Genomic DNA, 234,258 nt, shown 5'->3' on the forward strand with positions numbered 1-234,258 from the left:
CAAGTACAAGTCGTAGTGGGGTTCGGCCTAGTATCACATTGGTATTAACCCCCTAATGTATAATGGAGCAGTCCCTGACGCTCTCCGCCGTCGCGTGATTGTCCACAGAGCAGCAGGGAAAAGTAGGTCAGCAGAAAAACCGCAAAGAGGTGCTTGCTGCAAAGGCAAATCTTAGTTTTCGCTGTGAGCGTTTTGGTCTAAAACTTTCCGTTATGCTGGGGGGGGGGGGGGGGATGCTATTTAATTGTGGTGAAAGGGGAGGAAGAATAAACAAATCCGATGTCAAGCTAGGGCGTCATATCAAGCCGCCTTGGGTTTTTTCTGGGTTCTGTTATTTTTTACTGTTAGGTGTCAGTTTCCACATATGGGGACTGAAGTTGGGTATTTCGTCTGCCGATGTACGATGAAGCCATGATTGTCATACACGTAAGGACTGCTCAAAGGTTTGGATACGGATTTTAGTTAATTTTTTCGCTATTGTTTTATTCAAGGACAATTTTTTAACCATATAAAAAGTTGGGACGGCCCAATCCCGACCCCCTGCCCCTTATATTGTAGCTTATGTCTTTTACTTTTTTTGCCTTATTGGTTCTATATATTTAATATTTTGGTTTCTGTTACTATTTGTTTTTAGGTTTTACATTTGTAAAGCTCTGAGTGCAGCTTTGCTGATTATGTGCTATATAAATATTACTTTATTATTACTTTATTTATGTGACATTCTCTTTTCTAGTGCATATTGGAGTTCCCGGAATGGAACTCTTCCCTCATTAGGCAGTTTACAGCTATTTGTATGGGCGGTCATTTGGCTAAACAATACAACGATGAAACGAGACAAACAGACAAGAAAAAAAGATGAAAAGGAACAATAATAATAATAATGTATTGCATAACAGATAGATTGAGAGGATAAAGAGATGAAACGTTCTAAAAATAAAAAGAACAAATAAACAGACCAAAATGAAGAAAATAAACATGATCATACAGCTAACAATAGGAAAAAGATACACCAAAAGAAAACTGACTAAACAACCAAATTAAACTACACCAAGCCATCGACCAGCGACATGTCTGCGCGAACTTAATGAAAGTACGCCCCTGCAATTAAAAGTTGTCCCCAAAAATCAAACCAACCATTGGGACAGAATCAAAATGAACATTGGGACAGAATCAAAACGAACAGCGGGCAAATATGAACAGCCGGCAAAAACAACACAAACAGAGGGCGATGTACTAAGCAGGCCTCTTAGATATTTTTAGGAATGCCCTCAGCGTATGGCGGGCCATCAGTCTCAAATCATGGGAGATCGACTCATACCGATTTAAATCGACATATACCAGTTTCCTTCGACTTATACCAGTTTCCAGCAGCTGAAATTGACTTCTACCGATTTAAATCGACATATACCAGTTTCATTCTACATATCATCGATTTAAATCGACATATACCAGTTTCATTCTACATATCATCGATTTATTTTACTTATCATCGATTTAAATCGATGATATGTAAAATAAATCGATGATATGTCGAAGTAAACTGGTATATGTCGATTTAAATCGATGATATGTAGAATGAAACTGGTATATGTCAATTTAAATCGACATATACCAGTTTCATTCTACATATCATCGATTTATTTTACTTATCATCGATTTAAATCGATGATATGTAAAATAAATCTATGATATGTCCATTTAAATCGACATCTACCAGTTTAAATCGATGATATGTCGAATTAAATCGGTAGAAGTCAATTTCCGTGGACTTATACCAGTTTCTAGCCATATCAGCCATATCAGCGCAACGCATCGGTGCAGCTCGAACCGGATGTTGCTGAATAGAAATGTTGTGTCTTAGCGTCATATCATCAGGACCATATGAACTTGTTCACGGTGACAAGGTCTGTCTATGATAATCAGTATGGCAGTGTCCCTCGTCTGCCTGAGTCTGCCCCGGTGTATACATTCTCTTGTGGGCACAATGAAAACACGACGATTAGCCCACACAGTTCACTGACATTTTGAAGCACGGTGCAGCGTGGTTGGACAGAAGTGCCGTGCATACAAGATATCGTAACTACTGTACATTTCGTGATATAACACGGTCAATGAAAACCAAAACAGTGGCATCTGTCCTTTTAGTTCATAGGCGTTCATTCGTTCCTTGTAATTATGCTAAATCCTCGTTTTAATGGTGGCGCTTAGCCTTTTGCTCTGAGCACTCGTTCGTTTCACGTGTAAGCGTTCGTTTTGATTTCGTGCGAATGTTCTTACAATACATCTTCGTTCTTATGGTGGCGATTGATCTTTTGTTCTGACAAGGGGATAAATTTGACTTCCCTGTGCTACTTGTTTTATTTTGTATTTAAATATATATTTTTTCAATTTTCTTTCATTTTTATTTGTTTCATCGTTGTAATGTTCTGCCCAAAAAGCCGCCCATACTGGTTTGAGGATTTGTAGCTTTCCGAAATTGACTGACTTGGTTGTAATCTATACGAATAAAAAGGTGCAATCCTGCATTCGTATTGGGCTTGCCCTGTCATACGTTGACTGTAGGTATCACGCATTCCTCATTAAAGATAATAGGGAAATAATTACCCTTGACAAATGACGTATTATCATCCATGTTTTAATTCATAAACAAACAAACAAATATATCAACAAATTAAATCGTAATAATAAAATTGAATGGCACTAACCCAAATCGATAAAAATTGAGAAACACCTACATGGCCTCGGGTGTAAATCCCCAAATGCAGTGTCTGCTTTTTCAGGAAACATTTAGATTTCTTAAAACAAGTGCTATTTTTTATATTATTGGAAATTAGTTTCTAACCACAATGCATTGACGTTACGGTGATGACTCCATTCTTAAGATATCAAGCTCACAGGGCATTAGAGTCCACAGATTGTTGTACATAAATGATCAGGTAATTACATTGCATTATTACATTAACACATGAGTGATGTGATAGCTTTACTGACTTTTGAACTGTAACATCTAACACGATTTTACACGATAGCGTTATTGTACTAGGTAAGAAATTTGTCAAATGTTCCCTTTAATTCTCTTAATTTAACATGTCGGTCTTTGGTGACCACAAACATTTCCACTTCTTACCCATCATGTGATGCATCAGCAAACAGGAGTACAAAGTATGATATTGGTGAAAGCTTCCCTTCAAGAGATGTCGTGTTAACAATGTTTCTTTTTTTTTTAAATTAGACCTCTGGTGGCCTCAAAATAACCTCTCACCTCCACAAAAAAGCAAACCTCTTCTTCTGCGCAATATAATACATCCACATGCAAAGTATGAGACGTCTGATTCTCTTTTTGAGATACTGGTTACAAGGTTCTCAAATTGTGACCTCAAATGACCTTTGGCATTCACAGCAAGGCTTCTCAAACACACTCATGCCATCCACGCGCAGGCACAAATACAAAATCATGATTACATAGGTTATGATTATCATCGAAATCAACAAAAACGAAAGATACATTATGTTAATCCTAGTCCCAACATGAAGTCAAAATTTCTCTCCATGTAAGCAATATTGAGGATTGGATTTCCATCCGTTTGACTCTCTCAACACATCAACGACTGCTTGCATTTTCTCGTTATCGTTGTCCTCCTCTGTCCATTCTCTGAACATATATTTGTAAGCAATGATAGTGATTGCAGAAGCGTCTTGTCGGTGGTTTGCTCTACTTGATCCTTTCGGTGCGATACACTCCTTTTCTAAAGCGCACTGTAACCACGGTTGCATTAGCTTCGTTTGAATGGTGGTGCTATTTATAATTAGCTGATTTCCTGCTTGTATATGTGGAGCAGAGTTGTTACAATTATGATATTCTTCTCTGTCTACGCCAAGTTTGGTAAACATTGCTGGTACAGTCAGTCTATAACGAGCACCTTTTCTTGGATCAAAGTAAGCAATGTACGACATGTAACCATGGTGACGTTGAATTCCCGGAAGAAGTACTTTAAGCGATTTTTTGAATCGTATGGAAGCATCTCCGTAATAAATTGCGCCAAATTCATTTAAAGAGAGCTGTAGAAAACAAAAAGAATATCAAAAATGCCAAAAAGGTTTCTAAGGATATTTTTAAGTCCCTTGCACGACCCATTGCGAGGACAGCAATGGCGCCATCATGAGCAGCGACACACCACAGTCAATTTAATGTACCGAATCTATTAACCGAGACATATAGTCCTAATTGGTCTTTACTGAATTTTCCATCCAGCATCATGGTCATTTATCCTTGGTTCTTGAAGAGCATAAGTATCCTACTGTTGGTCTACGGGAGAGATTGAAGGTGGTTTAAAGCGTAATGTTAAACTCCTGTGTGAATCGGAGAGATTCTGCAGCGAGAGCTGGCAGACGGGTTGATGGGTAATTTCATCTCGTTTGGCTCAAATTTAAGCTCAAGGTGATCATGTAAAAACCAATGTGTTGAGATAAATTGAAAAGGTCGCGGTAACTTGCTACATTGACATTCTTAAGTTCATTCAATTAATCTCATTTTAAGTTATTTTAATTTAATGTGGATACATTTTTCCAACTAGCAATTTTTTTAAATGGGTAGCAAGAAATTATTGCATAGAACTACTAGACATGACAAGTTATGACAATAGAGTAAGACTTGTTGAATGAACGAAAACTTTAAAGTCTACCACACACGCTCTTCTTCAGTTTTCATTAACCAACTGGATTTAGTATTATTAACTTCTCTGGTGACTAGTTGATACAACACAGAAATGTCTATGCAGCAAGTTACCTCGGCTTTTTCGAGTTATAAGAACTGAGCAATAAAGTTACAACAACAAGGCTTTTTGAGTTTTATAATATATATTTTATTCCTTCCAAATATATTGACAGAAAAAAAGTCAACATTTCTAAAACAAAACAGTAATGTGCACCTTGTGACACAATAACGTAAAGGTGCTTAAACTTGTTTATATATTCTTATGAAATATTTACCCCATATTTACACAAGCAGTTGTTGAACTGTATCCCAGTACTAGTTTCACACTGGACACTACAGACATTAAAATGATTAGGGCAGCCAGTGGTTGCAATGACCTTAAGAACAAGACACTAATTACAGTGTTATAAATACATTAAAGTTAGTTGCTTCCTCAGAGTTTTTACTCTTAAAACTAGCTTAGACTGTCATTTAGAAACAAGAGACTTATGAGATTCTTGTAGAAACAATCCCTAAGCATAACGGCTGTAAAGCAGACGTAATAGTAGTGTTTGACAATAGTTGACATAATTCTTGTGCACTTTGTAGCAATGCTGTTCTGGGCTGACTTTTACCTGTACATTCTGTACAGATATAGGCTATTTAGCTCAAGAAATTAAAGTTGTTCTTTGATAGATATGGAAGCATGAATAACTAACACAGCATCCAGATGTGGTGATGAACATGTGGGTTGCTCAGTTTCATTACATCTAAGATAACATGTTGTATAAAACATTTAACTTGTGCCCTTTATTGGTTGTATTCATCATAACTAACTACTATAGACAACAAGCTAGAGTGAGATGAACACTTATTTAGAACAAACTGGCCATTTGGAAAAATTAACAATATATGTACGCCTACACATATGATGATATATTAACCAGGGCTTCTTCTGCAGTTTTTTTTTAGTATTTCACTAATGTCCAACTTTGTCGTCTGTGAATGAGTACAACTCTCCCATGGTATCAATGTGGTTGACACAAATCAAACAGTAAATACGCAATTCTAAGGAAGAGCAAATGCACAGGGAAAAGTAACTTGAAAATTAAACATATTAGTCATTATAACATATTGTGTCTCAGTATAAATTATTACAAATATCTGTGTTGATTTTAGTTATTATTTGATGTTCAAACTATTGGCAGAGACTATTACTTAGTGGAATGCCTGTCAATTTTCTTCCTTTCATCTCTTTTTTCTAAAACATAAAAATACAAACTAACACAAAATAAGTAAACTTATGGCAATATGCTTTTGAATGAGTCTTTCTTTCTATGTCAGGTTGAATAATACTTTTTGTACAAACTCCAAGGTTTTTTGTTTATCATTATGGTATTCCAAATTGAGGCGGTAATGAAGTGCAAAGTAAAAAGCGATAGCCTGATATAGAAAACTTCTTATGTTGTTAATCACGATGTTTGCATCTATAATGATGGGAATTTGTGAAGGGTCTTCTCCAAAGACAAGAATCCTCTGGCTCTCATCCATCTCAATTTGAGTTTCTGACATGTCCTGGCAAGAGAAAGTACAATTTGTTAGTAGTTTTGATGCATGTATAGAAACACACATACATGCGCACACACATACATGCACATGGAAACTGCAGCAATGGAGGAAGACCCCTCTTTGCAGGGTTACTGTTTATTTTCTTGTTTTTGTAGTATTTAGGAAATCTAGTATTGGTTACCTTTGGGACAAGTAGGTGTGTAACGGCTATGCAAAAAGGGGTTTATGCACGTCACCCTTGCCTTTGATAATACACACATTTTTTTTAAATATATGTACACACGTTTTCACAATGAAACGTTGAACTTTACACATGACGCAACCAGTGGCAACCTTTCAGGCTTCTAGTTGGACTCCTAGATGACCCCCTTGAATGAACCACTGGCGTTGACAGGAGGCATAGGAGCACATGATGACCAAAAATTAAAATCAGCATTATCCGAATAAAGCGCACAGTAATGTTTGGATATTATTCAAACTCCAAGCTAGGCCTAATAGTTTATAGTGTAGCTACATGTCTCTAGTTTCTTGTAACCTGTGTCATAAGCCACTACGGTAACTTCCTACCAGCAGAACATCAAACTAACGATGTCGAAACCTGACCACCTTGAAGTTTCCTCCATTCTTTTTCTCTACATATTGCATATAAGTGATTACATGTTTATCGCCGAACACTGATCAGGACCTGTGCTCTGTGATGCTTAGATGCTATTCAAGAAAAAAGCTGGTCCTAAATGAACTGCAAAGAACTATTAGTTAACCAGAGAAACTTTGGAAGCAGTATTGTTTCCAGGATTTTAAGAGTTGTGTCCGCGGGATGAAACGTCTTAAAAATTGTTTGCGTCCTAACAGAAATAAAAAATTTCGGCCCACAGTCCTCCATGGAAACATGCTCTTTAAAATACCTCTACAGGAACGCACAATACTTAATTATAAATGAGCCTTGAGAAACATTGGCTTGTGTACAACGGATGCCTATACTGATAGGTCTATAAAGTATAGAATAAAAATACCGAACTTACAGAAAAATATTTATAAAAAAATACTTAGTAGAAAATATTACGTAGTGATATCAATGGCACAAGAGCACGCCCTTAAAGGCCTAGTACTTGCTTACAACGTTTATGAGCCCATGTCGTAAGTTAACCATTAACAGTTACCCCATGCAATTATATTCTTATGTTTTATTCAAAGTTGAACAAACTTTCCCTTTTTCCCGAACCACTATAAACAAGTCGGCCCAACCTCAGCTAGTTTCGACCCCGGTCCTATTGCAGTATGTAAATATCTTTTTACGGAATTTCGATTAAAAAAACTCAAGCTCCAATGGCTACTTGTGACGACTGTATACTGCTTTACACAATTTACACTTTGACACTGAGTGATTATATCTACGAATTGTGCAAAAAGATACATATTTGTTATCCCTGGTTTAATGTTGCAGGTGAAACTATACATGTCTCTTAACTTTTTATCGGAGGTAGGAGTCGTTATAACTGCACGCCATTGTTCTATTAGAGATGCGAAGCCGTCTACCATAAAACTGTCTAGGCATACTAAACTATTATGATTTTGAATTCTTATTCATGAACTCATACTATTATTTCTGGCTTCATCATCTATTGATAACAATGTGTTAACATTGCTGTGTCACATTTTGTGTTGTGTTTAATTTTTTTCTACCTGGTAAGTTATATAACATGTTTTAACAAAATAAAATACGAACCCACAGTTCCAGTTTACTGTTAATCAATGAATCCTTTGTAGAGATGTGTCTGTTGTATAAAGCTTTTCAAGATTGATTGCTCAAGACAGCAAACAATAACAACACCACTGGAGAGAACGAAGTGGTAACAAAAGGGTATTTAATGTAGATCCACCCCTACAGTATACTCACAAAGAAGTGTTTAATATACCCGTTTATATTACTTGAGTCCATTTTTATGCACTCTGACTTCAGACCAATTCAAAGTTGGTATCCCATCTCGCTTGGAAGCGTTCTTATTTTTGCCAAACATTTGGATTTTAGCCACAAATACTATAAATATCTTCTTATTTAGAGCAAATTCCAAGAGAAGCCAAGATTGGTTGCTGCTATACGTCATATGGTAGATTCTTCTGGCACAAAAATAATGTGGCTTTGCAATTTATATAGAGACCGTGTGTAGGCCTATACGGTAATTTTCACAATAAATACATTTCAATTAGATCCTTTCATTGTTCAAAGCTGTTTCAAAATGATGGCTACGAAGATAAACTGGTGATCGTAAGATATCATTTTGTGGAAGCTTCCAAGCAACTGCGATTTTTGACAATGTATGATTAATGGTTCTTTGCAAGTCCATTGAACAACACCAACAATGAAATTTAGTAACAGTGTGAGAAATAAGATTTGGAATCATTACTAATCATCATTGCAACTTGAATATATCCAATATAGCTAAAATCTAGCTAAATTTGTTATTATATTAATATAGGGCATATCACCTACATCACTTACCAGGAAAATCACGGGCCATCGTTCAAGTAGCTCTTTGACTGGCGGTGTGTCATTACTAACTCCTCCTTCTGTAAGCGCATGTAAGACACAAATGGGAATGGATTGTCTTTATTTTCTTGTTCTTTTTTGACATTTCTGTAATAAGACGGGTTCTAGTTGTGTTGTCTTCACCAATAAGAAGCTCCGGCCTCCGGGAGGAAGTTAAGCTCGATCCTCTTCATTCTTTACCTTTTGGTGTTGATGTCTCACTGCCAGTGGTCAATTTTTTTCTTGAATTGAATTTGATGCCTTTTCTCTCAGACATTGATTCTTTGCCAGAATTGCTTTGCAACATCCATACACTCCAATTGTGTTGGATATGCTTTAAATTGCCGCATTTTATTAGATATTGCATCCAAAACACGGCTTTTTATTTCCTTGCCCAAGGTAAGTTGATCTTTAGAAGTGTTGTAGTTTACATTACCTAACTCAAACATTAACTGTAACTCCAGTCTTAGCTCTGGAAGATGAAGTACCTCTGGACATGAATTCTGTCTCATTTGTTTCATTTGCAAAGACTTCATATCATCAGAGGAGCTGAAGGTCATTGTATCCTGTGAGCTTTCATCTTACGAATCACCGTAAGAAAAGCTACTGCAGCTTGCAATGCTTAATTGAAGAGGAAAAGGTGCTGGAATGGGTACTGCTTTGAGAACTTATTTAACTGTTGCAGAACTCTGGACCAAATTCACCATATCTCTCCCAAAATCTGAATCTGTATACTGTAGAGAAAACTCATAGGTAATGTTTACTTTATTTTAATTATTTGTTTTAAACTTTCAACTGAATTTGGGCGGTCCTGAAGGCAGAGCTTCCTGATGTCCGAGTCAGAAATTATCAACCTTAATTTCAAATCATACTGTCTCTCGTTTTGGTATCTATATGGAATGCAACACAAAGAAATCAAATAAAAGCGGTACTAAGTCTCACTGTTTTTTTTTTCATTGCCACATAGTGCTTTAAGACGACTACATTACTTCCATGATTTGAACAGCATGCCAATGGATAGTAATCATCCAGGTCTCTAGACTCTCTTTGATGGATCAGTTTAAATATACCTGTCTCCTTTACAATGTATGCCCCAGATACTTTGCAATTCTACTTTCAAAATACTCTACCACAAAAAATATCCTTGTTAACTGTTTTTAGTTGAATCTTTGCAAACTATGCTAAGCCATCAGAATCAGAAATAAGAACAAACATGTTTTTGGAACACTTTGTTCTATCCACTAAGACTGGGATTGTCGATAAATCAAGGACATTGGGGATAACACTCTTCGTAGCTTCTGAGAGTAATGCAATAGTTATACTTGTCAAATTCTCCACAACAACAGGTAAGCAAAAGAAATGTGGGGAAGCCAAAGGATATGTATCCATCTTTTCATACCTATTGGCTAAAGTAACTAGTATATTCTTGAAGTTATTAACACTTCGAATGATTCTCTTGAAGAAATTGTGTAACGCTTCGAACCTTACTGTGGAGACTTGAACTAAAGGTCCAAATAACCTTACTTGTTCTGGGTAATTTTCAGCAAAATGGTGCTTTGATTTCAGTCTAGCCTCAGGAAATGCCATCTTGAGTATCTGTTTGTGTTCATTTATTTTAGCCTGAAGAGAATCAATCATTCCTTCAGTAAAATTAGAGCTGTGAGCCATTTCAAAAATATATTTGAGTAATAATATCACAGCAAGTACTGGGTCTTGCTCTGGTACATATAGTCTACCACAAATAGTTGGAGCAACCGGAGCAAGGTCCAGTTTTCAAACTGGTTACATCCAATACTACCTTTTGCCTTGTAATTTTTCAATTATTTATGGTCTATTTTATAACTGCTAGGCCTAACGCTAGCCAACATTGAGGTCCCATCACACGAAGTTGTGATAGTCATAATGTTAGATTATAAACTGTTCTAAAGTTAGTTTAACGTAAGGAAAGTTACGAAATTATGTTAACGAGGCAAACCTACATATAAGATACGGGACCAGAGCCACAAACCAAAGTATCAGTACTTGACGTAGCTTAACTTACTAATCATTTCCCTTTTGATTTAAACTCCATCCCTTACTTTTATATTGCCGGCCAGCTCCGAGCTCTCTTCTGATCTGCTCTCACTCAATTCTCAGTACTGCATGTAGAGTATAGTAGGATGGATCAGTGTAGGCTACTTATCGCGCAGCTGTTGTTCGTCGCGTGCGTCGTTCTCGAACATTCGGACTTTGCAAATAGCGTAATTACATGTTTCTGATAGTTTCAATAATTTTATCGTCAGATGCAACACTTCGTAAACAAAAGTTGTAATAGAAATATATAACAGCTATCAATGTTGACTTATTCCGATTTTGCAAGGTTAACTACTCATTTAAAGTGGATGAAACTTGGCGGGAAATTTAACTGAACTACACGTTATGTCAGTTGATACAACACACGCAAAGAAGGTTTTGTTAAGCTAACTAGAGCAAAACTCAAACAGTGTCAGTAATGTTAACGGGTTATGATTTTTGTGTTATGGTAACCTACAACGGTTTTGCTGTGATAAATTTTCCAGCGAGCAAGGTTTTTCAGTGTAGGTGCGTACATTTTAATGTGCCATGATGTAATCATGTACCGTAATTATTAAACGTCAGTGGATAAAGTTCATCTACCGATACTTTGGCGGCCAATTTAGTTGAACGATATTTGAAGATCACAGCCGGACGCGACCCCAAGAACAGTGTGTTTAACATTTTCGTTCTAACATGCTTTCTAGTCAAGGGAAAAGTGTACACAAGAAACATTCTTTTGTCCAAAAATAGCTGAAAGAAACATCTTATTCCTATTTGTATATATACAAAACAAAACATTCATTTTGAGTTACTTTGCCCCCCCCCCCTTCCTTCCCCCTTTTCATATTGCCTTTCTTTTGAAATTGCCATGGTGTCAGACACCTTCAAACTTCAACAATATTATTATAAAATACCAATACGCCTAAATGCAAATAACGAACAGCGTAGTGAAGTATTCAGTCGATCACGTAACACTAGCAGCTTTGTAGGTGTAGTGTTGTCAGTTTTAGATTTGCTCAAATCATTAAGCTTAGCATATGTAGAAACACTGAAATGTTATTATCTAAACAGAGTCATATCACGTTTAATTGTTTTGGAGCATTGTTTGCCATACAAAATAACTGTCGAGTCATTATTAATGATGATTTTATGTTAATTTGCTCCTCCGGTAGTTTCCAGTATGTAAGTAACTCAGTAACTGGCTCTAAATCATTCCATGAAAATGAACCGTAACTCACATTGATGATAACTGGCTTCCACGCATACGACTGCAAATTTTTGACATGTTGTGGGTAATTGTTAAATGGAAAGCGTCGAAGTTTGACATCACATAGCTTTCTGACCTGTGTAAACCACAAAATACGAGAAACAGTAAGAATACAGAACAATTTGGGAAAGTAATGGACAATGATATCAAAGTTCACCATGATGGTCTAATGCACGTGAATTAGTTCCATGTTACAACTGCTACGAAAGTACTTCTGGTATTATACAGCTCAAATGTGTGAGTCAATACTGAGCAAGATGAATTTCACTCATCGCATCCATCCATCTATGGCACCCAGCTCAAAGAGAGGACAGTCCTAGATTCCCTCATCCCTTTCTTGTCCCTAAATGGAATGAAATGTATAGATATACTTAATTGCTATTGCTCATCACGGTGAAAGAATAAGATGTCGATGTCAAGTCGACCTACGAACGTAAAAACTGCTACATAATTCCTTGCTGTAAATTTCCTGAACGATAAATCACATATGATATTGGTCAGGGTTTAGAATTGTTGCAAGCAAGAACAGTGTATTACCCGGTGTAGTGTAATATTATGGACTGAACCGAAAGTGTAGAATGATCAGCTTATGCTTTAATATATACGCAGCTTAATTTGAGAGACTTCTGACAGCATATCGATTTTAATGGTTTGTTATTATGTTTAAGTATAGCAATTCTTGCTACTTTAACGCAATAAACTCAGTACATATTTTATTAGCTAGCAAGTGGTTTTCTGCATGACGAAAGTCGTCGTCCCGGATGCAAACGTAAGTCCAAATCTGTTAAAGATGCTTTTCAATTGTCTTGATCAAGATTGACTTGATGTCGATATTGTTAGGTCAATTAACCATGAATAATTCATAAATACATCGTAACATAGTTATATTTATTGCTTCCATGTATTTCAAGCTATGCCGAGGCGATCACTTTATACACAGTTTTCTAATTTGCCACTGAAATATGTATGAAAGGGACATGACTGGAAGGTAGGTTATCCTAAAATCATGTGAAAATCTTATCCTACTAAAATGAATTATTCATATGCCATTATAATTAATAATTTACATAAACATACCTACTTACTTATGACTTCCGTACTTTAGACAAATCATAAAAATTACATATTCATACTTTTCGTTTCATAGTGTTTGACAAGCCCAGATCGTAGACTATTATTCTCTTTCCAGGCATATATTTTTGAGCTGTTCCGATGTAACCCATCGCTTCTTTGTAGTGATTGTCAGAGAATGCTGTGATGAGGACTAGTCTGTCGTACATTTCGTCTACTGTAAGAACCGACACATCTAAATCAATGTGTACACCGCCAACGTGTGGTGCTATCGTAGTATTAGGCTGAATCTCCGAGTCATTTCTTCCACGTGTGGGTATATTTATAGCGATCGATTCGGCATATCTGTTAAAATCTTAATGGATAGAAATACAATGCAAGTAAGTCAGACAACATTCAAATGCATGCTAATCTTAATAGATCACTGTAGACATTAGTGTTTATGTGATAGACATTGATAAAACTACTGTTATCATTACACTCCTAAACTTCTTATTTTCTTGGGAATGGTGCTTTAAATACTGATCGATTAATAAAATAGATCAGAACACATAATATTACGTCGGAATGGCGATATTGGAAGAACGAGGGCAGTGACCCCTGGAGATTGGGGAGCCGTGCAAAATTGTCACCAGTTGTTATAAGAGGTAGATTGGAGTGAATATTGACAGGTAAGAGGGATCTATTAAATACAAAATTACGTTTGCTGCGATACACCATAAAAGCCTATTGCTATTAGAGTTATACTCTACTAGTAAATGTCAGAAAATAGCATTTAAACACCGAGACGTCACTTCATTGCTCACGGTAGACATAATTTGTTTTATTTTATGATGTAAATCGTTCGCAATAACTGCTAGAAGTCAAAATTGCAAGACTAATGTTTAGTTTCAGAAATTACCTTTTAAACAACCAGATTCAGGCTCAATAATAATACGGCTGGATCACTAACTCTAGAACACAAATTAGTGTGTTAAATTTTCCAAGAAAAAAAAGTTAACGGCATCTGTGATTTCAGACTACATGTTTAACATGCATTAGCAACGCTAGTATCATAAATATATTCATTATGGAAATATATCTATCAAGAAGCAAGTTGTCTCAAAATCTAATACACCCTTATAGTCTGAATTGATAAAGGTTTCATATTATATGCCACAATTGTCATTGAATGTTGATATTATTTACTAATACATTGATGATCTTACCATTTGATTGCACAGATGAAGTTGAATATTGCGTAACGTTGAATCCTACAAAGATTAAAAGCATGATACTGGCGATGAAACTTCGTTTTAAAACTGCAGTGCTGTCCATTCTGACCTTTATTGATAAAATAGCGAAAACATAAATAGTTATTTATTTATTTAAGTTGTTTTGCTTGTTTCGTAACTAGGTGCTTTAATAACAAGTTACTGATGTGTGTAATTTCCCCTCTTAATTTCGATCGGAAGACATTTGGCTCTAAAGCGAGCCAAAATGATGGAAATTTGCAATATATGAGTGAATACTTATTTTGAATTGTTCGCTCGGAGTTTAGAGCAAATGGCTTGTCCATTAAGGTCCTTGTTACAATATCATGTGATTAATTAACATACAGAATGTAAATGCCCGGAGGTACAGTACAGCAGTATAGCACGTACAATATCATATATACGTCGTATATACACGCCGCGACATTCCTCAATAACAATCGAGTGGTTCTAGTCTCAATTTAATCCGGATTTTCGAATTAATACAGTCTAAGTCAGCTCATCATCAGTTGAATTTTGATTGTTGAAGATGCCAGCAAACTTTTTGGTGCAAACGTGTTTGGAAGTGGAAGAAATTCCACATATTTTGCCGTTCTTAGAAGCTAGGCCCTAGCTTTAAAGTTTTTTTTAGCCTAACGTTCCCCAGGTCTTACGTGTAATGCTGAAGTAAAAGTTTTGAACTGTCGAGTCACATAAATGCCAGCATATCCGTAGCTCATGCTAATGACGTTAAAATATTGCAGTGGCTAGGCTACTGTACATATGCTACCATTTAAGAAACGATATCACTGCCAGATCTATTGATAAGGCTGAGGCCTAGCCTATATTTTTGCAGTGCAAAGAAATTATTTGATTTTCGTTTTGTTTTTTATCCAGGCCGAGCCTGGCTTTAGCCTAATCTAACTTACGCTATAGGCTAGGCTAAGAAGGTATAAGAAATTAGTTAGGTACAACAGGTTTAGCCTTCATGTGGCAATGATTGTTAGCTATGAGTTCCAGACAGATGTAATTAAGTGAGAACTTATCGTCACATGTTTGTAAATAATGCCCTTTTTCTCTCTACAGGATCTTTAACAAAACTTGCACTGCAATGATTGCATTTGGACACTAGCCTCTACAGTTGGCTATACTAAATGAAGGCCAAATCAATGTTTTTGTTTTAAAAAAGCCCTAAACTCAACCTAGTCAAGTCAAGAGCAGTTGTTTTTCACTGCTACATAAAATAATTATAAGCTGAAGTACTGTGCTTAGGTGGTAAGATTGATCTTGATGATTAATGCTGTTTTATGATATGTTTGCTGAAGATATTGAAACTGAGTTTCACCAGATTATAACAAAACAACACTATACTCAGTATCATATAAGCTAGTTCATTTGAACTGATTGCTGCGAGATGGGATTAAACTCGGCTTGTTTTTTGATACAGATATGCACTTATATGATACATATATGCACAGTCTGTATCAGTATACATCCCTTCAAAATTGGTTCCAAAATGTAAAAAGCGTATCCACTGGGAGAAATTGGTGACTTTGTGTGCCTCCAACTTCCAAAAGTTTAGGCAGAACGCTGTCTCTGATTACAGATTCAAAAACTTGGTGCATATCTCTGAGTACCAAATTTCAGCTCTGTACTCCCTTATAAGAAAATATGAGTCTCTGAAAAGCAAATATCACTTGAACAGTATTTAATTGCGACTCCCAAGTGATATATGTGGTATACTCATTTCAAATGAATGTCGAATAGGCGTCTTAAATGTTCGTTGTGTCTGTCATTACCACGAGGACGATTCTGATTAATCCTTAGTAAAATCTTAGTGGGGGACAGTATGGGACCCACTGTATCTGAACATTAGTTGACTCGGCATGGGAACAAGCCCTTAATTATTCAAATCATATCAGTGTCATTTGGGTGTTGTTTTTGAATAACTGTTTAAAAGCATAAATAGGAAGGTGGAAGGTTTTACTTGGGTGATTGAATTGAACTCTAGCCTGATCACTTGTGTAAAGAGAAATGACACAATGTAGGTTTTATTCATATAAGTCTGGGGTAGGACTTTCTATTCTATCTTCTCTTCAATCATGCTTTGTCATGAATATCGTGTTCAAATGTTATCAGTTATGCAAAGTTTCATGAAACATTTCGGATTTCTCCTGTTCTGTAAGTGTAATAGACACAGGGTGTGTGATGGTCTCTTAACGTCATGTAACTTTGACTCTGATTAAGGATTTTTACAAATATCATTTCTTTTGAATATATAGAGTCTCATTTGTTTTCGCTTTGTTAAACTAGAATATAGTACGTTTGTGTAGTATATTGTGCTGTTTTTTCTTCCTAAGTTTTGTAACGTAGTTAAACTGTTTTCTTCGTATATGTGATGGACCATTTGCAACCCTGCAGGTAAATTTTGTTTATTCCTGTCTGATAATCTCACTGGAAATCAAACACCACCCAATGCTTGGCAAAAATGGTGCAAATCTCAGAATTTTTTTCTGACGACTCAATGAGGGTCATTGTATAATTTTACTTGTGCGGGTGGATTTTAATGGGAAGGGGGGGGGGGGTAAAATTGAGCTCGAAAAATGTTTTTTTTTAAATGGGATTTCGGTTGTGTGAAGGAAGAAGCTTCACAACAGCAGCAGAAGATGGGATCCATGGTCACACACGTGTCTGTTTATAGTCTTTATTTGTCTTCTGTTTCTGCAAGACTTTCGAATTATATGTGTGCCTAAAATAAGGGTGGAGAAGACTTGACAATTGTCCTCGTTTCTTTTTTGTAGTTGTATGTACACTTAAGGGCAGTACATGGAATAAAATACTAGGATTTAACTCTTTATTATAGGAGTGAATATACAAAATAATCACTCTTTAAAAAGAGTGAAACTGCAATCTTAACAAGAGTGTACATTCTGCTAGAAGTGAAAATGTTCACTCTAAACTTGGAGTAGTTTTCACTCTCGTTAGAGCTGTCCCTTAACCCCATCCAGGTAAGAGTAAAATTAGAGTGTTTTTTCACACCACGGGATATAGAGAGTACAGTAACTTGAAGCAGCTTTTTGCCTTTGTCGTCGTTTTCCCAAACTTTTGAGATATCCATCGAGTATTTTACATGTATTCATCACAAAACAGCAAAGTAAGATATTAACCAAGTTGTTCCCCTGTCAAGAGCATTAATTGGCGAGTAATGAAGGACGTCTGCAGATAATGAGTACTCGAATGCAGTTCCCAAAATCCACTAGTTTGATTTCAACCAATCAATGAATAGCTAACATTCTTATTTATGAGCCGTTGCTTAAAATAAGATTCATTCATATCAATCCGCCAAAGTCGCGTCGGTATCACAGCCATACACAATACACACAAATAAAGCATGGTGTTTTAGAAAGGAGTTCCATAACAACTCCCTGGTTTTAGTACATAATGGTGTACTAGGTTGCTTACGACAACGCTAAGTGAAAATTATTTACCTCATTATTCCATGACGTTCATAGAATTTAAGGAGTAATATTATGTTCGGGATGTTCGGAGAAAAATAACGTTCAAGTTTGTAAATATTTCGGCTTTCATTCCACCTTTTAAATTTAATTTGAAAAAATAAGCTAGTTGTGTATGTCGTTATGACATCGTGGGGTCCATGAGGTTGAGAAAATCATAAAAAAAGGACGCATAAACCTGTTTTAACTTTAGTAGTATGACAATGTTCACGGCCTGGTAACATATTATTATCGGATGCGATTAAAGGACACCGTTAAAGTTATAGCATATTTTATGTAGGAACAGCGCCTACAAAACTATACTAAAAAACTAAACTAAAAAATGTCAACCCATTTTTTGTTATCAGCCGTATAAAATGTGTGCTATATCAGGCTACGCAGGAATACCTCAACCACTCTACACACGATATGATATATAGTAAATTATGGGTTGAAGCAAAGTTAATATGATTTTGATTTGTACATAATTACATATAAAGAACAACGACTCAATTAAACGCCATGAAAGCCAGTTAGTAAGAATTATGAATATGATATTAATGTTTATGTTGTATTACCTCTCTTTGCTGTTCCCCTTAGTTCAGTGAGTGAGTGCACAATCCAGTAGCTTAAAGCAGTCTTAACACAACGTATCTATATGCTGTATACAGTACCAAATGTTTGCGTCACAGTAATAAGCAATATAGTATAGGTATATAGTACATATTTTCATCATATAAATAACTCATTGGGGTAGAACGGGTACAAACTGCGGTGATAAGGTTGTCACAATGCTAGTCCCTATTGTATTGCCCTATGTATCACTTGAGTGACTCTGAATGGCAAAACTTGACTTGAAGGTAGTAGCTTTATCCCTTTGTGTCCTGCATATTTGTTTTGTTTGTGTCTTGTCTTGTGTTATGTAAAGTTTGGGCAGTATATGGTATGCATTCATATCAGAGTTGGAAAATATTCCTCACTTGACTCCCAGGGTATAAAAGGTACAGTTGTACAAGACTGGCTGTGTCCTCTGTGGGCGTGGTGGGTTGGTTATTTTTGCTGTTGTGGTAAGACCCTGTGAGGGCACTAAGTTGTATTCAGGCTTGTTGAGATGCTTGAAGCTTAGCCTGCGAGGCCAACATATTATACTCAAAAAACAATATACTATTTGTCACCACTGAGTTAATTTGACCAGTTACCGGTTCTGTGTGGATGTATCGTGGCGCCAGTCTATACCTGGAGAGCGGGAGCAAGTCAAAGCCCAGTGAAGTAAGTCACATTATTTATATTTGTTAAAAACATGTGGGGACATGTGAACAGTGACATTTTGTTTATTGAAGTGTCACTGTTAATGTAGGGGTTCGTATCCCGACCTAGGTAACTTTGGCTCTAGCCTTGGGGATATGTCATTAATACTTAGTAATATGTGTTACAAGATAATGCAATCAGGGATCACTTTAGAGAGGAGAATTGTGTCTTGGGATATGGCATGATATTTCAGATACAGAGATTATGTTCTAGAATAATCCTGGTCATTTGAAGCTGCCCTAGGGGTAGAGATAGTATGTATATAGTAAGTGTTGTATTGGAGCAGTTAGTGGGGGCATTATAGAACTGGGAGCCTTATGATTATTTAGGACTTGGTGGTGGGTTTATGTTATTATTTATGTTAGTATGTGTTATGTGTTTTCAATATCCAAAAGGGAAATTCACATCTGCAGGAAGATTCACTGTGGTAAGGGTTCGTATTATAAATTCCCTCGTGATAATTCCAGAGCATGCATAGACATAATACTAGGTAACGTGTTTTGTACCCTGCAGTTCTCGACCATCATCGGCGGAGAAAGGGAGACAAGGGGCGCTGGCCTAAAAAGGGCGTGGCCCAAAAGACGAGTTTGTGAAACAGTGACAGCGACCTGAAGCTCACCGAACTTTTGGATTGAAATTCTCAACTTTAAGTATCAGAAGACGTGAGAAGAGATCAAGTTTCTTGATTTCTAGACTTTCCTATGTTATAATTCAATCATTCCCTTTTGTGATTTAGGTGAAGGGTGTGATATATGTGACGGGTGTGATTAACGTGGAGGGGTGTTTCAGTCGGTAATTGTATCAATATTTTTTTCTGTTCTATACACCCACATGTCCGATTTCATATGAAGGGGTGTTTCAGTCGGTGATTGTATCAATATATTTTTAGGTTCTATACACCCACATGTCCGAGTTCTTTATGGAGTCAAGTACCTAGCTGTTATCCTCGCCTTATTTAACAAAGTTAGCACTATTCCCTTATTGGTCAGGGGAACAGTGACAAAGGTCTTGTTACCATTGTATATTGGTATCATTGTTGTTTTAACAAATTTAATAACAAAGTTCTAGCTGATACAGAACAAAATGTTAGTAAGCTAGTAAGAAAGTTAGTAAGTAAGTTAACTTCGAAAACGATAGGTATACGTTCTTAACACAGCATAAACGAAATGAATCTTTGTGTCCTGCCATTCTTGCAATAATTGCATCAAGATTGTCATTAGAACTTGTTGATATACTAAACATGGACGGCGGAGCTCATTTTGATGTGGTTGGGGTAGGTAGGGTGAGGAAGGGGGGTGGAGGTAGCGGGAGGGGCGGATATGGCCAAGGTATCTCTTCTTTACTCTACAAAATAGAGCACCAACGATATCAGGGTATCTGGGGGATTCTATTTAATTGTGGTTAAGGAGGAAAGAATAAACAAATCCTATGTCAAGCTAGGGCGTCAAAGCAAGCCACCTTCCTGAGTTCTATGTTGGGTTTTGTTCTGTTTACTATTAGGTGTCAGTTTCCATGTACGGGGACTGAAGTTGGGTTTTTCGTTTACAGAGCTACCGATGTACGAGGAAGCTATGATTGTCATATAAATTTAGGACTGTTCACAGTTTTGGATGGAATTTAGTTATTTTTTCGCTATTGTCTTGGTTTTATTCAAGGACAATATTTTAACCGTATAAAAAAATGGGACGACCCAATCCTGATCCCCTGCCCCCCCCCCCCGAGCACTGCCCCACGCCCACCCTTAGCAGTATCCCGGCTCCGCCGTTCCAGATAGAACTTGTAATCACCACAAATACATAATTAACGTTTTCACATGAAATTACATCTTGCATAATTGCACAATCTAATTGTATTAAAATCAGACATCGTAGGTAAGTTTACTATTCTTGTGTAAATGACTTTTGCTTTTGTGGCGTTGACTTTATGTGACGTTCTCTTTTCTAGTGCATATTGGAGTTCCCCGAATGGAACTCTTCCCTCAGTAGGCAGTTTACAGCCATTTGTATGGGCGGTCATTTGGCTAAACAATAGAACGATGAAACAAGACAAACAGACAAGAAAAAAGATGAGAAGGAACAATAATAAGAATGTATTGCATAACAGATAGACTGAGAGGATATAGAGATGAAACATTCTAAACATAAAAAGAACAAATAAACAGACCAAAATGAAGAAAATAAACATGATCAATAGGAAAAGGTGCACCAAAACAAAACTGACTAAACAACCAAATTAAACTACACCAAGCCATCGACCAACGACATGACTGCGCGAACTTAATGAAAGTTCGCCCCCACAATTAAAAGTTTTCCCCATAAATCAAACCAAACGTTGGGACAGAATCAAAACGAACATTGGGACAGAATCAAAACGAACAGCGGGCAAATATGAACAGCCGGCAAAATCAACACAAACAGAGGGCGATATACTAAGCAGGCCTCTTAGATATTTTTAGGAATGCCCTCAGCGCACCGCATCGGTGCAGCTCGAACCGGATGTTGCTGAATAGAAATGTTGTGTCTTAGCGTCATATCATCAGGACCATATGAACTTGTTCACGGTGATAAGGTCTGTCTATGGTAATCAGTATGGCAGTGTGCCTCAGTCTACCCCGGTGGCGAATTTCTTTTTCCTGAACCTTTCGGGCAGTGTACGTTGAGTTTAGCCAATCAGAGCGAGGCTGTGTTGATGACGTACTACAGTAAGATGGCGGCGTGCTTACCAAATGTTGAAGTGGGGAAATCACATTCGATAAGTCAACATAATTGTTGTACTACAGCAGAAAGTATTAATGTATATAAGCCTTTTCAATTCATGATATAATACTTGGACGTAACTACTTGGACATGAGAAAAAGTGGCGGAAAAAATCCACACGGGGCCTCGAACTCGCGGTCTTTCGTTTCCCACCTTATGTTTTGAAGCGACGCATTTACCCGACTGACCATCTTTACTGAGTAGTACGTCATCAACACGAGCGAGGCTGTGTACGTCATCATCACAGCCTCGCTCTGATTGGCTAAACTCCACGTACACTGCCCGAAAGGTTCAGGAAAAGAAAATTCGCGCCCCGGTGTATACATTCTCTTGTGGGCACAATGAAAACACGACGATTAGCCCACACAGTTCACTGACATTTTGAAGCACGGTGCAGCGTGGTAGGACAGAAGTGTCGTGCATACAAGATATCGTAACTACTGTACGTGATATAACACGGTCAATGAAAACCAAAACAGTGGCATCTGTCCTTTTAGTTCATAGGCGTTCATTCGTTTCGCGTGAACGATCGAATTGATCGTGCAATTGTCCTTGTAATTATGCTAAATCCTCGTTTTAATGGTGGCGCTCAACCTTTTGCTCTGAGCACTCGTTCGTTTCACGTGTGAGCGTTCGTTTTGATTTCGTGCGAATGTTTTTACAATACATCTTCGTTCTTATGGTGGCGATTGATCTTTTGTTCTGACAAGTGGATAAATTTGACTTCCCGGTGCTACTTGTTTTATTTTGTATTTATATATATATTTTTTCAATTTTCTTTCTTTTTTATTTGTTTCATCGTTGTAATGTTCTGCCCAAAAAGCCGCCCATACATTTACTGGTTTAAGGATTTGTAGCTTTCCGAAATTGACTGACTTGGTTGTAATCTATACGGAAAAAAAAGGTGCAATCCTGCATTCGTATTGGGCTTGCCCTGCCATGCGTTGACTGTAGGTATCACGCATTCCTCATTAAAGTTAAGAGGGAAATAATTACCCTTGCCAAATGACGTATTATCATCCATGTTTTAATTCATAAACAAACAAACAAATATATCAACAAATTAAATCGTAATAATAAAATTGAACCCACTAACCCAAATCGATAAAAATTGAGAAACACCTACATGGCCTCGGGTGTAAATCCCCAAATGCAGTGTCTGCTTTTTTTCAGGAAACATAAAGGAAACATTCAGATTTCTTAAAACTAGTGCTATTTTTTATATTATTGGAAATTAGTTTCTAACCACAATGCATTGACGTTACGGTGATGACTCCATTCTTAAGATATCAAGCTCACAGGGCATTAGAGTCCACAGATTGTTGTACATAGATGATCAGGTAATTACATTGCATTATTACATTAACACATGAGTGATGTGATAGCTTTACTGACTTTTGAACTGTAACATCTAACACGATTTTACACGATAGCGTTATTGTACTAGGTAAGAAATTTGTCAAATGTTACCTTTAATTCTCTTAATTCAACATGTCGGTCTCTGGTGACCACAAACATTTCCGCTTCTTACCCATAATGTGATGCATCAGCAAATAGGAGTACAAAGTATGATATTGGTAAAGCTTCCCTTCTAGAGATATCGTGTTAACAATGTTTCTTTTTTTAATTAGACTTCTGGTGGCCTCAAAATAACCTCTCACCTCCACAAAAAGCAAACGTCTTCTTCTGCACAATATGATACATCCTCATGCAAAGTATGAGACGTCTGATGCCCTTCTTTAGATTGCAAGGTTCTCAAATTGTGATCACTGGTGACCTCAAATGACCTTTGGCCTTCTCAGCAAGGCTTCTGAAACACACTCATGCCATCCACGCGCATACACAAATACAAAATCACGATTACATTGGTTATGAATATCATCGAAATCAACAAAACTGAATAATACATTATATTCATCATAGTCCCTTACGTATGTAAGGGTGTTTGCCACTGAAAATAAATGTTTTTCTTGATCAGAGAATTCTGGGTTTGGTGTGAAGACCAAACACAGAGCAAGACACATAAAAAATAGAAAACTCAACTGGATTGGATCAAAAGAAATTATAATTATGAATAACAAACAATATACAGTACAGCTGATCTGAGCCCAGTCAAAGAATTAAATAAAACAACTTACAGTAGTGAGGTGCGCACCCAAAAGTAAAGTAAATACACTTAATTTATAAATCTGTTCTGGTGAGTTGGCGTGCTGGTGACTTCAGGTACAGGTCTTCCACGACATCAGATATTCCACGACATCAGTATAGAGTTGAACAGATAAGTGGTATAATGAATGTCTGATCCCAACAAAATAGTATCCTTTAATTAATAAGCAATAGAGTCCCAGGCTATCCTCCAGTAAAATAATGTGTATATCCTTTGTGGTAAAATAATGTCAGTTATAACAAATGGTGTCCCGGAATATTCTTTATGGTAAAATAATATCCTCTAAGTAAATAATATTCTTTATAGTAAATAATGTCCCAGACTGTCAGTAGAATATCACTCCTTCCATAAAATCATAAGGACTACAGTAAATTGAACTTGTAACTTAAGGTTTAAAACAAACTATCCAGCATTAAAACTATATTTCTCCTCTTTTGCAACTGTCATGCTCCAATACTTATGGCCAACTGCCTAACTCCCTATACCCTCACAAAACTCCTTTGTTCCTATAATATATGTACACAGACCCCATTTCCTGTGAGGGCTAATTGCCAGGAAGAACAAAGGTAGTTGCTTAGCAACCCAGAAGGAGAGATCTTAATCCCCCTCCTTTTACCACCACAAGCAACATACAAATACACACACTGTACAAATGATAGCCGCCTGTACAGTGAGCACTGTACATTGTACTTAATAAACAAGTAAAACTATGGAACAAAAGAAAACTTTATGTAAGAGCTGACCATCTTACACGTATTTTCAAATTTAAAAACTGTCACGACCGTTCACCCCGTTCATTCTACCATGAATAGCAATTTTCGTTTTTTTTTCAGACAAGACTATAACCTCATAAAAAATAATCATTATCACAGCTCGATTTCGGTTTTCTACACAACATGAAGTCACAATTTCTTTCCATGTAAGCAATATTCAGGATTCCATTCAAATCCGTTTGACTCTCTCATCACATCAACGACTGCTTGCATTTTCTGGGTATCATTGTCCTCCTCTGTCCATTCTCCGAACAGGTTTTTATAAACAAGGAGAGTGATTGCAGAAGCGTCTTGTCGGTGGTTTGCTCTACTTGATCCTTTCGGTGTGATACACTCCTTGTCTAAAGCGCACTGTAACCACGGTTGCATTAGCTTGGTTTGAATGGTGGTGCTATTTATAATTAGCTGTGTTCCTGGTTGTATATGTGGAGCAGAGTTGTTACAATTATGATACTCTTCTCTGTCTATGCCAAGTTTGGTAAACATCGCTGGTACAGTCCGTTTATAATGATGAGATCTTGTTGGATCAAAGTGTAGAATATTCGTCATGTAACCATGGTGACGTTGAATTCCCGGAAGAAGTACTTTCAGCGATTTTTTGAATCGTATGGAAGCATCTCCGTAATAAATTGCGCCAAATTCATTTAAAGAGAGCTGTAGAAAACAAACAGAATATCAAAATTAGTCTCTTGCACGACCTATTGCGAGGACAGCAACAGCGCCATCAAGGGCAGCGACACACCACAGACAGTGTAATGTACCCAATCAATTAACCGAGACATATAGTCCTAATTGGTCTTTACTGAATGTTTCCATCCAGCATCATGATCTTTTATCCTTAGTTCTTGAAGAGCATAAGTATCCTACTGTTGGTCTACGGGAGAGATTGAAGGTGGTTTAAAGCGTTAGGCAAAATTAATGTGAATCAGAGAGATTCTGCAGCAAGAGCTGGCAGACGGGTTGATGGGTAATGTCATCTCGTTTGGCTCAAATTTAAGCTCAAAGTGATCATGTAAAACCCAATGTGTTGAGATAACTTGAAAAAGTCGAGGTAACTTGCTACATTGACATTCTTAAGTTCATTCAATCTCATTTCAAGTTAATTTAATTTGGATACATTTTTCCAACTAGTAACTTTTTTGAATGGGTAACTACTAGACATGACAAGTTATGACAACAGAGTAAGATTGTTGAATGAACTAAATCTGTAAAGTCTACCACACACACTCTTCTTCAGGTTTCATTAAACAAATGGTTTAGTATGATTAACAGTATATTCTGGCTACTAGTTGATACAACACATAAATGTCTATACAGCAAGTTACCTCGGCTTTTTAAAGTTAGGTGAACTGAGCAATGAAGTCACATGAGTTTTATAATATATATTTTATTCCTTCCAAATATATTGACAGAAAAAACTTAACATTCCTAAAACAAAACAGTAATGTGCACCTTGTGACACAATAACGTAAAGGTGCTTAAACTTGTTTATATTTTCTTATGAAATATTTACCCCATATTTTCACAAGCAGTTGTGTCAATTGTATAACTGTATACCAGTACTAGTTTCACACTGGACACTACAGACATTAAAATGATTAAGACAGCCAGTGCTTGCAATAACCTTAAGAACAAGACACTTATCTTACAAAACCATCATTTTTTTCTCTTATTACAGTGTTCTAAATTCATTAAAGTTAGTGGATTCCTCAGAGTTTCTACTCTTAAAACTATACTAGACTGTCATTTAGAAACAAAAGACTTATGAGACTCTTGCAGAAACAAGCTCTAAGCATAACTGCTGTAAAGCAGACGTAACAGTAGTGTTTGACAATAGTTGACATATTACTTGTGCACTTTGTAACAATGCTGTTCTGGGCTGACTTTTACATGTATAGTCTACAGATGTGGGCTATTTAGCTCAAGAATTTTGAAGTTGTTCTTTGATAGATATGGAAGCATGAATAACTAACACATCATCCAGATGTGGTGATGAACATGTGGTTTGCTCATTTTCATTACATCTAAGATAACATGTTGTATACAACATTTAACTTGTGCCCTTTATTGATTGTGTTCATCATAACTAAATATTATAGACAACAAGCTACAGTGAGATAAACACTTATTTAGAACTAACTGACCATTTGGCAAAAATAACAATATATGTACGCCTATACATATGATAATATATTAACCAGATCTTCTTCTGCAGGGTTTTTAGTCTTTCACCAATGTCCAACTTTGTCGTCTGTAAATGAGTACTACTCTCCCATAGAATCAATTGGGTTGACACAAATCAACAGTGTACATATATGCATTTCCAAGGAAGAGCAAATGCACAAAGAAAAGTAACTTGAAAATGAGCATAGAAATCATTATAACATATAGTGTCTGAGTATACATTATAACCAATATCTAAGTTGACTTTAGTTATTATTTGATGTCCAAATTATTGGCAGAGACTATTACTTAGTGGAATGCCTGTTAAATTTTCTTCCTCTCGTCTCCTTTTTCTAACAAAAAAAAAACAGTAACAGTCCAAACTAACACAGCATAAGTTAACTTATGGCAATATGCTTTTGGATGAGTCTTTCTTTCTGTGACATTAACTTGTTTACCTGATGAATAAAATATGAATCATGACAAAACACACTAACACAGAATAAAAAAACGTATTACAATATGCCTTTTAATGTGGCTTTCCTTCTATGGCATATAAAACATAACAGTCCAATCTAACACAGGATAAATTCACTTAGTATAATATGCCTGTGAATGTTTCTTTCTTTGCATGACATTAACTTTATTTCTGATGAATCAATGTGTTGATTCTAACTGTTAACTTGCTGTCCAAACTAATAATTAGATTATATATCATTAGCTTGTTTTTCAGGCTTCGGACCTTAGGGCTAATGTTTTTACATCCAGGCTGAATAATACTTTTTTGTTCAAACACCAGGGTTTTTTGTTGATCATATGGTATTCCAAATTGAGGCGGTAATGAAGTGCAAAGTAGAAAGCGACAGCTTATGGAAAACTTCTTATGTTGTTAAGCACGATGTTTGCATCTATAATGGTGGAAATTTGTGAAGGGTCCTCTCCAAAGACAAGAATCCTCTGGCTCTCATCCATCTCAATTTGAGTTTCTGACATGTCCTGGCAAGAGAAAGTACAATTGGTTACTAGTTCTGATGAATGTATACAAACACACATACACACACACACATGGGAACTACAGCAATGGAGGAAGACCCCTCTAAGCAGGGAATAACTGTTTATTTCTTGTTCTTGCAGTATTTAGGAAATCCAGTATTGTTTACCTTTGGGACAAGTAGGTGTGTAACGGCTATGCAAATAGAGGTTTATTCACGTCACCCTTGCCTTTGATAATACACACTTTTAAAAAATATATATATTTAGACACGTTTTCAATATGAAACGTTGAACTTTACACATGACGCAACCAGTGGCAACCTTTCAGGCTTCTAGTTGGACTCCTAGATTACCCCCTTGAATGAACCACTGGCATTGACAGGAGGCATAGGAGCACATGATGACCAACAAAAAAAAATCAGCATTATCCGAATAAAGCGCACAGTAATGTTTGGATATTATTCAAACTCCGAGTATAGGCCTAATAGTTTATAGTGTAGCTACATGTCTCTAGTTTCTTGCAACCTGTGTCATAAGCTACTACGGTAACTTCCTAACAGCAGAACATCAAACTAACGATGTCAAAACCTGACCACCTTGAAGTTTCCTCCATTCTTTTTCTCTACATAATGCATATAAATGATTACAAGTTTATCACCGAACACTGTGTTCACTGCGCCTGTGCTCTGTGATGCTAAGATGCTATTCAAGAAAAATGCTGGTCCTGAATGAATTGCAAGAGAACTGCAAAGAACTTTTAGTTAACCAGAGAAACTTTGGAAGCAGTATTGTTACCAGGATTTTAAGAGTTGTGTCCGCGGGATGAAACGTCTTAAAAATGGTTTGCGTCCTCACAGAAAAAAAAAAACTTTCGGCCGACAGTCCTCCATGGAAACATGCTCTTTAAAATACCTCTACAGGAACGCACAATACTTAATTATAAATGAGCCTTGAGAAACATTGGGTTGTGTACAACGGATGCCTATAGTGATAGGTCTATAAAGTACATGAAAACGAATCATATGATGAAAGCTTTAAATAGTGTACAACAACAAAATTACTTTGAAATTCTGAAGCGGGAATTGTTCCGTAGAATAGTCACCATGTATGCTTCCCCTAGGCATCATACAGTGCACACCACTGTACGGGGTATACAACACCCTTACATAGCGTCTATGAAAATGTAATAGGCTATGAATACGCTGTGTATGTCGGGACCCAATGCAAAGTAAAACGAGTGCCTAAAAAGAAAATGCAAGAATAAAAATACCGAACTTAGAGACAAATATAAATTAAAAAAAAATACTTAGTAGAAAATATTACGTAGTGATATCAATGGCACAAGAGCACGCCCTTAAAGGCCTAGTACTTGCTTACGTTTATGAGCCTATGTCGTAAGTTAACCATTAACAGTTACCCCATGCAATTATATTCAAAGTTGAACAAACTGTTCCTTTTTCCCGAACCACTATAAGCAAGTCGGCTCAACTTCAGCTAGTTTCGACACCGGTCCTATTGCAGTATGTAAATAACTTTATACGCAATGTCGATTGAAAACTCAAGCGCCAATGGCTACTTTTGACGACTGAAGTATGAAGTATATAGTTTACACTCACAAAAAGTTTATCTGAAGCATGTGGTCAAAGGGACTGCGAACTGTAAGGACGTTTGCGATGAAGAAATAACTGTGGTTTGAATGCACACTTTACATAATTACATTTTCCCCACAAGAGTCATAAATTGTCTCAACAGGAAATTTGGAAACGCATCATTGACTACTTTCAGCATCAAAATCTTTGTAACGGGAGTGTTGTTATCCTTGTACTTTGGGGTTGATATTTATGATTAATTTGTTTTCAAACAAATTCAAGCATCTATACAAAAGATTGGAAGAAATTTTGGTTCTTTAGAGAAGTCTATAGTATTTTGAAAAGAAAGAAAGAAAGATAATCATTCCAAAAATAATTTGTAAAGAATTCCGAGAACATATTACTGGAAACCTGCTCAAATCACGAACCCTGCGTCGTTTTATACTAGTTTACACAATTTACACTTTGACACCGAGTGATTATATCTACGAGTTGTGCAAACAGATGAATATTTGTTCAACTCCCTGGTTTAATGTTGCAGGTGAAATTATACATGTCTCTTAACTTTTTATCGGAATTAGGAGTCGTTATAACGGCACGCCATTGCTTTACTAAAGATGCGATTTGAATTATTATACATGAACTCATACTTTTATTTCTGGCTTCATCATCTGTTATGAACAATGTGTAAACATTGTTGTGTCACATTTTGAGTTGTGTTTAGTTGTTTCTACCTGCTAAGTTATATAACATGATTTAAAAAACAAAATACGAACCCACAGTTACAGTTTACTGTTAATCAATGAATCCTATGTAGTGATGTGTCTGTTGTGTAAAGCTTTTCAAGATTGATTGCCCAACACAACAAACGATAACACCACTGGAAACAAGTGGTAACAAACAGAAGTGGACAGAAGTGGTACCACAGAAGTGGTAACAAAAGGGTATTTAATGTAGATCTTACCCCTACAGTATACTCACAAAGAAATGTTTAATATACCCGTTTATATTGCTTGAGTCCATTTTTATGCACTCGGACTTGAGACCAATTCCAATTTGGTATATCATCTCGCTTGGAAGAGTTCTTATTTTTGTCACACATTTTGTTTTTAGCCACAAATACTAAAAATATCTTCTTATTTAGAGCAAATTCCAAGAGAAGCCAAGTTGCTGCTATACGTCATATGGTAGATTCTTCTGGCACAAAATAGAGTGGCTTTGCAATTTATATAGAGACCGTGTGTATACAGTAATTTTCACAATAAATAAATTTCAATTAGATCCTTTCATTGTTCAAAGCTGTTTCAAAGTTATGGTTACGAAGATAAACTGGTGATCGTAAGATATCATTTTGTGGAAGCTTCCAAGCAACTGCAATTTTTGACAATGTATGATTCATGGTTCTTTGCAAGTCCATTGAACGTTACCAACAATGCAATTTAGTAACAGTGTGAGAATTAAGATTTGGAATCATTACTAATCATCATTGCAACTTGAATATATCCAACATAGCTAAGATCTACCTAAATTTATTAATAAATTAATATAGGTCATATCACTTTCATCACTTTCCAGGAAAATCACGGGCCATCGTTCAAGTACCTCTTTGACTGACGGTGTGTTCATTACTGACTCCCTCCTTCTGTAAGCGCATGTAAGATACAAATGGGAATGGATTGTGGATATTTTCTTGTTCTTTTTTTGACATGTCTGTAATAAGACGAGTTCTAGTTGTGTTGTCTTCACCAATAGGAAGCTCCGGCCTCCGGGAGGAAGATAAGCTCGATCCTCTTCAGTCTTTACGTTTTGGTGCTCATGTCGCACTGCCAGTGGTCAATCTTTTTCTTGAATTGACTTTGATCCCCTTTTCTCTCAGACACTGATTCTTTGCCAGAATTGCTTTGCAACATCCATACACTCCAATTGTGTTGGATATGCTTTAAATTGCCGCAATGCATTATATATTGCATCCAAAAGATGGCTTTTCATGTCCATGCCCAAGGTAAGTTGAATTACCTAACTCAAACATTAACTGTAACTTCGGTTTTAGCTCAAGAAGATGAAGTACCTCTGGTCATGAACCCTGTCTTAGTTTCATTTGCAAAGACTTCATATCATCAGAGGAGCTGAAGATCATTGTATCCTGTGAGCTTTTCTCTAATGAGTCACCATAAGGAAAGCTACTACAGCTTGTAATGCTTAAATCAAGAGGAGAAAGTGCTGGAATGAGTACTGCTTTGGTAACTAATTTAACTGTTACAGCATTCTGGACCAAATCACTAATAATACGTGTTCCTTAATTTTAGACTGAAGAAAATCACTCATTCCTTCCGTAAAATTAGAGCTGTGAGCCATTTCAAAAATATATTTGAGTAATAATATCAAAGCAAGTAATGTGTCTTACTCTGGTAGATAGAGTGTACCACAAATAATTGGAGCAACCGGAGCAAGGTCCAATTTTCAAAATGGTTACCTCCAATACTTCCCTTTCCTTGTAATTTTATCTATGGTCTATTTATAACTGCTAGGCCTAACGTTAGCCAACATTGAGGTCCCATCACACGAAGTTGGGATAGTAATAGTGTTAGAGTATAAGCTTTTCTAAAGTTAGTTTAACGTACTAAGTAAAACTACGAGAACTAGACTAACGAGGCAAACCTTTATATTAGATACAGGACTAGAGCCACAAACCGAAGTATCAGTACCTGACGTATTCTTAACTAACTTATCATTTCCCTTTTATTTGAACTTCATCCCTTACTTTTATATTCCGGATCGATTTAATGCCGGCCAGCTCCGAGCTCTCTTCTGATCTGCTCTCACTCAATTCTCAGTACTACATGTAGAGTAAAGTAGGATGGATCAGTATAGGCTACTTATCGCGCACCTGTTGTTCTTCGAGCGCGTCGTTCTCGAACATTCGGACTATGCAAATAACGTAATTACATGTTTCTGATAGTTTCAATAATTTTATCGTCAATTAGATGAAACACTTCGTAAACAAAAGTTGTAAAAGAAATATATAAAGTGGATGAAACTTGGCGGGAAAACTGAACTACACGTTATGTCAGTTGATACAACACACGCAAAGAGGGTTATGTTAGGCTAATTAGAGCAAAACTCAAACAGTGTCAGTAATGTCAACGGGCTATGATTTTTGTGTGGTGACCTACAACGGTTTTGCTGTGATAACTTTTCCAGCGAGCAAGGTTTTTCAGTGTAGGTGCATAAATTTTAATGTGCCATGATGTAATCATGTACCGCAATTACTACACGTCAGTGAAAAAGTTCTACCTATCGATACTTTCGCGGCCTTTTTTAGTTGAATAATATTTTAAGGTCACAGCCGGACGCAACCACAAGAACAGTGTGTTTGCCATTTTTGTTCTAACAAGTTTTCTAGTCAAGGGAAAAGTGTACACAAGAAACATTCTTTTGTCCAAATATAGCTGAAAGAAACATCTTATTCCTATTTGTATATATACAAAAAAAAAATTCACTTTGAGCTACTTTGCCCTTCCCCCTTTCCCCCTTTTCATATTGCCGTTCTTTTCAAATTGCCATGGTGTCAGACACCTTCAAACTTCAACAATATTATTATAAAATGCCAATATGGCTAAATGCAAATAACGAACAGCGTAGAGAAGTATTCAGTCTATCACTTAACACTAGCAGCTTTGTAGGTGTAGTGTTGTAAGTTTTAGATTTGCTCAAATCATTAAGCTTAGCATATATAGAAACACTGAAATGTTATGATATAAACAGAGTCTTATCACGTTTAATTGTTTTGGAGCATTGTTCGCCATATAAAATAACTGTCGAGTCATTATTAATGATGACTTTATGTTAATTTGCTCCTCCGGTAGTTTCTAGTATGTAAGTAACTCAGTAACTGGCTCTAAATCATTCCATGAAAATGAACTGTAACTCACATTGATGATAACTGGCTTCCACGCATACGATTGCAAATTTTTGACATGTTGTGGGTAATTGTTAAATGGAAAGCGTCGAAGTTCGACATCACATAGCTTTCCGACCTGTGTAAACCGCAAAATACGAGAAACAGTAAGAATACAGAACAATTTGGGAAAGTAATGGACAATGATATCAAAGTTCACCATGATAATCTAATGCACGTGAATTAGTTCCATGTTACAACTGCTACGAAAGTTCTTCTGGTATTATGCAGCTCAAATGTGTGGGTCAATACTGAGCAAGATGAATTTCACTCATCGCATCCACCCATCTATGGCGCCCAGCTCAAAGAGAGGACAGTTTTACATTCCCTCATCCCTTTTTTGTCCCTAAATGGAATGAAATGTATAGATGTACTTAATTGCTATTGCTCATCACGGTGAAAGAATAAGATGACGATGTCAAGTCGACCTACGAACGTAAAAAGTGCTACTTAATTCCTTGCTCTAAATTTCCTGAACGATAAATCACATATGATATTGGTCAGGGTTTAGAATTGTTGCAAGCAAGAACAGTGTATTACCCGGTGCAGTGTAATATTATGGACTGAACCGAAAGTGTAGAATGATCAGTTTATGCTTTATTATGTACGCAGCTTAATTTGAGAGACTTCTGACAGAATATCGATTTTAATGGTTTGTTATTATGTTAAAGTATAGCAATTCTTGCTACTTTAACGCAATTAACTCAGTACATATTTTATTAGCTAGCAAGTGTTTTTCTGCATGACGAAAGTCGTCGTCCCGGATGCAAACGTAAGTCCAAATCTGTTAAAGATGCTTTTCAATAGACTTGATCAATATGTAGATATTGTTAGGTCAATTAACCATGAATAATTCATAAATACATCGTAACATAGTTATATTTATTGCTTCCATGTATTTCAAGCCATACGGAGGCGATCACGTTATACACAGTGTTCTAATTTGCCACTGAAATATGTATGAAAGGGACATGACTGGAAGGTTTTCCTAAAATCATGTGAAAATCTTATCCTACTAAAACGAATTATTCATATGCCATTATAATTAATAATTTACATAAACATACCTTCTTACTTATAACTTACGTACTTTAGACAAATCATAAAAATCATATATTCATACTTTTCGTTTTATAGTGTTTGACAAGCCCAGATCATAGACTATTATTCTCTTTCCAGGCATATATTTTTGAGCTGTTCCGATGTAACCCATCGCTTCTTTGTAGTGATTGTCAGAGAATGCTGTGATGAGGACCAATCTGTCGTACATTTCGTCTACTGTAAGAACTGACACATCTAAATCAATGTGTACACCGCCAACGTGTGGTGGTATCGTAGTGTTAGGCTGAATCTCCGAGTCATTTCTTCCACGTATGGGTATATTTATAACGATCGATTCGGCATATCTGTTAAAATCTCAATGGATAGAAATACAATGCAAGTAAGTCAGACAACATTAAAATGCATGCTAATCTTAATAGATCACTGTAGACAGTCGTGTTTATGTGATAGAGATTGGTAAGACTACTGTTATCATTACATTCCTAAACTTCTTGTTTTCTTGGAAATGATGCTTTAAATACTGATCGATTAATTAAAATAGACCAGGATACATAATATTACGTCGGAATGGCAATATTTGGAAGGACGAGGACAGTGACCCCTGGAGATTGGGGAGCCGTGCAAAGACGTCACCAGTTGTAATAAGAGGTAGATTGGAGTGAATATTGACAGGCAAGAGGGGTCTATTAAATACAAAATCACGTTTGCTGTGACACACCATAAAAGCCTATTGATATTAGAGTTATACTGTAAATGTTAGAAAATAGCAATTCAACACCGAAATGTCACTTCATTGCTCACGGTAGACATAGATTGTTTATTTTATGATGTAAGTCGTTCGCAATAACTGCTAGAAGAAAAAATTGCAAGACAAATGTTTAGTTTCAGACATTACCTTTTAAACAACCAGATTCAGACTCATTAATAATACGGCTGGATCACTGACTTTAGAACACAAATTAGAATGTTACATTCTCCAAGGAAAAATTGTTAACGGCGTCTGTGACTTCAGACTACATGTTTAACGTGCATTAGCAACGGTAGTATCATAATTATATTCATTATGGAAATATATCTATCAAGAAACAAGTCGTCTCAAAATCCAATACACCATTATAGTTTGAATTGATAAAGCTTGCATATTAATTGCCACAATTGTCATTGAATGTTGATATTATTTACTACTACATTGATGATCTTACCATTTGATGGCACAATTAAAGTTGAATATTGCGTAACGTAGAATCCGACAAAGATTAAAAGCATGATACTGGCGATGAAACTTCTTTTTAAAACTGCAGTGCTGTCCATTCTGACCTTTATTGATAAAATAGCGAAGATATAAACAGTTATTATTTATTTAGTTGGTTTGCTTGTCTCGTTATTATATGTGCTTTAATAAGAAGTTACTGATGTGTAAAATTTTCCCTCCTTATGTCGAACGGAAGACATTTGGCTCTAAAGCGGGTCAAAATGATGGAAATTTGCAATATATGAGTGAATACTGATTTTGACTTGTTCGCTCGGAGTTTAGAGCAAATGGCTCGTCCATATCACGTGATTAATTTACATACAGAATGTAAATGCCCGGAGGTACAGCACAGCAGTATAGCACGTACACTATGATATATACGTCGTATATACACGCCGCGACATTCCTCAATAACAATCGAGTGATTCTAGTCTCATTTTAACCCGGACTTTCGAATTAATACAGTCTAAGTCAACTCATCATCAGTTGAATTTTGATTGTTGATGATGCCAGCAAACTCTTTGGTGCAAACTTGTTTGGAAGTGGAAGAAATTCTCCATATTTTGCCGTTCTATGAAGCTAGGGCCTAGCTTTAAATTTATTCTTAGCCTAACGTTCCCCAGGTCTTACGTGTAACGCTGAAGTAAAAATTTTGAAATGTCGAGTCACATAAACGCCAGCATATCCGTAGCTCATGCTAATGACGTTAAAATATTGCATTGGCTAGGCTACTGTACACATGCTACCATTTTAAGTAACGATATCACTGCCAGATCTATTGACAAGGCTGAAGCCTAGCCTATATTTTTGCAAGGAAACTTTGGAGCGAAATTATTTGATTTTCGTTTTGTTTTTGTTATGAAGGCCGAGCCTGGCTTTAGCCTAATCTAACTTACGCTATAGGCTAGGCTAAGTAGGCCTAAGAAATTAGTTAGGTACAGCAGGTTAAGTCTTTATGTTGCAATGATTGTAAGCTATGAGTTCCAGACAGATGTATTTAAGTGAGAACTTATCGTCACATGTTTGTAAATAATGCCCTTTTCTCTCTACAGGATCTTTAACAAAACTTCCAAAGTTTAGGCAGAACGCTGTCTCTAATTACAGATTCAAAAACTTGGTGCATATCTCTGAGTACCAAATTTCAGCTCTGTACTCCCTGATAAGAAAATATGAGTCTCTGAAAAGCAAATATCACTTGAACAGTACTTAATTGCGACTCCCAAGGGATCTATTTGGTATACTTATTTCAAATGAATGTCCAATAGGCGTCTTAAATGTTTGTTGTGTCTGTCATTACCACGAGGACGATTCTGATTAATCCTTAGTAAATTCTTAGGTGGGGACAGTATGGGACCCACTGTATCTGAACATTACTTGACTTGGCATGGGAACAGGCCCTTAAATATTTAAATAATATCAGTGTCATTTGGGTGTTGTTTTTAAATAACTGTTTAAAAGCATAAATAGGAAGGTGGAAGGTTTTACTTGGGTGATTGAGTTGAACTCTAGCCTGATCACTTGTGTAAAGAGAAATGACACAATATAGGTTTTATTCATATAAGTCTGGGGTGGGAAACCTGCGGCCCGCGTGCACATGTGGCACAGCCAGTGCTTTTTTGCGGCCCGTGATATGTCAGATAAAGAAAAAAATCAATATATTTTACATCATCACAAGAAACAGCTAGCTGCTTAGAATTTATCGGCACTAATGATGCTCTCAGGTAAGCCTATGTTCCCCATTAATTATCAACTGTACTGTATTGACATTATGTATTTGTGAAAACAGATTAGGTACACACACCTATTGCTTGAAAGTCCTCAGAATCAAAGATTTGATATCTACAGCAGGTCGTTGGTTAGGTCCGGCCCAGTCAATTTTTCAGTCCTTATGTCTGGCCCATTTACTAAAAAAGGTTGCCCACCCCTGAGTATAACATGTAATATTGTTCAACTGTCTATTTCACCGTCTTATGCTTAGATTGACACTGACGTTGATCAAGCTGCAACTGTCTTTTCTAGTCTATCTTCTCATGCAATCATGCTTGTTCATGAATATCGTGTTACAATGTTATCAGTTATGCAAAGTTTCATGAAACATTTCGGATTTCTCGTGTTCTGTAAGTGTAAAAGACATAGTGTGTGTGATGGTCTCTTAACGTCATGTAACTTTGACTCTGATCAAGGAGTTTTACACATATCATCTCTTTTGAAATATATAGAGTCTCATTTGTTTTCGCTTTGTTAAACTAGAATATAGTACGTTTGTGTAGTATATTGTGATGTTTTTTTCTTCCTAAGTTTTGTAACATAGATAAACTGTTTTTTTTCATATGTGTGATGGACCATTTGCAACCCTGCAGGTAAATTTTGTTTATTCCTGTCTGATAATCTCACTGGAAATCAAACACCACCCAATGCTTGGCAAAAATGGGGCAAATCTCAGAATTTTTTCTGGCGACTCAATGAGGGTCATTGTATAATTTTACTTGTGCGGGTGGATTTTAATGGGAAGGGGGGAGGGGTAAAATTGAGCTCGAAATTGTTTTTTTTTTAAATGGAATTTCGGTTGTGTGAAGGAAGAAGCTTCACAACAGCAGCAGAAGATGGGATCCATGGTCACACACGTGTCTGTTTATAGTCTTTATTTGTCTTCTGTTTCTGCAAGACTTTGAATTATATGTGTCCCTAAAATAAAGTTGGAGAAGACTTGACAATTGTCCATGATTTTTTTTTTTAGTTTATATAGTTGTATTTACACTTAAGGGCAGTACACGGAATAAAACACTGGGATTTAACTCTTTATTAGGAGTGAATATACAAAAAAAAATCACTCTTTAACAGGAGTGAAAGGGAGTGTACATTCTGCTAAAAAAAAAAAAAAATGTACTCTAAACTTGGAGTGGCTTTTACTCTCGTTAGAGCTGTCCCCTAACCCCATCCAGGTAAGGGTAAAATTAAAGTGTTTTTTTTTTCACACCACGAGATATAGAGAGTACAGTAACTTGAAGCAGCTCTTTGCCTCTGTCGCCGTTTTCCCAAACTTTTGACATGTCCATCGAGTATTTTACATGTATTCATCACAAAACAGCAACGTAAGATATTAACCAAGTTTGTTTTCCCCTGTCAAGAGCATTAATTGGCGAGTAATGAAGGACGTCTGCAGATAATAAGTACTCGAATGCAGTTCCCAAAATCCACTAGTTTGATTTCAACCAATCAATGAATAGCTAACATTCTTATTTATGAGCCGTTGCTTAAAATAAGATTCATTCATATCAATCCGCCAAAGTCGCGTCGGTATCACAGCCATACACAATACACACAAATAAAGCATAGTGTTTTAGAAAGGAGTTCCATAACAACTCCCTGGTTTTAGTACATAATGGTGTACTAGGTTGCTTACGACAACGCTAAGTGAAAATTATTTACCTCATTATCCATGACGTTCATAGAATTTAGGGAGTAATATTATGTTCGGGGTGTTCGGAGAAAAATAACGTTCAAGTTTGTAAATATTTCGGCTTTCATTCCACCTTTTGAATTTAATTTGAAAAGATAAGCTAGTTGTGTATTATATGTCGTTATGACATCGTGGGGTCCATGATGTTGAGAAAATCATAAAAAAGGGACGCATAAACCTGTTTTAACTTTAGTAGTATGACAATGTTCACGGCCTGGTAACATATTATTATCGGATGCGATTAAAGGACACCGTTAAAATTATAGCATATTTTATGTAGGAACAGCGCCTACAAAACTATACTGAAAAACTAAACTAAAAAACGTCAACCCATTTTTTGTTATCAGCCGTATAAAATGTGTGCTATATCAGGCTACGCAGGAATACCTCAACCACTCTACACACGTTATGATATATAGTAAATTATGGGTTGAAGCAAAGTTAATATGATTTTGATTTGTACATAATTACATATAAAGAACAACGACTCAATTAAACGCCATGAAAGCCAGTTAGTAAGAATTATGAATATGATATTAATGTTAATGTTGTATTACCTCTCTTTGCTGTTCCCCTTAGTTCAGTGAGTGAGTGCAGAATCCAGTAGCTTAAAGCAGTCTTAACACAACGTATCTATATGCTGTATACAGTACCAAATGTTTGCGTCACAGTAATAAGCAATATAGTATAGGTATATAGTACATATTTTCATCATATTGTGGTAGAACGGGTACAAACTGCTGTGATAAGGTTGTCACAATGCTAGTCCCTATTGTATTGCCCTACATGTATGTATCACTTGAGTGACTCTGAATGGCAAAACTTGACTTGAAGGTAGTAGCTTTATCCCTTTGTGTCCTGCATATTTGTCTTGTTTGCATGGGCGGCGATCCTTGTTTGTGTCTTGTCTTGTGTTATGTAAAGTTTGGGCAGTATATGGTATGCATTCATTTCAGAGTTGGAGAATATTTCACACTTGACTCCCAGGGTATAAAAGGTACAGTTGTACAAGACTGGCTGTGTCCTCTGTGGGCGTGGTGGGTTGGTTGTTTTTGCTGTTGTGGTAAGACCCTGTGAGGGCACTAAGTTGTATTCAGGCTTGTTGAGATGCTTGAAGCTAAGCCTGCTAGGCCAACATATTATACGCAAAAAACATATATTATTTGTCACCACTGAGTTAATTTGACCAGTAACCGGTTCTGTGTGGATGTATCGTGGCGCCAGTCTGTACCTGGAGAGCGGGAGCAAGTCAAAGCCCAGTGAAGTAAGTCACATTATTTATATTTGTTAAACACATGTGGGGACAGGTGAACAGTGACATTTTGTTTATTGAAGTGTCACTGTTAATGTAGGGGTTCGTATCCCGACCTAGGTAACTTTGGCTCTAGCCTTGGGGATATGTCATTAATACTTAGTAATATGTGTTACAAGATAATGCAATCAGGGATCACTTTAGAGAGGAGAATTGTGTCTTGGGATATGGCATGATATTTCAGATACAGAGATTATGTTCTAGAATAATCCTGGTCATTTGAAGCTGCCCTAGGGGTAGAGATAGTATGCATATAGTAAGTGTTGTATTGGAGCAGTTAGTGGGGGCATTATAGAACTGGGAGGCTTATGATTATTTAGGACTTGGTGGTGGGTTTATGTTATTATTTATGTTAGTATGTGTTATGTGTTTTCAATATCCAAAAGGGAAATTCACATCTGCAGGAAGATTCACTGTGGTAAGGGTTCGTATGATAAATTCCCTCGGGATAATTCCAGAGCATGCATAGACATGATACTAGTTAACGTGTTTTGTACCCTGCAGTTCTCGACCATCATCAGCGGAGAAAGGGAGACAAGGGGCGCTGGCCTAAAAAGGGCGTGGCCCAAAAGACGAGTTGGTGAAACAGTGACAGCGACCTGAAGCTCACCGAACTTTTGGATTGAAATTCTCATTTGAACTTTAAGTATCAGAAGACGTGAAAAGAGATCAAGTTTCTTGATTTCTAGACTTTTCTATGTTAGAATTCAATCATTCCCTTTTGTGATTTAGGTGAAGGGTGTGATATATGTGACGGGTGTGATTAACGTGGAGGGGTGTTCAGTCGGTAATTGTGTCAATATTTTTTTCTGTTCTATACACCCACATGTCCGATTTCATATGAAGGGGTGTTTCAGTCGGTGATTGTATCAATATATTTTTAGGTTCTATACACCCACATGTCCGAGTTCTTTATGGAGTCAAGTACCTAGCTGTTATCCTCGCCTTATTTAACAAAGTTAGCACTATTCCCTTATTGGTCAGAGGAACAGTGACAAAGGTCTTGTTACCATTGTATATTGGTATCATTGTTGTTTTAACAAATTTAATAACAAAGTTCTAGCTTATACAGAACAAAGTGTTAGTAAGCTAGTAAGAAAGTTAGTGAGTTCACTTCGACAACGATAGGTATACGTTCTTAACACGGCATAAACGAAATGAATATTTGTGTCCTGCCAGTCTTGCGATAATTGCATCAAGATTGTCATTAGAACTTGTTGATATACTAAACATGGACGGCGGAGCTCATTTTGATGTGGTTGGGGTAGGTAGGGTGAGGAAGGGGTGGTGGAGGTAGCGGGAGGGGCGGATATGACCACGGCATCTCTTCTTTACTCTACAAAATAGAGCACCAACGATATCAGGGTATCTGGGGGATGCTATTTAATTGTGGTTAAGGAGGAAAGAATAAACAAATCCGATGTCAAGCTAGGGCGTCAAAGCAAGCCACCTTACTGAGTTCTATTTTGGGTTTTGTTCTGTTTACTATTAGGTGTCAGTTTCCATGTACGGGGACTGAAGTTGGGTTTTTCGTTTACAGAGCTACCGATGTACGAGGAAGCTATGATTGTCATATAAATTTAGGACTGTTCACAGTTTTGGATGGAATTTAGTTATTTTTTCGCTATTGTCTTGGTTTTATTCAAGGACAATATTTTAACCGTATAAAAAAAATGGGACGACCCAATCCTGATCCCCTGCCCCCCCCCTAGCACTGCCCCACGCCCACCCTTAACAGTACCCCGGCTCCGCCGTTCCAGATAGAACTTGTAATCATCACAAATACATAATTAACGTTTTCACATGAACTTACATCTTGCTTAATTGCACATCTAATTGTATTAAAATCAGACATCGTAGGTAAGTTTACTATTCTTGTGTAAATGACTTTTGCTTTTGTGACGTTGACTTTATGTGACGTTCTTTTCTAGGGCATATTGGAGTTCCCCGAATAGAACTCCTCCCTCGGTAGGCAGTTTACAGCCATTTGTATGGGCGGCCATTTGGCTACACAATAGAACGATGAAACGAGACAAACAGACAAGAAAAAAAGATGAAAAGGAACAATAATAAGAATGTATTGCATAACAGATAGACTGAGAGGATAAAGAGATAAAACATTCTAAACATAAAAAGAAAAAATAAACAGACCAAAATGAAGAAAATTAACATGATCATACAGCTAACAATAGGAAAAAGATACACCAAAAGAAAACTGACTAAACAACCAAATTAGGCGACACCAAGCCATCGACCAACGACATGACTGTGCGAACTTAATGAAAGTTCGCCCACAATTAAAAGTTTTCCCCATAAATCAAACCGAACATTGGGACAGAATCAAAACGAACAGAGGGCAAATATGAGCAGCCGGCAAAATCAACACAAACAGAGGGAGATATACTAAGCAGGCCTCTTAGATATTTTTAGGAATGCCCTCAGCGCACCGCATCGGTGCAACCGGATGTTGCTGAATAGAAATGTTGTGTCTTAGCGTCATATCATCAGGACCATATTCACTTGGCTACGGTGACAAGGTGTGTCTGTGATAATCAGTATGGCAGTGTCCCTCGTCTGCCTCAGTCTACCCCGGTGTATACATTCTCTTGTGGGCACAATTACAACAGGACGATTAGCCCACTCAGTTCACTGACTGAGTGAAGTGGGGTGCAGCGTGGTAGGACAGAAGTGTCGTGCATACAAGATATCGTAACTACTGTACGTGATATAACACGGTCAATGAAAACCAAAACAGTGGCATCTGTCCTTTTAGTTCATAAGCGTTCATTCGTTTCGCGTGAACGATCGAATTGATCATGCAGTTGTCCTTGTAATTATGCTAAATCCTAGTTTTAATGGTGGCGCTTAGCCTTTTGCTCTGAGCACTCGTTCGTTTCGCGTGTGAGCGTTCGTTTTGATTTCGTGCGAATGTTCTTACAATACATCTTCGTTCTTATGGTGGCGATTGATCTTTTGTTCTGACAAGTGGATAAATTTGACTTCCCGGTGCTACTTGTTTTATTTTGTATTTAAATATATATTTTTTCAGTTTTCTTTCTTTTTTTATTTGTTTCATCGTTGTAATGTTCTGCCCAAAAAGCCGCCCATACTGGTTCGAAATTGACTGACTTGGTTGTAATCTATACGAAAAAAAAGGTGCAATCCTGCATTCGTATTGGGCTTGCCCTGTCATACGTTGACTGTAGGTATCACGCATTCCTCATTAAAGATAATAGGGAAATAATTACCCTTGACAAATGACGTATTATCATCCATGTTTTAATTCATAAACAAACAAACAAACAAATTTATCAACAAATTAAATCGTAATAATATAATTGAATGGCACTAACCCAAATCGATAAAAATTGAGAAACACCTACATGGCCTCGGGTGTAAATCCCCAAATGCAGTGTCTGCTTTTTCAGGATACATTTAGATTTCTTAAAACAAGTGCTATTTTTATATTATTGGAAATTAGTTTCTAACCACAATGCATTGACGTTACGGTGATGACTCCATTCTTAAGATATCAAGCTCACAGGGCATTAGAGTCCACAGATTGTTGTACATAAATGATCAGGTAATTACATTGCATTATTACATTAACACATGAGTGATGTGATAGCTTTACTGACTTTTGAACTGTAACATCTAACACGATTTTACACGATAGCGTTATTGTACTAGGTAAGAAATTTGTCAAATGTTCCCTTTAATTCTCTTAATTCAACATGTCGGTCTCTGGTGACCACAAACATTTCCGCTTCTTACCCATAATGTGATGCATCAGCAAATAGGAGTACAAAGTATGATATTGGTAAAGCTTCCCTTCTGGAGATATCGTGTTCACAATGTTTCTTTTTTTAATTAGACTTCTGGTGGCCTCAAAATAACCTCTCACCTCCACAAAAAGCAAACGTCTTCTTCTGCACAATATGATACATCCTCATGCAAAGTATGAGACGTCTGATGCCCTTCTTTAGATTGCAAGGTTCTCAAATTGTGATAACTGGTGACCTCAAATGACCTTTGGCCTTCTCAGCAAGGCTTCTGAAACACACTCATATCCACGCGCATACACAAATACAAAATCACGATTACATTGGTTATGAATATCATCGAAATCAACAAAAATGAATAATACATTATATTCATCATAGTCCCTTACTTATGCAAGGGTGTTTGCCACTGAAAATAAATGTTTTTCTTGATCAGAGAACTCTGGGTTTGGTGTGAAGACCAAACACAGAGCAAGACACATAAAAAATAGAAAACTCAACTGGATTGGATCAAAAGAAATTATAATTATGAATAACAAACAATATACAGTACAGCTGATCTGGGCCCAGTCAAAGAATTAAATAAAACAACTTACAGTAGTGAGGTGCGCACCCAAAAGTAAAGTAAATACACTTAATTTATAAATCTGTTCTGGTGAGTTGGCGTGCTGGTGACATCAGATACAGGTCTTCCACGACATCAGATATTCCACGACATCAGTGTATAGTTGAACAGATAAGTGGTATAATGAATGTCTGATCCCAACAAAATAGTATCCTTTAATTAATAAGCAATAGAGTCCCAGGCTATCCTCCAGTAAAATAATGTGTATATCCTTTGTGGTAAAATAATGTCAGTTATAACAAATGGTGTCCCGGAATATTCTTTATGGTAAAATAATATCCTCTAAGTAAATAATATTCTTTATTGTAAATAATGTCCAAGACTGTTAGTAGAATATCACTCCTTCCATAAAATCATAAGGACTACAGTAAATTGAACTTGTAAATTAAGGTTTAAAACAAACTATCCAGCATTAAAACTATATTTCTCCTCTTTTGCAACTGTCATGCTCCAATACTTATGGCCAACTGCCTAACTCCCTATACCCTCACAAAACTCCTTTGTTCCTATAATATATGTACACAGACCCCATTTCCTGTGAGGGCTAATTGCCAGGAAGAACAAAGATAGTTGCTTAGCAACCCAGAAGGAGAGATCTTAATCCCCCTCCTTTTAACACCACAAGCAACATACAAATACACACACTGTACAAATGATAGCCTTCTGTACAGTGAGCACTGTACATTGTACTTAATAAACAAAACTATGGAACAAAAGAAAACTTTATGTAAGAGCTGACCATCTTACACGTATTTTCAAATTTAAAAACTGTCACGATCGTTCACCCCGTTCATTCTACCATGAATAGCAATTTTCGTTTTTTTTTCAGACAAGACTATAACCTCATAAAAAATAATCATTATCACAGCTCGATTTCGGTTTTCTACACAACATGAAGTCACAATTTCTTTCCATGTAAGCAATATTCAGGATTCCATTCAAATCCGTTTGACTCTCTCAACACATCAACGACTGCTTGCATTTTCTGGGTATCGTTGTCCTCCTCTGTCCATTCTCCGAACAGGTTTTTATAAACAAGGAGAGTGATTGCAGAAGCGTCTTGTCGGTGGTTTTCTCTGCTTGATCCTTTCGGTGTGATACACTCCTTGTCTAGAGCGCACTGTAACCACGGTTGCATTAGCTTGGTTTGAATGGTGGTGCTATTTATAATTAGCTGCGTTCCTGGTTGTATATGTGGAGCAGAGTTGTTACAATTATGATACTCTTCTCTGTCTATGCCAAGTTTGGTAAACATCGCTGGTACAGTCCGTTTATAATGATGAGATCTTGTTGGATCAAAGTGTAGAATATTCGTCATGTAACCATGGTGACGTTGAATTCCCGGAAGAAGTACTTTCAGCGATTTTTTGAATCGTATGGAAGCATCTCCGTAATAAATTGCGCCAAATTCATTTAAAGAGAGCTGTAGAAAACAAAAAGAATATCAAAAATGCCAAAAAGGTTTCTAAGGATATTTTTAAGTCCCTTGCACGACCCATTGCGAGGACAGCAACAGCGCCATCAAGAGCAGCGACACACCACAGACAGTGTAATGTACCGAATCAATTAACCAAGACATATAGTCCTAATTGGTCTATACTGAATGTTTCCATCCAGCATCATGATCTATTATCCTTAGTTCTTGAAGAGCATAAGTATCCTACATGTTGGTCTACGGGAGAGATTGAAGGTGGTTTAAAGCGTTAGGCAAAATTAATGTGAATCAGAGAGATTCTGCAGCGAGAGCTGGCAGACGGGTTGATGGGTAATGTCATCTCGTTTGGCTCAAATTTAAGCTCAAAGTGATCATGTAAAACCCAATGTGTTGAGATAACTTGAAAAAGTCGAGGTAACTTGCTACATTGACATTCTTAAGTTCATTCAATTAATCTCATTTCAAGTTAATTTAATTTGGATACATTTTTCCAACTAGCAACTTTTTTGAATGGGTAACTACTAGACATGACAAGTTATGACAACAGAGTAAGATTGTTGAATCAACGAAATCTTAAAAGTCTACCACACACACTCTTCTTCAGTTTTCATTAAACAAATGGTTTAGTATGATTAACAGTATATTCTGGCTACTAGTTGATACAACACATAAATGTCTATACAGCAAGTTACCTCGGCTTTTTAAAGTTAGGTGAACTGAGCAATGAAGTCACATGAGTTTTATAATATATATTTTATTCCTTTCAAATATATTGACAGAAAAAACTTAACATTCCTAAAACAAAACAGTAATGTGCACCTTGTGACACAATAACGTAAAGGTGCTTAAACTTTTTAATGAAATATTTACCCCATATTTTCACAAGCAGTTGTGTCAATTGTATAACTGTATACCAGTACTAGTTTCACACTGGACACTACAGACATTAAAATGATTAAGGCAGCCAGTGCTTGCAATAACTTTAAGAACAAGACACTTATCTTACAAAGCCATCATTTTTTTCTCTAATTACAGTGTTCTAAATTCATTAAAGTTAGTGGATTCCTCAGAGTTTCTACTCTTAAAACTATACTAGACTGTCATTTAAAAACAAAAGACTTATGAGACTCTTGCAGAAACAAGCTCTAAGCATAACTGCTGTAAAGCAGACGTAATAGTAGTGTTTGACAATAGTTGACATATTACTTGTGCACTTTGTAACAATGCTGTTCTGGGCTGACTTTTACATGTATAGTCTACAGATGTGGGCTATTTAGCTCAAGAATTTTGAAGTTGTTATTTGATAGATATGGAAGCATGAATAACTAACACATCATCCAGAAGTGGTGATGAACATGTGGTTTGCTCATTTTCATTACATCTAAGATAACATGTTGTATACAACATTTAACTTGTGCCCTTTATTGATTGTGTTCATCATAACTAAATATTATAGACAATAAGCTACAGTGAGATAAACACTTATTTAGAACTAACTGACCATTTGGCAAAAATAACAATATATATACGCCTATACATATGATGATATATTAACCAGATCTTCTTCTGCAGGGTTTTTAGTCTTTCACCAATGTCCAACTTTGTCGTCTGTAAATGAGTACTACTCTCCCATAGAATCAATTGGGTTGACACAAATCATCAATAGTGTACATATATGCATTTCCAAGGAAGAGCAAATGCACAAAGAAAAGTAACTTGAAAATGAGCATAGAAACCATTATAACATATTGTGTCTGAGTATACATTATAACCAATATCTAAGTTGACTTTAGTTATTATTTGATGTCCAAACTATTGGCAGAGACTATTACTTAGTGGAATGCCTGTTAAATTTTCTTCCTCTCGTCTCCTTTTTCTAACAAAAAAAAAACAGTAACAGTCCAAACTAACACAGCATAAGTTAACTTATGGCAATATGCTTTTGGATGAGTCTTTCTTTCTGTGACATTAACTTGTTTACCTGATGAATAAAATATGAATCATGACAAAACACACTAACACAGAATAAAAAAACGTATTACAATATGCCTTTTAATGTGGCTTTCCTTCTATGGCATATAAAACATAACAGTCCAATCTAACACAGGATAAATTCACTTAGTATAATATGCCTGTGAATGTTTCTTTCTTTGCATGACATTAACTTTATTTCTGATGAATCAATGTGTTGATTCTAACTGTTAACTTGCTGTCCAAACTAATAATTGGATTATATATCATTAGCTTGTTTTTCAGGCTTCGGACCTTAGGGCTAATGTTTTTCCATCCAGGCTGAATAATACTTTTTTGTTCAAACACCAGGGTTTTTTGTTGATCATATGGTATTCCAAATTGAGGCGGTAATGAAGTGCAAAGTAGAAAGCGACAGCTTATGGAAAACTTCTTATGTTGTTAAGCACGATGTTTGCATCTATAATGATGGGAATTTGAGAAGGGTCCTCTCCAAAGACAAGAATCCTCTGGCTCTCATCCATCTCAATTTGAGTTTCTGACATGTCCTGGCAAGAGAAAGTACAATTGGTTACTAGTTCTGATGAATGTATACAAACACACATACACACACACACTCACACATGGGAACTACAGCAATGGAGGAAGACCCCTCTTAGCAGGGAATAACTGTTTATTTCTTGTTCTTGCAGTATTTAGGAAATCCAGTATTGTTTACCTTTGGGACAAGTAGGTAAGTAACGGCTATGCAAAAAGGGGTTTATTCATGTCATCCTTGCCATTGGTAATACACACATTGTTTTTAAATATATGTAGACACGTTTTCACAATGAAACGTTGAACTTTACACATGACGCAACCAGTGGCAACCTTTCAGGCTTCTAGTTGGACTCCTAGATTACCCCCTTGAATGAACCACTGGAATTGACAGGAGGCATAGGAGCACATGATGACCAACAAAAAAAAATCAGCATTATCCGAATAAAGCGCACAGTAATGTTTGGATATTATTCAAACTCCGAGTATAGGCCTAATAGTTTATAGTATAGCTACATGTCTCTAGTTTCTTGCAACCTGTGTCATAAGCTACTACGGTAACTTCCTAACAGCAGAACATCAAACTAACGATGTCAAAACCTGACCACCTTGAAGTTTCCTCCATTCTTTTTCTCTACATAATGCATGTAAATGATTACAAGTTTATCACCGAACACTGTGTTCACTGCGCCTGTGCTCTGTGATGCTTAGATGCTATTCAAGAAAACTGCTGGTCCTAAATGAATTGCAAGAGAACTGCAAAGAACTTTTAGTTAACCAGAGAAACTTTGGAAGCAGTATTGTTACCAGGATTTTAAGAGTTGTGTCCGCGGGATGAAACGTCTTAAAAATGGTTTGCGTCCTCACAGAAAAAAAAAAACTTTCGGCCGACAGTCCTCCATGGAAACATGCTCTTTAAAATACCTCTACAGGAACGCACAATACTTAATTATAAATGAGCCTTGAAAAACATTGGGTTGTGTACAACGGATGCCTATAGTGATAGGTCTATAAAGTACATGAAAACGAATCATAGGATGAAAGCTTTAAATAGTGTACAACAACAAAATTACTTTGAAATTCTGAAGCGGGAATTGTTCCGTAGAATACTCACCATGTATGCTTCCCCTAGGCATCATACAGTGCACACCACTGTACGGGGTATACAACACCCTTACATAGCGTCTATGAAAATGTTATAGGCTATGAATACGCTGTGTATGTCGGGACCCAATGCAAAGTAAAACGAGTGCCTAAAGAGAAAATGCAAGAATAAAAATACCGAACTTAGAGACAAATATAAATAAAAAAAATACTTAGTAGAAAATATTACGTAGTGATATCAATGGCACAAGAGCACGCCCTTAAAGGCCTAGTACTTGCTTACAACGTTTATGAGCCTATGTCGTAAGTTAACCATTAACAGTTACCCCATGCAATTATACTCAAAGTTGAACAAACTTTTCCTTTTTCCCGAACCACTATAAGCAAGTCGGCTCAACTTCAGCTAGTTTCGACCCCGGTCCTATTGCAGTATGTAAATAACTTTATACGCAATGTCGATTGAAAACTCAAGCGCCAATGGCTACTTTTGACGACTGAAGTATGAAGTATATAGTTTACACTCACAAAAAGTTTATCTGAAGCATGTGGTCAAAGGGACTGCGAACTGTAAGGACGTTTGCGATGAAGAAATTACTGTGGTTTGAATGCACACTTTACATAATTACATTTTCCCCACAAGAGTCATAAATTGTCTCAACTCATAACATTTCTTGATCAAAAGAATGATCCAAATATAAGATATATTCTTAGAAACAATTCAACTACAACAAGGCGTACAATGAGTGTCAACAATTTGTCAACAACACCTAACGTTATGATATTTGAGTGCACTCGTATTATGATAGCCTATAGTACAAACTTCGCTATTTCTACACAATGGACAGTAACGTTACAAGCCGATACACTATTAATCAAATCACAGGAAATTTGGAAACGCATCATTGACTACTTTCAGCATCAAAATCTTTGTAACGGGAGTATTGTTATCCTTGTACTTTGGGGTTGATATTTATGATTAATTTGTTTTCAAACAAATTCAAGCATCTATACAAAATACGAACCCAAAGTTACAGTTTACTGTTAATCAATGAATCCTATGTAGGGATGTGTCTGTTGTATAAAGCTTTTCGAGATTGATTGCCCAACACAACAAACGATAACACCACTGGACACAAGTGGTAACAAACAGAAGTTGTAACACAGAAGTGGTAACAAAAGGGTATTTAATGTAGATTTCACCCATACAGTAAACTCACAAAGAAATGTTTAATATACCCGTTTATATTGCTTGAGTCCATTTTTATGCACTCGGACTTGAGACCAATTCCAATTTGGTATATCATCTCGCTTGGAAGAGTTCTTATTTTTGTCACACATTTTGTTTTTAGCCACAAATATTATAAATATCTTCATATTTAGAGCAAATTCCAAGAGAAGCAAAGATTGGTTGCTGCTATACGTCATATGGTAGATTCTTCTGGCACAAACTATAGTGGCTTTGCAATTTATATAGAGACCGTGTGTATACGGTAATTTTCACAATAAATACATTTCAATTAGATCCTTTCATTGTTCAAAGCTGTTTCAAAGTTATGGTTACGAAGTTAAAATGGTGATCGTAAGATATCATTTTGTGGAAGCTTCCACGCATCTGCGATTTTTGACAATGTATGATTCATGGTTCTTTGCAAGTCCATTGAACATTACCAACAATGCAATTTAGTAACAGTGTGAGAACTAAGATTTGGAATCATTACTAATCATCATTGCAACTTGAATATATCCAACATAGCTAAGATCTAGCTAATTTTATTAATATATTAATATAGGTCATATCACTTTCATCACTTTCCAGGAAAATCACGGGCCATCGTTCAAGTACCTCTTTGACTGACGGTGTGTTCATTACTAACTCCCTCCTTCTGTAAGCGCATGTAAGATACAAATGGGAATGGATTGCGGTTATTTTCTTGTTCTTTTTTTGACATGTCTGTAATAAGACGAGTTCTAGTTGTGTTGTCTTCACCAATAGGAAGCTCCGGCCTCCGGGAGGAAGATAAGCTCGATCCTCTTCAGTCTTTACGTTTTGGTGTTCATGTCGCACTGCCAGTGGTCAATCTTTTTCTTGAATTGACTTTTGATCCTTTTTCTCTCAGACACTGATTCTTTGCCAGAATTGCTTTGCAACATCCTTTAAATTGCCGCAATGCATTATATATTGCATCCAAAAGATGGCTTTTCATGTCCTTGCCCAAGGTAAGTTGAATTGCCTAACTCAAACATTAACTGTAACTTCGGTTTTAGCTCAAGAAGATAAAGTTCCTCTGGTCATGAACCCTGCCTTAGTTTCATTTGCAAAGACTTCATATCATCAGAGGAGCTGAAGACCATTGTATCATATGAGCTTTCCTCTAACGAGTCACCATAAGGAAGCTACTACAGCTTGCAATGCTTAAATCAAGAGGAGAAAGTGCTGGAATGGGTACTGCTTTGGTAACTAATTTAACTGTTGCAGTATTCTGGACCAAATCACTAATGTTAACTAAATTTTCCACATCTCTCCCAAAATCTGAATCTGCATAATGTAGAGTAAACTCATAGGTAATGTTCACTTTATTTTAATAATTTTTTTAAAACTTTCAACTGAATTTGGGCGCTCTTGAAGGCAGAGCTTCATGATATCCGAGTCAGATATGATCAACCTTAATTTCAAAGGTTCCATACTGTAGCTTGTGTGGTATCTATATGGAATGAAACACAAAGAAATCAAATAAAAGCGGTACTAAGTCTCACTGTTTTTTTTTCCCCATTGCCAAATAGTGCTTTAAGACGACTACTTTACTTCCATGATTTGAATAGCTTGCCAATGCCAATGGATAGTAATAATCCAGGTCTCTAGACTCTCTTTGATGGATTAGTTTAAATATATCTGTCTCCTTTACAATGTATGCCCCCATATACTTTGCAAATCCACTTTCAAAACATTTTACCACAAAAAATATCCTTGTTAACTGTTATAAGTTTAATTTTTGCAAACTATGCTATGCCATCAGAATCAGAAATAGTCACAAACATGCTTTTAGAATACTTTGTTCTATCAAATAGGACTGAGATTGTGGATGAATTAAGGACATCAGGGGTAACACTCTTCGTAGCTTCTGAGAGAAATGTAATAGTTATACTTGTCAAATTCTCTACAACAACAGGTAAGCCAAAGAAATGTGGGAAAGCCAAAGGATATGTATCCATCTTTTCATACCTATTGGCTAAAGTAACTAGTATATTCTTGAAGTTAATAACACTTCGAATGATTCTCTTGAAGAAATTGTGTAACGCTTGGAACCCTACTGTGGAGACTTGAACTAAAAGTCCAAATAACCATATTTGTTCTGGATAATTTTCAGCAAAATGGTGCTTTGATTTCAGTCTAGCCTCAGGAAATGCCATATTGAGTATAAGTTTGTGTTCCTTAATTTTAGCCTGAAGAGAATCACTCATTCCTTCAGCAAAATTAGGGCTGTGAGCCATTTCAAAAATATATTTGAGTAATAATATCACAGCAAGTACTGGGACTTGCTCTGGTAGATAAAGTCTACCACAAATAATTGGAGGAACCGGAGCAAGGTCCAATTTTCAAAATGGTTACCTCCAATACTACCCTTTTCCTCGTAATTTGTCAATTATCTATGGTCTATTTTAAACTACTAGGCCTAACGTTAGCCAACATTGAGGTCCCATCACACGAAGTTTGGATAGTAATAATGTTAGAGTATAAATTGTTCTAAAGTTAGTTTAACGTACTAAGTAAAATTTCGAGAACTAGACTAACGAGGCAACCTATATATTAGATACGGGACTAGAGCCACAAACCGAAGTATCAGTACCTGACGTAGTCTTAACTAACTTATCATTTCCCTTTTATTTGAACTTCATCCCTTACTTTTATATTCCGAACTGATTTAATGCCGGCCAGCTCCGAGCTCTCTTCTGATCTGCTCTCACTCAATTCTCAGTACTACATGTAGAGTATACGTAGTAGGATGGATCAGTGTAGGCTACTTATCGCGCACCTGTTGTTCTTCGGGCGCGTCGTTCTCGAACATTCGGACTATGCAAATAACGTAATTACATGTTTCTGATAGTTTCAATAATTTTATCGTCAATTAGATGAAACACTTCGTAAACAAAAGTTGTAAAAGAAATATATAAAGTGGATGAAACTTGGCGGGAAAACTGAACTACACGTTATGTCAGTTGATACAACACACGCAAAGAGGGTTATGTTAGGCTAACTAGAGCAAAACTCAAACAGTGTCAGTAATGTCAACGGGTTATGATTTGTGTGTGGTGGCCTACAACGGTTTTGCTGTGATAAGTTTTCCAGCGAGCAAGGTTTTTCAGTGTAGGCGCGTAAATTTTAATGTGCCATGATGTAATCATGTACCGCAATTACTCCACGTCAGTGGAAAAGTTCTATCTACCGATACTTTGGAGGCCTTTTTAGTTGAATGATATTTTAAGGTCACAGCCGGACGCAACCACAAGAACAGTGTGTTTGCCATTTTTGTTCTAACAAGTTTTCTAGTCAAGGGAAAAGTGTACACAAGAAACATTCTTTTGTCCAAATATAGCTGAAAGAAACATCTTATTCCTCTTTGTATATATATAAAAAAAAAACATTCACTTTGAGTTACTTTGCAATTCCCCCTTTCCCCCCTTTTCATATTGCCTTTCTTTTCAAATTGCCATGGTGTCAGACACCTTCAAACTTCAACAATATTATTATAAAATGCCAATTTGGCTAAATGCAAATAACGAACAGCGTAGTGAAGTATTCAGTCTATCACTTAACACTAGCAGCTGTGTAGGTGTAGTGTTGTAACTTTTAGATTTGCTCAAATCATTAAGCTTAGCATATATAGAAACACTGAAATGTTATGATATAAACAGAGTCATATCACGTTTAACAGTTTTGGAGCATTGTTCGCCATACAAAATAACTGTCGAGTCATTATTAATGATGATTTTATGTTAATTTGCTCCTCCGGTAGTTTCTAGTACGTAAGTAACTCAGTAACTGGCTCTAAATCATTCCATGAAAATGAACTGTAACTCACATTGATGATAACTGGCTTCCACGCATACGATTGCAAATTTTTGACATGTTGTGGGTAATTGTTAAATGGAAAGCGTCGAAGTTTGACATCACATAGCTTTCTGACCTGTGTAAACCGCAAAATACGAGAAACAGTAAGAATACAAAACAATTTGGGAAAGTAATGGACAATGATATCAAAGTTCACCATGATGGTCTAATGCACGTGAAGTAGTTCCATGTTACAACTGCTACGAAAGTACTTCTGGTATTATGCAGCTCAAATGTGTGGGTCAATACTGAGCAAGATGAATTTCACTCATCGCATCCACCCATCTATGGCGCCCAGCTCAAAGAGAGGACAGTCCTAGATTCCCTCATCCTTTTTTTTGTCCCTAAATGGAATGAAATGTATAGATATACTTAATTGCTATTGCTCATCACGGTGAAAGAATAAGATGACGATGTCAAGTCGACCTACGAACGTAAAAAGTGCTACTTAATTCCTTGCTGTAAATTTCCTGAACGATAAATCACATATGATATTGGTCAGGGTTTAGAATTGTTGCAAGCAAGAACAGTGTTTTACCCGGTGCAGTGTAATATTATGGACTTAACCGAAAGTGTAGAATGATCAGTTTATGCTTTAATATGTACGCAGCTTAATTTGAGAGACTTCTGACAGAATATCGATTTTAATGGTTTGTTATTATGTTTAAGTATAGCAATTCTTGCTACTTTAATAAACTAAGTACATATTTTATTAGCTAGCAAGTGTTTTTCTGCATGACGAAAGTCGTCGTCCCGGATGCAAACGTAAGTCCAAATCTGTTAAAGCAATTGACTTGATCAATATGTCGATATTGTTAGGTCAATTAAACATGAATAATTCATAAATACATCGTAACATAGTTATATTTATTGCTTCCATGTATTTCAAGCCATACGGAGGCTATCACTTTATACACAGTGTTCTAATTTGCCACTGAAATATGTATGAAAGGTACATGACTGGAAGGTAGGTTATCCTAAAATCATGTGAAAATCTTATCCTACTAAAATGAATTATTCATATGCCATTATAATTAATAATTTAAATAAACATACCTACTTACTTATGACTTCCGTACTTTAGACAAATAAAAAAAAATTACATATTCATACTTTTCGTTTCATAGTGTTTGACAAGCCCAGATCGTAGACTATTATTCTCTTTCCAGGCATATATTTTTGAGCTGTTCCGATGTAACCCATCGCTTCTTTGTAGTGATTGTCAGAGAATGCTGTGATGAGGACCAATCTGTCGTACATTTCGTCTACTGTAAGGACTGACACATCTAAATCAATGTGTACACCGCCAACGTGTGGTGCTATCGTAGTATTAGGTTAAATCTCCGAGTCATTTCTTCCACGTGTGGGTATATTTTTAGCGATCGATTCGGCATATCTGTTAAAACCTTAATGGATAGAAATACAACGCAAGTAAGTCAGACAACATTAAAATGCATGCTACTCTTGATAGATCACTGTAGACACTAGTGTTTATGTGATAAAGATTGATAAGACTACTGTTATCATTCCATTCCTAAACTTCTTGTTTTCTTGGGCATGGTGCTTAAAATACTGATCGATTATAAAATAGACCAGAACACATAATATTACGTCAAAATGGCAATATTGGAAGAACAAGGGCAGTGATCCCTGGAGATTGGGGAGCCGTGCAAAGATGTCACCAGTTGTTATAAGAGGTAGATTGGAGTGAATATTGACAGGTAAGAGGGATCTATTAAATACAAAATTACGTTTGCTGTGATACACCATAAAAGCCTATTGCTATTAGAGTTATACTCTACTAGTAAATGTTAGAAAATAGCAATTCAACACCGAAATGTCACTTCATTGCTCACGGTAGACATAAATGATTTAATTTTATGATGTAAATCGTTCGCAATAACTGTTAGAAGTCAAAATTGCAAGACTAATGTTTAGTTTTAGAAATTACCTTTTAAACAATCAGATTCAGACTCATTAATAATACGGCTGGATCACTGACTCTAGATTACAAATTAGTATGTTATATTCTCCACAAAAAAAAAATGTTAACGGCGTCTCTGACTTCAGACTACATGTTCAACATGCATTAGCAACGGTAGTATCCAAGGGCGGCGGAACCGGGGGGGCACAGGGGGCACGTGCCCCCCCACTTTTCCTCAGATGAAAAATGTGCCCTTTTTCTACATAAAATTTGTAAATAAAAAAGCGAAACCCAAAGCGAAACCCACGTCAAATGAAATATTTCGGGAAGTTTTGTTTACTACCACAGGCGTAGGAGCCCAATTTGATTTGGGGGGGGGCTGTAACGACCTGCCCGAAAAATATTACTAAAATTTTTCGCGCGCTTCGCGCGCGTTCAACATGTTAATATGCATATCATATAGGCATGCATCCGTTATTACATCGCATGCCAATAACATACAATCATTTGCCGTGTTATAACCCTTCCAAATCGGTTAGAATTATTGGCAAAGTCGTTACAATAATAATGATCATAATAATATCAGTTTAACCATTAAAAAACACATAGAAAATTACTTTTCTTTCAGTATTTTGACATACTTCATTTGCTTTCATGCATGTATCGATCGCGTGTGCAGGGACTTGGACTTTATAATGATTTCACCTCATTTTGTTTTTTTCCTTTTTTCCCAATTTGCACATTAGATACTGCAGTGCTAGTATGCATTGTTTCCTTGGGGGGGGGGGCTGCGTTGATGGAGTGATGTGTATACGCAAATAAGATAATACAATAAGAGTTAAAAGGGTACTAAATATCAGGCTGCATCAGTCCAATCGAATTTCTGCAAAGTGCCCTTCGACGTTGGTGCCCCCCCAGATTCAAAGTGCTTCCGCCGCCTTTGGTAGTATCATAATTATATTCACTATGGAAATATATCTATCAAGAAGCAAGTTGTCTCAAAATCCAATACACCCTAAAAGTTTGAATTGATAAAGCTTGCATATTAATTGCCACAATTGTCATTGAATGTTGATATTATTTACTAATACATTGATGATCTTACCATTTGATTGCACAAATAAAGTTGAATATTGCGTAACGTAGAATCCGACAAAGATTAAAAGCATGATACTGGCGATGAAACTTCGTTTTAAAACTGCAGGGCTGTCCATTCTGACCTTTATTGATAAAATAGCGAAGACATAAACATTTATTTATGTATTTATTTAAGTTGGTTTGCTTGTCTCGTAACTAGGTGTTTTATAACAAGTTACTGATGTGTGAAATTTCCCCTCTAAATGTCGATCGGAAGACATTTGGCTCTAAAGAGAGCCAAAATTATGGAAATTTGCAATATATGAGTGAATACTGATTTTGAATTGTTCGCTCGGAGTTTAGAGCAAATGGTTCGTCCATTGAGGTCCTCGGCACTATATCATGTGATTAATTAAGATACAGAATGTAAATGCCCGGAGGTACAGCACAGCAGTATAGCACGTACAATATCATATATACGTCGTATATACACGCCGCGACATTCCTCAATAACAATCGAGTGATTCTAGTCTCAATTTAACCCGGATTTTCGAATTAATACAGTCTAAGTCAACTCATCATCAGTTGAATTTTGATTGTTGATGATGCCAGCAAACTCTTTGGTGCAAACTTGTTTGGAAGTGGAAGTAATTCCCCATATTTTGCCGTTCTTTGAAGCTAGGCCCTAGCTTTAAAATTATTCTTAGCCTAACGTTCCCCAGGTCTTACGTGTAACGCTGAAGTAAAAATTTTGAACTGTCGAGTCACATAAACGCCAGCATATCCGTAGCTCATGCTAATGACGTTAAAATATTGCATTGGCTAGGCTACTGTACATATGCTACCATTTTAAGTAACGATATCACTGCCAGATCTATTGACAAGGCTGAAGCCTAGCCTATATTTTTGCAAGGAAACTTTGGAGCGAAATTATTTGATTTTCGTTTTGTTTTTGTTATCCAGGCCGAGCCTGGCTTTAGCCTAATCTAAATTACGCTATAGGCTAGGCTAAGTAGGCCTAAGAAATTAGTTAGGTACAGCAGGTTAAGTCTTTATGTTGCAATGATTGTAAGCTATGAGTTCCAGACAGATGTAATTAAGTGAGAACTTATCGTCACATGTTTGTAAATAATGCCCTTTTTCTCTCTGCAGGATCTTTAACAAAACTTGCACTTCAATGATTGCATTTGGATAGTAGTCTCTACAGTTGGCCATATTAAATGAAGGCCAAATCAATAATTTTGTTTGAAAAAAAAGCCCTAAACTCAACCTAGTCAAGTCAAGAGCAGTCGTTTTTCACTGCTACACAAAATAATTATAAGCTGATGTACTGTGCTTAGGTGGTAAGGTTGATCTTGATGATTAATGCTGTTTTATGATATGTTTGCTGAAGACATTGAAACTGAGTTTCACCAGATTATAACAAAACAACACTATACTCAGTATCATACAAGCTAGTTAATTTGAACTGATTGTTGCGAGATGGGATTAAACTCGGCTTGTTTTTTGATACAGATATGCACTAATATGATACATCTTCACAGTCTGTATCAGTATACCCTCGGATCCATTTGATTGGTACTACATCCCTTCAAAATTGGTTCCAAAATGTAAAAAGCGTATCCACTGGGAGAAATTGGTGACTTTGTGTGCCTCCAACTTCCAAAAGTTTAGGCAGAACGCTGTCTCTAATTACAGATTCAAAAACTTGGTGCATATCTCTGAGTACCAAATTTCAGCTCTGTACTCCCTGATCAAAAAATGTGTCTCCGAAAAGCAAATATCACTTGAACCGTACTTAATTGCGACTCCCAAGTGATCTATTTGCTATACTTATTTCAAATGAATGTCGAATAGGCGTCTTAAATGTTTGTTGTGTCTGTCATTACCACGAGGACGATTCTGATTAATCCTTAGTAAATTCTTAGTTGGGGACAGTATGTGACCCACTGTATCTGAATATTACTTGACTTGGAATGGGAACAGGCCCTTAAATATTTAAATAATATCAGTGTCATTTGGGTGTTGTTTTAAATAACTGTTTAAAAGCATAAATAGGAAGGTGGAAGGTTTTACTTGGATGATTGAGTTGAACTCTAGCCTGATAACTTGTGTAAAGAGAAATGACACAATATAGGTTTTATTCATATAAGTCTGAGGTGGGAAACCTGCGGTCCGCGGGCACATGTGGCACAGCCAGTGATTTTTTGCGGCCCGTGATATGTCAGATAAAGAAAAAAAATCAATATATTTTACATCATCACAAGAAACAGCTAGCTGCTTAGAATTTATCGGCACTAATGATGCTCTCAGGTAAGCCTATGTTCCCCATTAATTATCAACTGTACTGTATTGACATTATGTTTTTGTGAAAACAGATTAGGTACACACACCTATTGCTTGAAAGTCCTCAGAATCAAATATTTGATATCTACAGCAGGTCGTTGGTTAGGTCCGGCCCAGTCAATTTTTCAGTCCTTATATCTGGCCCATTTATTAAAAAAGGTTGCCCAACCCTGAGTTTAACATGTAATATTGTTCAACTGTCTATTTCACCGTCTTATGCTTAGATTGGCACTGACGTTGATCAAGCTGCAACTGTCTTTTCTAGTCTATCTTCTCATGCAATCATGCTTGTTCATGAATATCGTGTTACAATGTCATCAGTTATGCAAAGTTTCATGAAACATTTCGGATTTCTCGTGTTCTGTAAGTGTAAAAGACATAGGGTGTGATGGTCTCTTAACGTCATGTAACTTTGACTCTGATGAAGGAGTGTTACACATTTCATTTCTTTTGAAATATATAGAGTCTCATTTGTTTTCGCTTTGTTAAACTAGAATATAGTACGTTTGTGTAGTATATTGTGATGTTTTTTTCTTCCTAAGTTTTGTAACATAGATAAACTGTTTTTTTTTTCATATGTGTGATGGACCATTTGCAGCCCTGCAGGTAAATTTTATTTATTTCTTGGAACCATGGTCACACACGTGTCTGTTTATTGAGCAGCAGAAGATGGGAACCATGGTCTCACGCGTCTGTTTATTGTCTCTATCTGTCTTCTGTTTCTGCAAGACTTTGAATTATATGTGTCCCTAAAATAAAGTTGGAGAAGACTTGACAATTGTCCTTGATTTTTTTTTTTAGTTTTTATAGTTGTATTTACACTTAAGGGCAGTACACGGAATACAACACTGGGATTTAACTCTTTATTAGGAGTGAAAGGGAGTGTACATTCTGCTAAGAATAAAAATTTTTACTCTAAACTTGGAGTGGTTTTCACTCTCGTTAGAGCTGTCCCTAATCCCTATCCAGCTAAGAGTAACATTAGAGTGGGTTTTCACTCCATGGGATATAGAGAGTGCAGTAACTTAAAGCAGCTCTTTGCCTTTGTCGCCGTTTTCCCAAACTTTTGACATGTCCATGGAGAATTTTACATGTATTCACTAAACAGCAACGTAAGATATTAACCAAGTTTTTCCCCAAGTTTTTCGCGTCGGTATCACAGCCATACACAATATACACAAATAAAGCATGGGGTTTTAGCAAGGTGTTCCATAACAACTCCCTGGTTTGAGTACAAAATGGTGTACTAGGTTGCTTACGAAGACGCTAAGTGAAAATTATTTACCTCATTATTCCATAACGTTCATAGAATTTAAGTAGTAATATTATGTTTGGAATTTCTTGCGATCCTAACGGAAACATCTTCGAGAAAAACAACGTTCAAAGTTGTAAATATTTCGACTTTCATTCCACCATTTGAATTTAGATTTGAATAGATAAGCTAGTTATGTATGTCGTTATGACATCGTGGGGGCCATTATAAAAAGGACGCATAAAGCTGTTTTAACTATAGGAGTATGCCAATATTCACGGCCTGGTATCATATATTATCGGTTGCGATGAAAGGAAACCTTAAAAATTCTAGCATATCTTATGTAGGAACAGCGCCTACAAAACTATACTAAAAAACTATACTAAAAAACTGCAACCCATTTCTTGTTATCAGCCGTATAAAATGTGTGCTATATCAGGCTACGCAGGAATACCTCAACCATTCTACACACGGTATGATATATAGTAATTTATGGGTTGAAGCAAAGTTAATATGATTTTGATTTGAACATAATTACATATAGAGAACAACGACTCAATTAAACGACATGAAAGCCAGTTAGTAAGAATTATGAATATGAATTATGAATATGATATTGATGCTTATGTTGTATTACCTCTCTTTGCTGGTCCTCTTAGTTCAGTGAGTGAGTGTACAATCCAGTAGCTTAAAACAGTCTTAACACAACGTACCTATATGCTACAGTAGCAAATGTTTGCGTCACAGTAATAAGCAATATAGTCTAGGTATATAGTACGTATTATCACCATATAAATAACGGGTTGAACGGGTACAGAGAGAAGTGAAAAGATCTTGTTACCATTGTATATTGTTATCATTGTTGTTTAAAACAATTAAATAACAAAGTTCAGCTTATACAGAACAAATTGTTAGTAAGTTAGTAAGTAAACTTCGAAAACCGATAGGTATACGTTCTAAACACGACATAAACGAAATGAATCTTTGTGTCCTGCCATTCTTGCATTAATTCCATCAATATTGTCATTAGAACTTACTAAACATGGACGGCGGAGCTAATTTTGATGTGGTTGGGGTAGGTGGGGTGGGGGGGTGGAGGTAGCGGGCGAGAGGGGCGGATATGGCCAAGGTATCTCTTCTTTACTCTACAAAATAGAGCACCAACGATATCAGGGTATCTGGGGGATGCTATTTAATTGTGGTTAAGGAGGAAAGAATAAACGACATGACTGCGCGAACTAGATGAAAGTTCGCCCCCACAATTAAAAGTTTTCCCCATAAATCAAACCAAACGTTGGGACAGAATCAAAACGAACATTGGGACAGAATCAAAACGAACAGCGGGCAAAAATGAACAACCGGCAAAATCAACACAAACAGAGGGCGATATACTAAGCAGGCCTCTTAGATATTTTTTAGGAATGCCCTCAGCGCACCGCATCGGTGCAGCTCGAACCGGATCTTGCTGTATAGAAATGTTGTGTCTGTCTTAGCGTCATATCATCAGGACCATTCGAACTTGGTCACGGTGACAAGGCCTGTCTATGATAATCAGTATGACCATGGAGGTAAAAACAGTTTTACCTCCATGGCATGGCAGTGTCCCTCGTCTGCCTATGCTCCGGTGTATAAATTCCCTTGTGGGCACAATGACAATATGACGATTAGCCCACACAGTTCACTGACTGTGTGAAGCACGGTGCTCTGAGCACTCGTTCGTTTCGCGTGTGAGCGTTCGTTTTGATTTCGTGCGAAAGCTTCTTTTGCTTACAATACATCTTCGTTCTTATGGTTTGTGGTTGTTCTTTTGCATATTGTGTTTTAAATTCCGTATTTTAACATATACAAGGAACGATGAAACGGACTTCTATGGAAGGTGGTTGGAGGTGGGCGTATATAACTATTATAATTTACACTTTTAGTATGCTTGGTGTCAAGATCCGCTTTGACAAAATAAGGAGAAAAAAGTTGTAAGAATTAAGGATACATACTCCTCTCTTGAATCATCAACTGCCTCCGTGCTGAGAAAAAATAAGCCTATTCAAAATAATGAAACATGATGGTTTGTTTAATGTTGTTGTTAGAATTATTTAGCCGCCCCCGTTTTATTAATGAAAATATATGACCTAACAACTTCTCCCATTCCCTGCCACGTCACTGTGATGTAACATATTATTGCTCTCCGGAGTAATAATGAATATTCCACGTTGCATTTCAGGGGTACCGAATATGAATAATTAAAACCGAATATAAAAATTATTTTAATGTTCCGTTTGATCTTGTTCAATAGAACTCTAAATTCTTTTTGCTAACTAAATATGGGGACTAGAATCTTGAAATGGGCTACTATTAAACTAGCCATCTACCTGTCTCTTGTGTTTTGCATGTCAATAGCTCTGTATGGAGAAATAAAATTGCAAATGTTATAAAAACATAAATCCCCATGTTTGATGTGTTCATGATCGTACTTGTCTGGCAACAAAATGAAATCAACGAGCGATGCAACTTGCAAATGTAACAAACACAGAAACAGTAGTACAGGCTTCCTTTGTTCATTGCTGTATCTTTCCAGCCAACAAGAGAGAAATGAGGCATTTTAAAGCACACTACCAACAAAAATAATTTTAATTTAGAGAACGTCATCGACGTAAAATGATAGCCAAATTTAATAGGGTTATTTGCCCAACGGGGCTGTTCAGACCATTGATATAACATTAATACAAGCACATAGCGACACCCAAATGAGTAACACAATCAACCCATTGTCATCTCTTCCCACACTCTTGAAGGTATGATGATGGCACAGACACCGATCGTCGTTAGATGCATGCAACGGAGTTCTCTGTGCGGTTGGGTTCGATCAGAGCATAACGCTAAGGCTTTGTTTATAACCATGCTCGTAGTTGTATCTACGATCGGGGGATCATGAGTCACGGACAGGACAAATCCTCCCGGCGTAATTCGACTAATATTGTTCCTTATTGATGATTCTATTCCTGAGCTGAAAACACGTTATCCGTGATTGGTAAAGATCCTGTGGTGACCGAATCGTAGCTTGTGAGCTAGACGATTGCTCTTGATACCATTAATATTAAAATGTACATGGAATATGCCACATGAAAGAAGTGTACCAAATCATCGAAGACATCTCTTCAGGGGTGGCCGTACCTTGGCTCGAAAGCCACATGTATGTGTCATTGACATTCAATTTGTTTGACTTGAGCTCATCACAATTAATATCAATTGATAACCATTCATTTCATATCTTGCGTCTCTGCAAGGTTGGCCACGCATTACATAGACACTTCGTGGAACAGGAGTGCACCAAACCATTGTCATCTCAGCTTTGATATCTTAGATCATTCTTAGCTCTTTGTAGAAGTCATTCATCACCGCAGGTCGTCTCAATGGACATTTATTTAGGCCAGATGAATGGTAACGGTTGAGTTTACTACTGCTGTATATGTAAACTATATATGACCGTTGCAATCTGACGATATGTATACATCCTCGTGCCTATATCAGTTCCGCGTGCTAGTTTCCTCTAATAAAACTTAACAAAAATCATCAAATCAAAACTGCAGCAAATTTCTGAACTTACATCTTGGACAGGCGGATATGTTATCTCACCCCAACCGTTCTTATTTGTTGCCGGTAATTATAACGATGAATATCAGTTATCACGACATAAACAAACTTCGCCTAGTGTTGATGTATATTAAAGTAACTCTATACATATAATACGTAATTGTTTTAGGTCTACGTGACTTTTGATGCTCGAATTCTCACTCATGGAATGACTTCGAATACGATATGTTGTCCGAGATGGGATACGGAACTATTACGCTAATTGGTAAATGACAATGCAAATTCGATAAAATTTGATTTGAGTGCAATCCTGCATTGTTATTGGGCTTGTCCTGTCATACATTGACTATAGGTATCACGTATTTCTTATTAAAGATAATAGGGAAATAAGTACCATTGACGAATGACGTATTAAAATCCATGTTTTAATTCATAAACAACAAACAATATATCAACAAATTGAATCGTAATGATAAATTGAATGACACAAACCCAAATCGATAACAATTGAGAAACACCTACATGGCTTCGGGTGTAAATCCCAAAATCCAGTGTCCGCTTTTTAAGGAAACATAAAGGGAACACAAAGGATTTCTTAAAACTTGTTTTTTTTTTAATAAATATTATTGGAAGCAAGATTGTAACCACAATGCATTGACGTTACGGTGATGACTCCATTCTTAAGATATCAAGCTCACAGGGCATCAGAGTCCACAGATTGTTGTATATCACTTATAAGAATATTCCATTGTATTATTAAATTAACACATGAGTGATGTGATAGCTTAACTGACTTCTGAACATTAAACTGTAACATCTAACACGATTTTACACGATAGCGTTATTGAACTAGGTAAGAAATTTGTCAAATGTTTCCTTTAATTCTCTTAATTCAACATGTCGGTCTCTGGTGACCACAAACATTTCCAATTCTTACCCATAATGTGATACATCAGCAAACAGGAGTATAAAGTATAATATTGGTAAAAGCTTCCCTTCTAGAGATGTCGTGTTAACAATGTTTCTTTTTTAAATTAGACCTCTGGTGGCCTCAAAATAACCTTTCAACTCCACAAAAAGCAAACTTATTCTTCTGCGCAATATGATACATCCTCATGCAAAGTATGAGACGTCTGATTCCCTTCTTGAGATACTGGTTACAAGGTTCTCAAATTGTGACCTCTGGTAACCTCAAATGACCTTTGGCATTCTCAGCAAAGCTTCTCAAACACACTCATGCCATCCACGCGTATACACAAATACAAAATCATGATTACATAGGTTATGAATATCATCGAAATCAACAAAAACGAATGATACCTTATATTAACCCTAGTCCCAACATGAAGTCACAATTTCTCTCCATGTAAGCAATATTGAGGGTTGGATTTCCATCCGTTTGAATCTCTCAACACATCAACGACTGCTTGCATTTTCTCGGTATCGTTGTCCTCCTCTGTCCATTCTCTGAACATATATTTGTAAGCAATGATAGTGATTGCAGAAGCGTCTTGTCGGTGGTTTGCTCTACTTGATCCTTTCGGTGCGATACACTCCTGTTCTAAAGCGCACTGTAACCAAGGTTGCATTAGCTTCGTTTGAATGGTGGTGCTATTTATAATTAGCTGTGTTCCTGCTTGTATATGTGGCGCACAGTTGTTACAACTACGGTATTCTTCTCTGTCTACGCCAAGTTTGGTAAACATTGCTGGTACAGTCAGATTATAACGAAAACCTTTTCTTGGATCAAAGTAATCAATATTAGACATGTAACCATGGTGACGTTGAATTCCCGGAAGAAGTACTTTAAGCGATTTTTTGAATCGTATGGAAGCATCTCCGTAATAAATTGCGCCAAATTCATTTAAAGAGAGCTGTAGAAAACAAAAAGAATATCAAAAATGCAAGAAAGAAGGCTTCTGAGGATAATATTTAGTCCCTTGCACGACCCATTGCAAGGACAGCAATGGCGCCATCATGAGCAGCGACACACCACAGTCAATTTAATGTACCGAATCTATTAACCGAGACATATAGTCCTAATTGGTCTTTACTGAATTTTCCATCCAGCATCATGGTCATTTATCCTTGGTTCTTGAAGAGCATAAGTATCCTAATGTTGGTCTACGGGAGAGATTGAAGGTGGTTTAAAGCGTAATGTTAAACTCCTGTGTGAATCAGAGAGATTCTGCAGCGAGAGAACCCTCAGACGGGTTAATGGGTAATTTCATTTTGTTTGGCCCAAATTTCAAAAGCTCAAGATGATCATATAAAAACTAATGTGTTGATATAAATTGAAAAGGTCGAGGTAACTTGCTACATTGACATTCTTAAGTTCATTCAATTAATCTCATTCAAGTTATTTTAATTTAATGTGGATACATTTTTCCAACTAGCAACTTTTTTGAATGGGTAGCAAGAAATTATTGCAAATAACTACTAGGCACGACAAGTTATGACAACAGAGTAAGACTTGTTGAATGAACGAAATCTTTAAAGTCTACCACACACACTCTTCTTCAGTTTTCATTAACCAAATGGATTTAGTATTATTAACTTCTCTGGTGACTAGTTGATACAACACAGAAATGTCTATGCAGCAAGTTACCTCGGCTTTTTCAAGTTATAAAAAGTGAGCAATAAAGTTACAACAACAAGGCTTTTTGAGTTTTACAATATATATTTTATTCCTTCCAAATATATTGAGAGAAAAAACACAACATTTCTAAAACAAAACAGAAAGCACATTGTGACACATTAACGTAAAGGTGCTAAAACTTTATTTACCCCATATTTACAAAAGCAGTTTTGTTAATTGTATAACTATCCCGTTACTAGTTTCCACTGAACACTACAGACATTAAATGATTAAGGCAGCCAAAGGTTGCAATTACCTTACGAACAAGACACTTATCTTACAAAGCCATCAGTTTTTTTTCTAATTACAGCGTTCTAAATTCATTAAAGTTAGTTGCTTCCTCAGAGTTTCTACTCTTAAAACTATCTTAGACTGTCATTTAGAAACAAAAGACTTATGAGATTCCTGTAGAAACAAGCTCTAAGCATAACTGCTGTAAAGCAGACGTAATAGAAGTGTTTGACAATAGTTGACATATTTCTTGTGCACTTTGTAACAATGTTGTTCTGGGCTGACCTTTACATGTACAGTCTGTACAGATATGGGCTATTTAGCTCAAGAATTTTAAAGTTGTTCTTTAATAGATATGGAAGTTTCATTACATCTAAGATAACATGTTGTATACAACATTTCACTTGTGCCCTTTATTGATTTTCATCATCATCATAACTAACTATTATAGACAACAAGCCTGAGTGAGATAAACACTCATTTAGAACAAACTGGCCATTTGAAAAAAAATAACAATATATGTACGCCTACACATATGATGATATATTAACCAGGCCTTCTTCTGCAGGGTTTTTAGTCTTTCACCAATGTCCAACTTTGTCGTCTGTGAATGAGTACAATTCTCCCATAGAATCAATTGGGTTGACACAAATGAAACAGTAAATATGCATTTCCAAGGAAGAGCAAATGCACAAAGAAAAGTAACTTGAAAATTAAACAAATTAGTCATCATAACATATTGTGTCCGAGTATACATTATTACCAATATCTGTGTTGATTTTAGTTATTATTTGATGTTCAATCTATTGGCAGGGACTATAACTTAGTGGAATGCCTGTCATTTTTACTTCCTCTCATCTTCTTTTTCTAAAACAAACAGTAACAATCCAAAATAACACAAGATAAGTAAACTTATGGCAATATGCTTTTGAATGAGTTTTTCTTTCTATGTCAGGTTGAATAATACTATTTTGTACAAACTTCAAGGTTTTTTTTTTTATCATTATGGTATTCCAAATTGAGGGCGGTAATGAAGTGCAAAGTAAAAAACGATCGCACAATATGGAAAACTTCTTATGTTGTTAAGCACGATGTTTGCATCTATAAGGATGGAAATTTGTGAAGGGTCTTCTCCAAAGACAAGAATCCTCTGGCTATCATCCATCTCAATTTGAGTTTCTGACATGTCCTGGTAAGAGAAAGTGCAATTTGTTAGTAGTTTTGATGCATGTATATAAACACACATACATGCACACACACAAACATACACACACATGCACATGGGAACTACAGCAATGGAGGAAGATCCCTCTTTGCAGGGTTACTGTTTATTTTCTTGTTTTTGTAGTATTTAGGAAATCCAGTATTGGTTACCTTTGGGACAAGTAGGTGTGTAACGGCTATGCAAATAGGGGTTTATTCACATCACCCTTGCATTTGATTATACACACTTTTAAAAAAATATATATTTAGACACGTTTTCAATATGAAACCTTGAACTTTACACATGACGCAACCAGTGGCAACCTTTCAGGCTTCTAGTTGGACTCCTAGATTACCCCCTTGAATGAACCACTGGCATTGACAGGAGGCATAGGTGCACATGATGGCCAACCCCAAAAAATTAGCATTATCCGAATACAGCGCACAGTAATGTTTGGATATTATTCAAACTCCGAGTATAGGCCTAATAGTTTATAGTGTAGCTACATGTCTCTAGTTTCTTGCAACCTGTGTCATAAGCTACTACGGTAACTTCCTAACAGCAGGACATCAAACTAACGATGTCAAAACCTGACCACCTTGAAGTTTCCTCCATTCTTTTTCTCTACATATAATGCATATAAATGATTACAAGTTTATCACCGAACACTGTGCTCACTGCGCCTGTGCTCTGTGATGCTTAGAAGCTATTCAAGAAAAATGCTGGTCCTAAATGAATTGCAAGAGAACTGCAAAGAACTTTTAGTTAACCAGATAAACTTTGGAAGCAGTATTGTTACCAGTACTTTAAGAGTTGTGTCCGCGGGATGAAACGTCTTAAAAATGGTTTGCGTCCTCACAGAATAAAAACTTTCGGCCGACAGTCCTCCGTGGAAACATGCTCTTTAAAATGCCTCTACAGGAACGCACAATACTTAATTATAACGAGCCTTGAGAAACATTGGATTGTGTACAACGGATGGCTATAGTGATAGGTCTATAAAGTACATGAAAACGAATCATATGATGAAAGCTTTAAATAGTGTACAACAACAAAATTACTTTTATATTCTGAAGCGGGAATTGTTCCGTAGAATAGTCACCATGTATGCTTCCCCTAGGCATCATACAGTGCACACCCCTGTACGGGGTATACGACACCCTTACATAGCGTCTATGAAAAAGTTATAAGCTTTGAATACGCTGTGTATGTCGGGACCCAATGCAAAGTAAAACGAGTGCCTAAAAAGAAAATGCAAGAATAAAAATACCGAACTTAGAGAAAAATATAAATAAAAAAATATTTAGTAGAAAATATTACGTAGTGATATCAATGGCACAAGAGCACGCCCTTAAAGGCCTAGTACTTGCTGACAACGTTTATGAGCCTATGTCGTATGTTAACCATTAACAGTTACCTCATGCAATTATATTCAAAGTTGAACAAACTTTTCCTTTTTCCCGAACCACTATAAGCAAGTCGGCTCAACTTCAGCTAGTTTCGACCCGGTCCTATTGCAGTATGTAAATAACTTTGTACGCAATGTCGATTGAAAACTCAAGCGCCAATGGCTACTTTTGACGACTGAAGTATGAAGTATATAGTTTACACTCACAAAAAGTTTATCTGAAGCATATGGTCAAAGGGACTGCGAACTGTAAGGACGTTTGCGATGAAGAAATTACTGTGGTTTGAATGCACATTTTACATAATAATATTTTTCCCCACAAGAGTCATAAATTGTCTCAACTCATAACATTTTTTGATCAAAAGAATGATCCAAATATAAGATATATTCTTAGGAACAATTCAACTACAACAAGGCGTACAATGAGTGTCATAAATTTGTCAACAACACCTAACGTTATGATATTTGAGTACACTCGTATTATGATAGCTTATAGTACAAACTTCGCTATTTCTACACAATGGACAGTAACGTTACAAGCCGATACACTATTAATTAATATTTGGAAACGCATCATTGACTACTTTCAGCATCAAAATCTTTGTAACGGGAGTGTTGTTAATCTTGTACTTTGGGGTTGATATTTATGATTAATTTGTTTCAAACAAATTCAAGCATCTATACAAAACATTGGAAGAAATTTTGGTTCTTTTGAGAAGTCTATAGTATTTTGAAAAGAAAGATAATTATTCCAAAAATAATTTGTAAAGAATTCCGAGAACATATTACTGGAAACCTGCTCAAATCCCGAACCCTGCGTCGTTGTATACTAGTTTACACAATTTACACTTTGACACTGAGTGATTATATCTACGAGTTGTGCAAACAGATGAATATTTGTTCAACTCCCTGGTTTAATGTTGCAGGTGAAACTATACATGTCTCTTAACTTTTTATCGGAATTAGGAGTCGTTATAACCGCACGCCATTGCTTTACTAGAGATGCGATTTGAATTATTATACATGAACTCATACTTTTATTTCTGGCTTCATCATCTGTTATGAACAATGTGTAAACATTGTTGTGTCACGTTTTGAGTTGTGTTTAGTTGTTTCTACCTGCTAAGTTATATAACATGATTTAAAAAACAAAATACGAACGCACAGTTACAGTTTACTGTTAATCAATGAATCCAATGAGAGATGTGTCTGTTGTATAAAGCTTTTCGAGATTGATTGCCCGACACAACAAACGATAACACCACTGGACACAAGTGGTAACAAACAGAAGTTGTACCACAGAAGTGGTAACAAAAGGGTATTTAATGTAGATTTCACCCCTACAGTAAACTCACAAAGAAATGTTTAATATACCCGTTTATATTACTTGAGTCCATTTTTATCCACTCGGACTTGAGACCAATTCCAATTGGTATATCATCTCGCTTGGAAGAGTTCTTATTTGTGTTACACATTTTGTTTTTAGCCACAAATACTAAAAATATCTTCTTATTTAGAGCAAATTCCAAGAGAAGCCAAGTTTGGTTGCTGCTATACGTCATATGGTAGATTCTTCTGGCACAAAATAGAGTGGCTTTTCAATTTATATAGGGACCGTGTGTATACGGTAATTTTCACAATAAATACATTTCAATTAGATCCTTTCATTGTTCAAAGCTGTTTCAAAGTTATGGTTACGAAGATAAACTGGTGATCGTAAAATATCATTTTGTGGAAGCTTCCAAGCAACTGCGATTTTTGACAATGTATGATTAATGGTTCTTTGCAAGTCCATTGAGCATTACCAACAATGCAATTTTGTAATATTGTAAGAATTAAGATTTCGAATAATTACTAATCATCATTGCAACTTGAATATATCCAATATAGCTAAAATCTAGCTAAATTTGTTATTATATTAATATAGGTCATATCACTTTTATCACTTTCCAGGAACTTCACGGGCCATCGTTCAAGTAGTACCTTTTTGACTGGCGGTGTGTTCATTTACTAACCCCTCCTTCTGTAAGCACATGTAAGGTACAAATGGGATTGGATTGTGGTTATTTTCTTGTTCTTTTTAGACATGTCTGTAATAAGACGAGTTCTAGTTGTGTTGTCTTCACCAATAGGAAGCTCCGGCCTCCGGGAGGAAGTTACGCTCGATCCTCTTCAGTCTTTACATTTTGATGCTGATGTCTCACTGCCAGTGGTCAATCTTTTTCTTGAATTGGCTTTGATCTCTTTTCTCTCAGACACTGATTCTTTGCCAGAATTGCTTTGCAATATCCATACACTCCAATTGTGTTGGATATGCTTTCAATTGCCGCACTATAATATATATTGCATCCAAAAGATGGCTTTTTATGTCCTTGCCCAAGGTAAGTTGAATTACCTAACTCAAACATTAACTGTAACTTCGGTTTAGCTGAAGAAGATGAAGTACCTCTGGTCATGAGCCCTGTCTTAGTTTCATTTGCAGACTTCATATCATCAGAGGAGCTGAAGAATATTGTATCCTGTGAGCTTTTCTCTAATGAGTCACCATAAGGAAAGCTTCTACAGCTTGCAATGCTTAAATCAAGAGGAGAAAGTGCTGGAATGGGTACTGCTTTGGTAACTAATTTAACTGTTACAGCATTCTGGACCAAATCACTAATAATACGTGTTCCTTAATTTTAGCCTGCAGAAAATCACTCATTCCTTCCGTAAAATTAGAGCTGTGAGCCATTTCAAAAATATATTTGAGTAATAATATAAAAGCAAGTACTGTGTCTTACTCTGGTAGATAGAGTGTACCACAAATAATTGGAGCAACCGGAGCAAGGTCCAAATTTCAAAATGGTTACCTCCAATACTTCCCTTTTCCTAGTAATTTGTCAATTATCTATGGTCTATTTTATAACTGCTAGGCCTAACGTTAGCCAACATTGAGGTCCCATCACACGAAGTTGGGATAGAAATAGTGTTAGAGTATAAGCTTTTCTAAAGTTAGTTTAAAGTACTAAGTAAAATTACGAGAACTAGACTAACGAGGCAAACCTTTATATTAGATGCGGGACTAGAGCCACAAACCGAAGTATCAGTACCTGACGTATTCTTAACTAACTTATCATTTCCCTTTTATTTGAACTTCGTCCCTTACTTTTATATTCCGGACCGATTTAATGCCGGCCAGCTCCTAGCTCTCTTCTGATCTGCTCTCACTCAATTTTCAGTACTACATGTAGAGTATAGTAGGATGGATCAATGTAGGCTACTTATCGCGCACCTGTTGTTCGTCGCGCGCGTCGTTCTCAAACATTCGGACTATGCAAATAACGTAATTACATCTTTCTGATAGTTTCAATAATTTTATCGTCAGCTAGATGAAACACTTCGTAAACAAAAGTTGTAAAAGAAATATATAAAGTGGATGAAAATTGGCGGGAAAACTGAATTACACGTTTATGTCAGTTGATACAACACACGCAAAGAGTGGTATGTAAAGCTAACTAGAGCAAAACTTAAACAGTGTCCGTAATGTAAACGGGTTATGATTTTTGTGTTATTGTGACCTACAACGGTTTTGCTGTGATAACTTTTCCAGCGAGCAAGGTTTCAGTGTAGGTGCGTAAATTTTAATGTGCCATGATATAATTATGTACCGCAATTATTACACGTCAGTGGAAAAGTTCTATCTACCGATACTTTGGCGGTCTTTTTAGTTGAATGATATTTTAAGGTCACAGCCGGACGCAACCCCAAGAACAGTGTGTTTGCCATTTTTGTTCTAACAAGTAGTCAAGGGAAAAGTGTACACAAGAAACATTCTTTTGTCCAAATATAGCTGAAAAGACATCTTATTCCTATTTGTATATATACAAAAAAAAACATTCACCTTGAGTTACTTTGTCCTTCCCCCTTTCCCCCTTTTCATATTGCCTTTCAAATTGCCATGGTGTCAGACACCTTCAAACTTCAACAATATTATTATAAAATGCCAATATGGCTAAATGCAAATAACGAACAGCGTAGCGAAGTATTCAGTCGATCACTTAACACTAGCAGCTTTGTAGGTGTAGTGTTGTAAGTCTTAGATTTGCTCAAATCGTTAAGCTTAGCATATGTAGAAACACTGAAATGTTATTATCTAAACAGAGTCAGGTCACGAGTAACTGTTTTGGAGCATTGTTCGTCATACAAAATAATTGTCGAGTTATTATTAATGATGATTTTATGTTAATTTACTCCTCCGGTTGTTTCTAGTAAGTAACTCAGTAACTGGCTCTAAATCATTCCATGAAAATGAACTGTAACTCACATTGATGATAACTGGCTTCCACGCATACGTTTTCAAATTTTTGAAATGTTGTGGGTAATTGTTAAATGGAAAGCGTCGAAGTTTCACATCACATAGCTTTCTGACCTGTGTAAACCACAAAATACGAGAAACAGTAAGAATACAGAACAATTTGGGAAAGTAATGGACAATGATATCAAAGTTCACCATGACGGTCTAATGCACGTGAAGTAGTTCCATGTTACAACTGCTACGAAAGTACTTCTGGTATTATGCAGCTCAAATGTGTCGGTCAATACTTAGCAAGATGAATTTCACTCATCGCATCCACCCATCTATGGCACCCAGCTCAACGAGAGGACAGTCCTAGATTACCTCATCACTTTCTTGTCTCTAAATGGAATGAAATGTATTGATATATTTAATTGCTTTTGCTCATCACGGTGAAAGAATAAGATGTCGATGTCAAGTCGACCTACGAACGTAACAACTGCTACTTAATTCCTTGCTCTAAATTTCCTGAACGATAAATCACAAATGATATTGGTCAGGGTTTAGAATTGTTGCAAGCAAGAACAGTGTACTACCGGTGCAGTGTAATATTATGGACTGAACCGAAAGTGTAGACTGATCAGTTTATGCTTTAATATATACGTAGCTTAATTTGAGAGACTTCTGACAAAATATCGATTTTAATGCTTTGTTATTATGTTTAAGAAGAGCAATTCTTGCTACACGCAATAAACTTAGTACTTATTTTATAAGCTAGCAAGTGTTTTTCTGCATGACGAAAGTCGTCGTCCTGGATGCAAACATAAGTCCAAATCTGTTAAAGATGCTTTTCAATGAACTTGATCAATATGTCGATATTGTTAGGTCAATTAACCATGAATAATTCATAAATACATCGTAACATAGTTATATTTATTGCTTCCATGTATTTCAAGCTATACCGAGGCGATCACTTTATACACAGTGTTCTAATTTGCCACTGAAATATGTATGAAAGGGAGATGACTGGAAGGTTATCCTAAAATCATCTGAAAATCTTATCCTACTAAAATGAATAATTCATTTGCCATTATAATTTATAATTTACATAAACATACCGACTTACTTATGACTTCCGTACTTTAGACAAATCATAAAAATTACATATTCATACCTTTCTTTTGTTGGTGTTTGATAAGCCCAGATCGTAGACTATTATTCTCTTTCCAGGCATATACTTTTGAGCTGTTCCGATGTAACCCATCGCTTCTTTGTAGTGATTGTCAGAGAATGCTGTGATGAGGACTAGTCTGTCGTACATTTCGTCTACTGTAAGAACTAACACATCTAAATCAATGTGTACACCGCCAACGTGTGGTGATATCGTAGTATTAGGCTGAATCTCCGAGTCATTTCTTCCACGTGTGGGTATATTTATAGCGATCGATTCGGCATATCTGTTCAAACCTGAATGGATAGAAATACAACGTAGGAAAGTCTCACAACATTAAAATGCATGATAATCTTAATAGATTACTGTAGACATTAGTGTTTATGTGATAGAGATCGATAAGATTACTGTTATCATTACATTCCTAAACTTCTTGTTTTCTTGGAAATGGTGCTTTAAATACTGATCGATTAATAAAATAGATCAGAACACATAATATTACGTCAAAATGGCAATATTGGAAGAACGAGGGGAGTGATCCCTGGAGATTGGGGAGCCGTGCAAAGATGTAACCAGTTCTTATAAGAGGTAGATTGGAGTGAATATTGACAGGTAAGAGGGTCTATTAAATACAAAATTACGTTTGCTGTGATACACCATAAAAGCCTATTGCTATTAGAGTTATACTCTACTAGTAAATGTTAAAAAATAGCAATTCAACACCGAAATGTCACTTCATTGCTCACGGTAGACATAAATAGTTTATTTTATGATGTAAATCGTTCGCAATAACTGTTAGAAGTCAAAATTGCAAGACTAATGTTTACTTTAGAAATAACCTTGCAAACAATCAGATTCAGTCTCATTAATAATATGGCTGGATCACTGACTCTAGAACACAAATTAGTACGTTATATTCTCCAAGAAAAAATTGTTAACGGCATCTGTGACTTCAGACTACATGTTTAACATGCATTAGCAACGGTAGTATCATAAATATATTCATTATGGAAATATATCTATCAGGAAGCGAGTCGTCTCAAAATACAATGCACCCTTATAGTTTGAATTGATAAAGCTTACATATTAATTGCCACAATTGTCATTGAAAGTTGATATTATTTACTAATACAATACATACATCTTACCATTTGATTGCACAAATAAAGTTGAATATTGCGTAACGTAGAATCCGAAAAAGATTAAAAGCATGATACTGGCGATGAAACTTCTTTTTAAAACGGCAGTGCTGTCCATTCTGACCTTTATTGATAAAATAGCGAAGATATAAACAGTTATCTATTTATTTAAGTTGGTTTGCTTGTCTCGTAACTAGGTGCTTTAATATACAAGTTACTGATGTGCGAAATTTCCCATCTAAATGCCGATCGGAAAACAAAATGATGGAAATTTGCAATATATGAGTGAATACTGATTTTGACTTGTTCGCTTGGAGTTTAGAGCAAATCGCTCGTCCATTGTTCTCCTCGGAACGAAATCATGTGAATAATTAACATACAGAATGTAAATGCCAGGAGGTACAGCACAGCAGTATGGCAAGTACAATACGATATATACGTCGTATATACACGCCGCGACATTCCTCAATAACAATCGAGTGATTCTAGTCTCAATTTAACCCGGATTTTCGAATTAATGCAGTCTAAGTCAACTCATCATCAGTTGAATTTTGATTGTTGAAGATGCCAACAAACCTTTTTGGTGCAAACTTGTTTGGAAGTGGAAGAAATTCCCCATATTTTGCCGTTCTTTAAAGCTAGGCCCTAGCTTTAAAGTTATTCTTAGCCTAACATTCCTTGGGTCCTACGTGTAACGCTGAAGTAAAAATTGTGGAACCCTCGAGTCACATAAACGCCAGCATATCCTTAGCTCATGCTAATGACGTTAAAATATTGCAGTGGCTAGCCTACTGTTCATATGCTACCATTTAAGTAACGATATCACTGCCAGATCTATTGACAAGGCTGAGGCCTAGCCTATATTTTTGCAGTGCAAAGAAACTTTGGAGCGAAATTATTATATTTTCGTTTTGTTTTGTTATCCAGGCCGAGCCTGGCTTTAGCCTTATCTAATTACGCTATAGGTAAGGCTAAGTAGGTATGAGAAATTACTTAGGTTCAACAGGTTTAGCCTTCATGTGGCAATGATTGTTAGCTATGAGTTCCAGACAGATGTAATTAAGTGAGAACTTATCGTCACATATTTTTAAATAATGCCCTTTTTCTTTCTACAGGATCTTTAACAAAACTTGCACTTCAATGATTGCATTTGGATACTAGACTCTACAGTTGGCCATACTAAATGAAGGCCAAATCAAAAATTTTGTTTGAAAAAAAGCCCTAAACTCAACTGAGTCTAGTCAAGAGCAGTTGTTTTTCACTGCTACACAAAATAATTATAAGCTGATGTACTGTGTTTATGTGGTAAGATGGATCTTGATGATTAATGCTGTTTTATGATATGTTTTCTGAAGATATTGAAACTGAGTTTCACCAGATTATAACAAAACAACACTTTACTCAGTATCACATAGGCTAGTTAAGTTGAATTGAGTGTTGTGTGATAATATAGGCTTGTTTTGTGATACAGATATGCACTTATATGATACATATTCACAGTACCAGTATACCCTTGGATCCATTTGATTGGTACTACATCCCTTCAAAATTGGTTCCAAAATGTAAAAAGCGTATCCATTGGGAGAAATTGGTGACTTTGTGTTCTTCCAACTTCCAAGAGTTTAGGCAGACACGCTGTCTCTAATTACAGATTCAAAACTTGGTGCATATCTCTGAGTAACAAATTCCAACTCTGTACTCCCTGATAAGAAAATATGTGTCTCTGAAAAGCAAATATCACTTGAACCCTACTTAATTGCGACTCCCAAGTGATCTATTTGGTATACTCATTTCAAATGAATGTCGAATAGGCGTCTTAAATGTTCGTTGTGTCTGTCATTACCACGAGGACGATTCTGATTAATTCCTAGTAAAATCTTAGTTGGGGACAGTATGGGACCCACTGTATCTGAACATTATTGACTTGGCATGGGAACAGGCCCTTAAATATTTAAATAATATCAGTGTCATTTGGGTGTTGTTTTTGAATAACTGTTTAAAAGCATAAATAGGAAGGTGGAAGGTTTTACTTGGGTGATTGAGTTGAACTCTAGCCTGATCACTTGTGTTAAGAGAAATGACACAATATAGGTTTTATTCATATAAGTCTGAGGTGGGAAACCTGCGGCCCGCGGGCACATGTGGCACAGTCAGTGATTTTTTTGTGGCGCGTGATATGGCTATACAGAAAAAATATATAATTATATTACATCATCATAAGAAACAGCTAACTGCTTAGAATTTATCGCCACTAATGATGCTCTCAGGTAAGCCTAAGTTCCCCATTAATTATCAACTGTACTGTATTGGCATTATGTTTTTGTGAAAACAGATTAGGTACACACACATATTGCTTGAAAGTCCTCAGAATCAAAGATTTGATATCTACAGCAGGTCGTTGGTTAGGTCCGGCCCAGTCAATTTTTCAGTCCTTATATCTGGCCCATTTATTAAAAAAGGTTGCCCACCCCTGAGTATAACATGTAATATTGTTCAACTGTCTATTTCACCGTCTTATGCTTAGATTGGCACTGACGTTGATCAAGCTGCAACTGTCTTTTCTAGTCTATCTTCTCATGCAATCATTTTTGTTCATGAATATCGTGTTACAATGTCATCACTTATGCAAAGTTTCATGAAACATTTCGGATTTCTCGTGATCTGTAAATTTAATAGACACAGGGTGTGTGATGGTCTCTTAACGTCATGTAACTTTGACTCTCATCAAGGAGTTTTACACATATCATCTCTTTTGAAATATATAGAGTCTCATTTGTTTTCGCTTTGTTAAACTAGAATATAGTACGTTTGCGTAGTATATTGTGCTGTTTTTTCTTCCTTTGTTTTGTAACATATATAAACTGTTTTTTCATATGTGTGATGGACCATTTGCAGCCCTGCAGGTAAATTTTATTTATTCCTTGGAACCATGGTCACACACGTGTCTGTTTAATGAGCAGCAGAAGATGGGATCCATGGTCACACGCGTCTGTTTATTGTCTTTATTTGTCTTCTGTTTCTGCAAGGCTTTGAATTATATGTGTCCCTTAAATAAAGTTGGAGAAGACTTGACAATTGTACTTCATTTTGTTTTCTTAGTTTTTTTTATAGTTGTATGTACACTTAAGGGCAGTGAACGGAATAAAACACTGGAATTTAACTCTTTATTGGGAGTGAATATACAAAAAAAATCAATCTTTAAAAGGAGTGAAAGAGAGTGTACATTCTGCTAAAAATAAATTGACTAGTGGTTTTCACTCTCGTTAGAGCTGTCCCTATTCCCCATCCAACTAAGAGTAACATTAGAGTGGGTTTTTACTCCATGGGATATAGAGAGTACTGTAACTTAAAGCAGCTCTTTGCCTTTGTCGCCGTTTTCCCAAACTTTTGACATGTCCATGGAGAATTTTACATGTATTCATCACTAAACAGCAACGTAAGATATTAATCAAGTTTTTCCCCTGTCAAGAGCATCAGATGGCGTGTAATGAAGGACGTCTGCAGATAATGAGTACTCGAATGCAGTAACCCAAATCCACTAGTTTGATTTCAACCAATCAGTTAATAGCCAACATGCTTATTTATGAGCTGTTGCTTAAAATAAGATTTATTCACATCAATCCGACAAAGTCGCGGCGGTATCACAGCCATACACAATACACACAAATAAAGCATGGTGTTTTAGAAAGGAGTTCCATAACAACTCCCTGATTTTAGTACATAATGGTGTACTAGGTTGCTTACGACAACGCTAAGTGAAAATTATTTACTTCGTTATGTGATGACGTTCATAGAATTTAAGTAGTAATATTATGTTTGGGATTTCTTGCGATCCTAACGGAAAACATTTTCTAAAAGAACAATGTTCAAAGTTGTAAATATTTCGACTTCATTCCAACATTTGAATTTTGATTTGAATAGATAAGCTAGTTGTGTATGTCGTTATGACATCGTGGGGGCCATTATAAAAAAGGACGCATAAACCTGTTTTAACTTTAGTAGTATGCCAATATCCACGGCATGGTATCATACATTATCGGTTGCGATTAAAGGTAAACCGTAAAAATTCTAGCATATCTTATGTAGGAACAGCGCGTATACCACTACACTAAAAAAAAACTAAACTAAAAAACGTCAACCCATTTTTTGTTATCAGCCGTATAAAATGTGTGCTATATCAGGCTACGCAGGAATACCTCAACCACTCTACACACGGTATGATATATAGTAAATTATGGGTTGAAGCAAAGTTAATATAATTTTGATTTGTACATAGTTACATATAAAGAACAACGACTCAATTAAACGCCATGAAAGCCAGTTAGTAAGAACTATGAATGTGAATATGATATTAATGTTTTTGTTGTATTACCTCTCTTTGTTGTTCCTCTTAGTTCAGTGAGTGAGTGTACAATCCAGTAGCATAAAGCAGTCTTAACACAACGTACATGTATGCTACAGTACCGAATGTTTGCGTCACATTAATAAGCAATATAGTCTAGGTATATAGTACGTATTATCACCACATAAATAACTCATTAGAGTTGAACGGGTACAAACTGCGGTGATAAGATCTTGATACCATTGTATGTTGTTATCTTGTTGTTTAAACAAATTAAATAACAAAGTTCTAGCTTATACAGAACAAAATGTTAGTAATCTAGTAAGTTAGTAAGTAAGTTTACTTCGAAAACGATAGGTATACGTTCTTAACACGGCATAAACGAAATGAATCTTTGTGTCCTGCCATTCTTGCAATAATTGCATCAAGATTGTCATTAGAACTTGTTGATATACTAAACATGGACGGCGGAGCTCATTTTGATGTGGTTGGGGTAGGTAGGGTGAAAGGGGGGTGGAGGTAGCGGGAGGAGCGGATATGGCCAAGGTATCTCTTCTTTACTCTACAAAATAGAGCACCAACGATATCAGGGTATCTGGGGGATGCTATTTAATTGTGGTTAAGGAGGAAAGAATAAACAAATCCGATGTCAAGCTAGGGCGTCAAAGCAAGCCACCTTACTGAGTTCTATTTTGGGTTTTGTTCTGTTTACTATTAGGTGTCAGTTTCCATGTACGGGGACTGAAGTTGGGTTTTTCGTTTACAGAGCTACCGATGTACGAGGAAGCTATGATTGTCATATAAATTTAGGACTGTTCACAGTTTTGGATGGAATTTAGTTATTTTTTCGCTATTGTCTTGGTTTTATTCAAGGACAATATTTTAACCGTATAAAAAAATGGAACGACCCAATCCTGATCCCCTGCCCCCCCCCCCCCGAGCACTGCCCCACGCCCACCATTAGCAGTATCCCGGCTCCGCCGTTCCAGATAGAACTTGTAATCACCACAAATACATAATTAACGTTTTCACATGAAATTACATCTTGCATAATTGCACAATCTAATTGTATTAAAATCAGACATCGTAGGTAAGTTTACTATTCTTGTGTGAATGACTTTTGCTTTTGTGGCGTTGACTTTATGTGACGTTCTCTTTTCTAGTGCATATTGACTTCCTATTGACTTCAAACTGCAGCCAACGAGAGAGAAATGAGGCATTTTAAAGCACACTACCAACAAAATAAATTTTAATTTAGAGAACGTCATCGATGTAAAATGATAGCCAAATTTAATAGGGTTATTTGCCAAACGGGGCTGTTCAGACCATTGATATAACATTAATACAAGCACATAACGACACCCAAATGAGTAAAACAATTAACCCATTGTCATCCCTTCCCACACTCTTGAAGGTATGATGATGGCACAGACACCGATCGTCGTTAGATGCATGCAACGGAGTTCTCTGTGCGATTGGGTTCGATCAGAGCATAACGCTAAGGCTTTGTTTATAACCATGCTCGTAGTTGTCTCTACGATCGGGGGATCATGGGTCACGGACAGGACAAATCCTCCCGGCGTAATTCGACTAATATTGTTCCTTATTGATGATTCTATTCCTGAGCTGAAAACACGTTATCCGTGATTGGTAAAGATCCTGTGGTGACCGAATCGTAGCTTGTGAGCTAGACGATTGCTCTTGATACCATTAATATTAAAATGTACATGGAATATGCCACATGAAAGAAGTGTACCAAATCATCGAAGACATCTCTTCAGGGGTGGCCGTACCTTGGCTCGAAAGCCACATGTATGTGTCATTGACATTCAATTTGTTTGACTTGAGCTCATCACAATTAATATCAATTGATAACCATTCATTTCATATCTTGCGTCTCTGCAAGGTTGGCCACGCATTACATAGACACTTCGTGGAACAGGAGTGCACCAAACCATCGTCATCTCAGCTTTGATATCTTAGATAATTCTTAGCTCTTTGTAGAAGTCATTCATCACCGCAGGTCGTCTCAATGGACATTTATTTAGGCCAGATGAATGGTAACGGTTGAGTTTACTACTGCTGTATATGTAAACTATATATGACCGTTGCAATCTGACGATATGTATACATCCTCGTGCCTATATCAGTTCCGCGTGCTAGTTTCCTCTAATAAAACTTAACAAAAATCATCAAATCAAAACTGCAGCAAATTTCTGAACTTACATCTTGGACAGGCGGATATCTTATCTCACTCCAACCGTTGTTATTTGTTGCCGGTAATTATAACGATGAATATCAGTTATCACGACATAAACAAACTTCGCCTAGTGTTGATGTATATTAAAGTAACTCTATACATATAATACGTAATTGTTTTAGGTCTACGTGACTTTTGATGCTCGAATTCTCACTCATGGAATGACTTCGAAAACGATATGTTGTCCGAGATGGGATACGGAACTATTACGCTAATTGGTAAATGACAATGCAAATTCGATAAAATTTGATTTGAGTGCAATCCTGCATTGTTATTGGGCTTGTCCTGTCATACATTGACTATAGGTATCACGTATTTCTTATTAAAGATAATAGGGAAATAAGTACCATTGACGAATGACGTATTGAAATCCATGTTTTAATTCATAAACAACAAACAATATATCAACAAATTGAATCGTAATGACAAATTGAATGACCCAAATCGATAACAATTGAGAAACACCTACATGGCTTCGGGTGTAAATCCCAAAATCCAGTGTCCGCTTTTTAAGGAAACATAAAGGGAACACAAAGGATTTCTTAAAACTTGTTTTTTTTTAAATAAATATTATTGGAAGCTAGATTGTAACCACAATGCATTGACGTTACGGTGATGACTCCATTCTTAAGATATCAAGCTCACAGGGCATCAGAGTCCACAGATTGTTGTATATCACTTATAAGAAAATTCCATTGTATTATTAAATTAACACATGAGTGATGTGATAGCTTAACTGACTTCTGAACATTAAACTGTAACATCTAACACGATTTTACACGATAGCGTTATTGAACTAGGTAAGAAATTTGTCAAATGTTCCCTTTAATTCTCTTAATTCAACATGTCGGTCTCTGGTGACCACAAACATTTCCAATTCTTACCCATAATGTGATACATCAGCAAACAGGAGTATAAAGTATAATATTGGTAAAAGCTTCCCTTCTAGAGATGTCGTGTTAACAATGTTTCTTTTTTTTTTAAATTAGACCTCTGGTGGCCTCAAAATAACCTCTCAACTCCACAAAAAGCAAACTTATTCTTCTGCGCAATATGATACATCCTCATGCAAAGTATGAGACGTCTGATTCCCTTCTTGAGATACTGGTTACAAGGTTCTCAAATTGTGACCTCTGGTGACCTCAAATGACCTTTGGCATTCTCAGCAAAGCTTCTCAAACACACTCATGCCATCCACGCGTATACACAAATACAAAATCATGATTACATAGGTTATGAATATCATCGAAATCAACAAAAACGAATGATACCTTATATTAACCCTAGTCCCAACATGAAGTCACAATTTCTCTCCATGTAAGCAATATTGAGGGTTGGATTTCCATCCGTTTGACTCTCTCAACACACCAACGACTGCTGGCATTTTCTCGTTATCGTTGTCCTCCTCTGTCCATTCTCTGAACATATATTTGTAAGCAATGATAGTGATTGCAGAAGCGTCTTGTCGGTGGTTTGCTCTACTTGATCCTTTCGGTGCGATACACTCCTGTTCTAAAGCGCACTGTAACCAAGGTTGCATTAGCTTCGTTTAAATGGTGGTGCTATTTATAATTAGCTGTGTCCCTGGTTGTATATGTGGCGCAGAGTTGTTACAACTATGGTATTCTTCTCTGTCTACGCCAAGTTTGGTAAACATTGCTGGTACAGTCAGTTTATAATGATGTTTAAATTTGGGATCCGTTGGATTAAAGTTTAGAATGTTCGTCATGTAACCATGGTGACGTTCAATTCCCGGAAGCAGTACTTTAAGCGAGTTTTTGAATCGTATGGAAGCATCTCCGTAATAAATTGCGCCAAATTCATTTAAAGAGAGCTGTAGAAAACAAACAGAGTATCAAAAATGAAACAAAAAAGTTTCTGAGGATAAATTTTAGTCCCTTGCACGATCCATTGCAAGGACAGCAACGGCGCCATCAAGGGCAGCGACAAACCACATACAGTGTAATGTACCGAATCAATTAACCAAGACATATAGTCCTAATTGGTCTTTAATGAATGTTTCCATCCAGCATCATGATCATTTATCCTTGGTTCTTGAAGAGCATAAGTATCCTACTGTTGGTCTACGGGAGAGATTGAAGGTGGTTTAAAGCGTAATGTTAAACTCCTGTGTGAATCAGAGAGATTCTGCAGCGAGAGCTGGCAGACGGGTTGATGGGTAATTTCATCTCGTTTGGCTCAAATTTAAGTTCAAAGTGATCATGTAAAACCCAATGTGTTGAGATAACTTGAAAATTAACCAAATGGACTTAGTATTATTAACTTCTCTAGTGACTAGTTGATACAACACAGAAATGTCTATGCAGCAAGTTACCTCAGCTTTTTCAAGTTATAAGAACTGAGCAATAAAGTTACAACAACAAGGCTTTTTGAGTTTTATAATATATATTTTATTCCTTCCAAATATATTGAGAGAAAAAACACAACATTTCTAAAACAAAACAGAAAGCACATTGTGACACTTTAACGTAAAGATGATAAAACTTTATTTACCCCATATTTACACAAGCAGTTTTGTCAATTGTATAACTCTGTATCCCAGTACTAGTTTCACACTGAACACTACAGACAGTAAATGATTAAGGCAGCCAGTGGTTGCAATTACCTTAAGAACAAGACACTTATCTTACAAGGCCATCAGTATTTTTCTCTAATTACAGTGTTCTAAATTCATTACAGTTAGTCGATTCCTCAGAGTTTCTACTCTTAAAACTATCCTAGACTGTCATTTAGAAACAAAAGACTTATGAGACTCTCAAACTAATAATCGGATTATATATCATTAGCTTGTTTTTCAGGCTTCGGACCTGAGGGCTTATGTTTTTCCATCCAGGTTGAATAATACCTTTTTTGTACAAACATCAGGGTTTTTTGTTGATCATTATGGTATTCCAAATTGAGGCGATAATGAAGTGCAAAGTAGAAAGCGACAGCTTATGGAAAACTTCTTATGTTGTTAAGCACGATGTTTGCATCTATTATAATGTAAATTTGTGAAGGGTCTTCTCCAAAGACAAGAATGCTCTGTCTCTCATCCATCTCAATTTAAGTTTCTGACATGTCCTGGCAAGAGAAAGTACAATTTGTTAGTAGTTTTGATGCATGTATATAAACACTCATACATGCACGCACACACATACACACCCATGCACATAGTTCATGTCACCCTTGCCTTTGATAATTCACACATTTGTTTATAGACACGTTTTTACAATGATACGTTAAACTTCACACATGCCGCAGCCAGTGGCAAACTTTCACGCTTCTGGTTAGACTCTTAGATTACCCCCTTGAATGAACCACTGGCGTTGACAGGAGGCATGATGACCAAAATAAATCAGCATTATCCGAATAGAGCGCACAGTAATGTTTGGATATTATTCAAACTCCGAGTATAGGCCTAATAGTTTATAGTGTAGCCACATGTCTCTAGTTTCCTATAACCTGTGTCATAAGCTACTACGGTAACTTCCTAACAGCAGAACATCATATTAACGATGTCAAAACCTGAACACCTTTAAGCTTCGTCCATTCTTTTTCTGTATATGATGCATATAAATGATTACAAGTTCATCGCCGAACACTAATCAGGGCCTGTGCTCTGTGATGCTTAGATGCTATTCAACAAAAATGCTGGTCCTAAATGAACTGCAAGTGAACTGCAAAGAACTATTGGTTAACCAGAGAAACTTTGGAAGCAGTATTGTTACCAGGATTTTATGAGTTGTGTCCGCGGGATAAAACGCCCTAAAAATTGTTTCCGTCCTCACAGAAAAACTTTTGGCCCACAGTCCTCCATGGAAACATGCTCTTTAAAATACCTCTACATGAACGCACAAAACTTAATTATAAATGAGACTTCAGAAACATTGGATTGTGTACAACGGATGCCTATAGTGATAGGTCTATAATGTGCACGAACACAAATCAAATGATGAAAGCTATAACTAGTGTACAATAACAAAATTACTTTTATATTCTGAAGCGGGAAATTGTTCCGTAGAATAGTTACCATATATGCTGCCCTAGGCATCATGCAGTGCACACTTCTGTACGGGGTATACAACTCCCTTACATAGTGTCTACGTAAGTGTTATAGGCTATGAATACGCTGTATATGTCGGAAACCAATGCAAAGTAAAACGAGTGCCTAAAAATAAAATGCAAGAATCAAAATACCGCACTTGTAGAACGTATTGATCTCAATGCCACAAGAGCACGCCCTTAAAGGTCTATATAGGGATGTGTGTGTTGTATAAAGCTTTTCAAGATTGATTGCCCTACACAACAAACAATAAAAACACCACTGGACAGAACGAAGTGGTAACAAAAGGGCATTTAATGTAGATCTCACCCCTACAGTATACTCACAAAGAAATGTTTAATATATTTTCTTGAATTGACTTTCAATTCCAAACATCCCAGCTTTGTCTCCTGCATGCATATTGGCCAATTCGAACTTTAGACTGTTGACCAGCTGATCATAACCAGATGCAGATCCCTTCTGTCTCAGACATTGATTCTTTGTCAGAATTGCTTTGCAACATCCATACACTCAAATTGTGTTGGATATGCTTTAAATTGCCGCATTTCATTAGATATTGCGTCCAGAAATTGGCTTTTCATGTCCTTGCCCAAGGTAAGTTGATCTTTAGAAGATTTGTAGTTTGCATTACCTAACTCAAACATTAACTGTAACTCCGGTCTTAGCTCTGGAAGATAAAGTACCTCTGGTCATGAACCCTGTCTTAGTTTCATTTGGAAAGACTTCATATCATCAGAGGAGCTGAAGATCATTGTATCCTGTGAGCTTTCCTCTAATGAATCACCACAAGGAAAGCTACTACAGCTTGTAATGCTTAAATCAAGAGGAGAAAGTGCTGGAATGGGTACTGCTTTGGGAACTAATTTAACTGTTGCAGCATTCTGGACCAAATCACTAATGTTAACTAACTTCACCACATCTCTCCCAAAATCTGAATCTACACACTGTAGAGTAAACTCATAGGTGATGTTCTGAAGGCAGAGCTTGATGATGTCCGAGTCAGATATGATCAATCTTAATTTCAAAGGTACCATACTTTCGCTTGTTTGGCATCTATATGGAATGGAACACAAAGAAATCAAATAAAAGCGGTACTAATTCTCACTGTTGTATTTCATTGTCACATAGTGCTTTAAGACGACTACCTTACTTCCATGATTTGAATGTCATGCCAATGGATAGTAATAATCCAGGTCTCTAGACTCTCTTTGATGGATTAGTTTAAATATATCTGTCTCCTTTACAATGTATGCCCCCATATACTTTGCAAATCTACTTTCAAAACATTTTACCAAACAAAAATATCCTTGTTAACTGTTATAAGTTTAATCTTTGCATACTATGCTAAGCCATCAGAATCAGAAATAGTCACAAACATGCTTTTGGAATACTTTGTTCTATCAAATTGGACTGAGATTGTGGATGAATTAAGGACATCAGGGATAACACTCTTCGTAGGTTCTGAGAGAAATGTAATAGTTATACTTGTCAAATTCTCTACAACAACAGGTAAGCCAAAGAAATGTAGGGAAGCCAAAGGATATATATCCATCTTTTCATACTTATTGGCTAAAGTAACTAGTATATTCTTTAAGTTGTTAACACTTCGAATGATTCTCTTGAAGAAATTGTGTAACGCTTGGAACCCTCCCGTGGAGACTTGAACTAAAGGTCCAAATAACCTTATTTGTTCTGGGTAATTTTCAGCAAAATGGTGCTTTGATTTCAGTCTAGCCTCAGGAAATGCCATCTTTAGTATCTGTTTGTGTTCCTTTATTTTAGCCTGAAGATATTCAATCATTCCTTCAGTAAAATTAGGGCTGTGAGCCTTTTCAAAAATATATTTGAGTAATAATATCACAGCAAGTACTGGGTCTTGCTCTGGTAGATATAGTCTACCACAAATAATTGGAGGAACCGGAGCAAGGTCCAATTTTCAAAATGGTTACCTCCAATACTACCTTTTTTTGTAATTTGTCAATTATCTATGGTCTATTTTATAACTGCTAGGCCTAACGTTAGCCAACATTGAAGTCCCATCACACGAAGTTGGGGTAGTAATAATGTTAGATTATTAAATGTTATTAAGTTAGTTTACCGTACTAAGTAAAATTACGAAAACTAGACTAACGAGGCAAACCTATATATAAGATACGGGACTAGAGCCACAAACCGAAGTATCAGTACCTGACGTATCTTTACTTACTTATCATTTCCCTTTTATTTGAACTTCATACCTTACTTTTATATTCCGGACTGATTTAATGCCGGCCAGCTCCGAGCTCTCTTCTGATCTGCTCATACTCATGTAGAGTATAGTGGGATGGAACAGTGTAGGCTACTTAACGCGCACCTGTTGTTCGTCGCGCGCGTCGTTCTCGAACATTCGGACTATGCAAAACAAGTAATTACATGTTTCTGATAGTTTCAATAATGTTATCGTCAGTTAGATACAACTCTTTGTAAAAAAAATGTTGTAATAGAAATATATAACAGCTATCAATTTTGACTTATACCGATTTTGCACAGGTTAATTATTCCTTAAAAGTGGATGAAACTTGGCGGGAAAACTGAACTACACGTTATGTCAGTTGATACAACACACGTAAAGAGTGTTATGTAAAGCTAACTTGAGCAAAACTCAAACATTGTCAGTAATGTCAACGGGTTATGATTTTTGTGTAATGGTGACCTACAACGGTTTAGCTGTGATAACTTTTCCAGCGAGCAAGGTTTTTCAGTGTAGGTGCGTAAATTTTAATGTGCCATGATGTAATCATGCACCGCAATTACTACATGTCAGTGGAAAAGTTCTATCTACCGATACTTTGGCGGCCTTTTTAGTTGAATGATATTTGAAGAACACAGCCGGATGCGACCACAAGAACAGTGTGTTTGCCATTTTCGTTCTAATAAGTTTTCTAGTCAAGGGAAAAGTGTACACAAGAAACATTCTTTTGTCCAAATATAGCTGAAAGAAACATCTTATTCCTATTTGTATATATACACAAAAAAACACATTCACTTTTGAGTTTTTTGCAACACCCCCCCCCCCACCTTCCCCTTTCATATTGCCTTTCTTTTCAAATTGCCATGGTGTCACACACCTTCAAACTTCAACAATATTATTATAAAATACCAATACGCCTAAGTGCAAATAACGAACAGCGTAATGAAATATGCAGTCGATCACTTAACACTAGCAGCTTTGTAGGTGAAGTGTTGTAATTTTTAGATTTGCTCAAATCATTAAGCTTAGCATATGTAGAAACACTGAAATGTTATTATCTAAACAGAGTCATATCACGTTTAACTGTTTTGGAGCATTGTTCGCCATACAAAATAACTGTCGAGTCATTATTAATGATGATTTTATGTTAATTTATTCCTCCTGTAGTTTCTAGAATATAAGTAACTCAGTAACTGGCTCTACATCATTCCATGAAAACGAACTGTAACTCACATTAATGATAACTGGCTTCCACGCATACGATCGCAAATGTTTGACATGTTGTGGGTAATTGTTAAATGGAAAGCGTCGAAGTTCGACATCACATAGCTTCCTGACCTGTGTAAACCACAAAATACGAGAAACAGTAAGAATACAGAACAATTTGGGAAAGTAATGGACAATGATATCAATGTTCACCATGATGGTCTAATGCACGTGAAGTAGTTTCAGGTTACAACTGCTACGAAAGTACTTCTGGTATTATGCAGCTCAAATGTGTGGGTCAATACTGAGCAAGATGAATTTCACTCATCGCATCCATCTATGGCGCCCAGCTCAAAGAGAGGACAGTCCTAGATTCCCTCATCCATTTCTTGTCCCTAAATGGAATGAAATGTATTGATATACTTAATTGCTATTGTTCATCAAGGGGAAAGAATAAGATGACGATGTCAAGTCGACCTACGAACGTAAAAAAATGCTATTTAATTCCTTGCTGTAAATTTCCTGAACGATAAATCACATATGATATTGGTCAGGGTTTAGAATTGTTGCAAGCAAGAACAGTGTATTACCGGTGCAGTGTAATATTATGGACTGAACCGAAAGTGTAGAATGATCAGTTTATGCTTTAATATATACGCAGCTTAATTTTAGAGACTTCTGACAGAATATCGATTTTAATGGTTTGTTATTATGTTTAAGTATAGCAATTCTTGCTACTTTAACGCAATAAACTCAGTACATATTTTATTAGCTAGCAAGTGTTTTTCTGCATGACGAAAATCGTCGTCCCGGATGCAAACGTAAGTCCAAATCTGTTAAAGATGCTATTCAATTGACTTGATCAATATGTCGATATTGTTAGGTCAATTAACCATGAATAATTCATAAATACATCGTAACATAGTTATATTTATTGCTTCCATGTATTTCAAGCCATACGGAGGCGATCACTTTATACGCAGTGTTCTAATTTGCCACTGAAATGTATGAAAGGGACATGACTGGAAGGTAGGTTATCCTAAAATCATGTAAAAATCTTATCCTACTAAAATGAATTATTCATATGCCATTATAATTAATAATTTACATAAACATACCGACTTACTTATGACTTCCGTACTTTAGACAAATCATAAAAATTACATATTCATCCTTTTCGTTTCATAGTGTTTGACAAGCCCAGATCGTAGACTATTATTCTCTTTCCAGGCATATATTTTTGAGCTGTTCCGATGTAACCCATCGCTTCTTTGTAGTGATTGTCAGAGAATGCTGTGATGAGGACTAGTCTGTCGTACATTTCGTCTACTGTAAGGACCGACACATCTAAATCAATGTGTACACCGCCAACGTGTGGTGGTATCGTAGTATTAGGCTGAATCTCCGAGTCATTTCTTCCACGTGTGGGTATATTTATAGCAATCGATTCGGCATATCTTCTAAAACCTTAATGGATAGAAATACAATGCAAGTAAGTCTGACAACATTAAAATGCATGCTAATCTTAAAAGATCACTGTAGACACTAGTGTTTATGTGACAGAGATTGATAAGACTACTGTTATCATTCCATTCCTAAACCAATTGTTTTCTTGGAAATGGTGCATTAAATACTGATCGATTAATTAAAATAGACCAGAATATACATAGTATTACGTCGGAATGGCAATATTGGAAGAACGAGGGCAGTGACCCCTGGAGATTGGGGAGCCGTGCAAAAATGTCACCAGTTGTTATAGGAGGTAGATTGGAGTGAATATTGACAGGTAAGAGGAGTCTATTAAATACAAAATCACGTTTGCTGTGATTCACCATAAAAGCCTATTGCTATTGGAGTTATACTCTAGTAGTAAATGTTGGAAAATGACATTTCAACACCGAAACGTCAATTCATCACTCACGGTAGACATAAATGATTTTATTTTATGATGTAAATCGTTCGCAATAACTGCTAGAAGTCACAATTGCAAGACTAATGTTTAGTTTCAGAAATTACCTTTTAAACAACCAGATTCAGACTCATTAATAATACGGCTGGATCACTGACTCTAGAACACAAATTAGTATCTTAAATTCTCCAAGAAAAAATTGTTAACGGCGTCTGTAACTTCAGACTACATGTTTAACATTCATTAGCAACGGTATTATCATAATTATATACATTATGGAAATATATCGATCAAGAAGCAAGTCGTCTCAAAATCCAATACACCCTTTTAGTTTGAATTGATAATGCTTGCATATTAATTGCCACAATTGTCATTGAATGTTGATATTATTTACTAATACATTGATGATCTTACCATTTGATTGCACAATTAAAGTTGAATATTGCGTAACGTAGAATCCGAAAAAGATTAAAAGCATGATACTGGCGATGAAACTTCGTTTTAAAACTGCAGTGCTGTACATTCTGAGCTTTATAGATAAGATAGCAAAAATATAAACAGTTATTTATTTATTTATTTATTTATTTATTTATTTATTTATTTATTTATTTATTTATTTATTTATTTATTTATTTATTTATTTATTTATTTATTTATTTATTTATTTATTTATTTATTTATTTATTTATTTATTTATTTATTTATTTATTTAAATTGGTTTGCTTTTCTCGTAACAAGGTGCTTTAATAAAAAGTTACTGATGTGTTTTTGGCTACTCTGGTTTTTTTTCTCGCCCTCCCTCATCAAGCTGTTTTACGAAGTTTATATTGTTAAGTATACAATGTTTTATTCAAATTACCGGCCTGCTTTTAATAATGTTCAATCTAACTAGTTTCATGCGAGACATTAACTTGTCAATATGACCCAGGTACTCTCTAAATTTGGAAGACATTTGACTCTAAAGCGAGCCAAAATGATGGAAATTTGCAATATATGAGTAAATACTGACTTTGAAATATTCGTTCGGAGTTTAGAGCAAACGGCTCCTCCATTAAGGTCCACGTTACTATATTATGTGATTAATTAACATACAGAATGTAAATGCCCGGAGGTACAGTACAGCAGTATATCACGTAAAATATGATATATACGTCGTATATACACGCCGCGACATTCCTCAATGACAATCGAGTGATTCTAGTCTCAATTTAACCCGGATTTTCGAATTAATACAGTCTAAGTCAACTCATCATCAGTTGAATTTTGATTGTTGAAGGAGCCAGCAATCTTCTTGGTGCAAACTTGTTCGGTAGTGGAAAGATTTCCCCATATTTTGCCGTTCTTTGAAGCAAAGCCCTAGCTTAAAAAAATATATTCTTAGCCTAACGTTACCCAGGTCTTACGTGTAACGCTAATTTAAACAGTTTGAACTGTCGGGTCACATAAACGCCAGAATATTTCATATTTCATTTCATTTATTTCGTCTATACATAAGAAAAATAGAACAAAGTGGTATAGTATAAACAGTACACTAGAAAAACATTGGAAGTTTATCGACCAAAAAATAACAAATAACAATGAAAGAAGGCAACAATTAAGAGTAGAGATAAATAAACATGAGATAATCAATACTCAGTCAGCGTAGTTTTCAATTAGGTGGGCTTTTAGTTTGCGCTTAAACGTTACATAAGATTTAACATTTTTTATATCATTCGGAAGCACTTTCCAGGTTTTATAGCAGTAGTTATTCAAGAGTAATTTGCCGTGTTTCGAGTGATGTCTGCCAACTGAAAAATGGGTATTATTTCTCGTACTGTTACGAATATACGCGGAATTACTGGGATTAACAATATCACTAAAGACACGGAAGAGAATATTGTTGATATACTTATAAATATAGTATTTGGAGTACCAGGCTCCATGAACTGCATAGGATCACAATCATTAACAAATTTCATGACCAAGTTTGTTGCCAATGGTTGAGAAATAATCATTGAAAGCATTAGCAATGCCAAAGTCATCAGTCATGGTTGCATTGTCGTAAGTGATATTATTAACTAAAGAGGTAGAATTCCTTTTTTTGTTGAAAAGTTCATTAAGGACAACCCAAGTTTTGGGGGTCAAGTGCTGCCTAGCCTGAATGATATATTCGTAGTAGGATGTCTTGGAACAACTGATGGACTTGTTAAGAATACGTCTGTACTGTGCCAAATTTGCTTTCTTTTCTGGTGTCGGGTTCTTAATAATATATTTACGAAACATGGTGTTCTTGTGACTTATTGACCTTCTAATACCAGTTGTGATCCATGGCTTATTTTTAGATTTCTTTCGAGACATTTTGACTCGTGGAAAACAGGCATCGTGATTGGAATTTAAGCATAGAAATAAAAGTGTTGTAAGCGTCATTGACATCCGTTAAGCCATAAATAGAATCTGTACCATCGATTGATTGAGTGACTGTCGCAAAAATATTACTGTTGTAGATCCTAACCATTGGTCAAGTCGTATTCCAGTTGATATCAATGTCACTGATAATACAAAAAAAATGGCAAGTGATCACTAATATCACAATATAAATTACCAGAAGTGATATCTGTTGTGTGACCAGTTGGAAAACGAACAAAAATATGATCGATGAGAGAATTAGAACTCTCAGTAAGTCTGGTAGGTAAAGTTATTACTGGTGTAAAGAGATTGCACCTCATAAGATTAAAATAACTATTTACTGCAGCAATAGAATTGATTTTAAGGAGATCAATGTTTATGTCTCCTCCAAATATACACATATCTTTGGACTCAACAGACACTAAAGCAGACTCTAAAGCTTCAATAAAGTGATTGATATTACCTGTAGGATGCATGTAACAAACAAAAAACTTGTAGCACTTGTTGTTGCATTTGACATCCAGCCATAAATCTTCGACTTTGCAGTTGTTACATTGACAATTTAAGTTACGATTGATTACATTCTTCATCAAATTAATTTTAATGAACTAACGCTTATAAAAATGCCACCCCCCTTCATTTAGTGGGCGGGGATACAATCTCAAACGCGTAGTCTGGAAAATATGACAAAAAGACTGTGAATGGCAGCGACCTATTTTAGAAAGCATTATAACGTCACAGTGACTGTCATTGTTATCTACGATTAATCGCCGCTGACCTCCTTGGCGAACAATCGTTGACCATGTAGGATCGAGGTGTGTAGTACTCTGTTCAGTGAAAGCGTTTGTTAAGGGAATTAATTCGGTGTCCCCAGGCTCTTCACTGCTGGCCGTTTGAGTATTCTGCGTTGAACTAACCAGCTCGGATACACTAGTCCGGGAATTACTGGTGGGTCTTCCATCGGAGTTGGTCGGCTGAGGCGGATAATTGTTGGGATAATTGCACCTCTTTTGAACAGATGTATTCAACTCAAGTGAGGTTAATATCTTGCCGATTTTCCAGAAATTATCTAATTATGTCTTTATCATGGTCATGGTTGACAAGAGCAGCGGTTATGCCCGAAAATGTGGTTTGGAATTCGTCAATTTTGACCAAAATTGATAACACGTCCGACTGTGGTAATAGGCTCAAGTTACTGGCAGCAAATATGGGTAGATCGGCGACAGTAGTGTATAGACCCAGACCGGGGCACAAGGGGGACCCGATATAGGACGTCAAGTGGGACCGGAACTAGGGCAAAATGGACAGTGGGGACCGGAACTAGGGCAAAATGGTCATTGGGGACCCGAACTAGGGCAAAATGGGCACTCGGGACCCGAACCAGGGCAAAATGGACATTGGGGACCCAAACTAGGGCATTTCTGGAAAATGAGAACAAAAGCGATGTGTTGTACAGTTTTGTTTTTTATTCGAGTGCACCACAGCATATCTTCACATCAAACAAGAAAATATATTGAACAAAAGGATAAGTCAATAGTGGCTTTAGTGACAATAAACAATAGCGACTCGTCCGTTAGGTAGGATATCGATTTCTGTTTGAGGCAAACAATTACTAACCCCTAAGATCATCGTCCGTTAGCTATTTTCGCGCTCAGTACACAATGAAACTCAATGTTCTCCTTTGGGGTCTTAACCTTTCCTTTAGGATATATTTTGTCCGGTACAGTAATGTAGCGGGGGACGGATTTTCCAAAAAATTTAGTACACAATTATATACAAACATACTAGCTACATATGAGAAAAACACTGTATTGAATATTGAAAGGTATCCAACATCAGCACGACACTTTTCTAAACTCGTTAAAGTCAAAATAGATTTACCTAAAAGTTTCACTTGATCTGATACTAGAAAACGTTAGCACCGAACAGTTCATGAAACGTCACTTTGTAAATAATAAAATTAAAAAAGATAAAAGATGCATCGCTAAACACATTTCATAAAATGTATGTCAATTTAAGAAAACACTTCATTTAAAATAAATAAACACATAAAATCATGCATGATTATGTTTAGAACAACAACTTGGTAAGCACATGAAATAGTGAACATTGAAATGATCAATCGTTAAAGATATGGATTGATAAAATAATATACATCTTGGTCATTACGGTGAACGTCATCGGTAAACCTGCCAACGATATCCGCCATACGTTGTCCACGGTTGTTATTTCTTTCTTCAGATCGATCGTATAGTCACCCACGTCTCTCTGACAACTTACACATCGTTGTCATCGTCCTCCTCATCATCACTTTCGTATTTGTACTTCAGTCCATGATGTAATATCTTAGACATTTCCTTATTGAGTTCGAGCAAGTGCATCCAAGTCTCCACAGCATCATACGTGCGTTCACCATCCCCGTCATCGTGATCTTCACCACCATTATCCTCACTGCTACTACTGCCAGTACCGTCTGATGTTTCAATCGGCTCATCCGAACTATTTTGTTCATTACTTCCCTCAGTATCCACCAGGTCATCGTCCTCTTCACTGCGGTCATCGGTCGAATCACTTTCACGATGTTTGCATTTCACGCCGACACGACGCGTATTCACATAACGATCTCTATTACCATTCACACTGTCATCCTCGCTTTTAGTTACCATCGCTGCCTTTTGATTACTAGGGTGAATGATGGATTCGTGTCGACGAAGATTGAACTGACGGTTAAATCCTTTATTGCATATTTTACAACGAAATCTCATCTTGAGGGTGTGTACTCTTTTGTGTCATTCGACGCAATGAGAGCTATTAAACAAAAATGTGAATGATATACTTTTTGAATATATCAATATGAGCACATGCTCAATTGCTCATCTAAACGACTCTCTTTTGCCCACGATGTGCTCTTTTGCTCTTTGAGTCACTCCTTTTATGCTCGCGTGCTCATCACATGAACCACATCATGCGTTTTTGTTTTGTTGCTAATTCTAATATGAGCACATGCTCAATTGCTCATCTAAACGACTCTTTTTTGCTCACGGTGTGCTCTTTTGCTCTTTGAGTCACTCCTTTTGTGCTCACGCGCTCATCACATGAACCACATCATGCATTTTTGTTTTGTTGCTAATTCTAATATGAGCACATGCTCAATTGCTCATCTAAACGACTCTTTTTGCTCACGGTGTGCTCTTTTGCTCTTTGAGTCACTCCTTTTGTGCTCGCGTGCTCATCACATGAACCACATCATGCGTTTTTGTTTTGTTGCTAATTCTAATATGAGCACATGCTCAATTGCTCATCTAAACGACTCTTTTTTGCTCACGGTGTGCTCTTCGAGTCACTCATTTTGTGCTCATATTTAAAAAATGATATAATCCACGGTAAAGGTTCCAGTGAAAATAATATCGTATGAATCCACGGAACTTGCTTCGAAGGTCCGACAAAGGGAAGAGAGAAAGTATCCCGGTAAATGAATCCGATTGGTCTATGTGTATCAAGTTTTATGTCGTGTACGTGGCACAGGCGAAAGATCCTCGGGTATGGGACCAATCAAGCCTGCTCGTGCAATGTATCAGCCAAAAACGGATCGACTTGGTTACTTTTCAGCCATGACGCACTTTTCCCGATCAAAATTTGGCACAAAGTGAGAGTGTCCTACCTAACCACTGTTTGTATACCCCCAATACTTTATCAAGTTCTAATGGAGCACCTTCCTCCCCGAAGACTATTTGACCTTCTGCCCCCTTTACCCCTCTTTGAAAACGATCGATCGGAACCATTGTCTGCCACCAGCCTAAGATTCCAACACACACAATGAGGCATTATCGATACTTGGGTGAGACTTGGCATGTATAATGTGCACATATACGCAGTGTATATAGTGTATTTGTATAACACTGTGTGAGCTATAGGCACAACGTATGAGACCATCGTAACCCATGATTGGATCATCCTTATTTTGGATAACTGGCTCGCTTCTCGGCCTTTTGGCTAAGATCATGTGTAGTATCTGTTCTTTTCGGGAATGGTGATGCACACCTGACGATGATCACACAGTCACAGTCCCGATGCAAGGGGACTGGGGTTAGAAGCGGATCAGTCGTTCAGTAGTTTGGTTTTCGTGCCCAGGTTCTTTCCTGGGCGACTTTTTCTTAAAAAGTATTTTGGATAACTGGCTCTTATTAGCCAGGTAAGTTTTCTTTTCTAACCGCAAAGTTTTGGTTTTCACTCGTTTCCCCGTGAAACATTAGTTTGTCTGTAACTTGCTATTCCCCGGAAAAGTCAACACTAACGAAATTTTTCTTTCCTAGAGTTTTCTCAGTACTACGATAGGGCGAGCATACTTTTTTATGTCTAAATAACGATGGTAAAATGGAACTAAGATCACCGTTAGGTCTACAATAAATTTACATTTTACTTGAGTCGTATGGTAAAATGGACCTCAAAAACACCTCTTTGTGTACAATAAAGATTGTGCTTGATGATATACACACATCGTACATTTGGATATGGTATTTTTATACGGTCCTAAGTTTAAAATAACGTAGACTATATAAAGATCTATGTATTTGGGTAAATATATATATATATATATACAGGCCTATGTTGTAAAGTATCGGAGCCTTTACATGATAGAAGAATATATAACTGATCTAGCCTAAATGTATTAAATTAACCAACCTCTTAAATTACACCAATACCTAAATGGCCTACCACTATAGTTAAGCCTATACATACGTTAGAAATAAATGAGACGACACAATGCATGTTTAAGGAGAGTGTTGAGTCTGCTCTTTCTGGAATATTTGATAACCCTTTGTAGAGTCGGTTAAAAAGTTTTAAAAAAAAAGTACTGATCAGCTTAAGTCTGACAAGGTCTTCGATGGTTTCTTCTTCCTCCTTAATGTCCTCATCTACCATGGTGAGTTTCCGGGAAAATTTCGGCCAGTGTCTCTATGAAGACATTGTATTCTTTTCCCGTTATCCTCTGCTCCTTCAGGCTCCTTCTCCTCCTCCACATGCCGCAAATACCCAACGGTGGAATACAAATGCAGGCCACCGGGTGATTTACAATTTGCGTTGGTGTTTCAAAACGTTGACAATAAAAGACACAATATGCTCGTGCTAGCCATCTTCGAGGCTATTGCTCAAATGACGTAATCACCACAGAGACATCGTCTTATATAGGGTTCCAAATGTTAATAGCGTTTAGTGTGTACGCCACAGTGTAAGTATAGGTAATGGCTAGTTTCAAAAATACCGCCAAATCATGTAAGCACCGCCTCTTTACACATGCGCAGTACTCACTCGTACGATGTACTTATGCAACTGATGATGTCATCCCTAAAATTGATCTAGGACTTGCAACTTTGTTTCCGATCGCGAAATTCTTAACCGTAACGTGTCTCATAAACAGCGCGAATATAGGCAAACGGACGATCATCATAGGGGCTAGTAATTGTTTGCCTCAAACATCGATATCCTACCTAACGGACGAGTCGCTATTGTTATTGTCACTAAAGTCACTATTGACTTATCCGTTTGTTCAAAACGTGTACTATTCACATTCGTTGATGTTTTTACAATGTGTAACATATAGCCAGCGGTACAAATGTTTTTACGTACAATAGCGTCAAACGGTGCATAGATAGTTTTATATATTTAAGGGAAAATAAAACAAAGTTGCAAGTCCTAGATCAATTTTAGGGATGGCATCATCAGTTGCATAAGTACATCGTACGAGTGAGTACTGCGCATGTGTAAAGAGGCGGTGCTTACATGATTTGGCGGTATTTTTGAAACTAGCCATTACCTATACTTACACTGTGGCGTACACACTAAACGCTATTAACATTTGGAACCCTATATAAGACGATGTCTCTGTGGTGATTACGTAGAGTGGTAAGGTGGCAGAACGGGAGAGTACACGTCTGCAGTACCTGAGGTCCCTGGTTCAAACCTCGGTGTCGACACTGACACCAATTTTCACCCCGCTCCTTTCTCGTGGTAGGAAAGTGGCTACACGTGGAAAGCGGTACTCACGTCCTTCGGAGGGGACGTTAAATTGCGGTCCCGGGAGCAGGACTACACACCCCTGCCTCGTTACTTCAGGGCACTATTCGAAAAGAGAAGGCGAGATTCGCCGGTGTCCTTCCACGCACAAAAACTTGGAACCTCAATAATTTCCGACTAAGGATTTCCTTAGTCTGCTGAAGCACCTTCGGGTGGAAGCGTAATACGAGGTGTATCATCATATGGTGATTACGTCATTTGAGCAATAGCCTCGAAGATGGCTAGCACGAGCATATTGTGTCTTTTATTGTCAACGTTTTGAAACACCAACGCAAATTGTAAATCACCCGGTGGCCTGCATTTGTATTCCACCGTTGGGTATTTGCGGCATGTGGAGGAGGAGAAGGAGCCTGAAGGAGCAGAGGATAACGGGAAAAGAATACAATGTCTTCATAGAGACACTGGCCGAAATTTTCCCGGAAACTCACCATGGTAGATGAGGACATTAAGGAGGAAGAAGAAACCATCGAAGACCTTGTCAGACTTAAGCTGATCAGTACTCTTTTTTTTAAACTTTTTAACCGACTCTACAAAGGGTTATCAAATATTCCAGAAAGAGCAGACTCAACACTCTCCTTAAACATGCATTGTGTCGTCTCATTTATTTCTAACGTATGTATAGGCTTAACTATAGTGGTAGGCCATTTAGGTATTGGTGTAATTTAAGAGGTTGGTTAATTTAATACATTTAGGCTAGTTCAGTTATATATTCTTCTATCATGTAAAGGCTCCGATACTTTACAACATAGGCCTGTATATATATATATATTTACCCAAATACATAGATCTTTATATAGTCTACGTTATTTTAAACTTAGGACCGTATAAAAATACCATATCCAAATGTACGATGTGTGTATATCATCAAGCACAATCTTTATTGTACACAAAGAGGTGTTTTTGAGGTCCATTTTACCATACGACTCAAGTAAAATGTAAATTTATTGTAGACCTAACGGTGATCTTAGTTCCATTTTACCATCGTTATTTAGACATAAAAAAGTATGCTCGCCCTATCGTAGTACTGAGAAAACTCTAGGAAAGAAAAATTTCGTTAGTGTTGACTTTTCCGGGGAATAGCAAGTTACAGACAAACTAATGTTTCACGGGGAAACGAGTGAAAACCAAAACTTTGCGGTTAGAAAAGAAAACTTACCTGGCTAATAAGAGCCAGTTATCCAAAATACTTTTTAAGAAAAAGTCGCCCAGGAAAGAACCTGGGCACGAAAACCAAACTACTGAACGACTGATCCGCTTCTAACCCCAGTCCCCTTGCATCGGGACTGTGACTGTGTGATCATCGTCAGGTGTGCATCACCATTCCCGAAAAGAACAGATACTACACATGATCTTAGCCAAAAGGCCGAGAAGCGAGCCAGTTATCCAAAATAAGGATGATCCAATCATGGGTTACGATGGTCTCATACGTTGTGCCTATAGCTCACACAGTGTTATACAAATACACTATATACACTGCGTATATGTGCACATTATACATGCCAAGTCTCACCCAAGTATCGATAATGCCTCATTGTGTGTGTTGGAATCTTAGGCTGGTGGCAGACAATGGTTCCGATCGATCGTTTTCAAAGAGGGGTAAAGGGGGCAGAAGGTCAAATAGTCTTCGGGGAGGAAGGTGCTCCATTAGAACTTGATAAAGTATTGGGGGTATACAAACAGTGGTTAGGTAGGACACTCTCACTTTGTGCCAAATTTTGATCGGGAAAAGTGCGTCATGGCTGAAAAGTAACCAAGTCGATCCGTTTTTGGCTGATACATTGCACGAGCAGGCTTGATTGGTCCCATACCCGAGGATCTTTCGCCTGTGCCACGTACACGACATAAAACTTGATACACATAGACCAATCGGATTCATTTACCGGGATACTTTCTCTCTTCCCTTTGTCGGACCTTCGAAGCAAGTTCCGTGGATTCATACGATATTATTTTCACTGGAACCTTTACCGTGGATTATATCATTTTTTAAATATGAGCACAAAATGAGTGACTCGAAGAGCACACCGTGAGCAAAAAAGAGTCGTTTAGATGAGCAATTGAGCATGTGCTCATATTAGAATTAGCAACAAAACAAAAACGCATGATGTGGTTCATGTGATGAGCACGCGAGCACAAAAGGAGTGACTCAAAGAGCAAAAGAGCACACCGTGAGCAAAAAGAGTCGTTTAGATGAGCAATTGAGCATGTGCTCATATTAGAATTAGCAACAAAACAAAAATGCATGATGTGGTTCATGTGATGAGCGCGTGAGCACAAAAGGAGTGACTCAAAGAGCAAAAGAGCACACCGTGAGCAAAAAAGAGTCGTTTAGATGAGCAATTGAGCATGTGCTCATATTAGAATTAGCAACAAAACAAAAACGCATGATGTGGTTCATGTGATGAGCACGCGAGCATAAAAGGAGTGACTCAAAGAGCAAAAGAGCACATCGTGGGCAAAAGAGAGTCGTTTAGATGAGCAATTGAGCATGTGCTCATATTGATATATTCAAAAAGTATATCATTCACATTTTTGTTTAATAGCTCTCATTGCGTCGAATGACACAAAAGAGTACACACCCTCAAGATGAGATTTCGTTGTAAAATATGCAATAAAGGATTTAACCGTCAGTTCAATCTTCGTCGACACGAATCCATCATTCACCCTAGTAATCAAAAGGCAGCGATGGTAACTAAAAGCGAGGATGACAGTGTGAATGGTAATAGAGATCGTTATGTGAATACGCGTCGTGTCGGCGTGAAATGCAAACATCGTGAAAGTGATTCGACCGATGACCGCAGTGAAGAGGACGATGACCTGGTGGATACTGAGGGAAGTAATGAACAAAATAGTTCGGATGAGCCGATTGAAACATCAGACGGTACTGGCAGTAGTAGCAGTGAGGATAATGGTGGTGAAGATCACGATGACGGGGATGGTGAACGCACGTATGATGCTGTGGAGACTTGGATGCACTTGCTCGAACTCAATAAGGAAATGTCTAAGATATTACATCATGGACTGAAGTACAAATACGAAAGTGATGATGAGGAGGACGATGACAACGATGTGTAAGTTGTCAGAGAGACGTGGGTGACTATACGATCGATCTGAAGAAAGAAATAACAACCGTGGACAACGTATGGCGGATATCGTTGGCAGGTTTACCGATGACGTTCACCGTAATGACCAAGATGTATATTATTTTATCAATCCATATCTTTAACGATTGATCATTTCAATGTTCACTATTTCATGTGCTTACCAAGTTGTTGTTCTAAACATAATCATGCATGATTTTATGTGTTTATTTATTTTAAATGAAGTGTTTTCTTAAATTGACATACATTTTATGAAATGTGTTTAGCGATGCATCTTTTATCTTTTTTAATTTTATTATTTACAAAGTGACGTTTCATGAACTGTTCGGTGCTAACGTTTTCTAGTATCAGATCAAGTGAAACTTTTAGGTAAATCTATTTTGACTTTAACGAGTTTAGAAAAGTGTCGTGCTGATGTTGGATACCTTTCAATATTCAATACAGTGTTTTTCTCATATGTAGCTAGTATGTTTGTATATAATTGTGTACTAAATTTTTTGGAAAATCCGTCCCCCGCTACATTACTGTACCGGACAAAATATATCCTAAAGGAAAGGTTAAGACCCCAAAGGAGAACATTGAGTTTCATTGTGTACTGAGCGCGAAAATAGCTAACGGACGATGATCTTAGGGGTTAGTAATTGTTTGCCTCAAACAGAAATCGATATCCTACCTAACGGACGAGTCGCTATTGTTTATTGTCACTACAGCCACTATTGACTTATCCTTTTGTTCAATATATTTTCTTGTTTGATGTGAAGATATGCTGTGGTGCACTCGAATAAAAAACAAAACTGTACAACACATCGCTTTTGTTCTCATTTTCCAGATATGCCCTAGTTTGGGTCCCCAATGTCCATTTTGCCCTGGTTCGGGTCCCGAGTGCCCATTTTGCCCTAGTTCGGGTCCCCAATGACCATTTTGCCCTAGTTCCGGTCCCCACTGTCCATTTTGCCCTAGTTCCGGTCCCACTTGACGTCCTATATCGGGTCCCCCTTGTGCCCCGGTCTGGGTCTATACACTACTGGCGACATTCACTTCCTTTATCTTGATTATGATGTCTTCCTACTTTTTTTGGCTTTTTTTTTACCCCCTTTACGTGTAGTGAATTTGAAGGTCACATCCTTGTCTTCAAACATGGGTAGAGAAAATAGCCACTGTTCAGCGTTTTCCACAATTTTATCAGAGTAGAAATTGTCACAAATGATTACGATGGTCTCAGTGGGTAGTACTCCGATTTAATTGATAACGTAGCACAACAGTTCATTAGCGATTACGTCAGATTGCCCAATACACTCTGCCATGATATAGCTTTACAGCACTAGCTAACCCGTAACGGAATGATATAGTTGTTAGTGTTAGCAACGGTTTCGCAGAACTACTTAGCGTCGAATGGCGCGATGGCAACGATCATTCTCGGAGAGGACGGGTTTTTATAGGGTAAAACAAGCCAGAAAATGTTAATATTCGATCAATAATACTCGACAATGCATGTTGTCGTTGATAGTTTGTATCCAGTAGAAAAATGTAATTACTTACAGCAAGTAATTAAGATATAAAGATGTGACGCGTGTAGTTACCGTATCAATCCGGTGATGAAACTAGGATATCCGTAGCTCATGCTAATGACGTTAAAATATTACATTGGCTAGGCTACTGTACATATGCTACCACTTTAAGTAACGATATCACTGCCAGATCTATTGACAAGGCCGAGGCTTAGCCTATATTTTTGCAAAGAAACTTTGGAGCGAAATTATTTGATTTTCGTTTTATTTTGTTATCCAGGCCGAGCCTGGCTTTAGCCTATTCTAACTTACGCTAAAGGCTAGGCTAAGTAGGTCTAAGAAATTAGTTAGGTACAGCAGGTTTATCCTTCATGTGGCAATGATTGTAAGCTATGAGTTCCAGACAGATGTAGATAAGTGAGAACTTATCGTCACATGTTTGTAAATAATGCCCTTTTTCTCTCTACAGGATCTTTAACAAAACTTGCACTTCAATGATTGCATTTGGATACGAGTCTCTATAGTTGGCCATACTAAATGAAGGCAAAATCAATGTTTTTGTTTTGAAAAAAGCCCTAAACTCAACTTAGTCTAGTCAAGAGCAGTTGTTTTCCACTGCTACATAAAATAATTATAAGCTGATGTACTGTGCTTAGGTGGTAATATTGATCTTGATGATTAATGCTGTTTTATGATATGTTTGCTGAAGATATTGAAACTGAGTTTCACCAGATTATAACAAAACAACACTATACTCAGTATCATATAGGCTAGTTAATTTGAATTGATTGTTGCGAGATGGGATTAAACTCGGCTTGTTTTGTGATACAGATATGCACGTATATGATACATATTCACAGTATCAGTATACTCTCGGATCCATTTGATTGGTACTACATCCCTTCAAAATTGGTTCCAAAATGTAAAAAGGGTATCCACTAGGAGAAATTGGTGACTTTGTGTGCCTCCAATTCCCAAGAGTTAAGGCCGAAACTCTGTCTCTAATAACAGATTCAAAAATTTGGTCCATATCTCTGAGTACCAAATTTCAGCTCTGTACTCCCTGATAAGAAAATATGAGTCTCTGAAAAGCAAATATCACCAGAACAGTACTTAATTGCGACTCCCAAGTGATATATGTGGTACACTCATTTCAAATGAATGTCGAATAGGCGTCTTAATATTCGTTGTGTCTGTCATTACCACGAGGACGATTCTGATTAATCCTTAGTAAAATCTTAGTTGGGGACAGTATGGGACCCACTGTATCTGAACATTATTGACTTGGCATGGGAACAGGCCCTTAAATATTTAAATAATATCAGTGTCATTTGGGTGTTGTTTTTGAATAACTGTTTAAAAGCATAAATAGGAAGGTGGAAGGTTTCACTTGGGTGATTGAGTTGAACTCTAGCCTCATCACTTGGGTACAGAGAAATGACACAATGTAGGTTTTATTCATATAAGTCTGGGGTAGGACTTTCTATTCTATCTTCTCTACAATCATGCGTTGTCATGAATATCGTGTTCAAATGTTATCAGTTATGCAAAGTTTCATGAAACATTTCGGATTTCTCGTGTTCTGTAAGTGTAATAGACACAGGGTATGTGGTGGTCTCTAAACGTCATGTAACTTTGACTCTGATTAAGGATTTTTACACATATCATTTCTTTTGAAATATATAGAGTCTCATTTGTTTTCGCTTTGTTAAACTAGAATATAGTACGTTTGTGTAGTATATTGTGTTGTTTTTCTTCCTTTGTTTTGTAACATAGATAAACTGTTTTTTCATATGTGGTATGGACCATTTGCAGCCCTGCAGGCAAATTTTATTTATTCCTTGGAACCATGGTCACACACGTGTCTGTTTATTGTCTTTATCTGTCTTCTGTTTCTGCAAGACATTGAATTATACGAGTGCCTAAAATAAAGTTGGAGAAGACTTGACAATTGTACTTGTTTTTTTGTTTTTTTAGTTTTTATAGTTGTATGTACACTTAAGGGCAGTACATGGAATAAAACACTGGGATTTAACTCTTTATTAGGAGTGAATATACAAAATAACCACTCTTTAAAAAGAGTGAAAGTGCAATCTAAACAAAAGTGTACATTCTGCTAGGAGTGAAAATGTTCACTCTAAACTTGGAGTGGCTTTCACTCTCGTTAGAGCTGTCCATATTCCCCATCCAGCTAAGAGTAAAATTAGAGTGGTTTTTCACACCACGGGATATAGAGAGTACAGTAACTTAAAGCAGCTCTTTGCCTTTGTCGCCGTTTTCCCAAACTTTTGACATGTCCATCGAGTTGTTTACATGTATTCATCACGAAACAGCAAAGTAGATATTAAAATAGTTGTTCCCCTGTCAAGAGCATTAATTGGCGAGCAATGAAGGACGTCTGCAGATAATGAGTAGTCGCATGCAGTTCCCCAAATCCACTAGTTTGAATTCAACCAATCAATGAATAGCTAACATGCTTATTTATGAGCCGTTGCTTAAAATAAGATTCATTCACATCAATCCGACAAAGTCGCGTCGTTATCACAGCCATGCACAATACACACAAATAAAGCATGGTGTTTTAGAAAGGAGTTCCATAACAACTTCCTGGTTTTAGTACATAATGGTGTACTAGGTTGCTTACGACGACGCTAAGTGAAAATTATTTACCTCATTATTCCATGACGTTCATAGAATTTAAGTAGTAATATTATGTTCGGAGAAAAACAACGTTCAAAGTTGTAAATATTTCGACTTTCATTCCACCATTTGAATTTAGATTTGAAAAGATAAGCTAGTTGTGTATGTCGTTATGACATCGTGGGGTACATGACGTTGAGAAAATCATAAAAAAAAGGACGCATGAACCTGTTTTAACTATAGGAGTACGCCAATATTCACGGCCTGGTAACATATATTATCGGATGCGATTTAAGGACACCGTAAAAATTGTAGCATATTTTATGTAGGAACAGCGCCTACAAAACTATACTAAAAAACTAAACTAAAAAACCGCAACCCATTTCTTGTTATCAGCCGTATAAAATGTGAGCTATATCAGGCTACGCAGGAATACATCAACCACTGTACACACGGTATGATATATAGTAATTTATGGGTTGAAGCAAATTTAATATGATTTTTATTTGAACATAGTTACATATAAAGAACAACGACTCAATTAAACGCCATGAAAGCCAGTTAGTAAGAATTATGAATATGAATTATGAATATGATATTAATGTTTATGTTGTATTACCTCTCTTTGCTGTTCCTCTTAGTTCAGTGAGTGCACAATCCAGTAGCTTAAAGCAGTCTTAAAACAACGTATCTATGTACTACAGTACCAAATGTTCGCGTCACAGTAATAAGCTATATATAGTCTAGGTATATAGTACGTATTATCATCATATAAATAACTCATTGGAGTTAAACGGGTATAAACTGCGGTCATAAGATCTTGTAGCTGTTGTATATTATTATTAGTAGAATACGCCCATTAAAAGCCCCGTTGACTTACACACTGAAATTACAAAAGTAATGTGGTCTCTTAGTCTAGATAGAAGTTCTCAATAGCTAAACGCTACCCATCACCGGATACCTGTCAAATTGGCCTTTCATGGCATTATCAATGTGAGGTACCATGACAGCAAGGATTTGTTGCTATCAGAACCTGGAAGTTTTCGCCACTTGTAAACAAACCTCTTCACTTAGTAGTAAACAATTTTCGTATGCTGTTCCTGGGAGGCCTAAAGGGTCTAAAATGACCTCATTTGACCCTTTTTTCACCACATGTACTTCCATTCATGTTCTTCAAAATGCAACCCCCCCCCCAAAAAAAAAAATAGACCATGATAGATAACAGGTCAAAAAAGATGTTCTCCTGCTAATTTTTGGCACTTTTCCTGAAGGAGAATAATCGTGCGGATGGATATAGACTCTAATAGGAGTACGCCACCTTAGGGAGGATGCAAGTTAATTGTGGTGGAAGGGGAGGTAAGAATAAACAAATCCGACGTCAAGCTAGGGCGTCATAGCAAGCCGCCTTACTGAGTTCATTTCTGGGTTCTGTTCTTTTTACTATTAGGTGTCAGTTTCCACGTATGGGGACTGAAGTTGTGTATTTCGTTCACAGAACTACCTATGTACGATGAAGCCATGATTGTCATATACATTTAGGACCGTTCACAGTTTTCTGTGGTGGTATAGTAGTATTAGGTCTAACCTCCGATTCAATTCTTCTATAAGTGGGTGTATTTAAAGCGATCGATTTAATACCTTAGATAGATAGATAGATAGATAGATAGATAGATAGATAGAAATACGATACAAGTACGTCAGACAACATTAAAATGCATGCTAATCTTAAAGCAGCATTTTGCGTTTGGTCGCCGTTTTCTACTTTTTTGACATGTCCATCGATTTTTTTACATTATCAATCACAAAACAGCAAACTAAGATATTAGCCAAGTTTTTCCCTGTCAACAACGTTATTTGGCGAGTAATTAAGGATATTTGCAGATAATGAGAAGAGTGTCCACGACAAATTCCACAGTTAAAATTAATCACATACAGTTCCGCCAAACCCAATAGTTTGAATTCAACCAATCAGAGATGCAGGTTCAGTTATGAGCCGTTGCTAAAAATAGATTCAAGGCTTTGCGTTGGTGCAACCAGGGAGATGTAATGGAACTCCCTGGTACAACCCGAATATAGACTACACAAATCAAGCATGATGTTCTATTGGTCAATGACGTTCGTAGTGTTTAAATATTCATATTATGGGCGAGGTTTATTGGGTTCTAACGGTAAATATCATGGAGAAAAACAAAGCTGAAAGTTGCAAATTTTTCGACTTTTATGCCACCATATGAATTAAGATTTAAATAGATAAGCTAGTTATGTATGTCGTTATGGTATAGTGGAGTCAGTGAGGTTGAGAAAAATCATAGAAGAGGACACAAAATGCTGCTTTAATAGATCACTGTAGACACAGAGTGTTTATGTGATCGGGATTTCTACTATCACTGTTGTCTTTCCATTCCTTTACCACTTGGTGCTTTAAATTCTGATCGGTTAAATTAAATAGACCAGAATACATAATATTACGTCGGAATGATAATATTGGAAGGACAAGGGCAGTGACCCTTGCAGGATCATTCGGGGCGCCGTGTAAAAATGTCACCAGTTGTTACAGGAGGTAGATTGGAATGAATATTGACAGGTAAGTGGACTCAAGTAACTACAAAATCACATGGCTATTGGATTTCAACACATAGTGAATGCTAAACAATAGCATTTCAACACCGAAACGTCACATAATTGCTGACGGTAGACATACTTTATTTTATTTTATGATTTAAATTGTTCGCAAGACTGCTAGAAGTCAAGATTGCAAGACTAATGTTTAGTTTCAGAAATTATCTTTAAAACAATCAGACACAAGTCATCTTTTATGTCACAGTGCATTACGCTGTATAACAACCTTTTCATTCGTTTGGCTCTTTCTATTCTTGTATATATCTGCTTGGCTTGGGCTGTGCATTTTGCATGTTTGACAATTTTAACTATCTTACTTGTTAACTTTTATATCTGGAATTTCCTTTATTCTACTTGTAAATTAACCATTTTACAGGTTGTATTCTTACTCTTTCAAATATTTACTATTATGTGAGCATGCAATTTCCCTCTGGGATATAATAAAGTTACACTTACTTTAATTACTGACTTAACTTCCCGCTATGGAAACGATACTATTTTGGTTTTAGATACTCTTACTGTATTCTTTAACATATTAGGCACAGCTCTCTAATATGGATTATAATATTGTTATGAAGTGTGTGTTTGTCTGCCTATCGCATAATATTGAGAATTACTGATCGACATCATTTCTGTAATTGCATGCAATTACCTTACAAGTGTCAAATATGTTACAGCATTAACATAGTTACCTCAGACTTTGTATCCGAAATCTTAATAAAATCCAATAAAAATCTTCTGCAACGAACAACCAATAAAAGCAGTAGACGTCAAACAGGCGTTTGCAAACAAACATACTGATTACATAGACACCTCCAGTGCATCTCCCTAGCCCATCAGACTTCATATATAAGGCATATACGGAGCTACCAACTGCAATTCATTGTGTAAGTTTTAATCCAAAGAAGGACGTCTTTGGAGCTTTTCTTTTTTTTTTCTCTCTCTCTCTTTTCACGCAGGGTTATTACCCAAATAATGGTGAACTATGCTCCAATAGGCATATATGCTACAGGATTTACCGCTTGTGATTACGTCTCTATTGTCAGCATTTTCTTAATCAAGTCATTCGATTGAATAGCCACTATTGATAGTTAGAATGCGGAATTCACCATCATTGTACTAAACCAAAAAAAGATACTTTTCTTGCGAATGGGCAAAAATCAGTGAAAGATTTTCTTTTCAACACCAGACAAGTCCATGTCAATGTGAATAGAAATGATAGAGTGTCTAAGGACCCACGTAAAGATAAACTGGTTTGATTAATAAGATCCAAATCAACGTAATGTGCACTTTTTTTTTATCTAACTAGTTGGTTATGCTGAGATCTACGTTTGTCGGCAAGCCGGTATGCCCAAGATCTTCCATGAGGGCTGACCCATGACCCACCAGGTCTCAATGAACCAACTAAGAATGGATGAGAGTTAAGCCCGGGTCACATCAGCGCGATTCAACGCGCGATTCAACTCGCAATACAATTGAAGGTTGAATCGCGTAGTTAGACACGGGTATCAACTTGTTGCGCAATAAAAGTTGCGCCGTCGATTTGGGTTGATTTGCAATAGAGCAATGTCCTAATCAGCGCAACTTCTCAGAAGCAACTTTTCTGATTCGCGTGATTTTAGTTGCGAGTTGAATCGCGTGTTGAATCGCGCAGATGTGACCCGGGCTTTAGGTGGACTATTTACTTGGTGTTAAAAATATAAGTTAATCGATCTTCGACGGCAAGCTCCGAAAACTGTATAGAAAAAAAAGTACCGTCTGAAAAATTCCCTTCACCCACGGAGTTATCTTCACGACCCCTTTATTGCCTCGCGTTACATTGTTTGCAGACCATTGTTGTACAAAACGTAATTCCTTGTCACCGCTGACTTTATCCTCCGACCGAAGCTCCCTGTATTAGACTGGAGGGAAAATATATATATAAAGGGTTGCCTTTTTCAATTTCAGTTAACGGTATAGCACCAACTCTACAGAAACTGTTTGAGAGTAGGTAAAAACATGCAGAGACAACAAAAATGAGTCCAGAAATAAGACCCCTTAACTTTGAAAAGAACTGGCTACCATATAAGAGGGTCAGATGAAGGACGCCCTCTATTTCTTTTCCCTTCTTCGTGCTATGTTTATCAGGCTGTTTGTTATGTATGTATTTATGTATGTATGTATGTATGTATGTATTTTAGATCCTCCTGCAATCAGGGACTTGCGAAAAAAGCCATCATTGGCTTATCAAAGCCGCAAGCTGACCGAAGTCACTCTCTTAGATTAATATTGTCAACAACTCTGTAACTTGACGACATACATTAATCTTGGAGTGACTCGAACTCGATCCATGCGTCACTTAGGTGTGTGAAACTGCAGAATTTGCATATTGAGTCTAAAAAGGTCAAATTGTACCATTTTCTGTTGCATAGATTGAAGGCAGGCAAGAAAAACAAGTTTGTTTGCTTTTGGGGGTCGTATGGTATCAGACATGATTTTAATCAGGGAGTGATTTTATTACCATATTATTAATTAAAGAAAGTAATGTAAAAAAGGAGAGACATTTACACAATGAGCTGTTATTGTCTTCTTCCTTACATTTTATTTATTTCATTTCATTACAAATATGTATCATACATTTATAAGAAAAATTATAGTGTTACAATGCTAAGAAATTTAAGGAAAAAATACAAGCGACATATAGAAACTCTGACAGCCACCTAATAAACGATACTTCATTAACTTAGCTAAGTTTCCGAAAGTAGTAAGCTGTTAGTTACAAGGTCAACATGTCGAGAACAAACGTGGACATTGTGACACAATATGAAACACCTTTTCTGATAATATGTTGAAATGCTATGCGATTGCGTGTACATATTTTGAGATAATACGACACAATTTGGACATAAAACGTTAAAATTGCAGAAATCAACATTTTCTGTGTTACGACCCTAACGGCAGCTTTCAGCTCATTTTCATGGGTGCATCATCATTTTACATGTACTCAGACCCATACACAAACCGGGTGATCATTACCGTACTCGAGAGCACAGATGGATCACCACGCTGATGAAATGTTTCATTTTCGCGACAACAATGTTCAGTATATATAGAATCATCATAATATTTCTCAAAAAACCGTAAGATTATCACGAAAAGCGACGCTGGTCGTACGCAAAATAGTTGTTGGATTGTTAAACTCCCACCCCCACCCCTTCTATGTGTGGTGTTCAGTGGCGGCGGAACCGGGGGGGGCTTGGGGGGAGGGGGTAGGTGCGGAGCATTGCAGCCAGCATTCAAACGATATGATAATTGATTGTCTGTATCATGCCTCATCGAATATTAGTGTTTTAAATAAGAGTGTAATAAGCTAAACGCTACACTCATCAAAATTTGCGTTTACACTACGAGTACACGCAAGGCGTGGAACATGGCTCTATTTGTTTAAACGCAATCAATTATTAAAAGAACAAAAACAAAACATTAGCATTTCACCTGTACTGTATATACATGCATTCGTGACAGTGCTTGGTTCATAGAAATTTGTGGCAACTGCACATGGTTTTGGAATTACCCATTTGTTGACATTAAGAAATGCTTTCTGTTTTTTCTTATGACTTTTATTTAATTATTGCATTTAATTGCAAGTAGTAATTTACTACACTCAAAAACGTCATTGCGAGTACACTACGAGTAATAGCTACTCTCTTAAAACACCATCGAATATACAAATTACAATGTTTTTACAGATTTTTACGTGCAATCTGAGAAATTGCAGGCTTGAGACCCATATTTTAGGGCTAGGTATTCGCAGCACCCGGGAAATGCCGTTTCCGGCCATCTGGGGGTTTGAAAAACCCAAAATTTTCTTCTACGCTCCGCGCCAACCGATGGTGGCGCTCCGCTTAGATAGTCTCCACGCATTAGCTGAGATGTCATAATTTAGGGGTTCTTGACTTTTTTTGTACAGTATCAGTCACATCAGCTTTACATTTTATTTTAATTTCTATAACTGTAAAAAGCTAAGAAATGTTTCTCCTCAAAATTTTGGGTTGCGAAAACATAAGGAATATTTGACATGATCGAATTTTACATTTGTTTGTTAATTTTAAATAATGCATGTTTTTGTGCAATACCTCATGATGAGTCACCGAACAAAACGAAGGAAGGTAATGCCTCACAGCTTGTATACATCTGGAGACAGGCAACAGTCGATTATAGAGTATTGTTAACAAATACTTTAGTCACACGATTTAGAACAGTAAACCTAAAGCGTATATTGGTCAAAATCATTTTCACCTTGAATCCTGCGAGCTTTTTTTTTCTTCTGCTCAATTTATCACGGGGAGTAAGGGAGATGCACCAATAACAAACTTTACTTAGCGTTTGTTACCAAACATCTGATACAGTGGCCTATATTGATATCTGCTATAGTTTGCAGTACTCAAAATAATTATTTTGGTTAACATATATATGAATTTTGAACTTTTGAAAACTTTTGGAAACTTTCAAAAGTTTGGAAACTTTGAACTTCGGTGGAATATATGACTCATGACTTCTGCGAGCTCGGAAGCGAAATACCGCTGTACAGCCGGTGGTAGCATGACATATTTAATCTCCGCTGGCCCAAATACGGTATTTATATATAGATGTATAATAGACACCTGTACGTCCATCTTATCCAACGTCGGCTCACTGTTGAAAATTTACTTTGCTGTCGAAAGAGGCAAGTCGATTTTTAACCCCCGCATTGGTTCGACGGCACAGCTTTCTCGCCACTCCCCCACCACACCCTCCCCCACCCTACAACCTACGCAACCGTATTTCAATTTTTGTTAGGGAAGGGTCCATTTGATATTAAAAATTGAGCCTTTTATTTGAGAAATTAAAAACAAAATGTCGATCCTTGCCACATGGGCAATTGTGTCTAGACTTTTGCGTCTCAAAAATAAAAGCGCATATCCGATTTCTTCTCTGATTAAGCCCTGTTTCGCCGGCTCTGGACGGTGGAATATCAAAATCGCTGTGCCGCCTTTAACGAACCACTCATTTTAATCTCTCCCTCCCACCACCCGTTTCTCAGAAAAGTTAAGAAATAATCATATGAGACTGATATCATGTGTGTGTATGGGAAGCCTTGTCACGGTATTTTTATATAGTTGGGCATTTATATCAAAGTATGACCAATATTAATTACAGCATTTGTATATAAAGACGGGGCCAGGCGCTCAAGAGCCATTGGCCTCGTTCCACGATTGTTTAAACACGTGTCAAGACGCATTCTTTACGTACATATGTTAGCCTAACTTATGTTAACTTAGAGGTTGTTCTTATCATCTTTATAATTTATTATAAAATGATTTCGTTGAGAATAGCTAGCTCATCCAGGCCTTAATATTCCCGCAACACCTAATTTTTTAGCTATAGAAATAGTCGTTAGTATCATCGTTATCATTGTCTCTTGTGGTAAAAGGGGAGTTATTATGGTAGGATAACGCGTCACCTGTTAACGTGTGAGAAAAAGGAAAACACAAGACGGCTCGAATGAAATGTATGATTACATGTACTACTGTTGCAAGTATGTGCTGTGATACAAAAAAAAGTCTCACTTTTCAGTTTGTTACAGGATAAATTTGAGACAATTTAAAAAATAGTAAAGATTGGCATAAGCCAAAATGGTATTAACGAGAAACGAAACTTACACTATCAAGATAATTAAATCGTGGAGACTGAATTAGTCAAGCCAGTAAAGTGATATTTGTGTGAAAGACAATCACAAAACTATGATTTGTGGATCACGAAAGCAGTAACAGTTCCGTCTTTGTTTTGTATTAATACAATCATCATTGTTCGCTTTATTTTCAAGACAATTTTGATGAGAAGATTACGGCATGCTAAGAGGTAGAGGGAGAGTTCTAGTTTACTACTATGGAAGGATGTGCGGGAGGTTGTGGATAACACCTGTGACAACTTCTATTTATCCTCTATCGGCCTTGGATATTTAAGTGTGTAAGTCAATGGGAGCACTTAGTTGTGGTGATGTACCTAATAGGGATTGAAACTATCATGGCCGACAGAATTTCACCCTATCACAAATAATGACAACACGTGACTGTGAAATGGAACAGATTTGGATTTTAAAAGACTACTTTATTCCAGAAGGACGCAAGCATGAGGCAGTTTGTTTCTAGAAATATTCAATTGAGACAAACTGTTTCTCCATTTAGCAATTTCGAGGATTGGATTTCAATCCGTTTGACCCTCTCTTCACGTCAAGGACTGCTTGCATTTTCTTAGTATCGTTGTCCTCCACCGTCCATTCTCCGAACAGGTTTTTATAAACAAGGAGAGTGATTGCAGAAGCGTCTTGTCGGTGGTTTGCCCTGCTTGATCCTTTCGGTGTGATACACTCCTTTTCTAACGCGCACTGTAACCACGGTTGCATTAGCTTGGTTTGAATGGTGGTGCTATTTATAATTAGCTGCGTTCCTGGTTGTATATGTGGAGCAGAGTTGTTACAATTATGATATTCTTCTCTGTCTATGCCAAGTTTGGTAAACATCGCTGGTACAGTCAGTTTATAATGGTGAGCTTTTGTTGGATCAAAGTGTAGAATATTCGTCATGTAACCATGGTGACGTTCAATTCCCGGAAGCAGTACTTTAAGTGAGTTTTTGAATCGTATGGAAGCATCTCCGTAATAAATTGCGCCAAATTCATTCAGAGAGAGCTGTAGAAAACAAATAATAGGGAAACAAACTACTTAATGCCCCAGAGTTAATCTATACATAAGTTGCAACCAGTATCAATTGCCAATAATTGCGTGAAAATAAAAAGTGCCAAACAGACCAGATTAAACCGAACCAGACCTGACAGGAAAGACCATACTGACACATATCAAACAAAAGAAAGACCTGAATATAACACACACACACCAGGCAAAATAAAACCAAATAAAAACAAGCCCAGACCTGACAGGACAGACCATACTGACACATATCAAACAGAAGAAAGACCTGAATATAACACACACACACCAGGCAAAATAAAACCAAATAAAAACAAGACCAGACCTGACAGGACAGACCATACTGACACATATCAAACAGAAGAAAGACCTGAATATAACACACACACACCAAGCAAAACAAAACCAAATAAACCAGATCTGACCTGACAGGACAGACCATACTGACAAACAGAAGAAAGACCTGAATATAAAACACACACACCCACACCAGGCAGAAAAAAAAAACCAAATAAACCAGACCAGACCTGACAGGGCAGACAATACTGACAAACAGAAGAAAGACCTAATTATAACACACACACCAGGCAGAACAACACATACAGACAACATTGACACATAGCAAACAGAAGAGAGACCTGAATTTAACACAAACACCAGGCAGAACAGAACCAAATGAACCAGACCAGAGGACAAGAGTGGATTAACTCAGACCGGGACAGGCCAGACCGGACGATACCTGATATCACAGGTCAGATAGGACAAGACCATACTGACAAATAGGCTAGACAGGTAAAGAACCTAAACATAAGACAGCTTAGGCTGGACAAGGCCAAACTAAACTAGACCAGAGGACAAGACCTCATTAACCAGGCAGGCTAAAACTATAGGTTGACCGCGACCAGACAGGAAAACAACAGACTGACCCAGGAAAAGACCACACTCACCCGGACCAGACAGAACTAGAACAACATATACTTAAACAAATCACTATTTCAAATTTAGTCTTGGAGTGCTTCGGTGTTCATTCCTTTCGGTTCAATTAATATCCGACTGTCGGTTAACCAGATCTTAGTGAGCAAGAGTGATTAACTAAAATCTTCAAATGCACGATGACGACATTCGATTTTGTAACTTCCTGCTTCCCATGTCAGTTTCCATTGTTCTATGTTTGTAATTAGGGATGTTTGGGAACATGGAATGTCTTCATTTTCGTAGTCATCGTTTTAGATCCCCCTACCCCAGAGCCATGGATCCCTGTCTGGAAATGGCTACATAGGAATTATCATCAACTATAACTGCTAAATAGCTCAGTTGCAATCTGTGCTCTTTTCAAATTTGCTTTCACAATGATCAATTCAGTAAACTGAACTGTAACTCACATTGATAATAATTGGTTTCCAAGCAAACGAATGCAACTTTCTGACATGGTCTGGATAATTGTTAAATGGAAATCTTCGAAGTTCAACATCACATAGCTGCCTGACCTGTGTAAACCAACGAGACAGATATAACACTATAAAAACTGGTAATAATACATCAAGAGAAGTTGAGTGCAATAGTTACCACGCATGGTTTGCATGATCAGTATATCAAATATAATAGCTCCCCCTTTCAGTAGTTCTTTCTGTGACAAAAATATACTCTAAACACAACTGAACTATGACAATAAGTGAACCGTGGAGTACTCCTAAATAATATGTTGTCTAATTATTGTATCAACTTAGTTGCTTACTGTCTTGGCCAACATTACGGCAAATTAAATGTGGATTATGCTTCTAACATTGACAATTTGAAATATGCATATGGATAAGGAATACGTTTTTGTTACATAGCTACACGTATGCATTACCCATTAATTATCATTTGCTTGTAATTTATTTTAAAAATTCATCATGAATTATCCAATCGTAATCATAAATACCAAATATATTGATATTTGTCGCTCCAGTGTGTTCGTAAAGCGTAGGAAATATACACAGCAGATTTTCGTTAAATTTTCTATATACTTTACCAAGTAAATGTAATCCGTAGCCTCTTAGTGAAGATGTAATTCTCAACATTAACTACAGTGTTGTACAATTATATATAATATACGGTGTGTAACGTATATCTACAGAAACTGATTATTCATATCTTTATAATCATTCATATCTCATTTTAATAATTGAGCTATATTTTCATACCTTTTGTTGCAAAGCGTTTGACAAGCCCAGATCGTACACTATTATTCTCTTCCCAGGCATATGTTTCTGGGCTGTCCCGATGTAACCCATCGCTTCTTTGTAGTGATTGTCGGAGAATGCAGCTATTAGTACTAGTCTGTCGTACATTTCATCTACGGAAGGGAGTGACACATCTAAATCAATGCTTCCGACGCCATCTTGTGGTGGAATAGTTGTATTAGGCCGAACCTTTACGTCATGTATTTCATATGTGGGTATACCCCTAACGTGTGGAATCGATTCACTGCGGATAAGACCTTAATGAAATAAAAAACAATTGTTACTTCAAACAATTTCAAAACACTGAAACTCAGAGGATGACGAGAATAAAATTAGTTTTGATATGACCACCCGATCTTCATAGAAAAGAACGGCTCTGATTTTAAGCCATTTCTCGTTTATTGTTTTGCTGTTTCTTAACAGCTTAATCCTACAGTTTGTGTGGTTCTTAACAGTTCACTTGCACCCACTTTCTTCTTTATAAATATATATATATATATATATATATATATATATATATATATATATATATATATATATATATATATATATATATATATATATATATAAATATATATAAATATATATATATATATGTATATATATATATACTAATATGTCACTGCTATCTCAAGTCGGTACTGCACCCGTACCTCACAGCTTGTAGTAACTACAGTTCATGCCCTGTCTTGTTACGAACACAAAGTAGTCATTACTGATGCACAGCTGTGGGACATGAACAGTATAGTTGCTGTACCAGCTATGAGTATCGACTGACCTCTGACATCTCCTGTGTTGTTAAAGCTTTACAGTTCTCACTGCAACAGTTGCAACATATACGACCCTGTTCATCCCACAGCCCAGCATTATAACTGATGAACGTTATGAAACCATAACCAGTTTTTTTTTATAATTCTGTGAGACTCGGATGGTGACATCAAAACTAACTTTGTGTCTACGTTCATCCTTTAAGCTCATAATTTAATATGGCTTGGTAAAACCACTGAATGCCAACAATACAGGTTGTAAAAGTGGTATTTTTATACCTCTTTACATTTTTGAAAAGTTAGGTTCTCAATATCGGACTATAAAATAAGTCAATCAAAACGGCTGAACCACTGAATCTAGCTTACAACGTATTTGACCAGATGTTCAAAAAGCAATCCAAATTCATAACGAAAAGATAAAGATATGGCCCCCAAATTTCATGTCAAGAATACATTAAAAAAATGTCAAGGAAAAAATGGTTGTGTATGTAATACATGGCAATGATATGGTTAGAAGAACCCTTTATGGTTAAGTTGTTAGAATTGTGGTAAAGTACTGGATTAACTTATATAAAGGTTGAACTATGGTTATATTAAGGTGGGAACGTCCGACATTACTATGGATTAAAACCTGAAAGGAGCTATACATTCATTTCGAATATTAACAGCTAGATATCTTCCATATCTTAATAACTATAAAATATTGCTAGCTCTGAGATCCAGCAGTACAGTAATTCGCACAGCAATCATTTAACATAGCATAACAGTACATAACATAACGTAACATAATATAACCTAACATAAAATAATATGTTTAAGCCTGGGAACTGGAACGAAGGTCCCTTTATATACAGATATAACACTTCAAAAAGTAATATACCTTATAGATTGAAACTAAACAAAATGAGGATATTGTTCACAATTATCATTGAATATTCATATTATTTGCTAGTATATAGATGACCATACCATTTGATTGGACAGCTAAAGATGAATATTGCGTTACGTAGAATCCGACGAAGAATAACATGACAGTACTCGCAATGAAACATTGTTTTAATACTATCGAACTGTCCATCTTGGTCTGTAGAATAAGAACAAAGATTGATCATAACAAAATGAAAACAATTTTTTTTTAACCATTTAAATCTATCTACGTCGAGTTACCAAAAAGTGACAGTTGAATGTCTTAATTGTATGTGAGCCATCGTTTACATCAATTATAATCTTGTGAGTGCAAATGTTCTGTGACTCTTCATTTCCCTCTTTGTCAAATTACTTGATTTTCCGGGTTTTCCTATCCAGAACAAGCTATATAAGCCATGACGTTGTTTCTATAAGTTTCAATGCAGATACAGACATTACAAACAGAAAACGAACAAGATTATACCTTTAGAGAAGCATAATATAATCATTGGTTCAACTTCTTAACACTTTTAACATTATATTCAACATTTCTTCTCTTTTTTTTAAACATGATTATCGTTTAGAAAATTCTCGCTAAAGAGTGGTCTGATAACGCTACGTAAAATCTGAACTACGAAAAAGTTGGGTCAAAAGGCCATCGTTGGACGTCTGAAAAAAGTACCACGTACAAGATTTGAAACGAGGAAAATATAAACATTTAGGACAAAATACTGATTTTGCTTTGCTTTTTCGTGATATTTTACGTTACAGATATCACTTTAAGTCAGTTTTCATCTATAATATTACGAATTATTTTAGTACTTTATTAGTAAATCGTTTGATAAAGTTATAGATGGAATCGGGAAAACCATATATTTTTTTGTTCTCGGTCACGTTCTTGTTAATAACATAAAATATAAATAGACATGGAATGTGTGCTTGTAAAATTGACTAATTAACTGCTGTTTTGTAAAGTTTTACATGATCAGCATGTAACGCAACTACAAAGTTATTATGTAAAATTGTGCCAGCGATTTCTACATAACATCCGTTCAGTACGCGTTTTACACATGTTTTAGGTTAATTATTAAAAGCAGCTTGATGCATTTTTGTTTATTCAATCGGTCACAACAGAAAGGCACATTTAAGAGACAACAAAAAGGAATGACAACACAAATAATTGAAAATATTTGATGAATTCAACCTTTTATTTCGACACTTAAGAGGGTATCCTGTGCATCTACAGTCATGCATGACCAGGCGCGGCGGAACGGGAAAATTATTGGGGGGGCTAATATGTGGAGACTATCTAAGCGGAGCGCCACCATCGGTTGACGCGGAGCGTACAAGAAAATTTTGGGTTTTTCAAACCCCCCAGATGGCCGGAAACGGCACTTCCCGAGTGTTTTATGCTGCGAATACCTAGCCCTAAAACATGGGTCTCAAGCCTGCAATTTCTCAGATTGCACGTAAAATCTGTAAAAACATTGTAATTTGTATATTCGTTTGTTGTTTTAAGAGAGTAGCTATTACTCGACGTGTACTAGCAAAGACGTTTTTGAGTGTAGTAAATTACTACTTGCAATTAAATGCAATAATTACAAGGGCGTCAGAAGCTATTTTTGATTGGTACGGCGGTTCAGAGTGTGGCCAACTATCATAATTATCGGGGGGACGTTTGGTAGGTCAAACTACGCTACGCGCCACCATGGTTGGCGCGTAGCGTAATGGAGAAAGTTTTGAAAATATGCCTCCCAGATTGCAGGAAATGGCACTTCCCGAGCTTGAAAACAAGACCCCTGCCATGCCAGAGTAGTCACATTTAGCCTACTTGCCGTCATCATTATTGAAAATTATTGAAACATATACCTCCGAGATTTTTTTCCCCCATTTTTTAGTCCTACTTTTTTTTTTTTTTGCGTCGTGAATATTGGTCCGGCGTTCGCCGGACCTACCCGTACCGGCTCCGACGCCCCTGAATTAAATAAATGTCATAAGAAAAAACAGAAAGCATTTCTTAATGTCAACAAATGGGTAATTCCAAAACCATGTGCAGTTGCCAACAAATTTCGATGCCCTAGCACTGTCATCATGTCATGAATGCATATACCCTATACAGTACAGGTGAAATGCTAATATTGTGTTTTTGTTCGTTTAATAATTGATTGCGTTTAAACATAAAGCCATGTTCCACGCCTTGCGTGTACTCGTTGTGTAAACGCAAATGTTGATAAGTGTAGCGTTTAGCTTATTACCGTCTTATTTAAAACACTAATATTCGATGAGGCATGATACAGACAATCAATTATCATATTTAATTATTACACCTATGTAGTATACGTGTGCATCGGACAGATCGACAAGTATGCATTAAAAAATGGGCAGATGCACGTTTCGGAGCCTTGGTAAATATTGGGGGGGTTATCATGCATTTTCCCCCTCAACTTTTTCATTGGGGGGCTGAGCCCCCCCCCCCCCCCCTCAAGCCCCCCCCCCGGTTCCGCCGCCACTGTGCATGACTAGTGAACTACAGCCATGATATTTTAACTTTTGTGTCCATGTTTGGATTACAGTTTGCCTCAGATACATTAAGCGGCCGTAACCAGCCTGATATCATACTTTTAAACGGTTGAAATCTTTCAGCAATGTAAATCCCACATTTACCTATTTAAAAAAAATACAAAAACATAAACAAAAGGTAATAACAAAAACATGAACAAAAGGTACTATCTCTTAAAAGTGCATGCTTACGAACATTTTAAATGTTTTAATTTGTTTTTAGTTTCTGGGATGCATGTACCAAAAACATTTGGTCGACTTAGGAATTTTCACCCAACTCCCTCAACATGTAAACATATTTGAAAGCTCACCAAAATGTAACATAATCAACTGTCTGATTGTAAAATTTGACAAAGATACAACTCTACCCGCAGATTTAGCTAAGATTTCTTGCTTAGATACGTAAAATGATATGTTCATAGCTACAATTACAAAACATCAACCCATGAACATTCCAAGAAACGTAATCTTCTATGTCATGTGAGCATTGCAACTTAAACATGCTGGTTTATAATTGAGCATTCAAGTACTGTTCTAACAAGTTTAACTTACTATCAGCTCTGTGACAGCATTAGGATGTAATACTATTTAGCACAATGGATCAATTCTTATACATCCTCAAGTAAGAGGAAGGATCTTGAATATTTGGTGGTAGCCATTTAACACTGAAATTATTTTCCTTCACTTTTCACATAAATACCCCACCTGCTCAACGTTTACAGTAAACATCATTTTAAAGCTAAAGTTGCATCATAATCAACTATCGGCCATGAAGACAATGACAAAGATACAACTTTTCCTGTAGTCACCCATATGTAAGCAGTATTTTCATAATCTGCTGCAGATAATAGTTTAATTTCAATTAAGAGTCAACAATCACCCAGTACCAAATAAAGAATGAAGAATAAAATGAACCGATATAATCTTCTTGAAAGAAACTGGAACAATAGTGAACGTTGTAATATGAAACATATTTGTATTAAACTGACAATGTGACGGGTCTGAAATGTAATGACAAGGAAACAACTCTTCCTGCAGTCAATCTAAAACAAGCAACAACTTTAGATACACAGTGATTTGTTCATTATTAGTTTAATTTGCATTAGCATGCAAACCAATCGAAACAAAAAACTATAGTGTCGAAATGAAAGGATATAATCTTTTTAACAGGAACTGGAAGATATACATCGAAGTGAACTTTGATATGTGAAAACATGTGGAATGCTGACTATGACGACTGCTACACTGCAGTTACCTTGTCTTTATTATTGGCACGGTAAGCACGAAAATCTCGAATCTGGTTGCACTTCGCACTACCAGTCCAGGCAACTCATAAACAACTTTTTGGAAAAATTCCCAGGCACCAAGACATGCCTTTTGGTATTCCAGGTTAAACACATATAATGATTTGAAGCACACATCAATGACCTTCATAAATGTCCTCTGAGGTAGGGCATGTCTCTTGATGATCACAAGTAAATGCTGAGGATGTATTTTGCTTTCTCCAAGAAGTAACATATATGGCTGAGGCTTTTCTAAAATATTTTGCAAATAGAACTGCAAGTTGGTGCTTTCCTAAGTAACAAAAAAGATAAATACATTTCCATCATAACAAGGCTGTGTAAAAACCTACATTGTTCTTATGCATTTATTTGCATGTACCACTCACAAAAACGTGACATATGCATCCGAAAATAATAAACGTTTAGTGATTCAAGTGACCTTAAGAAAATATAATTATCAAGCAAGGACCTCAACAGAGATAATCTTAATCTGTTCTATGTTTTAATGTCTGTCATAATAAGAAAAAAAGACAAGTGGTACATTAAGCCCATTCCTATACAATATATCTTCACTGAAACCAACAGGGAAAAACCATTCTGCCATGTATCAACCAACTCAAATAAATATAGGATTCTTGAGATATCATGTACCTGTATAGAAGCAGACATCTCATGCACAGGATATCACCATTGCATAGATTCTCTGAGCCTTTGGCAAAAAAACAAAAACCGCCCAAGTATTGGAGGGATGGAAAACAATGTTCTAAAACCATATAATTTCTCCTGAGGAATAAAAACATTCATCTTAAAAATCAGTACCTTTGAGAAATTTTCTGTCAACCAGGATTTGAATAGTTGTTAAATATTCTTCATTCCATTAAGAAAAATATATCGGCATCAAATGTTTGCATAGTATCCCAAACACAAACTGACATAATTACAAATGTGGTGGGAACAAAGCCCTGCAAACTTACACAATAAAAGTCTACGAAAACTGGACATGATTCTTACAGATAGTTAACCCCTTGGCGTCTCCCAGGAAACAATTGTGGTAACAAATGGATTGCAGCATTCATTTTCCCTTCTGCAAAACAAGTTTAAATAAAGCATCCCCCTGTCTTTACATATAGTAATTGTTGAATATATGTACATAAGTTTCCTTGATATCCACAGACAGTAGTGTTATACCAACTAAATGAATTATTTAAGCAATCAAAAGGGGAAAAAACATCTAGTGTGCCAACTGCATACAACTACTGCTTAAGTTAAAGTTAGGCCTAAAGTACAGGTAGGCATGGCCGCACTCTCACTTACAAATATCTGGCTTGCTTCGATTTTCAAAGTGATAAACATTCAGATTTTTTAACTCCTTGTAAACTCATGGGATGATAATGCAAATCAACACATGTTTTCTTTCAACCAGCATTATCAGCCACAACGGGCCTAGCCTTAGCATAGCCTGGGCCCCCTTAGCATTTGATGTAGCATAGCACATCCTATATACACAAACTAATATGAGTTGACAATGGGGGATGGGGGTCTCTTTTAATGAAATCTAGAATATTAGAATAATTTAGAATAGTTTATACAGGAACTTATATATCAATTGACAGGTGAGAAGTTCAGGATTTCATGTCACATGACTTATTTTGCAATTTGAGCTCATTCTGTGTGCAAATATGCAAATTAGGTCCCAAAATGGCATCTTTTCTGTCTATTAGCAATGAACTAAAAGTCAAGGAATTGGGTTGTCATCTGGTTTTATGTTACTTTGTGATTGTATATAAAAGTTTCTTTCTTCTGATACCAATTGTGGTGAAATTGGTTGAAAAATGGCAGAGATATGAGTTTAGTTTTTATTTTATTTTAGGAGAGTGTAGTCTGCGTCTGTATAGTATGTATACTCAGTAATTTTGCCGGTAATTTGCCGGATTTTGACAAATATTTCAGGAATGTTGGGGAAATTTCGGTCATAATTTCTGCCACACTAAATAGACCTATGCTTTTCAAGGTATCTTTGTAATGTATTTAGCTTCTTCAGAGACATTAGTGAGGCTGCTGGGCTGATCTAAATTTCAGTTGATTTTTAGAAAAATAAATAGGTCAAAGGTCAAATTTCCAAGAATTTTAAACGTAAACAAAGTTTCAACTGAAGTGTTTGGACAGATGTTTAATATAACCGCCCCACCCCCTCAAAATTTATATATATATATATATATATATATATATATATATATATATAAAATTCATTTGTAAGATCGTTCTCTGGGCATCATTTTGGTACTTAAACAAAGTATGCAGGATGAAGTATTGAAGATACAATGCTTAAAAATGCTCACTCCAACTGTCTGCAATTGCATGCATTGCTGTGATAAGGGCTAGATCGCTACCATACTATAGCCTTAGTTAGGTCTATTAGTATCACCAATCCACACAGACTTGGCCTACTTGCTACTTGCAAAAGCGGCAAACCAGTAATTATAAATTGCGTTACATGAATACGTTTACTCAATAAAATTGGTATCAGCGTTACGATAGGCCAATGTTCAAGGCCTTTTTAAAATATACTGCCTTCTATAGCCTAAGTAAGCCCTACTACGTAACAAGGACTAGAAGGATACACTAAGTTAGGATTAGGCCTAACTGAACTTATACGAGTAGAATACATTAAGTATAACAGTATAAATCCTCCGTCCGTCCGTGACCATGACAAACAGCAGCTAACCTATTATATAACTTAATGTATACATTTAATGTAGGTATACGTAACGCAAGCGAATAAAAATCAGTCGTCTACCGAATTTAGTCGTGAGTCTAGAAGAATTCTCAGTATCAGTGTCACGTTCACTTTCAGAATAAATAAACTTACCTTCGAATTTTTCAATCAACTCTTCCAGGCCCCAGTCCTTTAACGTGATTTTCCATGCCATTGTAGCTGGCGTGGTCGCGAACTGTATGTGGCTTGTGCGTGTATGGCCATGGATTACTAGTGTATTTAGTAACGATAAATGACTTGAATTGACTTGACAAACTGGTACAAGTTAGGCTGCATTATCTAACTCTACATCCGTTGATTAACGCTTTGGCAAAAGTTACTTGAAATCATGTCAAATGACTAAGTGGACTTTTACTATAATTTTCGGCAATTCGCAATCGCATGCATACGCATATTTTTACTGAATGTTGTGTAATATTTACAAAATGCCATGTATTTTGTTTACAACCCGTGAGTTACATAACATTATTGTTTTATGTATGTACGTATGTGTGTGTGGGGGAGAGGGGGTGGATACTGTGCCTAAAAACCCCAAAGGATCCTATCCTATCCTATCCCGAATGCCCTCATATGCAAATAACTGCTCGTAAAGTTCAAATAATATAACCTTCTAATGTAAAGTGTTTACCTTTGATGTTCTTTTCCAACGGTTCAATGCAATCACCAGTAAACGCTCTCCACGACGAATAACACGACAACAACTCCAGGCGTGTACAAAAATTAATGGAATGTATATCTCAATACCTACTCATCCAAAGAGTATTGTTTACTCCGCTGTGATTATACTGAGCAGCTGTAGGGGGCGAGAAGTCTCCTGCATGCACGGTGGCCTTATTTAAATCAATTCCATTTGCAGAAATCTAACCAGGTTCCCTATATGTTGCAGCCTATATGTTCCCTATATGTTGCAGATCTGATTTGTATATGGAAAGGTAAAGTATCCCTTGTATTTATCGAGTAACGAGAATTACGTAATCAAAACTTGTTAGTCAAATTGAGCCTGGGAAGAGAACTGGACAAAGGATGACGCTATACTATACACAAACAACAGGGAGATGAATATTAAAGCTAAGTGGGTTTCCTTTTTCTATTTCGTTTAACTGACAAACTGGAAACATGTGCTAAACTGTTAAATGTCGACTTATAGTAAGGCCAGCTTTCTCTTGAATATCTTGTTTACAACGCAATCTCCTATGATAGGGGGAGGGTAAGAGTAAATAACCCCCACCCCTCTCCCTTCTCCCCCGTGTGTTCTCCTTTCGGGCCCACATATACGTTTTCCTACTAGATATTCTAATTGCCTTTCATGTTTCTGACGGTGATATAATCCAGGCGCGTATCCAGGGGGGCGTTGGGGGCCGCGCCCCCCTGGTAAGAAAAAGAGGAGAAAAAAAAGAGAAGAAAAAAGGGAAAAAAGAGGGGGAAAAAGAGGAGGAGGAGAGGAAGGAAGGGAAAAGAAAAGAAGAAAGAGAGAAAAAGGAGAAAAGGAGGGAGTAAAAGAAAAACGCCAAGACACCTGGAAGAGAAGGAGAAACAGTGACATCATTACAGCGCTGATCCCTATTATATACACAGGGTAGCCAGTGACTGATCAAGTATTTCGGAAGGGGCATGCGCCTGACCCTACCCCTAACATCGTCAACTCCATTTTTGACGTTTCCATTTTGTCTTCTCTCAATAATGTATATGTACATATATACTATATATGGTCTATCATAACGCGTGTGTGTGTATATGAAACCTGCTATGAAACCAACTGTGGCTGCTCCCGAACTCGACCGTGTCGTAGGGGAACATGACGCATTTCGGGAAGGGGGCGACTGCCCCCACCCCCCCCCTTGAGCATATTTTTTTTATGATATCGTTAGTAATTTCAAAATAAAAATGCTTAGATGCAACTTACAAGGCCGGGGAAGTGTCATTTCCAGCGATCTGGGAGGTATTTTCGGCCAAAATTTGCTTGTACGCTTCGCGCCAACAAATGGTCCTGGGTAGTGCCATTTCCAGCGATCTGGGAGGCATTTTCGGTCAAAAAATTTCTTGTACGCTTCGCGCCAACACATGGTAGCGCTACGCTAAGATAGTTTGCCAACAGGCTTCGCCCCTCACTTGGCAAACTCCTCGCTACGCGCCTGCTCGAATTTGTAAAGCAAACAGCAGATATCTATCACCTTATATCAATGAGCATGAAAATGGTGTTCCATGATGAACAGCCTCAAAACTGTGTATGTGTGAAGTCATGGGCGCAGGAGCCCAATTTGATTTGGGGCTGTAACGACTTGCCCGAAAAAAATAACCAAAAATTTTCGCGCACTCCGCTCGCGTTCAACATGTTAATGTCAATATTATATAAGCCAGCATCGGTTATTACATCGTATGCCATCGTGTACCTTACGATCCGTGAAAGTTGCGCAGTATACCGCGGGATGCTAATGTAAACAACGAAATGTCTTATGTAGATGGGGAAAACCTTGAAAAGTGGGGCTGACAGGTATTGTGGGCCGCGACGTAGAATCACACAAGCAATGATCCACAGGACATGCGATGAGGTCGAACATGATTTGTGACTGCTGACAATCTTAAAAAAGGTTATGGATAAAAAAATAAAAAAAAAAACTATTGGGAAATACTTGGTTCTCAGGCAAAAGTGTACATCTGGTTGGTCATTTTTAAGCCTGAGAAGTGCCATTTCCGGTGATCTAGGGGGTATCAAAACCAGAAAATTTTCTTGTACGCTGCGCGCCAACCGATGGTGGCGCTCCGCTTAGATTGTAATTGGCGCCCCCCGAATCAGAAAATCCTGGATACGCCCTGTGCACTGTGTCGCAATTAGTATTTTAACATATCTGTGCAGTTGGTTTGTTTCGCATAGGTTGTTTGTGTGTGTTTATTGGAAGGGAGGGATGTATATTGTTTTGCTAGTTGCATTATTTTGAGTAAGCAAGACTTTAAAAGCACGATTAAGCACGCTCATCTCTGTTTGACCTTAAGCAAATAATAATAATAATTTATTTTGTAAAGCGTAAAATCCACAAAATGCTCTAAAACGCTAATCAGTAATATAAAGTATACATATAGTGTGTCACGAGACTAACGTGGTATTCAGAGGGACTCAGATGTGAGCACGAATATTATTATTATTTATTATAGGGACTTGACGAAAGTTTAATGTATTCGAGACACAACATTAAAGCAGATTCAAAGGAGGAAGTACCAAACAAATGACTCACCTATAGTAATAATTGTCTCGGTGGAATAATGATTCTGCGTGTTACAGGATCCAATAACGGTAGCCATTGGCCTAACTACAACCTTCTTATATCGGTTATCTGATACCTTAATGTAAAATTCGCCTTGGCTCAAACCAACGAAACGGGCTCCTTAAGCCTTAAATACTGTCATTGTGATGTACAATCAATACGATCGACTTTCCCGGCGCAATCTATTCAAACACAGGAGGAACCTGGTCCACCACTGTTATACACCTCAGCTCAAACAGTAATCAATGTATTGTTAGATCCTCCTGCAGGCCGGAACTCGTGACGAAGCCTCATTGGCTTTTCAAAGACGCAAGCTGACCGAAGTCAGTCTCTTAGATTCATTAAAGCACCATTTTGCATTCAGTCTTCACGGTCTCAACAATCTATTTTTCAGCCTTTCGGCCTTTTGGCTAAGATCATGTGTAGTATCTGTTCCCTTTCAAGGGGAATGGTGATGCACACCTGACGATGATCACACAGTTACAGTCCCGATGCAAGGGGACTGGGGTTGGAAGCGGATCAGTCGTTCGGTATTTTGGTTTTCGTGCCCAGGTTCTTTCCTGGGCGACTTTTTCTTAAAAGTATTTTTCATGAAACTATCGTTTAGTAAATAATCACCCAATCACGATGGTGTTTTGGGGACAAAACTCTGGCTGTACCACAGAGATCGGGCGAACGGAAAATTCAAACCAAAGCAAAAATATTGCGAAGAGAATGCTCAATATATCAGCGCCTTCTTGGAGGCCTATTATTAAAAATGAAGTACATTTCTATGTTTAGCAGCGTCTTACCTTATCCTTTTCTTGTAACTTTCCAGCCCGATGGGATCAACACGTTACTTGCCAGGGCTTTTCAGATACAGTCAGGGGGGTTCACATCAGTACTGTATGCGTCACTTACCTTGTGTTATCATTAACACCGAGTTCCGAGTTTGATTGATTCCAAGATTTATGTATGTCGTCCAGTTACAGAGTTGTTTGACAATTGACAATTCATAATCATGGACATTCAATATGAATGTAAGAGACTGACTTCGGTCAGCTTGCGTCTTTGATAAGCCAATGATGGCTTCTTCGCGAGTTCCAAGTTGCAGGAGGATCTAAAATACATACATACAATTCATACATTAGATCTTATGGACAAACAATTAATATACTCATTCGGTGAACTTCGATCGTCGCATGTTGTTCATTGTATTTTTCAAGTTTGTTCTACATAACAAACACGCCTATCTAGTGTAGTAACTGATTATGATACTGCCGTAGGGCCAATTAAAAGTTTCTTTCAATATTATAAGAAAAAAAGGCAGTGATCAATCAACTGTCCTTTAAAATGTCATTTTATATTACAGATAAGACTTTGAAAAGTAAACAAAATGTACATACTTTACTTTTCAAAGTCCTATCTCGACGTATTTTTGCTTCGTCATAAATGATGTGACTATTCTGTTCATAAGACAAGTGTAAAGTGAAGTATTTTTTGGTGTTGTTGATACTCATGTTTATGCTTAAATATGCGACAACAGTTTGTCGGTTGACAGCATTAATGTTAAACCCTTTACAGGTATACTATATCAAAATGGAACACTAATAGCATTTACATATTTAAGTTATATAGTAAGTTAATTTAAGTTATATATTTTTAATATATATATATATATATATATATATATATATATATATATATATATATTATATATATATGTATATATGTATATATATATATATATATATATATATATATATATAGATATATATATATGTATATACATATATATATATATGTATATATAACAATATATATAAATAGGAATAACGGAAAAACTGTTAAACAACTATGCTGCATTTAGAGAAAGGCTGGATCTCGAGTGAGATACAATAATTGAATTAGGTAACAATATATATATATATATATATATATATATATATATATATATATATATATATATATATATATATAGATATATATATAAATATATATATATATATATAAAGATATATATATATATAACTATATATATAACTATATATATATATTTTATATATATTTTTTTATATATATTTATATATAGTTATATCACGGAACGACCGGACTCAAATATGTACATGCCTGTCTGTTCAAAGTATCTCTTTCGAGATCCGGCTTTATGAATCACAATTGATTTCGAGTTGGGCTAACATCACGTTTGATCTCTAGAGTAAGGAAAAATATGTCACCAAAACCAGAACTAGTATTGTTCGATACAGGTTACAAACGCCTACAGTGGAATTACAACCTTCCTTACCGGTTTCGAACCTCTTGACATACTATCAGTGTCCATGGCCGAGTTGGTTAAGGTGTCCGCATATAAAGCGAGAAGCCAGGGTTCAAATCCCGGTAGGTACTGGAACTTTTTCACTGTGCTGGATTTCCAACTCATAACCGTTCAAATATGTAGGTTACATGTATTTCTTAAGCAACGGCTAATTTCGAGTCAGCAGTTTTGCCGTTGGTGAAAAGTTTTAGTTTGGTTAATTATTACAAACAAAATGTATTTTTCTGTTTTTCTTTTTCTGTAGTCTAATGGGTAAATTTTGATTAATGTTTGTCTCATATTGCTTAAGATATCCATGCTTAATTGATTTCACTCACCTCTAATTGTAACAGCGTTTTCTTAATGAGAAGATTAATATAGCGTATACCAAGGTGTATAAAAGGTCACACGGCCACTTGCAACGCAGGAATTAAATCTGATATCGAAATTGTGCCGACATATCGACATATATCAATCAGCCTTTGTTCGGTAAACTGAAATTTGAACATCCTAACTATACATATTAAAACACATAATAAAACAAACCTTTGCAGATCCATAACCGCATTCAAAGTTACTTTGTAACAGTTTCAATGTGTGAAACAACAATCATCCCTGTAGAGTACACATTCTCGAAATTGTGGGCGCAGCAGCTTCTTCAACCGATATAGGCTAATTGTTTACTGTTATGTAGATAACGAATAGAGCGATCAGTAACCAAAGTTCGAGTTTTCCTTTGAATTGAGTGAAGTTATACCATTTGCATGTTAGTAGTATATTAATTTATTACTAACCCAAAGTAAACGCCTTGGTTTCCATAACGATAAACATATAAATTATTAACATACAAAGAATCGTCACGAACGAAACCATGATTCATGTTTTATTTGGCTTGAAAAAAAAGTCTAGCGAAGCTCTAGATACGTTGAAAGAGCTCTGGACAAAGTTGTTTAAGATACATTTGGTATGGATTAACATAAAACGTGTTATGACATAGGTATATACATTACTACATTTACAACCGCTCTGGACTGCGTTCATGTCCACCACGTACACTTAGGGCCCGCTACAGATACTCATTTGTGCCTAACTCTATCCATATATTTAATTCACATGTGAGAAGATCAGTTTCTTATTTGTAGGACATGCTGTATATTTGTTGTATTACTGTATGTGTATCGCAGTCTATTGATACTTATACTATTGCTTTTTTCTTCGTTTACGACCTGTGTGAGCCGAATTTCCGATTGTGGACAAATAAATTCAATTCAATACTAGCATAGCGTAATGACTGTGGTACATCCACACGACCTTCTCTTGGGCAACTTCTTTCACATATATAACAGTGATACGGCCTGGTACATCTTGGGACAAAGCGATACACAGCTGTGTATCTTATGATGCTAAGTATTCTGCAAAATGGTTTATATTGGTAAATTATGCTATAGGTATAAAGCCGGTTTGTAATCTATATTGTCTCAAAGTTGAATCACTCAGCAAAGCGTTTGTATATCACTGCTGATCAATACCATCATTTGCATCACATGGCGCTAAAGGTTAAAGTATAAAAGTACACCAATGATTGGTAACAACATTTGGTAGATAAGTAGCATATTCTGTTTTTGTATAATCTTGCTCTTACTGTTATTCTTATTCGTATTGCCATTCTTATTCTCTTACTCATTCTCAGTGCCAGTCTCATTATTCTTATATATATATATATATATATATATATATATATATATATATATATATATATATATATATATATATATATATATATATATATATATATATATATATATATATATATATATATATATAAATATATATAGATATAGATATATATATATATATATATATATATATAGGTATATATATATATATATATATATATTAGAGAAAACCAGAGAAATAAGATATGACTCATAATTGACAAATAAGGAGTAGGTTTTAGAAAATATATATATATGTGTGTGTGTTAAAGGAAAATTTTTTATTCCATTTATGCGAGCCGTCACGGATATAATGTTCCTTCAAACGCAAAAAAAGGCCCTAACTTGATGTGAAGTCTAAATATGGTATCATCGCGCCACATGTTTTCATTATGTTATGTTTTTCCTTATGTATTACAACGACTATTTTCTGGAACGGAGTTGGGTTTTGCATAAAATTGTAAAACTAAAATATTCACATTGGTGTCAGTGTCAGTGTCAAGATAAGTAAAATGTGTCTGATCCTATAGTGACACTAAGGCATCGGTCACAGCTTTACAAAATGATAAATTCCAGTCACAATTTATTATTTACTTGGATATCTCCGAGACGAAAAGACTAAACGGGTGTTTGGGGTTACTTGTTCTCTACAATGATCTCCTTCATACAAGCTAAAGATGTGGGGGGGGGGGATCCATGTCCTCCTAGGATTCGATCGAATAGGAATAGGATATTTTTGGGCCAAATCTATTTAACTGATGAAAGAGAACTATATACGCTATAAAGTATCCCACTCAATTTCGTATTTGATCTACAAAACCCCGTTTTCAATATAATTAGTGAGATTTCCAAAATGACACGTTTAGTTCTTGTATCGTTCTGAACTTGAAGGAAACAGGTTAACTGTTATTGCACACATTGAACAAAGTGTCTTAATTGTTTTCTTCAAAACTAAATACCGAAGTTTCAAGGCCTCTCAATGTGAGTATTGACAGTTATTGCCAAATCACTCAGTTTTAAATTTGCATTTGAGACCCCGAACAATGCACGGATCCCAGCGAAACATTCTCATTCCGTGTACAGCATGGTAACACGTACCTCTTTGCTTCAAGTTCACCCGATGCTATCCCAGCCAGCATGCCCGGTTGGGGCCCAATTGGGTTTCACTCGGTTGAATTGGGCCTGGTTGGGCCAGGGCCAGCCCACTCAGTGCCCATTCGGGCATAATACAGTTTGGACCTTCTGGTTAACATACTTCAAAACATTATTGAGATGTTCAACACATACTTGTTTTTTGCTTTGGAAAGCTTAGGTTCTTCCTTAGGCCACCAATCCTTGACAACAGTTAATTCATTAACGTAGTGGCCCAATTGGGACAGACTCGGTTTTGATCAGATTGGCCCTCATGTATGGCCCGCTTCGGGCCCATTCGGGAGCAAGACGGTTTCAACAGGGGCTTTCTGTGACTGTTTCGAGTGGGGGGGGGGGGGGTGCACGGACCCAAATTTACCGACCAAAATTGATTGTTAGCAATCTCGCTCGAAAAAATGAGGTTAGTCTGCGAAAAATATGTTAAATTGGTAAGATTGTAAGCCGAAAAAACTGACAAGGAAAGAAAAAGAAAAGAAAGAAGGTCATCAGTATATTTGATTTTACCGACGAACTCACGAACACCCCCACCCCCCCCCCCCCCTCCCGTACGGTACGCCCCTGGGTTTCACTCTTTCGGCTGACCTACTTCAATGTATATATCTCATTTCCACACTGCACTATCGTTATGACAAAGCCAACTGGCAACACTGATTCCCGAATTAGGCACGTTTTTTTGCCACCAATACGTATCGCGCTCCATATGCCCTCACGTGATCATTCTACGGCAATAAAGCTAAAGAAATGACCGAGAACGCTTTCCGAAATCCGATATGATTCAACGAAATCCATCGAAATAATTCAATTCATAATTGATAATTCAATCATTCACTCGAAAGGAGTTGGTACTCGGTGAGTATTTTGGAACAATTTTTTTTTTTTCTGTGAGGGTGTGACTCATTTGGGTGAATTTGTAGCAAGTTTTATTTCCTTGCACCCTCATCTCCGGAAGTGTAAACTTTCTGTGACGGGTTTCCTCGTTTGGAAAATACTCTAAGGGACTCACCAGAGGAATTCGTGCGTCATCTTAGCTTGGGACCTCCGCGACATGTGAATTATTACGAGTACCAGCTGACCTTTATTAATATACTTAATTACAGCTCTACACGCATATCTTTACCTCGGGAACTTCAACCCTTATTATCTATATTTGTTCGGACATTGCCCGCTCGTGTAATTTACTGCTCCGCGAGCTCTTGGCCTAACGATCACCTGTCCGCGTCGCAGGTGATTATTGTTTATCAGCGTAGCCTAGCGTGGTTGCTGTGCATAGGATGGTAAGCCTAGGCGCCCTATAGTCTACTACTACTTCGCGCCACCTTCTGGAAGTTCCAACCACGGCTTGGCGTAAAGATTCTCACGCCACCGATCTAAGCTTGGACTGAGCGACGGTGCACTGTGTGTATTTTCGTGTACTGGAGGACCGACCACTTTTCATTTAGTTTTACTAGACGGACTGATCCGAATTATTAGATCAGAGGTGTGTTTTACAATACCCTTAATCTAGTATAAGTTATAGCATTATCAGGTAACTAGCCTAGACCTAATGGCATGTCATTTCGTGTATTACTCGTGACAGCCTATCCTTACGGTCTACATACTAACATAGACTTAGACTTTTACAGTTGCAGAGCAATCGCGGTTGGTGTATTACTTGCCTTCATTATAAACTTTTCATAGATAAGTCTCTTTGTTCGTTTTCCAATACACCTGTCTCGTAGTGGATCACCACGCATTAATTTTCTGTTTGTAACCGATTCAACGGCATATTCTTTCGATCACCATCGTAGGCCTGAAGGACCTGTACGCAGCATAGACTTTGTAATTAGAAGAGCAGCCACTGCTGCAGACTTGCTTTTGTATACCATAGATAAGCTACGTAGCTATGCTACCAACGACTGGGTCATTCTTCGCTGTGCTGCAGGCATTTAACAACCTTACGGAATTCGCCAGCAATTCTTCAGGTCACAGAGTTCTCCGTCGGTCTCCAGTTACTGCTCCTTGGCTAATCTCACGTCTCCAACATTTGGGGACGCTGTTTAACGAGAGCACCCACCCATTATTGTTGCCTTTATTACTATTCCTACAGCCTCCTTTGTTAAGTTCCGAGAAAGTAGGCAGCTGTTTTCGCCAATACTCACTACTGAACAACTCAAGGCCTGTCAACACGATCTCGACAATCAATTGGACGTAGTCAACCTATTCATCCGTTGTTTCAATCATCAACCGCAAGACAATTTCAACATTTGTAAATATGTATTTTTCATGTTCAAAGTTTTTTTAGATTTTTGTAGATTAAAGGGGGCATTTATTCAAACTGTAGTTCACCTATCTGATACTTAGAGCATTGAAAATCATATCGGTAGCCCTATTTCCATCTTCATAGCATGTTCAGTTACCAAGATATGACTGTTTGCAGTTTGTTATTTAATAGGAGTAGAATGGCCACACCATATTTTTCATGTCAATACCTGGCTAATACTAAAAGTTTTATATTTCCCTTTGAAATATATACGTATGTTTCCACACGTTCCTTACATGTGAAATAAATAATATTGTGTAAACATCATCTAAATCCCAAGTGCTGACATAACATGTTAACATTTTAGAACAGATAGGGTTATAACTTCCATGTTTATATGACTATGAATAACAATTTAAAACATAGGAATTGCTACAAAACTAAGGAACTGATTTCATCAAATATTAGTGTTGCCATTCTATTTTATTTCTTAGGAATTTCCAAATGCTCATATTCTGTCGCACTCAATTTTTCCAACTGTCGCACTCTAATTTTCACATATTCTTGTAATTTGTGAGTGTCCTAAAATTTTTATGACTTTAATCAGTCATATTTACCACGTTTTCCTTGTCATATTGAGAAAATGTATCTCGCGATCCTTATACTCCACCATACAAAACTTTGTATGATTTTGAATATTCTAAAAGAAATGCCTAGAACTACTGTACAACGTTCAGCTTCGATTCGGTTAATTTATGTATTAATTTTGCTATTAGGTGGGTTGACTCTGTTCACTAGCTTACATTGGCTCTATGGTATATACAATTGAAACTCTCAATGCTAATCTATGGAAGCTTAAAAGGGCCATCAACATAAGAAAAACTTTGCCCCATAAGTTGACATTTTTTCAGTAAATTGCTTAGATAGCAAGATAAAATCTTATCAAATATCAGAAAATGTTGGATTGCTCAGTTGCTTTAACTGAGCAATTGAACAATTTTCTGAAAAATGTTTAATTGAAAACTAATCATACCTCGTCAATTGGACATTTTTCTGCAAAATGTTTAATTGACAACTTATCATATCTCATCAATTGGAAATTTTGCTGCAAAATGTTCAATTGTTCACTTCATTCCATCTGAGCAATTGAAACATTTTCTGCACAATGTTTAATTGACAACTTATGGTATCTTATCAACTCAACATTTTTCTGCAAAATGTTTAATTGTCCATTTCATTCCAAATTCTCAGCTGGAATGAAGTGAACAATTGAAATTGTTTCATGTGAGTGATAAATAGCCCCCCCCCCCCCCAGGAAAATAATATTAAGCGTGTTAGTGAAAAGCACTGTATTTTTTGGTAATTCACTATGTCGTTGAATATAATTTGTTGGAAAAAAAAGTTTTCCCCTTTGTTACATTAACATAGCTTTTGTAGTCAGTAGTCTATGTAGCCTTCAAGCAGATAACTATACTCAGTTGCTTACTGTGTAGTGAGGGCCAGTGGTACAGATGTATCGAAAAATAATTCCGCATGGTAATGTTGATGAGTAGTACGGGGGAGGGGGGGGGTGGTACAAGGCAGCAGTTGGAATTTTCTGGCTCCAAAATCCATCCAGTTGGAATTTCAGCCACTACAACCCCCCCCCCCCCCCAATCGTCAGGCTTTAGCTACGTCCCTGTGTAGAGATGGGATGAATAGCTACTGGCATGATTTTTAAAGCTCTATAACATACAAAAATCACATTTTGAGTACACTTGCCCTTTAATGTGAATTTTTATGCTTAGAACTAAATCATTCCATTCTTTTTCATTGTGTCGTATCTACATTAAACGATTATACACCTTCATTTTTGCTAATCAATGTTCTTTATTCTAGAGTACATCCATCCATTTATATTTTTGTGTTTTCCAGATTTACTGTAGTAATATTTTTTATTACCTATGTCATTATCTTGTCATAAAACATAGAAGATGTTTATTCTCACCTTGCCAGAAAAAGTTATAAGTTCAGCTTTAGGTCACGATTTTAAATGAGGTCATGTTTTTATGATTCCATTTGATCTAGAGGATACATACTGTTGGCCCTGAGCAACATTCGCATTGCATTTGCAATGCAAAAGTATGTGCAATATATAGCATCTTGCCCTCATCGTTAACTTTTGCAGGGTTTGCCTGTTCTATTCCTTCTCCAAATGCCAAAATGTTCCCTCCAATTAGGATGCATATAGTTTCAGTTCTGAGAGTTTCATATTTTTTCTTTAAAATAAAATGTAATTATGGAGTTTATGAATTATTGTTTAGTTTTCATCGTTGTCTTCTTGAAAAATATATTTCAATGAATCTAGACATGAATACATTTGTTTTTATTTGGATTTGTTTCTGAGGCAATTAATCTCTGCTGTAACACGACAGTACATGAACGGTTCAAGTGTTATTGATTCAACAACCTACTATAATATGTGGGACACAAGTGCAACCAAGCTATATCCAGCTCTTCTCTCGTCCTTTGGGTGATGGGGCGACTACACTTTCACGCTGAGACAAACATGACTTTTACAAACACTTCCTGCATGCTCCCAGGGCTGTTATTTTACGTCCCCATCCCATGGTCGTGATTGAAACTTGGCCTTCAGCCACTTTCCCGAATGCTGAGAGGTGGTAAACCTGTAGATAACTGAACTATTGCAAGGGACACAGTGAAACAACTGGGCTTAAAATTTGGACCACACAGTTGGCCCAGTTGGGGCCAGTGTGGGTTTCACTTGGGTCAAGCTCAGTCAACTGGGCCCGAAATGGGTCCCAATTGGGCCCCATGCAGTTAGCCTGATTGGGCACAGTATGGGTTCTGTGTGGGCCAAAACGATTGGGGCCCAGAATGGGTCCCAAGTGGGCCCCATACAGCTGGCCCGGTTGGTCCCCGTATGGGATTGGTTTGGGCCCCAATCAGTCTCGCCCAACTGGGACCAGTTTGGGCCACTCGTGGGCCCCAATCTGTTTGGTCCAATTGGGCCCTGTGTGGAACGGAATGACAAATCTGAATGGGCCCCTATTGGGAAGCCCAATTGGGGCCCACTTGGCAGCCCGATTAGGCCCCATTTGGGGCCCAATTATGATTGCTGGCTGGGATACAGACAGAACCAATTTAAACTATGACCGTGTGTCTGAAACAATGGCCTCTGAAACGAATACCCTCGCAGGTCTGAAAATCTTCGATTTAGGAGTACCTATTTAGACGCACACTTTAACTATCAACGATCGGTGGCGTCGCCAGACAATGCAATATGGGGGGATGGGGGGGGGGCAAAAGACTTACTTTGAGGGCACACAGTTTATTTATGAATTCTGTCCTGGGGAGGGGTGTAAGGGGAGGGATTTTGATTAATTAAGGGACCTTAGATACAATCTGATGCTATATTTTGCAACTTGTGGTTGCAAGAATTTTCGGGCTCAGTCTGTCCGATGTTTCTGTTTTTAATTGAGGCGGATAAAATAGTTATACACAAAATGGAAATTAACCCTTTTGCTTTGCTAATATTTTAAGTAAGAGTGTTGAAAATATGAAATTTAAATTCATGCAGAGTAGTGAAGTTTAAGCACTAGCGGTTCACGCAGGGGTCTCTGTGACCTTGTTAGTGAGACCACAACTGGCTATTGTGATGGTCGGTGGAAAGAAGTTTTACTGATGAATATAATACGTTCCGTGCTTTGTATAGTCAGTTTTTGTTGAGCATTTTTTTAACACTAATAATCGCATCTGGGGGGCACGATTATTGGGGGGCGGGGCACGTGACCCTCAGGCCACCCCTTGGCGACACCACTGTCAACAAATTCGATAGATCAACAGAATAGTCGTTTTTTTAGTGAAAAAAAAAGTGATAAGTTGGTGTATATCTCGTTCTTATCTGTTTGTTGGTCTGCCTGTTCGTGTGTTTGAAAGATTCAACGTAATTTTTCCAATTATGTAGGACATTTGAATAGATTCATGTGACTCGGGTCCATATCGGTCAAACTCGGTTTGCAGCATTAATGTCATTATTCATCACCGTAATGTGTTGTTGAATTAAGGAAAGGAAGAAATGTATAAATCGGAGGTTTCCATCTGGGAATCGGTGCTCTCTACTTATTCGCTAAGTTGTTGCTTTTTTTGTTTAAATTGTCATTTATGTGTACTACCCACTGGAACTGTCTTGGGCGAGCAAAGTGATTTATGGAAAGTCCGAAAGTGAATGCCTTGAGGGGGTGGGGGGGGGGTTTGTCCCGTAAATTGGTGGCTGTCCACCTGTCCTTTCCAGCGTTCACGCTGGGTTTCTTTTCCTCGACATATCCGACGGTTATCCCATGGAAGGATACTTCGAATCATTTTGTTTTTTAGTTGGTGTTATTGTACGCTGTTCGTGAACAGCGCCATCGGTTATGGCTAAATTTTTTTTCGACAAGAGTTGTGAGCATGTAGCGCTGTCCATGTCACGTGACTCTGTGTTCCCTTTAGCAATGTTGATATTTGGACTGTTTTGACGACGTTTGAAGTATAAGGAGGGACAATTATTGGTCAGTTTCTACACGTAACCCCCAAAACAACCTCACCTCTCTTCTCCTTCACCAAACAGTTTTTCGACATTTCTGAAATAACTAGCATACGTGACCTGCAGGGATGTAAGTGCAGCACACACAAAAAAAAACAAAAAAACAGGAAAACTATTCGGAGACCCCGGGTGAATGCCGTCCTAACACATCCTACTCCTAGCTCTGACTACTTACACACTATCGTTATGTTAGGCTAGCTCAAAAGTATTAGCGCTAACACATCCTACTCCTAGTTCTGACTACTTACACACTAACGTTATGTTAGGCTAGCTTAAATTAAAGTTACAAATACGTCGCTGCGAACTCCGAAATAAAAAACAGTCTCACATTCGAATGCGATCACGAAAATCAACTATCATATGCGTATCCCGTAGATTTCCGCCGCTCACAAATATCACAAGCGTCAATTCCGAAACTTATGTCGAGCACCAGCAATTAAGAAGATGTGAATTAGGCAAGGTTTTTCAACGACAGAAATGAGCTATGGCGATTTGAAGTTCGCACGTACGCAACGATGTTCACATGGCACAATGTTGTACATTGCAATGCGATGTGTAACAGGAAATGGTATTTTGGTTGATCGATGAGTGAAAATTGAAGTTAGCTTGCTGCAACGGGCCAGGCATTTTTGCCGCGTTGCGTCTTTGATATTCGTACAATTTTGTGCAAACTTTAATGGAATTTAAAAAAAACCCGGATTTCCGTAAAAATACGGAAGACTTACATCGCTGGACCTGGCTGGGATGGCGTTCCATAAGTTATGTCTCCTAAACAGCTCTATACGGGCGAGAAAATACGTGTGATACACGAAGCCTGCTTTCGATTGGTTGACAATTTGTATTTTTTGGATTTTACTTTTTTGGTATTTATTCAATAGATATGTTAAGCGTGAACGTCGGTCCGGACTGAAGATTAAAAATGTTAGAAAATACCGGTGAGGCGCTGACTTCGAAATTTTTTCAGTTAATATTGGCAGATTAAGATAACAATGAAAGCAAAAAGTTGAGGTTCGGTGATAAGTTCTGTGATTTTGTTGTTGTTGGATGATTCAATATATCACCATGGCAACATCATTGTGACCATTCGATCTCTTGAATTCGCGTCATACTAAGATGTTGTATGTTATGTGTGTGTGTGTTGTTTTTAAGCTAATATATTCTTGTGACTGCTTACATGTGTACGTGTACGTAATAGTGCCCTATTATATTTGGCACTGATGAAATAACGACTGAATAAAGACTACCGGAAGACACAAACAATAAAGAGACAAGACTTATCCTTAAGAAATTATCTCAGAAAATATATTTCTGGATAGTAATTTGCAGCATTTTACATAATAGAAGGGGAGAAAAAATGTCGGAAACATTTCTAAAAAGAAGCAAAAAAGAAAAAAGAAAAAAGAAAAAAAAGGAGCATTTCCTCAAGTCTTGATTTGTAGACAAAAGAAAAGGGGAATAAAATACAAATACTAGCTTGTCTGAAAGAGAACAGTGAGTATATGTGATAAGTGTAATCGCAGATAACATAAATACATTGGTTTTGAACAGACCAAAAAAAAAAAAATTAATAATAATAATAGGAAAAACAAAGAGAAACATATTCGATAACGATGTGACTCGAGAGAGGTATGTTACAAATGCAACAACTATTAAGTACATTATGCACATGCAAAATGTCTAATAAAATATAAACATATCTATTATGAATATGCATTAAGTATGTAAAATGAAAAAAAGGTAAATTGAGTTCTTGTACCCTGCCCTGGTTCCCCACACGAGCTACATACCGCCCCACCCACTCCTTCCCCCACCCTTCAAATATTTCTCTAGGCTTACGCAGACAGAGAACATATAATACCTGGAGAAAAAAATTGTCCACTCTTCAAGTGCATATGCATATAGTCGTCCTCATGAATATTTATATTTCACTATGTAAAGAAATGATGGTAAGAAAGTGTGTAATGCATATGGGATAAGAGGAGGGGGGCAAGGGGGGGATGACAAAGGGGTAGGAAGAGAAAGTACAATATATTAGAATATAGTTAAAAATCTGCCTGCAGGGGAATTAACAATGGTAATAACAGAAAAAAAAACATTCAAAGACGTTGAAGCTACTACCTGATTGATGAGTAGCTCATTTGCAGGAATATACAGATTATAAGACTAAAAGAAGCAACAAAAAAAAGAAGAAAAAAAACAACATTTCCCACTTTCTATTCCAACCCAAGATTTCACTAATTGTTGGATTAATGACAAAACAAGAAGAAATATAAAAACGGACAACGGCCAGAGTATGATGAGCAAAAAACAAGCACAAGCCAAAACTTGGCAAAGGCAAGGAATGATAGTAATGAAGAGAGACCATCTCTGTATGAAGACAACTTTAAACTTGTGCTGATAGAGAGAATGAGGATAAAGGGGAAGGGGGAGGGGGAGGGGGGGTGAAAGGATAATAATTCTAGGCACTTCTCTTAGGTAAACTATACCCTCTCCAACCAATAAAAATCATTAAAAAAAAATTAAAAAATTGTAATATAATGAACAGATATAGCATGGGTGTCTTAGAATACTGATTGTATGGTGAGACCCTACTTGACTACGACTAAAATATATCCCATTATGAAATTGGACCGATACCTTCCAGCGCACCACTCCTCCCCACACCCACCCGCCCACCCAACCCCCACTGGCTGACACCTATTTTTAGAACAACCTTTTCCTCCCTCTCAAAGTGACAAAAGATGCACATTTCAAAGCACTATCATTTTTACAGTCTCTCTTTGTAATGCCAACTTAAAATTTAAATATTAAAATTTAAATATGAACTATGAAATTCCAGAGTACAAGAAGGACAGTATAACATAATCCACTGTCCTACCTACCTTCTCCCTTCCCCCATCCCCACCAAGAATAGGCTGAGAATCCCCACTCACCCCCCCCCCCCCCCCCGGTGTTAATCTTTTGAGACATCCCTTGTACTACAGCTACAGGGTACAAAACTTGACACTAGATATCTACATGGTTGGTGATCAAAAATGTGGTGAAGAATTTGGTAATGTCCCACATGGAGATTAACCCTGATCACATTCTCACACACCTCGACCCTGGCCACTGGGCAATAACCATCTTCATTTATAACCAAATACCTTGGACATGAAACATTTGCCTTTTTGAAAACATAAAACGACAATTGTGCTACTGTATGATGGTTCTTTGAAATATAATAACTTAAAACTAGAATATTTTCGAGAGAAAAAGTACGGGGGGGGGGGGGAACAAAAAAATTTAATTATCAAATCATGATTCCATGATCTCAACATTGACAGTTATACAAAGATTTCAAGTCTTTTCCAATTATAAATTGAGTTTTGAAAAAAAAAAAAAAACGCTTGAAAGAAGACCAAACATGATGCCACCCTCCGACATTAATGTACGGGACCATCTTGAATGTTTTGTTTTTTTCTTGTGTAAAAGTACGTTGGCCAATTTAATTTTACATGTTCTATTACACAGGCTCTCTAGTGGATAAGCAGTTTGCTAACAATTTTATTTTGTTTTTTTCTTAAGTCTTTCCAAAAAAAAGCCTTCACTGATAGGTAACTTATTAAAGATGGTGATTTCTGTGGTTACAAACGCATAGGTGTAACATTAGAGAACATGATATCATACAAATACAATGACAGGGTAGGGTTTCGTTTCTGTACAATCAAGTTCCCAAGGATAAACATTTCATATAACATGAACAATATCAATAGTATTTATCCCCATAAATACTATTGATATTTCACAGTTGATCAAAACAAAAACAAAATTCTCAGCAGTGTGTCCTGGCTATTTCAGGATGATACAGTTTGTCATTATTTTTAAACAAATATTGGCCCCAAAAAAAAAAAAAAATTACATATAATTCTTTCTTTTCTAAGCCAATAATTGTGTGTAAATGTGACACCATTAGACAGAGCTGTTAGATGATGGTTTATTAACATGAGGCATATATTTGGAAGGGTAGTGGGGGCAAGTGACTTCAATTTGAGGAAGCCAACTGTAAAATGTCCTAACAATATGGACCCTTTGTGCATGTCTGTTCCACTTATACCAGTTTTTTTTTTTTTTAACTGTTTTCAACAAAACGGGTTATTTTCTGAGCACTTTTTTTCTTATTTTTTTTTTACAACAAAAGAGCACTTTCTATCTACAATCTTTCTCATTTTATCGACAAAAGGTCACACATTTTTCAAATCACATACCAGGGGAGAGGGGTGACTTGACAATGATTTCTCACATGGCAGGCACAAGTAGCTATACAAATCAAGATTGAATTATCAAGGAGTCAAAAGAAAACGTCTTCAAATAAGAAAATCTCTTGATCTAACCCCCCCTGTGTCTTTCAACTGGAATCTCGTTCTTTCACAATGACAATAATTTCTCGAGAAGATGAAAACTTTACAACCCCGAAAACTCAGTCTCACCACGAACTTCCATTTTTTTAAGGCTGTTGATGCCCGCTGGCCATTAATACCAATGAATCGCCCAAACCCAGGCAAAACAACAAAACGACTGGCTGAAAGCCTATACAGGGTCAAAGGGCACTTGAAAACCGACCACACAATTTATTTTCCTTTTAGGCACTAGACTCTTCGAGATGAATACTGGACATTGCTAATAATTAATGAGGCACTATCTTAAAATGTTTTTAAAATTTAGTAATAAAAAGAAAGAGAGAAAAAAAAAGCACATCTCTGATGTCTTCTTTGTTTTGTCGGCAAAAAAGGAAAAAAAAATAAATGTCAAAGAGTGAGAAACAGGCCACAGGCCGTCCGAGAGGCGTTTATGACTCCCGAAGTGCATTGAAAAAAAATGGAGAGGTCGCTGCACCCTGCTTCTTCATAATTAAAAAATAATGTATCCAAGCTAATGAATATTTATGATGTCTGCATAATTCATGAGCTCTTATAATAATATTTTGCCCACTTAGTCATCCCCATTGGGTAAAATAAACCTCTCGCCATGATAATGGATGGCATCCTGTCCGATGGAGAGTTTCATCTCCGTGGAAACCAGTCAAATACTTTTCTTTCTTTTTCACTCACTCTCTCTCCACCTCTCTCTCTCTCTTCAAAGTTCTCATCTGCTGATTCAACTGTCACATCTTTGGCAAGGTAAAACAAATATGGTTCGGACCAAACTCCTTAGTCTTTTCATCATCGTGCTGCCCAGGAAAAATCTTGTCCGAGCAAACATGAAATGATCAAATGACCAAAAAAATAATCTGCGCCACTACCCCGCCCATCCACCCCCCGTCCCCCCCCAATACATCTGACCCGTATTGACAGAAATTTCTCTCGTCTGAGTTTGGTCGTTTTAAACCATCCAAAAACCAATTTGGACCAAGGATCGGTCAACACTCCACAGTTGCTCTCCAACATTCACTTGGGACAATGTTGCCTCCACATTTGCTGCGAGTTGTTTCAGTTTCCATGATAGGACAATGTGCCAAACGGCTTCCTCTTATGTTATATAAACAATACAGACGGCTCCCGAGCATACAGGTCGCAGATACAGCTGTGCATGTATCATGCATCGTCGAAAACAGACATCTTGACGAGACCGACGAGTACTGCTAGTACCGGTAAACCTACTCCTCCTTCCAAAAGGCACTTCCAGACGAAACAACATCAGATAAAACCATATCCTCAACGATAATTTATGAGCGGACTGTCACTGTTAGACAGAGAGAATGTCCCCAGTTAACATCTCCAACGATGTACTGACATTGTACGAGGATTCCTCTGGTATTCACACAAAGTGGCTTCTACCTCCTCTGGCAATTTTTTTAAAAACAATTTCACTCGTTTAACAAGCCCAAAATATGCAACAATCGTTGTAAACAACTTGTCGCATAGTATAAGGTACCTGGTACCATATAACCCCCCACCCCCCCCCAACTCCATCTCTCCCTTGGCACTTTCAAGCTCTCATCTAGAGTACCTTCAAACTGGGTCCTCTGGGAGACCACCCAAATCTGCTTTCAAAAATACAGATTCCGTCTCTGACTGACTACTCCCGCCGCTGCGATTTTTTTTTTTTTTATCCAAGGGAGGTAAGATAATAACCGTAACGTAACATCATCCGTGGTGAAAACATCCAATTTATATTTTTTTATAAATAGTATTACAAATACTATTTCCTTGTTCCCATTCCTAAGCCACACCAATCTCTACGGCAAGAGGTAAGAGCATTTACAGATGAGCAGCTGACATGGCCTGCTCCTGACAGTGCGTGAGTAAGTTGCCGTGGTGCTGCTGTATGTAGCTGCTCAGACTATCGTTAGTCGAGTTCAACGAGAGCATGTCATCGTGTTCGTCCCTGTGTATCACGTCCATGCCGGCCCCCCCGCCACCCCTGCTGATGTCGGCCAGGGGCTGCTGGCTGTGCGGGGTCCTGGGCCCCGGTTCCGGAGTGTAGGTGAAGGTCAGGCCCGTGGGGTATATGATGCCGTCGCTCCGGACCAACATGACCGGTACCTGGGTCGGTCTTCTGGAATACTTGAGTTCGCTCCTGAAGGCTGCGATATCCGGCACCACACAGAGCATGAAATCCCGCGATCTGGCAGAAAACGGAAGAGAGGTGTGACGACCAAAGAAAAATGAGAAAGAGGTGCAACAGTGATATTGATCTCCATATATTCAACCCGATTTAAAAGAATGTTCACTGCCTGAAGAAAAAACAACCAGATTTCAGTATCCTCTTGTCCCTGACTCTCTATAAATATTTGTATCCGAGACGGTAACATCTTTCGTTCCCGCCCAGATAAAATCCACGAAATGAATGACAGTAAGCAGTCTGTGCAAATCCCGTTAAAAAGCTGAACTTTTCTACTATTATCCTTTTCTTCTGGATAAATGATTTTTACATTACGAGGCAAAAACAGGTGGTAATAACCGGCTGCACGAATTTGTAATGCATTGCAATTATGCTAAATGAAGCACCACCATCTCCCTCTCCTCTCCCTCCCCTCTCCCTCCCCTCCCCTCTCCACCCCATCTCCCTCCCCTGTCCCTCCCCTGTCCCGCCCCTCTCCCTCCTCTCTCTCTCCCCTCTCCCTCCCCTCTCCCTCCCCTCCCCTCTCCCTCCCCTCTCCCTCCCCTCCCCCTCCCCTCTCCCTCCCCTCTCCCCCCCCTGCCAGATCTTCTTTCCCATTGATTTATATCTGGATTGCTTGCAAATGGTCTTAAAGAAACCTTTGATTGATAGATTGGTGACTATTTAAAGGGAACTTTCTGAAAAAGGGAAACTAGTATTGATAGGTTACCAGCATTGATTGCACCTTTCTATATTGATGGATGACATAACCAAGACCAATTAAGATGAGCAATGATCATGCTCAAAGGGAAAGGGGTGGGGCATGGGAAGAGGGGTGGAGCATAGGAAGGGGCATGGGAAGGGGGGCATGGGAAGGGGGGATGATAATGTGAACATTAGGATTAGCTCACCTGTACATTGTTCCTGCTTCTACTTCACCAAACCAAACTTTCAGGTTCGGTGTAAAGTTCTCCCCTTCCAGTTCCAACATGGCCACGTCTCCACCTCCATTCAGCTGGAAGGAAATAAAACAGAATAGTGTCAACCATTATACAGCCTACAGAGCGTAATTACAGTGAAATAAGGCGCAACAGATTACAATTTGGGATTTGATCTAGCATGTAAAAGTGAAAGCAGGTATACTGTTTATGGCCAGTGTTTGAGAGAAAGCATAGTAGCTAGCCTATTCACATGCAGCATGTTCAACTTTGACACTGGGCATGTGAGTATGGTGACACACTGCAATGTCTCATCTCAAACTTTGATACCGGTGTGTTAGCATGGTGACACACTGCAATGTCTGTTCTCAAACCTTGATACCGGGGTGTGAGCATGGTGACACACTGCAATGTTTCGTCTCAAACTTCGATACCGGTGTGTTAGCATGGTGACACACTACAATGTCTCATCTCAAACCTTGATACCGGTGTGTGAGCATGGTGACACACTGCAATGTCTCATCTCAAACCTTGATAGTATTTACACATTGCGTTGTGATTAGGGTTAGTCAATACCGGGATCGGATACCAGGATTCACTTGACTACCGGGATCCCGCACAACGCTAATTTTAAGATTAGTGGTGTCAGTCAGACTTAAATAAAAGCTGAAGATATCTTTCTATAATACTGTATTGGGTATGAGAGATGGGTATGTGGGGTGCATGTCATATTTAATACATGTTGTTATGCAAATGTCATATTTCAGGACTTCCCCTTGTATTCATTTGTGAGGTGACTGCCTCTCTGTTCTTTGTTGCTACCACCACACAAAACTATTGCCGACATCACCACCTCACTGTATCAGAGAAGGAACACAAAATCCACTGATTGCAATGGAACTTTTTTAACCCATGCCATCATCTGACAATTGAAAAATTGGCTGTGAACACCAAATCATAGCAACAAATAAAAGTTCTGCCGACTCCACGTTAGCATTGTTATCTAATTTATTGTTAGGATGATCAACATTAGGATCTTTAACAAAATTTTCTGGGTGACCATGCCCCAGGCCAACCACCCCCCAACCCCCAAGTATGCCCTTACTAATACAGCATAATATGGTAGCCCCCCTAACACCAAGGTAACATATATACATCACACAATAGCCTGGGCATATTTACCCAAGCTCATGCCAACATCCAGGTTCATAACTGAGGCAAAAGCTATGCAAACCATCTCCACACTGGCAGTAGAGCCTGTAGCTGCACAATAAAGTTTAATCAATGTGAAAACAATGTGATCCACATTGGTCACTTTACAAGATTTATGTTTGTGTACTGAGGTACATACATGTAGGTCCTTGACGATTGGTACGGGGGTAACGCAGGTCTTGACAGGCCCCATGCCCTCGTAGAAGCTGTACTCTGCTTTGTCGGTGCTGATGATGGTCCACGACGCTCCGTCGTTTATCATCTCCTTCTTAGGGTCTTGAGAGCAAGGTGTGGCCTGTGGAGGTGAGATGGGAGAGGAGATAGCAATGATTGGCTTTAGTACCATTTACACCACATGTAGATGCTACATATACCATTGAAGAGATCCTACTGATCCCATCATGAGGATAAGCTTAATTCTAATCTTGGTGGAACTAACCACCCCTAGCATCTTGGCAGAGGTATAATCCCTTCTAATGTGTTTTTCTTTTGTAGTGTATTGCATAGGATTGCAATTGCATTGTATTGCATTATATTGTGTTGTATGGTAGTGGTCTTGCATTGCATTGTATATATTATATTGTATTGCAGTGTGTTGTATTGTAGTGTGTGGTACAGTAGTGTTGCATTGCATTGCATGGTACTGTTTTATATTGTAGTGTGTTTTATTGTAGTGTTCTTGCATTGCATTGCATTGTATTGTATTATGTTATATTGTAGTGAGTTAGTGTTGTAATGTAATAGCATTGCTTTTCATTGAATTACATTGCATAGCACTGTATAGGATGTTGCAGCAAATAATACCAAATAACAAACACAACAAAAAGCTTTGTGCTACACATACACACACAATATGTTGTGATAAGGGCCCTGCAGGGGGGGGGGGGTGACGGGGGAGGGGGGGAGGGGGTTGGGTCATACCTGAAACTGGATGATCTTCTCCTGTGAGAGGCAGAGGTACATCCTCTCTGTATCTTTCATATAGAAGGCACATTTATGCAGCTGAGAGACAGGGTCATCGGCGTCCAACAGCGCCACCTGCTTGTCCACTTTACGGATGATGAGCCTGGGCAGCGCCATCCCCGTTATGGTGTCCACCAGTTTGATGGTGGAGCCGTAGTGGATGTAGCCGTCCCTCACAGTGAACTCCTCGCTCTCCTTTTCGTCGTCATCCACTGGCAGGATGAAACAGAGAGAAAAGAAATACCAGATAGGAGTCATGGATGGAATGTCGTCATCTACTTGGAGGTAGAACTGTAGAAATATATTCAAAGTCAGTCGTCGAGTTCAGCGAGTAGCATATATGGGTCAATCCATGCCAAATCAATAGATTTTTGGGTCGATTCCACGTCGACCCTCTCAAAATCGCCTGAAATTGATGTGGTGTCTTGCCACATGTCTCAAAGGATGAAATTGGGCAAAAAAACTTTTGAAAACTTTTTGGTTGCTAGGAAACGGCCCCACCTAGCAACCAAATCCAGATTGCATTTTAAGAGCCCTAAATTTGTTGTCAAGTTTGGAGGCATCTTTTGCATAAATGTTAAGTATTTTATGTCTGATATTGCATATTGTGGAAGACATGTGACCAGTCTTCGAATTTAGCTAATTTTGAGGAAAATTCAGGCGATTCTGAGAGGGTCGACGTGGAGGCCACTGTTGATTTGGCATGGTTTGACCCAAATACTAGGTGTGACCAGGCATCATTGGTTATAACAACCATCTCATCTTTCTTCTCCTGTCAGAAAGTAAACTCTTAAAAGCTTTACTTCATGTGAAGGTTGCTTGAAGCTACTTCCACTAACAAGAATCAACTAGTCAGTCAAACACCAACATACCAACAAAGTCTAAAAGAATGCTTTATCTCAAAAAAGACAGACCAAGGTAAGGAGGGATGGGGGCAAGGCGGGGGGGGGGAGGGGGTTGAGAGGCAACAGCTTGATTGGATTCTTATAATCACGACACGTTTCCAAAATTTCAAATCAAGACATTACTTTACACACAGAGTTTTTTTTCTTTTTTTTTCACATAAATGAATGCCCTAAAAACCTGGCAGGAAATTAAGAATAATTTCACGAAAGAGCAAGAAATTTTGACCGGACCAGCATTTGAAGCCCATTAACCTAAAGGATAGTAAGTGACATCATATTCAAATCACATTCCAGCCCAAACCTTTTTTTTACCCCTTTCAAATTTTGACAATTATTAGCTAAGCCTTAAGGAAATTTTGGTTAGCATGCAATGAAGGATATAGATGACTTACTTCAATAGACTTCAAAAAAACACTTTTGATTCTGTGTTTAAGTATGTTTCTCTCACCCTGATGCTGACAAAATTGCTTGAATCAACTTCAAATGTGTACATAGATCAAGCAACCTTGGCTTCCATCTTCAGGAAATTTCAGGCATTTTGTATTTGCCATTTAATCATTCCATTTGAAAATGACAGGCACACTGTCACAAATATATTTCTTCACTAAATTTTTAATTTTTTTTTCTAAATTTTGTTTAATATATTTTTTGTTTGCTTTTTGTTTTTGGAAAAGGTACTTTCCCAGACTATATATGGCAATCTGATGAAAACTATTAAAGGGGACAATGAAAACCATCGTAAAATTGGGCCCCTCCTCGGTATGGAACACTCGTAACTATGGGGGGGGGGGACTTGAATAACAGGTTCTCCTTACGTAAGTGAATGGCAAAGGCTCCCCACTGCTGCGAGCTGGCCCTGAAGTTTCCCTTCTCCACATGGAGGTACCTTGTACTGACCGTCTGGGATCGAAGGCGGTTGAAGAGCGCCACCGTTGAACCCGAAAGAATACACACTGGGTAGAGGAAATGAAACGACAGAATGGAAATTGTAAATGTAATATCAGTTTGAGCTTCTACATAAAGAAGGATGGGCTTCTAACAGTAGTCTAGGAACGATATATAGTAAACACAAAAAATAAGTCAAAGAGCAGTATTTACAAACACAGGAAAATACGGACAATTCAGAAGAGCGCCACCTATTTACCCGAAAGAAAACACACCAGGTAAAGGAATGGACATGACGGAATGGAAATTGTGTTTGAACTTCAACATTAAAACATATAGACATCGATCAATAGTCCAGGAACGATATCATAAATAAAACATTTCAAAAAAATAAAAAAATAAATATTAAATAAATAAAAACAAATATATAGCAAAATTTAACAAAATAATCATAAATAAATAAAATATCATAAAATATAATAAAATTATAGTAAAATAAAAAAAATAAAAAATAAAAAAATAATAAAAATAAAAAAGTGCAAAGATGTATAGCAGTATTTGTATACCTAAATTATTCTCTGAGAGAGTCATAAAATATTAAATGAACCACTACTGCCCCGATAAACTCTGCAATTTATGCAAACACACGAGTGACTGCTTCAAAAAGGGGGAAGGGGGCAGGGGAGGGGGGTGATTTAGGTCATCATCAACAGACCATCCATGAGGTCCAACTACGGTACTTTCCACGCACGGCCACTACTCTACATGCAGACAGACAAAATAATTATCAAATAATACACGAATAAATATACAATAATTAACTAAGTACAAAAAACACCTATATGCCATGCAGGCTGTACCACATTACACATACTGTACTAGGTCGCTTTACTAACACTGAACGGTTAAATTAACTGTTTTGTTTTTGTCTTCTGTTTTCCCACTTGTTTTGTTGCCAAGTCTTCTCATGCAGGAAACAATAGGGCAGCAGGAACAATAGACTCATTGTTGAGCAAAACCAGTCAACAACAAATATGTATATCTAAATATATCTATATATATCTATATATATCAATATATATCTATATATATACCTAGATACCTGGGACAAAAGACAGGCCAAAAAAAAAAAAAAAAGGTTGAAAGCATTTGGGTTTGTATCTGTTCTGCACAAGTTGAAAGAAATTGAAGACTACGAGGGAAGCGTTGCAGGAAACTCTTAGACAGTGTATCTTTCCCAGATAAAGCTTCCCTCTTTTTCCGGCTATTTTTAAGTCGACATTATGTGTTTCCATAATAAATAGGGACTAACCAATAATCGCACTTGCCCGAAAGTTACCTGTGCCAAACCTGATGGGCACGGTTCGAGTGAGATAAACGATTACTTGAGAGTATAATCAGTACTAGTCACCATCCTGATGGCGATGTTGCATGGAATTGACTGGATTTACACATTTAGATTATAATTTCCACCAGCACCCACTGATCAGCTGTTAGATGTACGGAGCTTAATGGGAGGTCCATGGGGGAGTCTTCACTTCTACGGAGGGACTGGGTCACAAAATGGTCAAGACCGGTCAGTGTTGGCATATGGTCGTGTTGCTGTCTGCATACAGTTGGGGTCGGTCTCCACATATGGTAGAGGTCAGTGTCCGCAAACAGTAGAGGTCAATGTCCGCATACGGTCGGGTCCAGGTCCGAATACAGTCGGGTCTAGGTCCGCATACAGTAGGGATCAGTGTCCGCATACTGTCTGGTTGGTGTCCACGTACGGTCGGGTCCAGGTCTGCATACAGTCTGTTGGGCATGACACTGCAACTAGCTCCTACTGACTCGCATTACTACCCACATAACTAATCGTAGAGCTCTACTCACAATCTGCATTTTTGATTGACTGTTTTTTCTTGGATGGTTTGGAGATGACCTTTATCCTCTGACTGTTGAATTCACCGATGTCGTCTCCGTTTCCGTAGAACATCTTCACCGTGAGGACAAAGTGTTTCCGTTTGTCCGAGTCTTTGATGTACAACGTCTTAGCCGCGCAATAATCCTGAGGAAGAAAAAAAAAAGAACGGGGGGATGTTGTGGATCCACTTGTAACGTAAAAACGACGAGATAAAAACAACTCAAAAAGGGGAATTGTCACAAACCCCCCCCCCCCCGCCCCCAAAAAAAACCCAGTCCTAAATATGGCAAAATACTGTCCAAGTACCTAACATAGAAAACTAAAATAAATTTACATGAGAAAGGCTAGTGGAGGTTCTCAACAACTGTGTTAACAACTGTGTTAAATTGTAAACCCGTTCAAACTGACTGAAAACATCAAACAGAAAGAAGACAATCGTAAGAGGAAGGATACAAAAATGGAAAGCAAGAGGGGAAGGATGTTAGACGTGATCTTTCGATGATCAAGCAGAGCTGAAAGCAAAACATACAATGAAGGCCGCAAATATACAAAGAACCTTGTCAAAGATCACAAGCCTACAGAAAGGACGAAGAGAATATAAATGTAATGAGAGACTGGAAAGACAACACTACACGTTTGTCATCTTCCTTTAATATGGAATAACTTGTCGTTCCCAAAACAGAAGAAAAGTCAATGAAAATAACAAAGAAGAGCCACATTTTGACATCGGAACATCCCAATTTGTATCGCAATTCGCTGAGCAAATTTGGAAGGAGAAGGTGAGGAGAAGGGGTCAAGGGGGGGGAGCGCAGTACTGAAGTATTACCAGTTGTTAGGCTAGGTAGACAGTTAAAGTGCAATAGTAGAGAGGAGCCAGGTAAAGAGAGGGAGAGCAGTCAATCAATAAAACATTAAATTACTTCCGGGTTGAGTTGGTGGTGATGGAAGGGTGGGGTTGGACGAAACGCTTTGGAGAGGATGCGATTAAGCGGGCCCACAAAGGGGGTAACACCACTGGCCTAATCGAGGCATAGGTTCCTACCACCACCCTCTCCTCGACATGCAACACGGTGTGAGTGACTGATGAATACTGACCTTGCCATCTAGGTTAAGCTGCTGTACTTCCTGTTCGCTCTGACCGATGCCCATGAACGCACAGACCTGCGAGCTCTCTTCCGTCTCGCCGCATTTCAGCATCTCCTCCTGTTTCTTCTTCCAACCTGGATCCAGCAGGTAGACGGAGGGAGGGGGGCAGAAAAACCTGAACGAGGAGGAGGAGAAGAAGAATCAAAAACACAATGTAGCGAAAAGATAAACCGTTTTGATTATGTGAGGGCCTCTCAGCGCTGTGGCATATAGTGGAGAGTGTGAAGGGTGTCGGCGTGAGTCTACATACAGTTTAACGAAAGTAGTTGCTTCAATGTCTCACAGGCTGCTGACTTTTAAATGCCCACTTTTCTTAAGTTCCTATGGGCACAATTCTTTGTTATCGATTGTAACACACATCTATATGTTTTCTGGTACCCGATGTTTAAGTTAAACGGTTGAGTACACAAACACGGTGCCACCACTTTCGTGCTAACAGATTGTAGCACATTCAACACAACAAAAGAGCAGCTTTCAAGTACCGCCATTTGGGCTTTTAATAAATAATCAATTTAACTTCAGAGGGTTCATAATCAACATTTCTTGCAGTCAGTACCCTCTCCTAGTTCCATAAACAATTGACCTTACCACACTCCCCCCTCCCCCCCCTCCACATGATGCTGGGGTGGGAATAATATCAGCATATAAAGCAACTGAGACAGTGTGCGAGAGCATCACATATCAATACATGTTACTCCTCAACATATATATGCTAAACGTGTTAAATCTGAGTTCAAAGGTCAAACCCAGTTCTGCATTGAAATTCAGTTCATTGCCTTAATGTGAGCACTGATCTTTTGTCTTGTTTGTGCATCTTTGACCATGATGACCATTTGAATGTTTGCACAGAGGGTACTTGCAGCTCCAGATTAAAAGCTGATAATATTCAATTAGTACACACAGTTTGCCTAGTTCTAACCGATGGATCATGTAATGAGAGGTGTGGATGTCATTAAGAGACTATTAATTAATCCTAATAACTACATGTATTGACATGTGGTCATCTGTACAGATCTCCTTCCCAGGGGAACTACAGCCGGAAATTCGCCAAACTGAGGCTTCGAGAACAATGACTATATTTAATGGTCATATGTACAGTGACATATATAAGTAGACAAGCCAACTAAAATCTGAGGTATCATGACCATTCAGAAAAGGTCAAAGGGCTGTTAATAAAGCCCTCACAATACTCCTCCCTCCCCCCCCCGAGTCACAACACCTAGAACAGCAGCCTTTTTGTGCCATCTCATTTCATCGTCCAATATTTTATCATCAAACCTATCCTGACAGCGTGGTGTTTTTCCCGAATTAAATTTCTCGATATCAACATTTACGCATGCATCTAGGCCAAAGGTCGTTGCTCCTCAAGCTCACTCACCCACCTCCCACCCCTGCTCCTCACTGGAGTCACCACACCTAGACTAGCCCCATTGGCCCATCTCATTACATTTCTTGACATGGCCTACCTCTTCTCTGAGCCGTAAGATTTCTGGGCCACCTTGGCGTGCTGCACTACGACTGTCTGGTGGCATTTTGTCTTCAAGTACTGCCTCATGGCTTCCCTGGACAAGGGCGTACATTTCCTGTGGCAGGATATGAAGAAAGAACATCAAAGCTGGATATATTTATATATTTATATATATATATATTTATATTCAATAGTGTATCTAACAACCTCACAGAACATTGGCACACATGACTAACAGGGCAACGTTTTTCGCATCGCATGAACTTTATAAACCTTCAAACGATATTTCAATATTGTGTATTATATTGATCTTCACTGTAGGTCTTGTCGCAACAAAGTAAATTGTTAGCTTGACTTCAAGAGAGTTGTGTTTCGGTTCCTAAAAGTTGTGCAAACTTCTGAAATTTTCAAAGAACCGCATTTTCCAAATCTGTTTAAAATCAAAATGTCGTTCACATTACAAGAAAATTGGCTGCATGGGCGGTCAAGAGCGACATCAGCCGGATCCTCACGTTAACCAATTAAGTGAGTCCAGAGCCTTATATACAGAGAGTTGCGACAACTCGGGTCCGGGAATTTTCGATCACGTGACCTCATGGCACCATTTTGGGGCCAACTAATTCTGGCGATCGACAACAACGTACGTTCGAGCAGTCAACATCTGCGCTGCCATCACAGAATGCCTGGCTGTTCAGCGTGGGGCTGTTCGAATCGTCCCGAAAATGGGTCAAAGCTGTTCAGATTCCCAACAAACCCAGATCGGAGGAAAACATGGGAGGCGAAAGTAAACAGGCTTCACTGGAAAGCGAACTCCAATCACAAACTTTGCGATGTGAGTACTTCACCTAGGCCTAGGCCTAGTACAATGAACTAAGATTCGTATCACTAGGCCTAGCCTAGTCCATAACCAGGACTGTGGGTTACACCACACAGTCCTTACAGCTATGTATGGTGCACTGTGCAGTGTACATACACACATAGTTAACAACACAGAAAACAGAGCATAAATTTCAGGCATGAAAATGGTCTATTTTTAACAAGTTCTGATCAAGAAAGTTGCGATGTTGGGATGAGATCTGTTATAAGGTGCATAAAAATATCTCTGCAAAGTTTAGTGAGTATATTCCTTAAATTGAAGGCTCCAGCGTGGCAAGACAAATCGGGGATCTACGAAGCACAGTGTGCAATACAAAGCACCAAGGGCTAGCCTAGCCCCCCAATGAAAAACTGCTTGGCTCCATTGAGTCATGAGCTTGTTTGGATTATTATTTATGAAAATTTGGGTGGCGATCTGGCAGACCATTGAAATGATTAATCATACTGCTTTGCACTTGATGATTTGAATTGAACTGGTCCAGAACTCCACTATCTTCTATGAAATAATATTGAAAAATTAGGTTACTAAAATATCACTGTAGGCTAGGTAAAAATATTTCCTAGAACATTGTGTCCTGTTAGAGGATAGCAGGTAAAAATAACAGAGTCAACTGGAAACCATAGGCCTAATTAGGCTCAGGAATCATGTTTGTCCATGTCATACATAGGTACGGTATACAGATCCTAATTCATATTCTTACAACCGGGCAGTTCCAAGCAAAAGAGGACATAACCCAGGAAATTCAATTTGACTGAGCCTAGGCCTAGCATTTTACCGTGGTTTGCGGGCAACTCCCCCCCCCGGCATTCCCCCCTCATAAAACGACTCTAATTTTCGACTTCTGACAACATATTTATGCTTCTGTTGGGGGGGGGGGTTGTCCGGGGGTGTTGTCTGGTCACGATTACCTCATCCATTAATAATAGAAGCCCATGCCTAGTAATAGAGGCACAATTGGTATTTTGAAGAATTTCTGACCTTTTGGATCCTATAGTATATAGATGCAGCTTTTTCAAGTTATTAGACATAAAATTCGTAGATAAAAGCCTGACTCTCATACAAAAATATTCTGAAGTAGATCTTTTCAAATTCCAGCAGCAGCTTAGTTCTCATAACGCTGAAATATCCTACTCACATATACCATATGTTTGCGATGTGAGTTCCAGATTAGTGTAAATTCCTTACAGCACCCAGTTTGGGTCATATTATGGTGGTAAAGTCCTGTCAGCTGCAATTTATTATTCGTATTTCATACATTTGAAATAAAATTAGGTCATACCCACATTGTGACAGTGGCTGAGTGAGAAATATTCAGCCTAGGCTTCTGTGATGAAGCCTTATGAACCTTCTTCCAACTGCCACGGTATAACACTTATAGAACTGCCCACCCCACCCCTCTTTTTCAAAACCAAGGTCAGAAGAGTAACTGCAGCAAATTTCATCTTCTATGACGTCTGTCACTGAGAATTTATTCTGACCGACCTGGCTGGTGGGTAGAGGCAACCCCCCTCCCCCCATGCCTGCCTAAATGTCATACTGTTCTGGGAGTGTTCCAATCTAAATGTACAGTATTCATAGCTATTTTGGGTAATGTGCAACTAAAAATCCCCCCCCCCCCCTCCACACTAGAACTACAGGTTAGTTTCCTGGTATATATATTAAAGTTGAGGGGCCTATCACTGAATAAAATTCAGCATCAATTTTTCCCTCCTACAGGCCCCCATCTGACTGATGCCAGCGTACTCCAGGAACCGACCACGTTCTCTGAACCTGGAGGAGAGGGAGGGATTAATTCATTTTTTTCCCGACGTGGCTGTTTATATCCGACCGACGAGACCAATTGTGATACCCGAAACAATCCCCCTCCCCTGCCCCACATGTCACCTTTAACCCTGGGCTCTAAATTTTGTGGGACTGGAACACAGACAAAATGTGATTGGTCCATTTAGTTACCATAGCAACCAATTTTCAAAGACCTAGCTTCATGATTCTGTGCACCATGTCAGTACCAGTCACATGTCCAAATATCAACTTCATCAGCCATTGCTAGCTCAAGTTACAGTTAATCCCAATTTTGACCAATCACAGGCTTTGTTTGGTTACCATGGCAACAATGGAAGAATGTACATTATTCCGCAACTGTGCAATATGTGTTACAATATGATATATAACCAGTCATAATACAATTTTACCGTACCAGAATATCAACTGTTGAATTTGGACTTCCAAATGTGCCAACCTCATCCCCTTGAACTTGAGCGCAGCCAATCCCTTCCCCCCCCCCTCCCGTTCGACACTCGACGCCCTACTTACACAGCCTCGGCGCATAAAAGCACCACAACATGAGCAGGCCAAAAATAAAACCCAGAATCCCGCTCACACTTCTACAATGCCATCGAAAAATTCCCCTATCCACCTGAATGCCCATTCCCACACATACTGTATGTTGCCCATTTGGCCCCAAAATGGCGCCCAAATTTAAGTTGTCGCAACTCTCTGTATATAAGGCTCTGAGTGAGTCCCTTGAGGAGCGCCCTCAACCACAATGTAATTTCTTTGGAATAATATGTAAGTCCTGTCCTTCTACAGGTTTAAGTGAAAGTGCAGACCGAACGTGATAAAAGGTACAGGGGCTTCGAACTATTGCAAATTTTACTCACTTGAGAGGCGGGGTGGTCCCATCCTCGGAGTTTGGCGGAGTATTTGGCAAATGATGGAGTGGAGATGAAGGGCACAGCGCTGGGCTGGGGGAGGTTTGTACAGGGCCGGTGGCTATGGGACTAATACTGGATGTGGTAGGGGTGATCCCCTGAATCAGGGAGCAGTGGTGGTCATCTGTAAGGGAGACCGGAATAACTGAACCATCTGCAAACGAGAGAGAGAACATGTTATACAGTAATCTTGGCGATTAAAGGTACATACAGTATGCAAAGTGGGTTGAGTCACTGTACACAGAATACTGTGACGGTGTATAGTACAGTACAGACTTACAGCTTTAATGCACAGAAAGGTTGACTTTACCAGAATATGTGCACAGTTAGTACTGTAATTATAATAATAATAATCATAATAATCATAATATGATAATAATCATAATAATTATAATAATAATAATGATAATGATGATGATAATAATGATGATAATAATAATAATAATAATAAGAATGATAATAATCATCATATATAATAACAATAATAAAAATCATAATAATATTAATAATACTAATATTGAGGATTTATAACGCGCAGACACATCCACCGATAACGGTGCTTAACAGTATTACCCCAGTGGTCAATGATAACCTGTCAAACATACAAGAGACAATCCCTCCAATGGCAGCAGCTAAACAGCACCCAACTGACAGTTTACCTCACAGGTCCCCATTTATACACCTGGGGTGAAGAGAGGCAATGGAGGTAATGTCCCTTGCCCTGTTGCCTAAGGATAAAATGTAATGATCTGGCCATGACTGGAACCTGCAAGCCTTACAACACAGTCCACTGCCATTACCACAAGGCTCTCAACAAGGTCATCCACTGGCATACAGTACAGTTCAACACTTGTACAATACTGTAGACATGCATTTATAAGACATAATGTGTGTATACAGCTGCTCATTGAGATGTTGGTATTGTCATGTATCGGTGCTACCAAGAGATCTGTCCATACAGTGTTGTTCTGGACACTACAGAAGGAGCATCGCTCGATGGTAAAGTATGTGCTGTACCAGTATTCAACACTGCCTACTGCCTTGTTCAGTTTCACTGTCTACTTGGGACCACAACGACTGCCAAGGAAATTATGAATACAGTACCTCAACCATGCAAACAGATAAATGCTACAAAACTGTCTAAACAGTGATTAAAAGTCTGTTTCAAGATTTTGAACTTCTGTATACAGTACATAGATACAGTATGTGGCCATTTCAGGTTACCGTGTCCTACTAGAGAACACTTTTTGAATCACAACCTTGTCAGTATATGACCCCTTTAAGTTTTTCTTTTCTTTTCAAACTTTTTGGCTTCTTAATTGAAAGTCATGATCTCCAGATATGATCTCTGTTATTGGTAACGATTGATGACTGCAAAATCTGGAAAAATTCATGGTTACAGACTTACAGTACTGCTACACACACTGTACTGGTGTGAATCATCATTTTGAATACAATGCAGGGCTTTGTCAAACGCTTAGAGAAAAGGTAATGACGTAAAATTATCCTATTGTAATTTATACGTTTACAGTATCTATTGATCGAAAAACTAAATAAACAAGTTTTTGGCCAGGTACTGTACTGTACATAATACACCTTGCAAGTACAATACAGTACAATTGAATGTAATTATGACTAAACGGTGCTGTCAAAGGTGGGCAACACACTAGTATGAAAAAGAATAGCCATACTAGTACTGCTCATGCATGTGTATGTACCAGCTATGCAGTTTTGTCAATTATGAATTAGGAAGGCTCTATTTATAACATGTAATGTCAGTTAAAGCAAAATAGCCATCTATTTCCAGGACTAGAGGTCATATCTTACTTCATTAACAGAGTAATTACTGTTACAGAAGATATTTTGTAGCTTGTTAGTGATGGCGGTTGGGTTTGCGTAGAGCTCTTACTGCACGGTAAGTCAAGAGTGCAGCAGGTCTGTGCATGCATGAAGCCAAACTAGCGGACCGAACTAACTGTACAGTACGTGTGTAGTGTTCATATTTTTGTGACGTAGCAAAGCCTAAGGTTCATATGGTTTCAAATAGTGTTTGCACGGGTTATCCGGGTACCCGCCCGACGTGACACTACCCGGTTCCTAATTTATTACCCGAATCCTAAGCAAAGTGTGATTTAAAAAAAAAAAAAAAAAATGGGCAAACCGACGGTTAGGCAGATTTCCCATTGACTTAGTATGGTGTTAGGCTTCAATGTGGTCGAAGATAACAGCAATAACGAAGGGGCCCGCTCGACGCAATACTCCCCGGTTCCGAATTTATTCCCCGAATCATACACAAAGTGTGATTGTTTAAAAAAAAAATGCAAACCGATGGTTAGGCTGATTTCCCATTGACTTAGTGTGTTGTTAGGCTACCATGTGTTCGAAGATAACAGCAATAACGAAAGTATTCCATGGATGTCTTATAACTGTGCACAACTCCAGCAAATAAACAGATGGTTAGGCTTAGCTAGATTTCTCATTGACTTAGTGTGGTGTTAGGCTACCATGTGGAAGAAATTATTATTTATTCATTCGTTTATTTCAAAGAAAGAAAGGCTGACAAGGAATTTTACGCGATGTTAATGGATTATAGACCGGATAACTAAAAAATAGTAATCGCAAGTGGCTTTTTACTAATCGTTTATTCCAAATGCGATCAAATTGCGCGAATCGCGCAATCTCGCGGCTAATGCGAACCCTGGACCTGCATAATAGATAGTAGTAGCATTCAAAACTGTTTAAGAGCTAAATTGGATATTTATGTTTGATCCAATACACGTGCACGAGCTAGCATAAGCAGCGGCGGCAGTGCGATATAAGTAGTATTGCTAATTATAATTAAATAATTAATTTATTAACAAGTTAATGAAAGAAACAGAAGCAAATAAAAAATTATTGAGGGAGGTTTTATACCTTATCTTACACCTACATATTTGAACATGAAAACATTGTCAGTAGAGAATATAATGCATTTATTACAGCATCCCATATGTAATTTCTTGAAAATCCTGATACACGAGGGTAAACAAATTTTTCCGGGTACCCGGATACCCGACGGGTAACGGCCCTCGGGTACCCGGTTCCCGATTTTTGGACTCGTGTAAACACTAGTTTCAAAGCTGATATATACTGTATAGTACTGTACTGTAGTAGAGTACAGTACTGTACTTACATACAGTACAGTACTATACAGTACTGTACAGTACTGTACAGTACTGTACAGTACTGTACTATAGTAGAATACAGTACTGTACTACAGTACAATACAGTACTGTACAGTACCGTACAGTACTGTACAGTACTATACAGTATTGTACAGTACAATACTGTACAGTAGAGTACTATACTGTATAAAGATACAGTATGTTTAAGTGCTATGTATGTACAACTGTACCCTATTTGAACCCTCTCAGATTACAGACTTACTCTCTTGGAATGAGAACTGAATTCCTACTATATACAGTAGTCAATACAAATTCCTACTAATGAACAGGAAATCATGCCAAGGGTCGCTACGTCCGAACATGTAGAACTGCTTCCATCATTAAGGCCACACTGTTCTGTATGTAGGTCAGGAAAGTTTAATACACTTGAAGCAAGCTGCATCTTTTGGAGTGGAATGAAAATGTATTCTACAGGTGTACTGACTGTATTGTACGGTAAGCTGTACACAGCTTTGCTGAAATTATTTATAAATTGTTTTAAAAATGCAAAAACAGCATAATTTAAAAATTATGCTGTGCAATGATTTCCATCAATATTTCTCACCAGAGCTATGAAATTATGAAACATAGTGAAGATCTAAATATTAAGGGGGTTGGGATGGGGGGAGGGGAGGGGGAAGTGAAAAAAACTCACATATACCTAACAGTAAAAGTACAAACTTTGTACACTTTGCATACACAGTACAGCCAGTACTGTGGTAACCACTGTACACAGTACATAGGTTTTTTGCACTACTGTGTACATTTAAGGAATGTGTTAACATTTGATCGAGTCTGGGTGTGAAGCCTAGTTGGGATGTCATTAACATCTGTAAAATCTCAGAAATGGAAAATTAACATTATTTAGAAGCTGTTCCGGGGCAAGGGGGGGGGGGGGGCCAATAATACCAGTACCGTACAGTACATGTAATAAAGTCTGTATGTTAAGATGGTGGCAGAGAAAATGCTTCTTTAAGTCTGAGCACAAGAGATCCATTATTGATTGTCTAGCATATTTAGGCACACTAGTACTCAATTCATTCTGGTCACTGATTCATTTAAGTTTGTAATCATTCAATAACCTTTTTTACAGCATGTATGCACATGTATAAAAACTTTTTTAACTGATTTAATTTTCTCCCAGCAAACTTCCTCTTCCTCTTTTGGTAAGATCTGACCAGATCTCCAAAAATTTGTGGACGAGCTCCTCTAAAGTACTGAGCTCCTTGTTTTGAAGCCAAGGGAAATTGGACACAGTTCACTCAACTTGCCAGAGAACTCTTAACTACCGTACAGTAGAACAGTATCATTCATTACGACTGTGGGAAAATCCATTTACCACAACAGAAAATCCAGCTGCTAGGCTGCCAAAATTTTCCCACGGTTCAAAGATCTTCCTGAAACAAGGCGCTGTAACAGAGCTTTTAAACAGGAACGGTTACTGTTTAAAGGTATTTTAGTGTATTTACCAGTTTCCTGATTAAAGTGACTGTTGCCCTTTGAATGGTTGTTTTTTTTCCCTGGTCTTTGTTTAAGTGGATGCAATTACAAGTCCTTCCGTTGCTAAGTTGCTAAGTTCATAAATCTTTTGAATGGCAATTTACAGAGTTGCAGTTCACTGCACAGAGGTAAACAGATCTACACAACTGCAGTGAAAATTATCATCTGAATAAAAGAAAATCGAGTGCTTTTGGAGTACGACACATCTAGAGTACTTCATGTAGTTGATCGTTGTCACTCCTACATTTATGATTAATTGACATGTGGATAGTAATTGGTGAATGTTTGGGTATAATAGTATTACTACTATACATCACACACTGTACTATTGGTACTGTATGTACAGCTAACTACCTGAACTGTACATGTATGTATTCATATTTATGTATGGACAATTCTGTTCTCTTGACAATGAAGCCTGAAATAATTTAGTGTTCAACTTTCTTCTCATTTTTTTGTCAGCAGTATCGAAGGCTGCCTATTTGTCAATCAAGTGTAGAATTAATTTTCCATAAAACTTACAGGCTCGGGGACTAAATTACAAGCGACCACACTTACTGTACCCTATAGGTCTCCATCTCTACAACTGTATACAGTATATGGTAGTTTCAGAAGGAAGAGTAAGAGGGCAGTATAACCAAGAGAAGTGTATACTGTACTGTACACAACGGTGTATAGATGTATATTAATACTGTACATGACAGTGTATAGATATACTGTACTGAACACGTCCGTGTACTGTAATTATGTACACGACGGTGTGTATACTGTACTGTAAACGAGGTGTGTAGATATATAAACTCTACTGTACATGACAGTGTATAGATGTATATATACTGTACTTTACATGACGGCATATATACTGTGTACAGCAGGATGTGGTGTAACATTTCGTGAAAACCTGTAACTGTTGTTTATAGAGGGGATGTAGTTCAGATCTACTGTATAATACCAATAAGCAAAGTAAGGTACACACTATTCTGCCAAAATGCCATGTAAAGACTTACCATGCATAAACACAGTACACCCCTCATCAAGTACAGCACTGCTACCATGGGTTGGATCTACAGTTACTAGTTAAGTTCCAACACCCAAAATGAGCGAGTTTTGAACGATAAAACACCGCAGGCATCAAATTAAATGAAACTCACCTAAGAGACCTCCGTGAACGGAGAGTTCTTGCGGAAGGAGGCTGGACAGGGGGTCTCCGTAGCTACGAGAATAGAACTGTGGGTCGAGAGCGCCGCGGCGAAAGTCTATCCCATTGCCGTGGTTACCGATGACATTGTTCCTGATATCTGCGGTACTAAGGGCGGATTCAACATGTCCATTCATACTGGTCTGAAAACCCGAATAAGAAATAGGGCTTCACACTCGTTCTCCTGTTCATGGCAAGACCGACATTGACCGATGAACTAATCCCAATGTACTGTAAACACAACGCAGATACCGAAAGTAAGTGGACAGGGTCAGAATCCGTCACCAGACTGGCCATCCACACACGGATCTGTACTAGCAATGCTCACTGGGTCCAGTGTACGAGCCCCGTAACTAAGAGGTAAGCCCCGTAACTAAGCGGTAAGTCCCGTAACTAATCGGTGGTTTCTGGCTGCTTCAGCAAAGCTGGTCACGATTCTCTACCTTCCATCTTGAATGTGCTGCGATATATATAGAAAGAAAACAGAAGCAAATTACATTAATGTTTACATACTGTACAGTAGACTGGGAATAAAGTATCCTGTATCCCATCACAACAAGCTACCGTACAGTACATCTACTGTACGTGCGAAACGGTCAAATTGATACAGTATATAAGTCAAAGATGGTCAAATTGATACAGTATATAAGTCCAAAGATGCATAAATGTGCAGTTGTTTACACAGGAACCATAGTATTCTACAGTACTACGAAACAGACATCAGGGCCTTTAGAAATACTATATACTATAATAATAATAAATGAGAATTATATAGCACCAAATCAGTAGACAATAAGTCACTGCTCAAGGCGCTTTACAAAGAAAGCAGATTAATTTACAAAAGAACAAGTGAAAAGATGGGTCTTAAGTAGACTTTTGAATGTAGGAAAGTTTAGAGCATACATGTTCGAATGTGATCTGGTAACTTGTTCCAGAGATAAGAGCCATAGTATTCTACAGTATGAAACAGACATCAGAGCCTTTAGAAATGCTATACATATATACACAAAATTTGAACACTCAACTTTGCATGAGTATACTGTAGTACAATAAGAATAGACTTTGCTTGTAACTAACTGCTCACTTTCCATAGTACAGTGTACTGTTCAAGCTGCCCTTTTTCCTTGGAGAGGAGGGGGGGGGGAGGGGTATACACTTGTGTTGAACATAGTAAACATTTGTCAAAGGTTATAGCTACTGTAGAGATGACCAAGTTTGTTGAAAATCAATTGAGAGATAACGAATCATAAACAAATCTGGCTCGGTTAGGTATACATGTATACAAAACGCATGCTGCTCAAGGCAAACTCTATATTACTGTAGGTAGTACTACTGTATACAGTAAACTAGTATCAAATTTCTAAATTTTCAGAAAAATGTCCACCTCTCCTAAGATCTTGACTGTTTCTTCTGAATTTGACTTTTAAGTTTATTGTCAGTTAATACGCTGGAACATTTGGTGGGTAGCCTGCTAAATTGATCTTTGACCTCAAGTCATCTGCCTGCCCCGGAAACTGCCAGGTTGACCTTATGAAGGTTTTGAAGTTACTAAGTGCTCATTGAACCCTCCCACAGTGACATTTATCTGGTTGGAGGACTTGAAAGTAGTTAGCTCAATCTGGGTATTCAAATTAGGGGTCATGACCCTTTCCATAATCACCTAAACACTTTCAGGGGTTGCCAAGTAACTTGGAAGAAGACAAAAAAAGGAAAACCATTTCCGATATATATGTGTGTAATTAAAAATGGTAAAATATCGATCATTGATAAAGTCTATGAAGTTGCAAACTATAAGACCATTAAATTGTAAAATTAAGGTCCCTTAATTATAGAAATTCTCAAAAGGGACGGGGAAGACAGGGGGTCCACCTCTCCCCCTATAGACCCCCTCCCCCAGGCCACAACATCTGCCACTGGAGGGTGGCCAAGATGATGAAGGTGAAAATGGGAGTCACCAAGCATTTAAAGTGTTTGAATACCCAGACATACATACTGTACATAAACCTCTAGGATAATATTGAGCATTACATTCAGCAGTGTATCTAAACAGTGTATCGACTATCCGTTACTTATTGAAAGGAATGGTTTAGTGAAAAATGGGATCCAATCCTTTCTGTTATATCATTTTTTGTCTTTGTATCGCCCTAAGCCTTGCCCTGTTATAAACTTTAGTTTCTGTGATAGAGTGGCACTTGAAATGTTGGCCCAACCTGCCAGAAAATCCGAATCTAACACTGACTTACGTCTAGACGTGACGTCAGTGAGGCACATTGGTCAGAATCTAAGCTTGGCCTTTTTACAATACAAGGAATCTGTACAGACTTCGCATACGGCTGTGAATACAAAAGATCTCACTCTAAGCTTGGCCTTGTTACAATACACAGGAACGTGTACAGACTTTCGCGTACGGCAGTGATTAAAAGATTGCTCAAACAACATATTATGAAGAAACCGAGTGAGCGAATTCTTGAACATTTTACCTCAAGAGATTGCTAACTTGCAACTTCATCGAGAAATTCCCATCTAAATCTCTTTTTTACTTTCAGAAATTTGATCTTTCCTTGCTACAGTGTAGCTTGCTAATGATAGCGTCCCCTGCAGCCCCCAAAATGAAGTGCCACGATGACGTCACAACACTCATCGATCTCCACTGTTCAAAATATATTAGATTCAGTTGGTGCGAGATTCAAACATTCACTTCTCCTGAATCATACGATGAAAAATCCCCGAACTAGGACGGTGGCGATGAAAAAAAAAATTAAGGAGTTTTTTTTTCATATACCCAATTGACTGCACACTAAAGAAATCCCTTTAAGGGGGCCCACAGTATATATAAAGAAGCTTTAAGCGGGTTATATACAGAGCAGTGTCATTTGACTCCAAATTCGATCCATTTCTATGCTATATCAGAGTCAACTGGCCTGCAGGGTACATTATAGACTCATTGAAATTTTAAACCTCCAATAAAGGGGCCTAACTGCTGTACACTGTCTGACAATTAACGACAGAGTTCGAAACCAGAACAGAAGACCTGGCGCGCCACGGAAATTTTGCTTGAAATTTAGGCCGAGAGAATTTACAAGCAGGTACTTCAACCCTGCACTAGAGACTGTTTGCCAGTCGAGAATCAATTTCCTGATGACAGGTACATAGGCAAACAGACGGACCTGAAAAGCACACCACAAGCTTACACACTGACAACTTCGACAAACAATACATGATGCTAGTCTTAACCTAACCAAATGATGCTGGAGACATCTTCAAAGCACCACCAGTCTGTGGTTAAGGCCATTCAGAGGCAACCGTCAGGGTTCAGGGTTTTTTTTTTCTTTTTTTTCTCTACACGTAGCCCTAGATCCGCTTATATCAGTACTGACTCAGATTGTAACCTACCGTAAACTTCCAAACAGACACAGGGAGGAGGCTGAATCTCAAAGGACATTTTTCATGTTCAAAAACCTGCAAACATTAACCAGATACTCTGTACTCAGTGTTTGATATCCAGGAGGTGAGGTGACAGTATCTTGAATTTCAGGTCCTTGATGCAGAAACTTCACCAAAAACTTTGAAAAACCAACAAGATTCCAGGAGATACCAGAAATTTTACCCTGGAATTATTAGTTGGTAAGCCTTGAGAAGATATGGTAGATTAGGAAGGGGGAAGGAAATACTGTAGACATTGCCCCTGAGGTACAGTAGGTCAGTGGGGTGGGGGAGGGGATAGGGGAGCACAGTGCCAAAATGTTACCAACTGACGAAGGGTGGGGTGAGGAGCAGAAGAGGGTTACCCACATGTGGAGACAACTTGCATGAAGATTTAACCATAAATTACACGCTGAAACAATTCGGGTGTGTGAATACTTTTGTTTCAACTGTAACATCTTGAATTAAGCTGTGTATCGTACTATGCAGATAATAATACACTGTACAGAAATCTCTCCATTTTGAGCAATAGTTGAGTAACATCTTGAAAATTAAAGATGTATATCGTACTATGCAGATAATTATGCACTGTACAGAAATATCTCCATTTTGAGCATTAGTTGAAGTAAAATCTTGAAATAAAGGTGTGTATCGTACTATGCAGATAATAATACTCTGTACAGAAATATCTCCATTTTGAACATTAGTTGAGTAACATCTTGAAATTAAAGCTGTGTTTCGTACTATGCAGATAATAATACACTGTACAGAAATCTCTCCATTTTGAGCATTAGTTGAGTAACATCTTTAAATTAAAGCTGTGTATCGTACTACAGTATACAGATAATAATACACTGAACATAAATCTCTCCATTTTCCTTTCCTGTTATTCTTTGAAAGTTTTGAAATTTTATTTGTAACTGAGCTGGGAAAGACGGCTTCATTGAAAGCTTGTTGACACAGATGGTGTGGGAGAAAAAAGATAAAAGTTGTTGGAAAACAAACACCTTATCCACAAGTTCTTTTACCAAGTAACCACTGGTAAATCAGTCATGAAGGGTTTTTTTTTTATCTATTTTTTTTATCTTATCTCTCTACCCAAACAGGGGTTTTTATCTTAATCAGTTCTCCAGATGTCTTGTCTCTCACTTTATTCTACTTTACTTACTTCCAAAAGGAAGAAGCCATAATTTTGTTTACATTATGACAGATGCTGCAGAGTTTGTTAATTACAGGATGGCAGCCACCCTTTTGTCTTACAAGCGAGAGAAGTTGGTACTTTGCTATCAACCTACAGTACTGTACATCACACTGTATTATCACACACACAAAAAAAATGGTTGATAAAACAATGAACTAAGTACATATAAAAACTAAAACAAAAACCTGTTAGCAACCTGCTTATATCCACTAAAGCGCCTGTGTAAGAGAATGTGTAAAAGTTGGCCTGATATTTTTCGATCCTAGCAGGATCTTCTTCAGAGGCTAAATGATAAGTAACAGTACAGTATCAGAAGGGACAAAAACACGCACACAGAATACAGACAGGTTAATGACCATGGTGAACACAAAAGAGAAAGATGTAAGGAGATTAGTAGACAAGGGATGGAGAGAAGAAAGAAAGAGACCAACATGGGAAGAGGAGAGGTAGGAGATAAACTGTTTATCTCCTACTGTACCTCTCCTCATCCCCTGTTGTTGCTTATTGACCTGTCTGTATTCTGTGCATGTATTTGTCCTTTTGAAGTGTTACTGTAACTTGTCATTTAGCCTCTGAAGAAGATCCTGCTAGGATCAAAACGTCAGGCAAACTAAGTATATTTAAAGCAGCTTTTTGGACTGACTTTTTGCTCTCTTTTGCTTTTATTTTTGTTTTGAGACTATTCCACATTAAATCAAACAACAATCATGTACAGCAGGGTCACACATGAACTCAACAGGTCAGTGAAAGGATACAGACAATTAATTATATGAAGTGCACTACGTAGAACTTAGCCTCAAACAGGTAACTGTTCGTACTGTAGAATGCCTTTTGGCAGCACAATGAATATGACATCACAGAATGCAACGAAAAATTATTTCACTCTGCTTGTGGCATAATAATGAAAATGACATCACAGAATGCTAAGAAAATTATTTCACCATTGATGTGTGGCATAATAATGATGATGACAACACAGACTGCAAAGTAAATTATTTCACCTCCTTACGGCATAATTGTGACTATGACATCACAGACTGGAAACTTGGAGAGTGAATTATTTCACCTACTTGTGGCATAATAATGACTATGACATCACAGACTGCAAAGCAAATTATTTCACCTCCTTGTCGCATAATAATGACTATGACATCACAGACTGCAAAGTAAATTATTTCACCTACTTGTCGCATAATAATGACTATGACATCACAGACTGCAAAGTAAATTATTTCACCTCCCTGTGGCATTATTATGACTATGACATCACAGGCTGTAAAGTAAATTAAATTTAACCTCCTTGAGGCATAATAATGACTATGACATCACAGACTGACAACTTGACAAACATCTCTTAATCAATATAACTTTTGGACCCAATTATATAGATATATCTCAAACCGTGAAGGGCTCCACTCAGTGGTGTAGCTATGGGGGGCGTGGTGGGTCGACAGCCCCCCATGAAAGCTTGTCGCCCCCCCCCAGTCGCCCCCCCACTGGGATTTTGGGTGTCGAAAAAAAAAATTACATGTGCGAAAAATATAACATTGGTCTGAATGGTCTCGAATCTCCATGATGACCACTCATGAACGACCCTTCGACCGCGGCTATAGTTGCTGAAAAACCAGATGTGACATAGCGCATGGGGAAGAAGTCTACAGTAGTCGCACTGTACTGAAAACGCATGTTAACGACCGTCGAATAATATAATTCCTGCTCTACAAGACTACAACACACATAATGTTTACTACTGAATCTGTGTGTTCGTCTGTTCCGGCAAACTTTGCCTTTGTCACTCTTTTTTAAAATATCCATAATCCCTAACATACAAATAAATACTAAAACAAACAGCCAATCAGTATCTTGTAACCAGTGCGCATTAACTGATCAAACAAGCTAGTGAACAATACTATACCCTTATAGAAAGATGGTTTCCAAGTACTTGAATGCCAAAGAAGATGTTAAAAGGTAAAAATGCTGACATCATACACATGTTTCTCACATCATTGCTCGCGTCATCGCCTCGATACCCTGTAAAATTTTCAATCGGGTTTTCACTTTTTCAAATTTTCAAGAAAGGAGACAACACTATCGCTGAGAACTACCGGCCAACAGTGGCGGAGCGTCCAAACAGTCAGGGGATCGGATGCCCCCTGACGGACTCAAATGGACTGCTGGCGCCCTTTTCAGCTTTTTAGCACTTTTTACTTATTTGCGAATATTGACTTTTTTTATTGCACTCTCATCTACCTATCGACATTTGTCACATTTTGTTGGTGTAGTTAACTGACAAAATGCTCTAACGTACGGCGGTATTTAATTTATCGGCACTTAATTCTGTTGTACGAAACTCTTTCTTAGAACTGTACGGGGTTTTCCATCTATTTTTTTCGAAAACATGGGCACTCACAAAGATACCACAGGGATTGTGATGAAGCGCATGTACTATCCCATATAAACTTCCGACTTGTCACACATATTTATTCTTCGTTTATCTGCAAATTAGCAAGGCCCGGAAAGGGTCATTTCCGGCGATCTAGGGAATATCTTTACTCAAAAAGATTCTGTACGCTCTGCGCCAACCTGTGGTGGCGCTCCGCTAAGATAGTGTCGAAAGCGCCCCTACAGGCCATTCTCGCCCCCTGACCAATACCCCTAGCTCCGCCACTGCCGGCCAATCAGTCTATCACCCTAGTAATATTTCAGACGCAATCTTTTACGTCAGTTTGACATATAGTTCAGTTTACTTAACTATTTGATGACCATATCAAAACATGGGATCTCAAAATAAAGATTGTTGAAGAAACTTTAGAGCAGCTTAGAAGGCCTGGGAAGTGTCATTTCCAACGATCTAGGAGGCCTATTTAGCTAAAAAAATTTGGTGCGCTGTGCGCCAACTCATGGTGGCGCGCCACTTAGATAGTAACAAGAAAATGGTCAAGCCCCCCCAGGAAATGTTCAAGCCCCCCCGGCGCCCCCCCCCACTGAAAAAATCCTGGCTACGCCACTGGCTCCACTCGGTCACAGCTCAATACTGATACGAAGCAAAATATTCCTCAATTATTTGGCCAAGTTGTTTATCACAAAGAATGCATTCGGATATAAAAAAGATAACGATTTGGTTTGCCTCTACAGTACTAAGTGTGTGTGCTAAATGGATGTCTTGAAAAATGGATCGGCCCGCTGCATTCAGCACAACATTATACAGTTGTGGTACCAACTCCCATTGAGTTGTACCCATAATGTGGAGTATGGAATATATCTGATCAGTCAAAATCTACGCAAAATCAGGCCGAAAATACCCACAAGACACATACAGGACACTTACAGCAAAAAGAATATGTGATGCTGATAACAAAGCCAACATTTTTTGATGAAATTCTGATAAAAGCTTGGGTCACCAAATAAAAAGAAAAAAGGGAGAGAGCTTGTTAAAAAAAAAACTATGGAAGTCCCTCTTCTGATCAAACTAAAATTATTTATGTACTTTAACAGCTTAAACTACTGGCGATCAATTTCAACCCAAAAAAGTAGAAATTTGTAAGTACACCAACATTAACTCTGCAAACTAGGCATCTTTTTGGACCCGATTCGTCACAGCATATACAGGGATTGCAAATGGAAAGGAAGGTATTGAAATGACTTTAAATATTTATTGAAAACATGAAAATGGATGGAGTTGCCAGCCAACTACCAACAAAATTCTATGTGACTTGAATTGCAGTCACTCTTTCTTGGATATTTTTGTTTTTCATTCTTCAGTTTGGCTGGCTAGCTGTACAGTACTTCCAATCCTAATTCCACATCCCTGGCCCTTGAAAATTGTCAATTGTTTAAAAAACTCTTAGAGTTAAGCAAAGCTTCACATTACTGTTAAAGGAGACAGGAATGCAACCACCATGTGAAATAGGTAACTGTCCCAAACAACTACCCCAATCATAAAAATACAAATCCATTTGGGAGATAGCACAGAATTTTTGTTTAAGTTCCTTCACAACGCAAGGCTGACTTGATCAAGTCATACATGACATCATTGAACCACATGTGCGATCTTTTTCTCTTTTTATTACGTTTACTTTCTTATATGGAGTTTGCAGATCCTGAATATAAGAAACAATTGAAGCTCTTTGCATGACCCATATGAGTAAACTGTTATTATCAGACCCTGGCGTTAGGCCATGGCTAGTCCTACTACTAAAATAACAACACATAGCCTAGCCTTGGTTAAGCCTTGTAACATAATAGTACACTACTGTACCATAGTAAACTTATCATGGTGAAAAACAGTTTTACTGCTACTGCTAGCGTGTATGGACACTTCTCGGTAGCTTACTTGGACGCTAACGCGTAGGCTTCATTAAACTATATGTTTTAACTTACAGGGTAAAGCCTATCCTAGGGTGAAGCCTAAAGAAGAGCATGACTAGCCTACACTAGGTTTGATCAATAATAATATATTTTTGCTTACTAGCCGTAACGTTAGACACAAGTTTCTAACCTCGAATTTCCCTTACAAACTACGGATAGGCGCCGATAAAAAATGCACAGAATCAGGGCGGATGTCCTAGGAAATAGGGATCAAAACCTCAAAGCGACCAAATTGTTGATAGCATAACTTTGGGCTACAAAACTAGGCCGCCTCGAAGGACAACGTCGAACTGGATACAGTAACGTTAGATCACACGGAGTCATTGTATTTGTAACATTGGTTGTACAGGTCTACACATGTTCACAATACAACACACATTGAAAAAAACTACGAAACAACGGCGACACGGTGGGCATTTAAAATTGTCTTTACAAGCGACAATTCGTTTCTGGATTGTCGTTTTACTGATCGAATTACCGTTTGACTTACCTGAATTAATTAAATATATCCATACACGTTGAAACACTGACTAATTTCAGTGGTTTGAGTTTCAAAATGTAAAAAATTCTGTGGCGTGTCCTGTATGAAAAGTCGGCCCTTTGAAGTACTTCAGTGTATGTGTGTGAACACACACCGAACCGTGGGAACTGAGTTATTCGTGGGAATATATCCAACATGTCTACAGCACTCACTCCCCGAACGGTTAGCCGGATACTTCATTTTGTTGCAATTTCCGTGACCGAAATTTCACATTCACAGAAGAGAAAACACTCGGTCGAAGCTTTTTGCGTAAACCTGTCAACCTCCTGGTTTCTCTTGGTACAAAAATGACAGAAAAACTGCAGTTTGCGTGCGATAATTCTGACGGAATGGACAATCTCTTCAACAGCCAATTTGCATAGAGTTTTCCCAGGCCAGGCAATGCAGGAGGTACGGGACTAGTCCATTAGCGCGAAAGGGAAATATTATTTATTTTCTTCCATCTACCTTTGGTAAACAAAGAAGGCTTACACAACACGATACTACCGTGAGGACAACGTGAGGTCAAATAGGAGCAAAAGAAAAGGGAAATTGCGTAGAACGTTTCTACCATGTCCAGGTATCCAGCCATATGTGCATTTCTTGATGGGAGACTCAATTGTAGACGTTGAAAACACCCTGTTGGCACAGTCTGTTTAATGCTACTAACACATAATCTCACTTGATGTTCTAATGACAAGGTACAAAACTGAAATTTTTTGTTGTTTATTTCCAGGGATTGTGAGGTGTACAAACAAAACTGACACCTAAGCTCCTCACACAAAGAGCACAAAGGAAAATCGAGATTTTTATTCATTGACAAACCCAAGAAGATGATGACCCTTTCATATCACTCTTCAAAACTGGGATGAGTTGTGCAAGCATTTGTTCAGGGTTCCATGCCTTTTTTTTCCCTTTTTTTTCTCTTTTTTTTTTGTAAATGACCTTTCACTTGTATGAATGACTTTCAAGGCCAAGGAAAGAATTTCAGGTATGGCTTGCGTGAATGCACTTGAAAGGATCTTTTCATAGCCTGTTTCCCCTGCATGAAAAATATAAAATAAAATAAAAACCAATTTTTTTTTTTTTTTTCTACAAGTGGATTGAATGTGCTATTCAAGAACAGATGATTTTCCAATTCGATTCAACATGTTGAAAAACAGGAAGTCTATATTGTGCCAGTTGAAGGCCGATGACAGGGTTCAGTCTTTTATGTCAAAACTTACACCACATTGAACAAATTTATCCGTAAAGCCTGGGGATTTGGGTCAAACCGTTTGCATACCGGCCGACGAGCTATAAGGGAGAGCTTCTCCCAAAGTGAAGCTTGGCTCTACCTCTCTGGAGTCCAGCCTTCCAAGTATCTGAGTTTACATAACCACTGGCCAGACATGCATTACACTGGATGGCCTCTAGGATAGGACAGTGTTGGAGAAGACCTGTGTTCTCTGACGTGAAATTTCATGGACATCCCGAGACCAAGGTGAGGTATTGTCATGATCACATGACTATGGTCCTGATCACAGGCCTGAGTCATGATCACAAACCATAGTTCTAATCACATGACTTAAGTTCTCCTGATCTCAAGACCCCTGTCCTAATCACACACCATAATCCTGATCACAGACCATATAGTTTAGATCACATGGCTTCTCCTGATCACGAGACCCCTGTCCTAATCACACACCGTAGTCCTGAATCCTGATCACATGACCATAGTCCTGATCACAGACCATAGTTTTGATCACATGACCAGTCCTAATCACATGACTTCTCCTGATCACGAGACCCCTGTCCTAATCACACACCGTACAGGTAGTCCTGATCACATTTAACATAGTCCTGATCACAGACCATAGTTTTGATCACATGACCAGTCCTAATCACATGACTTCTCCTGATCACTAGACCCCTGTCCTAATCACACACGTAGTCCTGATCACATAACCATAGTCCTGATCACAGATCACAGTTTTGATCACATGACGGGTCCTAATCACATGTCATCTCCTGATCACGAGACCCCTGTCCTTATCACACACCGTAGTCCTGATCACATGACCACAGTCCTGATCACATTACCACAGTCCAGATCACATTACATGCAATGCATTAATGTGTGACAAATTGTAAAATTATAGCATCATTTTGCATCTGACTCACTTAACTCGTAGAAAAATGCCCAAAGGGGAGAGAAAACCCCTCCCCCAAATAATCGGTGTTATATTTTTGCTCCCCAACACTCCCAAAAATATGCCTTTTGCCCCCTACAGTAGTTGCGCCTCCCACCAGGTTGCCTTGGCTAGTACTGTCACTGATAATGATCCACCAAAAATCAAAGCGGGCAAGAAGAAGATGAAAATCATGAAACATGCAAAGAAATGTAAAGTACGTTTCACAGTAATTTGGTTGGACGTGGTACGTGGTATTAATTCCTTTCTGGAATGGATGCCATGGTTGACAATTTGATAGGAACATAGTTGTTGTAAACACACCCCTTGGGGATCTCGATCTAGCTTAACTTAATTAGAGAATATCCTGACATTTGCCCAAATTTTAAATTTTATCAGGTTTAAATAAGTTGGAAAATAAAAGTTATCATCCAACCCAAAACAATAGAGACAATTGGAAAGGAAAACATGCAAATCTGATCATTATAATATAATATATGAGCAATTAATAATATGACTTAAATTAATTTATATTTCATAATTGTACGGAAATCCAAAGAAGGCATCCCATTGTTGCATTATCAGGAACAGAATTTCACAATTTGGACCACTTGCTGAAAACTTTGCGAGGGCTTGAAGATTCTACTGGCTTATACCAAGACAAAAAAAACCATATCAATTACTGTTTATAGATCTGTTACTGTCAATTACTGTATATAGAGATCAATTACTGTTTATAGAGATAGCCTATGATAGATCTGCATTCCCAATAATATTTGCTGATAATAAACTTTAATTCAGGGATTAATGATGTTTAGGTACTGAAAACATGCCAATTCTATGACGTAAAATTGTCATCCAACTTCTCATATGTTCATGTTAAATTTCTCCTGGCAGGAATATGCCGCTACATTATTTTTCTCCTACTGACGAATGGCAAAATTCGCTTGCTCTTTACAATATACAGTAGCTGGAATTTTGAGGCCTGGTTGTAAAATATATGCATGTATTGCTTGCGTTAATTGCATCGGTACCTAATCATAGCCCCAAACAGATAACCATCGACTGAAAATGTCACTGGGAAATTATTATCAAATTTTAAGCTAAGAAATGTTCTCTTGCAAAAGGATTCGAACAAGTGAGTCCCTCAAAGGTGGCCATCGTGACTTCCGGACACAAATGTGGTCTGAATCCCATTTTTTTAGCTAGAGATGAAAAATCTTTATCTGGATTGGAAATTTATTAGCCTGGATGAGAAATTGCTTATCTTTTCCTCGCAACATCAGAATTTTCATACTCTGTATGAATTTCCCCCCTCCTCTCCCTCACCCCTTCCGTTCTACTGCCCTGTCTACAGTAAATATGAAACACTAGAAGACATAATGTAGGCTGGTAGAAGATGTCCAGAGAAGGATGGTCGTCAAATGGTAGCGATACCGATGCTAAGGGTGTACGGTGCTAAGATGATTACCAGTTCACTCTGGGCACTGCGAAACGAGAGTGCTGATGTGATGACTTTTGAGGAGACAGGTAATTGAGGAAGTGGAAGTTAATAGTTCTTCGCTATTTCAAAATTAGCTTGAAAAGTGTTAACATTCAATTGTTTTCTTAAGTGTTAAACATGCAATTGTTTTATTAAGTGTTAACATTCAATTGTTTTCTCAAGTGTTAACATTCAATTGTTTTCTTAAGTGATAAACATCCAATTGTTTTCTTCAGTGTTAACATTCAATTGTTTTCTTAAGTGTTAACATTCAATTGTTTTCTCAAGTGTTAACATTCAATTGTTTTCTTAAGTGGTTAAACATTAATTGTTTTCTTCAGTGTTACCATTCAATTGTTTTCTTAAGTGTTAAACATGCAATTGTTTTATTAAGTGTTAACATTCAATTGTTTTCTCAAGTGTTAACATTCAATTGTTTTCTTAAGTGATAAACATCCAATTGTTTTCTTCAGTGTTAACATTCAATTGTTTTCTTAAGTAATAACATTCAATTGTTTTCTTCAGTGTGACCATTCAATTGTTTTCTTCAGTGTTACCATTCAATTGTTTTCTTCAGTGTTACCATTCAATTGTTTTCTTATGTGTTAACATTCAATTGTTTTCTGAAGTGTTAACATTCAATCGTTTTCTTAAGTGTTAACATTCAATTGTTTTCTTCAGTGTTAACATTCAATTGTTTTCTTCAGTGTTACCACGAAATTGTTTTCTCAAGTGTTAACATTCAATTGTTTTCTTAAGTGTTAACATTCAATTGTTCACTTACAATGCTGACAATACACATGATCTGTCTATATAGTCTTAAGGCATATATACAGTACTTACTTACCAACTACAACAACAACAACAATTTAACCTTGAGGACTCAAATCTGAGAGAGAAATATATAGCAAACACATTTTTAGCTCAAACTTATAAACAAGGTTGTCAGAGGTAACAAGTTTGTTTTTTGGTGTTGTTCTTTGCTATTTTGCTTTTGTATGATTGAAACAATACATCTGAATCAAATCGATGAATTATGTCAAGAAGGTGACATGGTGAATTTGGGCAGAAAATTTAGTTTTCTGTGTTGTTTAGACTGTTAATTAGAAGAAAACAAAAACAAAAACATTGCTTTCAATTTAGACTGTCTTGCTCTACCAATGTTTAAGTTTTTGGAATATGAGCACATTCGGAGGAACATAAACTAACATGGCTTGAGTACATCTAGTCCCACACACAGACCAAGCATCAAGCTATTGCAATTTAGAGAAACCCATAAATCCATCCCTCCCCTGCGACTCCCCATTGCCTACAGGCTATGGAAACATTACATACTGTATTATATATATTTATATGCAATCTACATCCAAAAGGCTGGTATTTGTCCCTTTGCACTCTCCAAAATGGGTGCCTCTCAGGTTCTGAGACCCACAATATTGGTTTTTTGCATAAGACTCTGCAAACTCTGTGAAGACTACGTCAGTAAATATTATCCATACATGTACACCTGTATGTATCAGTAAGTAACACAAACACACATACGCACGCACGCATGTACACACATGTACCCTCTCTGCTAGACAGTTAGACTACAAAGCATCAAGTAGTGCAACTCCCAAAAGTTGCCAAATTTCCAGGAGTTTAGAAACTTGTTGCCCGGACTGTACCATTCTCCCAGGGGTACAGACGAAATGCAAAACCTTTTTTACATGTCAAGCTAACAACAGGTCAAGTTCTGTTTAAAAATATGCCCTGTGGTGCCCTAAAGCTATTTGTCAGTACTGTCTTAGGAAAATACCAAATAAAACAGACTGGGTTGAACAGAATAGAAAAAGAAAGGGGGGGGGGGGGGGAACAGAGAGAGAGAGGTAAAATAAGAGAGAGTGTGTTTTGTTGAAATAGGAAGCATTGGAATTTGATGTCATGACAATATGCTTTGTTAAAAGTTTTGCCTTGTTTGGCCAGCCAATGATGGTATATCCCTAGATAAATTCATTTTTTAGAAGCAAGCTGGGGAGGGAAAAAAAAGGTTGCAGTGCTCACTTTACATCTGAAAAAAAAGGGAGAAGGAAGATCAAAAGTGATGGAAAAGGATGAAAAAATGTTATACTTTCCACATCAGAAATTATATATGGTGACCTGCCTTAGGCCCTGTGTTAGAAATAAGAGCACAATTTGCAGCTATAGGCTGTACTGCACAGTGTTACTGCTTGAAGTGAACGACTTGTTGTCTAAGGTCAGTGTTATAGCATCTAGGGCACACTGGCATGATAAGTGACATTTATAACACTTATCTCCATATGAGAGGCATGTAACATCTGTACCAACCCAAAAAATCGACATCGAAAAAAGGCACCAATACCACATGTGAGGTGGTGGGGGAAAGGGAAGGGGGAGGTTTTGAATTTTCACAGCAATGGTGGTTCCACCATGGAGGATAACCCCACCACCTCTGAACATTCGTCTGTTGCCTACCCCTCCCCCTCCCCGACAACCCCCATCTAAAACCTTGTCCGATTCCTGTTGTGGGATACCCATCTACCTACTGTTCACTATTTAGCCATTCAGTCACTGAGATCCCACACATGACCAACATCACAAATTGGAATTGAATAATTTTTGCATTTGGCACAGCTAGCTCATTCACTATCACTGTGCTTTAAATTTCATCACCGACTGGGCGTGAGATGTTGGTATTTAGAGCAAAACTCACACAATTGTAATAGATAATGTCTTGTGGTTCCTCAAAGTTCTATCATTTTCATAATTGATAATAGGCCTATATCTGTACCACAACTTGATTACAGAGGCTAATTCAATAAAAATTATTAAAAATAAATTTAAAAAAATATAAAAAAATAAATAAATGCAGTTTTCAAGTCCAAAAGGCTCTCCTGCAGCCAGTAGCTCCAAACCTTGAACCCTGTCGTTTTGTTTTCTTTAAAAAAACCAGACTATAACGGTAGTACACCCCCTCGGCCCCTCCACTCCAGCATTCCATAAATGTGTTGTACTTACTACACCCTTAAATGCCATACCCATTACCTTATGACAAGTCTTGTTCCAATGAATAAACACAGAGCTGAATGGTATATTTGCTAGAGACTTCAGTAGATGAGTGTCATTCATACATTTGTTTTTTTTCACTTCTTCCATAATACCATCGATCTGCTCGTTTTATTATCGTTTGTTCCATATTCACAGGTAAGATTTGTTTACATAATTTCATAGGACATTGGAACTCCTGTTATTTTTTATCAAGCTGGCCAAGTTTAAAAAAAAAAAAATACTGTTGATTAAAACTTCGCTCTAAAGACATCAATTTACTTTCAAAACACACAAGTCTGGATCTGCTAGTCGATCTGATCAGATTTGAGATTGCGATGGATCGGGGGAGTGGGGAGGCGGGGTGGGGCTAGAGTCAGACCAATGTTCAGTGGCGGTACCACAGCTAAGCTACCACCTGTGGCATCACCATGCCAACGTGACAATCACTGCTGTTCAAGTTATTGGGGGAGAGCATGGCCCACTGGCATGCCACAGGGGCACTTTGTGCATGTTCCCCTCCCCACATGTCACACCCTCTATAGTCAATATTGCCGTTTTTAAAGATACCATCCCTTTAAAAGGCCGGGTTTTGCATACTTCTGTGGACACTTCTTGGTGTCATCCCTTTTTCTCAATCGAGCCTGAGTTTCTGTAACAAGTTTGGCGACAAAAAGATACTACTAAGATATACTAAAATAATTAAAGGAGTTTATAACTCCTTTTGTAATATGTACCATTTCCATTTAATAATCCGCTCTATGATTTTCAGAGTGATCGCTTCAATACCAAAGTAAGGCACTTACTCTATACTTCTAAACAAATTTCTACATGTTACTTTCCCTTTACGTACCTTGGGTCTCTTTTAAATTCTTCTTGTTTTTTTCTCGAGTCTACAGTTAAACCTTTTAACAATTGTTTTTAACCCCCTGTCCACTTTAGGAGCTAGGCACGATATCCACACTTGCAATAACCTCTTAATATACATGTACATTTCTATAGTAGCACTATCTCTTTAACACTTCTAGACACAGAACTTAAATGTTACTATCCCTTTAACAAAGTAAGGCTCTTACACTATATGATATATATACCTCTAGAGACCAGTATCGAGGCCTTCTCATCGCTCCAGGCCCAACTATTGTTAGCTATTATTATTTCTTGTCTTGTGAGAGGGTAACAGCCCAGACCACTCTCTATTCATGACTGCCATCAAAGATGAGAAAATGGAAAAAGAGAAGAGGGAAAAAAAATATAATAATCATCAACAGCAATGAAAGCTTGAAAGGATTGCACTGCCAGTCCAAAAATTGCCTCTTCATTTTTTTTTTTTTTTTACATTCATATCCTTTATTTATGTAAATACTAAATTATGGGGATATGAGGTCAGAGGTCACTTAAGTTGTTAATAGACTATGGAGCGCAACCTTTTTATCATTTTATTCCCTATTCATTCAGTTTACAGTACTACACTACTAGTCCCCAACACTTAAAGCAATAGAGTATATTTCACGCTATAATATACTGAAGGATAAAAATACTTATATTAAGGACAACAAATTTCGTTGACATTCTTCAATATACATGAGACACTTGCAAAGGAACTGTTTGTGTAACTTTACAGTTCTCTCTCCAATAAAGTATTCTACAGTCATGATCTATCTTGACAAAAAATCAAGAAAAAACTGATTTTGTACAGTCTGTAGTTGAGTACTTAAGGTTTTATCCCTCTCTCCACCCAGGGGATAAATGGGTACCTGTGAGGTAACTTGTCATTGGACGCACATAGCAGTCTGGAGGGATTGTCTCTGGGCCAGGTTATTATTGACCAGGGCTAATATAACGTCTGTAAAAACTTTGAAACCTTGGTATAAAAGTGCTATGTACAGTAAATCGAATATTATTATCATTATTATTATACAATGTTTACAATATAGGCTGCAGTAAACCGTTCCCAATCAGGGATCCGATAGTGGGTCTGTGATCATTTATTTTTGGATTTATTACCCGGGGGAGGGAGGGGGGGGCAAAGCAATCTGCAGAAGGTCCATGAAAATATCCATGGGACCACTGTGAAGGTCAAAGTAGCCTGTTAATATTTGACTGATATACAGTATGCTAAAATTGATATAACCATAGTTTCAACCTATGGTCTGAAAACAGATCTTGTAAAATTCACTCTGTTAACTATAATGCAATGTGGACTCAGTCAAAACCCCTTTGTGAGGTTAACAAAAAAGCGATTTTGAGGGTTCGCCAAAACATTTTGAAGGAAAGAATAGAAATTGGGGTTATCTTGTGGAGGAACACAGTGGAAAAATTCCTGAACATTAATTATGTGAAAATTAAATTACAATATTAGTTGCAAAATACCACTACACCATATTGCAACTGACCACCCTTATATTCCTCTAAATTGCTACTTAGTAATAGTAATAATGCAAAACTTTTGTAATTTACCAAGTCAGTAGGTTCCTGCAGGTAGTTAGAGGAAAGTGCATTTGTAGGTTGGAGACAGGTAAGACAGGCGCAAAGTAAAAATTATACAAAAATTATCAATAGGGAGAGGGTTATCCCTAATTCCCCTAGCCACACCAACCGCCACTAGGGGTGTCACCACATCAGAGGAGGTAACAATTTGGGTCACCAAGCACGGGTCTACCGAATAGCTCATAGATCAACTCCATCTGTGTACAAAAATACACATATATGCTGAACTATGATCTTTGGCAAATTTCTCTGCTGTTTTCTTTTTTTCAATGAGACCATTCCAGGAAGTAAGACCTGCATACAATAAATCCATTAATTTTTCATGGATTTAGGCTTCATTTTTAAGACGGATGTGAGGATGCCCGCATACGATGTACTGTATAAATATTAGCATATTACATTATAAACAATTTCACAATTTTAATGAGTTATATAATTACTATACGGACTGTTTCTAGTAACTGCTTTTTTTTTTCACATCCTCCATTATTTATTTTTCTTCTTCTTTCTTTCCTCTCTGTCTTTATTAAGTCTAGATAATCTGCTATTTATAAATTTGGAAAGATAAACACAAGTTTGGGGAATAATTTAAGAAGTTACACTTATCATACCCTGTATATATACACTGTAACCACCTGCAGATATCTGCCACATTCCCACGATTAAGATCATGATACAGATAGCTGCATAAATATACAAAGGAAGTTCAAAACTTTCAGGTCTCCCAAGATCCAAATTTTGTTTATTCACACGGCATACAGTTTAGTCTCACATTAAGAGGTTATCTTCAGATAACATGTATAGTTTTTGTATACAGATATAGGGTCAATCCATGCCAAATCAACAGATTTTTGGGTCGATTCCACGTCGACCCTCTCAGAATCGGCTGAAATTGTCTTGCCATATGTCTCAAAGGATGAAATTGGGCAAAAAAACTTTGGAAAACTTTTTGGTTGCTAGGATACGGCCCCGCCTAGCAACCAAATCCAGATTGCATTTTAAGAGGCCTAAATTTGTGTCAAGTTTGGAGGCATCTTTTGCATAAATGTAAAGTATTTTATGTCTGATATTGCAGATATTGTGGAAGACATGTGACCAGTCTTCAAATTTAGCTAAGTTTGAGGAAAATTTACAGTCTCAATTTTTCGTAACAAGTAATTAAAATTGCAGAAAATGAGATAGGGGCCTTTTCTGGCCCTACTTTGAGTGTGTTCTATATTCACAAGCAAAGGCATGTTTGAGTTTTAATTTGCATAGATCTAGGATCCTTGTCCAGTGGTAGTTTTACGGGAAAAGTGCAAAAAAAAAGTCAAGCGGGTCGTACGTTTTACGAACAGCGCCCTCAAATTTAAGAAATCTCACTTCTGGCCCTAATTGGGGGTCCAATTTGGGCCTGTGGGTAAATTTAAATTTTTCTTTAAATACCATTTTTCAGGAGTGTATTGACCCTGTTTTTAAAAACTCAAGTGTATTTTGTGTTATCTACTCAAATTTACGACTCGAAAATTGCGAAAATCACTTGGTTCATGCATGAAAATGCTTGCACAAGCCAATTTGAGTAATTCAAATGACAACAACTTCTCAGCATTAGAATACAGGTGCTTAACAATTCAGAGGGTGGTTCACTAGCATAAGGACTACAAATAAACTGCATTTTCAGGGTCATACTGTATGCCCAATGATGCCTGTGAACAGCACCCTCAAAAATCACATTTTCCAATATTTTGGGCTATTTTGGGCATTTCAAGGTCAAATTTGGTCACAATTAAAAGGTTTTTTTTGTATTTTCAATACAAAACCAGGAAGATATGTATAGTTATGATGCAAAGAATGAGCTAAAACATCTATTTTATTAGTTATGGCACCTTATATTATTTTTTATTATTTTACTTATTTTATTTATAAGTAATGGCACCAACGACCCCCGTTTTGATACAATTACAATATGGCATGATAAACACAGGTCAGTCTACTGTACGTGGCAATACACACCTCCAACAAAAACAACAAGGGTCTTTTACTCAATATGATGCATCCACACACCAAGTATGAGAATTGAGAAGTACCCACAATCCCATCGTTAGATATCATATACAAAGAATTTTCAGAGTTTGACCTCTGACCTCAAATGAGATTGAAAAGTCTCACAAGCAACATGATCCTTGTACTCAATATGGCAAAGCCATATACCATGTATGGAAAATATCCATGATTTCTACCATGAGAAATCACATCCCACCTGCCCACCCCCAAAAAGGAAATGTTACAATGCTGTGGAATATGGTTGCTAATGTGAGGGTTAGCTCCGCTTCATTGGTACTATAAGCTTCTTGGTGATATGGGCTGGAAGCCATTAGCACACAAGGACAAGGACCATTGCAACCCAAATTTTCTCCTGAAAGCTGATGAAACCAGTGGCAGAGGGGGCGGATGCCCTCCTGACGGACTTACTGTAAATGGACTGATGGCGTCCCCCTTTTCAGCTTTTTACCACTTTTTACTTATTGGCGATTATTGACTTTTTTATTGCGCTCTCAAATACCTACTGACATTTGTCACACTTTGTTGGTGTAATATTCTGACAAATTGGCGATGACACCTATTTATTTTTCGTTTATCTGCAAATTAGCAAGGCCCGGAAAGGGTCATTTCCGGCGATCTAGGGAGTATCTCTACTCAAAAAATGTCTGTATGCTCCGCGCCAACCTGTGGTGGCGCTCCGCTTAGATAGTGTCGAAAGCGCCCCTACTGACCATTCTCGCCCCCCTGACCAATACCCCTAGCTCCGCCACTGGATGAAACCAGAACAGTGTAGCCCAGGCCTCCCCCCTCCCACCCCGCCTCAATGTGCAAAACGATTATCTTTGTGTTGTTCTGAGTTATTATGATACTAACATGATATTATCAACAGACAGAGTCTTGAAGACAGCAGCCGACTTGAGATCAATTCTTAATACATTTTGGCTGACTTTATCATTGATCATTATGTGATGCCTGTATATGTATGCACACTAAACTGCAATGGAGTACACATATAAGAGTCGAGAGGATTGAATGTGATTTCGACCCTTTTAGAAATGAGTTGGAGACACAGGGTGACTAACACTACAAGGGCTGCCACTGTAGTTTGTAGAAGTTAACAAGCATGTACATAGGTTACAGCTTATTTAGCGTTTCACCCCTATGGTGACCTTTGACATGGTCATCATACAGTAGGTGCGTGTCTTTGTCTGGTGAAAGTTTGTTGGTTAACACTTTGAGGTTGGTTATCTGTTCATTACATGAATTGGATCATATTTGGGTTGTTCTTGTTTTTTACCTGTGTTTGTATGTGTTGGAAGGTTCTGGACAAGATAAGGCACAACAAACACTTGTCATTCATATTTCATTGTTTTATGTTATGGTTTCAGCTTGTCTATATTCCTTTACAACGTAGGTTTCTCACAAATACTGAGTTTGGATCATGCTCTACCGGGCTAAAACTTTCACCTCTTCTACAGCTCAACGTCTCAATGGTCAATGGTTGGACTGGCGAGGATTAAAGACTCTGCAACTTTATTTTGTCGTGACTCGTGACGTAGTTTTCAAGACATCAGCTAGGTTACCATGGCAGGTAGGACATGTGACAGTTGAAGACATAACAGTCAGTATCCATTAGGAATGCACCGGATAACCGGTCCGGCCGGACTATCCGGCCGGATAGTGAGCAATTATCCGGTTCCGGTTCCGGCCGGATATTTTTCAAAATCTGGCCTGAATTATTCCTTAAAAAGGTGTTGGTATTAACTTAAATCAATGTAAACTATTTCCAAAAATTAATAAAAACATTCAAAGTAAGGAAAAATTAGGTTTAACATGTTTAATTTAATTTTCTCAATGGTTTGTCCCACTGTTTCTAAAGATCAACCAAAATAATACTCCTTGTTTCTTACTTCTACTTCTTATTAATGATTTTCTTTTGTGTAATGAAAAAAATCCGGTTCGGGCCGGATTTTATCCGGCCGGATTTCATGAACTATCCGGCAAAATCCGGTTCCGGCCGGATCCAAAAATTCGGATCCGGTGCATCCCTAGTTTCCATGCACAGAGTAGGGAAAGTGACAATTTGTTTTTGACTATATATGTGTGTGTGCAAGCTCAATGGAGCAATTAATTGTGCTACCTATGCAAACACTCAACAATTATGTTTGCTCATACAGGTAGGTGTCCTGCACTGCAAACCAAACCTACAGAATATTTCCCAAAGACAGCTCTCAAGTTTTTTGTCTTTTTTCGAACTAGCTAAATAGCGTGCAGCGTTAAAAGGTCGTGCAAATCAGGAGGGGTCATGTGACTTCTAGATTGTGCATGCGATTCCTCTGTTTCTAGAACCAAAGAGCAAATAAATATATGACTATATATATATATATATATATACATATATATATATATATATATATATATTTATATATATATATATGTATATATATATATATATATACGTATATATACATATATATCTCCCAAACAGTCAAAGTCAAATGATAATTTAAACGGTTTGAAACGTTTGTCCATCGGTTGGTTCGTAGCACAGATTGTTCAGCGTTCAAAGTTTAGGAGTTTTGTCCTTGGTTAAATGATATTTTACCTGTGTACATTAATCTGAGCACTAGTATATATTAAGACTTGCTCTTCTGTATAAAGCAATTTGGCAATTTTGCATATTTACTATGTGATACTGGATTAAAAAAAATGGTTCACCGTCTCCATTGTTGATCACAGAGTTAAATAAAGGAAGGGCAATTTGGGTTTTCATTCTCCTTAGTTGTCAAGTTAAAGGAACATCTGATCTGACCATGTAAATACATATATGTCACCAAAACAGAACTAGTATTGTTCGATACAGGTGGCAAAAGCCTACATTGGAATTTCGACCTTCCTTACCGGTTTCGAACCTCTGGACATACAATCAGCGTCCATGGCCTAGTGTTTATATGGGTGTCCGCATATAAAGCGGGAGGCCCGGGTTCGAATCCCGGTGGAGGCTGGAAGTTTTGTGACTGTTCTAGATTTTCCAACTCACTACAATTTCAATTATATATACGCTGTACCATTAAGTTACGTAAAGTTATCTGTACATGATGATGACAAGTTTTATAAGCCACCGACTTCGCCGGAATTTACACAAAACCTGCATTCCGCTAATATTCTATGGAGTTCACTGTTGACTGTACACACGACCTCCAATGACAATAGACATTCCAGCAACTGGTATCAGTGACAACACCCTATTGTCAGGATGAACACCCTTCTCTACCAACAGGTGTTAAAAGACATAAAGGAGTTTCAGTCACTTTAGGATCTAGTTACACCAAAACTTTGACAATTTACTCCAGTGGGTGGATTGGTTCATCTCTTTAAGAAATTAGAATTGTAAAAGAGGGCTCGCTGACTACATAGTGATTGGTTACTTACGTAGGATGGCACTTCTCACCCACTTTCCTCTTTATTTTACTCTCTTTTTTTTTTTTTTGGGGGGGGGGGGTTCTGTGTTTTTTTTTCTTTCTTTTTTTGGGAAAACTTCTCTTCATGTGTTAGTTCTGCAAGATTCGCCCTCTGGTATAATTGAAAAACAAAACAGCATTCCTACAGTAGAGGTGGAAAAAGGGAAGACTAAACAGCCCGTGACAGCTATAGCAGGTACCTTTACTTACCCTCTAGTGTACCCCTTCTTACCCTCTGTGTACCCCCTGCATTACCCTTATAGTGAGGTTCATGTGCACTATGACGAGAGCATCTGTCTACATGGATGTTTTATTGTAGCATGATGGGTCTAACGATGACACAGTTACAGTACTGTACAAATATTAAATATCACGAAAGTGATTCATACTTGATACAGTATTTGGTTTCTTGACTATGTAGATACATATTGCTGTCTGTTTAGGGAAAACATGGTGTTTTTCCATCTGATGATATTGGTTGCCTTGGGACAGTCTATACAGTAGCTATCTGTCGTCATATTTTTGCTTTTTTTTTCCAAAGAAAAAAGGAAGCTAATTAAATTTCTTCCATTTGAGCCAAACGCTCCATGGTACATGAATCTTTTCTGATATTAGGCTTATCCTGTATCCTGGGCGGGAATTATCCTATCTGGGTAGGCCTATCCTGTCTGGGCAGGAATATCCTGTTTGATGGGGGCCTATCCTGTCTGGGAAGGCCTATCTTGTTTGATGGGGGCCAATCCTGTTTGGGGGCCTATCCTGTCTGGGTAGGCCTATCCTGTCTGGGCTGGCATATCCTGTTTGATGGGGGCCAATCCTGTTTGGGGGCCTATCCTGTTTGGGTAGACCTATCCTGTCTGGGCAGGCATATCCTGTTTGATGGGGGCCAATCCTGTTTGGGGGCCTATCCTGTTTGGGTAGACCTATCCTGTCTGGGCAGGCATATCCTGTTTGATGGGGGCCAATCCTGTTTGGGGGCCTATCCTGTCTGGGTAGGCCTATCCTGTCTGGGCAGGCATATCCTGTTTGATGGGAGCCAATCCTGTTTGGAGGCCTATCCTGTTTGGGTAGACCTATCCTGTTTGATGGGGGCCTTTCCTGTCTGGGTAGGCATATCCTGTTTGGGTAGACCTATCCTGTTTGATGGGGGCCTATCCTGTCTGGGTAGGCCTATCCTGTCTGGGCAGGCATATCCTGTCTGGGCAGTCAGTAAATGATGCAAGTTTTTGTCCTCCCCGATTCGGACTTGATCAATATTTTTAGAACGTGCATGAGCTGGTGATTTTTAAGGGAGTGTAGCCAGATTGCCCTTAATTCTAAAAACATGGGCAACAATCCAAAATTGGACACAATGTATTAAAATGGTGGGGCTAACATTTTTTGCAAGGGAAATATACTTCCAAGTACAGTGTCTATATATATTAGATAAAGTTTACTTTAAACGTTTTTGTCAATTATCCATGTACGCATGCGACTCTACATACAAATCTTGTCAGATAATATGAATTTAAAATGGTAAGATTGAACAGTTACTGTACTACTGTACCATTATTTGACCATAACTTTAAGAATAAACTATATATTTATGTACAGTACTGGATGCATTTTTGTTAGAAATACATGATAAAGTCATGGCAAAATTTTAACTAGTCCGGCGGGTCCTGTCCTTCAGGCCGATCAAAGTTTTGCTTGGAAAATCAGCTTTGGTGGTCATCTGAGAGACAACTAATTGTTTGCATCAAATTCTGATTAATTTTGTAGCTAAAATACCATAAACAAGGGTAAAATGAGTATATTTTGGCACTGTAGTACCCTAAAATTGTCAACTTGGAAACAGTTGATGTTTGACAACCCCCCCCCCCCCCCACACAAAAACAAAATTACTGGCCCAAATTTGGTGTTCATCTCTCCAACAGTGTATATATATATTGTTTATTCTTTATTATTTTGCAACCAAAGTTGCTGATTTTGGACAACCAAAAAATTTCCTAAACTGAAAAGTTGCCATGTTAGTACATGTACAGTATAGTAAGATGGGGTAAAAAAAAACCACAGGGTAGTTGGGGTAAAAAAAAACCACCCCCCAACTACAAGTCGTGAGAAATAGAAAAACATTTTTGTATGGTGTATGTGAAAACCATGGTGCCCAAGTCAATTCTGACATACTTTATTGATTGTTACTATTCTTTTCCATCGGCGTACCGATACTTTTAGCGCCGATTTTTCCCATACTCTAAAAATAGCAAATATTTAAGTTCTGAACACTGTCCTTTAACTTTATCCTGCAAAAATATTAGAACTGATATAGAGGTTTTTGTTTCTTGGTTATGACAACAAGAGGTGTACCTACATGAATCAGTAATGTAATTACCCGCATGATCTGCCAGTTTTCTCGAATGACGTGGGTTTTTTTTACCCCAGGGTTTAGTGTCCGTTTGGGGTAAAAAAAGACCAGTCCTAATTTCCTCCCAAAATGGTTTATATTTATCACAGAATGTTAGAATTGCTATATGATTGACACAGGGAGTACATCTATGCTCCTCTAATTTCTACCAATATAATAATTTACATTTTTATAACTAACTGTTGCCTGTTCTTAACCTAAGTTATTTCTATGTTAGCCTAGTGGTATAGCCTAACACAATATATATCTGCTGTATATGGTTATCTTGTTATTTTTAGAGTCCTAAATTATTCTCTACCCTAAGTCCCAACCCCACAGCTGGATGTGATACTAATATATAGAATAAAACTCATAAAACATGGTCAATAATGTTTTAGGGGGTATTAAACAGTCTTGATAGAATCTTGCTTAGTCTCGGAAGGTGGGGTTTGTTTCCCGGAGTTTATCGTTTGGCAATAGGTTAATTCATGCAGAACTTGATTGAAAATGCCCAAATAAAGCTTTTCTAAAGTGTGCTGAAAATATTTCTGGTGGTTTTGCACATTTTCTTTGGTAGTATGTTGTTTTAACAGTGTGGACTTTTTTTACCCCAGCAGGGTTTTTTTTTACCCCAAAATTGACTAACATCCGGGGTAAAAAAAAACCACCCCTTTTCTGAAATTTCTCCTTTACTCATTGTGATTGAAATTTTTATTATGGCTATTTAGGAAGGTATTTCCACTTGTCAACTGACAATACTAAAATATCTACCTAAGCATCTACCTAACGAGATTTATGTTAAACTTTAAGGAAACGTTTTTTTTTTACCCCGTCTTACTATACCTGTCTCTGTGCATTATAGTTTGCAAATTCACCTGAAAAATACTAATTCTAAGGTACCAAATTGTATATACTGTAAAGTACAATATTATGAACATATTTGGAGTGTAATGCACCCAAATATAAACCACTCTTGTAAATTTACAAAAATAAAGCATTGAAAATCGACTCCTAGTACTAGTACTGTAATCCTAGAATATCAAATCAATTGGCTTTATTTGCCAGAAGGTGCCCTGTGTAATGTTCACCCTCCGTGCATGTATAGTATAAATATTTTATAATATTCCCCAGAATCTCTAGTGATGTGAACTTAGCAGGTGCGTGGAAGCGAAAATTAATGGATGGGAGGGATTTTACTTCCCCTCCCAAAATTGGGGTTTGCTAAAAGAACACAAACTACTGTATACTGTATCATAAGAATATCTAAACCAAATTCTGAGTTTAGGCACAACACCTTTACAATATATGCATTTTGATGACCTGGGAAATTGATGATGAGAGATTAAGGAATAACTTATAACTGATCTGCAATCTCCAGGGTCAAGGTGCCCCAATTCCCCTCAGACAGATGCACACTGGCCTCAGTGTCCTCTGTACCCAAGTCTATCAGACACCATAAATATTGGCTCACACCAACCCCTTCTTAATTTTTAAGATGGAACATTATGCAGTTATGCATGTATATCAATGTGTCCAGAACATGTCTAAAATACGCCTAGGCTGGCTAGGCATATAAAGGGCAGTGCTGCTCCTATACTTAAGTTACAATGTACTAGACTTGTCAATAATACCCATCAATTCAATACAGGCCTACGCTGTACTAAATTTTAATGACGGTGGTGGCGAAAGCAACATCACCTACTGTACATGCTACAGTACAGTCCTTAACTATATGCATGCATGTATGACACTTGTTAGGCACCAAAACAACTCTTAACGAACGTCACAAAAATTATTGTTGGAACTTACCAAATGTCAATGTTATCAATAATATGAATGATGTATATTATTGTTTTGGAATGGTGTTTTCACTGGATTGGTACAGGTCGAACGTTACATACAACCGGTTGTCTCACTGGCCTAGCGAGTCACCTGTTGCAAGTTTCCATTAATGTTAGTTCCACAGTTACAAGTTGTGCGTGAACAGTATGAAATACCCACACAATATGATAAGCATAAAGATAAATGTTCCTCTTCACCTGGTTTTCTTTAATTATTCACAATTGTACTACCAACGAACACTTTGATGCTGTCTTATTATATTTTCTCGGGTTTTACCACATTGTCAGACATGAACAAGTTCATAGTGTCTGGGAGTTTACATGACGTCATCATATAACAGATTGAAAATGTACAGGACTGGTATACGTAAAGCAGCACATCATATGTACCGGTGGCGCTAATACATGTTAGTGTATGGATAGGCTATTCCTTAGAAAATAATAATGGTAATACTTGCTAGCCTAACAAACTGCGGTCGTAAATTCTTTACCAAAGCGAACAACGTTGTAAGAGACAAGTTTACGATTTAGGCTAAATACTTAGAACCGGATTGTAAATTATTAAATGCTTTATCCTGTGGAAACATAGCGAGATAGAAACGCAAGTAAACATTTTTAGGCTTTCTTGTTTACAACCAACTCAGGCCCAGGCATAAAGTTACAGTTAATGTACATACACTGCAGCTGTAGCCTAACATTAATTTCGACCCAAGGTCGTCCTTGACTGTGGTCTAATTGGCTATAGGAGTAATGTAGTCTGACGTTTTACTTCAAAGTTGATAGCGTCCATAGGGCCACTAACCTATGCTACCAAGGTTCTCATGGTTAAGTCTACATTTTAGCGAGCGTTAACAATGTTACACAGTTACACTACAGTATCGTACAATTACAAAACAGACTAGGCCAAACTAGTGTAACATTAAGTTAAATAGCAAATGTACAGGGATAGACGATAGGGCTACCCCAGGATAAGGCTAATTTCTCAAATATGTCACTACTACACTAGTTCATTTCCTTACCACCAGTAGATAAAGTATACATACTCTAATATAAAGCAAAACAAAGTAAAAAACAAAACCAATTTCCATTGTGAACTGTGCAAAAGTCACCACTCAATTTGTAGAGACACACTCAAGAAGTGATCCCTACAAATTAAAAATTAATTTGAACAAATAATGTCCCTACTTTTTCAAATTTAATCAATTACTTTGCAGTCAGTTTCCCCTGTTCATGGTTTGCTAATTTGCAAATTGTGTTTCTTTTGTAAATTTAGGAATAATAAAAGTTACTCCACTTCAACACCAATGGAAGGGCTACCCCAGACATCTGATTCCACAGGCATAGTGGACCCAGAATCCTTAAAGGAAATCCAGCAAAGAGATGGGGAGGTGAATGAGACTCAGACAGAGTTAGACAGGAACGAGGAGAAAGGAGAGGCAGAGTGCAATAAAGACAATGTAATTACAAAAGAGGATAACACTAGGGGAGGTGAAGATGCTCAAACCACAGAGAAAGCCAGTACAGATCAGACAACAGATAATTCAGGCTCCACAGATAAAGCAGAGGATGGAAGAAATCAAAATGCTGTAGATAACGGCAACAGTTTACTCGCCCAGGCTCCTCTGGTTCATCCAGAAACATCATCAGGTGAGTTTAGTGTTTAGTTTATAGTGTATGATGTAGTATTTCTCAAGGGTTAGCAAGACTAGCAGAAGCCCATTTGAAACCCAATCCTTCTGTAGTTTGTGAATTTAGTACGAGCGCTCTCTGTTCGCTGAGAGTTCAGAGAGGTACCAGGCAGGTATGTAATTGTCGCATCCATTTTTTATTCCGGGGACCACAGTTTGACTTCTGGATTCGATGGACTATAGTACAGTACCTCAGCATCTGACCTCTTTTTCAAATAATGAGGGAGGTGAAGACACTCCCCCCTCCCCTCATTTAGGAATCTGAACTGAAGTGTACATACTGTAAATGAAGCGGTTACAAATGCAATGAAATTACACAACTCAACTCAAGTTTCCAATTAGCATATATCAGAACATCAAAATCCACAATCAACAAAAAAAGGCTCCACTACACTACATTGCAAAGGAAGCAATTTTGAAAATGTCATAAATGTAAATCTGGTTCCTGGTTTGGAATGGAATGGGAAGCTGATGATTGTTGTGGCCGACACACTTACACCTTCACCTTTGGTTTGATCAGGTTTGATGTTAGAAAGGAGCTCCAACACCCAGAAAACTCTTCAGTCTGAACTTGGTTTTAACACACGTAGACTCTTTAAGCACTGGCATTTTTGTAGCAAATGGTCCCAAAAAATATTTGAAATTCTAGGCCTGGGTTTGCAAGAAGCTGTGGGCAAGTCATTCTTGTTTTTTGATTGCTTCTCCATGTTTGACCTACAGTATAGGCTGTACAGGTAGTATGTAGTTGTCATATGCGTAGAATCCACCCGTGTCAATTTTTTTACCCAGCTGGAGAACCCTGTCTGTTACGGTCAGATGTCCAGTTTTGTTTAACGGATCAGAAAATTGATTTTCGTTTGTAAAATAAGTTTCAAAATTGTTTGGGATAGCATCATTTTATGTTACAGTGTTAGAGGACACAGGGGGGTCAACTGGGCAATAGCTACACATCTTGTCAGGGTTCTTTGTTGCAGCACCAGCTTTCCCCCCATCATCCTTATTTCAAGCCCCTCTTTAGTTTGCCTCAATCTTTGTTATCTGGAACTTTATGATAATCATAGAATGCATTTATGTCCAGTGTACATACATATATGTATGCAAGTATGTATGTATGTACATGTATGTATGTCTGTCTGCCTTGTCAGTCAGATATTTTAAATTTATACTACTTTTTCAACCACCCAGTGTTACTTTAGGACTGTTTACTTTCTCTCTAGCCACGGCTAGTCCTCGACACGACCAACCAGTTCAGGAATACCACCTCAAGTGGGTGGACTGGAACAATAGAAAGACACCCATCGTGACCCAGAACGAGAACGGACCTTGCCCACTGATAGCCATCTTGAACGTCCTACTCCTACGTGCGGTGATCGAAATCCCAGAAGGGGTGGAAATAGTCACAGCTACGCAACTTATCAACTACTTAGGCAATACTATACTGCAGAGGATTCCTGAGGTAAGCTTGTGTTCTGTTAATGTGCAAGTATTGAGTCTGATACATGTAAGGAGAGAAGCTTGATACTACAGTACAGTATAACAGCACTGAGGATTCCTGAGGAGTCTGACAACACATTGTAAGTAGAATATATACTTTATATATATTAGGAGAACATACTGCAGTATATCAGCATCGAGGATTCCTGAGGTAAGATTGTAACTCTTAATAAGAGTAGAGTCTGACATACACTGTAAGGAGATAGGTTGCTGGTACTACACTTGTGATTCCTGAGGAGTCTGACATAAATTGTAAGGAGAATATATACTGTACAGTACATACTAAATATATACTACCCTGTACATAAGGAGAACATCCTACAGTATATCAGCGTTCCCTCTCTGAACGTTGGAGGCTACCTGTAATTGGTTCCTTGTACCGGTTCATATACGGCACCCTGTGCGCTGACACTTTCAGATCTGGCATGGATACCAAGCTAACAGCTCAATCTTTAATTCTGTTACTTGAGCTGCGAGTCTTGTAAGATATATACTCCTTCTGATAAAAAGAGGCATTAGTTTTCTTTCTCCTGCTAATGCTGTCACTCTTCAGCTGTGGCTGTTGCATTGTGGTATCATTGTTACCAGCCAATTAAGTGTTTCCTATTATGGCGCTGGTTTGTATTGATCCTTTGTTCATTCATACTTAGTAAAGATTCCTAAATCCTATTGGTCCATTCAGGTCAGCTGACCGTGGTTAATCCTGTGAGTAACGCACGGTAAAATTACGGGGCATCACTTTAATAAATCTTTGGTTACATGTACCTGTAACCAAAAATGTTTTGTTTTATCATTTTTCCCCCACACAAATGGTAGTGTATGAATGAACGGGGTTAATCAACGGTCTAGCGTGCGTTACTCACATGATTAATGCACTCCAGGTGTTAATGCTATCGCTGGATGCACTCGGGCTCCGCCTTCGTGCATCGCTTGCATTATCCCCCGATCGTGCATTAATCCTGTGAGTAACGCACGCTAGACCGTTGATTAACCCCTTATTTAAAGTCCTTCCTTCCGATACCCAATATATATTATTAAAAGCATGCAAAGTATTGTTCGGTATACATTTGTCACTGCTAAAAACTGTAAGTGAATATTTCTTTTATTATTTATTTATACCACTTTGTTTAAACATCAACCTGTTATGGCCATAGTTTAGGGCCCACTTCGTGCTTTAAATGTCTCCATTGAACTCTATTTAACTTTTGTCAGTTACATCAATTGACCTTTGACCTCTATCAATCTAGACTGCTCAGGTTTTCCTTTCACCGCAGTAACGCTAGTATCTCCAGCAAAATAGTAAAAGGTTATTAAGGTAAAACATCCAGGCTAAGATGAAAATGAAACCTTAGCTACTTGAGCTGTAATAAACAAACATGGCACCCAACCTGGGACATTTAAGGTTTCATTTTGTCATTTGAGACATTAGGCAATCAAAATTCTGTAAATGGAAACATGGAAACATCTGCCACACAATTCTGAGAGGAGTGTCATTTGTCAAATGAAAGTAGTTCTTCCTTAGTCCGTAACATCTTTTCTGCTATTGTTCGGTTACTACTCAAAGGGAAGTAGGTTTTACCTTGGTACATTGTCGAAGCCCCCATAGGTGTAAATAAATCATAGATCTGCTCCCCTACCCATTGTCTGAAACAACCTTTTCACGCAATATTTATTTTCAGAGATAAAAAAAAAAGAGTAATCGACGAAAACGAAAGACAGTGGCTGAAAACATTTCGTTATATTGCATTCTCTTTTGTCCGTCCCTCTCAGGACGCGACGGAAGCGGTCAGGAAGAATTTTGAGAAGAACATGAGCGACGCTATGGAAATAGTTTCCAAACTCCAGACGGGTCTCGACGTAAATGTAAGATTCACAGGGTAAGTCAAATTTGGGGTGCCACGGTTAAAATGTTTTGGGGTGGGGGAGGGGTGGGGGTGGTATTCAGAAATAAATGTATATGTATGGTTGGCTGTCTCGTTACTGAGTTTTCTTACATTCAATTAAGTTTGCTGAGGCTAGGAAGGCTGTGTTCGATGTAGGATTTGAGTATGTTGAATGGAGTGGGGAAGGCATTTGGAGTGGGGAAGGGAAGGGGTAGGGGAGGAAAGGGATGGGGAGGAAATGGGGGATGGGTTGTGATTGACTGATCTGGGAAAGTTAGAGATGCAGGTAAGGTGGAATGGAGAGTGTAAGGAAGCAGGTGTAAACATATTGAATAAAAAGAATTGAAAGAATGCACTAATGTGTTTTAATGAAATGTGATTGCAAAGAATGAAATGTATACAATGCTTCCACCCCCCCCCTTCTTAATCATCTCCTAATTTTTCACGCTTAACAAATCTGTGATATGAGTTGAATGTTACCAATCTGTCATGCAGAAAGCTATTTTACAGTACTGCAAGCTTGTACTGTAACACTGCATCATAACAGAGAAGAGATACATTGTACAGCTCTCCCACCAGTGGCATGAGCAGGATCTCAAAAGGATGGGACGTGGGGGTTTATTTATTTATTTATTTATTTATTTATTTATTTATTTATTTATTTATTTATTTATTTATTTATTTATTTATTTATTTATTTATTTATTTATTTATTGATTGATTGATTGATTGATTGATTGATTGATTGATTGATTGATTGATTTATTGATTTATTTATTGATTGATTGATTGATTGATTGATTGATTGATTGATTGATTGATTGATTGATTGATTGATTTATTTATTTATTTATGTATTTATTTATGTATTTATTTATTTATTTATTTATTTATGTATTTATTTATTTATTTATTTATTTATTTATTTTTATAAAAATTTACTTTCTGTGGTCTTTTTTGCAGGGTTGGGGATTTTGAATATACCCAAGAGTGCCTGATATTTGATCTCGTAAATATTAGTCTTTACCACGGCTGGCTCTACGATCCACAGAACACAGAGTTAATATCAGCAGTAGGCACTTGCAGTTATAACCAACTGGTGGAGAAGATTATAGAAAGTAAAAACTCAGAGGAAGGCTTGGAGCTACATCAAGGTAAAAAAAAAAATTCCCACCAAAAAATATGTCCAATTAATTGGATAGTTCGCTTTCACATACATTATATTTGATATTTTTTCAGTTTAATCATTTAATCGTTTAATTCTGTTCAAATTTTGTAGGTAAAGTAACATATAAATTCTGCACGTTTTTCATTTATCCATTACTTACGGTCCTTGTACAGTCAACGACATGCTGAAAAGAAGAAAAAAGCAGTGAATTTAGTCCTGGAAATTCTGGCTGTTACTTCCAAGACATTTTTGCATATATATAATAAATACTAGAGCAAAATCCTTGCAGTAGTTTTATGAATATTGATTTTCATAAATCTGCAGACCTTTCCAATATTTAGTTACTACAAATCGACTACAATTTCTTGTGGTACCTCTAAATATTGGGAAACTGCAGTATTCCAATATTCCTGTTTATCTCCTTAGGCTTAGTCGCAGAAAACTTTCTGCAGACGTCGGCCGCTCAACTGACTTACCACGGCCTGTGTGAACTAAATTCTACCATCGAAAACAACCAGCTCTGTGTTCTATTCCGAAATAACCACTTCAGTACACTCTGTAAGCACGACGTAAGTAAAACCGTTACCTTTTGTATGGTGTCATTGTGCCAAGTCAGTTTGGGGTAACGTCTGTTTTTTTTTTGGTTCATTTCATAAAAAGTTGAACTTGCTCTGTAAGCAGAATGTAAAGTACAATTTTATTAGGTAAATGTGGTCGGTAGCGTTCTGTGATTTATGCCATATATGTCAGTGGTGAGCACACTGTATGTATAGCCGTAACCTCAGTAAGGTTGTGATTTACTTTTAGACAGGTCTGGTTAGTTCTATATACTTTTACACAAAACAGTCACTTCAGTAGCCTCTGTATTAAGCACACTGTATGTTTAGTCGTTTCCTCAGTGAGGTTGTGATTTACTTTTAGACAGGTCTGGTTAGTTCTATATACTTTTACACATAACAGTCACTTCAGTAGCCTCTGTATTAAGCACATTGTATGTATAGCCGTTTCCTCAGTAAGGTTGTGATTTACTTTTAGACAGGTCTGGTTAGTTCTATATACTTGAACACATAACAGTCACTTCAGTAGCCTCTGTATTAAGCACATTGTATGTATAGCCGTTTCCTCAGTGAGGTTGTGATTTAAATTTAGACAGGTCTTGTTAGTTCTATATACTTTTACACAAAACAGTCACTTCAGTAGCCTCTGTATTAAGCACACTGTATGTATAGCCGTTTCCTCAGTGAGGTTGTGATTTACTTTTAGACAGGTCTGGTCAGTTCTATATACTTTAACACATAACAGTCACTTCAGTAGCCTCTGTATTAAGCACACTGTATGTATAGCCGTTTCCTCAGTAAGGTTGTGATTTACTTTTAGACAGGTCTGGTCAGTTCTATATACTTTAACACATAACAGTCACTTCAGTAGCCTCTGTATTAAGCACACTGTATGTATAGCCGTTTCCTCAGTAAGGTTGTGATTTACTTTTAGACAGGTCTGGTTAGTTCTATATACTTTAACACATAACAGTCACTTCAGTAGCCTCTGTATTAAGCACATTGTATGTATAGCCGTTTCCTCAGTAAGGTTGTGATTTACTTTTAGACAGGTCTGGTTAGTTCTATATACTTTAACACATAACAGTCACTTCAGTAGCCTCTGTATTAAGCACATTGTATGTATAGCCATTTCCTCAGTGAGGTTGTGATTTACTTTAAGACAGGTCTGGTTAGTTCTATATACTTAAACACATAACAGTCACTTCAATAGCCTCTGTATTGAGCACACTGTATGTATAGCTGTTTCCTCAGTAAGGTTGTGATTTACCTTTTAGACAGGTCTGGTTAGTTCTATACTTTAACACATAACAGTCACTTCAGTAGCCTCTGTATTAAGCACACTGTATGTATAGCCGTTTCCTCAGTAAGGTTGTGATTTACTTTTAGACAGGTCTTGTTAGTTCTATATACTTTAACACATAACAGTCACTTCAGTAGCCTCTGTATTAAGCACACTGTATGTATAGCCGTTTCCTCAGTGAGGTTGTGATTTACTTTTAGACAGGTCTGGTCAGTTCTATATACTTTAACACATAACAGTCACTTCAGTAGCCTCTGTATTAAGCACACTGTATGTATAGCCGTTTCCTCAGTGAGGTTGTGATTTACTTTTAGACAGGTCTGGTTAGTTCTATATACTTTAACACATAACAGTCACTTCAGTAGCCTCTGTATTAAGCACACTGTATGTATAGCCGTTTCCTCAGTGAGGTTGTGATTTACTTTTAGACAGGTCTGGTCAGTTCTATATACTTGAACACATAACAGTCACTTCAGTAGCCTCTGTATTAAGCACACTGTATGTATAGCCGTTTCCTCAGTGAGGTTGTGATTTACTTTTAGACAGGTCTGGTTAGTTCTATATACTTTAACACATAACAGTCACTTCAGTAGCCTCTGTATTAAGCACACTGTATGTATAGCCGTTTCCTCAGTGAGGTTGTGATTTACTTTTAGACAGGTCTGGTCAGTTCTATATACTTGAACACATAACAGTCACTTCAGTAGCCTCTGTATTAAGCACACTGTATGTATAGCCGTTTCCTCAGTGAGGTTGTGATTTACTTTTAGACAGGTCTGGTCAGTTCTATATACTTGAACACATAACAGTCACTTCAGTAGCCTCTGTATTAAGCACACTGTATGTATAGCCGTTTCCTCAGTGAGGTTGTGATTTACTTTTAGACAGGTCTGGTTAGTTCTATATACTTTAACACATAACAGTCACTTCAGTAGCCTCTGTATTAAGCACACTGTATGTATAGCCGTTTCCTCAGTGAGGTTGTGATTTACTTTTAGACAGGTCTGGTCAGTTCTATATACTTGAACACATAACAGTCACTTCAGTAGCCTCTGTATTAAGCACACTGTATGTATAGCCGTTTCCTCAGTGAGGTTGTGATTTACTTTTAGACAGGTCTGGTTAGTTCTATATACTTTAACACATAACAGTCACTTCAGTAGCCTCTGTATTAAGCACACTGTATGTATAGCCGTTTCCTCAGTGAGGTTGTGATTTACTTTTAGACAGGTCTGGTTAGTTCTATATACTTTAACACATAACAGTCACTTCAGTAGCCTCTGTATTAAGCACACTGTATGTATAGCCGTTTCCTCAGTGAGGTTGTGATTTACTTTTAGACAGGTCTGGTTAGTTCTATATACTTTAACACATAACAGTCACTTCAGTAGCCTCTGTATTAAGCACACTGTATGTATAGCCGTTTCCTCAGTGAGGTTGTGATTTACTTTTAGACAGGTCTGGTCAGTTCTATATACTTGAACACATAACAGTCACTTCAGTAGCCTCTGTATTAAGCACACTGTATGTATAGCCGTTTCCTCAGTGAGGTTGTGATTTACTTTTAGACAGGTCTGGTTAGTTCTATATACTTTAACACATAACAGTCACTTCAGTAGCCTCTGTATTAAGCACACTGTATGTATAGCCGTTTCCTCAGTGAGGTTGTGATTTACTTTTAGACAGGTCTGGTTAGTTCTATATACTTTAACACATACAGTCACTTCAGTAGCCTCTGTATTAAGCCCACTGTATGTATAGCCGTTTCCTCAGTGAGGTTGTGATTTACTTTTAGACAGGTCTGGTTAGTTCTATATACTTCAGCTCACTACACACTGTAGACACAATGTACGTACAGTAATAGCTATGTCCTTTGATGTGATTACGTAAACTCCAAAATTACATGAATGTGTTCTGCTTCACCTGGTATTCATCACTTCACTGTTAAGCACATGTTTAAAAGTCGTTTTCCCTAAGGTACAAAGTGATTACCTACTTTCCATCACAAATTAAGTTCATGTACAGTTCTAGACCATGTAAAGCATACTTTGTAAGTATGTACGAATTTGTTTGAATGATGCATTTTGGGAATGTTGATCGTTAACAGTGAGTGAAGGATGACATTGGGTTAATTGTGAGGACAATGATAGACACAAATTAATGTTTATCAATTAGTTCAGACAAAAATTTATAGCTACTGCTAAATGTGCTAAATGTGATTTGAGTAAACTGTCAAATAGCTCCTCTCCCCTCCACCCACACCCTGCCCCAACAGTCAACACCCCCCCCCCCCTTGTTGTCTTTCTGTCCCTATCAAATGCTGCACGGTCATCACTTCACAAACTGGAAGAGAATTTCTACAGCACTTCTGGTCTAAGAAGTACCAGAATACTTTCGTTTTGCTGGCTCGGGGTGTGTGTTCACCCAGTTTGGATAATTGTTTATATACTGTGCTATGATAGCATGCCACAAAGCACTCATACTGACAGCATCAACAGTATGAATAACATGTTTGTAATATATCAAGGCTAGGAACTGTTGAGACTGTCAGTACCAGCCAGTGCTTTGGTAACATGCTTCAAAGCACTCGTACTGACAGCATGAACAGTATGAATAACATGTTTCTATTACATCAAGGCTAGGAACTGCTCATACTGTCAGTACCAGTGCTTTGAAGCATGGTATGATTGTACAGTGTAGAGTGGTATTAGCACTGCAAAAGTATCCCGACTGGTTTGTGTGTAACATCTCAATCCCTGTTGGACATGCAGACAGGGTCTTGCATGTAACCCGGGGATTTCCCTTAAAAATATCAGCCATGTCTGATCCAAGACTCTTTCTTTTATTGCATTACTTGTTTCTCTTTTCAGGATGTATTGTATATCTTAGTGACAGATCAAGGCTTCCTGACTGCTTCTAATGTCGTCTGGGAATCACTTAGCAACGTAGAGGGCGACAGTCTCTTTTACGATGGGGCCTTCCAGCGATGTCTGCCAAATATCAAACCAGTTCTAGATGCAGCTTCACCGATGAGTATGGAACAGCAGATTGATTCAGAGTGAGTCTAGGCCTCAGTTTAACTGTCTCCTTTCCTAGCTTTGTTTTCTTTTCATTTTGTCTTTGATTTTGTTCTTTAAATCTTTCTTTTCTTTTTGTGTTTAATTTTCGTTCTTTAAATCTCGTTTACTCATTGGTCACAAATGTTTTACAAAGCTTGTGAGCATATTACTGTATGAAACTTAGAAATGGCCTGACATTATGGTCTTATCAGGATCCCCTCAGGCAGACTAAAATAGAAATAGAGAATACAACATAAATGAATAATCTCTATGTGGTTGTACTGACAGTCACCAATCGCAGAAGCCCCAACCCATAGAAAAGCAGAATTCACTTTTTTCTTCATCGCATGGCACAGATTAAATAATAGTATTACCTTTCTTTAAAGCACCGCTTCCTGCATTGAATTTTGAAATGTCTGCCACGCCATAATTCCAATACAGTGCAGCTCTGCTTTAAACTTCAATTTTAAAAAAGAATTATGAATGAAGCAGCTTGGACCCTTTAATTCAGCACGGGTGGTCGTGCTTGAACTTTCCCCCGTGTCTTTTTTTGTCTTTTCTAGTTTTGTCGGTGTTTGCTTTTAGAACTTATCGAGAGTTGACAACTGTTTCCTTGATTCTTGTAATTGAAAGCGGAAAAAAAAGCCTTCAAGTATTACCATCTTCATGCCGCGAAAGTGTCCATTAGCTATAGGTTGCATCCAAAAACCTGCCGTTTGTACTGAAAGGCAGGTTTTTTCCAGTTGGTAAGCTGAGTGATCAGTCCCATCTTGTCGCACCTTAGTTGAGCTGCCTTTATTCGTCTATTATGCAACTCATCACACAGCTAGTAGTCAAATCACTATCAGATCAAGGCAGACATGGCAAGGTGTGAACAAATCAACTCTTCCACACTCACCAGTCTGTTTGCAGGAGAGATAAAGTTTCAGTAAGTTGAGGTCAAGAGAGTTGAAGAATGCAACCTATTGTTAATGGACTAATTCTTGTCATGTTCCTTTCTTTTACTCACCCTCTCTCCATCTCTCTCTTCATCTCTCATTAAATTACTTTTTTCAGTTTTCTGGTAGCATTGTCCATGCAGGAAGACCAACCCTCATCAAAGAGCCAGGCACCTCCTCAAGTAGAGCCATCTGATGACACAAACCTAACAGAGTAGGTTACCAGCCTCTGGTATTATTCACTTAAAATGGATGACGTTAGGGGACACAATGAATTATGCTTTAATACGATGATAACAAATACTGCTATCAGTCAAGGGTTGTTTCCATATCTTCTTCAGTTGGTTGAGAAAAGAGCAATTAAAGATCTGAGGCTCATCATTTAAAACGGCTGGACTACTTAGTCTAACACACAGACTGTTAGGGTCAGTTCCCCAGATGCAACACAATATTTAGTTGGAAAACATCTGACAATCACAGCTATCAGTCAATGTTGGTTCCATATCTCTTTCAGTTGTTTTATAAAAGAGCAATTAAAGATCTGAGGCTCATTGTTAAAAATGGCTAGGCTGCTTAGTCTAACACACAGACTGTGAGGGTCAGTTTTCACCAGGTGTGGCTATATAAACTTACTTTGCTCCTCTCCTACCTGTCTCCACACGATTACTGCACTTTCGTCCATAGGTGTAATTAAAATGAAAAGTGAGAGGTTAAGGGAAACTTTCTTTTGTTTTTCGAGATGAGACCGTCAGTCAGGTCTCATTGAGTTCAGCGTGAGGTGATCAGCGGATTTGCTTTTGCTTTTCTCGCAGCCAAGAGTTGGCGATGAAGTTACAAGAGGAAGAAGATCTGCAGGCGGCTAGAATGGTGCAGGAACAGGAGCAGGCTGCAGCTGCTGCAGGCGCCGACCAGCAGGCAGGTGCAGGAGGAGGAGGTGGAGGAGGAGGACAACAGAGGCAGGTAGATGACAGGCAAGCAAACGGTGCTGGTGGAGGGGGAGCAGGGGGACAGCCTCCTCAGCAACGACAAGGCCGGAGAGAACCAAGGGTAGGCAGGTTTCACTTAAAGTTTATAATTCCTTTACAGTGACCAGTGCTATGGTCAAGTGAATGCAGGCGGTGGCATTAGAAGGAATGGAACCTAGCATCTGAGAGATCGTGGGTTCCATCCCTGAATGGTCAAAGTAGGCTGGGGGTTTTTTGCATCCAGGAGGAATCCACAGTTTTCCCATCTGAAATGGTCTTCCAAAATGTAAAATCAAAGGTCGTCACTGAGCTGAAACTGTAAATTGGATAGTCTGATTACCTGAAGTGTAAGCTACTCCCACATGCACGTGTTGTAGCTTTTGGTATTTCTAGTGTCCTTGAGGTTAGTACTGAGAATGACCTTTGACATGAAACAATATGGACGGGAATAAATATGGTAGGATTGGCTGTGAATCGAACAGAACCACACAGTTGTTACTTTTGGTATTCCTGCAATACCTGAGAGTGGCAGGGAACAGAGGGTAACTTTTGACAGGATACATTTTGGACAGGAAGTTCTGCTAGGAACCAAAAGGTGACCGTGAACCGTTGCTATCCACTTTTCATACTTATATTTTAATTTTCTTCCTGGTTGTAGCTGTTTTATGTCATCATTTTTGTAGTGATTCAAAGGGACCCCCAAGAAACGTCAACTTCCGAATAGAACAGACTGAATGTTAGTGTTGAAATGTGACAACATGCAACAAGCTAATCCTGAACAAACAAAAAAAAGACTGACTCTGATCTTATATTGACGTTGAAACGATGTAATTTCAATGTTTCCATATCTTCATTACAGGACAAGTCATGTACCATCCTTTAGCAGCACCATCCCACTGTACGGATAAAAACACAGATTTGCTGGCGGCTTTGTTACTGGTGATGTTCATCTCTCTGTTGTGGAGGTCTACGATGGTGATGATGCCGATAGCAGACTTGTAGTTAGAGTACAACACAGCATGTTTAGGAGTACAATGGCATGAGTACCAGTACAATGGCATGAGTACCAGCACAATGGCATGAGTACCAGTACAATGGCATGAGTACCAGTACAACGGCATGAGTACCAGTACAACGGCATGAGTACTGGTACAATGACATGAGTACCAGTACAATGGCATGAGTACTAGTACAATGGCATGAGTACCAGTACAATGGCATGAGTACCAGTACAATGGCATGAGTACCAGTACAACGGCATGAGTACTGGTACAATGACATGAGTACCAGTACAATGGCATGAGTACCAGTACAATGGCATGAGTACCAGTACAATGACATGAGTACCAGTACAATGGCATGAGCACCATTACAATGACATAAGTACTGTACCAGTACAATGGCATGAGTACCAGTACAATGGCATGAGTACCAGTACAATGGCATGAGTACCAGTACAATGACATGAGTACCAGTAAAATGGCATTAGTACTAGTACAATGGCATGAGTACCAGTACAATGGCATGAGTACCAGTACAATGGCATGAGTACCAGTACATGTAAACGTCCTCTTGGTATGAGTACAACTAGATGTAAAACGGTCTCAACACAAGTACTCAATCTTGCTTCTAATTTTGTCTACACTAGATTTCCAAAATGCTTCCTAGTACAAGTATGAAATCCAAATCCATTAAGACCAGAGGGGTACACTCAAATATGCTAGAATATGAGTACAGACTCTCACTATAAGTCTAGCTGTGAGTGCCTGTCTGGCATAAAACACTGAAGCCAAGGGAAGTTTCAGGAACATTTTTCAGTTTGTTGATCGTTACCCTACTAGTAGGCCTAGTTACAAACGTTAATTCTATCTTGTCATTGATAGGGAAGCCGTATTCAATACAGAAATGTTATCAGTGGAGTAGAATTCAGGGTTGGGGTATTCAACTTCCAATGAATTGGTGTTTTTTTTTCTGTCTCTTTGTGCACTATTAATTTGAAAGATGTGATGTCATAACCAACTTTGGTGCCTTTCTGTTTATAAAATAATAAATGTCTTTTATTGTCAGAAAAAAAAAACTTGAAAAGAAAAATAGTAGTTTGACATTGTGGTGCCCACCCCCCTCCCCAAAGGAAATATATTATACATATGTATATATAAATATATATAATTATATATATATATATATATATATATATATATATATATATATATATATATATATACATATAGACAGAAATATGTATAAACATCTATTCTCTAGTTTCTGGCCTGCACTAACCCTTACACCTTGCTTGCAAAGTTTCTATCATTGAAGGCTTTATAGAAATGTGTTCGTGTTTGAAACTGTTGTCGTCATTTTATCTTAAACGTGCTTCTCGAGACTAAGCCAACCGACCACTGCTTGCATAAAACTAAATCAAACCCCTAGTACTTCTGTAATGAATATGCATAAGCTGGAGCATTCCTCCCTGCATATCCTCCAGAAGGCATCTTGTCGGAATCATTGATGCGATGTAGCCTGATTCTCATCACTGTCACATGATTGTTCTAAGCAACATCTTGGGTGAGTTTTGAGGTTCTTCATGACGAGAATTAGTCCATTAACCATAGGTTGCATTTTTCAGCTCGCTTGACCTCAACTTACTGAAACTTTATCTCCTACAAACAGACTAGGATTGGTTTATTTGTTCACACCTTGCCATGTCTGCCTTGAACTGAACATGATTTGGCTACTCGCTGTGTGATGAGTTGCATAATAGAGGAAAAGGCAGCTCAACTAAAGTGCAAAAAGATGGGACTGATCACTCAGCTAACCAACTGGAAAAAACCTGCCGTTCAGTACAAACGGCGGGTTTTTGGATGCAACCTATAGCTAATGGACACTTTTGTTGCATGTTCTCGGTAGCTTCAATGTCATGATGGTATGTAGATTGGTCACAGAGGATTATAGACAAGGTAGATTAATAACCCACTTTAAATTGTGATAATATTGTAGGAAGTTCTACAGTCCAAGTGTGCTTTCTTTATTAGTAAAGGCTGAAAAGCCTTGGTTTTCTTTTTTTACCTTCTCAGTGCTAGCTGCTTATGTACAGTACGTTGTATTCTCGAAATGACCTTTGACATTATCCTTTTAATCTCATTTAGCTTAATTCAAAATGTCTGCTATTTGTCATGGAGACGACAGCACTTATTATTAACTTCATCTTTACTTCCTACCTTTTTGTTGGGGGAGGGGGAAGGGAGGGGCATGAGGCAAGCCTCATTGGCATTTGTAGTTTACATCGAAATAAAGTCTTTTATGAAACTACTGTAGACGGAGAGAATAACAATGTCAATTTTGTGGCAAAGCCCAGCGAAGTATTTCATGACCAGATTTTGAATTTGGTTTATAAAATTCTGGCAATTCTCTCAAAAATGACCAACTATTAAGATTACAATGTTTATGAAAGTAAGACTTGCCCGCCAATGGTTGTTGCCACAAAGTTGAATAATACTTCATTTGTTGTTTCCTTTCACGACAACATACAAAGTATAAAACAATCAGTTTAACAAACATCATGTTAACAGAACATGTCGTGAGAAAGGGAAGTATGCTCAAAGGTCCTGGTGGGCTTGACGGGAGCACACTCTCCGAAGGTAACGGAACCAGAAGAAATACATACATTACCTCACGACTGATCAGTGTCAAGTGATACAGTTAGGACCTAGGCTAGGCTAAGCTTTGTGTATGTAAGTGAAAAGTTTAGGACCTAGGCTAAGCTTTGTGTGTGTAAGTGTATGGTATGTTAGGATATGGAAAGCCTATCCATTTTTGGACTGTAAAGTCACTCCAACTCTCAGCAACTTTTCAGATTGCAATGTTTACTATTCCTTATTTCAACTGTCAGTGGCATCTCTGCATATAAGAAAAGCTACCAAATTCAATCTGTACCGATTTGACAATACTTTGTATGTTTGTTAAAAACTATAATTTCTGCTAGCTATCGTCCATGTAGCTATAAGATACAAGTTTAGCTGGTTACACTGGAATTAGATTTTTTACATTGCAGAACCGATGTAGGTCAATTTATGGCATGTGAAGGACAGACATCTGCTAGACTCTGTAGTCCAGCCGTTTTGACTAATTAAACCCAAAATGTCAAGGTTTTAATAACTCTCGGTAAACTCACCTTTGTGCTGTAATTGTATTAATTTACTTGTGTTTTATGAATAATTAATGTGGTCCAAGCAGAACATATAATAATAATATTTCCAAACTATTAATGTGCACTAACAAAAACGTTCTGCCAATAATTGGACCATAGGTCCAGTGTATATACATATTTATATCAATATTTAATGTGGTACAGTCTAAACAGCCGATGGGAAAACTTTATAGCCTGGTGTTTTTGGCTGGCGATGTTGTAATCTTTAAATGTATGGCTAATATTTCCAAACTGATGCATGCTATATAGTGAACTTTGCAACCATGAATGGACCTTGTATTTTATATATTTTATTCATATGGTTCTATCTGAACAGACAAAATTGTATCTGTTATTGAAAAACTGGTGCATGCTATTAAAAGGAAAGGGTCATCATATTCTTGTTACATGTTGATATAATTTGTTAGTGCGGCCCAAATTTGAACTGTAGACAAGTTTATGCCGTGGTTTTAATAGTTTTGACTCAAATCTCGTAAAAAGTTGCATATTATTTATAAACACTCTCCCATGGTGGAAGCTTTTAGTGAAATGTTCTTGCATAATCCAAGTTTGCCTTGCAACGAGTAGTGTCTTATAAGGTAGTCGGGCTCTATGATAATGATTGTCAAATGTATGCGTGCACTCGTTTGAAATTACAAATATCTCATTTTTTGTGATGATTTGCCCAACAATTTGTGCAGGACTTTGATTCAGTTTTAAGTAACAGGATAACAAAACAGGAAAAAAAAATCAAATCACAGAAATTGTTCTTGCAGGGAAGACATTTTGCTCTCTACACAGAAATTCTCCAAGTTAATCGCAGTTTATAAGTCTCGGAAAGGTGGAGGACTTTGTATGTGAAATGCATATATAAACAAAAATTCCGATGAAGACAAAAAAAAAATTTAAAAACAGAATTATAAAATTTCAAGATGTGAAATATCATGTGGAGTGTTAGCGTGGAGTGTTAGCGTGGAGTGTTAGCTCAGTGGTTAACGCCGGTGCCTTTCAATCATAAGGTCTCCAGTTCGAGTTACTCCAAGATTAATGTATGTCGTCCAGTTACAGAGTTATTGACAATTCATAATCATGGACGTTAAATATGAATGTCAGAGACTGACTTCGGTCGGCTTGTGGCTTTGATAAAGCCAATGAGGCTTCTTTGCGAGTTCCTGCTTGCAGGAGGATCTAAATTACATACAATACATGTGTGGGGGATACATGCATTTATTGTTACAATGTTGCTGTAGGCTTGATTTTGATAATTTCAGTTCTAAAATGTCATGACTTCTTCTGTCCCAACTGAACACAAGCTGACTCTTATTGACCGACCGTTTGTGAATGTTGTGTAAGACTCATGGTCATACTTACTGAAAAACTAGTGATTGCACACAACAACCGCTTTCTGTAACAGACACTTGCTCATTTAATTGACTTGTAAAATTACTTTTTAATTATAGGTATCATTTGCCTTTTTTTTTTTTTTCGATGGGCGGGGGGGGGTGGTTAACTTAATATTCATACTCCAATTCCATAACAAAGCAGTTCGTTTATTCTTAACATGTTTAGTTTAAACTGGAATAAATGAAAAAAGTGGCTGTTTATTACTGTTTAACCTGATATCTTGTTGTATGTAGTTTGTACTTGATCGGGCTATCCAGGTAGGAGTCATATACTTTTGTAACTGACCCTACACCGCACCACCCCCCCCGGCTTCCCCTCCCCTTGCCACCCATTCGAGTTTGTTTCTTCATAAGGAGGGGGAATTCTGTGCGGCACTATCAAAAGTTATTTATGCTCAAGGTTTAAGATGAAAGAAATTAATAAATGTATCTTTATCATTGTGTATTATAACCACCGCTGTTCAGCCGTACATACGTGTTGTATTCATTCAGTGTAGTCATCTAAAAGTTTGACGATAATTACATTTTTTGTCAAATTCTTTTTTCTTTCTTTTTTTACTATTTATATTTCTACCAGTTTCTTGGTCTTATCTAGATGTCAGTAAATTGATAATATTATTTTATATTATGTCAGTTTCCTTCTCGCTCTTTGTCAGAAAGTAAAGTTTTCCTTGAATATAATATTACGTGCATGTCCTAAGTTGACATTACAAGAGATGGATCTGGAAAAAAAAAAAATTAAAACTCTTTTCTTTTCTTTTTTTCTCTTCATATGGTTTGAACTCACCTGCCAAAGGTCAAAGCCTGAAAACTTTGTGAACACGATAAACTCTAAAAGTACATCTTTGCTGAACTTCATACATGTATGGTATGCAGATTCAGCTTGTTGAAATTGATGGAGGTCAAAGGTCACATAAGGTCAACAGGCCTCAAAGTCTGAGAACCTTTTAAACATGATAACTTTAAATTAAAGCTACAATTTAATCTGTGAATTCTCGAATGCAATGATTTTCTTTTGTTGAAAATAGTTTGGTCAAATTCAGTTCAGTTTTGTTCTGTGAAGGGGCTCTACGGGTCTTGAACGAAACATACCTGGCATCCAGGTAATGAAATCTGCTTCAGAGTTCATACTCTTGCTTTAAACGTGCACTCCAACCGCTTATCAGGGTTTCTCCCTCTGAGCTTCAAGGGGTCAACAGGTTATCTCAAATGGATGCAAACTAGCTGAAGGGGTTATCTCAGATGGTGGAAAACTTTGGCATTTTCTCAAAAATATTCCACAGTGTATAAACAATGTCATGTAATGCCCCAAAAAACTATTTAAAAGGATTTGCTATTACAAACTTGGTAAAATTACTCTATATTTCACATAGGAAGACTGTTCTTTTCTGGATTTTGAAACATTTTGGTCTAAAATTCTAGACTGTAAAATCCCTACCAGTGAATGACATGGTTGTGGGTACAATGGATTTCTACAAAACTATTTCTGGTTCTCACTCAATACTTGGACAAATCTAACTCACTTGCTCTACATTAGTCAGATAGGTACCGTATTTTAAATTTGGGGCAAACTGTGGGCAAGAATTCACAAAGCTAAACTTAAAGGCATTGAAGACTCGCCCCAAACCGCGTGCCGCGCTCTGAAAAAGTTAACTTTCCGTTGCTTGCAAGTGAAGTTTACTTATTGTCACTACAAAATGCAGACAGTAATGAAACGTGATACCTTGTTAACTTTTATCTAGACCTGAGATGTCCATCGCGGCTATGTACACTGTGTTGTGGGTATTGACCGTAGCTGTTTGTATTGACTGTACACTATGTCTAATTACTCGACGGCAGCAAGCTCTGTGTGTATTTTCTGGGATCCATGGTGGTGTCAAACACTTCTGTTACACCTCATTCAAAACTAGGTCAGATTACCGGCATGAGACGTTTCTTTCTACGCAAGTCTTCACACCCTTTAACTAGCTCTGATGATTTGTGCTTTAATGTTGAAGAGGATGAAAATAAACTATTGATGGTTTAAAAAATCTGGAGGCTTGGAGCTGATTTGAGGCATTTTTGGAACTTAGTTCAACTTTGTGAAACAGGAAAAATTCTTCAGCGAAGGTTGGCAGATGGGTTTGGCTGGAGTACTATACATTATTCAACCTCTTAACCGTCCATAATGGCAAACATGAAATCTGCTATGATGGAGCCATCAGCTAGCTATCATACATAGGTAGGAATATTTCATCTGCAAACTCTAAGTACGCGCTAGCGAACTCAGAAAGCGACAGACATTTGTCGATGGAACGATGAATTGTGGCACAGACAACTACGTGGAATAAGAAAGGGTAAGATATGGAATAGTGGTTTCCATAGCGACACAAAACAAGAAATGGCGAACAAGGCAATTTGGTAGGGTTCAATTTTCTATAAATACACGTTTTATTTCTCACTCAAAAGATCTTATGTACAGTTTTATCATACAATTTGTGCAGCATTGATTCTGGCCCGTAACCGACATCTACAGCCATGACATCATCAATGATATCATCAATGACGGTAACAGATACAATGTATGAACAAACCCACACACAGTGGCAGGAAAATAATTATTGGAAAGGAACACACCGCCCCATCCCCCCCCCTAGTAACTGAATGGTATGGTCATAATCCTGCAGTCCCCCCATAAGCAACTTAATGGTATGGTCATAATCCTGCAGTCCCATCACCCTAGCAACTGAATGGTATGTTCATAATCCTGCAGTCCCCCCATAGCAACTTAATGGTATGGTCATAATCATGCAGTCCCATCACCCTAGCAACTGAATGGTATGATCATAATCATGCATTCCCCCCTAGCAAGTTAACGGTATGTTCATAATCCTGCAGTCCCATCACCCTAGCAACTGAATGGTATGTTCATAATCATGCAAAAAAAAGTTAAGATTACTTGACTAGTTACTCAAAGGGGGATCCAGAGAACAGAAGAAACTGATTCTAAACAATACCATACACCAAACTGAGTCCATCCTCCCACCCCCTCCCCTCTCACTTCAACCATAAATTTCAAAATTTGTATGTCTTTTAATATCCACAAAGGTGTCCTTTCTGTTTTGCCCCAGCCTTCCCATTTTCTCGATCAGGTGGAATTCAAGTCTTATGGTCATTTTTATTTGGTCGTTAAAGCATCCCAATTTAATTTGGGGATCAAATTGACCAACAAAAATAAACCTTGACATGAATCCTACCAGAGCAGGAAATTTGAGACTGCATTGATTCTATCTTTTCAAGAGAAGCTGTAAATTAATTCACATAGTGGTTTAAATTAATGAAACTTTGGTTCGTCTTACACATTCAAGAAAAAATAACTTGGAATGCTAGACACACTCAAGGAAGGAAAACAACAACGACGAAAAACCAATACATTGATGAAGAAAACTTGCAAAACCTGCATAAAAATATTGGAAGATAAATGGATGCAAGGTGTCCTCTAAGAATTTCAGTTTGTATGCATACACATGTACATGATAATAACTTACTACGGGGCAGGGGGTGGGGGCATGGGTCAGATAAGGACTATCTTTTGGGCCACATATATCCCAGCATGTCATCACACCGGGCACAAGACTTCTCTACTTAAAGACACAAAACCTGATATCGACTTTCCTCATTCTTTCCCAATTACGTAAATGATTACTTTCGGATACTCCACTTTTAACAGGAAAACCATTTTTGTTCTCCGATAAACTTTTCACCTGCCTCACACCGTATTAAGTGGTGTCTTACATATTTCACGAGACCAAAAAAACATACATACGAGAGGAGAAGGGGGAACAGGCATAATGTAGAGTAGGAAAATCCCCATTGCATTATATCAACTGCTATGGGTGTGAACTTTTTAACTAGATAAAAACTTGACAAATATTGTGAAATTGATATAATTTTACGATCCAAACCCAGTTCAAAAGATAAGGTTATATTTAAAGTCATGAGGGGAATAAAGTGGATAGATATATCACCGTTTAAAAACAAAATTATGATTCGACTTATTTCGAAGAAATGGGATCGATTTAACTTCACGATCCGCATAATTTTAAAAGAGAGATGATTGCAAAAAAACAAAAGAAAAACATAATGATAACATGATTCATGTCTAATTTGGATATCTTTGGTGTCTTTCACAAATTTGGAGCCTCTAACTATATCTGTGACCACTCTTAATAACACAAGCTGAAATGAAATGGCAAATTTAATTTTTTTAAATTGATAGTTTTAGGACAAAAATGCTAAGAATCTTTATTTTTGAGGTTAACATGCCTGACAGAAATATTAAGCAAATAGTCTGGGTGTTTTTTATTTGGGGGGGGGGGGGATTTATAACTTACTGAACAAAGAATCGGAAGTCAACGTTAACCATAGCCCTGGAATAATTTATGAGACCAACGTAACTAGTGGACCAGCAGGGGGGGCGAATAAGGGGGGCAAGATTAGTACTTTATAGAGTGCAGTTCACCATTTTAATAATACTGTGCTTTTGATCATAACGAACAAATCTCTTTAATATTTTTCCCGTACGTTTTCCATTTTCAACCGAAATTATCTTAAAAATACTTATAAAATGTTATCTTTGGTTTTTTTGACATTATTTCTATGATTTCACTTTCTTTTCTAAAGTTTTGAACCACAGACTTTCAAAATTAGAATTTTAACTACCTGTATGTCGGTTTTTTCCCCGTCGTTTCGTACACAGTTAGACAATAAGGTTAGTGTACATTCAAGGGTTGCCGACTGGGCTAGTCTCGCTACTGCGATGCATCTTCAGAAATTAATTGACTAAAAACTAGAATGGAGAACATTTTGAACACCTAACTCACAAACGTAAATCACAACTGGGCTCAATAAGATTTTAGAACATGAGGTGACCATTTTTTAATATGACGACTTATCTCTCAAAGCAATATGATGAAAATGGCTTTATATCGTAATTTCAATAACAGGTGGAATATATTTCCTGTATAACCATTGTTAGAGGATTATTGTTAGGATCTTCCTGCCAAACCACCCCCCACCCCCACCCCCTACCCCTCCTCTCTCCCCATTACCAACCATCCTCACAACAGAATACATCTTCAAAGAAACAGATAAAAATCTCCTTGTAGGAATGTTTATATGCTATTACCACTTGGTAAAATAAATAAAATAATTAACCACAAGTCGGTTTCTATTTGCTGAACCGACACAAAAGGCATTTGTTAAACCAGCCACTTTGCAATGCCACAAATTTTATGTACCATATGCCTTATGCACAGGAAATTGAACCAACGTCTTATAAACGATAAATACAACAGTATTGGGAATGAAATTGTACGCCACCCAATGAAAAGGAAACAAAAAGATATCGACGAAAGGAAACAAACTAAATAAACAAAACGAAAATATAGACAAAAAGTCGAGAAAAACATGATAAAAGCACAAACTTTAAAGGGGGGCAATAGTAAGGTGACAAAGAAAACCATTGTTCATGAGACTCTTAGAATATCCCTTTAGGTTTTCGATAGGCATATAGATAGGGAGCAAGTTAAAAAAGATAATGCCCTTCAACTTGAACTTCAACTGTACAGATTCGAAAAGGACCGGTCAAATTTCTAACATAAACGTTACATAGGAATACGGTCACAATTGTACACGCAATATTTCTCTGCCGAGGGAACGGCAGCTAGGGCATTGGCATTTTGGCAAGAAGTAACATTCTTGACTTTGTAAAGTAAAAAAAATAAATAAATAAATTTGCTTTTGGAACCCTTGAGTGACAACACGTGGGAACTTGGGGAAGGCTTTGTTCATAATTTATTCTCAACAGGACCTGGTGTCACTACAGACTACCATTCAACACCATTCAACACCGGTCAACATTGTTGATCTGACTTCCAGACCCCACTTGTTTTAATCTCAAACCTGTGTCAGGATCCCTGATAATATAAACCTCGAGAACAGCCATGACACAAACTTTGCTGTGCAGCACGGAGGCCAAGTTTCGAACACTGTTAGCCAAACAAATATTCTGACATCTATTGTTTCTTTTGCAGTGTAGGAGGTCAAACAGAGGTCAAATTGATCCTGGGCAGCTCCCCATCTTTTTATACAATCACTTTCAGTTCAATCCAAAAAAAATTTCCCCAGAAATTTAACCCAAGTTATTTTAAAATCTTGTATACTACACTATCTGAGATACATCTGTACAGAGATCTGGTTTCTTCTACGCCGTGTAAAATTTTTACATTTCTAGCGAGCAGCAGATGAACCAAAGTAGATATTTTAAATGCTTAGAAAGCTTATTTCAAGATCAAAGATCACGTTCAAAAAAATGGAGATACTACTGCAAAATACTGAAGCTACCAAAGCAAATTGCCGCAATGCATCGAGGTTTCGATGACATACGACATTTATAAGTACAAGTAGTGATATGGATCAAATTGCGATCCAGTCTGTAATTATTTTGTCTTACTCTGGATATTTCCGATGGCTTGCGTGATCTGGATTGATAACTCCGCATAGATATGCTCCAACTTATTCATTTACCATGATCATTATTAATACATTTATATTTATTAATACCATCATTTGTTGAAGCTTCCTGATAAGATACATCGATATTTCTCAGTATAGGATGAAAAAATTTAGCCGAAGAGGAGCAAGACGAACAAATATGCGACTCTTGTTGACCTTAGAAGACCAAAACATTTTTCTTGATGTTGAAAAAATTGTCCAGTACGACTCATTACCCGAGGAGAATGGAACGGACAGTAGCAGGGAAAAATTTAGAGTTTGAATTTTGTAATGTAGCAATTATAAAGGCTTTGGAATCTGTTGCAAAATACTAATTGGTTCCTGTCTTCAAGGAAAAAGAAAAAAAAATCCTGCTAGACATCTTAGCACTTTTGGAAAGTTAAGACCATCTTTGCATAGCACTCTGCGATGCTATACTGGATAAATTATTCCCCCGCTTACGGTAAACTTTTTTTGGTACACTGACACCAAAATTACTGTTGCTATGGAAACGGATAGAACTTCACTTCAAATTTCTTCTGCTTAAACTGTTTCATCTTATATACTGATAAATTGCAAGGGAGGATAATGTTGCATTATCTAGCAAACCCAGATGTTTTAAATTGAACGAGCTTTCCGGCCGACGACCGGCTAGTCGCGTTTCAAAGTTTGAGAAATACACAGATGGAAAAAGACACTCGAGCGAGCTTGGACAGAAACGGAAATGAATCTTCCGAGAAGCGTCATTTCCGCACCGATAAAGAACAACCATTTGGTCACATGATTAGCACCTAACCAATCGGATATATGCATACAGTAGCTTCCTCTCTTATTAATGAGGCAGTTTTTTTCTCTTTTTCTTTTTTTGAAGTTGTGCATCAATTGCTGTATCTCTACAGATTGGTTGTTTTGTTTCCGTCTAGTTTGCTGCTTTCTGGACATAGACATCTAATGATCCCTGAAATATCATCTATATTTAAAACACTTCCAAGTTTTACCTACCGCTTCTGTCTCTCTTTCTTACATTTGGGTGAAGAATTTACAAGTAACCATTGACCGGTTTATATTTTCAAGACCATCTGTCTCTTACCGAGCTATTCCTTGCTAAACAACATTTCTTGTGATTGTTTATAGCGACTTTTATATGTTCTAGAGATGCTGGGATTTATTTCCTGTTCAGGTTTTATTCCCTGGTTTTATTATTCCTGTTTATTTTCAGGTTTTATTTCCTGTTCAAGTTTGTGTATTAGTTCTGACTGCTGTGAACTATGTGTCTTAACACAATGATATGGTTTCTGTGTACCAAGAAAAACTGCTATATATGTCTTTACACTTGTATAGAAAACTTGCCCTAAAACTTTGGCAGAAGGGATCAAATTAGTCCCTGGGGTTAGCTGACTTTTTATGGTGGCCAATGGGTTATGGAATGACTACATCTCTCAGGATTTGGCCAATGCTATCCTTGAAGTTTTCTAGAGGTTTTCATCAAATCCGTTGATTTACTATGATGGTCCCTCTCTCGCATCTGAAATCTTTCTTTCATATTATTCTTCTTGGAATAATCAACATTCCCACTAGACACAACCTTAAAACCAAAAATCAAATTTGTTATTATGAGGAGAGATATAAGTGACTATTTATTCCACATCAGCCCTGGTATGGTAACTGCGGTTTTATTACTTCTTTATCACTCCTTCTTTGATCCTGAGTCAAATCAATCAATCTTTTATAATCTGTGTCTGAATTAGCCAGAATATGGAGCAGTGACTAGACTGTGTTATAAATGGATTTAATACTTATTTAATGATGTCCCTGAGTTTTTTATCTAACAATCCTTACTTTTATATTGAACCTGTGCCTTTAATATTCCTGGTACATCAGCCACTCTTACGACTATAGTCTGTGACTGAGTAATGAGTAATACTCATATTAATATAAATATGGAATCTCAAACAGTAGTGCTGATAGTTCAGGCCTTTTGTCATACTGTCCTATACTCATCATTATGTCAGTATTAGCCCAAGACAGTATCTCTGATAATTCATGCTTCTTCTCATACTGTCCTATACTCATCATTATGCCAGTATGAGCCCAAGACAGTATCTCTGATAATTCATGCTTCTTTGCAATCTCAAACAGTAGTGCTGATAGTTCAGGCCTTTTGTCATACTGTCCTATACTCATCATTATGTCAGTATTAGCCCAAGACAGTATCTCTGATAATTCATGCTTCTTCTCATACTGTCCTATACTCATCATTATGTCAGTATGAGCCTAAGACCGTATCTCTGATAATTCATGCTTCTTTGCATACTTTCAAATACCCAATATTATATCAGTATGAGCCCAAGACACTAACTCTGATAATTCATACTTCTTCTCATACTGTCCTATACCTGTTACTATGTCAGTATGAGCCCAAGACACTAATTGTGATAATTCATACTTCTTCTCATTACAAGTCTCATGCCCATGCCAACAGCTGCAGTTGTTCACAAATCCATCTGTCCAAACTGTTTGTGACCACATGACCAATGACCAATTGTTTCTGCTCAATATGGCAACAACAACAACAACAAACAACACAGAATGTCATTAAATCCATCATCCCACAACTCTCACCTTTCACTGATTGTACATATAAGTACAACTACTAAGCCCTAACATGAGAACCATGCTTTTGTAGGATGTAGACAGGAATCTCAGCAGAGTTTCTCTAAATTAAATGTTTCGGATACATCGCGTCTGTCGGTCACACGTCCAATAAAACTGTATCCATCTACACAATCCTCTGCTTCTATTATATCCTAACCTGGTAACTATATTCTTGTTTTTGCCTATATATAGCAGAGTATTACAGTATTGAATTCACACTGGATATCATGGTCTCTACCAACGACAGATAACAACCGGCTATCGGTTCTTGCCAGTTTTCACAGACCCCACGCCATCTGGAACCCTTTACCGATGCCTCACATCCCCTTCCCCCACCCCCAAAAAAAGCATTGTGATGTAGTGACAATTAACTTGTTCTGTTACAATTTACTAGTTCTGTTACATGTAACACTTCTTTCCTTGAAAAGTATTTACATACCAGCTGAAAACATCTTTTCCAGTCTCTTTCCATGGCCTGCATTACAGAAGGCATAACTTAATCTACCAGATAGCTGCTGCTGATGGGGTTAACTGTGTGCTATTCCCTTCAACTGCTATATATATATACAGTATATATATAGATATAAATATATAATGTTCATGAGTTTTCCTAGAATGTATTTACAGACCAGCTGAAACTCTCACCAAAAGTTTGTCAATGCTTTTCCATCATCAAAAAAAAAGCATCGTCATCTCTCAGCCACTGCCTCTTCTTCTTCTTTCTTCTTCTCCCACTATTTCCCACCATCCGTTGCTTGAAAGTATTTACAGACCAGCTGAATCTCTCACACCGACTATTGTTGGGCATCGGGTGTGCCTTTGGGGGCTCGCGCGGCAGAGCGCCGCCCGCCCGCCAGAGTCACTCGTCCTCGTATAGTTCCTTAAACTGCTTCTTGGGTTCCCGCTGGCGGTTCGACCGCCGGATGTCCAGCTTGGCGTCGCGGCACTTCTGACAGACGAATACTTCGGGTACGTTGGACTTTCGGATCTTGGCGCAGGAGAGGTGGACCCACGTGGTGCATTCGTTGCACTCGATCATGGGCCTCCCCGAGAACGGCTTGCCGCAGAAACAGGTCACGCTGTACCACTCCTCGCCTGCAGGGTGGGAGAGCAAAATTCCATTCTCGTTAACGCATACATGTACCATGACAACATCCATTATAATATCTAGTGGTCAAATCATTTCTTGGAATTATGTTGACATCATCGACGTTGGGACTGACGTCTCGAGTTGAGGTGAAATTTCAGGGGTACTTTAAGAATGGCATATATGTTTATGTATAATATATACACACAGAACCGAACACAATTACACAATCTGAGCATATATGTTTTCTTTATAATATAGATATATATTCCGAACTTAAACATTTCTAAAAAGAAGTGAGACGTGAAAGCTCTTTAAAAGTATAGAGACGCTACTCATGCAGGTCTGTCACGGATGAACCAGAAGCACAGTTCATTAATCCAACTTAAGGAAAGGGGAGGGGGGGGGGGGGGGAGTTGGGGGAGGAAAGGAGGACAGTTCAAAGAATCAGCTCACCCTTTTCTGACTCTCTACGAGGAAAGTGGCTCCTTATGCGGTCATCAACTTCACCTCCACTGGTAATGCTGCTGCCCTCGCTGTCCAGAGGGCTCGTACTCCTCATCAAATCCTTGATAACAAAACACAACCAGAAAAACAATGATTAATTGGTAAAGTACTTCTCACTGTCAGTCTACGTTCCGTGGGAAGACTCGGTTAATAAATAGCGGGTTTTGCCCATCTTTAGCAGTGGTCAAAATGTTGGGGGGAGTGGGAAAGGGGGAATGCAGACCTGTTGCTTAGCTAGAATGTTGCTCCAGCCCCTGGATACGTCGAGCCTGGTTGGACACTTGCATATATACGCAAGATGAAATGCACAAAGATGTTTGGGATATTTACATACCATCATAATAACATACCATCAAATAACATGACATGTATGAAATATGTTTGAAATCTGCCAAATGTGTTTGGGTGTAGCTGTTTATTCTTTGATATCTCATACGCTTAACAGCAGGTTGTGAATTTAGTGATAAAATCTTATCCTCACACATGTCTAACTGTGCCAGGGCTGTACAACCATGGCGGTGGAAAATAAATAATTGAAACATCGGAACCAGTTTGTTGAATCAGTCAGAGTTAAATGTCTACTGCCAACCAAATATTGACATCTCACCATATAGACACTACGAAAATCTTTTAGATGGCAACAAATAACTAAAAAATACACAAAATTCTGCACACAAAAGCTATTATGGATGATTGATCTTGTGTCCATAAAAACTTTGTCAACTTTTATCATGCAATATACTTGAGCATAAACCGTACTTACTAGAAATTATTCCCCACTTTCAGCTCTAAACAACCTACTCCTGTTTACAATTGCCTTTATTGCACACAGTAGTAGTTACCGGAACAAACTTGCAACCACTTTGTGAGTTTCCCCAAGGTAGAGCTAAGGTACCGAGCAACTGAAATGTCAATCACCCCTCTGACAATAATGGTTGCTTCTTTCTCAGTCACATACTTCAGCCAGTGGTAAACACAAACTCATCAACATAAAATATATCAGACTGGATAGATAACACAGATACAAAGTCGGTCTCCAGAAAAATATGAATATTCAACAGGCAAGTTCTACAGCCATTTTAAAGTAGTAATCAGAACATGAGTAAGTTAAAACAGCATGAGTTTGAACTGTGTTGCTTGATAAACTGTTTTTTTTCTAAAGTTGAGTTTTAAATTAAACACACATTTTAATCATTGTGTAGATAAAATTGTTACCAAAATTACTTAGGAATCAGCTTAGATGATTTTTAAGCTAATTCTAGCTTGCCTATATTTATGAAAGGAAGGCTAAATTTCCTTCAAATATGCATCTGGTCACATTATTGAACTTACCTTCCTCTCTTGCTGTAACGATGCTTCATACTCTAACACCCAGGTACAAAATGTGTTGAAATCTGTCAAAACTGGTCTCTTAGAGGGTACATTCTGAAACGGAGAAAATGTGCATTTCTAATGATAAATTAAATAATTATATCAATTATTACTATGATATATGTAAACTCATTACTCATTTCAACTGACAATTTTCCTCAAACATGATAAACCACAATTGGGATAACAACACCAAACTACTTAAAAATATACAGCAAATCTTTAATAGTTTACCTTGATTGGTTTTTGGTGGGTGGGGGGAGTTTTATTCAAAAGTTCAGGTAGAGTATTTAGCTACTGAAACTCTTAAACATTTAACAAAGATGACGTGACTTTGAAAAGAAAGAAAGGCTGATGGAAGTTGTTTGCTGTCTTGATGGCTTTGAGGTCCAGTACACGAAGATACACGAATCTTGTTGAGTACTACAGTTGTAACCCATACTTAAATGTTAACCTATCGGAATGCACAGAACCATATAACCCCATGGAAGCATAATGGTACAGTCCAAACAATGACGTCATACTTAACATAATTTATTCTGACCTCATGTCAGCATAAACAGGATTAATTGACCCACACAACTTAACTATAGCCAAACGGCACTCACATACAGTAAATTTTAATGAGAAAATATCATAAGCCTACGTTACGTTCAAATAGGCTATCGAGGCCAATGCAAAGCGAAGATATTTGCTTGAGCATTCGTCTTAAAGCTGTTTATATTCCAAAGTATTATCACATATTAGAACATTTTTAGAAAAGAGACAGATACTGGAGTTGTTAAACTGCTTACGACGACTTTTGTAGAGTTAGATTAGAATCAGGCTAGCCTACGTAGCTGGAGTCTTAACCAACTGTTATTATACAGTGTACTGATGGATAGGCCAAAGTTCGGCGAGTTGTAGGTCTAGTCAACGGGGCTTTTAACAGGCCTAAGACCACATATGTCTACTACAAAAATACAAAGGGCAATTTTTGCTCTGCTTTTCCGTGTAACAAGATAACTATCAAAAGTTTCTTTGTACGAAACTTTGTGGAAACTCTTCTCTATTTACGCCTAACTATTAGCAGTACAATTGGCACTGGTTCCTCCAATTTGACATAGCCTATATATATATATATACTAAAAGTTAATAAATGGTGAACAGGCTTTATTGTCCACAACTTGAACCACCGGGCATCACCCATTTACAAGCAGAAAGTGGCAATTCCAGATCTGGCAGACTGCAGTAACTCATAGATTTGCTTGTAATGTGTCAAACTTGCACCAATACTAACTAGCTCAATTTTATACACAATTTCATCTAAGGTTGGTCAAGTCCAAATTTATAGCACGCAAATGCTGCATAATATCATGACAGTTGCGATCACAAAGACATTGTCCAAAATAGTTACAAAAGGTGCGATATAGGAAATACTATAGGTGGCATTTTCCACAACAAAACACTGTAAATCTACCAGCACGTTCATATAATATTACAAAGCTTAAGTGCATTCTGTACAAATGTTGCCCAAAATAACTGTGGCCATTAAAATGGAGAATAAAACACTTTAGCCTGTAAAATGGCCCAACAAAGAAATTTGAGGATTCAAAATTGTGCGCAACTACCAGGGATATCCCTGGTAATCGTTTTGTGAGGTCGTGGAATCTGTACTTTGGATCACCTCGTAAAAATACTACCAACATCGCCGCCTCACTGTTTCAGCAAAGGCATATGAAATGAACAAATTGCGAATCAACTATTTTAACCCACACCATCATCTGACATACATGTAAAAATTGGTTGTGAACACTAAATTACAGTAACAAATAAAAGACCTGTCTGTCAGTCTTAACATAGCATTTTTATCTTATTTATTGTAAGGATGATTGACATTGGTATGTTTAACAAACTTTCTGGGGGACCATGCCCCTAGCCTCCCCTCACCCCCATTGTCACAAACCAGTTACCACCTCTCAAACAAGAAATCCTAGGGTTAATCCTACATGTAAATATACTATGTAGGGTTAACATAGAAGCTGAGGATACAATTTACCAAATGTCAGCCATGAGAACTATCACTCTTCAATTTGAAGATGTAATCCCGATTCCATACTCCTTCAAACACTGTAGACTTACTTGCAGGGCTACATACATTTACTTCAGATTTCACCTTGTTTAAAAATCTTACTTCTTCACAATTTATTTCCATGTGGATTTATTATCCATCTCAAATATATTTGTGTGTTTTTGCAAGTTACCAAAGTCTACCATGTAACAGAGCTATAATTATGATGGCTGGTTTTGTTTAAAACTCTTCTTATATGAGTTACACAAATCTTACACTTATTTTTGTCATAAATCCCCACAAAAGCGGGCGGTATATCTTAACCTACACCCATAGCCTGACTTGCAGATTTGTAGGCCGGAATAAATGCACCTAATGTATTTAACATTTTATACTACCAGGTTGCACAGGAGTTACAGTACACTGGGAAACTTTCTCAAGATACCAGTGCACCAATGTAAAGACCTATAATAAAATTAGCACAAGGTTCCTTTACGATCCTTGCTATGTATGTTATTTCTAGTTGATTCCACAAAATAGCTTAGCAATATACTCAGTGTGTATGGACAATTGCAACAAAAGCTGTTTTAACTTCAATGCTTTTTGGACACCTACCTCATCTTTTGGTTCGAGTTTTGGCCTCTTCAAGGCGACAGGACCAGACACTGTAGGGTTCCGAGGTGCTGTGAGGAGTGCGAAAGAAAAATTGACATAAAGTTTAATGTCGTTTTCTCCTACCATGCAATTTCAAAACAATCAAAACCACATTTTTCTACCATGCAAACCACATTTGCTGATGCTAAATGTGTCTAGATGTGAGTCAGACACAGTAATAAATTTATATATGTAACCTTACACAAGTAATTTTACCTTGACACAAGCATCACAGAAAAATCTACTACCTAATGAGAGTATAATACTACAGCAGATGTGGACATAGCTTAAGCCTACATACGACAGTTGCAATTTAAATCATTGAGTATTTCCAAGCAATGATTAGATTACGTTAATACTGCAATATCCTGAAAACTCTTTGGCAATGGGATTTGTCAAAAAGCAGCCTATGCTGGTTCACCGATGGAATATCTTGACTTTCTTTTCAGTCTGATATAACAAAATGGATGGTATTTATGAAGATTCATATAGGCTAGACCTAGTGGAAGCCTTTCCAAGGCTTCGAGAATCTTTCATTGTATTCAGTTCTAACATAGGCATAAATGCACAGAGAGCCCAAGGCTAACATTGCCTAGGCCATTATTTGACATGTTGCCTAAATTACTTCCCCATAAAAACTCTGCACTGCTTTCTCTGAGTAAATGGAGCCTAGCTTCAGGCCTAAATTTGTTGTGGCAAACTTAAATGATTATGGTAAACCTGCCTAGGCCTACCAATATGATATGGCTCTTTAATGTTCCATTCCTTCTGCAATTGTTGCCACGTCCAAAATACTTGAAAATTACAGTAATGTGTAGTCTAAAGTCGGGCTAGGCCTAACTTAGCAAACTGTAATGTAGCATTGTCTAACGTTAGTGATACTGAGTGATAGGCTGATGTTCGGTATGGTTAGGAGATGGTAAGAGAGGCGCCATTTCACTCGTTTTTACACATAGGAATATTGAGAAACATAGCAGCACAAATTAATGCAAAAGTTCTCCCGATACAAAGACTTTCAATGACATTGAGACAACGAACTTTCTTTGTTTCTGTTCGTTCACAATAAGCAACGCTGGTACATTGGTAGCCTAAAATTTATAATGTACAAGGCTGTAGTTTGTTATATGGATAACAATCGTCACTCAATTTGAAACAATTTTTAGTTGGTTGGAAGATTTCACCATCCTTAAAGGAATGTTCGTTACATTTTAATATTGAAAAGTTGGTAATGTAAATGACAACTTTTTCCAGGGAATTATACGCCACTTTTGAAACTATCCTTTGGCAATTTAGTAAATAAATTGATCAAGAAAAAAACGATTCCACAACGTAAATGATTGCTTAGGCCTACATTAACGATATAGCCTAACGTATTCTATATCACGACGCCAAATTATACACTGTAGATATACTAAAACTAGTTTTCGTACGTGTATGTATACGTCGGACTAGTTGTTGAGCGCGCTACACGATTTACTCTGCAAATTAAAAGAAAACGAAATGAACTGCTTGATGCTCACCCGAGAATACTTCACTGGCCATTTTACCCCAGTAGAAACACAAAATCACGTCAAATTATTGGTTAAATATGTCAAATATCACAAAATACGGCAAGTCCGAAACTTCGCACTATGGTATACAATCAAAAGCTAACAGGATTCACTATGCAAATCTGACGACCTATTGACCTTTGCAATTATGGGCGGTGCTTATTTGATATTGGACGTTACCATTATATTAAAGGCGTAGTAAGAGAACCAGCGCAGTTGGTTAATACCCCAATCCAGTTTATTTGCTTATTTAGGTATGGTAGTGTACATCCCACTCAGTATTGTTCCATATGGGTTAAAGATAACTGTCATAAACAACTTCCACAAACAGCTAAGAAAAGTCTGATTCCATTTTGTAGATAACAAAGAATTGATATTCTTTCCCGCACAAGGCTGAAGACTTGATCAAGTCATCGAGGAGATTACGCTCTCTATGTATATTTTTTCTTTCTTACTTTATAACAATATTTATCTTCCTGCAGTGGAGTTGTGTTTTGTTACTGCTTAATCTTAAATAGTGAACCTTTTAACGTGATCTAATGACGGCATTGTTTCATTGTCCAAACTGTTAACATATTCTACGATTACCTTGATAGTATGAAATGTAAAACCAAAGGAAGAAAGTAAAATGTCTCCGATCCTACTGGAAATAAGACATCACAGATTTCCAAAATGACACCCCCCCCCCCCCCGACATATCTTTTTTGAAGCCTGGATATCTCCCAAACGGAACAAGATTGTTCTTAGCTTAAAAATAAATAAATTACAAAAAAAAATTAAATGTGTCATATATGCCAAAAATGATGGTTCGGTTGAACCTTGAAAGGGTACTTCCCATGACGTAATGCTGTCGTCATCAACAGGCTACGAATGTCGGGAAATTACCCTACAAAGGCTCATGTACTCAGGGGTCTTTTTTCCTATTCGCAGCCATCCACATTAGCTGTTTATGCTTGAAGAGTATGC

The 234,258-nt window shown here is 37.6% G+C and overlaps 7 protein-coding genes, 1 long non-coding RNA gene and 2 pseudogenes across 40 annotated transcripts; 2 read left to right on the plus strand and 8 right to left on the minus strand.

Annotated features, from left to right (window-relative positions):
- Nucleotides 1–2,619: 2,619 nt before the first annotated feature.
- Nucleotides 2,620–18,638, minus strand: LOC139983390 (uncharacterized). 5 transcript variants are annotated; one of them, XR_011798652.1, is made up of 6 exons: nucleotides 18,487–18,637; nucleotides 14,391–14,505; nucleotides 13,245–13,537; nucleotides 8,763–12,187; nucleotides 7,989–8,095; nucleotides 4,068–6,268 (listed from the first exon to the last, which is right to left on the minus strand). XR_011798652.1 is itself a non-coding variant. In XM_071996917.1 (5 exons), the coding sequence occupies exons 2-5, from the start codon at nucleotides 14,497–14,499 to the stop codon at nucleotides 3,535–3,537; spliced, it is 1,032 nt and encodes a 343-aa protein (XP_071853018.1). In that variant the 5' UTR covers nucleotides 14,500–14,505; nucleotides 18,487–18,630; the 3' UTR covers nucleotides 2,620–3,534. The 5 variants fall into 5 exon arrangements, 1 of the variants encoding a protein (XP_071853018.1); XM_071996917.1 differs by lacking the exons at nucleotides 4,068–6,268; nucleotides 7,989–8,095 and adding an exon at nucleotides 2,620–4,059 and having other exon boundaries at nucleotides 12,083–12,187; nucleotides 18,487–18,630; XR_011798651.1 differs by having other exon boundaries at nucleotides 7,989–12,187; nucleotides 18,487–18,638.
- A 1,422-nt stretch (nucleotides 18,639–20,060) lies between these two features.
- LOC139983391 (uncharacterized) lies at nucleotides 20,061–112,971 on the minus strand. 5 transcript variants are annotated; one of them, XM_071996920.1, is made up of 6 exons: nucleotides 39,947–40,123; nucleotides 35,880–35,994; nucleotides 34,739–35,031; nucleotides 33,590–33,694; nucleotides 29,130–29,309; nucleotides 25,574–28,071 (listed from the first exon to the last, which is right to left on the minus strand). In XM_071996920.1, exons 2-6 carry the CDS (start codon nucleotides 35,986–35,988, stop codon nucleotides 27,943–27,945), a joined length of 816 nt encoding a protein of 271 aa, XP_071853021.1. In that variant the 5' UTR covers nucleotides 35,989–35,994; nucleotides 39,947–40,123; the 3' UTR covers nucleotides 25,574–27,942. The 5 variants fall into 5 exon arrangements, with proteins under 5 accessions (XP_071853020.1, XP_071853022.1, XP_071853019.1 ...); XM_071996919.1 differs by lacking the exons at nucleotides 25,574–28,071; nucleotides 29,130–29,309; nucleotides 39,947–40,123 and adding exons at nucleotides 20,061–25,566; nucleotides 112,544–112,971; XM_071996921.1 differs by lacking the exons at nucleotides 25,574–28,071; nucleotides 29,130–29,309 and adding an exon at nucleotides 20,061–25,566 and having other exon boundaries at nucleotides 34,739–35,021; nucleotides 39,947–40,113.
- On the minus strand, nucleotides 42,758–109,884 carry LOC139983388 (uncharacterized). 11 transcript variants are annotated; one of them, XR_011798644.1, is made up of 10 exons: nucleotides 81,886–82,015; nucleotides 77,523–77,637; nucleotides 76,378–76,670; nucleotides 75,588–75,605; nucleotides 75,234–75,338; nucleotides 58,292–58,406; nucleotides 56,376–56,668; nucleotides 55,234–55,338; nucleotides 50,166–50,304; nucleotides 46,544–49,062 (listed from the first exon to the last, which is right to left on the minus strand). XR_011798644.1 is itself a non-coding variant. In XM_071996912.1 (6 exons), the coding sequence occupies exons 2-6, from the start codon at nucleotides 77,629–77,631 to the stop codon at nucleotides 46,007–46,009; spliced, it is 1,050 nt and encodes a 349-aa protein (XP_071853013.1). In that variant the 5' UTR covers nucleotides 77,632–77,637; nucleotides 81,886–82,015; the 3' UTR covers nucleotides 42,758–46,006. The 11 variants fall into 11 exon arrangements, 6 of the variants coding, with proteins under 6 accessions (XP_071853013.1, XP_071853014.1, XP_071853012.1 ...); XR_011798643.1 differs by lacking the exons at nucleotides 46,544–49,062; nucleotides 50,166–50,304 and adding an exon at nucleotides 46,497–46,531; XR_011798645.1 differs by lacking the exons at nucleotides 46,544–49,062; nucleotides 50,166–50,304; nucleotides 75,588–75,605 and adding an exon at nucleotides 46,497–46,531.
- On the plus strand, nucleotides 99,885–99,979 carry LOC139983888 (U2 spliceosomal RNA; annotated as a pseudogene).
- LOC139983889 (U2 spliceosomal RNA) lies at nucleotides 103,267–103,361 on the minus strand (annotated as a pseudogene).
- A 1,436-nt stretch (nucleotides 112,972–114,407) lies between the features above and the next one.
- On the minus strand, nucleotides 114,408–139,367 carry LOC139983394 (uncharacterized). Of its 8 annotated transcripts, none has more exons than XM_071996925.1 (5): nucleotides 139,170–139,367; nucleotides 122,540–122,654; nucleotides 120,765–121,060; nucleotides 119,961–120,065; nucleotides 114,408–118,560 (listed from the first exon to the last, which is right to left on the minus strand). In XM_071996925.1, the coding sequence occupies exons 1-5, from the start codon at nucleotides 139,245–139,247 to the stop codon at nucleotides 118,054–118,056; spliced, it is 1,101 nt and encodes a 366-aa protein (XP_071853026.1). In that variant the 5' UTR covers nucleotides 139,248–139,367; the 3' UTR covers nucleotides 114,408–118,053. The 8 variants fall into 8 exon arrangements, with proteins under 8 accessions (XP_071853026.1, XP_071853030.1, XP_071853032.1 ...); XM_071996929.1 differs by lacking the exon at nucleotides 139,170–139,367 and adding an exon at nucleotides 135,194–135,325; XM_071996931.1 differs by lacking the exon at nucleotides 139,170–139,367 and adding an exon at nucleotides 134,986–135,149.
- Nucleotides 139,368–147,704: 8,337 nt separating this feature from the next.
- Nucleotides 147,705–198,348, minus strand: LOC139983395 (recombining binding protein suppressor of hairless-like). Of its 4 annotated transcripts, XM_071996934.1 has the most exons (12): nucleotides 198,209–198,348; nucleotides 187,138–187,249; nucleotides 169,786–170,292; nucleotides 163,881–164,085; nucleotides 160,342–160,458; nucleotides 158,825–158,990; nucleotides 157,699–157,873; nucleotides 155,754–155,891; nucleotides 153,992–154,245; nucleotides 153,210–153,365; nucleotides 151,832–151,935; nucleotides 147,705–150,944 (listed from the first exon to the last, which is right to left on the minus strand). In XM_071996934.1, exons 3-12 carry the CDS (start codon nucleotides 169,967–169,969, stop codon nucleotides 150,578–150,580), a joined length of 1,866 nt encoding a protein of 621 aa, XP_071853035.1. In that variant the 5' UTR covers nucleotides 169,970–170,292; nucleotides 187,138–187,249; nucleotides 198,209–198,348; the 3' UTR covers nucleotides 147,705–150,577. The 4 variants fall into 4 exon arrangements, with proteins under 4 accessions (XP_071853035.1, XP_071853034.1, XP_071853033.1 ...); XM_071996933.1 differs by lacking the exon at nucleotides 187,138–187,249; XM_071996932.1 differs by lacking the exons at nucleotides 187,138–187,249; nucleotides 198,209–198,348 and adding an exon at nucleotides 179,315–179,714.
- A 183-nt stretch (nucleotides 198,349–198,531) lies between these two features.
- On the plus strand, nucleotides 198,532–214,609 carry LOC139983397 (ubiquitin carboxyl-terminal hydrolase MINDY-2-like). Of its 5 annotated transcripts, none has more exons than XM_071996936.1 (10): nucleotides 198,532–198,647; nucleotides 199,514–199,887; nucleotides 201,146–201,384; nucleotides 203,193–203,299; nucleotides 204,269–204,459; nucleotides 204,900–205,042; nucleotides 209,204–209,391; nucleotides 210,449–210,544; nucleotides 211,143–211,377; nucleotides 212,155–214,609. In XM_071996936.1, coding segments are annotated over exons 1-10 (1,599 nt in total). In that variant the 5' UTR covers nucleotides 198,532–198,645; the 3' UTR covers nucleotides 212,179–214,609. The 5 variants fall into 5 exon arrangements, with proteins under 5 accessions (XP_071853037.1, XP_071853041.1, XP_071853042.1 ...); XM_071996940.1 differs by having other exon boundaries at nucleotides 198,579–198,687; XM_071996941.1 differs by having other exon boundaries at nucleotides 198,635–198,747.
- Nucleotides 213,565–218,025, minus strand: LOC139983398 (uncharacterized). Its single transcript, XR_011798653.1, has 2 exons — nucleotides 215,047–218,025; nucleotides 213,565–215,001 (listed from the first exon to the last, which is right to left on the minus strand). It is a non-coding gene; the product is annotated as an uncharacterized lncRNA (long non-coding RNA).
- Nucleotides 218,026–222,711: 4,686 nt separating this feature from the next.
- On the minus strand, nucleotides 222,712–233,421 carry LOC139982581 (PHD finger protein 23-like). The gene is made up of 5 exons (XM_071995497.1): nucleotides 233,263–233,421; nucleotides 231,704–231,771; nucleotides 229,000–229,092; nucleotides 227,617–227,728; nucleotides 222,712–227,168 (listed from the first exon to the last, which is right to left on the minus strand). The coding sequence occupies exons 1-5, from the start codon at nucleotides 233,282–233,284 to the stop codon at nucleotides 226,933–226,935; spliced, it is 531 nt and encodes a 176-aa protein (XP_071851598.1). The 5' UTR covers nucleotides 233,285–233,421; the 3' UTR covers nucleotides 222,712–226,932.
- Nucleotides 233,422–234,258: the final 837 nt, after the last annotated feature.

The sequence above is a fragment of the Apostichopus japonicus genome, chromosome 16 (genome assembly GCF_037975245.1).
Source record: "Apostichopus japonicus isolate 1M-3 chromosome 16, ASM3797524v1, whole genome shotgun sequence".
In the NCBI taxonomy this organism is placed as follows: Eukaryota; Metazoa; Echinodermata; class Holothuroidea; order Aspidochirotida; family Stichopodidae; genus Apostichopus; species Apostichopus japonicus.

What these genes read in the sequence shown, in the direction of transcription:
- LOC139982581 (XM_071995497.1), bottom strand. Translation starts at nt 233,284, where the DNA reads ATGGCCAGTGAAGTATTCTCGG. An exon ending in AACTCGAACCAAAAGATGAG is followed by an intron (nt 229,093 to 231,703) that starts GTAGGTGTCCAA and finishes TCTCCGTTTCAG; the next exon opens with AATGTACCCTCTAAGAGACC. An exon ending in TCGTAGAGAGTCAGAAAAGG is followed by an intron (nt 227,169 to 227,616) that starts GTGAGCTGATTC and finishes CCCACCCTGCAG; the next exon opens with GCGAGGAGTGGTACAGCGTG.
- LOC139983394 (XM_071996924.1), bottom strand. Translation starts at nt 134,773, where the DNA reads ATGAGTTGGAAATCCAGCACAGTGAAAAAGTTCCAGTACCTACCGGGA. An exon ending in TTTAGCTGTCCAATCAAATG is followed by an intron (nt 121,061 to 122,539) that starts GTATGGTCATCT and finishes TATTTCATTAAG; the next exon opens with GTCTTATCCGCAGTGAATCG. An exon ending in GGAAACCAATTATTATCAAT is followed by an intron (nt 118,561 to 119,960) that starts GTGAGTTACAGT and finishes TGTTTTCTACAG; the next exon opens with CTCTCTCTGAATGAATTTGG.
- LOC139983388 (XM_071996912.1), bottom strand. Translation starts at nt 77,631, where the DNA reads ATGGACAGCACTGCCGTTTTAAAAAGAAGTTTCATCGCCAGTATCATG. An exon ending in TTTATTTGTGCAATCAAATG is followed by an intron (nt 76,671 to 77,522) that starts GTAAGATGTATG and finishes CTATCCATTCAG; the next exon opens with GTTTGAACAGATATGCCGAA. An exon ending in GGAAGCCAGTTATCATCAAT is followed by an intron (nt 46,532 to 55,233) that starts GTGAGTTACAGT and finishes TGTTTTCTACAG; the next exon opens with CTCTCTTTAAATGAATTTGG.
- LOC139983390 (XM_071996917.1), bottom strand. Translation starts at nt 14,499, where the DNA reads ATGGACAGCACTGCAGTTTTAAAACGAAGTTTCATCGCCAGTATCATG. An exon ending in CAAACACTATGAAACGAAAA is followed by an intron (nt 12,188 to 13,244) that starts GTATGAATATGT and finishes TGGTTTACACAG; the next exon opens with GTCAGAAAGCTATGTGATGT. An exon ending in GGAAGCCAGTTATCATCAAT is followed by an intron (nt 4,060 to 12,082) that starts GTGAGTTACGGT and finishes TGTTTTCTACAG; the next exon opens with CTCTCTTTAAATGAATTTGG.
- LOC139983391 (XM_071996919.1), bottom strand. Translation starts at nt 35,988, where the DNA reads ATGGACAGCACTGCAGTTTTAAAAAGAAGTTTCATCGCCAGTATCATG. An exon ending in TTTAATTGTGCCATCAAATG is followed by an intron (nt 35,032 to 35,879) that starts GTAAGATCATCA and finishes CTATCCATTGAG; the next exon opens with ATTTTAACAGATATGCCGAA. An exon ending in GGAAGCCAGTTATCATCAAT is followed by an intron (nt 25,567 to 33,589) that starts GTGAGTTACAGT and finishes TGTTTTCTACAG; the next exon opens with CTCTCTTTAAATGAATTTGG.
- LOC139983395 (XM_071996933.1), bottom strand. Translation starts at nt 169,969, where the DNA reads ATGAATGGACATGTTGAATCCGCCCTTAGTACCGCAGATATCAGGAAC. An exon ending in CGTTCACGGAGGTCTCTTAG is followed by an intron (nt 164,086 to 169,785) that starts GTGAGTTTCATT and finishes TCTCGTTTGCAG; the next exon opens with ATGGTTCAGTTATTCCGGTC. An exon ending in AGCTTAACCTAGATGGCAAG is followed by an intron (nt 157,874 to 158,824) that starts GTCAGTATTCAT and finishes TTTCTTCCTCAG; the next exon opens with GATTATTGCGCGGCTAAGAC.
- LOC139983397 (XM_071996936.1), top strand. An exon ending in AGGCTTGGAGCTACATCAAG is followed by an intron (nt 204,460 to 204,899) that starts GTAAAAAAAAAA and finishes TTATCTCCTTAG; the next exon opens with GCTTAGTCGCAGAAAACTTT. An exon ending in GATGACACAAACCTAACAGA is followed by an intron (nt 210,545 to 211,142) that starts GTAGGTTACCAG and finishes CTTTTCTCGCAG; the next exon opens with CCAAGAGTTGGCGATGAAGT.